The sequence below is a fragment of the Bombus vosnesenskii genome, unplaced genomic scaffold, assembly GCF_011952255.1.
Source record: "Bombus vosnesenskii isolate JDL3184/JDL3185 unplaced genomic scaffold, Bvos_JDL3184-5_v1.1 scf7180000013319, whole genome shotgun sequence".
Lineage (NCBI taxonomy): Eukaryota > Metazoa > Arthropoda > Insecta > Hymenoptera > Apidae > Bombus > Bombus vosnesenskii.
In genome coordinates this window covers 1,757,499-1,999,940 of record NW_022882964.1, presented here as the reverse complement: position 1 = coordinate 1,999,940, position 242,442 = coordinate 1,757,499, and the positions used below count along the sequence as shown (strand labels likewise).

At 37.6% G+C, this 242,442-nt stretch overlaps 2 protein-coding genes and 1 long non-coding RNA gene across 8 annotated transcripts; 1 reads left to right on the top strand and 2 right to left on the bottom strand.

The window, feature by feature from the left end:
- Nucleotides 1-17,029: 17,029 nt before the first annotated feature.
- On the bottom strand, nt 17,030-120,724 carry LOC117235794 (zinc finger protein 628-like). 3 transcript variants are annotated; one of them, XM_033498133.1, is made up of 4 exons: nt 120,640-120,724; nt 83,750-84,746; nt 81,894-81,986; nt 17,030-24,604 (listed from the first exon to the last, which is right to left on the bottom strand). In XM_033498133.1, the coding sequence occupies exons 2-4, from the start codon at nt 84,719-84,721 to the stop codon at nt 23,558-23,560; spliced, it is 2,112 nt and encodes a 703-aa protein (XP_033354024.1). In that variant the 5' UTR covers nt 84,722-84,746; nt 120,640-120,724; the 3' UTR covers nt 17,030-23,557. The 3 variants fall into 3 exon arrangements, with proteins under 3 accessions (XP_033354024.1, XP_033354025.1, XP_033354026.1); XM_033498134.1 differs by having other exon boundaries at nt 83,750-84,743; nt 120,640-120,718; XM_033498135.1 differs by lacking the exon at nt 17,030-24,604 and adding an exon at nt 77,320-78,373.
- LOC117235797 lies at nt 64,767-73,268 on the bottom strand. Its single transcript, XR_004493731.1, has 3 exons — nt 73,258-73,268; nt 67,311-67,314; nt 64,767-66,119 (listed from the first exon to the last, which is right to left on the bottom strand). It is a non-coding gene; the product is annotated as an uncharacterized LOC117235797 (long non-coding RNA).
- LOC117235795 lies at nt 119,680-232,719 on the top strand. 4 transcript variants are annotated; one of them, XM_033498136.1, is made up of 4 exons: nt 119,680-120,220; nt 121,708-121,878; nt 187,558-187,626; nt 232,201-232,719. In XM_033498136.1, exons 1-4 carry the CDS (start codon nt 120,173-120,175, stop codon nt 232,234-232,236), a joined length of 324 nt encoding a protein of 107 aa, XP_033354027.1. In that variant the 5' UTR covers nt 119,680-120,172; the 3' UTR covers nt 232,237-232,719. The 4 variants fall into 4 exon arrangements, 3 of the variants coding, with proteins under 3 accessions (XP_033354027.1, XP_033354028.1, XP_033354029.1); XM_033498137.1 differs by lacking the exon at nt 119,680-120,220 and adding an exon at nt 120,961-121,368 and having other exon boundaries at nt 121,708-121,882; nt 232,201-232,717; XR_004493730.1 differs by lacking the exon at nt 119,680-120,220 and adding an exon at nt 120,969-121,135 and having other exon boundaries at nt 232,201-232,697.
- Nucleotides 232,720-242,442: the final 9,723 nt, after the last annotated feature.

Below are 242,442 nucleotides of genomic sequence, written 5' to 3'. Positions count from 1 at the left end.
GAGAATTCGAGTGACGATGCTGTGTCGGAGGAAAGCTAAGGATGGGTGTGTTTAGCGCACGGGACCATCGGATTTGTTGGTGCCGATGTTAGTTAAGAAAGCGAGGGAAATAGGCTTCGTTGTTAATTGGTTAAACGAAGGGTCTTAACCGTCCTCGAGAGAAAGTGGTTAGTGGGAGGAAAGTTGCAGCGTACGTGAGAAAAACTAACTTTCCCTTGTCCCGCCGTGGTAGACAATAGTCTTTAGAAATTCTTCGGAAACAGACGTTTGTTTGGTTTGAAGGACCTTAGCAGGCAAGTGACTCGGGTTTATGACGGGTGCTTAAGGCTATTGAGGGTACGCCGTACGGAAGAGCGGACATCTGGTGTCCGTCTGGCCCGCGGTGTGTGACCTGGGCCAGGCAGAGAGTCGTCCGGCGTAACATTACATATATATATATAGTATATTCCTTTATTTTCTATTTTCTCCAATTAAAACAGGAAAAAATGAAAAAGAATTCCAAAGGAACTCTTGTTTTACCTATAAAGGATATGTAGAAAAAAATCGAATACCAGCAATTGTTGAGATTGGACAGAATGTATTTATTTATCTTTGAAGTACGTAGAGTAAAGTAGATCAATGCAATGTTATGAGTAGTGTATCGAGTAGTAATTGTCATACGAGTTGCTAGGAACGAGTATGTATACCCACAACACCGAGGAGCTCAGCCGCTCAATTTTTTTTTTTTTTTTGCACGACACTGATATACATTAAACGTTACAAGATAGCAATAACGATTATCACCGTTGTTTATCGTTATCATTGACGTTACCATAGTACCTTAGCCACAACTTTATTACATGACTTACATCTTTGGCATCGTGGATACCAGGATTCAACAACAATACACGCGTTCACGCACACACGTACACACACGCACGCACACACACGTACACGCACCAAATCTCAAATTCAATATCGTTTCTCGCGGCTTTTTTTTTTTTTTAAAGTAACGCGAAACGCGGCATGCTGCTTACAATTAGTAAACTTAGGCTTCCTCGCATACCAGTCTCACCGACTGGAAATAAGTATAGTGTCGACTTGTTTCCTCCGTGACGATTCTCTTCTTTCTTTTTATCTCGATTCCTTTTATCGTTTTTAAGAGATATTCGTTCCTTTATTAGCGATTCTTCGAGTTTACTTTGCTCGGATGTTCAATTCGTTGAAAAGTATTGCTCTTTCGACATTTGAATACGAAGAAATAAAGATAGATTCCAGTAGTAAAATGTATGGAGTCTGACACATTTTAATCAGACGTTTGATGTTTCTTTCATTTCGATTTGGATTTCGGTAATTAAGATACTCGAAATTTATATACTATTTGTGTAATAATAATTGAATTAATAATTTGTTAAGGGAAGTAGTGTACGATTTTATTAATTATTGTATAACAAATCGTAAGTTTACGTAGGACATTGTAAAGAAAAAAAGACTAGAAATTTAATCGCGTTTCTTAAACTAACGAAACTATTAATTTTATAGATTGCTAACAAAACTTCGAGCCTTAAAAAATCTCAAAATTGTACGAATGGAAGAGAACATCTTAGTGTTTTTAACGACACAAAGCTCCAACTCCATACTTTTCACGATACTAATTACACGTTACTTCAATACGATTCTTTAACTGCGACAATTCAAAATTACTTAAAATAACTTCATTAAGGAGCAAAATAAAATCGTCGGATCACAAAGTACAGGGATTTTTCTTTTTTCTTTTCTTCGCGGAAGAAAATCGTCACGATTTAAAAGAACTCAAGCGATCCCCCGTCCATCTTTCGTCCGACGCTCTGTCTAATCGACATTTTGTTTCCCTCGCGCCGGTGGCACGCCGGCCCATCGTCATCGTCCATTTAATCGAGGATGCCGCGGACTTGGCTATCACAAATCTGGCACGAACGAGCCTTACAAAAAATACAATACACGCCCGCGACGTTTTGTTTCTTTTTTTTCACATTTTTTCTATTTTTTTTTAGTTTTTTTTTGTTTTATCACAGACCAGCGCGCCGCCCGACATTAGCATTCTTTCGCTAATTATGCGTCGCTACCGCTTTTGTTTCGCCTCGCATCATCCATCTACGAAAGCTCAGGGCTAGGAGAGGGGCTAAGGAGGGGAGAAGGGTCCGATCTATCAATTAGTCTTTAGCGGCCATCGATTCGTCGATCGTCGTTTCTGCTACACGACGTTTGCTCCGATAAATAAATCATTTTTCATAGAATCTCTCCTTTACCTTTTTCTTTCATGTTTTTGTCCGCTTGTATTTTCTTTTCGTAGTTTACCGAATGAAAGATCGAACTATAATTATGGCGAAGGTAATAAATAAATGGGAAGAGAATAGATATAATTTGTAGAAAATTAGACTCTTCTCTTGTTATATGTTGTTTTAAGAGATTGGTTGCCAGTAGCGAAAACTACGATTGGTCAGACTTCTGTCATGCTATGGCGTCTGTCTATTCTGGCAATATTCTACTCGAGTGTATAAATGTTGCGATCTGCGGTGTACTTTTTATTGATTTTCAAGCTAAAATAATAATAATAGGAAACTATGTGCGTTTATATACACGAGTTGCATCAGATTCGGGATATAAAACACGAACAATATATCGATAAAATTAATTTATAAATTTCCAATATTTGCCAATCAAATTTCCTTTAAAACGCTTTCATATCACAAAACATATAAATATAAAAAAATTTTAATAATTTTAATCTTCCTTCTATAAAAAAATATTCCATAGTAACAAGTACCTTAGTACTTTACAGCCGTGTAATTGCAAAATAAATTATGTAAAGCAAAAATAACACACGAGAAAAATAATGGAAAAACGAATTGTACGAACTCGAAGGATATTGCCAATTACGAAGACCAATCTAGAAAGAGAAAAAACGAGACATGAAATTATAATCACGCAGTAAACGAACGATCGGAAGGAATGGCGGCCGTATCGGAAGTAGCATCAGGAGTAAAGGTGCAAAGATGTGCGGGATCTACGCATACAGCGGCCGCCTGCTAGGTTCTCTCTCGTTTCTTCTTCCCTAAAAATTCTCGTGTGTGCCCTCGTGTTTGTCTCTCTCACGCTTTCTCTCACCCTCTCTCTCCCTCTCGCTCTCAACGATAACAATTGAATATGAATTAGAAAAATAACATTATATCGTAGACAACAATTGGTTACAATGTATATAATAATGTACCAGTAATAGTGTATTATTATTAGTTCTTTTTTTTTTCTCCCCCTTTACACAGTATTTTTTATCCCCCGTTATTTTTTTTCACCGTTTTTTTTCTCTTCTTCCTTCTAAAGCGTGCCATTGACGTGGGGCGCCGTGACTGGCGGTTCATGGTAACGCTAGAATTAAATTTTACACGCCGCTTCGTAGTCGTCGTACCGTCAGCTTGGTCGGTCGATCGATCGCCGATCCGTGATGATCGACGATCTCGCGGTCGATGGGATCGGATTCAGATGAGACTCGCAGCTTTGTACCACACACACAACGGCTATTTATACATACATACGTAATATATCGAACGCGGTTACCGTGAATGGGCTGACGGCATCCTGTTGCCAGTTTTGACGTCTAGCAAGAAATGGCGCGAAGAAAAACACGCGCGATATTCTTTCATTTTGTTTTTAATAGCTACTCGACATTTTTGTTAACAAGTTGGAAAAGAGGAAAACATAAATTCGTTGATAAAGAGTCGCGTATTGCGAGCAAGTTTGAATATGTAGATGCTGTTATAGAAATATTTTAACTCTTGAGGGATGCTGACATAATATGTATATTAGCGCTAAAATTTTAGGCAGGATTATAATAAATTATAATATGAATATTAAACGTATATCTTTAATTTTTGTTTAATCCAAGCAACGTTTTTAAAAGATAGAAAAAACACGATAGGCATGTACTTTTAGCGAACGTTATTTTACTCAGAAATATTTTCCAATATTATTTCTGGCTTGGTACTGATAAATGAAAAATAATTATTCTGGAAGAGATCAGAAATGTGTTACTAGAAACAGAATTGATCTTACGATTATCATTGTTCTCTGGCATTTCTACGTGTCTCGTTTAAGTACGTTTTACAAGCTTGAATTTAGAAAACCAACTCAATTTGATAAGTTAACTAGTCTCAAAGTATCAAATTAGATCCAATCTAGGCAAAAATCGAGTAATATTTACAAAATTCAACAAAAATTTTTCAGGCAAGACTTAATCTCGAGTTTATCGCGCATCGATTTTCCTGTATGTAACTTGCGCGTATAAAGGCAATTTAGCCAACTATGCGCGTGCATGATATAAATTTAAGTAAGAAATAATTTCATTAAAAACTTGTAATCGAGTCACGGTTAAATTAAAATAGAAGAAAGGACATGGCTGCAGTTCGTTCAGCCCGTTCCGGCCAGTTCCCTAATTAATTAATTAATCGATTAACCAAGAAGCGAGCGTGGCACGTATCTCGAAGACAGCGCCCAGCGTCATTGGAAAAATTCGTGGACAGATTTCGAGACGGCCTGCGATATCATCACCACTGTTTCCTCTCTTATCGCCTCTTTTTATTTTCTTCCCACGCGTTTCTCTCTTCTCCCCTTTGTTTCTCTTTTTTTTTCGAAGTTTTCTTCTTGTCTTTTTTTTTTCTTTTTTTACTTATAAGCCTCTCGCTTGTACGTTACGTAGAGAAAGAAACGTCGTTCGTTCGCTCGACATGTGTACAATCAATCAATTAAGCTAACACGTAACTATTTACGGTAAAACCTATTCACGGCTTGTACGACAGACACGTATTTATAATATATATATAATATATATATAATATAATGTTTATATATATATTACAGTTAGATTGCTCATTGTCAATTCATCGGTTTATCACATTTAGTACAAGTTGAAAAATATCTCTAACATCCACGTGGAGGGGCGGTATGACCACGTGCGCCACGTCGCGCGTTTCCAATTTCTAATTCCTCCTGGTATTCACCCGTGGCGCACGTGCCGCCCCCCTCAATTCGTCAAATTACGCTAATTATTACAAGTTACAATCATTAATATCTAACAGTAGGTACGACAAACAATTACGATAGTACGGCCACGAAATGTGTGTATGTGTTGTGTGTGTATTCATCCCATCTTCGTCTTCTTCCATTCTTTCGTTTTTCATTTTTAATTTTTTCTTTCTCGATCGCGCCGTATTACTCAAACATCCTCGCGAACCGGCTAAGTGTGATTGCAAAATCGACTTTCGTTAAAGCTTCGACACAGAAGGGTGAAGGCGGGGGTGGGTTTCATCGACGGGTCGGTAGAGGGTTGCCTCGGATTTAAGGGGCAGAGACGAGTGTAAATTTCGGCGGGGCTACTCGAACGAATCTCACCGAGAACGGCGAAACGATTCTTCTTTCGTCCCCCTTATCGAGTTTCATCTCTTTTCAATTTCTCGTTTTCTCATGGATCCTCGTACTCTTTACGCTTCCACGCACCTCTGTTTCTCTTTTCTCCTTTCTACTTGGCGGCAGGATTAGTAACGGGACGATCTCTATTTCAGCAAAATTACACGACGAAGCGGCGGACATTCGTGCCATGGATTTACAAACAGTTCCAGCAGCGGGAAGAACGTTCGCTTTTCGAGGACGAAACAGCGATAGCCGTAATCGTTCGTTATTGCTAGGGTAACGAGAAGTCGAGAGAAGATTAGGAAAAAGGTTTAGTGATACAACTACGATTAATTTTGCCGAAATAGCGTGGGAACCGTGGCGTGCACGCGCGCCGCACCGCTTCCGCTTCCGCTTCAGCTTCCGTCGTTGTCAGAAGATCGGGATCTTCTTTACATCTTTACATCTATATTTCGATTTACGAAGCTTTTCCACGGCCTCGACAAATTTTGTATATATTTCTGGCGGAACAGTCGAGGATTATCACGCCTTTGGTGCAGGCGCGCGCGCGCGCGCACGCCTCGTCGGAACGTGGATGTGTTACGTTTTGCAACCACGCCGTGCGAACGGGTTCCAAGGTATCTTTTTTATACGTTACTCCATTCTCTCTCTTTTTTTTTTTTACTTTTTTTTAGCGTTTCTTGAATCTCACTTTATTCTCGTAGACATCGTACGTACTATTACACAGACGAAGCTAAACGCTGAAATCGTTCGCAGGGGTTTTTTTTTATCCTTGTCATATTTATATTTATATCTATTATATTTATATATTTTTATATGTACTATTTAATTATTTTTTTTTTCGCTTAAATCTCTTTAGAATAGACACCGAAAAGACATCGAGAGACTCGAAGGAAGGTTTGAAATAGGAGATTAAAGTTTCCGTTTCCGGCTATTACGTTCGAAAATTGTCTGGCTACGTTAACGAGTCGAGCTAGCTACTACTTCTGCTGTTCTCTATACACGAATTACACGCGCGCGCGCGCGTGTGTGTGTGAATGTGTGTGGATGTTTGTACCGGGAGAGAGAGTGCGTGTGTGTTTTCGTTTTGTGTGTGTGTGTGTGTGTGTGTGTGTACGCGCGTATGTGCGATACTCCGTGTGTGCGATCTGTCGTTGTATCTGTGTCGTGTATGTGTGCTTCGTTTTAAACCTACGAGTAGTCGTTCCGTACGGACGGACCGACGGACACCGAGGATTGAGCAAACTGTTATTGCACGGAACGCATAAACTCGAAACACTCCCCAATTGTTTCTGCCTCTTTCTTTTCCCTATGAACCTGCACGGTTCGCTGTGCTTCCGCGAGGAACTGGTCCTCGTCACGAACGATCCGATTTTCGCAAACCCGATCGAAACGCTAGCTTTCGGGTCAGAAGATTTTCACGATTTTGACTTTCGTAGAAAGACGATGATACTTTGAAGGATGGCTTTTGAAATTTTATTTTAAAGCGTTTTTATAAATTGAATCACGTGCCAGATTTTGTTTGCACGTAATCGATAACTGAGAATAGATTCGTAAATTAATATTAGTAATTTTATGTCGTTACTCGAGTTTGAGTAATTTTTTAACGTAAAATTTTGAATGAAAAATTGACGAAAATATCAATGCGTTTCGATGTAACAGGGCGTAGTGCGAAGAATTTTATAGTTTCCCTTCTTACGATTTTCTTTACTATTTTCGTACAAACAAACTTGAAACGCATTCTGCTTGTCAAATTCGTTTTATGTATGGAACACGATTCATTATTAAAGGAGAAAAATGATACAAAAAAATGGATTGAATAAATTTCGGAAGATTCGGAAATGTGAAACGGGTGACGCCTCTTTGAAAAACTTGCTTAAAAATTACAGGTGAAATTAATATTTACAATCAACTATTTTCTTGCTTTCCGTTCTACTTCGTAGAATTCTAAAATCTCTGGAATTGTTAAATTTGCATTAAATGGATTTCCGAGTTATTTCCGAGCAACGTTTAAAAGAACCGTCGTCTTCCTGGTAGCGAGGCCCGAATAAGAAACCGATATATAATTAAATAATTCAGAGGAACAGTGGTATTTTCGTCGCGAGGATCGGTTCGTCGCGGTTTTAATCACTTGCGTGGTCTCTATCGATTAAACATTAACGCCGAGAGACCTTCTTACAACATCCTACCTAAATACACTTAGCATATATCCTCGGAACATAGATAAACCAGTTAAAAACATTGTATATGTTCCTATCTACCTATACACAATATATAGATATAATGTTTGTATATCATAACCATATTAATAATATTAATTACATATATATATATACGATTGGAGTAAATAATTATTAATTAATCCTTATGCGTATATCACATCTGATCGTTCAGTCAGTATAGGAAGACCCTCGCCTCGTCACCAACACACACAAACCCGCTTTCAAGCATTCTTCCTCTAACCTTCGTCTAATCTCAAAATTACACGACGATCGATTCGAAATCTCGAATCATCGAGGCTCGTCGCGTATTTTATATCGTTTCTTCGTCTAACCCTTCTCTATCGTTTGCATCGATATCATTCTTCGTTTCACGTTCGCTTCTTTAGCCTTTCCCTTTCTCTCTACCTATCTCCCTTTTTTTTTTTTTCGTTATTTTTCTCACTCTCTTCCGATTCGTTTAAATTAACCCGATAGTACGGCTACTATCTAAACAGACATTTAATTTTTTTATTTTGTTGTTGCTTGGTAAAAACCTGAAATCGCCATCGAATATCAATATAATACACTTAGTATGTACTTATAGTATAAATATAGGAACATTCATTAAATATATTTTCATATATATATATAATATTATCATCGTCATATATATATTTATATATATATTAGAATTTGTATATATATATATTTATATATATATATATATTACTTGGTGTTGTATAGGTAGCTATAATTTTTAAACGTGGTTTAAAATGCCCAATCCATTCCATAACGCCTGGCCATGGGTGCTGCTTTGTTCTGGGATAATGTACGGAATTAACGTTACTCTTCGTTCGGGTAAATCGGGTTGTTTCAGTTCGAATGCGATTAAGTTCGAACGTGATCATCCATCGGTCCGCCGCGAATTGCCTGGAATTTCGAATTCTTCCGCATCCGAATTAATACGCGTGATCGAAGCTTGCATTCTGTTAACGTTGTTTCGAGGTCCAGACGAGGTGGCCGACTTTATACGCTTCGGTAACATGTGTATTTTCACGATTGAAAATAACAAAGATAGCCGCTTATTATAAACTGTACCATAAGTCGTTTAACAAGAAGTAAAAATTCTTTCTTACAAGTCCGAAGGTTTATCCATGACATTTAAAGTTCGACGAGTTGTTTAGAACGAGGAATAAAAATTTTCTTCTATAAGTTCGAGGATTTATCTACTTACACGATTCTTTAATGTGTATTTCTATATTCTAATCGTATCGTAAATTTACTGTACAGTAACGATGTCGTGTTAAAGATCGAAATCAAACGTACAGTTATATACATATCTATTCAGTTTCGAGTTTCTCTAAAGTTATGTTCTAAAAGTTTTTAATAATAAATAGTAATTTATTGGAAGAGAATCACGATCGTAAGAAGTAAGAACTATGTGCGCATGCAACGTCGCATAGTACGGTGTACTGACAGCAGGCTGTGTGTACACGAAAAGCCAATAATGCATCATCAATGGTGTGCATCGCAGCGAACATGTTAATTATCGACACCGCTACTTAATGCGAAACAAACATTAACGTGTTCGCTCGCTTTGCAGCTCGCCAGAATACGGTAATGTACGACAGTGAACGGTATTAAGCCTTCCTGAATAAACAAACACTTAAATTCGTAATATCATCGAAGTCATCGAAAAATTCAACCGCGAAAACAATTTTATACGCGGCAAAGGTTCCCCTAAAACAGAGAGAACATTTCGCTCAAATTCGAATAGGTGCGTCAATATTATTTGAACCTCCTGCTAAATTTCAATGATGAAACAAGTACAAACATAAATATAGCGAAATGAGTTTCTATATAAATACAGTCTCTTGCGCCATCGAATGACATAAAAAATTCGATTAGTACAATTAATTGTATAAAACCTATAAATATATAGATTTTCGTCATTAATTCAACGCTACCTTGCATACTTCGGTCAAAGTCGAATGTGTGTATCAATATTACCTCAGCCTCGTGTTAAATATCAATAATGAAACAAATAGAGTTGTAAATACAGCGAGGGGAGTGCAAATATTTGTGTATTTGAATAAAAAATTAAATCAATAGAGCTTGTTCCAAAAACGAAAATGAGTAACTTTTAATCGTCGATTCACTCTGTATACCCTGACCGTACTCAAATATTGTTACCGTATCCAAATATCTACAAACAGTATTTCTATATAGAAATACCAACACGAAACGAAATCAAATACTCGAGATATTCGAAATTTCGACCTCGTAACAACGTACTTAGACGTAGATATCTAAGAATCGCGCGAAGGCTTTCGACTCGCGGTTCCCGTGTTCCTTCACCAACACCGATTTCCTCCCTCGCGCATTGTTCTCGTATAGGCCATGAAATAGACGGATCGCTTGGCGTAAATATATCCGTAAATATAAATATCACTCGTAGGTAAACTATAAAAAAATATCACGCGGATATATTCGTTAGTGGACGTATGACGGAAAAACCAGCTTCGCCCCACCCCATTGGGCTCGGGAACCGTGCCGAGGCCATACGCGCGCTCGCGCGCCCCTGGAAAACCCAGGTTTGCTCCATTCCGTTTTGCTCGCGATCCCTTTGTGCCGGGACACACAATCGCGTTGAATATATTATGCCGTGCACATTTCGGAGGTACGTTTTACCGACTTCGATTGAAAGACGGTTGGCTATCACGCGAACTAACGTGATGCGGAGTCACACGCTCGGTCTATCGCGCTCTTTCCCTCTTTCCACTTGGCCTGCGTTTCGTACTCCGCTTGGTCTGCCCTCCTCTTCCCCTCTTTGTTCTCTATTACCTTATTCTCTCTGTCTCTGTCTCTCTTCCTCCTCGTTCTCTCTTTATGCACACTGACGCAGAGTTGCACATGAACGCGCACCGCGTCACGATTAATTGATTCCTGGAATCCCAGTCGTAAGTTCGGGGCGAACTTAAAACGAGGATCCGATGCATTATTTCGCGATATCGATGCGACCTCGCTCGACCAACCCTGCTTCGGCGAAAGGAAGATCGCGAGGTTCGTGGACTTTTAAGGTTTCTCGTGGTGGTGGCTCGATAAAGAGTGGAGTATAGAGTAAATTTGGAAATTGGCGAAGAGTAAAGATAGCTGGCTTTTCGTCTTACTTTTGGAATCGAAGTTTGGTAGCAGTCGCATTATCGCATTGTTATTTTTTAACGTCAAGGTCGTTCGGCGAAAGGAAGGTCGCGAGGATCGTGGACTTTTCGTGTTTCTCGTGGTAATCATCGATGGTCGTGCTTTGGTGGAAAGCGAAGGCGTTGGAGAATGTTAAAAAGTAAATTTGGAAGTTGTAGTTGCAAAATAGAAATAGGTGGTTTTTCGTCTTCTTGTTGCAATCGAAGTTTGGTAGAAGCCGCACTACTGCGACTATTTCTTCGTATCGAAGCAACTTCTGCCTCAGCAGAAGGCAGATGGTAAAGGATCGCGAGTATTTGCGGTATTTGTCGTGCTAACAACGTGTATTGGTAGTTTGATGGGAAGTTAACAGAGAATAAAGATAGGTGGTCTATGGTTTTCTTTCTGTGATTGCAGTTCGGCAGAGGCCGCTGAGGATCGTGAGGTAAATAGGAAGAAAGACCGGCTTACTCGCGACGACGAATAGAATTCGACGCTAGAGGTGGAGCGACAGAAAGTTTAAACGAAGGAAGTTTAAATTATTTAGAATGGTGGGTGTTACGCGCTAACTTTCGAGTTTTAGTTCGTCGTAGTGAAAGGAAAAGCTCGGCTTAATCGTGTTTTTCTAACGTTAAGTAGCATCTCAAGCTTCAACAAAATACCAACCAATTATTATTTACTATATTACAATTGAAACATTAAAATTGTTTATAATAAGACGAAGATTAAAATATAAAAATTCGAGAACAGCGGCAGAGTAAATCGTAAACGTTGGAATCCCTATTTCGTTACGGTAGAGGACGGTAATAACTGAAAGACCAAGAAAAAGGATCCCCTTTTGTACGAAGGATACAAGGATAATGACGATTCGTTGAAGAGAATTGTGAGAAGTCTGAAGATTCCCTTGAGAAAACTTTATCCATACGCGTCTATTTTAAAATAATTCTAACGATATTATGTAACGTTTGATCGAAAAAAAAATGAGATCAAATGGAATTAGGTAACCTAAATTTCACCTAGACGATGGATATTCATGAGCCTCTTTTGGCATGGGAAACTCGAACTACGAGACATTCGGTTGGATGTAACACTGTCAATGGAAAGATTGATGGCATTTCACAACGGGGCGTGTCGAGTGTCTGTTTTTGCTTCTATTCGTGGAAATTTTTGGCTCGACGCGGTGTCAATACTTCGTGATCATTTTTTCAAGAACAGAATGCAGCTGCCTTTATTTTCTTTGTTACAAATCGGTGCATCGCACGTATTCGATCGAATCGGATTGTTCCGAATCAGAGGCATCGTCGATAGGTATGAATATCGCAAAATGATATTATTACTATGAAAATATCCAGAAACAAACTGTATCAATTTAAAAGTTAAAATTTCAAGATCAGAAATAATTATTACATCAAAATCGCCGATATTGTTAAAGTAAATAAATCATTTCAACATTACATTTTGTTCGTAAAGACTATAAAAATGAAATTTATTTCAACTATACGTTTTTCCTAAATCTGATGGTTCTACCAAATAGTGATTTTACGATACTAATCTCAATTCAAGTTCCGAATAATCGCTTAAGATATTGGTTGAACAGTTACTGTTCTATTTTTCGAACAATCGTATTTTGAGATTAAAAACGCGTGGGCGTTTCATTTCCGTAGAACAGAAGCAAGAATGCTGTAAACTTACGAAAATTGAAAGCTTCCTATTTTAGAGAGAAATGTCTTGTATTTTCTCTAAACTCCCCTTTCTCCCCTTTTTATCTGTCTCGTATTAACATTCTTTTTATTAACCATCAAATGACATAAAAGTCAGAAGATTAACGAAACTTGACTTATCATATTCTTCCCATATAATCTCGAATTAAAAATAGACATGAAAATCTGTTGGATTTAAGACAACGACATTTTTAACGATTTTCTTCTTACACTATACTATTCCTTCGTATATCTTTCCTTAAAATTTCACTAGTTACAAAATTTATGCTTTAGTCGTCGATAGTTTTATATAGTAGCGTTAAATTTCCCATAAATGCAGAAACATATCCTCGGTTCAATTATTACCAATATTTTCCCTATAAGGCCATGGAAAACAGAAAAAGTAGACTTTCGAAAGTGTAAATCGACGATTCCCGTAGAATTACTACACTGCACAGAAAGAATACGTGAAATTTCAAGTGTAACGGTGTAAAACCGGAAGTTCTCACGTCTGTGAAAAACGTGACAACGCGTGGCTCATCCTCTTCTTCGTGACATCTGTTTTTCTCGTTCCTCTTTTGCCGGACACACGGTCCCGCGGGAATGTTTTTTTCCGCGGGATATGAAGATTTTACCGCGCCGTCACAGAAGAGTTATCGGAAGAATCTTTGTGGGTTTTTGTTTTCTAGGTCGAGTAGAGAGACCGGCGAAAAAATCGCTCTCGTAATTTGGACGGGCTGCGAAACCTCGACTAGAGCACCATTGACGATTTTAACTTTGTGATTTGGCAAATTGGAAGAGTGCGAGGCGACTTTCGCCCTTTGATTTTCTCCCGGTCAAAGGACTAGTTTTCGCTATCGATTCACTCGATAGGAACACAACTGTGATCGAGTTTCATCCACGGTGGCTCGTGAAAGTATGCCAACATTTATAGAAACCTGTTAGAAATATATTGTGTGTGTTGTACGTAATACTTTGAAATTATATTGGCGCTATAAAGAGATTCCAGCATTGCGATTATATCGGTCAATTTAGAAACAAATCTGGAAATGTAAATAAAAGTTACAAGATACACATTTGATACAAGTATGTACAGAGATGATAAAAATATTTGAATGGTCAATTATTCGTTATATTAAATAAGCCTCGATATTCGGTGGAATTCTTTTTAATTTTTATTATACTCTTAAGATATTTATCTATGCTGCATGCTAATTATTTTACCAAATATATGTTTGACGTAAATGTTTCGTAATACCTACATTTTTCAAGTTGGTTTCAAATTTTATCAATATAAACGTGACTGTTGTGTCTCGCTGCAGAGCTAATGAAATTTCAAAAAGTTTTACATAATACATACAATAGGATATAGAAGTTTCCTATGATAAATGGTCAAACGCTTTCGTGAGCTGTATCTTTCCTTCTCCATTCCACTTAAATATTACGAATAGACACGAATGAGTATAATTAAATTTTATTAACCGAGGTTGAAAAGATAGTAAGTAGTTTGACTTCACGCGGTTTCTGGTTATAAATCAACACATTGTGTAAATGAGAGACGAATTGTATAATCAAATTTTGTAGACTATTGACAGCTATGTTCGTTTCAACGTTAAAATACGTTTCGTGTTATCTTTTTGTAAAATTCGTAAACTTACTGGAGAATTATCAATTCGAAATTTCTGCAAGGTAACAAATGATTTATCTTTTTAGCCAATTATAATTTCCCTTCTAAATTATATGACATACAGTATACTTTAAAATATATTTTGCAAAGAGAGAAGTAATTACGAGCTGTGGCATATCTTCTCATATATTCTGCTGCTCTTGCTTCTGAAACGTGTAAACTTTAACATCTGACCTGTTTGATAACCTCGCTATATCGCTTCCATCAATTGCATATCTACAAAGCATGCGATGTCCTGTCTCATCAAAGCATTTACTTTACTTCATATATTTGACCATATTTGAAAGAAGCATTAAATAATCACACATGATATTTATATTTACATAAATCCCATTAAAATATATGAAAAGTAAAGTAAAGAAGTTAGTTTTTAAATAAATAAGTGCGTAGAATTTGTATTAAAAATTCCTGGAAATACGCATTATTCGAAAAATATATAACTCCGATACACAATGTGTTATTTGTTATATAACATGCGATCTTGCATCTATCGTGCAAGAATACAAAAATGACACGCGTGTTTTTAAACGAAAAATTGCTTTCACAGTTGGTGAATTAAATTCTTGTAAAAATTCTCGTACGACCCCTTTGTTCTTGTACTATTTCATATCATCTATCGTGTTATCACAGTAAATCAAACGTTTACTTAGTACCTTGATAATAAAAGCTAGCTAAAATTCGAGTCGATATTTCGATATCACATATGTAATAGTAATCGTTATAAAATATTATCACTGTTGCATATGTCGTTATTACAGATTGTGCTTGTATAAAATATATATATCGTTCGTTGTCAATCAATATCAAATTATAATAGTTACGCAACTATCAAATTAGTCGAATTGATCACGTGAAATGTATTTCGGAATTGTAATATATTTAAACAGTCGATATTTAAAATAGGTCCGATTATCACACGTTGATTGTTAAAATATATTCGTGAAAAAAATTTTCTCGAAATTAATAATGTAAAGTACTTGTTACTCTAAGACCAATCCGTATGCTAGAATAGATAGAGTAATTCAGTTAGCGAAATTAATAAGAGAAAATGAACATGACTAATGTAAAGATAAAGACACAGATCTCTTCTGCATTCGTTGATAAGTTTTCTGAACACGCTATCTAACGCATAATGGTGTTCATGTTAAGCTTTTAACTAAGATGATAAATGCAATTTCTTATCATTTTACGTATGCATGATCGAATAGCATAATCGCTATTCGTTTAATATCTAACGTTCCATTTCATTGCAATATTTGGCACCGTTGTAATACCAAGTTTGTCAGAAATTCGTATCGAGCAATTTTGAATATAAATCAGAAGACTGCGGATTTTTATGCAAGTTCGTATTTTTATAAATACGCTTAACTTAAATCGAATAGAACTTGGAGCGTCATATTTTGACAATTTTTTTATATTATTTGCATTCCGTGCATCTTCACACTTTCGTCTTTAAATCTCCCCATAAATGCATAACAATCCGCATATTGTAAATTTAACAATAAATCCGATAATAATTATCCAATAAAAATGCTCCTATTCGTTTCATAATGTTGCATCTCGACAAAGATGAAACACGCGATCAGGGTGTTCGTTTTATCGGACAATTTTCGAGCTGTTTCCTTAGCACGTTTCATTTATTCCCCGTTAATATTACTATATATATTTCCATACCAAATTCTAGCTGTCTAAATATTTGCACGAGTATCTGTTGAAAATATTTGCTAATATAACACCGTTTTGTGTTTCGATTTTTGTAATCATAACTCTAACACATTCATTCCCACACCGTTTAAAAGGACGGATGGAAATAAAGGAGGTGACGAAGATAAAATAATGCTACCAGATATGAAACTCATTTTTCAAGCTATACAGACTAAACTGATCTAAATATTCGTTAGTCATTCCAGACTGAACGACACTAGTACGCTAAATAAATATTTCTTTTATCATTTAAAGGTATCGATATCACAGTTTAAAGAATATACCTATAGATAGCTTTCGTTGCACAAGTAATTTTTAAAAATCACTCGTTTCTCTTCCTAATATCGTTACAATCATCGTTCGATATTCGAATCGAAGATCTACGGAATCTATCGAAATTCAAGAAAATACTTTCTTATTCAAGATACCGGTATCACAGATTAAACAATATCGTTTTCATCACAAACGGTGTAGCTTAAGAAGTAAACGAAGGAACTGGCGTTAAAATGATCACGAATTCTCGAAATATTTGAAGAATACACGAACTTCGATCTCAGTGAAATCTTATCGATACACACTGATAGCCGACACAGTGTTCAAATTAAATATCCTAAAATTATCCTCAAACTCTGTTACGGTAATAACCTACGACCAATGATTTGACTTAAGATCAGACCAGAGTTAAATAGTTCACCGTGAACTCTATTACACGATCACCTAATCTATCAAATATTCTGCAAACTCGCAAATTCATAAACCCTTCGAATCTATTAAAAATATGTTAAAAAAAGGAAGGTAATCGGATGACGTAAGGATCGCGATCGCGAATTGCAAGGGGTAGTTTCTCCCGTACAGAGAACGATCCTCGAAGCACGGTCGGTCGTACCACGGCGGAGCAGGAAACGTCAAGCACAGTCGGTCTTTCAGTGACAGAACGATTTGCAGCTTCCCTCGGCCGTCCATAACGCAGTAAATCTGGCGTGCAGTGGAAATGGAGCGGCAGCGGGCGGACGTGGCTGCCTGTATAAAAGCTAACAGAGGCATCAGGCGTCATGGAACTATTTTCCTTAATCCTTGGATCGTTAATCACGCGCGAGAGACGGACACGATACGCGGTCCTGTCGACCGTCGCGTTCTTTTTTTCTTTTTTGTTCTTTTCGAGAGACCGCACGAGATGGACAAACCGGCGTAAATTAAAAGTCTCGCCGTGTTTGTATCTTCTATATTCGCGCCTCTTCATTCTCCTTCTTCTTCGTTCGTTTTATTTTTCATTTTTTCTTAGTTTATCATTTTCCTCCGCTATTTTTTCTTTTAGCTTCATTTTAATTTCTTCTATTTTTCCCTTTCCTCCCTACGCGCGCAAATGTTCTTATTTTTCTTCGTTTCCTTTAATTCTGTTTATTTGTTTGCTTGTTTGAAACTCGTTGACATTCGTTGGACATGTTCTCTATTCGCTTATATCCGCTTCTTTCGTTTAGTTTCTCTTCCTTAATAGTTTCTCCCTTTCGGTTCACTTTTTCAAGTCAACCTAATATGTTCGCCTTCCTTCGTTCATTCGTCCATCGTGGGACGATGATTATTCGCTTCGCGTTGTAAAACTTACACCTTTAATCGACTCGACTATATATATATATATAACATAATATACGTAATTTATCGACTAAACCGAGTCATCGCGGCGCCGGACCAGTCCGCTCGCAGGGAAATGCGAGGCTCGAAATTTCTTTCTTTTTTTCTCCATTATTTCTATTATAGGTCGACTCTGTTCCTCGTCTAACACACGAGCCTCTTTCGTGTAATAGGTAAGTATTCGTTATTATAGTCTTTTTCTTTGGCACCTTCTTCCCGCGAGCGGTCATTTTGTCTTCGTCGTTCCTGGCTGCCGGGCCACGATCATTCTATTCTCTTAGATAGCACCTTCGTTATTCGACTTCGTTTCACGAATGCGCGATACACACAGCAGCAAGTACGTCGTAAATTACTAGCTAAATGACTAAACGTTAATTCTGACGGAATTTGGGCAAACTGACCTCGCAAGAATCGAGCCTGGTTTACTTCTCCTCCATTTTTCTTTCTTAATGTCGTTCTTCGTACATCGTGGTCGGACTCGCGAGAATTTCTTCGGTTAACCGATGCCGCATTCTTTTGCCATTTTCGCGGGTGCAAAGACGAGCGACGTAATCGCGTGTCCCCGGAAATTACAGAAGCGAAGTGCGCCGCGACGTGGGATCCATACGGGTGAAAGATCGACTTGAACTTGGTACGAAACCGCGGTCGATCCGGGGATTTTGCTCTTTGCGTTCGACTTGGCGAAATTCGAATAATCGACAGAGAAACTATCGGTTAACGTTTCTTGGTTTCTTCGTTCAAATAATTCGTTAATTCGGGTAACACGTAGCGATGAAGAAATTCTATATCGAAAATGAATATTCATACTACTACGATTTCATTACTTCTGAATTACAAAGTTATTCTTTACGACGTTATACTTTCTTTATCTATCTGCGTGTAGAATTACATTTTTATATGCTGTAAAGTCAGAAGCATTTTCGTAAGATGATCTTTGTAAAGAGTCAAGGATATTAATATTTTCTTAATTATTTACAGAGAAAAAAGCGTCTAAGCGTTAAGAGTTGGTAAATATTCGAAAATACGAGGTGTAAACTATACGTACGTTGTAAGTCAGAAATAATTGTTGCATCAATATGTAATACCTGCGACTAACGAAAAATTACAAAGTAAAAGCTCTATTAAATTCGCTAGGATGGAACGCAAAGAGCTATCGGTCTCCCAGCATTTCCGCTCTCGGTTTCAGGTTTGAGCAACGATCACGAAATCACAGCGTTCGCTAAAACGAGGCAAGTTGTGTACAAGAATAAAATATAGAAGAACCTTCTGTTTACGCATCTTTCACAGCTATATCATATCCCACGTTCTCCCGGGGACAAGTAACAGTCGCAGTATCCCGTGTCGTTAAAAACAGCTCAAATCGCCCACGACCGAACCAAGAATTTCTCTCGTCGTTCCTATATCACGCAGCTACTTCAAAGCAGATCTCGATCACCAGGACGGCGAAAGATCGACGCAAGCTATGCGATAACTTTCACGAAAAGTAAACGAGACATTGGCACTGGGACGGCACGTTTGCAACAACGATCGCTGTAGATCTCATTACTTATCCTTAATTTAATGTCTATTTTAGAAGACGGAATAACGCGCCGAATAATTTACCATCCGTCCAAGTGATCGATCTTCGTTCCTACCGGTGGACGCGTCCATCGTCGACGTTTCTATCCACGGATCCATCTCTCTCTCTCTCTCTCTCTCTTTCTCTCTCTCTCTCGTTGTCTCAATCCCTCTCCATCTCACTCTCTCTCTCTCTCTCTCTGCAGCCTGTTCACCAGGCGAGTAGTTATCGTAGCCTTGTGAATAGTTAAGACGCGACGAGAGGTTCAAATTCGATCGCAAAATCCCGGTCAGGGAACCGGACGGAAGTTGTTGGTCGATCTCGCGATCGACAGCGATCCAGCGTCCGATGGGAGATGAGCGAACGCTATACGAACGACTAACAAGTGTAAATGTATTTTCGGCGAACCTCGAGGATTCGAGTAACGTTGTTTGTATATGTATGTATGTAAATACATATATATATATATATATGTATATATGTAAACACACACATACATATATATACATACGTTGTATGCTCGGAATCCTCGGAATTACGGAAACGAGTGGAACGACGATGTGAACTCGCTTGCGAGACCAGCTCCCAAGAGAATGAGCCGGCACTCTCGTTTCTGCGCTCGCGCATATGTGCATTCTGGACGATCTATCGTTTCATCGATGTGTATTTGTATGTATATGCATGTGTATGTATATATATGCGTACACGTATCAGGGACATACATATATATATACACGTAAACAGCAAAATGGACACAATTGGCTAAGAAGAGGTTTTTGAAAGAACCGCGGAGACCGTGCGATAATACACGGTGTCCTGGTCGGTTTTCTTTTTCTACTTGCGTGACGGCTAGAACGGAAAACACACGCTTTATTGCTAGATCGCTAGGTTTAAAAAGGATACACGGCTGGCTTTCCAAGGCACCGGCAACGCTTCCGAGAAGGGCCTGGCATGATTCGCGCCTATCCTTCGCATCCATGCTAACGTTGAACGCGTCGCTGCGTCCTTTGGACCTGAAGTCTATCGTTTCTTTCAATTGTATGCAACGTCTTTTGACCACCGGCGACAAGAGTTACGATCGATTGATCGTAGAAGTTACATAGATACCGTAGCGCAGAGCTAGAAAAATGACTAGCGGGATAGCACTGGTGCAAAGGAAGCAAGTATTGCTCTCTGTCGCTCATCGTTACGCGTTCTTACGCTGTCTTATTTGCATATGTGACACGTTCGGTCCATCACATCCCTATTCTTTTTGCTATCTTTTCATCTCTGTATTATAGGTACATGCAATAGTTCAATAGATCGATTGATTATAGAGAATGGTATTCTTTGGAATATTTCGAATCATCGTGTCGATCGTTTCAATGTAATTTATCGTTTAAACAATTGTCGTTTTAATTTATTCTTCCCTTCGTATTCTGTAAAATGTTTTAAATCTTTGAGCATCGAACGTTCGATGTTGTTAGATCGAAAGGTGGCAGTTTCAATGTAATTACTTTTTACATGGTCATTTGTTAAATTTAGTATTTCGTTGAGTTGGACTCATTGATTATATTCTTTGAAATGTCTGACTGTCAGGTTGAGGAGCGAAAATTCTTATGCGATTACTTTTTAAACGATTACTTTTTTAATTTGGTATCTCGTAATGATACTTAAGTTAAGCTAATCTCGCGCAATAGAATACGTCGTTTGGTTAATGAAACAAGTTCGAGGACAGATTAAGAAAATAATTATAGCGTAAATTGAATTATTTTTCTCGTAATTAATCGACTGCCAAATATCACGGTATTTGTTTAACCACTCTCGTTACTCCTTCCACGTGTGACGTGTCTTTATTATTTGTTTTAAGGATAGAAAACATAAAGACGCAAGCAGACGCTATTTCAGGTGAAATTGTGAAGGAGGAAACTACTCGTGATATTCGCAGTCTAGGCTGTAGACCAGAGTGGCTAATTAATTTCAGAGGAAGAATAGCAAACATGATTGTTTCTCGTGAGATGCTGCTGCGAGAATCCTCCACTTGTAACGAATAATCTCGAGCTACACGTATAACACGGATTATGTTTCTAGCGCAGCTTTTGTTAATTAATTCTTGAAATTCAATATTTCGCGATACTTGCAGTCAAACAATTAAGTAGTTTGTCTAATCCCTATTAAACTACCACCTAAAATTCTATAAACCGTGTCTTTTGTATCCATCATTGCATATTTCTAAATAAGAAATTTACGTTTATTTCATTTATCTGATTATTTTCTCGCCACGATTTATCATTTTTTATTCAAATAATAGAATCTCAGATTGAAACAAAAGGATCAAATCGAGAGGAGTTCAATTAATCCTCGTCTATGTTCCTTCACAGGTTTTCTTGGAATTCAGGGAATTTTCGAACAATAGAGAAACACGATCGAGTCGAAAATAATGCAAAAGACACGGTAAGATCGATCGAAGACTAGCTAAAATGTTGCTTGGATGAAGATAAATATCAATCCGGTCCAAAGATACCACTCTTCTGCATCATTATACCAGCAATTCCGCTGTTTCTTTAGATTAATGGAATAAAAAGAACGAAACTGTAAGGATGCGAGTAAAGCAAGTTACCCTTAACTAGTTACAGTGAAATAGAAGCATGTTAACTCTTTACCGAAGTTCTAGGCTGGATAAAAAATGTAAACCTTCGCTTGTAAGTTATAATTGAGTCGCTCGGAAGCCACAACGATCAACCTCATAAATTAGAAGGTGAGAAATACGATGATGTTACTAATATTATTTCTTCAAATTTATGTTTGTTTTACTCTCTTGATAAATAATACTTACAGACGCGTGTCTTGTTTCTTTAAGAAATTGGATATTTATCGTACATTCGGGTAATACGATTGAGAAATTTAGAAAAAGAGCATCCGTCTTCCGGGATACGCAACTATAAAATTCGAACTGATCAACAATTTTCAACATATTTAAGTCACATGTTACTTGAGAGTGAAATCATGACAATATTTATAACACACAAAGTATTATCAGGATCTGACAGTACTAGTTAAGGGTTAAATCAACTTAAAAAATCCAATTGCACCTAATGATTCAAACGTTAACTCGTAAATATAAGGGAAATCTTGCATCGTATTCGTTTTTTTTAACTATTCTACGATAAAGTTCCATAAAAAAAATTTGATCAAAAGGGTCACATTTTTCATATTAAATTGTCACGGAATCGGGGCCAATATATCAATCATAAACGTTATACTAGACGTTACATATTTTTCCACTAGATTTCCATTCAGGAGATACTTCCCGTCCAACCAGGAGTCGCGACGTGTCCTCGACTGCGTGGCATACGGAAGAATGATCGTTATCGCGTGCACTGTATAAAAATCGCATCGATTACGCTGACAGCTATTACGTAAACGAGTAGATCGCTCGTCGGTGGTGCACGAAGACGAAGAAGACAACAAAAACGAGCCGTCGTCGTCGACGTCCGTCGCGTTCTTTGGTTTCGAATCCTTTATCACAAATTAGTCTCACTAACGTTAAGTAGAAATCTTCGACCTTCTTCCACTTTCGTTTTTCTTCGTTCACTTCGTTCTTCTATTCTCTTACACGTTCGTGATAAGATTACAATCACGCGTGTACAGCCATCGTCGTCGACGATTTCTTCATTTCCACTCTTCTTCTGTAATTGACTCGTCTCGATGGGAAAAAATGGCTGGATGGATACGTGGTTCTCCTCTTCTTATCGCGCTCTAGACGTTTCTCGAATCTTCCTTTTCTTCGATTACGCACCAGAGAGAGGAAAGAACTCGTGAAAAAAAAATCGCAAGTTGAACGAGCCTCGAAAAATGGATCCGAAGACGCGAAGTTTGCGAAGCGTAGTTTAACGTTATCTTAAAAATATGCCGATCTCCCGCATCCTCCGAAGTTTCACGCCAGAATTTCTCTCGTTCGACTCTGAGAAGAGCGGACATCTCGCGTGGACGAACCTTCGAAAACTACCTTTGCGTACGTTGACGTTCTCTCACCTGTCTGCTCGCCCCTTGTTACGATCTTTTACTCGATGATCGGGCGAATTCTACATGAATGAAGCTTCGTTATTTTTCTTACGTCGTTGTCTCGTTTCTTCGAGTATCTCTGACACGGAAAGGGTGTTCCGCGGGATGTAACAAACGCGTTCAACGATACACAATACGCAAGCATCGCGGTTAAAATAATTCGTTTTTCTACGATCGTTGTATACAAGTGATTCGCTGTCGGTCCCTGAAGCGGTGCGCGTAAAGCAAGAATCGCCACGATTAGCTACTACCTAAAGAAAAACTTGCAACATCGAAATATCTTTGTGGCGATTGCGTACTTCGAGGAGTCGATTCGCTCACAATCGAAATTCATCCACTTAGAACAACCCTTTTCGCTATCGCAGAATCCCTAAACACCCGAGCTAGAAGACGCCGCAGCGAGTGACAAGAACGTCCGTACAATCCACGCAGTTTAGCGTTGGTGTATATGGGTGGTGAGATGCTTGGACAAATAATCCGCCCTGGCGAAACATTTGCCGCACATTTCGCAGTGATACGGCCTCTCTCCGGTATGGATACGAAGATGCCTAGTAAGGTCGCTTTTTCCGCCGAACGCGCGTCCGCAGAAGAGACAGACGAACGGTCGTTCGCCGGTGTGCTTACGTACGTGGAGTTTCAGGTTCTCCTTCGAACGGACGCACTTACCGCAAAAGGGGCAGGCGAAGCGACGTTCGCGCCTGTCAACCTCGTGACTGCTGCGAGCCAGGCTGATCACAGGATCCGTGTGTTCGGAACGATCGTCGTCCACAGCGTTGTCATCCGTGTCGCCAACCTCGCTGGTACCACCGGCTGATCTGCTGTTTCCTGTAGGAGCCTCGGTCATTTGAACCTCGACAGCCTCGCCGGGATTCTCCTGCACGCTGGCTGTCTCAGAGATGCTCTCTTCGCGAGCATTTTCATTGAAGGTTCCCCGCGTCTCTTCCTCACCTGGATTGGTAGTGGTGTCGCTCCCTGTCTCCACCTGCGATGGTTCCCCGGTGCTGGACACCTGGTCGCTTCTCTCTGCAGCCGCGGACACCGTCATCGCGCTACTCTGAGGCTCCGGAGCTCGTTGCAATCGTTCCAACGCGTGGTTCAGTCGGTGCTTCTTGAAGGACTTTAGGTACCTAAACTGCATGCCGCAGACGTCGCAGGTGAAGAGCTTATCGGCCGGTAGGCGGGCCCGATGGTTTTGCTCCCGGTGTTTCACGTAAGCGGATCGGTAACGGTAGCGTTGGCCGCATTGCTCGCAGGTGAATGGTTTGTCGTCGCTAGCCTGGCCGGCGTGCTGAAGCAACGCGTGCCGTTCCAGCAACCAGGCGGAAGGAAACGTAGCCAGACAGACGCCGCAGCGACGCGCCAACCCCGCCAGACCGGCGAAACCGCCGTGACCTAACAGGGAACCGCTTCCGCCGCCGCCACTCGTGCGTTCCACCAGAGCACCCCAACCTCCTGCATCCAAACCGAGGGCCAGCGACACCTGAAATGATCGTGGTCTGTTAGATGGAATTCGGTTAGGGTTGATTCGTGTATATAGCGATGTGGATGTGAGATGTTTTTCTTAGGATTGCTGGATCAAAGGACGAAGGTAGATTTTAGGAGTTGAATGACGAAGCGTTTTTATGGACTGTGGATAGCAGAAGTTCGTTAAGACGACAGTTTGTAGAAACGATGAGTCGATTTTCAATTGATATCGTTCCTGTTGTATGAACGATCTATGAGATCTTGGATTTAAGCTATTCGATTTTATTTAATTTTATGCTACTTTATATATATTCTATATTTTACGCGACAAAGAACACCGGTAGTCTTTATGATCTAAGATATAGGATAGAAATAAAAATTAAATAACCTAATTCGAATCTAATTTAAATTATCGTGGTCATCTATGAATCTATACATTACCAGGTCAGGGTTACGATTCCGATTCAAGCATATGATTCGTATAAAACCATATTGATCGTGCTTGTTCTATCTTTTATTTTAATTATATATTCCGAATAACAATCGGTGATAAGCGTGTAACTGTAATGAATACGTATATATGTATAAAAATCGAGATGCAAACTGAAATTTAGATAGAAATGTAGAAAGGCATGCAGTATTAATATGTATTATAAGAATAGATAAAAGATTATCTTCAAAATAGGGCAAACTTACCAATATCATTTCTGTATATTTAGTACGTGAGTTATTCCTTCGTTTCATCGCCTCTGACACAGACACCCAAGTAATAGTATAATATGTACATCTTAATGTTTGTTAAATACGTTGAAATGAAATATAGAAATAATAGGAAATGAAGGATAATCGGTGTGTACTTCTAGTTAACTCCTCGCCAAACGATTACCTTACTATTTATTCATTTGATAATTTTGATTCTTAAACTGTATTATAAATTTCATAGAAAATATTACGCGAGGCAAGGAGTTAAACAACGACGAATGTTAGAAAACGAAAATCGAAAGCAAACGACCGCAAGGAGGAAAACATCAAAAAGGAGCAAGCGATAAGAAGCTATTCTACGACCAAAGAAACGGGCAGGTGTGAATTATCCCCAGAAAAAAAGACATCAAGGTTCAATGACCTATTGTTAACACAAACAGTTTGCAGCTTTTATTTCACAAATCGTTAATTTACAACTATGATATGCATTCGTTCGCCTAAGAACCGAAACAAAACGTCATTTTACACGAAACAAGGCGTAGTACCCATAATGATCAAGAACGCGTGTCAACGTGGTGAAGTTAGTTACGGACAAGTCTTTCTCTCCGATTTCATTTCCTCAAACGTCGAGAGATCCTGGTAATTATAATCGTGTTATACACGTGTACAACCTGTCGCCTCGAACATCGCTTTTTCTCTTTTCTTATTTTTTCCTTTTTTCTTCTTTCGCCACGCTGTCATAAACATCTTAAACCATTACACGCATATTTCCTTCGTGTTGAAACACGCACAAGCTGCGACCGACAAGTTCCATCGGAAGCGAATCTCGGTTAAAATTAACCAAGTTCCATCCGACGGGTACTAAATGCCTTAACCGTCGATTCACGCAAAAACGAAACGTTCCCCGTCTGTTTTCTATTCGCACGAAAATTTTCGCTATTAACAGCTCAAAATTATAAACGTTTCATTCGCGCGTCTTATATTCCAAAAAAAAAAAAAACTCGTCGTTTTCTATTTTATCATCGGAATCGCAGCTCGAACGCGTCTTCGAGCAACCGATGGACATTGTGTGTTCTCGTGAGCGGCGTATGATCCCTATGTGCACGAGAGCTTTCTTTCTTTAGCGATTTTCTGTGTGTACACATGTGTGTTGTACGTTTCTTTTCGTTCTCTTTCTCGTTTCTACTCATTTATATCGATCCTCCTCGCTCGCTCGAGGAGCCATCTAAAAACTTCCGAACAACGCGTAGAGATTACGTTTCTCACCTTCGCTATGCTTCCTTCTCTTCCTTTTGCCTTTTAACATCCGGAGACGATAGAACGGCGGGAATCGCGAGTACAACGAACGCCAGAAAGACGCATAAGCTTTCGGAGCACCATTTCTATTTTTCTTTTCCATTTCTTCTTCTTTCGTGTTCCCTTTATTTATCTCTATCCTCTGGCTGCTTCCCATCGTCGAGATATCCCGAAGATTTTCTACGAGATATTACGGTCGATCGAGACAACGAACGATGTACATGGCGGTCGTGTCGCGTCCGTTTGATCGTTGCGTCGATCGAACCGTTGCCTCGAGACGACCGCCAGCAGAGGAGCGAAATGCGAAAACGAGACGCGTCGATTCGTTCGCGCTACCTGTTCCTTGTCTACGAACGTAGCGATGATCGTGCCCCGATAATTCATGTACGTGTCCTATCGCGGCGCATAATATCTAAGATCAGCAAGGTCGCGCTAGAGTGTTTCTAGGCACATCACGCGATACTTTGTCTGCGTACTGGCTGGTACTCAACTTATGGAACGAGTATGACGGATACTGTATTGAAAAATACGAAATTGATTGTAAAATCGCTCGCGATAGTTGCTTGCAATGGTCGATTGCAATTACAGCATGAATATCGCTTTCTAACTCCTTGTCTTACGATTTTTCTACTTTTTTCTTTACGTCCTATTTATATTTCGAATGAAAAATTCGAAACTGATGGATAAGAAAGAACAGAATTACGACCAAGTCTTTATACAAGTAATTTTGGAATTAGCTTTTCTTTCTTTCGCAGTGACGACTATTATTTATCGTTACTTATTTTACTCTAAAACGCATTACTTAATTAAATTCTCAAAAAAAAGAAAAAGAAAAAAACACAATAAGATAGATGTAATAGACACAATGAATCTTACTGGTCACGCAAGAAGGAATTTAATAAAAATTTCGATGCAACATCAGCTCCTCGTTCTGCATAAACGCGATTTAGCGGTATCAAACAATAACATTAAAATTAACACGTCGACTGTCGTAAATCGAATAAAACGAACAATCGTATCTGTAAAATTTTCGATACGCTTAACGTGCCTGTAACAACGTAAAGCACTAAATGCGGCATAAAGCGCTCGAACAATTTCATTTTTTAAAAGGTTACGTATTATATATGCGTATTACAATGAATCTCTGTGAAACAAGCGAAAGCACTTCACTCGCTATGGGTGAACGCATAAACTTTGCCCGGAGCTGCAGTCAACGTGTTACTTATCGTAGAAACTTCCGTACATATATCGAACGTTATACGATAGCACCGAAGTTAAGCATTAAGAAGCAATTTCATCCGATTCACGTGAAAATTGTGTTCGTATCGCGACGACTACGTATTATTTCATAATGGAGATTCCGTTGTTGGGGAATCCGACTTTTACGTCACAGAGGCACGCGGATAAAATTTTAATCGCGCAGGATGGGGCGAAGATTACTCGTTCGAACATTGACGTACACCGTACGTGACACAGCTCGTGTGCTTTTCACGTCTCGAGAAACGTTCACGCGGAAAAAGAACTTGTCAACCGGCTTGCGAACGAATCGGAACACGTACGTCCAGATAAATCCTTTAAACATCTTGTTTCCGTCTTCGTGACCTCTTTCGATGTTTCTTTCCAGAGATGTACGTGCTCCAATAATAGCTCCTTGCATGATCTTAGATCGTTATGCGTTTTGTTAGGCAATTTTGTAGGCCGGAGGTGAATTTGCAGGAGAAGATGTTGCAGCGATGCGAAAAATTACAGATATTTGTAGTCGGCTTTGTTCGAATTGAGTTAAGGTTTTTGCGGAGTGAAATCTGTGATTTCTTTGAATGTAACGCGAGTGAAGAAATTATGGAAATATTCAAATTGGAGGCTTCTTTTATCTACGTACAGAATACTATTCGTAATTGTTTTGTTGAATTTCAATCTTTATAATTATTTTTTTTCTAATTAAGCATTTTATTTAGCAGTGATCAACATATTTTTACGTATTCAGCTATTATAATTATCGAACTGTAACAGATTGTTGAAAACATCTGCCATATATGCATAATTATAATAGTTCATAATTAATGTTTTATCATTCTGAGAGAAAAATTCGGATTCAGTGAACGTAATGTAGCTTAATGTACACCGATATTGTGCTTCTCCACAGCTGGAGATCAGAATTCAATAAAGTATAGAAAGCAGCATACGAGTATTGTAGGTCACTAACTGTTGGATAATAATACGTGCATCGTATCGCCTCGGTTAACTACGAATAGTATTATGCACGTTTAATCTCCATACATTTAATTAGACAAGGAAACATCTGAAAACTATCGTTTCGTAACAGAATACGAGACTGATCAATTGGAACAGCCTTAACCAACGATCAAACGACTATATCGATAATTAAGAGTATCTTATTACTTTGATTTTTCATTTCCATATTGCAAAAAGCATCGCTGTACTCACTTTCAATATTCCCGTAAACCCCCAACGCTTGTAAAAATCATACTTAATCGTTCAACGAGCCAATTCTGCCATCTTTTTAAAAATTTCATTTTGGTTTCGCGAACGACGCAGCGTCTCGCGCGAAGCCAAACTTCTGGCGCGGGTTCGTTCGTTCGAGTGGTTCCTAAAAAACGGAGGCGACCGAGGCAAACTAGCTACGCGCATTACTTCTCTCATAACAATGTCACATTATCTCGTCTCTAATCACTAGCGTTTACTCGATTAAATCAAGCGATCTGGACGTCAGTGCTGGGTGTCGAGGTGTAAGTGCTGGAATGTAGGGTATCTTCGTATTATTATTTTTTTTCCATTTTTCCATTCTATATGTTCTATGTTGCTCGCTCTCTCTCTCTCTTTCTTTCTTTCTCTCTCTCTCTCTCTCTCTCACTCTCTGTTCTCATTTTTGTTCATTTTTTCGAAACGGCAATGGGCGTCGATCGATCTGTAAGTTCGCGACCGAGAGATTCGGGGACGCGGGTCGCGCGCGCGTGTCACACATCATCTGCAAAGCAAAAAATCTAAAATCTCTTGGTTGGCACACAAAACGAAACGATGTGGCATCACGCGGGCCTCCGGCATTGTGGCGCACGGATCGCCCGCCTGACTTCGTTACAAGTATGAAAAATATCCTGGCTTGGTTTTCCTCTTTCTGCTTCTTCTTTTTTTTTTTTTTTTACTTCATTTAAATACCGTTTAAAAAAGTTATTGCATCTGGGTAACCTATATTGTATAGGTACGTAACTTCATTTTTTCCATTATCGTATATTGTACAAATATTGTTGTAAGTCGGTACAAACGTTACTGTAGAAAACATAACAATTCGTAGGTTCCTCTCGTCTCAATCTTCCACTCTTTGCGTGTGTGTTATTTTACTTTCTCTTTCTCTCTCTCTCTCTCTTTCTCTCTCTCTCTCTCTCTTTCGTTCTATTCTTCCCTTATTTACCACTATTTTCGTTCATTCGTCTACATTTTCTCCCTTCTATCTCACTCTTTCTCATTCTTTCTTTTTCGCTAATTCTCGCGCGCTCGCTCTTTCTCTCGTTCCCTTTCGCTCGTTTTATGTATTTATCGTTACGGAAAGCTTAGTTAAGTGTTATACAATCTGTTTAGTACTATGCGAGATTCCGATCTACAGGGTGGCTTTCATGGTATTTGAACACTGCATTGCTCGTGTTGTCTCGTACGTTCCTGCGTGTATCTGTGTACGTGTCTTTCAGCGTATGTATTTATAAGTATGTGTGTGTGTGTGTGTGTGTGTGTTCTGCGGCTATCCGGAGCAAACGAGAAAGAACGAACCGAGGAGTGAATGTGGTGATCGAGGCTCGTCCACAGGACCAGAAGAAGCGATTGTCCTCTTCCTTACGAAATAATACGAGAATTAGAGAAACAGCGTGAAACAGATGGATCGTTTTCCGTCGATTCAATCATTCGTATACATTACAAGAAACAAACAAATTCGCAGTAATCTCTTGTGAACGATAATAACAATTATACGATTGTTTCGTATTAAATTGCCTGTATCGTTTGTTTCATTATTAAATTAGAATATAAGCGCATCCCTATGTTTTTAATTTAGAGAAAGAAATTTGGTTTCTGTGTATTTTTTCAACAGATCGTAAAACTTTAGATAATAACGTATTTTATAATCTTCTGATAAATAATGAATTTTGCAAATGTAAATTCTGTCGATCCTCTAAGAAAGAAATCGAACTAATTGTCACTTGGTTTCGTTAAATTGTTCATTATACTTAACACCTCATTATATATAACTATGAAATAACCGTGAAATTTCTTAATATAACGAAATTAAATCAACTATTATCCCTGTCCCTGATAACATATTCACGTATTATCAAATCACAGCAGACTTTCCTAAACTATTCAGTTCCTCGTTCTAGAGAAGAAAAAACTTAATCTCTATTCATTACCAACGTATTATTCTTTATTCGCTATCAATAAACACCAACGATTTATCAATATATTCTATATTTCTACAATTTTCCAACCTAAAAAAGGCACGCTAATTATCAGTTCCAAATGCAACAAATTTCCCTAATGTATCAAACGAATTCCCTAATAAATCAAATCTCTTGCCTTAGAATATTTTATCTATCATTAGAGAATAACTAGAATTTTCTATTGTCATCGTACGTCTTCACGCGTTTCATCTACGATATTTCATCGCGACGAATTTCCTAAAAATTTTGAAGCGAACTCGACACGAAGTGATTTGCATCGAGCATTCGTGGACCTTGAACGAGGTGCTTACTAAGTACCGTAAAAGTGCGAGTCTGCATAACTCCCTTCGACAATTGCAGAAACGGACGTGTAATGGCCAAAATATGCGACGAGTGCACAAAAGCGATCAACGAACGTCCGGCGTCGTCGATCATTCTCGGTATCCTTAGCTTTCGCAACGTTCGCTTTTGCCGAAGTCAGGTGACGGACGAGTTTATCAACTTCCCTTGAACATTTAGCCTTTCGTGTCACATACACGGGACTTTTACGTATTAATTGAGCGAAGAATTATAAATTTAGTTTTCGGTCGATACATTTTGAAAAGGCAATACGATTCAAGAAATTAAGAAACTGTTAATTTTTCGTGACCGTGGAATATTTAAAAAATTATCTAATTCTCTCAGTAATATTTTGGATTTCGCGTATAATTCTTTGCAAGTAAAAGAATGCAGGATATCAGTGGTAATTTCTCTTCGTGCTTCGAATATTGAAATATTAGAAAAATCGCAAGAAAAAATTAGAACCTTTCTATTTTCTGCAGAAATATTTTATACTTCCGCTAAATTTCAATAGTTAAACGGATTTTTGAAATCAATAAATAGGAAAACTAATCAAACTAGGGATTGCACGTGTGTTCTGTGAGTTAAGTGAAAATAGGAGTAGAATTAATATTTTGTAGAATATTTTGCGCAGTAGAACATGATCTAGAAAATTAAGAAACATTCATTATCAATTGATATTATTTATGTATTATTCGTATCGCAATCATTCTGCAATTTAGATTGCAATATCGATAATGAAATAAACTGTTTCTCACGGAATAAAGTATCGGTTCGTTAAACAGTTCGTAGAAATTAATAAACGGAAAAAAAAGTAATTAAGGTATAGAACGTACGCGTATCCCGCGAATTAAATAGAAACGTCTTCGCTGATTTAATTTCCATTCGTTCTCGTTTTAATTTCTGTTAATTTGTTTATCGAGAATCGATGCGTTTATAGGGGGAGTTGTATCCCTCTAAACGAGTTTATTTCAACAGGAACGAATCGCATGCTTTGCTTTCTCGGCTTCCTGGTATCTCCCGTTAAACATTTAATATTTATTCTTGTAATTAATGAATGTTAAATTGATTCCACGATGTTAAACCCCGATAGATTAAAGTTTGATTAAAAACCATTCCATTTATGATGAATTTAATTTATGTTCATCAGTCGAATTAAGCTTTTAATAGAGTTAAAAATTAAAAGGCCGAGTTTCACTTTCTTCGCTTTGTAAAATATTATATGGATACTTCCATGAATATTTAATGAAATAATCTTTCGTTATATATGCCGCGGTTGATAATATTAATATTGGATTCTAACGCTTAATTAACTGCCGTGTAATTTATTTGCAACGATAGAAATTCAAAAATGATTCAAACATCTCGTAAGTATGAAGCGCTATGAACGTATTAATAATCTTCCAGTATAACGTTCGTAATTATCGTTCAACTTGTACTTCATATTGTTTTTAGTAAGCAAAGTTTCCTTCAAGTATTTGTTATTTGTGCGTACGTATTTTCAAATTCTATTATTAAGATGCTGTTTTAATCATAATTGGAAGATAAGATAAAGCATAAGAGTATTAGTCCTGTAGATTTCCATATACGCACGTATGTCTTATATTTACTGTACAAAATATTTATAATTAATATGCGTGTTCTTTAAGAAGTTTCGTGGTATTTAGATAAAAAGTATAGTCATGACAAGTAAAAATGGTATAATTCAGAACAGAAATGCAAAGTACTCCGACATTTATTCATCTTTCCCACGATATAACTTTGTTAGAAAATTGTAGATGAAAGAAACTGTAACGATATTATTCATTGTTTTATTATTACGATTATTATCACGAGAGAGAAATAACGATTTAAAAGCCAGCTTGCATTAATAAAAATTGCATTCGTAGGTGTTACGTACTTATCGAAGCTCTGTTATTTAAAATGTACTTCATTATCGCGATTAATTCAAATAACGATATATTTCAAATCGATGGGTGTATCAACGAAGCTCGTTGTTAATTTTAATTGCATTCTTGATAAATAATTTTAATTGATAATCTATTTACGTTGTTTGCGTAAAGAGATAGCAAGTATTGTTCTCAATCTTTAATTTATCATGGCTTTGTATATTTTGACAATGTTATCGATAACATTCTGCAAGTTGCAAGTTATTAGCGTTAATAAACTCTCTTGTTTAACAGAAGGAATCTTGATAATAAAGCAAAAGAACTTTCGTAAGTAAACCTTATGAATTACGAGATATCTGAGAAGCATCTTGCACAACTGAACTGATATCGATAGCGAAATTTTACGAGTCACGAGTTACGAATTACGAATATTAATAAAAATCGTCGAATAGTATTAAAAAATTCGTAACTTCTTAGATAATAAAACAAATAAAATTTTACAAGTAAATTTTACAAATTACAAGTTTCTCGTCTGTAGTATTTGACGAAGAATCATAAAAAAAGATCTAGAATCTAAAGCTTGCAACCTGTCAATTCGCTAGTATTAGTACAATAAATTATCGCGGAATGAAACAATCTGCAACTGCCAAATCGATTGAAATTCCATTACATAACAAAGAAACCAATCTAAATTAATTAAATTCGTAAAATATTTCCCAGCTCCACGAACTCGCCCGTTCGCTAATATTTCTATGTACTTGTTAAATTATTATATAACAATTGAAAGATGACCAACCGATCAGAATTCCATCGTATAACCAACAAACGATTCGAGATTAATTAAATCCACAAAAATGTCCGTGATCTCTTCTTTTAAACGAACGAGTCTCGCAAATGAGGAAAAACCAATTCCAAGATTCGCGGCGGGGAAAAAAGAGAAGATCGACGGTTTAATAGAAAATTTCACGAACCGTTTGTGGCAGCGTTCCGTGCCGAGTACCGGAAGAGAAGGTCGCCCGTTTGAAAACGCTACCATGCCGCAACTTTTCGCGTCCAATGAGCCGTCGCGCGACATTTTTCAACCGGTCCGCCTGTTTCCCTGTGGAAAAAGTTGCCTCGCCGGTGCCGGGATAGGCGTAGACGAATGAGAAAAGGTGAAAGGGGCAGAAGGTAGGATCGAGATCGTGATACACGCCCCTATTAGCGAAATTCGCTGTCGAGAAACGGGGTGACGAGAGAAACGACCACGTGCTCCGACGAGATGACGCGATATGCGACTCTGTTCCGAGAAAAAAGAACGTTTACGACGCGAGCGGAAAATCCCTGCCCCGGAGTGATATCTCAACGCGTTGTTCGCAAGTTTACTCCAGCTTGCGAAATACTCTCAATTATGTACACATTTCTTTGTCCTTGTTGTCGTTGTTCGACTTCGGAGTATTTTAGAAGATGGCGAGTTCGAGGAAGTTAGCACAACGGGTTAAATAATGTAACAGATTGTGTAATAAGTTCATTTACGTAAGACTTATTTGTCCAACGACGCGCAAATATCCGAATACGTATTCTTTCGTACGATCGATCGTACTTTGCAATTTTAGAAGTAGGATTTTTGCGTTCATCGAGTTATTTGATCGTTACTGGTGAAAAGAATTTTTCTAAATATTAAAACAATTAATAGTTCGATATTAATAAGCACAGTGTATATATATCAATGATTTCAAGTAAATTACTTCGAACGATCTAGAGTTACTTTTATCATATTACGACAGACGTTTGTAACATAATACGTTTCTTTGCTAATGATTGCTTATGTTTATTTTTCCTCTGTTAATCAATCAATTACGCAACTGTAAGCAGCATTACTCGTTCTTCTTATTGCAACTAACATAAGTAACTTTTTACGCTATTCCTTCAAACGTAATATTTATGTTAGCATAATAGTTATGTTGCATAAACGCATAGAAATCTGTAGTCTAGCCATTTTACATAGAACCCGTTTTTAACACGATCATTAATACGTATTCCCCTGTTTTAAAAATTCGAAAGTATATGCTTTTTGTATCTGGCACCAAAAATACATGAAATCTAGATCGTTCCTTCTAAATTCTTCGTCATCTTATTACACGATCAAAGGGTTAGTAACCAAGGCTGAGAAAAAGAAACATTTAAATCCTTTCCAGTATAAAACATTCAATAATTTAAAAGAAAACGTCTTTATTCCGATTCAAGCAAATATCCTCTCCAGAAAAGGTTAGCAATCACGTCACCTCGTCTTTCAACACGTTGACTACCACGCGAATTTTACATATTTTACTGCCCCCTGTGAGCTGCGACAAACGAACGAAGTATGCTACGTCGCAACCTGACTGCGGATATTTATGCAAACTTGTATTTTTCTAAATACAAATAATTTAGAGGAGTGAAATTTAGTTAGAAAATTGTTTTATTCGTCAAATGCGATGCAAGCTACTGTATTTTGCATATTATGCACACGTTCTATGCATTTTTGTATCTCCAAATTAATTCTCGCGAGATATCGAATTGTATCTACGTGCTTGTTCTCTGACAATGTTGCCGAAATCGTTCGCATCGTTAAGAATTTTCCAACCCATGAGATTTACCTTATTTTAATTCTAAGGGATCTAGCGAAACGCGGATCTGTTCGATGACTGCCGTGGCAGTCGACGGTGTCAACCAAATAGAAACTCAGTCTAAAAGTTCCTTCGAGACAGAAGCAGAAGAACGCATGTGGCCCTGTGATAGTCGCGCAACCCTCCACTAACTTCGCCAAGGTTACAGCCTAACTTCTCTCTAGGTAGAAGTCCGAGCATGTACACACGTATGCATAAACCAGGTCGTTGTATGGGATAGACGTAGGAACGTGTCACCGGGTGACCCGCTCCGCAAACTCGCGAAACGCGCGTCGCCTCGAACTGGGGTAGTAGGAGCAGTCTCGGCGTGATCGGTCGCACGGGGGTGGTAGGCGTAGGCCTGCCACCTTCCACCTACCACGCTCTTACACATACACGATCATATACACGTTCACGTACACGAGCAACCTTCGAACGGGTTGTACGTGTCCCTCGGGTCGCGGCAACGAGCGCTAAGCGTTCACCTGTCGGTACAATCAAGGACAAAATTGAAAGAGGGTCGGTTGGCGGTACTTGCTGGCTCGCTGAATCGTTCGTTATGCAACGGTCGGGTTAAACGCGGCTGCAAAGCCCACGATATTGATTCGGGATTAATTTTTTTAGCCTGTTTTGGGGTAGTTACAGGAGGTCGAGGATTTTGTTATCGAGAAACGGATTGAGGGGGTTGAAGAATGATTTGGCGAAATGTGTGAGCGAGTTGGAATTCGTGGTTTATTGGTGGCTTTGATCTTAAGCTGGTATCAGCGGATAGGTAGGGGAACGAGGGCGTTGGTTGAGTTATTTCGTTTTAGCAACGGTGTTTTTGATGTTGGATTGCCAAGCAATGTAACTGATTGTACCGAGATTTAGCAGCGTGAGTTTTATAATTTCGAATCTTTTAATTATTCAGGAAAGCGATGAAAGAACATTACCATTATAACTATCGATGCGACGATTAAAATACGATATGAAACTTGCAGCAAAGAGATCGAAACGAGAGATACACGAAGAAATACGTAATGTGATCGTTTGGGAAACAACAAATTTGACTAAAGTTCAATTATTTTTACAACTCTGGTACTTACTCTTAACATTCTTTCACGTGTTCGTACTATACAAAAAAAAAAAAAAAAAAAGAAAATCAAAATTGCAAATGAAATATTATTTTAACGTAACGTTAACCCTTAATGGTTTCCTTCGTACCAATGGAACACGAGTTAACGCGTGACATTATCAAGCAAACTGGCTGAGTAAAAAGTGGAAAAAGTCCAAAGTTCGCGTAACACGAGTCGTTATGCGAATCACGAAGCCCGATTCGATAAATCCCCACTCGAATTAGTGGTGGAAACGGTTACGACCGATTCGTTTCAGAGAACGTCCAGAGGCGAACCAACGTCCAGCGAATTTTGGTCGAGACTGTATGTAGGTCGCGTAGGTGGGAGCGTGGCGGTGTATCAGTGCACGCGTAGGCGTGCCTGCCTACGTTTGGAATTGCGCAGGTAGGCGTGACTTGGGGCGGCGCCAGGTGAATACACCCCTGACCTCGGTTCCGCAACTCCACGCGTGTCTTCGAACCTATATCGGCTTTCGATTCCCATGTCCAAGCCATGCAGTAAGAATCATCGATGTTGTTTTCTACTTTCCTTTCTCCTTCGTGCAATTAACGCGTATTCCATTCTTTTTTTTTATCTCTTTGTTTTATTCTTGAAGTTCTTTTAAATTGGTTGATTTTTCATATATGCATATTCTTAAAAAATTTTTTTAATTAATCTGAAATAGGAGCAGATTCTAAATTTTGTAATTTAGCCGGGGTTTATCTTTTTCTAAGTCAATTATTTCTTTTTTGAATTCCCAGAGAACTATTAATATCCTTATCGAGTAAATTTCTAGAGATTGCTACTTCAAGAGAAAGAATATTTGTTTTATAAGAAATCAAAACGTAATTCGTAGATAGTGGACAATAATAGATGGATTTAATGGTTTGAATTTGGAATATTTTTAAGAAATCTATGGTAGAAACAGAAAACACGCGTTAACTGATTTTAGTTATTTGCAAATTTGCGAAAGAAAACGAACGATATGAAAATTTCGTTCAAACGTGTACGAATCCCTTTGAATAATTCTACGTTGATTAAAGTTCACTTAGATAGGATATTCTTGCAGTTATTAGTCGGGAACAACTTTTCTTCGAGATATTTTTCTAACAATGCACCAGTGTGAAGATACAGTAAGATACATTTCCTGATATATTGGTTATCGAATGAGTCTGACAACAGACAATCCGTTTCTCCTTACGCTTCACACGTAGATAGATAGTAAGTATATTATATTCTCATAGTTTATCTTTCTCGTATCATATTTTTGTAAAGCGAGTACTCGTGTAATTTTTCACATATGTGTTATTATTAGAATTTTAAAAATTGCATCTAAAATATCCAAATTACATTATCCTTGCTGCGTTAACCTACCGTGGATAATATAATTATTTTTATTGTAAAATTATATTTGTAGATTACACGGGAAAGACACGATAGGTTTACTTTTGTTGGTTTTCTAACTTTGATATCACTATGACTCATAAGGAGAATACACAAGGTATAAAACTTCAACGAATATGTATGTAAATATTTAAAAAATACGTAATAACCCCAGGAAGTTTTCTATGAGAATACCAACCGTATAATTAATTTTACTACAATCAATATTTTTGAAATAAAAGTTGTTAAAAGTTTGTTAAAAATAGATATTTAATCCCAAAAGAAAATAAAAAGCACAGCTTTGATAATGTTTGGTTAGTTGGTAGAATATTGAATTTTAAAATAAATAATGTGATCTATCGCGTTTCCCCTCTTTAGTTTTTATTTTTTAACCAAATTATATATGTTCTTCATTTTATTAATAACATGGAACGAATATTAACATCTTAATGACGTTATTAAATTAAACCATTGTTGGCGATTAGTTCAATGAAATAAGATAAAATGTACAAACCAATGATTCTTACTGCGTGTGATTTCATTCTTGGTAGATTTTCCGAAAACTATTCTGAGCTGTTTTCAACTCGTTGGTATACTTTTACAGTGCTACCTACTTCGAAATTACTTTGCGAAGTTCTTCGGCTACTTAGCCGACGGAATCTCGGGTTTTCGTGAAACTATTCTATTTCTCTGTGCAACTGCAAAATTACCTCAGATAATTTCACTAGTTGAATCGAACTGTTTCACGAACAGATAACATCCAGCTATATTCACGCTATTTAGCTTTCTTAATTCCCTGTAATTCTATTCGTGTCGTTTCCCTCTTAATTGAAACGAAAATCACTTTCCTTTTCCTTCGGATATTATATTAGGTTGTACCCAAAGTTTCTTTCGTTTTATAAGGAAATAATAGATGCACGATATCTTTTGTCTTATATTTTTGTTTTATTGAATTTTGTTCTATTGGGAAAAAAACGAACCATACATAATCCAATAAAATAATATAAAACAAAAAATGTTGCGCATCTGTCATTCTCATATAAAACGAAAGAAACTTTTGGGACAATCTAATGTTATACAAGAATTAAGAAAAATTATTCGAAAGAAAAAGAAGCAAGATCTAAACTTCTATCGCTGTTAAAAGTAACAAAACCGTGATCAACAACAATCAAATTTTGCCTGAATATGATGCCATTGTTAACCTTTTCGTTTCAGAAGCTGACGATCGAATTACAAATAAATTACAAGTAATTGTAAACGATTTACGAACAATTTCTACGTATTTCTAAATATTAAAATCGTTTGCATTTGTCAAACAATAACGAAAAACATGGCAGATGTGTGTTTATCTATTCAGTACCTGATCTGAGAAGGAAATAGTTTATGATACAACGAACACGTAATTAATTTGTAACATGTGTTTCTCTAAAAAGCAACAAATTACAAAATTTGATATGTTACTGTCCTATGACAAAAAATTTTACGAAACTCTGTATAAATATTTAAAATATTATCGAAGAGAGTTGCGCGCACTTTAACGGTTTACTCTTGGTACGATAAAACCTACGAATTATTAAGATATGTTTCGTCCCTGTAATTTTGTTAACTAACATTTTAACTACCTAAATGGAGATGGCGTAGATCCACGAATGTTCACGCACCTACGATTTATTTATCACAACATAAAATACGATTATTGCTCTCGTTAGTAGAAGCTTACTCCTCCTACGAATATGCAACGCTTTTCTAAATGTAACACGTGGAAATTACTGTATTCCTACGTACAGTTACATTAGGAATTTCTCCTCGTATCTAATTTCATTCGTCAATATTTTTCCAGACTACTATCTATCACGTTTTCTTTTTTCCACCAAAATTCTTGGATATTTTATACGATCACATCTTCTTGCTCGTATCAAAGGTTTAAAAATTTATTTCAGAAACCTTTTTAATTGTTCTAATATTCCTAGAACCAAGTGACAATTAAGTATCTTTCTTCTACGTCCTTTTAAAAAAAAAATTGCATTCGTTGCAATGATAGATCAAACATTTCCATATACTTTTACATTTAATTTCTCTTTCCTACGAATAAAATGATTTTAGAAAGGACATTTACGAAGCTTGTTATACCTTTCGACGTACAAACGCTTCTAAATTTTCTTGTTTTTTCGAGAATTTGCAAAAAAATATTCAAGAAGGAAAATCATATTTTTTGCATTAAGTATTCCTATAAAACCTACCCATACTTCAAATTCAATTCCTTCTTTCCGTCAATAAAAAATTTGTATTATCTCTCGATATGTGAATTGTCCTCAAAGTATCTAATTACTCCGAACCAAACTAATTAAATTTTTCATTCTCAATTGCTCGCTTTTCTCCAAGATTTGCACTTTACGTGCAACCTAAATTCGTGCATTTCTTCCGAGAATATCCCATTAGTTTATTTATCCTTTATCTTCTTGCAGCATGAAAATTAAATCAAGTAGATATTTCTGGCCGATTTTCTGGAACTGGCCCATGGACGAGGATCGATCACCCTTAATTCGCACGGATTCTTACAAATATACTCACGGCGAGGGTAAAATTCCGAACAAACGCATCCGACCGCTTTTTCCCCCTCTAATACGTTATCTCGCCTCTTTTCTATTTTTGTCATATTTCATTTTGAATTGTTGAGCCAAAGCGTGAAAGCGCAAATACGTAATGGCGATATTGCTAATCGAGTGTCCGAACGTCGTCTCTCAATGTCGCTTCGCGGGATGATTTGCTCCTTTCATCTCTTCGAAAATTCCTTCTTTTCGTCATTTTACTCGATCATTTTATTTTTCTGCTTTCCTTCCCTTCTACCACGCACCGGAGAAGCAGCACCTTCGACTTCGCTGCTCGTTTCCGCGAGAATTATCGTCGCGAGAAGATCGGTTTTTCCGATCCAAAGCACCGCAAATGATTGGTACGACCGCGAGGATTCTCCCGTATTTCTTTTATTTTTCTTTCGGTTAAGGAAAAGTACAATTTGCGATTATTTTTCTTTCCTTTAACTCGGTGGAATTCCTCCGTGTTGCGGAGCAATACGAGCTACGAGTGCACGTACCGTCATGGCGTCGCGACGATAATTCCGTGGAAAACCGCGGTGTGTAAGAATGAACACGATGTAATGGAATTCGCGTAGTATAAAAGCTCTGAATTCCCGTGAAAGTGGGTTATGCAATCTTTTTTTATTTTTTTATATTTTTTTTTTTTTTGGTCGAGACGCGTGTTCCCAGGGTCGACGTTAGCTTCCTTTTTTCTCCGGGAATGGCAGATTAGTTTCTTTTCTCTATCGCGACGGCGCTCGAGATCTCTTGAACGTGCCGCCGTGTAGCTTCCGTTCCGCGCGTTTCCGTTGCCATCGATCGATTCGACGAAAGGAACGAACGCTGTTCTCGTTCGAACTTCTTTCTTTCCCGGAGGAGTAAAACGGCGAATCGAGGAACTTGAGCGCGTCGATAGTACGTAAAATTGCAACAACGAGTCTGCGGCGGCTTAATAGTTGATCATATTCGGTGTGATGTAAAAATATCGTGCGAAATGGTTACGAGGTGGCTGTGTGTATGATCCAGCGAGAAACGTTTCACGGTACGTTTCGCGGAAGCGGAAGTGTGATCGATTGGCGGAAACACGGGCGAAACGAAGACGCGGCTAACGTCGATCCTGTATGTGCGGTGTGACTTTGAAAATCGTACAAAACACGGATCACAGTAAAATAATAGAGCATTCGTGCCCAATGTACAAACAATTAAATATATATATTATATATATATAATATATAATATATATAGTATATATAGTTTTCTACCTAAAAATTTCGTCAACATGTTTTCTTTTTCTTTTTTTTACCTCCATTTCTTTCTTCGTCGCGCTAGGTTGTTGATTCACAATTTTTCCTTCGCTTCTTTTTTTCTTTCTGTCATTTCTTCCCTTCTCTTTCGCCCTAATGTTTATCATAATGTTAATAATTATGATTAGGTGTCCCCGTAGTTTTAATGCCTATGCATCTTTATCGTGTATATATATTATATATATATGTATGACGCTTCATATATATATATAATATAATAAACTTCAACTTCTTAACCTAGATATTCATACCTATAGGTAATTTCAGTTTAAATTAGTTCCCCTATTCACATATTGTTTCGTCTATATCAATATGCCGGTGTATACAATAGTTCTATGTAATGTATCACTAGTCATATCCAATGTATGTATATAATATATATATATCTATATATATATATATATATGTATATCATAGAATAATATTTCTATGTGTGTATGTATGTACAACGCCTCAGTATCTTCTTTATCTATCGTTTATATAGTACAATCGCTCTCTTCCTCTCTTTTCTCATAATATATATATATATTTATATATATATATATTGCATTATATACTAAACTATTAAAATACTAGTATAAATATCTCTCGACATACAATATATATATTTTTTCATATATATATATATATGTATATATATATGTATTCATTTATTTATTTATTTATATATGTATAGTGTAGCGTGATTTTGGCGGAGCCGAAGAAATGGTTTCGAGTTTATCGATTATTTTTACTCTCTTTTCAGATCTTTTTTGTTTCTTCTCAAAACGATATATGTATGTATATATGTATATGTACATATATAATATATACGCAGCACGATGACATTTCAACGTCTCCGCGACGTTCACTTCTTTTCTTGCTACTCCGCTCTTTTCACCCCTTTCGCTTCCATCTTATCGTCTTCTCCCCTCACACACTCTCATTCGTTTTCTCTTTCTTTCTCTCTCTCTCTCATACTCACTTGCTCTCTGTCTGTTTATACAGTTATTGCTATTGGATTCATTGCATAGTAGGTTCCCCCGTGTGAACTGATATTACTCACTTGTTTATTCCTTTAGTCTATTTTTTTCTCTTTTTTTGTTTCACCCCGTCTGTCGTGTTGCTCCATTAAACATTTAACGTTCCGTTTTCCACTGCGTTCGTACGCGAGCGCAATTCTTCCGCGTTGCAGAAGAGAAGATGTCGAGCGACGCCCTTCGACTTCGGTTCGCCTCGTCCGGACATCAATCGCAAAGGAAAAGTATTTCCTTGTTTCGTCTCGAGTCCTCTTAGCCGTACGGAAGCCATACACGAAAATGTTGCCCGTAAAAAACGGAGAAAACTGAGTCGAAAAGAAGCACCACGGGAACAGATGACAGCTACGATTTTTACAAAATTCTCGCTCTACAGTTTTCACATTTTTCTCCGTCTCTGGGGGGCAGGATATTCCCTTTCGTACGTTTTCACGCTGTACCGTATGCTTTTTCTATTATACTGCGCTAGCTGAAGAACCATAAATGGTTACAGAAATATTTTCTCGTGAAACGAGTCGTTGAATATCGAACTAAAGTAGATACTCTGAAACGAAAGTGACGAGGGTTGCTTCCGATTGAGCAATCAAAGGAATTATTCATTGACCCCGGTTGTATCATTTCCCTCAGGTTTTGGTGATTGTCGACCACCAAATGTAAGTTAAAATCATTCGACTCTTTCAACCCTTCGTCTTATGCATCCTTTGCAGCTAATCCACTCTTTCGAGAGTAATTCGTCGCGAGATAAGTTTTACATTCATTTAAATTTCAGTATATTTTATCGTTGCTCGCGTTATTAAGAGAAAAATTCGTCTCGAAAGGGTCCAAAGTGAGAGTTAGCTGTTTGCTATCGTGACGTTCTGTCAGATGATACAACGAGGATTATTAATTATACACAAATTATATACAATTTGCGTTTGTAATAATCCTCGATCGGAAAATCGAAATTAAAAGTGAAAATTTGTTACGGACTTTTTTCCTTAATCCATTCGCTGCTACTAAAATACGGCTATTGCGCGCCTGGAATTTAATGTTTTCTCTTTTTGCTACAATGTGCTTTTATTTTAAGCAATAACAGGTATTCTAATATACAGTGCAATCCACTGCTTCGTTTAATCGTTTAATAAATTTTGTTGAAGCGCATAAAAAATAAAAGTACAATAGTAGATAATTGCATAGGTGCAACGTGTGCGCCAATAGCAGCGAATGTGTGAGAAGACAAAGAGCTAAAAAGGTTGCCAATAATAATTTCTTGACTTTGCTTTTAAATAAAACGTATCGCTACTTGTTCCGCAGTAAACATAATTTCTTATCCAGGTGCATGGAAAATGTATTTTTCTAGGTCATTTAGAAGAACTACCTTCAGGAAGGATCCTTAGGAAAATCCCGAAAACTGCGTCGCTTTATGTTACCGTATACTCTACGTCGACGGATTAAAAATGCTTCTTTTTCTTTTCTCTTTTCTTCCGCTTTTCTTCTTTCTTTTTTTCCTCGTTTTGTTTACGGTAACCTCTTTGATCGCGCGGGAAATTATGAGATGCGTTCCCGTGATTTTCGCGGAATTAAACTTTTAAACGTTGCCCGCTCCGTGTTTATTCGTCGCTCGAGTTTCAAAAGCGTAACGCAGTTTGCGGTATTAATTAATGTAATTCGCAGATATTAATGACGCGCTACTCGTGTTCGCGACGATTACCCTCGAATAATTAATCGAGTTCGAAAATAATGCCGCTGAAATTCATCGAACTGGTACACATAAGTTTCCATAGGAGCGGCAATAATTAAGAACAAATCCGCCACTGAAATAATCCTTTTTAAAAGAGTAGGATGGAGACCCAAGTAACAAAAAATTCCATCGACAGATTCCGCGATAGATTTTCATCTGCAGATTTCTGTGTATTACGAAAGGTTTCCGATATCCATCAAACACAAAATATTAAAAAAAAAAAAATAAAGAAAGAAAGAAAGAAAAACATACTTTGACGTGTTTCTAAAGCAAAGATAACCAGAGGTAGAATTTTATTCTATCGCAAATTTCAACAAATGATTATTTCGCTGGAATATCCTTTTTGAAAATTTAGATTCGTTGGAACTTTCTTTCGAAAATATTAATCCTGACGGAATATTCTTTCTAAAATTTTCGTTCCCTCGAAATCTCCCTTCTGAAGATTCCATTCTCTCGGAACTTTCGTCATAAAGTTTTTATTCCATTGAAAGCTCTTTTCTAAAATTTTTATTCTATCGAAACCTTCCTTCTAAAATTGTAATTCTATCGAATTTTAAAGTTCGGAAAAAATAAAACGGTTTGCTCGTTAAACAAAACGAATTAGTTACGAGAGAACGCATCGGAAAATCACAAGAACACTCCCAATCGATGATTCATCGTGTCTCAAGCAATTTCTCCGAGCACCATAAGTGTTTCAATATCAACGATCAACAGCATAGCGAGGCGAACGCGGGCATCGAGAAAACGGCGATAAATTTCTTCGCGTTCAACTCTGATACACCGTTTCTCCCTTTCTCTTAATCAGTCTCTCGTTAAAGTCTAAAACACATCAAGAGTGTTGCAGTCGAAATTTATCGTCCTTTTCTCGATAAACCAGATTAGTCGTTGGATCTGTCGATCTCCTCTTCGAAAGAGCAAACAACTTGCTGTCGCGACGAATGAACGCTCTCCCTTCTGTCTTACAGCGATTGATCTCAGTTCGAGCAGCGTGTATCGTACGTTTTTTTCATTTTTTTTTCTTTTTCTTTTAAATATTTTCCTTTCCTCGAAACTTAGTTACGTTAAACTTAGCCCCTAGTCTACTATTGTTCTGTCTCGCGCGCTTCTCTCCCTGTTTTAACAGCGATTATTAATCTGCCAGTGTCAGGGGCAGAGATCCAGAGACGTCGGCTGTCTCCACGCTTAACTCTAGGAACACAGTTACTTCACCAATGTGGATGCCAGTTTGCTTCACACCCGAAAATCTGATCGACTCGATCGAAGGAATCGTGTTAGATTGCTGCATAAATTTTGACCGCCAGAACACGTCTTCTAGAAAACCAGTTTCTAATATTTGCCTATGCGGATCCATGTGGACATTGCGTTACGTATCTCTTGCAAAAATCTTCGAATTTATAATTAAAAAGAAAGATTCGTCGTGTTTTTTACGATCTCAAAATTATCGTTTCGTCGTGCTTGAGAGAACGGAAATCTGTCGATTTTGTAGTTAAGCGAGTGATAGTGAAAACATTTTATTCCTATCTTCTGTATGTTCTAGCAGCGTGGTTTTTAATCGACTTATACATACAGCGATATTACAACATCGTTATGTTTGTTATAACACCAATAGGTTATTTATATAAGCGAAGATATGGACAGAGAATTTATGTAGCAACCTAATAGGATTAAGGAAGTTGCGTGACTGATGTTTCGAGAACTGGCGAAAGAAATATTAGAACTATAGCGACCAGCTAATTTTATCCTGGCTATTTTTCATATAAAGGATCAACGAAATATAGTCTTTGCTATGTTTGCAGAAAAATTCAATTACTCTGAATATTTGGAATACTTGGAATATTTGGAATATTTGGATCTTTGGAATATTTGGAATATTTAAAAGATCAAGAGTACTGTGTATACTTAAATTAATAAATATATGAGGTATTTAGAGCAAACATGCACTGGACTAACTTCAGTACCCAACAAACCGAGTACTTCGTTGTTTAAAATATTCAGCGTTTCAACTGATTTTCTCATATTAGTTGGATTTCGTAATAAATTAATGCACTAAAGAATAGTTATCGTCATGTGTAAAAAGTAACAGTATAGTAAAATTCCATTTGTTCCTAATCGTTGGATGCTAAATAATACACGTAATAGCGATACTTTGATTCTCTGCGTTATCTATAATTTAAACAATTTTATTTAAACAATAGGAATTCATGTAACAAAAATTTCTTTCCAATAAATGGAATTCTCCTGTAATTAGTATTGACAAAGAATAATTTAAGGGGTCTGAAACGAGAATTGATTCAAGAGCAGTTATCGGTGGCTGAATCGTTTGAACCTATTCCACTGAATTGTTACAGTAAAATCAATCTATGCGAATGTAAAAAAAACCGAGAGTATAAAATGCTGGATAATTAAAAAAATCAAGAGTATGCGTGTTCAGTGTCTTAACGTAGCGAACCGATTAATAGAGGATGATGCAATTTATTTCGCTTGTCACTCTCTGATAGCTACGGGCTGGGGGGTAGTGTGCTAAATTTCAGGCGTAAGCCTGAGATACTCGTGAGAGCTTAGGCTCGTAACGGCAAGTGGTGGCTGAATTAGAAGGATATAAATATGGAGTTGGGAAAATTGGACAGAAATATTTCAATATAATCGACATTTGAAACGTTCGTTGGAAAAATTTCGAATCAAATATTACGACACGAAAAACGAATTAAAAGTTATAAAATTTCGAAGAATTGAAATTCAAATTGTATAATTTCTTAATGTGATATTTGGTATGTTGTCTTGCGGTTTTCGTGTTTAATTTATTAGGAAAATGTCCTCTGCCCTTGGATCTCATATAGGAAAAACTGTTTAATACGTTAACGTCGAAGGAATAACAGAGAAGAGCATTGAAACGTAAGAAGAATGGAGAAATAGAATTTCAATGACTTGCATCGATGGTTAAATTGATTTGTAATTCTCGATTAGTTTTCGCGAAACTGAATTCGAGATAAAGGTATGTTTTCACGGTAAATGTTGAATGTTTCTACGGTATGTCATTAAACGAAGGCATATGGAAATTAAATGTAAATCAAATGAGGTTACTTTAATACGAACCTATGACGCGTTGTTTACAAAATTGATCAAAATTAGTATTGGGATGGTGGTTTTCAATTTTGTAATTAATGAATAACGAACCGCTGTGCGGCAGAATTTTGAAACGTTGCCAAGACGTTTCCGGTTCTAGTAACTAATTCTTGTAGTAGCTTTCCAATTCAATTTAGAAGATAGCATTAATTAACGTGTAATAAAATACGTTGGTAGAAGCGATGATATTTATTATGGAATGTATAATGATATTTCGCTTGATAAATTACACCGCGTCCCATCGTTATTAACATTTCAATTCGTATAATCGATGCGCATGAAAGTGATTAATTATATTCCTCAAAAAGCGTTAGCCATTAATTACGTTTATGAAGTCCTTTGTAAAGAGATAGGTACATGATTCTTTTCATCAAAAATAAACGCAAATTATTTAATCCATACGTTATTTAAGTTGGAAGTAGGAACCACAGCGATTATTTATCGATCGAAAAATCTACTACAACTGGTCCAATCGCGAAACTGCATTCATAGTTATATTTATGAACAGCGAAAGAAAAGAGACCAAAGAAGACAGAAGAAAGACTAAAGAATCTCTAAATGAGAAATTTCGAAAGCTTCTACCCTTTTAAAAGACCATTTTCCATAACAAGATCTAATCTCTCCGCAGTGTATCCAGTCGTTCTCATCGTTGCTAATAACAACGTACGAGCAGTCGATATTTTCCCTAAACTTAAAAAAATTCCTTTAACTGTAATAGAAAAACGCGTAAAAACTGAAAACGACTCGACGAACATAGCAGAGTTAAATCAAAAGAAATAAAAGCGATATATAAAAAAAAAAAAAAAAATAATCCAACCACCGATAAGTAGTCCATAGAACCAGTTCTGACCAAGAGACCAAATCTCGAAACAATTCAGAGGAAAAGGGTGTTAGCCATCCGATGTCCGAGCCAGCAGTCAAATTCGCAACGAAATTACGAGCCGCGACGCGGAAACAAGAAGTTGCGACGCAGTCGCGACAATCGATGAAACGATTGGAGGCGAGCTGTCCTCTCGGGTGCGAGCATATATCATCCGGCCGTCGAGATTGCTCGATAATTTCAATTTCACGCGTTAAGCGTGCAAGCCCTCAGCCCCTGACCTGGTTTCGTTCGACACCGTTCTGCGTACACGTACTCGCCTCGAACAATGCGGCGCCACTCGAAACGTACAAAAGGAGACGCGGAATCGGGGCGCCAACACGAGCGTGACCGCCCTTAGCTCGTCGAGAACGGGACGCCAGAAAGGGAATCGCGCTGCTACCAAGGAAAACAAAAGGAGGAGTCGCATCGATCACGAGAAAGTCGCCTCTCGAAACGCGAGCTCTGGCTCGTTCGAGGGCCCGTCCCGTCGTTGAGAAACAGCGACGTTTAGCCCTCGCGTTGCATCTCTGCAGCGTTTTGATAGTTGGAGAATTTTTTAATTGGCCGTTGAAACGAAATATCCGAGGAGATTGCTTCTTCTTTCGTTTCTTTTTTTGGTATTAAACGATCGCGTGGTTGAGAGATTTTGTATTCTATTTTTGCAGGATTTGGATAAAGTTCGAACGATTCTTTGTCTTTTTTTGCTTCTTCGGAGTACGAAAGCGAGACTTTGGATTCCTGCGTATCTTCGTTAATGTAGAAATGAACGTATGTTTCTTCTGAAAAGGATACGTTGCGTATAAGTGTAGTATACCGGATGACGAAGTGACGAGATATATTTAGAAGGTTGTACGAGTGTTTCTAATAAAAAATAGTATCTAAATGAGAACTAACTTTGACTTTTACAGCTACGTAAATCTATATATGTACTTGCTAAAACGAGCACCCTACGCTTCAAAAATATTGCTAATGTCTTCACGAAAAATAAAAAACATTACACATATATAGCACCCTTTTTAATTACCTTATACCTTCGCAATAAATCTCCTCCGTTTCCTTCAGAACCAGCATCTTCTAAAAAAAAAAGAAACAAAAAATCGAAAGGAAAGTACTCTTTTCTTTATTTTCAATTTCCAACGAAATATTCTCCCTTCATCTGTCATAAAATCCTCGACAACTTTCATTTAGAAAAACCCGCAACGCAAGCACGATGTAAAAATAAAGCAGGGAAAAAGACAAGCCTCTTTGAGATTTCGTTCAACTATCGACCAGGAGGATCTTTTTTCGTTGGCAGGGAAACGACTTTTCATCGTTAGGCGGACGATCGAAGGTCTGAAGAGGTGGATCGTTTTTCGCGGCAAAATGTCACGGATGGGAACGGGTTTTCGCGAGGAAAATCAGTTCGATCGGTTTATTCTCGAGCGGTCATCGTCGTGGACGCGTTTTTCATACGAACCATAACTGATATGGGAACAATCGGTTTACACGAATTTCAATATCGGCTCCGTGTAAACGCGCGACTCGCCGCCGGCGAGTACGTCGCAGAACGGCAAAGCGAAATCGTCTCGGTTCGCGCGATCGAAATCGTTCCTGAAAACCGCTTCTCGATTCCTGACACGCGCGATTGTGATCGACGATAAACGACCAGGTGAGTCTCGTGCAAAATGAAACAACGTAACGTGCAGCCGATTTAATTACCGGACAAACGCAACAAATGATGGCCGAGTAATCCGAAAATGAATTTTTATTATCGAACACCGGTTGTCGATGAAAATCGGCTGTACGAACGAATGACGCGGCGCAACCTTTATCGCGGGACATTAATTTCCTTTCGTTGCGCGCAAAAATACCGAACCTTGGTAACTATGGTGGCTAACACTAGCGAGATTTGACACGATGATAAAATTCGCTGAATTCAATCGAAGTTTCACTGGTTTTCTAGGAAAAAGTGATCGCTCGCTTGGTTTAATTTGGTTTAATCCGGGGATACTATAACGGAGAACTCTATCTATTTTTGGTTCAAGTATTTTCTTTTAAATAATAGCTTTTTATATTTTCTGGCCACTCTTGCGTAATGATTTAATAATTAGCGATATTAGAGAATTTACAAGTTACCATTTTGTTTTTGTAATCGTTTGTCTAATAGGATAATTAGATGACTCGTAACTTCTTTTTATTTCTATCGTTTTATTTGTTTTATCGCGAAACTTTTCTTGCTATGCAAAAGAGTTTATTCGCGTTGGTAGGTTGTAGCTTGTAACTTGTAACAGTCCCCTGAGAATATTTTACTTCGATTGTGCGAGAGAATTCCAGTAATTGAAGAAAACTAATCAAAGGCAATCCAATAATTGAATAAATAAGTGAACTTAATCTCTGGTTATTGGTGAATTATCCGCGACGAAATACCGAAAAGTTATTGTAAGAAAATATCATTTGAAATAGAGAAGTTGAAATAATATTAGCCATAAGAATTCGTATCATAAAAGTTTCAAATATTACATTTAGTTACCAAGATTCAGCTGTTCAGATTAAAATTATTTCCATCGATAATCGAATGATTGAAAAATGATTATGGTTCTATTTTAACTCAACACAGTGGCCAGCGATATGTTACAGGTAAACATTACACTTTACAGCGAACACGTTTTAAATGAGATTTTCGTTCCCAATCTTCCCTTCACTTTGCCAGATTTTTTGCAAAAGAAGTATAACACGAAATAAAGTACGTCATTCGAAAATCGAGTTATTACTCTCACGAAATATCTATACATTTCAAAAAGATGGTAATTTATCCCTTCTACGATCTTCGGACTTTTATGTTCCAGTTTCCTTCTCGTTTGTTTCAACAGTAACAAAAAAAGAAAAAAAGAAAAAAGAAAAAAAAGACTATTAGCGTTTCAAGGAAAAATTACAAGTTAAAAATGTTTCTTTCGTAGTAATTTCTTGCCAATTCAAATGAACCGAAGAACGTAGCAATGCCAAATCACCATTATCAACTCGTCAACAGCCACTGCATTAATTATCCAAAATAGAACCACGAAAATCAGTACGATCAAATTGATAAACCATTTTAAAATTCCCATATATCGACAAACATTTACGAATTTATTCGCATAAAAATCGTCAACCCCACTCTTCGTCTTATAAACTCATTTTTATTAACATTTCACAACGCACTGAAATCTCAAAAGACAACAAAACGATGTATTCCAAAGCTCACCATAGCTTACATCGTAAAAATATCGTGCATCGTCATTTCGGTCACACAAAACGATCGCGATCGCGATCCCGCGAAACGCGTGGCCTTGTGCACGCGTGCACGAATTTTCCAATGGCCTCGGTGTATCCTCTAAACACGCCTCTACGTGTGTAATCGTAACTCTATATGCTTCGCTTATGCGTTTGCAATAATGTACTATACGTAAGTATGCTTATGCCACTTATTTCCTGCCTGTCTCCTCGTGTACGTGTTATTCGCGCGCGCGCGCGTGTATGTTTGTTGTATGTGTGTGTGTGTGTGTGTGTGTGTGTGTGTGTGTGTGTGTGTGTGTGAGTGTGTATGCGCGTGTACACGTACACGTACGAACGTGTACACTTGCGCTTGCACGCGCGTCTTCTACAGACGCGTGTATACGTATGATCGCATGTGTCTTTTTTTTTTCTTCTTCCACTCGTTTTTCCCGTTAATCATTAAAGCCTACTTTATGTTACAGTCGGTCGAGTGCGCCGGCAATCGTCAAAGTGTTTTCTTTTTTCCTTCCTCTTTCTCCCTCTTTCCTTTTATTCCGTCTCTCTTTCTGCCTCTAGTCACGTTACGCCGCGTTCGACGATTAATCGAGTCCGAGAAAAGCGAGAAAAGAAAAACGTCCGAGTTTCCCGGAGTTCCAAACCGATCGACAAACACTCGTGCATTTCGCAGACGAGCACGAGAAAATCATTCTTCGCGCGTCTTTTTGTTTTTTCAAAAGGATCGTTGCTTCTCGAAATGGAGCTGTGATTTTGAGATTCGATATTTGATGGTCGTTCGAGAAACAGAAGCTAGTGGTGGAATTTTTTTCTACGATATCGTCGACATGGAACGTTTAAAAGTATATTCTCTGATCGCCTTCTCGAAAATTGATTTTTTGGAAAGGTCAATTATTAATAAGTAGCTTGAGTCACTGGCTTTTACGTTAGTAAACTATATCGAGTTATACGATATTATGGGAATAATTAAGTCGTTGAAGTAATTTTTTATTAGTTAAGAAATTCTATAAGATGAGAAATTAATTTATGAATTGGTATCCTATGGAACATTGACAGTTTATGATGCTTGTTAAAAGTAGAGGTTTCTTCGAGAAAACGTGTATAACGTATACGTAGTAAACGTGTATTTTTCTTTTTCGTATTGTAGTAAAATGAATAAATTTCACATGATTGATGTGTCCTTATGATAGTTACACACTGCAGCGTGAGTTTTCAAACTATTTTTGTGACACTACAGGAAACAGAAAATTTTATGCTATTTTGAATTGATTTAAATTGAGATTATTCCAGACCTTCTGACCAACCGAAGATACTCGTTTGTATTTTCCTTCGATAGTTAAATTGATATTCATTATTCACGATTTCTATATTTACTACACAATAAAATTTTATTTTCCTCTTAAAGAACTGCTAATACCGTGAAAGGCACGTCAATTTAAAATTACTTCACTTGCAAACGAAATAACAAAATTAGAAATATCCGATGCAGAAATATTAAAATTCAACGATGCCTTGCGGATTTCCTTTCTCAACTAACGATATAATAATATCGTAACCATAAAACAGTTGATCTTAAATCAATGAGAGATAAAAATTTGTTTTATCCTGTACACTACAAGTCTTGTTTTCATCTTTCTTTCACACTTCGTAAAACAATTTTCCTCTCAGATTAAAAAAAAGTTTATGCAGAGAATTAATAATATACAAGTTTAGAATAATTTTCCAAATATGCGTTCCTACGAATAATTAGTAAAAGATCATTTTCCTGACGAACTAGGAAAAATTCGATCCTAAAACGGCTAATAATATCCTATTTGGTGCGGAGCTAAGAAATTGAACGAGCGTAGAATCGCGCCGGATAACATTTATCGGGCCCTGGGTTACCGATATGGCGGAGGAAACATGAAAGTCGTGGAAAGCGAGTGTCGCGAAGTTCAACATAAAAATTCGCGGTCGCTAGTGGAAAAAAATAATTCGCCATATCCGCAATATTTCTATATGCGCCATTCGCGAGACGAGTAATCGGCAATGCGTGTCAGTGGCAGTCAACCACATCTTTGTAATATATTCACAAATTTTCCACGAGCCAACTTAACACTGGATCTATTAAATCGGTGAAAATGGTAGATATCAAATTTTCGGATTTTCCAATTACTAAAACCAAGACATTTTTTATAATATTAACGTTTACTTTCATCGAGACAAAGATCAGTCATGTTGAACGTGTTTAAATATTTGTTAAAGATCGATAGTTCTAGTGTTAAATGCGAATAGTGTTGTTCTCGAGTTGTGTATCTAGAATACGCTGAAAATCTGTAATACGTCGAACGTTGCTCGACTTCGTTGCAAATAAAAATCAAATTCTCTCACAGTACTAGGCTGTGCGTCTGTCGGAAAATTAATAATTAATGACGATAGTGGTGTCGTAATACTGAAAGGAAAATGACTGTGCGTGATTTAATATTTTATTTCTTCTCTGTTTCTTGTTTCTTCTTTGCGGAAACTGACGTAACACGCATAAAGAATTCAATTAAGTCAAAAAATTATACACGCAGCTTAATTTGTCGTAGATGAGGCTATTTTTTTTATGAATATTTATTTTGGAGAGTAAAAGTTGTTGAAATTGAACTTTTCCGAAAGAGAAAGTCGACGACGAGCTTTTTCGATTCCAGAATTGTTACGTACTAATACTTGAAATTACCACGAATTAGCTTGAGATAAATGTAATTTTCTTCAATTGAAACTTAATTTAACTTCGAAGTAACTTAAAATTAATACAGACTATGCTCCTTGCATTAATAAGTTAATAAATAAATAAGTTAAGTTAATTTTTCTTTCCAAATCGTCGCACAAATCACACAAATATATAATCAAGAATTGTAGTCGGAAAGAAATAGTTAAATATAGTCAAATATAGTTAAAATATAGATACAAAATTTGGAATATTGTCGTATCGCTTGCCAATCTCATTTATTTACGCCTTCAAACATTTACCACTGAACAAACGACGAAACGATTTCAAAGAACGTTATTATCGACTCTAAAAAGAGGGGAAGAAAGGAGATCGTAATTGAGCAGATAGTTTCCATTACCAAAAGGAAAATGTACGTGGATTCATTGATGAGGTAAAAAGAAGTCCATCGTTCGTCGTATCTGCAATTTGAGCTGTCAAGCTACGCACCAGTTTGCTAATTAAGAATTCATCGAGTAGATGGAACGAGCGATCTAAACGCAAAAAGTACAGTAGTTCAGTACGAATGACATCGTAATGATCCTCCAATTCGAATAAATAGTTTTCGTTTCATCCTTTTCTCTATTTTTGTCTTCTTCATCGATAAATGAAAATGAAAAAATTTCTTTCGTTTAGAAATCTATGATCTCGAGTGGCCTTTAAACCTTAGTATAATACAGCGCGGTACGTGTGCAGTGGTTCAGGAAAATATTTAAACACTTATAGAAACTTTTTGTGAATATACTACGTGTATTACACGAAACATTTTGAAATTGTAAATTCTGATAAGATGCGAGTATCGGGGAGTGTCTGTACGGTCGATTATTCCGGTTATTCGTTATTAAATTGCAAATTTTTATGCGAATTTATGTGTTTATGAGCATGATTAAATAAGTAGAATTCAGATACAGAAATTCAGATACAAGAAATACTCTTGTTTGGATATTCTATATATCTTTGCACGTCGTACGAATTCTCTGCTTTTTACATAAGTGCGTAAAAACCCGCGATCTATTCGTTAGAAATTTGTAAGAAACAAGTTGCAACTACCTTTTAAACTATTCTGTTTTTTTTCTTGTTGACGTAATTTTTCATTAAATCGTGTAAGTGGAAATAAACTCTTATCGAAATTTCAAACGGTTCAGAAAATATATATTTGTGGGACCATTTTTATCGTTAATTATACGTTTGAGACATTCGTTAATCATACTGTATATCGTTCTTTTTTTTCTAACTGCGTATTTCCAGACAAATATAGAAAATAATGAAATTTTAAAAAGTTTCATACGACAGATACGATATTGTTCTAAAAATTTTCTATAATAAGCGTTCAAATAGCTTCACGAATATCTTTCAAATGTGAGTTTGTCGTTTGGAAAGTATCCATTCGACTTTTCTAATGTTTGTTTCGTGACGATTTATTGCTTTTTTCAGTTCTGCAGCTTATTCCTTTTTGCTTCTTCTGTTCATCGTATTGATTCCCGCGATATCTCACGCGATGTATCAATCGCCAACTACGCTATTACGTCCGTCAAACGAATTGTAATACTTGTGTTAAACAAGATTTATCGGAACGATACGCAGAACTAATCCGAACGATCAACTATCCGGTTATAGTTGATGTACTATTCACACGAACGATTTATAGACGATGGAGCGTAAAGACAAGTCATATATTGTTTCGATCGCAAATAAAAGATAGTAATAAACTGAAATTGGATAAGTTTAAACGTAATAAGGCGTTTAACTGTGTTCAAGATTTTCTTTTTTAAACGGAAGCAGCCTACCTTACCAATCTGACAGAAATAGATTCTTTCTCATCGTCTCTTTCTAAGTAAGACGCTCGACAAATAAATACCTTGAAACGCATCTCTGATTTCTTCGTTATTGTACTACTTTTAAAAATACGCTAATGTTTTATAATTGAACAGAAAGCAGTTTGAACTAATTTTATTTTTAAACTTAGGGATATTACGCGCAAAATAGAGGGAAGAACCAAACACGAATGAAATTATAATAGAACGATGCAAACGATGCATTTTTTTCAATCTGCTCTTCGATTAATAGCACTGCGTGGCTGAATGCAAAACTAACAGCTTCTATATTTTGCATAACATTTTAAGATTCGAATATAATTAATCATTCCTAGTATTACGTTAACCAGCAGTATAATATCGACGTACGATTTTTATCTAACCAAGATATACCGGTCTAAATTAAGCTTCGAATCATCGACGTTAGCACCACGCGTAGTTTTCTAAGCCAGCCTATTAAAAATATGAGACATTAACTACTGTTTAATTGTGCCCAACGCAGCTTGACTTCGACGATCAGACGAGAATCGCGGCGTTAACAGAAACGAACATTCGAATAAATCTATAGTTATTATTAAATTGATCCGTACTAAATTAATTAACGTGTAATTAATTCTAGAAACGACAAGGAACGGTAGGAAAGAGGAATGGCAAGGTTCGAAATAAGAGAAAATAAATGACGATTTAAATGTACACAACGAACAAAGATATGTCGTGTTTGAAAATAGGCATTCGTATATTTTAATAACGTATGTATAAGTAAACGTAATAGTATATCGTAAATAATAATAATAATAATAATAATAATAATAATAATAATAATAATAATAATAATAATAATAATAATAATAATAATAATAATAATAATAATAATAATAACTAATAATAATAATAATAATAACTAATAATAATAATAATAACTAATAATAATAATAATTAATAGTAATAATAATATAATAATAATAATATTGTTAAAATAACAAAATAAATTCTAAGTAACATAACTATACCGCTTAAGGATGATGAAAAATCAATAATATAGTTCTAATTAAAAGAGAAACAAAGCACCGTCATCACATCGGGGTGGCTTCGGTTCGAGACACGTACCAAACGCGTTACCCCCAAGGAACTTTAGTCCGGAAAAAAACATTAATTAATCGCGTTAATCGTTTTATAGGTTTCGCATGTATGCCTGTGTATTGTACGTATATATATTCATATATATACACACACACACACATACATACGTATATTTATGTGTATATTGATATATAGATATATACGTATACACGTCTAGAATAGGTACCTAAATAATTATTATCGTACATGCAACGCCCTTGTTCTCACTCCTGTCTCTCCCCTAACCCTATAATTAAATCAATCTTTCTCATCAAGTATACACGCAGGATCGTTCCGCGCAAAAATCCTCTCTTTTCTCTTTTTTTTTCGACGTTTTCTTCGTTACGTTATTTTCCACGCACACACCTACGCACATACGGACACACACGCACTTCATACACGTCGTATCCACGTATCCTGGCCCACCCACACACTGGAACACGCGCGTCACATCCGGTCGGTACTAATAAAATCCTATTAACGTCTTGTACTTCGTAAAAAGTGCTTGCCAATTACGCGTCCTCGTGTTGTATCTTTCGTAGTTAATCCGTGTACATACGTCTATAAATATATATATATATATTGTATTATTATAGCTTTCCTTCGTTTAGTATACGCGTACTATTATATCGTGTATAATAAGTATGTGTGTATTTTATATATTTCTTATATGTATATATATATATATGTATATATTATGTGTTTTCCGTTTTCCGTATGTTCAATGTAATTTGTGTTTCTCGTATGTATCTTGTCGGAACAACCACGACACGGATATCTAAAACTCTTTGTAACTCTTTTAATACTGTCAATACCATCCGCTAAATGATAATTAAGGGAAATCAGCACGAGAAATGATAGAATTACGGTGGTCGCCTACACGACCCTCCGATATTCTCATCTTTGCACGTTCGTCGATTGCCTGTTTAATATACGACTAAAAGCGGCACGGCAATTAAACCGATTCTTCTCTCGATTAATTTTTCCATTAAATATCCGATTTTACATCCGATATACGTATTATATACCTGATAAATCTAGTAAAGATAATAACCACCGATTTCTCTCGATAATTCTCTAACGCGTAACATTCTCCGCAATTACATTACTAATATATAGAAATCAGCAAATCGGCAAACTCTCTCGATAATCATATTTCTAACAAACACCAACGAAACAATTTTTTCAACGGTTTTTCAAGAGAATTCGTAACTTCTCCCTTATCAGATCGACTGTTGAAATGGTTAATCCATTGAAAAGGACGATCACCGACCAGTCGAAACGAAACGAACCGGACGAGATTCGATTGGTAAGCGTCCAGCAAAGTCGATTTCCGCTGGCTACGATCGTTTTAACGCGCGTTCGCAAAAAAAAAAAAAAGAAAAAAAGGGAAGAATATAGAGAATAGAGAGTCCACCCCGTTAACAAACGGTAAGCTGCCTTCAACAGGAACTCTAATTAGGAATTAAATCTAATCGGATATGTGTATGTGTGTATTCCAACGTGACACCCCCTGGCAAGAGATACGGGCGAGATATGCTACGGCGTTACCTTCTATTTACAAATCGATCCTAATACAATTTCTACGCTAGAAAACGCTACGAAAGTACAAGTGAAGAATCTTCGCCAAACGTACTGATCAGTGTTACGCGAGGTAAACTTAACTTAATAATGTGTCACAACGTTCGTGGACGGAAAGGGTTCGTGTCCCCCCTCGCACATCTTTTTATTTTACAGAAAAGATCGTGGAACGAGAGTTTGAAAAATTATGAATAAGCCGTCGTCGAAGATCTACTCTTCGCCTTTCCATACATTGAGCCAAGAAATGATCAACTTGGGAGATGTTACATTTTCTTCGTGATTTATGTTCTCATCACCGTTCGAAGGGTTGTTTGATATTAAATACATCAAGAGAATAGTACACGATCAATTTTTAAACACAGGTTGTTTGCAGATCTATAAAATGTTTTAACATGTTCGATTCGATAGCGATTAATTTGGCAAATAGATCTTCTAACTTTTCGATTGTTTATATTTTCGCCATTTCGAGGATCGTTGGCTGTTAAGAAGCATTTAAAAAAAGTTAAAAGATCGTTCGCCATTATTCTGATAAAATGTTCAAACGTCAGGAATAAATCGTCAGTAGTTTTAGTCAAATTCCTTTAACTAAAACGCAATAAAAATACTAGAAAAAAGTGAATCACACAAAAACCAATTCGATCCTATAAAGACGAACTTTCAATCGTCAATATTAAAATCCAATTAATCGATATTATGACGAAAGCAAGGAAATTTTAATATCAAAAATAAACATCGATAGATTCGAAATTTAATATCGATGATCTTAAGTACATCGACGGACAGGACTCGTTATGTAGGTGCAAACGTATTGGCTAGGTGTGAGAATATTTGTCAAAAATTATACGTTTATAATATCATCGATGAAGGCCATGTGCGAGGGGAAGAGTTAAAGTAAGATAAAACGAAGAAGAACGAAACGCGCCTAGACAAATGTTAAACAGCAACGTTTCAGGCTCCGCGTCGGATTTTGGACATCTCGAACGTTCACTTACGCGCTATCTACAAACGATAGGACGTTTACATTTAGTTACGCTATTAAGTACGATCTATCGCCTATATATTATGTACAATTGAGTTAGAACGAGTCTTTAGGAACTTCAAAACAGAAACTCGAGAGCTACTTCGCCGAACTAAGAGCTAAGGGATTCCAAGATCTTTAGGAGCCGAATCGAAGCTTTCCCCTCTTCTTTAAGTGTCCAGTCTTGCATCTTAAAGAACCACAATGAAAAATTTCTTACTTCCATTCGCAAAAATAATAATCAACCCTTCTTCAAGGTTTCTATGTAAGGATAATCAAACAAAGTAATAATAAAATAAACGTAATAATAATAAAAGCAACGTGCTTCGTCGCCTATCTAGAGAATTCGTTCCCCAAGATGCAACATAACTTATACGCAAGTATAATAGAATACGGATATTTATGCGTTTATAGAAAATTTAAGTAAAATAAGACGTAATACGCAGAAATATATGAAATATTCGAAGTAAGATATTCGTTAGGATATTCGATAAGCGAAACGAAACATTATATAGATCCTACCTTTTTTTTTCGTCGTATTTATAAAAATATCGTTTTGCACAAACATCCATAGTCTATCTATGATATGATATAACCTATAATATACAGCATCGATCAGAGTTGCGTTTCCTTTCTTCTTTCTTTCTTTTTTCTTTTTTTTTTTTCTTTTCTTTTTTTCACCTTTTCAGTATTTTTGGCGAACGATTATTAAACTAAACATTAACAAGAGGATCTAAGTATCTAGGTGAAATACTTATATCGCTTACGTTCATTTTCTATTATCGTATATACATATAGAGGGACCGGTGTACGATAGAATTCGAGGCACGTGCAGTTTTCACGACGATGACGAAGATGAGATCGAAAATCGAATGGTCTTCGCGAGGTTCGCGGTTAGAATTCGTTCTCGTACCGCATATCGCTTCTATTCCGTTTCGCGAGTCTCGAAGACAAAGAGGTTGAAAGGGGTGGCGTTGCGTCTCGGCGAAAACGTGGACGTTCGTGTCAAAAATGCTCGGATAATAACATAATAAATTATTGTTTAAATAAAAGAGTAATAGGAAATACAAGTAGAAATATTCGATTTTCAGAATAATAAATGCCCCTCGACGAAACAAACGAAAATTAAACGTAGATAACATAGTTATTGAAGGGAAATATAGAGATACGTACGTGGAAAATAAGGAAAACTATAACCGACGACGGGTGAGTCTCGTAAAAATTTCTAGATTTTTAACAACGTTCGATAAATTGCTCGAATAATTTATCAAATTATATTGCACATTTTTTGAAGTATAAATTATAGAGCTTGAAAAGCTTCCTTGTCGATATTTCAACGATTTAACTTCTAAAATATTCGTAATCGAAGAAAAAAATTCTCTGATTAACCTCTAAATACGCTAAACAAATTGGTAGAGGTTATATATACTTGGTTTAAGAAAACGATTATCTCTAGAAAAAATCATCCTAGTTTTACGTAAATCTAAATAATTTTTGTACTATAATAATTCGTTTTAATTTCTCACTTTCAAATAGTAGAAACAACAAATTAGGAACGAAGCGAAGAGAAAGATTTCAAATTTGCGTAGTTATTTCTTTCCTATTCACTCGATTAAAACGACTTTTAAGATTCTTTCTGTCGTTGTTTGTTCCTCAGAGCTTCTATACTTGCGCGCTTATTTTCCACTATCCTTAAATCGAATCATTAATTAGTCCAAATGTATAGAACCAATGCCTATAGTTTTAAGTATAATTATTTCCATCGAATCTTCTCGACGATTAACAAGAAAATATTTAGAAACCTACTGTCGAGCCTCCAAACCTTTTCGAATAAATATAACTACCCTTTTTCAGTTTAAATGTCCTATCTACGACGTCGAAACAGAAGAAAACCGAAGTTCTATCATTTAAAAAAAAAAAAAAAACACGAAGAACTTCAAATATTTCAACATACGCAAATGTATTTTAAAAGTTGTTACAACTCAAAATAATTCAATTCCGCGTTAGAAGAGCGTAAAAATCGTCCAACTAGAATATCAAGGGCTAAGAATGAAAGATTACGAAGATAATATTTGTCCATCACTTCGTAGAGTCTGTTCCCCGCGTCAATATTATGCGTTTAGAAAGTAATTGGTTTCTATGTTTCCAAACAATTGTTCGCTTTTCCTGAAAGTTTGAGTCGTGTGTCTCTTACGAAGTGCATGCGCGATATTTTGAAAAATGAAACGATACTAGATACGACGTATTAGCTACTGGCGACAGACAAATACGAGTACCTCCCCGAAAATTCGTACCTATCGAACCAAATACAGGAAATTGCGCTCTCTAAACCAAACACAGAAGATCTTCCGATTGAGGAGACGAGAACGTCAAATGGATCGATTAGCAAGAAAAAGAAAAAGAAAAAAAAAGAATAAACAAAGCAAATAATAATCCAGAGGAAAATTCTGGACGAATTCTTTGACAGACTTGGCCCGATAAAATTGAGAAAGCTGTTCACGCGATGGGATCTTAATGGTCGCGAGAGTGCGGAAGTCGAGGCCGCGATCAGTCGATTCGGTGCACGCGGCAACCATCGGGATGACCTAAAACCTACGTTAATTGGAACTTTACTAATTGATTGTACTCTACGTCAGCGGTGCGCGGCGTTCATTAATTCTCTTCTCGATTGCACTTTACTGGGCGATCGTTGTTCCGCGTTTCGCGGCGTAATTGCGACCTCGAACGTGTCCGTGCACCCATCAAGGGAAAACTGGCGCCCTGTGCGTGCGTGTAAATAGGACGACGTCGACGACGACAAAGATGGCGTTCGAATTACGCCAGCAGTTAGCGACAGCCAGATCCTTGAAATCGTTCAGCGTCAGCGATCAGGGTTCGAACACGGATTAAAAGATCGTTTTCTCCTCGCGATACAATTAACGGCTCTTCGATACCGAACAGATTAGTCTTCTCTTTCACCTGGCTTCACCTCGTGCTCGTCCCTGCTCCAATGGCCACGATGATTATCCGGAATCGTGGCCCGCGATCGCTCTCCGTAAATTGGTAATTGAGTCGAGGAGACGATACGTCGCGTCGCGTCGTCGAGAATCACCAACGCGTGAAAATGAAACGCGCCGCGATAAACGAACGAGAGAGTGGCCCTCTTAGGGAAAACGTGGAAAACGATCGGTCGTTTCTGTTTTCTTTTTTTTCTTTTTACATGGACGTTTGTGTGTGTTTGTGTGTATGTGTGCGTGCGTAGAAGTACATATGGAAGTTTCCGCTATCTTTCTTTCTTTCATTCGGAGAATCGCAATTAACGAGGTATAATTCTTCGCGCGATAGGATGTTGGAAATGCATAACGCTCGAGAAGCTGAGTACTCTTGGTCGACAAACAGACTGTTTTTTAATATGTAGAATCTTTGCAATTGATTTGGTATCGGGTTAATGCGTATGAAATGTAGATTTTCTAAAGTTCGAATCTGATGGATCGTGATCGATTACACGCGTATAACTATATTGTATTAATTGCAAAAATTGTTGGATAGATAATCGTTATATGTCTGGAACAACGAACTGGTTAATGTTTGGATAAAAGTATTCGAACGTTTAAAAGTTACATGGACCAAATGTATGATATTTCGAAGAAACTATCTCCGATTAGAGATTTATTTGGAAAATACGTTTCGTACGCGCTAATTTTCCTCGAGACCGTTAATGGAGTTACTCGACAGTTATTAATACCATCAAGCAGTTTTTATCACGTTTATCAGATATTTTAACATGCATGCATATAAACGGCGTTTTGATCGATTACTTACTGAATGATTCAATAAATAATAACAGATATCCAATCTAATTACCGTTTCCAATTTATGACGTAGAAATTATTGAATTAATTTGCAAAACTACGTTCATGCTCGTCAGCATGTTTATCTGTTTGCAATTGCTAAAATTATATCGATATAATTAATCAGTAATTAATAGCAGGACAAAAATACATAATTCCATTGAACAAGAGTACCGAACGTTCCGCAATGAGGTAACCAAAAGATAATATTCAACGCATCTCTGCTCCCAAATTTACACAAAATTATACGCAGGACATGTACATACACTAACAACGTGCCTATGTTATCAAGAGATCTAAAAAGTAGCTATACAAATCTAAATAATCATACGTTTAAATTAAAGAGATATCGTGTGATGAAATTTTCATGTGGAAAAAGAAGATTTTATGGCTGTTTCGCGCAAAAAGAAACGAAAATATACGGTCATGAATTTTACATCGAACAGCAAGTAAATTTGTATTCTAGAACTTGCGCTCTTTAATTTTTGAAACAGCTATCTAAATTTATGGGAAAATGTAATGTCCGTGGTATCGTAAAATACGTCTGATCACAGGCGATCCGTTTCCCCTTGCGCTTACAATGTCCTCCCTTTCTTTGCGTTCCGCATGCACAGGACAATTACCCTTCCCTACTTTGCGTACGTCATTCCAACAATTGTTCCATGTAAAAGTTGCACGGTCAGATGTGCAAACCTACCGGCAATTTCATCTAAATTCTCAACTGCTATCTGTACTTTTTACTCTTACGTCTCCTTAAGTGCAAATTATTCTTTCTACGCGCTAACGATTTTCTTACACCGCATACGCATTCGTGACAATTTGTGGCCACGCTTAACGAATGACTTCGTATAAGTGACAGGAACAAATAAAGTTTTAACGACGGCGAAGGAAACTCTTTGGTACTCGTTACATAATATTAGACTCTTGAGAAAGTTACGCGTAAAAAAGAGTTCATTCTTTTTTTTTTTTTTTAATGGGCTCGATTGAAAAGAACTATAACTTAAGAAATCACGGCTTTTAGAATAACTAGGAAATTTACAGTCAGCTAAGCTTCGCTAGATGATTCATGTTTGAAATAGAATTTCGAATGAATATCGACTTAAAAAACGATAATGTTATCCGGAAAAATAATTCTCTGGAAATCTTGACGAACTTCGGTCGAACAAAATACAAAAATCATTACATACGCCGTCAAATATCTGTAAATTTCATCGAATTCATCCACGTTTGATCATCAGAAATGTTCAACACCAAAATTTACTAAATATCTATCGGTATGTAATTACAAATATTCCAAATTTCCACCTAATGTCTTTCGGTATTTCTATCGCTACCGTCGATAGAGATTTTTAAGTGTAGAAAATTCAGTTAACTTGTTCACTGCCACATCGTCCACATTTGCGTAACGAACAAATTTTTGTACAGGTTTCGTCGTCGAATTTACCTTCCGCGAACAATTTCGAAAATACGTTTCTTTCCTCGTGGGTCAACGATGGCTCGTAATAATCAGCGGAAATAGAATTTTCATTGCTCAAACAAAAATACCCCTCGCTATATTATTCAAATGAAGTTTTCACGTGTAAATGGAGCGATCTAGAACGAAGTGTCACAAATCTGACAGATATTCGGTAGTAGCGTTATTTTTCTCCAGTCGAAGATATCTATTTTTAAGAATTCAACGTTTCGCTAATAATAGCTTAGAAACTTACTATTTTCTAATTAAAAGAGACATTAATCCTCGATTATTAATCATTAGATCGTAGATCATAGGTGATTCGCTTGACTTTTAATCTTTCATAATTTTAGATATAATTCTATGTATCTACGATATAAGATATGGAATTTAAGTAAAAATTAAAATCACGTGGTTCAACTGAAATATAATTTAAATCGCTCTGTGCCACTGGTCATTAATCTGAGAATACAATAACTACGAGAACTATTTGCAAATTATTGTATATATCACAGCATTTGCAAACTAATTAATTAAGTCCACGTATACTAAATTTCGTATCACTTAGCGTATCATTTTCATATTATTACAAAATTTGGATATTACGACAATGAAATTTACATAAAACAGAATATAGAAACCTGATAGATATCAAATATAAAACTTGATAAAGGAAAGTTTCACTGGAAAATAAGGATACGAGCAAATACTCTTTTGTAGCCACTATATATCATACACTTGAGACATGAAATTTCAATTAACATTAAATAGCCAAAAAACGAACGAAATCCAGCCCAAACCAAATCCAAATCGTTCCAAGATCACCTACGATCTAATCACGCCGAATTAACGATTAAATGTAATAAAATCGAAAAACAAGTTTACCATTTTACCACTTATATCGATCAAAACTGCACATTAATACATACGTCTGTTTTATCAAATTGCAAATTCGTGTGACTCGCACACTCGAAATTAGTCAGCTAGCCTCTAACAAGTGTTGACTGCAAAATTCGTAATTTCCACCATTCAACGTGACAACCCCTAGCGGTATCGCGAGCGAGGGAAAAATTCGCGACGCGGTTCGCACGCAAAATTGAGCGTCACTGTCCAATTTACGATTTATCTGTCGTGACGTGCACGCTGTACATACATGCATGCATGCATGCTCGCTCGGTGGCTCGCGAGCGCGATAACGCAGCGCGCAGTTGGGTCGATGCATTATGCAGTTTTCCGTGCGTTCATTATATTTTTAGACCTTTACGATTGCAAGGTTACGCTCGTAACGGCCGGCTCTTCTCGTTAATTGCGATTTTTCCGCGGCAATCGCCCGCTAACCGGATAAGGATTCCGCTCCTACGAAACGTTCGCCTCGCATCGTACAGACCAATTTCTCTCTCTCTCTCTCTCTCTCTCTTTTCTTTTTTCGCGTTCTCTTTCGCTCGCGATCGTTTCGCAAGATTGAACGACTCTGTTCTTCGTTGGCAATATCGATCGTTTTCTGGCTTTTCTCGTTCGACGTTTGTCGAATTTTTCTCCGATATCGAGAAACTCATTGACTGATCTTTTGGGGAATTTTTTTCTTTTTTTTTTTTTATTATTACAGAATCGAGTTCGTCGTAGTTGTTTAACTTCTGGCTTGTTTGTTCGAGCTTCTGTTTGATCGAAGCTTCTTTCTTTGTTACTGTTAAAATTGGAGTTTGCGTTAGTTACTGCGTATCACGAAGAAGAAGGAAGCTTCTTGAAATTGTTGTTCGATTTTGCGAACTATGATTTTTACAGAAACATTTTTGAAATAAGCAACGAGAAGCCTATTATCGATGGAAAAATACTTGATCGTTGGAACGAACGAAGAGATCGTAATGAAGTAATACGGAATTAATATACAAAGTGTCTTGTAAGATTTTTGTATGATTCTTTACAGAAACGTGAGCGTAAAACGAAGAAACTTCGTTCAAATGAATCGCGGTTCTTTGAAAAAATCGATTTTACTTCTGAATAATGACTTGGAATTGGACATCCCTTGTCCCCTAACGGAGCACAACCCAAATAGGAAATGTAGATAGAAAATACCAAAACGAAGGCTTAGATTTAGCGCTAGAAATATCACTTGGATAGTTTTGCCCAATTGAGATACTGTTTTCACGCGAAAAGTTACTATTACGATTCATAAATACGTTTATCCGTAAGTCTTTAAATTTAGCGATGACAGAATGCTGTTTTAATGTTCTGTTTCAGCTAATGGAAAACTGTAAGTATTTCTTTTACCAAAGAAAAAACTTTTTGGATATTTTTTTAAATAAAATAAAGCACAGTCTACTTAATAGTACTACACTTTGCAAGACATCTTGTATAATAATTCGCACTGTCACGACAAAAAGAAAACTCGATAGCTTTGTCACCGAGAAGCAAAGTACTTGAAACAATCTGCACGTTATTTTGCAAGTTATCAAAGATATCCTTCGACGGTCTACGTGTTCCCTGTTCGACAAATGTTTCCAGGAATTGTCTCTGACGGTTAATCGATGCTCGTTATAAATTGATCGAGCGTTTTGTGTCGAGTCGATCGAATTCGATTGGTCGTAGGGTTTGGGACGAGCCGGGTGCATCACTGAAAATTAAAGCTCGATTAAACGCAGAATCACGCGCGGTTTAAACGTCGATCTGGCTTATCAGGGACGATCAGGATTCGCGGAAAATGCGAGGTGAGAGCGAACGTTCGATGCCATCGCGCGGAAACTTACGTGACAACGCAAATACGAAAAAGAGAGCTACCTAAATTCGGTAAAACGCTTGTTCCACGCTGACTTTTTTAAGAATAATGAAAAATTCTATTTATTTTTTAATCGAGAAATTACTCTTCTTTCTTTCTCTCTGATACGTTTCTTTGGCGCGGTCGCTCGAAATCTCGCGTGAATTTTCTTATCGAACATGGTGGATCCGTGCGTGAAACGGTCTAAGTTGGAACGATCTAACTGCGAGTTGATGATTCATACAACGATAAATTTTGTTGGGAAGGTTATTCGATAAACTTATTGGTTGCATAAGTCGTCGCAAATTATAAAGATTGATAAAGATTCTGGCTCGATCGGGTGAAAAATTGTACTGCGACGCGTGTGTATGTTTAGATTTCACACAATTTATCTAAGCTTCGCTGCGTTCTGCATTACAACTACCTCTTGGTATCGAGACTTTTATCGAATCGGTGGATATTCATTCGTGTATTTTGCTTTTCATTGTTTTGGATGATAGATAGGTATTTGTCAATTGTTTTCCATTAAGAGAAAAATCGTTCTATTTTGAAAAATTAATATTTAAAATTAGCGTTTAAAATGAAAAATAAATATTAATTTCTTCCTACGCTTATTATTGTCGGATATGTCACGTCATTCTACACATATAATTATTCAAACTATTGGAAGAAAAATGGGAACAGTAAAAACAGAGAATGTCGTTTTACTAAAAAAAAAAAAAAAAAAGCTTATCAATTTGGGACACGAATGAGCATATATGATTTTTGCGTTTATCTCTGAAAATTATTTATTAGGAAATTTCTGTGAATCGACAAGATCAAAACACCGGCAATTTTGTCAATTTCTGCGACCTAACGAACATTGCTAACACGATTCTTTATTAAACGATCGGTAAGACACGTTCCATTCTTGTCGGGAACGTATTAGTACAATTGCCGTAAGTTAATCAATGATACCAAACTAATCCGATTATAGAGAATTTTATTTTAACTCGACCAACACCGATTCCCTTTATTAGTCGAAATTTCACGTACGATTCAATGTCCAAGAGTCTTTTTCAATTTTTGATATTAGTACTTTTAATACAATGCGAAAAATTTGATTATCTATGTGAATAAAATGGTAAGATAATATTTTTAAATAGAATGACCGCTCGATCAACTGAAACGAATGATAATGCAAATCATCTCCGAATATGACATTCGTATAAAAATAACAAATCAAATATGTACTCTTTTCAGGTTTTCTATTCCTCGATTATTCCCTTTTAATTGTTTAGATCCACTGAAATTCCTCCTTTTCTCGCTCGACTTATATTCGTAATAACAAGCGTGATAAATACGAAAGAATCTTACTGTTTGATTAGTCCTTTTAAAATGCTTGGAATGAAATTCTTTGCCTACTTTTTCGCTCGTATGAAAACAAATGCATACCGAGTGGCAAAGTAAAATAGAACGAAATGCTGATTGCTTGTGAAAAAGTATCAAGTACTGTACCAGTTGTAGTAGCATTGGCAAAATTGCAAATAGGTCGGAATGCTACCGACAACAAGCCGCGTTTTAATGGTTCATAATTTCTTGGTGATCGTGTATTTATTCATCGTTTGTTAAATTACACGAAATTTATTCCTCGAAGGGTATTTAGCTCGATAAATACGTAATTCCCCTATATTACCCGAACGTGTAAGGATTTCATAAATTTTAACGAAACGAACAGGTTGAATCAATTGCGATCGTTAACGTAGAAATTCGCGAGTTTCGCGCAGGGGAAAAGTGTTTACGAAACTCTATTTGGAATGATTCGCAGAGATAACAATAGGTTATCCTTTAGCAAGTATCGATAATGCGAGTGAAAATCACATTTGAAAAAGAAATATCATTTTTCATGTTGTAATTGAATATAAATTGCAAAGCAATAACATTTAACTCTCTCCTTCTAGTTATTTATGTGAAAGCTTGTATGTGTATGGTTCGAGCAAGAAGTTCCGAGAATTTAATTTCATAATACAAAAGATAATAATTGCGCCATTTAAATTCAGAAGATTGAGTAAAATGGGAAATAGATTCCATGGAAATGTAATCAAAATATCGCGAAGTGGCTAATATTTGAAAAAGCATTCGAAATTCGTGTTATTGATTTTCAAGTATAGAAATAAAGCGCGTAAAAAGTTGATCAAACTACAACCGATCGATGTTATAATTTCATTTTGAAAAATTCGAAGAAACGAGTGCGAAGAAATCAATGATAATTTCATATTTCAATCACTCTCTATCGAACCGAGTATTTCTAGAGTACCAACGCGAGGAAGCAGAATTGGTTTCTCCAATGCAATAAAATTTCCAAACAAAAACAACAGCATATGTGGGAAGCGTTCGGACGCGAACTTCGTCAAACTGGATGCAAAGACGACAACCAGCTCGCGTACACTCGCCGGTAAAGCTCCATGATCGACGTACCGAGCTTTTTACGCGGCTGTCAATCATCGAACAAACGTCGATACTTCGATTAAAAACGTAGCCAGAATAGAAACGCAAATTAAAAGAGTAAAAGAAAAAAAAAAGAAAAATAAAAGGGAGCAGGGAACAACAACAAAAAAAAAAAGCGAAGAAAGACTCGCGTCAAAGTGTTGCAAAAAGTGGAAGCGAATCGTTTCCAGTTTACAAGCTTGAAACTCCCTAATCCCTTCTGGAATCAGATCTGGCGGCCAGCCAGGAAACCAAATGGAGAAAAGGGAAAGAAAAATAACAAGAGAGCCGGGAGTAGAATTAAACGCGAGGAAAGGATTCGAGAGGATTCGAAATGAAACGCATTAACTTTTGATCCCTCGTCGTAACCGCAACGGGGACGAACCGAGGTCTGGTGACGGGATTAATATTCACGTTTCGTCTGTGACGACACCGAAATCGTGCACGGCGAGCCTTTCGATTAATCGATAGCGACCAGAGGTCCCGTGGTCGAGTCCTTCGTTGCAGTACCACGGGCCTCCGCACACGGAACACTATGAATATTTCACGGATCGATCGATTACCAGGGACTCCATTCGCGAGGGTCTCTTGCGAGGAGCAGGAGGACGGTGGTGGAAAGTAGCCGGCTACTAAATATACAATGCGTCCGAGGAAAAAAAACGCAGTTCGTCCTGCACGACTGCATCGACCGCAATTGCGTTCCAAATGTCGAACGATCGAAACGAACGTTTCGATGAAACCCCTGCCGCGCCTCCACCCCTTCTCAAGATTCCTAGAATCGTTTTTTCTTCCATCTAGAATCGAGAGCGCAACTGGCAAGTTACGCGTGGGATGAGTCACGCGATTCAAACGATTAAACGATTACGTACATTGTTACAAAGCAGGGAAGAAAGTATGGAAAGAGAATCGTGGAAATTATCGTCGGTTTCGTAGAAGAGCGTAACGCGACAAAAATAAATTCTTCGAGGAATTGTTTAAAATAGGAAGTTTGAAGTAGTAGAAGGTTACTAATTGTACGATTGTTGAGTAATAGGCAAATTTGTTTCCATTTGCAAATTAGGTAATAGTTTCTTCAATTTTGGAAGTTTGTTGTTAACAAACAAACGAAATAATATTTGCCAATTTCTGATTGTTCTTAGCCTCTTAGTGTTTCTAATTATTCGGCAGAATACGTATAATTGACCCGATAAACAATCACCTCGTAACTTGAAATTGAGCGTAAGAATGTCAGATAGCGTAACGTGCATTATAGATACTTCCGTAAATTTCTGTTATCGTGTGTACACGTGTATTTCTTTTTTCGGATACCAAGGAAAGGAAATTGACGATTCCAGCGTTGTACGTATTAATTTTAACGATGTTGACTCGTTACCTCGAATTCTTAATTTACTACGTAAAGAGTTCACTGCAGCGAGGAGGCAACTCCTAACATTTAACTTGTATTTATTAGAAAGAAAGAAAAGTATACAAAATAACGAATATAAATAATAACGAATATCGATGGTCTATTAATTTACAGTAAATTCCGAAAATCGATGCGATTTTCATTGATCTTTGTTGATTTATTCTAGTTCACTTGAAAAGTGATGCTACCTCCTTGTTGCTGCAGACCCTTCAAATCTAGATCAATAATTTACCAAAGATACATCGCCATCGTTCGTTACACTCCAACACCCGCTAATTACCTTATCTAAACTAATAGGAAAACAAAAATAAACAGCTCAAATACTGGTTCTCGTATCACCCGAACGCTCGTGAGAAACGCGAGGTCATCGTGCATCGCGCTGACCGCAATGCAACGCTTGCTTCGTACGTTTTGTACGAACGAAAACAATGAACTAACGCGTGTAAGCGCCGAACAAACGAATTTACGACGATTTTTTGGAAGCAGAAAATTGTCAAATCGTGGAGAAAGGTCATCGTTTATAAGATACACCGTGAAAAGGCGTCTCGGGTTATCCTGTGCAGGACGTTTCTGCTGCGAATCAGCGATTCGATATGGCGTTGGTATAGCGAGCGCGATATTTTCAAATCAACGCCGTTCGAACGAAGGACGAACAAAAGAGCGTCGTAAGCTCGTGAAATATACAGGGTGGTTGGTAACTGGTGGTACAAGCTGAAAGGGGGTGATTCTAGAAAATATAGAATAAACATTTTTTTTTAAATTTTTTTTTTTAATTTTTCCATCGAGACAACGATCTACAGCGAGATCCGTTATAACGTACCGCACGCGTACCGAGCGAAAATTCAAAGTCGATTTTCTCGAAAACAAAGCCTCGAACGAAAAACTTTTATTCTATATTTTCGACTTCCTTTTTCGCGTAAGAATCACCCCCTTTCCGCTTGTGCCATCAGTTACCAACCACCCTGTATAAGTATAGCGATTTTCTATATTAATGTCATTTTATGATTAGAAAGGGATATTTTAATACACGAGAAGGATAAAATATCTACAAGCGAAAGGAACTTGTTAGCTCGAAAAATGTTATCGAGCAAACGGAGAAGAAAAATTGTCAACTTTACTTTTTTAAATTTACCCTGAAATTCGAGATTGTTTATATCGTCTTCCCGTGATAAGTAAATTCATGAAAATAAGATCTTCGTTTTTGGAGATGGTGAATATTAATCGTGCACCCGACTAATGAATTGAAAATTTCACACAAAACTTACACTACTCGTATAAATGTTAAGGCAAATAGTATTTCCATATCTTGACAGGCAATATTTTTAATGGTACGAAGAGGTTGGTAAAATATGCGGTTAGCTGCAGAAACACGTGTAACAAAAACACATATATAATCTTTAACTGAATTTATAAAATTGCCCTTCTACGAACGATCACAAATATGATCTATCGTGTCTTTTACCTGTGATCTTTATATCGAATATATGCATGATAGTAATCGTACAATATCCCCACCGTCAAAACAATCGCGTTATTGAAATTATATTAAAGCAGAATTTTCTCTGAATTTTTGATACGATTATTTGATGCAATTAGTTTTCTCCCCACAGAGACCTAATAAATTCCTAGAACGCAGCTAATTTTGTCACAAATTACGCAGTTTTCCGATTACTATTTCATTTAGATTCTACCGTTTAAACATTCATAAATATTCATTGTTCTCGAGTTGCAAACCTGTTCTTAGATCGTATAATTTCTGCATGTATATTAACTTTGGCAATTTAGTTTTCCACTTGTATTTGAAATAGCAGACACACGAGGACGCTATTGAATATCATCGGTATTAAAAAACTAATACTTGGGATAAATCAAATGGTAAAATATATATATTATATACATATTGTATATAATGAATGGCGATTACTAAACGGTAGGTACTAAAATTTCAAATGAGAATAGAATTTGCAATTTATACGATACGTTATGGAGATTTCACTGTCCATATATTCACTGTAAAGAAAGATATTAGCGGCTACAAACAAGTAAGAAGTACAAAGAAGACATTAAATCGAAAATAAGAGAAAAAGAAAATTCAAAGAGCTACGTAATTAAATGTCTCTGCTTCTCATACCTCGATGGAATCTCCGCCACGTCGATCCACGAATACACGGCACACATCCTGCTTACAGGATAACGTCGTGTTTTCTCGAACAGGTATGTTTTCTCTGTACGTTAAAGTCACGTTCTGCCTTCCGTTTCCGTTTCTTCGCGAATCGTTTAAAGGAAGGTGAAAATTTCGTATGCCGATGGAACTGGACAGAAACGCTGCGCGAATCAACCGAAACGTTTCTTCCGTGTTTCAAAAAATCATCTCGTCTTCCGTTCACATATTTTTTTTCTTCTTATTGCACTATCTTCGACTCGAAAGGAGAATCACGAACTACGTAAAATACAACCACGACTCGTCTTCCCTTTATAAATAATTCGTTTCCTTCGTTTCCATCCGTCAGGTAGATTTCTAAAGTTGGCGTATAAATCAGGCGAAAATCGATCGATCGATCAACTTTGACTGGCTACCGCTTCTTGGCTTATTACGCAAGCTCGTACACAACGGAAATAAATAAACAAGGAGGAGCAAAAAGTCAGTTGCGAATACGGGCAAATACCACGGTTATAGGAAACGTAGAAACGAGAAATTAGGCTAGAAGATTTGATAGAATTGCGTCATGTCATGAGTTAGATATTGCACTGGTTCGCTGGCCTAACACACCGTCGTTAGATACACGCGCCGACTTGGCTGTCTCCGATGCGTTTGGCGTGCCCGACGCGCGCTCTCGATATCGTGTTTATGTCGATGCGTGATAGGAATTGGGTAAGAGCTCGCGAGTAATCGTGAACACGCGTATATATGTACGACTGCATCGAAGCAGCTCCGGGGACATTTCCCGAGACAGACGTTCGCGAATGATATTCGATAATCTCTCGTTAACGCGATGTAATTAACTATATAGCTCTGTTAAATCCGATGAAATGCACGAGATCGTACGGTTTCAAGTTCTGCTTAGACAGACGTTTTACAATAATATTTCATCGATACCTCTTTGCTGCCTAAATGATATTCCGCGGGAATTAGTCCGAGAAAACTTTCGAATATCCTGAAAGTGTTTTACAAACGCTTCTGTTATACCTGATAAGACATACGAGATACCATGATTTTAAATCTTGCTTAGACGAAGATTTCGAGATAATATTTCTTTCGTACTTAAATCCGCTGCCTAAATGACAACCTGTGAATTAACTTAAGAAAACTCTCGGATATACCGAAAGCGTTTACGGATAAAAGAACGAAGAATCTGAGAATCGAAGGTACGTTGTACGTACATTGGATAATTTTTCTCGACGAGCTTCGAATAAACAAGACCGCAAAATTCAGCCAACGATGGCAAGATGAACGTTGCGTACGAATAACAAGAAGAACGAAATAAACACGCGACGGACAAAGAGGCAAAAAACAGTTTCGAAAAGCCGTTATCGACGCCGGCGCACTCGTAACGCGACTTAATTAGCAGCCCCGCGCCGCGCTTAAAATTTTGTTTTCTTCGCTTTACTACGTCGTCGTGTTTGAACCGCGAACGTCCACGACCGCAAACTGAATCGAATTTCGCCATGTGTGGACGTTTCTCTACCCTCCCTTAACCCCGTACATCCCTTCCCCATCGTCAGTCCTAACCCAACCCCCCTCCCCAGACCCCCTGTAGCCCTTTCTCTGTGTCATAATCGTAATCGTCGGCGCGCGAATCCCAACACCCTTCCCCTTGTCAACTGTATAAAATATTCTCAATCGTATCAACAACGGTCACATCGTACATCGTACAACGTTATTACATTATTACAATAGTTTATAGTTAATCGTAATCAATATAATATTCACAGCATTTTATGAAAATCTCTTAAAAGCACCAACCGTGGCGGCTCAAATTTTTTTTTTTCTTATCCATTCGTCCTCTTCCTTTCCTTCCTTCCTTTCTTCCTTCCTTTCTTTCTTTCTTCCTTTCTTTCTTTCTTTCTTTCTTTCTTTCTTTCTTTCTTTCTCTCTCTCTCTCTCCCTCCCTCTCACTCGACCTCTCTTACACTGTCCGTTAATTGTATCTCGCGTAATTTATCTCGATTTAAAAACCCGATCTTCTATCTTCATCATCCTCTTCATATTCATCTTCTTTTTCTCTTCTTTGTCCCCTTTCTCTCCCACCCTCTCACTCTGCTTTCCTTTCTCACTTTCTCTCGCTCTTCCTCTCACTCACATATATATATATACCTTCAATAATTTATCGATATATATATATATAAGCTAAACGTTTCGTCTTAAAGCACTGATTAAACGAGGGAGCTCGTTTTAACGTGTCCCTCCCTCTGAACACGCGTTTACCAACCATCCTAACCAAAATCACAGGACTAACTAGAAACACCGCCGGCTTTTTGCCTCGTCGCTCAGTGGGGATCGATGAACGCGAGGTGTACACCCTCCGTGGATACGAACGAAAAGACAGGAGAGACCAGGAACGATAACAGGGAGAAGCGATCACGGGAACTACTCGAGGAGACGAGCGCCCTGTGACACAGCAACGGAGGAGGCGCACGAACGTTTCTCGGCCGTTTAACACGACGAGCAGGAGGCTGAACGACGGAACCTGGTGTGCCGAGAGAAGGACACGATGACAGACGACTACCAGGAGAAGAAACAGTAATAGTAGTAGTAGTAGTAGTAGTAGTAGCAGTAGTAGTAGTAGTAGTAGTAGTAGTAGTAGTAGTAGTAGCAGTAGTAGTAGTAGTAGTAGCAGCAGTAGTAGTAGTAGTAGTAGTAATAGTAGTAGCGGTAGGAGTAGTAGTAGTAGTAAGTAGGAGTAGTAGTAGCAGTAGTAGCAGTAATAGTAGGAGTAGTAGGAATAGTAGGAGAAGTAGGTGTAGTAGGAGTAACAACAATAATAATAATAGTATCGGGGATAAATAACGAAAGAAATACGAGAAACAACGAGCGAATGAGAATGAGGCACCACTAGTAGTAAAACTGCTCGTGTCCGTGTTCCCCTTTCCCTCGTCGAACCGCATCATCATCATCATCATCATCATCATTATCATCATCATCATCATTCCCGGCGTCACGCGGGCAACGACGTCGATTCTCCGGTAAATCGTCGGATGCGCGATCATTCGCCTCTTATCGAGAGAATCCTCCTCCATCGCGGTGGTGGCGATCGATGAAACAACTATAACGGCGTTGATCCCGTCCAAGCGATACAAGGACGCAGGGAAACGGAAACGAAGAAGGAGAAGAAGAAGGTGTATCGATCGGCGATTCTTCCTCCGGCGGTGGTGAACGTGGCTGTTGTTGCACGGTCTAAGGCGAACTCAATGATGCGGCGGTGGCGGCGGCGGGGCCTCTTCCTCGGAGGGATCCACGGGGCTCGGGGACAGGAACTTGCGCACATACTTCGGATAATGTGTCTTTTCGTGGGCCTTCAGTATCGTCGACCTCGAGAAGGTCTTGCCGCACAGCGTACACCGGAACGGACGTTCTCCGGTGTGCACGCGACAATGGTCCTTCATGTGGTGGCGTAACTTGAAGGCCTTGCCACAGAACTCGCACTTGAAGGGCCTGTCACCTGTATGCGCCGGTAGGTGGGCTATCAGAGAGCCAACGTCCGGGAACGACTTGCCGCAGAACTTGCAGAGGACGACGCCGGAGGTCGGGTCCGAGTGGGCCGCGAGCTCGAGATCCATCGGCTCGATCGTACCTGCGGTGGGGTAGTGGGCCTCTGGCGGCAGGTGCATACCGGGTTCGAGACCCAGCTGAGCCTGCAGCTGCAGGTGGGCCGCCTGCTCACGGTACTTGAGCGACTCGAGGCTGTGCGAGAGGATGTGCCGCGCCAGCTTGCTCTGGTGGAGGAACGAGGCACCGCAGTACATGCACGCAAACATCCGCTCATCCACACCCATCAACTCCTGCAACCAAACAAACAAGAACATCAACTTCTTGTCTTCCCTTTAGCTCGTCCGTAACACCCCCACAGAGTAATAATGCTTCTCGCTCTCCGCTTTCGCTTTCGCTTTCGCTTACGCTTACGCTCTTGCTCTCCCCCACTCTTTCACTCTCACTCTCTTACTCTTTTCCCTTTTTTCTTTCTTTTCTTTTTTTTTTTTTTCTTTTTAATCTATTTAATCATCTATACATCTACCTATCTATTTATCTATTCATCTATTTTGTTTGCAAAAAAAAAGTTCCCGTTTTCATTTCCTCTTTTTACTTTGAAGTGATCGTTTCAAGCAGAGAACAGATATCTCGTTCCGTCTTTCTCTTTCCCTCCGTCACTTATGATACGTGGACGCTATATGCACGTTCCCGCTACTTCGCCGCGACAAATCGCTCGTTTCGACGCTACTCGACTCACAGCGTACACAGATACACATATATCGTATATATACATATATGTATGTACGAGCCGCGACTCGCCGGGCTTCAATCGGCGCACGTTCGAAAAAACTCGTGTCTCACTTTCTATCTTTTCTCTTTTTTCCACGTTCTTTCTCTCTCTCTTTCTCTCTCTTTCTCTTTCTTTCTTTCTCTCTCTCTCTCACACATTCTCTCCGTTTTTTTCCCGTTGCCTCTTGCGTGTTCTCTTTGCTCTCTCAACTTTTAACTATTTCTGCTTGACTGTATTCTCTCTATCGCCACTAGACCGTTGGTTAAGATATAGAAAAAAAAATGTAGTAGAGAAAAAAAATAAATAAAGAAAGAACAGGCAAGGCTTGTCTTCGCGAGACCACTACTTTGTAAGAAGCGCGTTTTTGGCATGACCGGATGTTACGCGTGTACGCGAGGTTCTCCTCTGTCTTTCCTTCCTCCTCTGTATCATCATGATCATCAACCCCTCTCGTTTTTCTTTTCGGTGGAAAAAAAGAAGTCCCTGAAGGCCTGACGAGAAAATGATAACTCTCGACGGCATGTAAGACGGTAGCACAAGAAGTTGACGCTCATTTTTGTTTGGCACGACGCGCACCCCAGAGATATCATATGTATAATGACATAAGGAAACTGTCTGATTTGTGTGTGTAAAAACAACGTATAAGGAACGTGTTTTATATATACACACGTATATGCGGATTCTTATACGTGTCTATATATGTATAGACGCGTATATGTGTCGTATCTGGGATAGTGGGTGACACATGTACGGGCCAACTGGCAACCCCCACAGCCTCGCTCAAGAACAACAACAGCCCACCCGTCACCCCTCGTCCCTCCTCCGATTTTTCTGTTCTTTTTTTTTTCATTTTCTTTTTGCGTATCTCTTTTTATCTTTATATTTTCCAAAAATCTTTTTGCTTATACACGATCATTGGTAGTAACCGGGGCCAAGATGGCCACTGCGGCGTAAAAAGGGCTCGCCGCAGCAAAAGGCATTGCACTCAATCCAAAAAAACGACAAATCGAAATACAAATATTACAAAGTAACAAATGGTAATATAATGAATGTCAATATAATTTGTATATGTATAAACGATAGATATATATATGTATACATATATATGTATATCGAACGTGAGAATATATATATGTAACTTGCACATAATATCAGTACATGTATGTAACGATATATATGTATTGCGTAATATATATGTCGTGTATATATATGTATATACATATATATATATATATATAAAAATGTAGTAAAAAACAACCATGGCCAAAAACGAAGGTCAACTTCTTGACAGTGAGCTAGCAAGACAGGCTGGCAGGATGGGACGAACAGGAAGAACGTAGTACGTGTTACGCGCCGGTTTTCCTTCGATTTCCAGAGGAAGAAAGAAACGTCCGAAGGTACCGTCACGGATCACGATTTTATCAACGTGATTCGTTTCAGCCCGTCGAACCGTGGAAATCCAATTGGAAGGCAGGATTCACGATTCCAAGGACCATCGGGATGGGGGCAGGTTTCACGGTTTCCAAAGGATCATATGGGTTATTACTCGACTTTCTTTTTCCGTTTTCACGAGAACAGAGAAGAGGCAGGAAAAGTTAGAGCAAGAAGACGAAGAGATACAAGAAGATCGATGGAAAAACAGCGCGCTAAGGAATCGACAGACGCACGAAAATAGCGAAAAGAGAGAGGTTGGACAATCGCGTAAATGGATTAGTTAGAAAAGAACGAGAGGAGCGAGAGAAACAGAGGAATGAAAGAGAAAGACAGACAGAAGACAGGACGTATGCACGGAGCATGGAGAAGTGAATTAGTTTGGAAAAGAAGATAATACGTTCGTCAAAGATAGACGAGCATGCACGATTGATCTCCTTCTGCGCAGCGCGTCTCGACGAAGATCTTTCTTACGGGGCACTTAAGCTAGAACGATCGGCAAGCGGCTAGGTCCAATTTGTCATTACGCTTGTCTCTTTAGTGAGTCTGTTCTTTTCTTTTTTCTTTTTTTCTTTCTTACTTTAAACGTCCTATCACGTCTATGCAAGATTCTCAAAAAAGGGAACACGAGATATCGTATATGCGTAAAGTCGGGTGTATCGTAACGTAAACCTCGAATCTCAAGTCAACGAAGGATGTACGTGTGTACTTCTGAACTGTTCTTCTCGTGAACGTCGATCGAATTCGAGCTCGATCAGGATCGAACTTTGCGCTCTGGTCAATGAACCGTTAACACTGTCACGTGATGCATCCTTGGAAATCACTAACACAAATACAAAAGTCCCATCGTACTTCAAAAGGGGGGATGAACGGTTTTTTCTTTGTATCGTATTCTTTTTTTCTTTTTTTTTTTTCTTTTTTTTCGTTATCGAACATCTCCGATCACACTCTACTCTCGGTCAGGACGACTAGCGACTCTGTTAATGACACGATCACTTTCAAAATTAGCGGGGAGAGCAGCAAACAGCAAAGCACTTGGGCACGCATGCAATAGACCCACATGCAAGTGAACTCGAAATATAATGTATGTCTGTCTATCTATCGGCGATGGATAGATAGGCAAACAAAAAATAGATATAAATAGATAGATAGATAAAATGGATCATGTTGAAACGTTGTTCGAGCTAATCGAACGACAAATTCGTCATTGCCCGAACGATCTTACGGACTCTTGTCAACACCAGTGGTGTCGTTAACGAGTAGCACGTAAACGAACGATTCGTCGTAATCTTCGTACGACACAAGATTCATCGAGATCCAACAAATTGTAGACGTTTCTATTTCTCTATTTTTTCTTTTATACTTTATTACTAATATCTTAATATATTTTTCTTTCTTTTTATTGTTTTTGAAAGATTCGCATCAGCTCATCCACAATCCAATGGTAATGCCGTCGTGTGTATGCGATTGCAGATGAGTCGAGCGCGACCGGCGATACACAACCGGCGATAACCGTAATCGATATATAAATGCAGAGTAAAGAGAAAGTACGAGAATAAAAAGTAGTCAATAAATTGGAATATATAGTACGGAGAAAGAGGGAAACTCACCGGATCTGGTGGGAGTCTGTAATCCGTGGATATTTCGCTGCTCGCACTGCGCTCTTCGGTCGACCTTTCCCAGTCCATCTCTTTTTTTAACGACTGCAAACGAACATCGGGTTCACGTCAAAGTAATAATTGGATAGCTGTCGATGCTATTGGGAAAAGTATGAACTGACTTGCCTGGGCCAACCGCGCCCCAAATCATTAGCATTTATGTATTGTACTACGTTCTAGAAGAAGCCCGAATACGATTAACTTGATTAATTATTCCAGACAGATAGACAATATTATGTAAACGGGACAAAGTTGTTCGATTGGAAAGCAAGCGGTTAAAAGTGTTTGTATGTACCTCTTGGCTACATTACTTAACGCAGGATAGAAATAACATGTAAGTTAAAAATGTAATGACCGATGTACAGTAGAATCTGCAGTATACGTATACGTCGTTCAAAAACTATATCGATCAAACGTATGAATTAAAAAATGCAAAATATTATTTTTATCCATCTACTTCTTACGAGAAATAATTTCATGGAAGTAGATCATTGATTCTTGAGATACTGGATACTAAGCATCTCGGAGGTAATTGAAAATTGCGAAATTTACGAAAAGAGAAGTTAATTTGTTTGACTTCAGAATGTTTTACACGTATCGCTATTTACTGGATTTTCATTGCTTATTGCTTCGCATGCTAATCGATAACATTCAAAAATACAAAATTTATGATTCAAAATTTCACGAGTGTCTGTCGTATGAAATAACGTCGAATTTTTAATTCTGAATTCCACTTCTAAATTCGATGATGTTTAATTTGGATCCAGCGTTCAAGTCGGTATCATATACATATCGTAAATGTGCGTGATGTAGACGGTGGACGTGTTAATACACAGTGTGTAATAGCATCAAAGAGGCAACGTATGATACTAACTTTTGAAACGAAACGCAAGATACTTCAAAAGATGGGAAATGGTCAGAGTGACGCAAAAGTCGCAAAAATGTATTACGTTGAAAGCATTCTCATTCCGTAGCACTTATATATACTATATAAGGTATATGATACTAGAAAAAGAAGTTTTACACAGTTTCAGATACAATTTAACGCGTCAAAAGGTTACCACGATTCAGCAACAGAAAGAACAAAAGTCCTACAAGTAATTAATAAAACATAGATAATTAATAGATCTTATTACACATTCTAACTGAAGGTTCTACTATACACGTTGTAGAATGTCTGGAAATTAAACGTCTAATGCTTCCACTTAGCGTTATGCAGCTTTCGTGTTAAAAATTTGTTAACAAAATCGATTGCTCCGGTCTCGTTTATTTGTAAAATTTGTTGCCAACGAATATTTTCAAATACAACTTCGCACGCGTTGTTTCTTGCGCAATGATACACATTTTCAGTGATGGAATAGAATACACGTACAACGATAAAATACAAAAATGTATCAGACATACAAAATTACAAGTATTACAGTCAAAAGAAAAGACTTCTGCAAATACTTCATAATTTCAAATCTATCCACAAAATTTTCCATTTTAAACGAAGAATGATTTGCAGGTAACAAGGATATAATAACTCGTTGTTTGATAAACTATTAAATATTCCTCAGCGATCTACTACTTTCAGAATCTGCACGAATTAAATATCTCTGTGGTCTTTGTATATTTCATAAACCATTAACGTTTTATATTTCTCTTTTTAACGCATTCGCTGCGTCTCGATCATAATAGTCGTCCATAGTAACGTAAATATTCCATCAGTTGGTCTCTTTCGCGGCAAATACGTTAAACATTCTGCTCGAATCTTTCAATCCATAAATATGCTATACAGATATAAAGAGAATAAAAATTGTACTCACAAGTGGAACTTGTTGGACCGGGGGTAACCCCGACGGACCCGCGAGAGGCTCTGTACTGTGCGGGGACGGAAGCCGGCTCTGTGGTAAGTTCAACGGTAGCACGCCAGGCGTGCTTCCTGTATTGTTACTTAGACTCATATCCGACGGTCCACTGTGCACCGAGATCGGACTAAGGGAACCTCTCGTTTCTTCTAAACTTGCGGCATCTTCGGAATCCCTCCTAGGTCGATCAAGGGCCAAAGGTCCTGGACAAGGGCTACCGGGTCCGGTGGGCGATGCCGGACAATCCGTCATGTCTACCGCCTCGGTCGACTCGCTGGTGGGTGGTTGGGCTACGTTTTGTTGGGGTTGCTCGCATTCTTTCACTCCTGCCGATGGCAAACCCGTGCCACCGGATGTATTTCCTTCCCTGTCTCTCTCCTTATTGCTCGCTTCCTTTATACTTTCACGTTCACGGTGATGTTCTCGCGATGTCTCGCGTTGTATACCCTCGGATGTGCTCGTGTGTTGTTGTTGTTGCTGCTGTTGTTGTTGCGGTTGCTGCTGCTGTTGTTGCTGTTGTTGCTGCTGCTGCTGTTGTTGCTCGTCCCTCGACGCTACCGCCGCGTTGATGTTCGTCATATCCGCTAGACCCTTCACCTTGAGGCTCTCCGCTGTCTTTAGGAGGGCCGATAGCTGGCAGTACTCGACGTTTACTTCGCCCTTGTACATGAAGTCGACGAGGGTACGTAGCTCGGCGAAACGTACGTCCTTTAGGATGACTATGGGGTGGCGGTTCGGGTGGTCGAGGAATAGGGCCTGGAAATAGCTGGAGCACGCGGAGAGGACTACCTTGTGGGCACGTATCGAAGGTCCCTCCGTGCACGCCAGTGTCACGTCCACCAGCGACTCCGACTCCAGCAGTTGACTGAACACACCCAGCAAGTTGCTCTGATGATTGTTCCACCTCAGGCAGTAATGCTCACTTCCCATGTCTGAACTGCACCCCGCAACCCTGCTGCAGAAGAAACATTTGTACCGGTCCGTGTGTTAACTCTTCGGCTCTTGTTGCGTTCATCTTGAACGTTTCTTTCCCTCTTTCGTTTTTTTTTTCGCTGTTCTTTTTCATCCCTCGTTTCTACTCTTTCTCTCTTTTCATATTTTCTATGCGTGTTTCTTTCATATTTTTTTTTCTTTCCCTCATTTTACGCGTCGCTCGCGTGCTCATTGTCGGCCGCGCTTGTTCACTGCTTCGTTGTTGAAGTTTCCGGGGTTAGTTGCTCGCGCGACACCCGTGTGTTTTCATTCGCATTGGGAACTGCGCGTTCATCAGAGAGAGGTTTCGATCGCTCGGTTAAAAGGAAAGGGAACTGGGCGATCGGCGAAGCTTGGGATAAATTGTACAGTCCGGGTTAATTAGTTAGTCGATCAACATCCACATGTTCTGTTTTTGCGTAGTATTATCGCGTTAAATCCAATATTGATACTTCTGAGTTACGCGAATGCTATTGTTTGAGTCAGGTGATTTAAGTTGAAGCTATTTTACTTCCTATATATTCTACGTTGTACGCGATAAACGCTATTAAAACGAGGTATCGTTCGAACAAATAAGTCAACCCGAATGATCGCGAGTCACCTACGATTCAACGATACCAAACTAGTTGAACAGTATCGATAATTTTACGCAATCACGTAGAGTTAGTTTTTACGTTCCACATAGTCAATTAAGTTCTAATACTTGATTAATTAAAATAGTTCAAAGTAAACGTTAAATTAGAACATCTTGGATATCGTTTAACGAAGATGCAAACGGTACTTTGCAAGTTTCGTACCAGGAACGCAAAGAAGTTGGTACGTTGGCGCTCGTGCTTGTGAAAATCAAGCTCGAGCATTGGTGAGTTTCGCGCGATGGTCGACTATAAAACACCCTTCTCGAGGCACCAATCTCTTGGCGAAGTACAAAAACGACTTTGTTCCAAACTCAATTATACGAACTACGCAAACGTGTTTGCAAATTATGAAAACGTTGCGTGAAAAATCCTTACAAATTGTTATAAGAAAAAACGTCAGAAAATTTCTATTTGAGAAATCTGAATGTTGAACGTGTTTGTTGCATTATAAAAAATACTCGAACGCAAATGACAGTTGCTGTTTTACCCCTTCCTACGACTCGTCCAACACTCCTCCTCGTACATCCACCTGCCAAACTAACCCAAAATTCCATCCACTGATTGCCGATGTGTACACTGCGGGTTTACGACACGATGTTATTACGGAGGGCACAGAGCAGATGCGCGATTTCGCAGCTACGAAGTAATATCCAAGCTTCGACCTCTGGTTTCGTAAAAAAAAAAAAAGATGAAAAACGATACATCCAAAATATTTCTAAAAAAAGTAACTTTTGTGCCAAAATATTTCTTCCGTCGCATCGATGACAATCGTTTATTCCGTATGTGCGTATCGTATATTTAAAAAAAATGAACGATATCGTTGTATACTTTCTCCTTTACAAACGTTGTTTCGTCCACCGCTGTATAATATTAAACATACATTACGACCGTTTCTTCAGTGCAAAAGATTAACTGGAGTCACAAATACGTTTAAAAAATTGAAGTTAATTTATCGACTAAATTCTTACATCGTTAGTCATCGATAGCCAACATAGCGTCATTAGCAACCCAACTATCGGTCACCAATGACCCTCACGATATCCAATTTATTCATCTTCTTCGTCCGTGGAAACATAGAGGATCTGCGTGAAAAATGTAAATTTTATTCCCAATTGCCGAACTTCAAAGCGATCCTAACGTTCGTTAGCCATTCGCATAGTCGCTGATAAAACACCTGTGATCGTGCCAAAACGATCAGACACCGTTACGCAACACGGCCGATCGTTCCTCCGCCGGTAAATCACGATTTCCTCGCGAAAAAGTACCGTGGACGTCTAAATTGGAATTCCCTGTCCGCATGGTGGAAAAGCGCGTGTAGTCGCGGCACCGTCGCTATCGCAATTTCCTGCGGCATAAATCAGCGTCCGCGGAAGCGCGAAGTACGCGCAGTCGTTCGTTCGTTGGTCAGAGAGGCGTCGCGGGATTTATTCGAACGCGGCGCGCGTTTCTTAACTACGCGCGGTCATCGTTTAATTCTGGCCACGGAACACGCATCCGCGAAAGATGCACGACCGATATCGGCTGACGATACCGCGCGCTCTTATCTTTCGTTATTTCTTGAACGATCGTGAGGCAGTCAGTTTGCTATTTATTCGCTGGCATGTCCAAAGTTTCGTTGAGTTCGTTAAGTTATACGCGTATGCATATGTATGAGTATATGTATGATTCATGAAAGCATTCAGACACTTGTAGAAACTTTTTATAACACTTATGAAATGTAAAATCTTTTATTTTATGGAATACATTATCCGCGCTGCACGAAACATCTGGTGAAATTTAAAAGAAACTCGCGAATGAATGACTGTCAAAGGTGACTCCGGTGAATACGGAGAATTATTTATATAATGGATAGTCGACTGTTCAAATATACTTTTGCGATTTTCAGATTTCTTTCAAACTTCGTCTATACGATCATGATAATTCATGTTACGGTGCTAATGAAATTTCAAAATGTTACCCATAACACGTATAACATGTTCAAATACTTTGGCGAGCCATCGTACACGTTATTTGTATTTAGGTGATACGGAACCGCTTTACCAACGTGAATCTGCTATTTACCGTGATATTCCATTCATCGGAACGAAATATTAGCTGCTGTCCGATCAACGGAACTGATGTTAATCGAATCCGCCTATCGGAACGTGAACTTGTACTATAACGATGAAAAATTACAATCACATAGTCAGGAGAATCAGTAAACTCTAATTATATGATCTATTTACCCCTCGATAAGTTTAAACAAACTGAGCTTCAGATATGTCTTGGAATTTCTTTAACTATTCGCATAACTCGTGTGTTAATCAGATTATCGTTTACCATCAATTTCTATAATCAATTAACAGAGAGTGAACTTTAATTCTTCCAAATATAAATACAATACAGCTTATTTTCAACAGAAAATAACAGAGATGTAGATAAGAAAATTACAATTATGCCCGAGTGATTGGAAATCTGACTGACGAGATAACGCGTCTTCTTCGTTTAACGAAATAAACTGGAAAGGTTTCAAAATCAAGCCGTACATCCGACAGTTAAATTATTTTAAGTCTACCTTGAATTTAGGCAACATAACTAATCTGAACGAGACTTAGAACGCGTGAACACGGTACACGCACGTGTCGCAGCCATGTGCACTTACACGTATGTAATTATCCGCGCCACGAAGCCCGCGTGGACGCGCGTGTTCGCGTGATATATCGGCGGATGGATATGCGCGCGCGATGGCGTGTGCTAGCACCGAGCGATGCTCGCGTGATTCCTCTGGAACCTCTGATAACGCGGCACAACCTCTACGTGATAATACACGGAACGGTGTATCGTAATAACAAAAGAAAAAAAAAAAAAAAAGAAAATAATATTTTAACGCGTGACAAAATTACCGTGGGATTACCGGTCGTTCGACGTTTGAATAATACGCCGAGAAATGCCTAACGCTTGCGCGTTACTCGACAACAGCCTTGTTATTTGGGCAATGAAACTTTTAATTAAACCGATTTACCAAGCTGCCTTGTATCGCTAGATTATGGAAAACAGCGGCAAGACGTTCATCATCACTGTGATTTTGGAATCGCAACAGAATTTCGTTTATCTGAACTTGGTTCACCGCAGCGAAATCTTAGCGCATGATTAATCGATTAAAGATCAAGTGGGTGGAGGAGAAGACCGTACCGATCGCCTTCGTAAATTTAAAAATCGACGAGGGAAACGATGCGAGGAATACTTTTTTTTTTCATTTACTGCCAGATTTATAACGACTGCTCTGTAAATAAGCTTGTGGAAATTAATCGGTTGTTCTCTTTCAGAGATCGAGCAATAGTGGCGCATCCAAGTAAGAAAGTTGGGCAAATCGAGAAGGATCGAGTACCTGATATTTCACGAAAGAAATATTAAACGAATTCCTGGAATTAGCTTTCATAGTTGCGATGTTAAAACGTAGAATTCGATAATGGAATACATCGATTGGAAAGAACGTTGAAAATAAATCATATTTTTTTGATGTTTCGCAGCAAGCTACTCTCGACACCTGTTCGTAATTTCTAGACTTGTTTCAAACTGTCTCGACAGAGTCACGAGAATCAGGTCTCGTTACGGTGCTGGTAAAATTTCAAAATGTTTCGTATATCGTGTAAAGAACAGCCGAAAGAGTTGGAATGCTTTTACGGGCAACTATAGGTGCGTGAATAATTTCTAATAAAATTGTAAATAAAATCTAAAATGTTCAACAGGGAACAGATTTCACGCACTCCAACAACATTTGCAAACTCGCTGGCTATGCGTTCGTCCATGAGCCGCGTGAAAAACCGCGTTGAATATTCTTCGCGTGCTCCGGAAACTTCGGCGCGTTTTAATTAGAGCTTGCGGCTAAATTTGCCCGGCGGCTACTTCGCAAACTTTACCCGCGTGAAATCCGCCAGGAATGCTTACTATACACGCGTGTTGAGTGCCATGGAAGGAGAAAAGAAACGATGACGCCGCTAATTTGAGCACCGGCATCGACTGATACTCAAGGGGTGTACGAGCAAGAAAAATGATTTCATTAAAGTTAAACATCGGCTTTTGCGACTCTATCTCTGCCACCGTGCAGGTATTAAGCGTACTACGACTATCACGGTTATCGTCCATCTAAATATAGCAACATGCTGTAATTACATTGATCATTTTCAGACTATAACATTCGCTAGCACCGGAAACCTTCAAAGTTACGATGAATGTACAGCAACAACGTCATCGTTGAATACCGTGTGATTATTTCATCGAGATGCTCCAGCTTGTGTCAGCGACATGGTAAACAGTGAAACGTTACGCTGAATCATTAATAACCTACTTCCGAGTGAATCTTTTTCGGACAGTTTTTATTTAATAAAAAAATAGATGGTCTTTACATAGTTTGATATGTACTTGTTTTTTAACTTTATTTACGTTAATTTAATTAATGTCCATAAACTTGAAAATATCGAGATATTTATCGATTTTAAAGCAAGCTCGATAATCGAATCGAAGAGAAAGGATGAGCTCGTTAGAATTTCGAATTAGTACGAGATAACAAATCGAAGTCCATTCGAACTACGATGAAAAATTATAAAAATTGATAAACGTAAAGTTATTGGTATGGTACGAACCTTTTTACTTCTCGTCTGAGGATTCATTTTAAAGCAACACATATATATATGTATGTGTGTGTGTGTGTATATATATCTTTAACGTTGGTACATTCAAGTAAAAAAAAGTTATCTTTTATTGATAGATAGTAAGTTGTCTTTTGCCAGAAGGTTGGGTAATTATAAAAAATTCATTGCTATTACTCGATTAAATTTATAGTTCGAATTTTGGGGTTGATGATAAATCGAAGTTGTGGGAAAGAGCGTTTTCGAATTCCGTTTAGGGACAGAGTGGATAGCGGTGGTTGGTTAATTATTTTTGCTCCCCTAGTTTGCTAATATGTTGTTCGGAATTAATTATGATGAATACGATAAATTTAGGGCGAGTTTTATGTAATTTAGTGGTAATTAGCAAGTTTTCGATGGCTGAAAGTAATACTTGGTAATGAAGATATTTTGGCAAAATGCAAACGCCCGCGTGTCTTTAAATTTGAAACTAAATGTTAAAATTATTAGCTTTTAATTGAAAGTTACCGATTGCCTGTTTACCGCGTTACTCTTGCATTTTTTAAATAATTAAATTTCTCGAAATTACGAATTTAATTAATACAATCGATAACCGAATATCCTGCGATCAAACGTTACAAAGAATAATAAACCAAACTTTATTAACTATTATTACCAGTTCGGTTTTCATTTAATAACCCGAACTCTGGATGTATAGGAGTGTTGCGTATGTATTTACACGTTCGTAAAGTTTGTTATGAGAAGGTACCTCTGCTAAACATACTTAATAATGGTTGAAGCAATCGCAAGCATTTATAAGAACTTGCAAACTCTAAATTACGACTGGTTCGTAACGATCCCTAAGCTCCGTAATATTTATACTTATACAACGTTCGGTGTGTATGCGAATAGTGTTTAGACTAAACTTATATGACTACACGAATGTCAAGAATGCTATAATTTATGTTTCTTCGCTAACTTTAGCGAGGAATTAAATATGCGATTACAAAGTTTCTAACGATAGCATTTTGTATGACTTATTATGTTGGTACGATCAAGAAAATAACTCTTCTTAACGAAAATAATTTTCCGCGTGTACCGAATTTTTTTATACTTTAAAATGAAAATTGCACGATACAGTGATACGATGTATAATACGCTTTAAAAATAGTACAGTGCTTCACTTTGTTGCATTTTGTTTTTTATAGAATTTAACATTTGTAATATTTTTTTACATAACGTAACGTTAGATCCATCATGAGTATTCTATAGTTAGTGCGATAAATTCGAGAACAGATCGTTATTTAGTTTACTCTAATTTTTAAGACACATGGAACATCTGCTGAGACCCAGTCGTGCATATTAGATGAACATTAGAATATTTTTATGGACAAATTTAATTGGCTTTAATTTAACAAACATCACCGAAATCTATTGTACTTCATAAAAATTAGATAGAAATTAGTATATCGACGGGATACGTGTTGTCAGAATTGGTGATTTTATAGAAACACAGCACCCTGTCGATGGCAACCATATCATCACCATGTTGCGCTGTCTTCGCACCAAGGAGCTACCAAAGAACACGGTTGTAAAACCATATAATATCGTCGTATATTTCTTGCAAAAATTAATGCTTCGTGAAACGTGAACTCTACTTGATATATTTTAACGTCCTTGACATTGTTCGTACACAGGTTTCAATTCTTTTATTTCTTAAACTCTTAATTCATTTTTCATATTGCAGTTTCTGTCGATTTGTATGTTCCCATGTATTTCTTCGTCCCTCGTTTTCTCCTTCTCATTTTCATCAACACGTCCTAAATTATTGTATCAGGAACGTACTCAGCAACGTAAACTTCATTTTCCACAAATTCGCTCAAAAGACACCTGCAACGAAACAAAGACACGCGAGCCGAGAAGTAAGCTGGATGTATAAAAAGCTGTAGCCTTTAATCAGGAGAAGAATATCAGGAACTTGCAGGTTTCTCGCAAATTAAGCGTGCTACGATGCTTCTAGCTGACCTTTGCTTCACGCCCCTCGCTCTATTTCGCAATCTTCCCTTTGCACTTTCTAACGTGCAACTCTTACGAGTCTTATTAAAAAAAGAAGCACACATTTCTCCACACTTTTTACGTTTATACTATCTGTCAGTTTACGCGTTTGTTTGGACCAAATGCGTAAAGAATTATTATTACGTACTTTTGCCAACCTACAACCGTTTGCGACAAATATCGCTCGTAGTTCAACATGCGACGTATCGATTGAAAAAGAAACGAGTGTGTCATTCTTTTAACAAGACCTTCTCCTCGCCGAAGAATATAATACTTGAAAAGCGTGCGACATTCATCGACGATTTATCCCACGTTTCGATTTTCAAGAAGCATTTCGTTCACAAGAAGACCGAGAAAAACGTAAAATCTTTCCGACGAAAGGAAATCTACTGGTATTGGTAATTTGCAAAATTCCGCTAATAATATCGATTAACTGAATCGTGCACGAGTATATAACCAGCTTTGCTTGGAAATGGTCGAATTTCGCGGACGAAAGAAGACGAGCGCTTCAAGAGAAGACAAGACAAGGAAATTTTCGAAACCAATGCCCATAATTCTCGTTAGCGTTAGGCGGAATTTCATTTTCCTGGAGAACGGCCAGTGGCTACGGTGGTTTCGATCAAAGGCGTTTCTTCGTCGGACTTTTCCCGCGGCTTTTGTACGTACATCGCGTTACATAAGCCCGGCACCGTGTGCATGTCTCCGTTATTTATGTCATTTCAGAGGTTTTCTTTGGGTCAATCCGTTTAGAACGGCGCTCACGCACGCGTGTCCCGACGCCGGGACTGTGACTAAACCGTGCAATCGGTTTAATGTTAAACAGTTCGCCGGCTAGCTACGCAATTAGATTATGCGCGCACGATAAACGGCTGCGAGCCGCTCTTCCTGCTCGCGAATCTGCTTTCACGAAGCGCGCGCGCGCGCGCGAGGAAGAGAGACTTTTCGCGAGACCGGCCACGCGATCGGCTCGTCAGCTGCGCTCGATGGCGCTTCGCCTCGCCGCGGGTACCCTAATCCCTCTGCCGGTTTATGGTCGTTCAGCTTTAGCAAATTTCACGCAAGCTTCGTACGTGTATTGGGCTATTCGCAAAGTTCGCGGAGGAATTTAACCATTCGCGGCTTATTCCAGGAAGCGGTGTCGATTGTGCGATGCTTGGGACCAGATATCCCGCGTATCTTTCTACTAAAGCCGAATTTGCGTTGTTTCACTTTGGAGAAGCACGGTGAATGCTGCTTTCATCTTTGATTTATCCGCGTACGAAGAACGAAAGTGGCATTCATCCGCCGTGCTCCTCCAAAGTGAAACAGCGCAAATTCGGTAATTTGGTAAAAAGATGCGCAAGATATCTCGTCTCAAGCGTCGCACAATCGACACCGCTTCCTACGACATCTCGTCTACGATACGAATAAGACAAGAATGAAAGCAGCGTTCATTCGCCGTTCTCCTCCAAAGCGACACAGTGTAAATTCGGGTTAAGACGCGTAATGTTTCAGTGGTTCGCGAGAGTATTCGAACAGACTTAGAAAATTGTTACGTACATATCGTACAAAATATCTTAAAATCTCGTTGGCGTCGTAACGAAGCTCAACTATATTTACGTGTATCGATAAAATTTAAAGCTGATCTGAAAATGGGTAGTGAAAGTTGCTGGATGTTTAGTGGAAGCATGTACTTCGTGAAGATCACCGAAGTATTTGAGCAGTCAATTATTCGCAATATTAATAAGCCACGATACGTAGCGAGACTACTTTTAGCGCTAATTGCGTGTTCCAGACTATTGTTTGGGTTGTATGCTAATTTCTAACCACGCGTATGTGTGCAATAACTTCTTGTCCTGCAACTTCGTATTCTGGTCTGGTTACGAATTTAAATATGATAATTCGTTTTTAAGAAAAATAAAAAGGCACACTGGAGATAGGTGATGCGCAGACGTAAAAATAGTTACTTCCTGTAATTGGCGAATTGTTTCATTAATTGTATATTATACATTTGTTTGTTTTGTATTGTTTCATCTACGATAAGTTGGAACTTTGGTTTACACATTTAGATAATTGATAATTAAGGGATAAATTTCTCGTAATTGTCGTTGGATAATCCATGATTGGATTATTTGGACAATCGAAGCATCTCTAATATTCAATGCCCTACGTAAATTTAGCAAAGTTAAACATATACTACTTAAATTAATTAGACGATCGCTCGACAATGAAATATTCATGTTAGTCAATAACAGAGAAATTATAAAGTACGGTAGATTTTCAATTTATTTGTCAATAATTAATTTAAAAATAATAACACGCAATGCTGTTCTTTGAAAATTAACAGCCGCGGCAAATTTTCGGAATACGCTTCTTATAAATCGATTAACTCCATTATACTTTCGAGATAAAACATGTAAATGATGATTCAAAGTTAATGAAAACTAACACAGTGGAATTTTGTATAATTTATTAACAATTCCAATTGCACCGATAGTTATGAGCAAATAATAAAAGTACCGTGCGATATTTAAGTACTAACGTAACAATATAGCACTTTATAACGTATAATGGAGGATAAGAAACTACTTACGAATCATTTATGACAATTATGTCATTTTTACATTATTCTGTTTTTATTCTGCAACGTTATGACAAATCTGTTCCAATTGCATATTTTTCACTTCTTTTGCGTCATTGAACGTTATTGCTTCGAAAAGGAATTAATTAAATGTAATTATCACCGATGTTTACAGGGAAATAATTAAAATTCCACGAGTTGTGAAACCAAAACAAAAGATTCATCGATTCGTCGATTTGATGTAAAATATGTATTTCATGTTGGTAATTTCGTAGATTTACTAAATTGCAAAGTGAAATGAAATGAAGTGAAAGGTGTTGAAGTATAAAATTGGAAAGTGTAACAATGGGTTACAAAAGCGAACAGCTAAGAGAAAAGTATAACTTTTAGATTGCTATAAAAAGAAAGTACAAGAGTTTAAGGAGGTCTAAACTTTTTTACGAGTTCCTTAAGATTCCAGTAAGCACATATTTTATTGTAGTACGCAGTTTGAGGATTTTTTATTTCACAAATAAGAATTTCACCTTTACTCGTCGAATATTTAATCGTGATATAGTCGATATCTCCTATGTTAATAAACATACGAACAAAATTAATCAAAGTAAGCAAAGTTTCATAATCTAAATAAACAATTTTCGGCGATTCTATTCGCTGGATATAAATGGAATATAAATTTGTCTAATTTGTATCAAACAACTAGGAATTCTTTGTAGGTAATTTATCATTTATAATCCATATTAATAAATTTATAATTTATAATTTTTTATCTAAATTATAAAATACGATGGTGATTTCATAATTTCTTTAAATTCGATCATTACGAAGATAAATATTTCAAAAACGTGTAACGTAACTACGAATTACTAACGAAAAAAATAACTCAACTGCCGAGAAAGATAGAAATTAATTTCATGAATAAAACAGTAATGAAATTAAATTAGTTTCCAGTAACTATAGATTAAGCATATAATAGTTCCATTCAAGTAATATCAAGATTTTTCCACGACCATTTGTATTTCATTAATATATATAAATAAGAAGAAAGATAACGCAATAGATAATATTGATTAATATTAATGTTGGTAGATAATCTACATAGATAATGAAAACCTATATAAACGCGGTATCATCGTCTTTAATCATCAAAGTGTATCGTCGAAATGAAGTACCGACGATATTTATAATTAACGAACCGAACTAACATTTCGATATTCTATTTTCAACGGTGTAATACCTAAAATTATTGCTACGATATCGATATATAGGATACGATGAAAATCTCAAATAACAAAAACACATTATCTACTATAAATAATCTTCAACACGCGTAAAGTGTATTTTGAAATTTTTCCAATATTAATTACAGATCGACGCTTTTTTATAAACCAAAAATGTTTGTACAATTGCCAAAGATCGAAATATTCAAACTCGTAATATTAAACGATAAATTTTGACAATTCGATACGAACATTACCGTAAGTAAAATCCTTACTATCAATTAAACCAATTTTTTTTTTATTAAACAATCGATTTGTTGAAACACGGTAAAAAGAGCGTTTGTCGAATAACGAAGCAGTGATATTATAAAACGTACGATGTTGGTATTTTAATTGCAAATGTTCAAATAGCGTGGTTTGTTACGCACGAAATGAAGGGAATGTAAAGAGGCACGTTGTCAGTTTGAGATTTGGCTCACGCAGCCAATGATATACATAAGTACTCAATTACAAGCAATAAGAGATAAGATGCGACACGCCAACTATATTTTAACATTATGTCTCGATTTGGCATCTATTTCTATCTATTATAAACATTTTACGTTATATAGATCGCTGCTTAGATTGCGTCTATCCACTTCACACACCAAAGTATACGACACGATAGTACGTAAGTAGTTCGCTTCGAAGAGAAGTTTGAAAGTCACGATTAACCACACGATACAAAATGCTATCGTTACTATCGATACAGAATACAGGCATATTTTCTAATCTTTTGGAGAAACTCCTCCAACAAATTCGATACTGAAAGGTCGATGACGATAGAGCTGTTTCAACGTGGACGTACAAAACTATCATAGCGGGTTTATCAGATATTCTATACAATGGCTACAAAAGGTATTTGTACACCGCTGTATTCATGACTGCATTCACATATTAATCAATTATGTCCAAGTATATCGAATTTCGTGTTACGTAATGGTATTTGCGTATGATTATCAAAATACGATATACCATAAAAACGAAATGTAGAATCCGATAAAAAGACACGTCACTTAGAAACGATTTTGAAAAAAGAGAAATTTCTCACGCTATTTATGATTTCATCGATCCTATTAATTCAATTTTCGAAAGTTATACGCGTCTGATAACGATAATATCATTGATCTGTTGAAATAATTTCGCTATTTTAAATAGCTGTACTTAAGCATTTCGAAAAAAAACACACTAATCCTTTATGTTGCTACATATTATATATTTAACGTGATTTTGAACGTCGATAATAAGATTACCTTTGTTCGTTAAAAGAAGTATTTAATAACGTAATGAAGACACATAGTAGTGCACCGACGCGCATATACGAGAACAGGCGAAATTGTTGGCCGACTAAAAAGAAGTATTAACGTAATAACGGTGAAGCAAGTTAAACTGTTAAGTTATCAACTTAACACGCCGTAACGGTGGCGTACAAATAAATTCTTAATACAAAACGAGTCACACCTCGTTCCGTTGGCGCGGATTTACATATATATGCTCGCAAAGGACGGTTTTTTAAAAAGTTGCAGAATTCCGGGGGGGAAATAGAACGATAAAAAATTCGCATCCGCGTGAAAGACCAAACAGTGTATGGTGTAAAATTGCTCGGCACGCTTTTTATACGTCACTGAAAGTTAAACTTGGCTTAATTGCCCCTTTTCATACCGCGCGATCGCGAAAGTGTTTCGCTCGACATCGAAACATTTACAGTTTATTGTTATTTTTATAACCGTTTCCATTTAACTTTTTATTCGAATGTAATTCAACGATTCACACATCCACAACGCTCCCACCACCAGCACCGGTTAGAACACGGGCCGAAGCGATATTTTTCGTCCGATTTTCACGACGCGGCATGTTGAAATTCACGCTTGTTCACGCAACGCACGCAAACACAGTCCGGTTAAAATATCGTGAAAGATAATTCTATTTTTCATATGGTGCGATGCACCGTACCAAACGTTACCATGTTAATGCGCTATCTGTTTTTCGTAACATTTCTTGCGGCCGCAGCTACTGTAAATTTTTCTGCCCGAGAAAAACATTAACGTGCTCCTTATCAGCAATGGCTATCGAATCGTTTTAAATATTATTTCCTTTCTTTTTCTCTGCTGTTACTCGCGGAAGTTTTTCCATCGCTTAAAAGATTTATGTATTCCCTCTGAGAAGGATAACGTAGATATTTCAGATTCTTCGTAATTTATTCTTTGGTAAATATGGGAAGTTTATGCTAGGTACATATTAGCTCTTAGTGTTTTCCTCATATATTTGAAAAATCTATTCACGATATTATGTCGTATATAAAAGAAAAAGCAAAACTTTGTCCCGGTCTATTATTTTTTTTTTCACAAATTTATCTATTTATCTATCTTTTTTCTTCTATATATAACATAATATCGTGAATAGATTTGTCGAATTTGTATAATTTTATAATTTTTTAACATCATTGCTATCGCGTTACAGATCACCGTTCATTCGTTTAGATGATTTAAAAAATTCGTATAATTAAAAAAGAATTGAAAAAAACGCAAAAGCTACGATAAATCTAAAAAATCCATTTAGATCAACATAGCAGGAATTTTATCTGTTTTTCTTTCCATTTTCCTCTTCTATAAAGGTTCCAATCTTCGTATCCATAATGACTCGTGTCGCAAAAAAAGTTTTTTAACTTCTTAGAAACGTGAAATCGAACGACAAGCATTTTCATTTTCTCATTTCTCACCCCGATCAGACGAATCAACTTGGCGAGGTGAAAATAGAGGATTTACCCTTTCAAATGATCACGAACGGATGACTAAAGCATCACCTATTTCCACAAAATCATAAAAGTCAAAAGATCGATAATTTTTCGACAAAACTTTGGTGGTTTTTTTTATTGTCGAGTACGTAAAGAAGTAAAACAATGTTCGATTGATTTACATTGTTACATAAGCACTGATGATGATAAAAATTGAGAAATTGACATTTGACCTTGATAAACGACGAGACCGAAATAAAAGAATTTTAAAAATTTTTACTGTATGAAAAATATTGTATCTCGGTATTAAAAAGAAAAAAGAATACGCTTCGTCCAATTCCGTTCGATCTTCGAATTTGTTAACAATCGTACAATTTCATATTCAATTAATGTCTTTATTTCTAAATATAATTATATAAGAACAGAGAAATATACCTTCTAATATACTTTTTTTTATTAACGAAACTCGTATATAAATATACTACTTATTGCTGTTCGCAGATTCGTTTTAGTATAAGACATATATAAAAAGAAGAGTGTATTTTGCACACGAAATGCGTTAGCAAATAATCTTTTAATAAATGGATAAGAATATTTATGTTTCGATATCGAGGTGAAATAGTCTTCTGTGTTTAACTCTTCCACAGTGCAATAAAATGAAGAGAAATATAGAACAAACGAGATAAAAAATATTTGTTTTCTTGTCAACATTTTTTTGGATTCTTTATTACAGATACTATAAAGTTTGTAATTTTAGCTGTTGATGTGTAATAAATTCCTATGTTATGTATACTACATTTTGAGATAAAACGTTTAATGTACTATACATACATATTACACGACTGGTCTCTCTTAAGAAACTACTTTGCGAAAAAGTTAAGGAATATAACAAAAATGCACGTGACAGTTATACAAGAAGAAAATAGAGAAATCTCTATTGCAAAACTTCCTCGCATAATTGAACTGATACTGTGATACAGTGAAATTTTACAAGTCACAAGTCGTAAATTATAAATTACCAGTAGCAATAAATTTGCTTGTGATGCATATAACAGGAACAAATTCGATGATGAAGCAAATGAAATTTGACAAATTACAAGTTATTTGATTCCTTTATTTACCTTAAAATTAAAAAATTATAAGAAGATTATTATAAGAAATCCATAAGCTTCAATTCGTAACCTATCTATTTACTAGTATTATTAATTGATAAATTATTATACGACAGATAATAAAGTTACTTTATAGACAATAAAGTGACTTTATGGGCGAACGATAAAATGTCATAATAGACGAAAAATGTTGTTCGAGTCGTTATAGAAATTTCAATACCTTTTACTATTAAAATTTCCATTATTGGAAATTATTCAATTACTCGTCCTACACAAATCGATATCGATTCATCTAACCTTTTGCAAAATTCTGCTCCACAGCTGAGAGAACGATTTGATAGCAATCTGGTTGCCATTTTAACGACGTTTAGAAACATCAACGTCAATCGATATTGAAATATCTATAATCCAATCGCACGTACAACAAATTGAACAAATTCAACGATTCAGCACGAGATCAAATATATGATGGTAATAAAAAAGAAGGACTAATAAAAGTTTACCAACGTACATATCTACCTGCACCTTTAACAAACACACACGCCAGTAATATAATATATACTTACAGCTACTATAAAAAGTATTGGCACATACTCCTACTTTACAATGAAGTGTTTTTGTATCGGCTTCTATATTTCATAATATCAAATGATAGTCTAGCTACGTTCTTCGTTTAATTCCTCTAGAGTTGATCTAATAAAGAATCTAAGAAAACACACGCTGTATCCACGAGTATCGGATAGTTTATAAGCCAGATATTGACGCATGTTCTTAAGTATATCGTTTTCTTAAGACGAATGTAATTTCCAAATTTAAGCTTTTTACAATTGGCGCTTAAAATGTCACGCACCAAAGTGAGACATAATAAAGTTGCAACGTAAGAACTTTATGTAAACGCTAACGTAAAGTCATATAATTCATTACGAGGAATATTTTGGAAGTTTAATAAATAAAAGGAAAGAACGCCATAATAATAATCGTATGAAAGTTTCATTAAATGATACGAAGTTTAATAAGCTTAGACGTAATTAGCTAATATGTAAATGCTGTGATAAATACAACGGCGTATCGATACGTTCTGTAGCCATTGTACACTGTATGGTGCGTAGTATGATCAATCCCGGCCTCGAAATAGTTACCAACAAACTACGATTTCAGGGAACGGAATTCAAACCGTGCGGTATCAATTAACGAAATAATTCTCCTAAATTCGACGCTTCGTTTCGATGTTCCGCAGCGATCGTTTCGCATCGACTCGTCGCGATTACCCACGTTTACGCGATACTAAACTGGCGTCATAACGCACGCGTAAATCTCCGTAAGTATCTGCCCCACGATTTTCTGCGTTACCTACGATCGTGGATATATCAATCAACGAAAGAAAAAAAAAGGGGGGGGGGGGGAAAGAAGGCAAAAGACCTGTCTTACCCAGGATGCTTTTGCACGATTGAAATAACACTATTAGTAGAATTTCGTGAGAAAATCAATCGATCGATCGACCAATTTTCTTAAGCGAAATTTCATAATATCGGAACGAATAAAATTTTGTATGTAAATTTATATGATTTTACTCCAAGTATTCGTTTATAATAATTAACATTTATTATTACTCGACATCCAACGATCTTCTCGAAATCCAAACAGAATACACAGGGAAATATTTTCTTCGACAGCCAGAATACCATCTTTGATCAACGAATTCGTTGAAATTAATTACAATAATCGAGCAATTAAACGATAGATTAAATTATCAAATGAGTCGGATAATCGAGATAATACGTAATATCTTATTCCTGTCCATGCTGTTTAACGTGAAAAATTATACTTTACCGTAGAAAGTAATGGCTTTTTTCTTTGCCCCTTTTATTACTTTCTTTCTTTCTTTCTTTCTTTGCAGTTTGTCGAGCTACAAAAGCCGACGGAGACCGTTCTCCAAAGGAGAAGCTGTAAACATTGCGCGGTGACGCTAATGAAATTAAATATGACGAAATAATTTTCGTTTTATTAACCCTTTTAAGTGCAGCATTTATAAGTGTACATCTTATATGCCCGTTGCAAGCACATAACGCGAGTAATTAATTGGTGGGAACTGTATTCCAAAATCTGCGTTTCTCGTTAATTTTTAACGATCGTATTAGTACATCGTTAGCTTCGTGTATGTTAGTACCATGTAATAATAAAAATTTACATAAATTACACCAGCCCAAGACTCGAATAACACTGCTAATTAATAACTGAATCGTTATTTCACTGGAAAGATGTCTTCGATATATATATATATATACGTACTACAAGTAAAAGTTGTTCCAACACGAAATAAAACGTAACCTACCTAATAGCTTTGTTAACTGATTTCGTTTTATAGGGTTTTAAGCGTGTTTATTAATTTCCTAATAAACGTAATGTTTATACGCTACAAATGGTAAGACTAGTCCTTTGCCTGTTCATTGAAATAAGATAAATAGTAGATCGAGATAATTTTTACAAGTAGAATAAAATATGAAAAGACGATCGAAACCTTTACCTTTCGTAATGAAAATTACGTAATGTTATTCCAAATTCTTTTTTATTATTTGTCATCGCATATCTTTATGTTCTAGAGTTCAAAAGTATATCAATTTTAAAATGGAATAAAAAGATTTATCAAAGTAATGGATGAGTGAAGAACAGTTACGATAATTAATAATTTTAAAAGTCTAATCGAAGAATAACTGTTCCATTATCCAAAATGCACAAATAATCGCTTATTCTACTTGTTTTTAATGTCGTAACAAGTTGTAAGTAAGAAGAGGGAAAAGTCAGAAAGTGTGGAAATTATTGCGTAAAATTTGCAAGAAGGTAGAATTGATTGCGATAGGATGAAAAATTTTGCCTATGGTAAACATCCATCTGTTCCTCGGATACATCATGATCCTTATCGATCAAAAGTGACTTGATCAAATCACAGCCAACTAGAGGCATTAAAAAATACGTGGCTCGTTTATCCGCGTCGTGTTTTTCAGGCGAAATTACACGAAAGCGTGTCCGCGTTAACGCGCCTATCAATTTCCCCTCGGCAACTTAATTATCCGTTAATTGCAAACTTAAAATCACCGATAAAATATATCACACGTCGGAGATAAATCACCGCGATATTTATGAGTGTACAATTACCAGGCTTAGCGTAAAACTATCTTGCGATTTTCAGAAAGGATCGCATATTAGTAGACATTAAACGAATCGATCGGTTCGTTTGACGATTTAAAAATCGCTATTTTCCCTAACAATTTCCTAATTAATTTTCTAAGTTTTCTAAGTTATTAATTTAAAGAAAAAAGATTGTTTTTCTGTTTTTTAGTCACCTCATACAGCTTCAAAAGCCTCTTAGAAGTTGGATTAATCAAATCCATTGTTCGCCACTTTCTTATTTTCTTAAGGAACAAATGAATTGTTTCCTTTAGATCCTTCGTGCCAAGAATATGACACAACTAATGGTAAATCCTAAATCATATTTAAAGAAACAACGCGTGTAACTACTTTTTGTCATATTCTGCAATTTTTACCACGCTTAAATATTCAATTCAGAATAAAACGATAACGATTTATTCGTCAGTGAACGTTCTTAATTTATGTAAAACAGGTACAGATATATTCAAGAGAAATATGAGAAAGAGAAGGATCGGGTATTTCTAGCGTTAAACGCGACTACAAATGACTTTACGGGCCACAACAATTTTAATACTTCAACCGATAGCTCAAACATGCGATCGATAAAATTATTCGAAAATTAAAGGTTTATTAATGCGCTACACGTAAATTTATCCCGAAGAGTCGCGAAGCTGAAGTTAATTAACACGCGTGCATCGCTCCTGTTCAATGCATCATTCGTTCATGACTTTGGTGCATCGTTATTTCGAGCAGCGAAATAATGGCGACAAAAGCCAACCGAACAGCTGTTGGTTTTTCTCGTACACTTGTAAGCGTTTAGAAAGCAACGGGTAATTATAGATTGTAAAATGTTCCATTCGAGAATTATGGATATTCATACAAATTCTAATTATCATAAATTTTTATAGTCACAGAAATGGAACCTGAATAGAACTCTATAATCTGTTTGTACCTTTTTCAATTTGATTGTTTTTATTATCTATTTGTTACTATCAGTACAATACTACTATTACTATTAGTAAAACCTGCTAGCACACTATTTGTATTACTATTGTTATCAAACACTTTACATCGTTAAAAATACCGATTACGTTTCTTAAAAATAGAGAGATACAACAGATATACTATTTATAATCTATTATATTACCTTTTATTATATTATTCTTTTGAATCGACTTCTTGATAGAACATTATGTTCAACAATGCTATCTCGGTTTCCCCAGTTCACTGTGCTTTTCTTAGATATTTTGAACGAGAATAAATCATCGATCGATGCGTGTTAATAAACTAACACACACGAGACTAGTTACCACGGGACTGTTTTCCAGCGGAACACGAGCAACATGGACCATCGGTCTCGATTTTTCAAAATTATCCCCTGATGATGTCACAGAACGCGACGTGAGATAGACGAAATTCCGTATCGTCGTAGTGCGTCAAGGCGCGAATCAAACGATTTCGCGAACGTAACGAGACCCTGATAGAAAGGATTGCATGGCATATTCTGCAACGTCATTTGTGTATTTCCAAGAATTCTCCTGCTTTTAACTTCACTTTGCGTACTTTATCGTGCACGCTGCATCTCTCGGTGATGAGAACTCGACCATTACGTTCTACGTTTTACTTTAAGAAAGCAGACAGAATCGGTTCTCGGTCTTCAAGCCATACCACGGTGGACAAAAACGCAACGACATTTATAATTCTACTTTTGATTCAGGTATTTTTAAATCTTCTATCTTTGACGTATTGCCGTCGAGATTTAAGCATTGGTGAACAACAATGCAGACAAAAACCATAAAATACGATATAAAATATAAATTATAAGCGACACCATATAGCATATACAACAAAGTTACTAATATTCGAAGCTTGTTTAATTATATCGTTTATTTTATTCGATTCAAGCCTACTGTATGACTTAAGTAGGTGCTTTTGCGCTTGAATCTTTCACTTCGATTCTCTCGAAACATTAGGAATCTTTTTGTTCGTTGGAATAACGAGAGAGGTAGAAAAACTGAAGAAACACAGCAGGGTTAAAAGAAACGTTATTAAAAAAAGGAAAGAACGCGTTTGAACGTAACGATGAATCAATTGGTGAGATAGAAGCGGCGATCGAGAGGATTATGAAACGAGATCGCGCGAGCGAGGGCAATATCGAGAGGTGATGGCCATTAGGACCGCGGCAAATATTAATTAAACGGTAATTCTTGCGATCACCGAGCCAGTGGTCCGCGACGATCGAAACCGCAGAGAGGCAATGCGTAATCAGCGGTCGCATTAATAATTTTACGCTTTGTTTCTGCGACGCGTAACCGGCTTTTGCGCTAAATCTCGCGAGCACGATCGATCGTCGAGGTTATCTTGCGCGCGTAATCGAGAGAAAGTCGCGAGAATAGGACGAGAAACGACGCGAATCTCCGCGCGATTGTTACGAGGGCAACGCGACGCTAATTTTTCTATTATTCCTGTAGCTACTGCGGATCTTTTTCATTGATCGTTTAGGATCGTATCAACCACTACGATGGATTATCAGTTGAAATAATATTCACAGTTGAAACCAACGGTTTTCTTTCGTAAGTTTTCGAGGAGATTTTACTTTATATTTCAAAATTATAATTCTCACAATGTTAACGAGCAAAACTGTTTAATTTGAATTCCTTGGATTGTCTTTTTATAGAAAAGGAAATTCGCAATACTCGATGGAATTGTTATTGGTACGCTGATATCCATATGATAATTAGTTGCTTGATAATAGTTGTTCCAATCTTATGCATAAATGTTTTTTACTGGCGGTGAAAGGCTCTTTGTTTATTGAAACGAGAGTGAAGTTGAGATAGAAAAATTCGAAGACAGGGTTAACAACATCGATTAATCTTTGCTCGTAAGATCAACTCGCACTCCTAACAGGAATTATACTTCCTATTCAACGAAGGCGGACTGCATTCCCACTAAAGTTTCATTCGGACTGCAACTTTAGTTTCAAATTATGTCTTCTTCTGACCAAGGATTATCAAATATAGATTATGTATAATATTTCAATATTATGTCACCTGACACAGGATATTACGACAGCTTAACGCTTGCCTAAGTGGCTACTGAAGAAATCATAAGGTTAATACAACCAAATCGCGAATAAACCACGATCCCATATTAACCTATAAACGAAATTTAGTAATTCGACGTGATCCAAGATAGATAGCGATTTGCCAAATTATAGATTCGTTAGGCCAATGATCTCATAATTTATAATTCAAAGGGTAATTTTGTAGTCCTTAAGAACGTTTCGAAATTTCCTCACTACTAAAATTAATATATACTATAGTAATTAATGTTCTATCGCTTCATTTAGTTCTAATATATAACAAATCTGTTGGTATTAGAATTCTCAATCGTTCCAACTATTTTAGACCCGAAGTGCGATCGAATCGATTTTGATCGTCGTTTGGCATATTTCCTATTGATATCTACTCCAGGTATCGAGCCACATTGTAAATTCCAAATATTGACGCGAGATTTAATCTCGAGAAACTTATCGAAGATAAAAAAAAGTACGATCGTATCGACAACGAATCAAAGACCATCTAATACAAAGATTCACCGTAAACGTGCCCAGGTATCCTGGCAAACCCGGATATTACAAAAATTTCAGATACTGACGCAAGAATTAAGATGTACGTTTTTAGATGAAACAGCGGTAAGTTCAGAGTTTTCGCCACGACTTCGTACGGAAGATTCCATGGGATAAGAGGTGTCTGCCAGCACCCAGTCGTCGTTAGCCAGTCGGTAACGACCGGCCTCTCTCCCACCCACGTTTAAATGCGAATCAAGTAGGAAATCCAGGCGGCGCGTGTACAAGAATAAAGGAAAGAGGAAGAGAAGTACTCGGCAAGTTCAGGAGGGAGAGCAAGAGAAAGCAGGAGGAAGCTAAAGTGTTCTAGAAGGAGACGAAGCGCGAAATAGAGGATAGGAAAAAGCAAAAAAAAAAGAGACGAAGAGAGGAAGAGAGAGCTAGGGTAAGCTAGGCGAAAATAACGATGGCTCGCCATAAATCAGGCAAGGCGACGGTCACGACTGCGGGAATCGCCTCGCTGCGAAAAAGCTCGCTCGGTTACCAATGACTAATCCCCGTGGTAAGCTTTTTGCGACGGCTTCCTTTTGCGCGCACGCCGCGCCCGTGATCGCCGGTGCTTATCGGCCGTTGCACGCCGGAAAAAAAGGCTGCGGCGCGGCGGCGTGAGCCGTGGCCGTGGAAAAATTATTTTCGAGCTCCACGGAGAAACGGACGCGGAGAAATGAAACCTTCGGTCGCGACTTCTTGTCACGGGACCGCTCGCCGACGCTCTTCGCGTGCCTCGTTTAACCGAGATCGCGCGTATTTAATTTTGTCGCAACAAATTAATTTGTAAGATTCATTGAACGTATACACCGTGGCCTTAAATTCGTGGTACAATCTGTCCCGTTCCCTGATCGTAGATCTCAGTCAATCAGAAATACCAAGAGCGTTCGACAGATATATTTAAGATCGCCTGCCAAGTATCGTGATTCTCCTATCCCATTTAATTACGATGATATTGTTAGGAGTGTGAATCTTCAAATCTCAATCGATAGGCGATACATAAACGATATTAGGTTCGTATATAAAATTCTTAGAAGATCAACAACTTGTGATCCTAGATCGCACACCCAATCTCCCAGAATGAACGAATTTACCTTCGAAAGAACGCGAGATTACTTGTTGTTAAACACTGAGCAACTTTGCGTCGCTTATGACTACCATAGCTATTTTAATGGGATAATGAATTTGACTAACTTCGTCGGAAGATCGATACACTTAGTCGACCCATGGAATCTCTAAGATCCCTCTTAAGAGAGATTTTATAACTTTTCTATCTTAATTGTCGATTTTACACATCAGCTTCTTGTTCCTAATTGTTTCTTATTATTTCTTTTCATTTCTACTATCTTACGGTTTGCTACCTTTCCTGTACCCGCTACGCTGTATCGTTCCTTTTTCACTAATGACATTTTCGCCGTGTTTCTTTCCGGTGACACTAATAAGTAAAATATAATATGAAACACGACTGAAGTCAGAGAGATTCTATGGCTCAGATCTACGGAATAAGATGCAGATCGAGAATAACAAAATTACGTTAGAAGCAAATCTGTCTGGCTTCAACTAGACAGAGTACGAAAATGTATCGTTAAAACGTCGACAAATTCGACGAGGGTCGCTTTGGTTAAACGAGACTCTCGATTCTAAAATTTTATTCTCCAATAAGTATTTATATAATACTTATTGGATTAACTCCAATAAGTATTTATATAATAATTTATATATTTATATAACACGTTCGATGATACGTGTTACTTCGAAAATTATAAATTTACTATTGGTAAAGTGGAATACCAAGATATAGAATTATATTCGAATCGTGTATTTAATTTTGGTATGAAAATTTATTCCAACGTGTAAGAGCAACTAATGAATATAGTTAAACTGGATAATCTGGGTAGATATATGCTAGTTTGAAAATTGTACAATGTTATTCTATAGTGACGTGAAATGTTTGGCAACGAAATCCGATTATGTATATTCGTGTCGTGCATGTAATTTTACAACGGAAAATAATTGTAAGATCGGATGAATGTATTTCAGGTAACTGGATAATCTTGAAAGATACGTGTTACTGCGAGTATCTTATTTTGCTATTATACTGATATTATATTAATACCGGCATAACACTGGTATAGAAAATAATTGTAAGGTTGCTAGAATATACTTCAACTGAATGGATAATACTGTGAGGTATATGCTATTTTAAGTAGTACGTAAATACCTATTTCATAATTGTTACTGATAATGTAACTTCATTAGAATATCTGCAAAATATAATTGTTGTTGTAGATAATTACGTATATTGGAAAGTATATCGAATTTCATGTATCATTTCCTCTAGGTACTTATTATATGTGTTTGGTGTTTTCGTTGAAAAATACTGAATTATAATTTTACACGTTGTAGGATTAGCATATAAAAGAAATTTACAGTATTTCGAGTCTTATAATATTTCACTGACAGCGGAGAGCCTAAACTTTCAGGTAGACTAATTTCCAACCAGATACAGCTGATACTGTGTGAAAAGAACAGAATTACTAACTTTGACGACGTCTTATCGGTCAAAAATTACATGCAGATTAACTCAGGGGATATTCTTTTACAGATTAATATGATACTTTCACGCGTTAAATTCAGAAATACTGCTGGACCGTTGTCATTTCAGATTTTATTACTCAGATGAATAAAACTGATAATTAGAATTAATTTCCTCGCTATCTTTCTTCATATACATGTGACAAAGTGTATAATATTTTTTTTTTATTAAATAACTAGAAATAGAAATAAATGAAAGTCTTTATTTTTTTTAAACATCGAATAATAATACGCGTTTAAGTAATAGTACACGTTTACCTATTCGTAAATATTGCACGAAAGAAAGAATTTGTCAGACAGACAGATACATATTTAAAAATTATCTAAAGTGTATGTCATCGTAGCTGTTAAAACGTAGCGTTATCTTTTCAAAATATCTAACGTTAATTTCCTTCTTTCTGCATAACATTTCGCAATTCAATGAAGAACCATAAATCGATTATCGCATTGCCAACGACCTAACAAGACCAACGTTACGAGAATCAACACGTGTCGATGAAATTTGAAATTTTATCAGAAATTTCACGCGATGTACGATAACTTACAAGATATTGTACGCGTACAATTGCTTTGATTACTGCGTTCCTTCATAAACAAGATTCCTGCCTGCAGAACGATTTCATCTCCTCTGTTTTGTTCCTGTAAGAACTGTTGCTTGCATTGTTCCTCGATTCAAAGAAAAACTCGATGAGCTTGAAAATGGAACAAAGAGAAAAAGTTAGTCAAGAGAAGCGTTGTAACAGAAATGGCTTTATCCTAACGGAAGACCGTCATGTGGCATATACGATACGCGTTCATCGCGTCACCACTTTCGCACGATATTATAATTAAAATTACTGCCTGCATATTAACTGAAAATATAGTATTAATTTCTAGTTTGCCTTGTTATTATGCCAAAAATTGAAAAATTAATAGTAGACTATAGATGTGTATGTAAGTTTGTATTTTTGCGAAATATTATCACGAACGTTACGTTTTAGATAATTTCTATATTCCTACGATTTATATGCATCCCCAACGTTTTTGTATTTCTCGTTTGCAGTAAACATGTTTTTCCATATTACAATAAATTCGGTGCATCGATAATGTTATCAGCCGAACCACCCATCAGTTATCTATGTATATCAGAGTATTAACTATGTATAACGATACATTGCTCCTCTATGAATATCATAAACCGAAATATACGTTCGAATTTCACAATCGCGTACACCTTTTACTCCAACTTTACGACTCGCCTTCACAAGGATTTCTCCGATCCAGCAAATAAACCGTACACCAACAACTAACTCGTCCCAGGCTCGAACAAATGTCAATACCATAAAACTTAAACCAATGTAATCTCTTTCAGAATTTAAACTTTCATCCATAACAAACGTCGGAACACGCATACAATATTAAAAAAAAAAAAAAAAAAAGAAGAAGAAATCGATATTGACTAGACATCAGATGGGTAGAAACTATCGAGACAGGGGTGACAATTAATCCAGGGTTGCGGAACGGCGAAAAAAAGTTTGTCGGATCTAATTAAACGGCCGCCTTGCCGTGCGTTTCGCGCGTTTTAAACGTATTACCAGCATTTAATGGCACGTATCGATTTCGACAACGATGAATGGCATCGAGAACGCGGCGTGTTTCGGGGGCACAGAGGTATACAACGAGAAAGAGGAAGAGGAAGAGAAAGAGAAAGAGTAGGAGTAACAGACAGGGAGAGAGAGAGAGAGAGAGAGAATACACACGAGGGGACGAACGCTGCGGTCCGCGAATGACATTTCAGCCCGAACAGCGACGGAGACCGGAAAACCGGGAGGGGAAAAACAAATCTACGGGTCGCGCGAATGACGTTTCAACAGTGCGGCCAACTGGAGCAATTACTAACGGAATATTGCAATCATTACGTCTCTATCTCCCACGCAGGCTGTGCCTCTGTGCCTGTCTCGGTCCCGTTTCAAAAAAATGATCGCGTATCGATGTGACCGGGGTAGACAACCGCCTCGCGTTGCAGATCGAAAATCATTCGCGGAACGCCGCCAATCAAACCGTTTCCACGTGAAACTTGATTTCGGCTCTTCCCTCCGCCTCTGCCTCCTACGCCACGCGCGTCTCCACCCCCGCGGGCGCCCACGAAACGACGACAACCACCGAGCGTCGACGGCCTATCCGTTACCGCGCGCTCTATTCTTTTTGCGTTCCGTCGGCTCCATTTGTTTCGCGATTTCGATACGCGCGCCTGTACTCGATGGGACGCGTTAACCGAATGCCGGTCACCGTTCAGTTTGTTGTCGTTGCATTTCCCTAGTGTTAAACGACGAGCTTTTAACTGTATTATCCGTAGTTTTGTGCGGAAGGGGAGGGGGGGGGGGGGGATCGATGTTTTGGGTTGCTTAGTAAGAAAGTATTTTCCGATTTACCGATGAAGAGTAATCGACTGTGCGTGGCTAGTACAGATAAAATACAAAATATAAAGCTCTTAGAGCGAAATTTCTGTTTAATCTGTGGGAAAAAGTTAACTTTATTAATTGCGACTAATAGGACAATTTTTGTTTTCGCGGTAGTAAACGACGAGCTGTTAACTGCATATAGAAATAAAATTCCGCTACTAAGACCGATATTAAGCGATATTATAAATGTTTCCTGGCTAAATAAAATACGATATTTTCCCTTACAAAAAAGTGAACAGTCGATTTTTCATAGAAGGCATTTCTAATTAAGCATTCCATTAAGATCACGGAATTCTTTCTTCCTGCGCTTAACATAACATTCTAAATGTTACGGAGACTACATTCCTCACAAGAATGAAAACAGAGATTGATGAAATCATAGATGATACTTGAACACATAAAATGCAATACTCCTCGTTGTTTTATTAACGTTCTGAACCTCTGAATGCTTAAAAATCAAACTTCGAATCCGTCCTCTAGAAACTAACAGAAAAGAAGAATTTCGAACAAGAATGAGAACAGTCATCAACGAAATTATGAATTGTATGTAAAAATACGATATTTTTACTTGAAGATTTATAAAATCTTCCTCGACGAAGAAGGAAATGGTCAGTTTCCTAAAGAAAACTATTTTCAAGCATTTCATTAGAATTCTGAATGAATTTTTTTTTTGAAAAAATGATGAATGACTGGAACGTTTGAAAAGTAGTTATTAGTAGATGCATAACTAATAGATGTAATAAATAAATAAGTGTTACACACAAATAGCCAACATTCTCATGACGTTACCGTAGCGTCATCGGTCGTCATAACGTTAACATTCTAAATCTAAGTCGAACTGCAATTTTTCTCTGCAAATAAAAAAGATCACGCGGAATTTAGCACACGAGTTATCAAGCAATATTACCAAGGTAGAAAAAATTCTGTTCATCGTAATTTGCAAGAAACATCCACGCGGCGGCACGATAATTTCGAACGATCGCGCAGGAACGATCACGCGCGACGGCTGATGAAAAGCGCGCGAACGCGATCGTTGCGAAGTGTCGCGTACAATCTGCCGTTCGCATCGAAGTATCTAAATATCTATCGAGTCAGGACGATACGATGTTTTACACTGTCGCTGAAACGTCGTTCATTTGCGAACAGCGTTTTAAATGAACGATATCTCCGCAAGCGGCTGCCTCTTATCTGCTCCGATTATGATTATAAATCGATAACCCGCGGTAAGAATGTGAGTAAATGCACGTACACTACCGATCGTAAGTATTGTTCAAATACTTTTTTGCAAATGTTCAAATACTTTTGCGAGCCACTGTGGGCCTATGTTTGTGTTTAGGCCTCTAGGTTCTATCGCGATATTTTATCACGATATTTCATCATGCGTAGCCACGTTAATTGAAAAGAATAAAATCATTTCGACTCGATTTATTCGTAATTTTATAACTAAAACACACGTTGTCAGGAATAAGCGAATATCCGGATGTTTTTAAACGATAGTATACACCGATTCGCGTGTGCTTCCCGGTAAATCGTGAGAACGACCATCTCTTGAAACGGCGATATGTTTCCTTTTTTTATCAAAACCTCTCCGTACCTTTAGTTCTTCCTTTTTTTTCTCTGTCGTTATTCGATGATAATTTCCTACAGTTGGAAATGAGACTAGATCGCGGATGGTATGCGGTCTATGCAAATTTCTCGCTACGTTCTCACGCTGATCCACGAATACCGCGGAACAGTCCGATTTTGCGTTATCGAAGATCTCTATCGAACGCGGATGTTTACAAATATTTCGTAGGAATTTAATCGTAACATCGATGTCGCTGCTCACCATTTTGTCATCCAAACGTAAACAACGTCCTATGACGTGGCTTTTTTCGTTTGTTCGAATTTTCCGCAAACCAACATAATTTCTGCCGCTTATCTTTTTCATTGTATGTTTAAAGACACGTCAGTTATTAGCGATCACAGGCAGAATGCTGGTTTTGAAATTTGAAATAAAAACTTTCTCAGAAAGTCTAGAACTTTCTTGCCGTAGTTTCCTTTTGGTAACACGTTGAACGAATTTGATGGGTCGTGGTTTGTATTTGGAACAGGTGATTAGGATATGATCGATAGAGTTTTGTACACAGCAAGTGTAACAAATGTTTGGTTCAGTTTTGATGATAAAACGGGAGCGTGTCCCATTTGTACGGACTATTGCACTGTTTTCGTTTGAGAAACATTTCGTATTTTATGTTAACAGTGTTCTTTATAGTTTTAGGAAAATGAATAAACGTATGGCCATACTTAACTAAAATTGAAATTAGAACTATGACATACTACTTTTACTATTTATTCCTATTTGTTTTATCAAACTATCGTATTAAATTAATACTGCACTTCATATATAAAAATATATTATACACTGACAGTATGCGCGTAACTACAAACGAATCCTATCATCGCTAGTCAGATGCCAAGAAATCAGAGTACTAGACAAGTGTACCACGAAAAAATCGTCACAAAACTATGCCTCTGGTCAGTTTTTTTTTATTTGCCAGTGGTTAATGACCCGAATGGTCGGCCAAGGAATGTCTTCGCGTATTAATCAGTCCAAAAAATGTACAAAACGGCACGCTATTTTTCGTAACGGACCAGCTGACGCTATTTTTGTGTTTCCACAAAACGTGTTGCCGTTCGTATTCTTCAAGCGACGCGCGCCTCTCTAAAACGCATGATTTACACCGACCATCGGACGTGCCAACAGCTGATTCTCTGACACGTTTCTGTCTGAATCTATTCTGACCTGCTTAGTTAAAATATGCTATCTGGCATTTTCTGCCATTTTTCAATCTATGTTAAAATATTTGAAGTTCCTTATTTATCTTTTAAGTAAAGTTAAGTGTATTTGTTTCTTAGAGATCTAACAACAGTCTAATTGGTTTGTACGTATAAATTTCTAAGTGCTTTTCAGATGACTTTGCTAGATTATAATCTTCTATGTATCTATCATCTACCAAGTTAGATAGTTCCAAATTTAAACGCAGATATAACATTTTATTGTAGCGGTATGTTACCGTGGCAAGTAAGAAAATTCTTCAATTTCTCGACGAATTTTTCTACCTTTCACTTCTATTATCTCGATATTTTTCTCTTTAATTTACATATTTAAAACTATGAATTAAAAACAATCCCAAGTGTTTTCTATATTAAAACACATACCTGGGATATTTAATCGTTACTTAATTGTTACGTTAACACGAACGTTCTTTCAATCGTTTACCGATTGTATCTTTCTAACGCTAAAAAGTATCTCAAGTTTATGTAATATATAAGAAAATCGTTACCGATATGCATGAATTTTCGCTTCGATTTTATGTTAAATATTTTCTTCGAATATTAAAAATCTCCTTTGGATCAAAATTTGAAAGTCCCAGCAGCGTTAATAATACGTGCCTAAATTATCTGCCTGTGTACACGCGTATAATAATTATCCTATAGGGTACGAAGCTCCTGCTCGACGAGATGACAAATAAATATTTTAAATTAGACAAGAAAAAACTGATACGATAGAAAGAAAATGGCGAAAGTACAATTTTCTCGGATATTTCAAAGTGACGGATAAAACATGTAACTAGTATCGGCAGTATTAATGTATAAGCATTGTATATGATGCGAAAAACCACGTTATCGTTCGATAAACCGTGGCCGACTCTGTTATCCTCTTTCTTTCTGATTTTTCCCAGTAAAAATCTCGAGAACTTTCTCATAATCGCGGCCAGTTTCGTACTGTAGGAGAAGTTTCGTACTTTTCATCAAGTGTGTACGTACTTTTCTTCGAGTTCTCGCGGCGAAAGGAATTTAATTTGTGGTTTTTTCTTTCTGGTCTTCTTTTGAAGCGGCGCGGATGGAATGCGATGCTCGATTAAGAAAAACCAAAATTAGACAGCGATGCAACAACTGTAATTATCGTGCTCTGAATTCTGATAAGATCATACACGTTCGTTATACATACATTGTTACATTCGGCGCACGAGTACTGTTAGACAGGCGGTTTTGTTTAGTTCGCTTTCGAATCGAACGGAATGTAAAATGTTCGTAAGAGTCAGCAATTACGTTGCGAGATATGAAAATGTATATTTAACAGCGAGTATCAGCGGCTAAATAAAGATTCACCGTGCTATAGAAAGGTATGATTTCGAGATTCAAAGCTAAGAGATGTAAAATACGGTTTCATCAACTCTGTAATGTTTCGATAAGTCTTTTGCGGTGTGAAACGTAGCGAAAATATATTTGCTATTTCGTACGGTATGAAATATCTGTGTTTAAGCGTTGGACAACTTTTGAACCGTTCAAACTTTGCAACATTACGATCACTGGAATCCTAAGGTGTTATGGTTTTTGCATTTTCATTCAGGAAAGGAAAATTTTGTTCTGTATAACGATAAGTTTGTAACGACATAATTTCCTTTGAGAATTTGTATATTTCACGTTAAAATAAAATCACGTTATTGTGCAAGTGCGATAGATTTTTACGTTTTCAATATCGTATGAACTGCTTGGAAGGTAAACCGATTATTAACCATTAAACCATTATTTCTAAATTTCATTAGTATTAATATTCTCAAACAAAAAGATGATCTAGTTATATAAAGTTATTCCTTGTTGGCGGATGACATAATTGCACACATGCACGACAGTGCATCGAATTCATTTGACAGTAAAGAACACGGCAATAAGAAATATGAGAATTATTCGTCGAAGAAAACATGACTTTAATTTTCTTTTAAAATGTTACATTTAGTCGAATAGATAAGATTTGTCTCAAACTTTAGATACTAACATGATCAGGACACTTGAATCTATTAGTAAGAATGATAATGAAATTTCAGTGTTTCGTATAATACGTATTTATAAAATATGTCTACAAGTGTTCGAACATCTTCCTCGGTCATTATCTAATAAAAATTGCCTAAAATGTAAATTTTCTAGTATCCTAATAGCTGAAAACACGTCAATTCCACATTAATTCCTTTTTCTCGTGAAAATTAAGATCGATCTAAACTCACGCAACTCGTGCGGTTCCGAGAGACAAGTTTCCTCGATCCCGCGACGACCAGTACGAAACGTATATAACTTTCTCGACGTCGAATTTCTCAACTCGACAAATACTGTTTCGCATAATATGTAACACAGCGTGTCAACGTAAAAAGGGCAATATGTGATACTACATCCGTACCAACGCCTCGTATATCGTAACAGATTTTCCTGATTTATTCGGCCGCGTAGAAAGTGAATTCACGGAGAGTGTGGGCTGTAACTTCGCACGCGTTTCCCAAGCCGCTGCAACAATCGCGAACGCGGTTTTCGAAACGAACGAAAGTGCTTTCTAAACGTATCGTCATAATCGAACATTAACATCGATCGAACGTTACCATCGATTTCTTTTGTTGAAACGTGTAATCAATGAAAAGCTAATTCTAGCCCGTAAACTGAGTTATTTTTGTCATAAATGTAGAATATTTCATTTGGAAATCTCGAGCGAAGAAAATGATAAACCTTCTATAAAACAATAATGTTTATATTCAATATTTTGTCAACTAATTCCACGTTAGAATAATCTTCTCATTTGACTTTAGAATGAAATACGTGTTTTTGTCATTCGTCGTCCTGAACATTTTTTAAATGTTAAGAATGTTAATGTGATCTAATATTACTAATACGATATGTAAACTACCATCGTTTATAAATGGCATATCTTTGAATCTATCAGACCATTTTTTTCCAAAAACTTCATGTTGAAATAACTTTTTTGCGGTCACAGAGTGATAAATATTAGAAAATCGACAAAAATGAACTTGTCATATTTTCTTCGTTTAACACGATAAAAGGAATACCGAATGTTTTTTAATTCTACATGATAATTAGATTTACGTAATAAAAAAATTCTTCATGAAGTTAGATACAATAGGAGCGTGTTAAATGCTACTTAAAATGTAATAAACATTAAATATCTACATAAAACAGAAATGAGGGGCTCGTAACAAATTGGTCATAACAATTGGACGTTCGAAAAGAACTGTATATACTCTAAGCAGGACTTATGTATATCTAGAGGCCTAGAAAAACTATGTTAAATAATTTATTACCAAGAAGGATGAAATATTCTTCAAACTCGTAAGGTTGCAGATAATAAAATGTCTGATTCTACCTAAATTTTTCTTAACTTTCGAATTACCTACAACTTTCCCAAGCAATCTGATACTAGCAATCAATATTAAAAAAGATAAGAAAGAAAAGAAAGGAAGGAAAACAAAACAGAAAACTTTTCGCAACGTTGAAGAAACCTAAACCGTCTGGATTTTGTTAAGAAACGATATTTTTATTGGCGTCACCCTGTATAAACCGCGCTGCCAACGATTTCCTCTGAAGATCTTCAATGTCACGTACGCGTCGATAACGTGAAAATCCGCGTGGGGACGCGGAACGCGCGTGCGGCAGCCACGGGACGCGGCAACTTCGTGGAAAATTCGCGGAACTTCCCGGAAAGCAATGAGCCGCGACAATTTCAACGCGTAACGATCGTTAAACGTCCAACGGTAGGTATATAACGTGTGCGTGTATGTGCGTAGAACGAGACGGATGGACGCAATAGACGCGGGCAACGGAGAAACGACGACGGAAAAGACGTGGTAGAACAGAGACGGTTAAGGTTGCAGCGAGACAGATAGAGGGAGAGAGAAAGAGTACGCGATAGAGACGGTGTGCATGCGAGAGAGATAGATACAGACACGGTCGACGGTGCGAGAAGGAAAGTGCTACAGCACGCGACCTTCACGAAACGTCAAACGTCTATGCTGTTTAGCATGCAGGGCCGTACGACTGAAAGAGGTTCACCCACGCTCTCGCCCTCAAATACCTTTTCTCTCTTTCTCTCACAGAAACTAGACTATCATTTACCGATTCGAGATTCGCGGTGCTTTCCACAACGTCGAGGAAATCGCATTTCGTCACTGTTACCATAATCTTGTAGAAACGGAACGACAGAACGTGATCTCCCGACGAACGAGAAATCGTAGGTGTATATGTATACGTATGAGCTTTCGAACCTAACAGTAGATGTTGATCGACTTTATCATTAGCGGACGACTGGTCTCGCGTGTCGGTTAAAATTGAACCGATCGTGGGCGAGCACGAGTCACAGGAATTTCGAGCTGTCAATAAACAGACGTGTCCGAGAGAAGCGACTCGAGGATGCGGAGAAACTTGTGTGACAGCGTGACACGCGAGACTAACCGTCCGATTCTCGCGGTTTGGAGGAGAATCATCTACCTGATACCCCACGAAGATTCTTCTCCTTCTCTGGTATTCAGAGAGATTTTTTTAATTTGTTATTTGGTCGCTCACCCGAGAAGCAGTGCTCACCGATCGCCCACTTGACTGGCGTCGTCTTCCAAAAATCTCGGCTTACTCTCCCGACGCACGTGTGATATTTTCGTCCCGCCGTTGGCGGCTCACGGAACACGCACTCTTTGCCTCACGTTTTCGCTTCAACACCAATCGAGACGCGTTTCGAACGAACCACGGGCTGCCTCGCGTTCTTTTCCTCGTTCGATTCGATCCGATCCAGCATGTCGTTCGTGACTGGTTTTTATACACGACATTTCGTTCGCAATCGAACGCAAAACTCACTTGTCGCACGCTTGTCAGCGGCCAAGCCGCACCGACGAGTATAGGTTAGGTAAGAAAGCTTGCTAGGTTAGGAAGCTTATTACGTACTGTTCCAGCCAACTTTTCGAAAGCTATCACTTTTGACGTCTCTCCGGTTGTCATTTCAAGAGATGCGTCGTCGATGCGTTTTTCACCAAGTTACTCATGTACGCTGTCTCATAATGTGTGTTGCCGACGCACTCCTCTCGATCCGTCACTTGACGATCTTCGACACTTTGCATCGAACCGCGTCCCGGCCACGAAATTCCACGGGAATCTTCCTCTACGTCAATGCTGCTTTTAATCGGTGACACGATCGACCGACGTTGCTTTCACGAGTGCGTTTAACTTTTGTTTACTTTTCTCCGCGTTTGAGCGCGCCGTTACCGCGCCGATATGCTTTTCCGATTGATTCGCGGCGCGTTACGCGATCGCGGATACGCGTTACTTTTTCAGATCTGCGACAGATCGTCGAGATATCGCTAGAATCGCACACTGTCGCTGTAATCGATTATCGTACTTCACTATTCACTTGTCACGTGTCTTCGTGTATCGATGCGCGGCGTAACGAATTTTTCCTGGCCAGCCTATCGCTCGTGCCAAAAACGTTTTTGGAGTCGGTTTCCGGATCGTTCGAAATGATTCACGAGTGTTAATCAACGTGTACGATGCGTTCGCGATCTCGTACGTGGTGAACACTTTGATTCGTAGCATGACAGTGACAAACGACGATTGTGTCGAAGTAATCGAAGAAATTGGCGAAACATAGACGGTTCGCGAATACTTTGAAAAATTTGTTTGGCAAAAGTTAAACAGCACAAGGTCGATCAACGTCGAACGTGGTTACGATGCGTTGCGAGAAACGATTCACGATCCACTGGCGTCCGCGCCACGGGTAACTGTCAACCGTGGGATTTCACGTGTCTCGGGCGCGCTGTTCGGGCGACAGAGACGTTCTCTCGATGGGAAATCCAATGATCGTGCACGAGAGATCTATGAACGGGTGCAAAGTGCGTGTTCCGTGTCCTGCCGTGTGTTTGTATTCTTTTTCTTTTTCGCGTATCGGACGATGGAATCGAAGAAAATCGTAGCTGATACGGTGCTCTTTTTCTTTCTCTCTCTCTCTCTCTCTCCCTCTCTATCTATCTATCTGCTTTTTCCACGGGTATCGCTCGTGACAGCAAACAGCAGCGGCGACAACAACAACAACAGTAGCAGTAGCAGTCAATGTCGTGAAATGTAACAGGAACGGGCACGTACGAGGAAAAAAAACTTCTTTTTCACACCCCGGCAAAAGTGTTTCGTCGTAAAAAAAAAAATTGAAAAAAAGGAAATAAATAACGAGAAACGTGTAATCACAGATCGCTGCCGACAATTGCACGCACTTGGAGCCACGAATTCGAATGGACACTCGCATAGAAATATTTACCTTGCTACATGTAAAATGAATAGAGAGCCTGCCTGAATCGAACGAAGGAAGGCTCAACCGGCCCACTGTGACGTCGCCGGCCTACTGTCAGCTCAGCGCTCGCTCGGCCCCGCGGTCAACTAACCTACCGTGTTCGCCGCGCAGACTTTACCGACAAAATAAATCGATTCGGCACCGCCCACGAGCATAATTCGCCCACGATAAATCCTATTCGGTTATATAACTAATTTACGCAAAAGTTTCACGTCGATATCATTATTTAATAAATATCTAATGTTGTTTCGGTCGCTCGCTTGACTAGCGTAGTAGTCAGGTGTGAAACGCTCACGCGCACAGCCACACATACAGAGACGGCGCACGTTTCCCTCGCAGATCTCGCGATTCGTAGAGCCATAGGCGTCGTTGGACCAAAAAAACTCTTGTTCGTCGTGTTAAGGGTGGGAGGGGAGATCGTGTAAGAATATCAAACGCATTGACGTCTTACGCAGCACGGAAGGTAATTATTTCGGACGTACTTTGCCGCACGTCTGACCTCGAAATTAGAAATTTCGCACGGTTTGGACTGGCGTAGCTCGAATTTACGTGCGCGACAGAGACAGTATAGGAGTAAGATAGCGCGAGACAGCGCGTGTGCGTGCATACAAGAGAGAGGAAGATAGAAAGAGAAAGATAAAGAGATGCACAGACGGAACAGATATTCGCGTGCAATTCTGCCCCGATTTGTCACAGGTATTTTCCCCTTCCTCTTCCTTTTGTTACATCGCCTACGCAACATCGAGTCGAAGATGCTTTCCTAAAATTTATATGCAGATTTTTCTTTTCGCGTTAAGCTCGATAGTTTCGCGGGCTTTCAAAGGCTATCGAGAAACGTTGTCTCCCTCTCTAAAATCGATTCTCATTTTTCCATATTCGTATCGAATAAAAGTCCACGTATTTTTTCTAACCTTTCATAAACCCTTCTTCTTAAGAAAGGGACAGAGAGAGAGAGAGAGAGGGAGGAAGAGAGAGAGAGAGAGAGAGAGTGGGAGAGAGAAAGAAAGTAAGAAAAAGAAACAATCTTTTGTACAGGTATCGGAGAAAGGATCGGAAGGAGCTCAATACCACGAGAATCATATCGGAATACGAAGGGGACCTCGAACGCGCGACACGTGCGACTTCGAATTAGAAAAAGTAAACACGCGTTCGGCCAGGTGGCGCGGAATGTCGTTGCTATATCGATGTGCGGACTCCCGCGCGCAGGTAAGTACGTATACTTTTCGTGCAATATATAGTTGTTACGATACGTCTGGCTATATAGATTCTTAGGTAATACTAATTGCGTCCGACTGTCGACTACATCCGTAAAGCTCGCGGCAGCCGCGTGCGTGCTCGAGAGGGCGCGCGCGCGCGCGTGTTTGCTAGCGAGCCAGCTCGCGAGATCACGCGTCTATATACGCACACGTGGACCTGCACACAAGCACACCGCCGCGGGGAATAATTTCATTGTAGCTACTTTAATGCGATCGTCGCCGATAAATTATTCCTAGGCTGATAGCTCGTGATCGCCGCCGTAAGAACCGGAATTTACGGCGAGTCGTGCCGTCTCGGTTTAAACGCAAATCCATCGTGCAAATTGAATTGCCTCAATGTCAATAGTTTCTTCATCCGATGAAAGAAGGCCATGCGGTGGCACGTTAACGCACGTAATCCCCCCCAGCCATTCTTTTAATGGTGTTTCTCGATCGATCACGATGCAATTCTTTTATTTTCGACGCTTCTTTGCATAGCGTTAAACATAGGAAGGAATGCTCGAGATAACTGTAGTCGCGACACTTTTTAAGTTTGTGTAGCATCCTCGCAACGATTAATAAATTATGCATTGTGTAGACTCGGAACTAGTTATGCATACTTTGGCTTTTTCAAATCTTTCTTCTTGTGTACACGTTGCACGAACATGAGTTATGAGCGTGCTATAGCGAAGCACATTTGATACGCCAACGCGAAGAACTCTGTGTGAATGAAATTACTTTGTTGCGATTTCCGTTAAATCACCCGAGTTTTTCCTTTATCGATCTTCATCGTTACACGCTGGGACGTAGAATCGCGCGTTACGTAGGTGTTCTGTAGAATGTAAAAAATGTCCGATACCGACATTCGAAATATAATTCAGAAATTTTTACTCTACAAATGAAACAAATAATAAAGTATGGAAATAAAGATATTGCATATTACAGATAAAAGTGCTAACAATTTCGATTAAGTATTTAATATTTCTAAAAATTAATGGTAATCGAATAGATATCATTTGTTAATTCCAAAAGTTGTCAATCAAAATTTCTTTCGTTATAAAACCTTCGCAAACAACAATTAAATCGCGCGTTAAACTCCTATAGTTTCCATTATCCGCGGTTTTTCCTGGTCGCGAGGAAACACAATCGTGCCACGTCGACGACGTTAGTCCAGGAAAGCGACGCGCGTCTAGTATCGCTGTAACAGGATGAAACGACGCGGTGGCGGTGCACTCGGAGAAATTGCACCGAAAAAGGTAGAAAAAGGGGGAGGAAGAGGGAGAACATCTAACCAGCTGGCTTGATACTTCATTATGGCTGTTGGTTTTTACGGTGACCCTCGTCGCGCGGTACTCACCGGGTATTTTCCCGCGTGATAAACGCGATTATTGTCTGGCGTTGTTTGCAGATCGATCCGGTGTTGCATGCGCGTCCACGTGCACGTTGTTTTTCATAGATCGACCGCATCAGAGGGCGGCGAAGGTAGAGCTGACGGGATGATCGGTTGAAATTGCGCGTCTACGCTTTCTTAGGTAACGCATTGCGCGTTGCGTGAACGGAACTCAACACAGAAAGAGAGCGATAGAGAGAAAGATAGATAGATGGATAGATAGATAGATAGATAGATAGATAGATAGATAGATAGGTAGATAGATAGAAAGAGAAAGAGAGAGAGAGGGAGGGAGGGAGGGAGGGAGGGAGGGAGAGAGAGAGAGAGAGAGAGAGAGAGAGACGGCTGGTGTGCCAGCCCGTGGCAATTGCTACACTTCGTCTCGCGCACCTTTATTTTTGCTTTGCGTGAGCGCAGGTGCCTCGTCGAGCACGTGACGTCGCTTGTGTATCTGCATCCACGTAATACGCTATTAGGTAACGCGTCGATAGTGCGTGAATCGGATTTGCCGTCGTAACGCCTGCCTGCCGCCTACAGTACGTTTCATTGTCCGCGGATACCAGCGAACCTGCACAAAAGTCGGTTTTCACACGGGCCTCGAACACAACACACCAGTCGCCCGTGTACCAACGATAGAAAAACGTTTCGCTCGTCCGGAAGGACGTTTCGTCGTTTGAATTTTCACGGTGCGTCATGGTGTTCGCGCGCTTTCCACGTCTCCGGATATTGTCGAGTTCTCTCTCGCGAAATTCTGTCAATAACGCGACACCGCTGCGCGGATTTCGTTGCTTTTAATTCGCTCTGTGCATCGATATTTATCGTTTGATCCTTTTGTCAAGCTTGAAATTCTTTCGTACACTAACGTCCATAAGTTCTATACTTCTATATTTGCAAATTATTGCAAATATAGAAACTGTACATAACTATCGGTCTCGGATCTCGTATCAGGCGACCATATATAATTAGTACATCGATGAAAACAATAGTTAATATACGAATTAATATATAAATAAAAGAAGAATCTGAAAATAATAGAAGATTGCGTTTCGTCATAATCTAAAAATTTATATTGGCTTCGTGAAGTGTCAGCTGTTCATTACATACAAATACAAAGATCGAGTGATGCAATTTTTATTCGTTGTCCTTTGTCCTCTCCTTTCGCACTTGGACGGACTTCTGGATTTACACTGTATTACATTTCTTGCACCTCGATTACAGCCAAAGGCAAAGAATTAATCATAACGTTAAAAATGCAATAAAAATCTCAGTCTTTTCATCGAATTACGCCAGATGTCCAAATATTTATCGACAGTAGCGTATATATATTATAGTAAAAGATGTATTGTATTATAAATGCTAGTTTTCTTTAGAGTTTCGTTTACGTCTGCTGTATTAAAGCGTTTATAAGACACTAAATTGCGTATATGGAAATTTATTTCTGTAATTCGTTCAATAGGTCAGCTATTCGCTAGCTAGATCTTGTAAATTGCTATTGTGAAAAAACAATGGTTACTAGAACGATCGTAAGGATGCACATCGATAACCTATTTGCAATGTTTTTAATGAACGTTTTGCTCGTATCATGCCGATAAAGTACAATTCTCTGCACGTGTGTATTGATACCGCAACAGCGTATTTTTCCAGCATCGTTGCTGATAATATTTGAAAGATCTAAAGAGTTCTATGTTATACCGTGATTCGATGAAATCTGTGAAACGTTGATTAATGAAATTGCAACACTGTGTGGTGACTGTGATCGTTAGAGCTTGGCGTCGTGAAATAGTGCAGAAACAAGCGTTAACTGTAATCTCATGAAAGCATCCTTGGGTCAAAATGTGCACGCCTATTCCTGTTACATACTCATTAAGCAGGTATCTGTTCACGTATCTACCCGCACGTGTTCGTTTCTTTTTCTTGGGGAATCAAATAAACAACTTTCAAATACAGCGAACACAATCACTTTATTACTACGTGGATAAAAAGAAAGAAAAGGCGATTAATCTGAGACCTTAGATGACCTATTAAAAATGCTCATTTTGAGATTGTGTAATAAGCACCTCGTGACATTTGCATCGGTCAGTCGGTTGTCATTGTACTGGGAAATTTTTCATCTAGCGATAACACATGACGGACGATTTCTTTTTTTTTTTTCATAAATCCAATCTTACGGTCTAGTCTCGAGTAAACAATGTGGATGGTATTTTAAAATGTCAAACGTTGAAATGTTAGCGAGTTCGAACGTTTCTATATTATTCGACTAATTTTTAACGCATAAAACACACTTACTAGAGTAACCGTTTAATCATCTGATTGCTCGCTTTGAAACAACGTAAGAAATGTCGGCGTGTTTTCCCTGCTATCCTCTAAATCGATAACTCATTTTTATGCTAGACCCGTTTATTGGTCCATTCAATTAATATTCTATCGCAAGAACCAGGCCAGCCTGTATCGCGTGATCTATGTCTGATATCGATGGTGTCTCACCACTTATTATCATGAATTCTCCGAGAACCTGTGAAAAATTGAAATCTGATCTTCCGTCTTCTCGAACGACTAAAAATTAAATACGATATTGTTCTGGTTATTCTCTCGACCATTTATCACGCCAACTTTTAATAATATTAATTATAATTCCTATTTTAACGTTATCGATTGTAATTCATGAAAAATTTGCTTAAAACGAGATATATCGACAAGTTAAATTTTCGTTCGAAGAATGTGATATGCTCGTTTATTGAACTATATCGTTGACCAAATTGTTTATAATCGTCTGGCGACAAACGCGATCCGCGATACGTCTCAATTAAAAATCCGCAGTCGGCGTCGAGGTGTCAAAACATTTCGCACGCTATTAATATAAAAGCGCGGCCGCGTAACACGCTCGCACACGCTCACGTGCCAACAAAGTTACTCTAATTAATGGTAGCACGTTCGGTATTGTATAATTCTGTTTACGGTGGTTGCTGGCCTCGTCTGCATACGTCATGCAGCATGCGCGTACCAATTTCTACGGCTGATTGTTAAGTTCCATTTATTGGAATGTAACACTCGAATGAATGCGCGACCTGTGAAAACGCTTTTTAATATGATGAATAATCTGTGTGCATTGCTGCACGCCGCTCGATAAACGCAATGTCATCAATCAGGGATACCGAACGGAATACTAATTTCCCAGACGATTTCAAAGATGCATGGACTGTTAAAGCTGCGAAGGGTTACGATATTAAATGAAATATTTTTTTTTTGTTTTCCCTACTTTTTTACGTATCGTCGCTTTAAATTATCGCTTACGATTCTTAATTATGCTGCTATTTTAATAAGCACACATTTTATTAGAAGCGCTTTTGGAAATTTTAAATAGCACTATATCTATTCGTTAACTTCATAGATGCGTAATACGTGGCAAAACACGTTGACCCAATTTATATAAATCTTTCGAAAAATCTCATTGAAGAAAATTTGTTTAAAATTCTACTTCTGGTAACACTGTGACGATATTATCAATTTTTATAGTCGTTTTAATTGAATAGAAAAAAAGAATGACTTATAGTAATTAAACGATTACCAATCAATTTTTATTTTACCAATAATTTTGAATATGTAAAATGACGTATATTCCATTCGAATGTAATTTATATCGTTTGTAAAGTAAAGTTGTGCGAACTAGGGATCGCCAGTGGAGGAATTGCGTTTCAGAAACCGATCACTGAAACTCGTACGAATCAAGCATCTGCGTTGCAAGTCTGCACCCATTAAATCTTCCAAGCTGACTACCCCAATACACAACTATCAGTCCCATTAAAATTAACAATGTAACAGAACAATGTGTGGTAACCACAACCAATTGTCTCGATTGAATTCCAGAAGTTGAACCCCGGCCGTTCTAATTGGGCTTGGTCTTTTCTTAGATAAACGATAGGCATGTTCAGCGGTATCTTTCTGCATTGTTCGAATCGATTAAAAAGAATTCCGCCACCTACGTGTGGTCACGTATGTACGTGCGGTTTCAAGGCTATGTAAATTCTGAAATATCGATGGTGGAGCGGCGAACGATCGTCACCTTGGTTTTCCTAGGCGGTGAAAAGACCAAATTTCCTTTTTCCAACGACGCGCGGTAAAGGCTTATACTTTCGAAGCGGTACCGGTGTTAGTTTCGAAGGGACGTGTGTACCTGTCACGTCACAAAGCGTCGGGGTTCCAATCAAGCGTTAAGGGGAGACCACCGGGCGTCGTGGCATAGAATTTGCAACTATGCTAATAAGAGGCGAGCCGAACGGACAGCTAATGGCTGCCGAGAGAAAAAGGACGAGCAAAAGTGCACAATGAATTCGTGAGGTCGTGACGCTAGGGAGAAAGAGGGACGGACGACGAGACAAAGAGGGCCAGCGTAGGATGAAAGGGTAGAAGGGAGAAAGAGGATAGGGAGGACGGAGGGCGACCACGGATCAATCGTAGCCTTCCGTGTTCCCTGCCCCCCCTCGGTCGCTTTCCACCCCTCGTCCCTATTCCTGGCCCTCCCCCTTCGTTTGCCCCTTCACCTACCAGTCGACTTGCACCCCTGCAACTCGCCTCCACCTAACCCCACTCCATCCACCACTTCTCACCCCGCCGATACACCCTTCTACTCGCTGCAACTCTCAACCCTCTATCGTCGTACTTGCACCGACGTGCACGCGTCGTTACGCAGGCCCAGACCTGTCGACCAGACACAGACTCTGTCTATCTGTCTCTCTCTCTCTCTCTCTCTTTCTCACTCTGGTGGTTTCTCCTCCTCCACCCTTCTCGTCTTCTTCCCTTTCTTTCTTTCTTTCTTTCTTCCTTCTCCACTTTTTCTCACCGAGTCCACCATTTCTCTCCCTTCGGATATTTTTCTACCACCCTTCCCCTCCGCCCTTTTTTCCCTCTTCACGCTCGTCCATGCGACTTTCTTCGTCCCTTAGTCCCTCCTTTTCCTTCACTCTTTCCCCTCTCGTCTTTACCTACTCGTTTCACCCTCTCGTTTCACCCTCTTGTCATTTTGTGGCTGTCTTCCTCCCACCGGTCACCCTTTCTTTCCCACTCACGTTGGAGGGCTAAGCGCGCCGCACAGAGTAGGTCAGTGGCGTGAATGATCATCAGTATTCGCGCCTGTGTGTGAGTGCGTCCAACTACGCAGCCGCTCGTACCCTCCTACCATTTGACGCGCACCCTCGCGTGTCCGCGAAAACCCAACGACGTTGTCTGCCCCGCTTACGAGATGATTTCTGATTTACCTTCCTTTCTCCGTTACCTCGTGTGTCAGTATGTGTATATCGTTTATTGTAGCAGCTGTTATACGCTCAGCCAGTTCACTGGCGAGCAGTACCACGTTTCCAACCATATCGCGGTTTTTTACTGCCTATCGATTGCAGATTCGTGGTTCACCGATTGCATCGTTTGCTTCCGATTTGACATGGTAGGGAAATTAAGTACATGTTGCTACAATTCTACGATTTTTTATGTCTCAATCTGAAAATAGCAAAAAAAAAAAAAGAGAGTTCGGTCAAAAATAATTCAAAGAACGCTATTAGATATCTTAAAGCGCGAGTTAAATGTGTTACGTAATTATTTCGAAAAATCATTTAGACGCTTTGTACATATCTAGCGTCTACATAATAATTATAAAGTCTGAATAGAATATGTTTTAAATACGATTATCATTTCAACTACATTCATAGGATAGAAAAACGATGTTACAATAAAAGAGTAGATGGAAAAAAATATAACGACCGTAAATCGCAATTACGCATTGGAAAATGTTAAAAAAAAAATTACGATGTCGATGAAATCGTAGATTTTGATAGCTTTACATAGTTACGAGCAGGTATTGCATAAGCTGAACTGTATCTTGCAGCCTGTCATATCCGAGCGAAGGATGTGTGCGCAGAATTGCACCGTGAATTGGACGAGTTTCACGGTCTCGACCTTGGGGCGGTTTAACTAGTTTTCACAACTTCTTGCACTACGTTCCGCGAGATTATTTTTACTTCCTGGTTAAGTATACGTGTATGTACGCTTGTGCATGCATATATATCCGGCCAAGATCGTAAAATACGCCAGCCACGATCCGACGACTTCTTTTTAATCTTTGTTTCTTTCCCGCGATTCTTTTTCTTCAACTTACATATGTACATAAACCAGATGTAGGAGAGGATTCTCTGCTTTTAGTTTCGTACTTTGCACGCAGCTGTGCACAAATCTTATCTACACTTTCAGTCGACGCGTTTTTTCTAAAATTAACAAATGTCTCAAATTCGAGAAAAATATAAAGAAAGATTCATTGCTGTGCGAGATTTCCTATTTCAATTCCATATTAAATATAACCATAAACCATTGTCAATCTTCTTGATTCGTTAAAATAAGAACAATATTGAAATATAAAAATATAAAGGAGATCAATGATTTTCTTTCCATTTTCTAACCATTCTGATCCGATATTTCGATAATTTTTGTAGCTTTCGTATTTCGAGCTTTTAGACGATAAAAGTTCGACAAATGAATGAATTGAAAACAAACAATTTCGATAATATTTATTCTTACTTATCCATTAGATACAGAAAATCCATATTTTCCACTTTTTAAATGCGAATATGTGAAATCTCCATAATACTTGACGATCTTCTCCAATCTTTTTCTCATAGTAAATTGTAAAAAAATAAAATATACATTTAATTAGCCGTTGTATTCATAGTTACTTTTTCGATTATATCGCAATTCCTGTGCAATTCATAATTTTCAAAATTAAATCGTGGCGTTAGACAGCGATACGATACTTAAATTTAATAAAACATATACAGACACTGAAACGTCTCAATAAGATACAGCACAGAATTGAAAGGCCAGAATTTTCTCTACTCCTAACACGTATCTGTGTACTTTCGTATCTCGGATAGTCTTCGTTCGTCCAAACGATTAATTACAAATACGATCGACTTGGATCCGGCCTGGCACAGCGTTGATGTTTCACGACACACCGAATGGTTAAATTTTCATGGCGCGATCGGCGACGTAACGCGGCGAGTTAAATCGTAATGTTTGAATGCGCGCGACCAGTCGCACCGCAACGCATTGTCGAATGTTGAAAGGCCAATTTGCCCGCGCTTTCGAGCCGTTCTAAAGTTTGCACGGATCTGTCAGCGGCCCATCTCGCGAATTAAAAAAAAAATCGTACGCTCGCTAATTGGAAAAGAACGCGAATAAAAGGGGAAAACCGTGGCACGGAAAGCGACGCGTTAGTTTCGGTCTCGCGATCACGCGGCGCGGATTCACGCGCAGGAAGATGCATCAGGTCACGTCTCCTTTCGCATGCGTCTAAAAATAATTGAATCTGCGCGAGTAATGGTTACGGATTAAGACGCATAGGCGCGCAGGTGATTTCTTTCTCGCTTCGAGTTTTCAATCTCTGTCTGTTAGGTTCGTTGGGTACCAACGGCTAATCAGCCTGTTCGACTTTCTTTGTACTTACCAGTTGTGTAGCACGAGGAAAGGATGAAAGAAGAGTTGCATGTTGAAAAGGAAATCGAGAAGAGAAGGTTGGACGTTTTTATTCCACGGTTCAAGTTATATACGCAGAAATAGAAGAAATTTGCAGTTTAATGGATGTATGTATTTCTTCGTGCAGATCAACAAAAATATTAAAAGAAACACGTTTTTAGCGTGCATAATTTGACAAATGGGTAATAAGATTAGCGAATATCCAAGTTACAGTAAATTGTGGACTAGCGCTGCACAGATAGCTTCCCCAATTTTACAAATTAGAAGTTAGGTCACTAATAGTATCAGTATATATTACAAGTGTTCGTTGTACGATTGTTAGTTGTATTATTTGTAAAATGTATACGTTAACGCGTTAACACGTTTGATATTCTACGCTTCTTGAAGAACCAAGAGCGGCATCCGAAGAAAGAATCATACATTGACAGCAACTTTATTTTGCCAATTCAATGTTCCTATATATCTACACGTCAGATCGAATTTCATATAATATTTTCTCACAAAAATGAAAACGTTAATAGTTCATTAAAATCAATTTCGACACACGTAATCCTCGTAAAGGGACGTATCTCGAAGACTACAAAAGAGAAGAGAATATACTTTTTTTCCAAGTAGAAGCCCAATGGTGGTGGCTGCATCGTCGAGTCGAGTTAGTTTATGGGGACCGGAGTCTACGTAGACATCTCACGATCTAACCTTACCCAACCTCCATCCCAGCCTTTCCTAGCTCTAGCCTAGCCTAGAGCTGTGTAGGAGAAGTGCACTCCACCACACTGCACGGACGTCTGCCTAGTATTGATCCTCGGCTCAGCTACTGGCTACCTTCACCCACTAATAATTCTTGTCAGTCTCTCACAGGCTCGACGATTCAGGCCCACCTTCGGATCTGTTTTTCCAAGACACGGCTGGAAAAAATTTATGAAAGTCAGCGGTGGAAATGCTGTCCTTTACACGAGCCTCGACAACTACATCATTTCGCATCGTCTTCTCCTTTCTTTGTGTACTTCTGTCTTCTTTCTTTTTCTTTTTTTTTCTATCGAATTATCAGAAACTTGTGTATAACGATGCATCGTAATAATAAGCATTATAGTTTGAATCGCAGCTTTACGTGTTTCGTTCAGAACGGTGTAATTGTTTCGAGAGTATAGTTGTTTTAATTGGGGAATCTGAGGTAGATGTTTAAACGGAGTTAATTACCCAGACTTCCAAATGTAATTTAGAAGAAACTATGGAGGATTATTAAAGTTATAATAGACTCTCGTTTAGCGAAGTTCTTTTGTTAATAGTATCCCTTTTTTCTTACTAGTCTGCGTGTGACATTTCGATCTTGCAATTGCTTCTAATCTGTTTTCAATAAAAAACAGAACAAACCGATTTTTTCCAAAACGTGATTTGCCTAAATCGCTTTAAAAACCTAACTTATCTCAACTTATATAGTTGATAGTATATTATATAGAATAGTTGATGCGCCTGCCAACGATCAGTTAAAAAGATATCACGTCATTAACATCGAATCGTTCGATTTCTTTACAAAACCGCTTTAACATATTCTTATCCCAATTTTGCCCTTCTCTAATCATCATCTAGAACTAATCTCGTTTCAATATGCTGCAAACATATATTTCAACGTAACAGTCTAGTCTTAGTCTTCTGAAATAGTATCGAAAATACCTAAATAATAAAAGGTGTTGAAAGAACATTGGAATCAGTCACGGCAATTAAACGACAACCACGAAACAGACGATAGTCCCTGGTTTAGCTTAAAGTTCAGGCTTTCACCGTATCTTCTAGAGTTCTGCCCACCCACAAATATCGGTCGATTAGTTCCGATAACGACGGTCTCGATATTTCGAGACAACGCAAGCGACATCTGCCTCGAGTGGTGGTTAGATCTCGAGGATGGCGACGATGCTGGTACATCGTCGTCGTCGTCGTCGTCGTCGTCGATAGACTCACGTCCCTTAACGACGTTCTGTGCTGCGGTGTCGAGACTCGGGGTTCTATATCACGATGCTGCAAAATGTATGCCTCCTAGTGATAAACGGAGTCAACTCATCCGCCACCTTGCCGTACCACCATCGGCGTCCCTAACCCTTCTAACCTCCAGTGGTTTCCCCACTTTTCATCCTACGGTTGCATCTCTTTCTCCCCCCATCGAACGTTTCACACTTATGCAACTAACAACCCCTGCGTGGTCCCAGGGTAGCTTTAACGCCACACAATTCGCTAATAGAAGCGTAGTAAGCTTTTTGCGTGACCACAGGAGTAGTTTCCATGTTGCAATTGTTTATCCGTATTGCTTTTTGACACTTTATCGCAGCTTCAGTTTACTTTTTACTTTTACCGTTTCTTGTGCTTTATTTACGCATGTTTTCGAACGTACTTTATACATTGCAGGATGGTGTATTGTCCTTTTTCGAGTTTCAAGGGATTAAGAAAATTTGAACATTTCTAACAACGCAGTTTCTACAATCTGCCAGTATTTTTTTAATATTCGTCGGTATCCGCTCGAAGTAATTTACGTTTATTATTATCTGTTAAATCTACCATAAGCGAGATTGCGTCGATGGCTCGTAATATTTAATTTCATTCTTACGAGATACACGCGCGAGATAGTGATTTTGTTGTTGAGAATAATTCTACCGTATTCTACGTTTTCCATTCTACAAAAATATGCCAAAAGTATATGCCACAAAAGCGCAGGCCGTTTTTCCAAACATTTTGATTCTTCAATTTCTAACGTTTTCAAAAATTCAAAACCGGGGGAAAAAGAAAAATTATAAAACAACTACACGGAGAATAACAGAAACATTTACAGAAAAATATCTAAGTTCCTTCGTGAAATTTCCAAAAAATACAAAAATCACCGAACAATACAACGATGCGGATGATAAGAAGTAAAGGAGAGAGAAGAAAGAGAAACGAACGCGTAGGTGGTTGTGGTGCTGATATTAAACGCGATCAAAGTGCATCTGAGTAAGAATCGAAGAGGAAACCGCGTGGTGGCAAGCCTGCGAATCGGATTCGCTTTCGGAGGTCGTATGCACATGTGGCTGCTTATCGCTCGGCGCGGGTGCATGCACGTGGGTGGGACCGAGAGGGCGATATGCACACACGCGGGCATCCGGTGCAGCACGCTGCTGCACCGTCGAGAGAGAGTACAAACGGCTGAAAGCGAAACGTAAACAAACAGGTAGCTCTTCATCCAAACCAAATAGCGGGGGAGTAAAACTGTGCTCGGTGCGCTGTCGGCAGTTGCCGACGCGAGCACGGAAACTTTCTTCCCTTTGTTTCCCATTATATTTCCACATTACTTTTTTAAACGCCCCGTTAAATAGTAAGCGCCGCGAGTCTCGCGCGCAATTTTAGCCATTAGAACAAAACGAAGGAAAAGAGCGAAGGGCGGTGTGGAGGGCGGAGAATGAAAGAGACACGTAAACAAGACAGGCAAAAGGGTGAAAAAGAAGGGAGAGAGAGAGAGAGAGAGAGAGAAATAGAAGTTTCAACGCCGTGAAATTCGCGTACCCCGTAATACCTGCTTGTTTGCATCCCTGTATTCTACTATTTTATTACTGTAAGATACAAACAGTTTCTAAATTGTTAAAAGCGCGGAAGAATTTTGTTGAAATAGATATTGTTTCTCTGGGATAAAAATTCTGAATCGTTGTGCATTATCGTTTGTTAGGAAGCTTTATATCGTGAACGAGATTTATTTAGAGTCGTGCGACTGGTTACTTTTATATTGCTGTATTTTCTGTGTTTTCTTCTCGCGTTTCATTGTAAACAGTAACGTTTATGTTTATATTGAAAATTATTATATACGAACTAACCGAATTGAAATAAAGAGTTTTGTTATACGACGAATCTTTCTCGAATTTGTTTTCTATAGATTAACATATCTTTGTACAATTGGATAATTTTCTAAGTGGGGACAAGCTTAATTTCTTTTTTAAATTAGGAACGCTATTTTTATTTCATACGACTGTTGACTACGTATTTTTTCAGCCTCTTGAACGTTTCAAGAATATTAATCGCTCTAAGACTAATTTCACACCCAGTTACGTTTAGTTTCTACTAAAAAGCCTTGTAGATTTCTTTTCAAAACGATTATTCCGGTTTTTAAACATATTACGTTAAAAAACTTCCTTTCAGCCACCACAAAGTAATATGAAAAATTATACTTATCGTGTCTTTCCTCTGTAGTGTTTAATTTAAAGATGTAAATCTTGATCGAGTCGCTTATTTCCTATCATCCTACGATTAAATATAATTTTTTTGGAATATAATATAATATTATATCGCGTGAAACGATGGGAAGTGTTTCGATTGAAGAGATAAATCGGGTTCGAAAAAGTGCGTTTTAAATGGACGTTTCCGCAGATGGAAGCGCCGTTGATTTATGCGCATCGTTATGAGGTCTGATTTAATATCTTGCTGCTCCTTGTTCACCGTTCCTTTTCTTTTTTTCTTCTATTTTTTTCTTTTTTTCTTTTTGTTTCTCTTCTTAAACGGATCCTATTTTCAACGAGAATATCGTTCGACATTGATCGGTGATACAGGAATTTTTAATGAAATCGTCGAGAAGGTTTCAGTATCCCCTTGAACGAACTTCTACGTTTATCGTCGATCGTCGATATTCGGGATTGTGTTTAATTTATCGGTCGCGGGAACCAGTTGAAGAAGTACTGCAAGCAATCGTTAATGTGACAGCCAATGCATTCTAATGGAAAACTTCTAATAACGAGTCGATGTATGAAATTTAATTAAATGCAATTATACCTTGCTTGATTATCTTTAAATTTCTATTTTCAATACGTTTCTTTCATTCGTATTTCACAGTAGCATAGTTGATTTATAATATATATAGTTTTTTTATTTTAAACTTTAAATATATATATATTTATTTATTTTTATATATTTAAAGTTTCAGCAATCACAGACATGCAAAGAGAAAAGTAACCACATCAAATAATTCGTGGCCATCGTTTAATCTATACGAGCGACAGCAATTATATTTTAAATTGTTATGATCGTGCTGAGAATGAAATTATCTCGAATCAATAATTTATACCGCTGTTCAGAAATAATTACATATCTAAATAATTACGTACATCTTATTCGATATTTTCACTATTATCAACTTACACAACTATATATTATCAACTAAAGTTAATTAACGATTAGGAATGTGTATTACGCATGGATTCATAGCGTTCCAAATGGTTGCATACAGCATGCGGATACGTACACGGTTTCACAGGGCTTGGTGAACAATTTTTTTGAAGATTATAATACCGATTCATAGCGCTGGAAAGGTTAACCCTTTCACACTCGTGTTACGTATAACGCAACATCATAGTTTAACAGATTATTAAGTAAGCGATGAATATATCCGTTTTTGATAAAACCGGTGTTAAATTTTAATATATCGTATCTTCTTCTATAAAAGCATCAGAAAAGATGTATTTCCATTATAAATAACACTGGTTAATAAAGTTTTTGACATAATAGTACCTATCTTTGTACTGAATTCTAATATGTATTCAAATTTTTTTCATCACCTATAGTCATTACGTGACTGCATTCTTTATTACTTAATAATTACTGATACAGTTACACTAATAGAGATTTAGCGTGCAAGATGTCTTTGAATATCTGTCTATTTGCGAGATTACCAGCGGAGTTTCCATATACTAGCTAACTACTATTGGATGAGTTAAACGGGATAGTTTTCAAATCAAATGTTCCAGGAAGTCGTCGATCATCTTCGGATAATACTTTATTAAACTATGTGTCACTAAAAAATCCTATGTGACGAAACCAGATTTCATATTTAAATTCAGCACGAGGAATGCAATTGAAATGACGTATAAAAAAGTACAAAATAATTATAAACCAGCGTATCTAATCAATGAAAAGGATGGAATCACCTTCAACCAAATCTATAGCTCAACTAAAATTTTCTCTTTCGTAATCTTAAAACTTGCACATTGCGCGAGATGAAAGCTATATGACTTTTGAACAACCCCATCTCTCTCTCCCTCTCTCTCTCTCTCTTACTCACTCACTCTCTCCTTTGGTAATTTTCACGAAATTTTCCGTAAACCGAAGAAAGTCGTTAAATTGAACCAAAGAAATTGGAAATTTTCCGATTGACATTTTCAAAATCGTGATCAATCGTTTTCTCCGAAAGCCGAAATGCCGGGTGTTCGGCATTCGTCGAGTCCGATGACTGAGAATACAGTTGCTTTTGTGCACCGTTAAAGAATTAAAGAGCGTGCAGTTTTGCATTGCGCGCGGCTACGAGCGGCAACGACGAGCGAGAAACGCGACGACGACAATGCAAACGCTTCCACTCGCAACGGCAATTGTTCGCGGAATAATGTCCCGCTAAGATACAAAGAAAAACTGGTATCTGCAGTCGATTCCGCGTAACGGCCAAGGTAAACGCCTGTGCAGCTTGCAAAAAGCACGAAAAGGGATTGCGCGTGGCTCGTCGATAATCGTACGACAACGCTCTCTTCAACGCGTAACTCTCTTTCTCTTTGAGAAAGCTACGAACCGATATAATGAACATTCTTCTTCGCGTACACGGCCGTTTTTTTTTCACATCGCAAACCCTTTCCAGCGGTGGCTCTTTCGCGTCTAAATCGGCGTTCTTGCTCGATTTTACCCACCGATCAAAGCGATCCTTTCGTTTGACGAGTTTAAAAACGGCCGCTGCATCGCGCGTTCCGAGTTTCGCCGTTCCAATGAAAATTTACCCACGTAAATTATTTCTCGTTCGTGTACAAGCGTTAAAATGTCTTTCCTTTTTGGTTGCAAGCTCGTTTCTTTGTTTCTTCGCGAGGAGAAAGCTCTCGCGCGGATATGAATATTCTTTTCGCGTCCGTAGTTTGAATGGGTCGCCTTCCAAACGGATCGACGATCTTCTGCGTGTAGGATATAGCTACTATCGTTGACACGGAGTCTACTACCAAATTTTTGTATACGAAGTTTTTTAAATTGAACAAAGAATACTTTTACTGTGTTTTACTGCGAATTGTTATTTTTCGTAGAAAGAACACAAATATTTAAATAACTGATAAAAGGAAGCAAATTTTATACGAAGGTTCCTTTTTGTTTAGGCACAAATCTTAAGTGACATCTCTACTTTCAAAATACCTGCTTGTTCGGTTTGTTCTTTTTTTTCATTTTATGCCGCAAGTTAATATGTAAATTGCAATAGAGCAAAGTAACGCGCTAATGATGGAAATAAGTCAGACGTAGAATCGTTGGAGAATCTATGCGGCTTAATTAATTTCTTTCGTACGATAATAAATAGTTTATGACAGAAAGATGTTATTAAAACGATAGTTTTTATTCTAATATTTATGAGAGTATATTTAAAGTAATTCTAGAACGACACAGAGCATTTATTTGTTTAATTAGTTCCTTTCGTTTAGCGCGACGAATATCCTTGTTTGTTAAATAATGATAAACGAATCACAACGGAAAGATATTAACGTGAAAATTTCAATACAAAGGCAACGGTTATTTAACTTATTATAATAAAAAGGCCCGGTAATAATAAACGGATAGTGTATATAAAAAGCATTGTGCTTGAACGCTTAAAAACGCTTGCCTGAAATTGTTATTACTTAAAAGAAACATTACCGATAGATAAATTACATGAAACTATTTCCCTGAAAAATAAGAAGACCAAGAATGAGAATAAAAATTACAATTCTTCGCCTTTCTCTAACTTTCTACTTAACAGTTCACTTCCATCGCTATACCTGTTAACCAAAATACCACGATTTATCATTCATAAATATCACATCGCCTATTCCTATGGATCCAAATAAATCCTATTAAATTGACAAAAATTCTTCACCACGCTCACCACAAGTCCTATGAAATCATAGAAAAGAACGTTCATTACGGGGTCGAATAAAAAGCAAGGGCGATCAATTTTGCGTCTTATTAGGTATATCCAATATATCATGGTAAGCGAGTTAATAGTAAAAAGAAATGGTAAGAAACACCACGATATCGAGCACAAGAACTATCGTTTACGTGCGTCACGGTGCCAAGTGTGATGGAAAGGAAACGAGTCCTCACTCCGCTCGATTTTATGTGTCGACCAAGGTAAAGCAGCGTTACGAACGGTGCGTAGTTACTCAGGAGTAAATGAGTAGGTCAGGAAAGGTTATGAATCATCGTGCGAAACGAATTTCACGGCGCGCGTCGCTTCGAGCCTGAGATCGAAAAAGTGCCGGCCGAAAAAATTTATCCGCGGAATATGGAGATGATTCGGGACGGGGTACGATAGAGCTTGGAGGGAAATTTATCGAGATAGAGTGCGGAGGAAGAGAAACCACGGGCATGAGAAAAATTTCTTTCGCTCCACTGCCGGATTTCTTTTAGGAAGCTGATTCGCGCCTGCATTTTAATATGGATCATCGGTGTAATCGAGGGAAACCAGTTTTTAATCGTCAGTGAAACTATCGCAGTTTAGAAAGAAACGGAGAAAATACAATTTTTTTGTATTCCTTACGTGCTTTCTTTTTGGTCTGGAAATGGTTTTGGCGTTAATAGAGAAAGTGTTATTCTTGGCTACGACCGCTTCTTTCTTTAATGATCGATAAATGTTGGTGAGAATTATAACAACAACGATTAAAAATTAGAATATATAGATATAATATTGTAATATTAAACCGAATGGTAGTAAATTACGAATAAATTACAAATGAAGTTATGATTTACTGTACCTATTATCTGCAACAGTTTGATATTTTTCATAAATTTCCAAAAAATGGCAGAAAATTGCTTTTTAAGAAAAGATCTCTTATCGTAACTTTGTACTTGCGTATTTCGCTCTTTATCTTTTAATCGAGGGTTAGAGTAGAGGAATGATTGATCGTAAGTAACGAATTTGATGAATTTCGACGATTCATTGATCACGTTGCCCTTCCATTTGTAATTTCGATAACTTATATCAAAGTTTCATATCGAATTAATAGTCCAGTAACACTATTGAAGTTAATAGGATCTCTATGAAAGTTCATTAAGTTTTGATCGTTAGTGTTACGAAACGCGAACGATATTTTTTACAGTACATTTTTAACAAATTAGTTAATCGCAATAACATAAGGTCGAGCAAAACTGCGCGCATTTATTTTCGAAAGGCAGTGGAGCTTCTTTTACAAGATAGTTTTACAAGAACGAAGTAAAACTATGCACTGTAGTTATCTCTGTATGCACACGCGATTAACTTAATTCAGCTCTATACAGAATAAAACTTTTGAAACTTTAGCGGTTCCAGTTCTCGGACTCGGCGTTGCTTAAAACTTCTAGATATCCACCACCTTCTCCAACTTCCCATGAAACTAGCCACAAACGTTCCAAAAGAAAGATTCTATTCGCAAGACACAAGCTAAAGTGCCTATTTCTTAAATAGGAAGATGCTCGTTTTCAAATTTACGTAGACCGATTTTAACAAATCTTTCTCAAACGACCTGGATAATATCGCGAGGAAAACGTGGTATAATATTCTGCGGAAATGAAATGTTATGGTGTGGTATATTCGAATCCATTGCAGCTGTCAGGGAAAAATATATAAAATTCACGTAGCAGTCAACGAGTTAATAACGCCTGAAAGTTTCCATTTAGCCAAGAATTTCCCGCAACATTCGCTATCCCGATCAATCACTCTCGTTACCAGGAAAGAACGATCGAAGCTAGGACAGCCCGATTAAAACGAAGCCAAGGTATATACTGTACATATATAGGTATAGTATGTACGTTGAAACATTTTCTGGGATTACGAATCTCGCTCAGTACGCTCTCGTCGGTTCCGTGGAGGAAGCGGCTGCTGACAACGCGATTCACGGAGTTCCATGGAAGTCGAGGCAGTGAAAGGAAAGATTGGAGAGTAGCTGGCGGGCGAGTACGGCGGCACTGCTGAAGAACTTGTACAGGACAAGGAGAGGAATAGGGCGGTCTTCGTGGCGATTCGTTGACGCAGGGCAAAGAAGTGGCTCATCGTCACGCTGTCTGCCATCTGCGTGCTACTGCCTCTTCAAATGACCGATCCGCAGCGCTTCTGTTACGGGGGTAGGCGCAACATCGCGTGAAAGATCGCGCGAGATAGTCGGGAAAGAGAGGTGAAAAAAGAAATTTCTTCGCCGAGTGGAAACGCGACGGATGTCGTGCGGTTGGGAAAAAATGTGTCGTGCGGTTTTACGAGTATAATTGATGTAAATCGACGATTAGAACCGTCTCTGGTAGTTTTATTCGGTACGATTAATGTAACGAGCCAGATACTAAGATCGCGAAGAGTTGAAATTGAATTCGGAGTTGATTTAAATTCAAATGATCATTTTGTAGCGTAGACGATGCATTAAGAAATTTATATACAATTGAAAAAGTGATAAATTAAAGTATTATTTAAAGACTAGTTGATTGTATATAGCTTACCAATTATATAGACAGGATGCTTCGCTGGAGAATTACCGGAGAAGTAAAAAGCGCCGATAAAATTGCCTATAATCCGATTTCAAGAGGATGAAAAATACAATGCAACGTAGTTATGTATATTACGTTTATGTAAGAAAATAATTATGTATGTATGTAGAGCGTCGATTAGAATTATAGAAAAATTATAATTGTGAAAATTAGATATATCGTGTATAGAAAATATGACTGAACATGAAGCTCCAAACAGGTCGAGTTGATTTAAGGCATTATAAACACTATATATTGCCGCACAATACTGGCAATATACAAAATGAAAATAATATGACGTAACGCGAAAGAATATTTCAAGTCAAGCAAGTGATAGTTTCAGGCTGGTAAAAAGATTTCACGTTGCAGGAATTTTAATTACTGGAATCCACGTACGTTGACTAATTTGAACGAAGCTTTAGAAACCAGTGAGATGGCGCGGAGGATATTTTATTTGGATACATACCGTTCGTGTTTATCTTCAAATTGCGATTGTATTGCCAGCTATTGTTCATTGTACCGCTATCAAATGAAGTTGTAATGTTATAAATGATGTATAAACGCGGTACAACTCTGTTATGATTGTAATTTATTATTATGCGTCGAATGTATGGGTAAATGTTGACGGATACTGGTTGCTATACAAATAAACGTATATAATTTCGTAACGGTCGTTTCGGAATATTGTGTCCACAGAAATTATTATATATTAAATTTTCAATTTGCTGTCAATGAAATTCGCATTATGTATTATTAATAATAACCATTGTATTTTTTTTCGTCCGTTTTATTGCTAAATGATAAAGGTTTAAAGTTTATGATAAAGCACTGCAAAATGATTAATTCGAGAATTACGGTCCGATTATGATAATCGTTATACATGTGTTACATTAAGAATCGATGTATTATAGGACTTCTGTGTCCATAAAATCTATAAATACTAATAATAAATGGCGAAGAATTTATAGATATTCGATATTTATGGTTATCATGTAAATTATAAACGCGATTTACGTTATTAGCAATTCATAAAGGATGAATATTAATTCACGAATATCGATTCTTCAATGTTTCAGTTTTCAGTGATACGTCTAGCCGAATATACTCTTTGGTCGTATTCTAGTATTCTCTTCAATTCTACAGATTATTCAAAAACTTTCTATCGTTACGTTTAACATTTCGTTGCCTTTGTACATTCCAGTAAGGTATTTTATTCTATATAAACGAGAAAAAATGATAGAAAAATAAAATTTTAATTAATATCTGTATGTATAATTGTTTTCGGAAACTCATTCTTAATAATTAAAACTATTCTTTATATAAATCAATTTAAACGAACAATTAAGATTTTCATATATGACGAGAAATAAATATTACCTAGAGTTTTCCTGTACAATCGTATTTCTCGCGCATAAAATACCTTTTTACTCGATCCTTACGAGTTTTTAAATATACCTCTGCATCATTATCGCTCACTATCGTGCATATCGAATTTCTGATTAATTTTCGCGACAATCACACTGTAACGTTTTACCAAAATTGCGTTTGTAAACACAATTTCGTCGAAATAATAATTCGTTACATTTGCGCCGATGAAATTTCAAATATAATTCTCTTGTGCGTTGCAAATATCGTTTCCGGTCGTAATCAATACGACATCGAAACATTTCAACATGAAGCGCGTACACATAATACGCGTATAAAAATAACTAGTCCTCGTTCCCTATAATTGAAACAAAGCTATTCGAACATTTCCCAAATTTTCTAACGTAACCTGGCACCATACGCGTTCTCCAATATCTGAAAAAGAGAAAAAGATGATATAAAACACGGCGTTTCGGAATTTTCAATGTTACACGATACGTGGAAGATACACGTATTATTTATTCCACCATTTTTACAAGAAGTATTAGCTTAGTCAATAAATTCATTTGTGGGAAATCCGTGGTCTGCGAAAATAATTTCACGAAAATGTAGTTAAAACGCTATCGTTACAACGACAAGAAATCGTATTATACAAAATAATAGGGAATTTATTGTGGTAAATTAAAGTCAGCTTTAATTTCCTATCTCTTGTTGCCTCTTTTATAATTAAAAATATCAAGAGGATGATATAACGTATAAAAATCGTGGAAAAATTTCACTTGTTACATCATCAAACTTACTACGATATATAATAGAATTTATCGATACTAATAAGTTATAATTTAGGAGTTGTAAAGTTTCACCGATAACGTTAGTTCGATTCTGCTTTCCTTAATTAAAATATTCTGTCTATTATTTCGAAACTCGTGCTGTTTCTGTTTTTATTCGTACGATTGAAAATATTTATTCGTCATGTCGTAACAGTCTGTGTAATATAATTTGACTTAAGAAGATAAAATACAAGACATCGAATACATATTTCGATACGTCCTGAATAACGAAGAAATATTAATTGGGACATTTCGTCCAAAAAAGGCAGAATCGTGCAGGTCGTGTCACTTAAATGAGAATAATTAAAACACCGGATGGAATTAAAAAATCTATTAATAAATTGCTTTTAATAGCCAGTACCAGGAAGGTTGCGTCTCCGGTTCTCGGAGATTACGAGTCCTTGAAAAGCCGAAGGGAAACGACGCCACGGCAAAAAGTCTCGATCCGCGCCACTGAACCGTCACCAATGATTGCACAGAATGCCGCACCACGTTTACGCCGTGTGATACGCGTTAACAACGATCCTGTGTTCATTATCTGATTGATGGCGTTCTTGAAGGCAACGCCACCAACCCCAGCCAATGGACCTGTTCCATCAATTTCTGATACGTTCGCCGTTCATTTCGATAATGTTACGTTAATCGCATTAATTCATCATCTAATTATCCGGTACACTTTTCCACGAATAGTTGATGCGAATCGAACGATAATAAAGGATGGTTGTTTGACACGCCTATGTATCTTTCTTTCGCGCTATTTTAGCAATTTTGGTAGTTCGAAGGGAAGATAATGACCAGAGTGGAAGGATTTGTAATTTTAATCAAATACAATCCGTCTTTGTTGAATTTCTATCGAATATTTATACGACAAGGGTTACTCAATGTCGTAAGTCAACTGCGAATATTTATGCAAATCAATACGAATAAATTCATTTTACCGACACAACTGAAGAGGCGGAATTTACAAACAACAATTTCAACAAATACTATAACGAGCGCTATATTATGAATATTTTTAATCGCAAAAATTTCTACAAATTACATTTCAGAAGAATTTACATAAATATCGGCGGTATATCTGGTCGTACGTTTCGAGTTGTTCTCTCCATAAGTCGAAATAAACAAGAGGAAACCACCGAAGAGTTAGGGGAGGGGAGATGGTTTTTTTAGGCAAACAATTTCACGTAGCCGATCGACAGAGGCGTCTATGACGCGAGGAAGAGCCGATTCGAATCGGTACTCGCATTCTGTCGGCGTGTCTAGAAAACGGGCCGATACGTTCGAAGGATACTGAATCGCGAAGCCGAGACGAATCGATTGCGAAAAAAGCTGTTCGAACCGGTTTCGCGGTTCCGCAAAGTTAAGGAAATTGCGGGACAGATCGGCCACGCATACGGAAACACATCACGGGAACCCCATTATCATTTGCCTACAGGAACTCGATTCTATTAGGTGGTAATATATGTAATGCCCGATTTCTTCCTTTGAAATGAACGTGAGTTTGCTTTCAATCAGAATAAGTTCGTTATCTTCTTGCTTCGTTCTTAGCCTCTTGATATACATACATTCGTTTATGGCAAGTATAAAGACGCATAAAACACGTAACGTGCAAAGGTATATGGGCAGGAAAATTACTGATAAATATTTGTAGCTAAACGATTCGAATCTATTCGTTGTTATTTTTTAAGAATTATATTTTATTTAGTAGCGGAAAATCAAAGCGTGATCTATTACTTTATAATCTTTATTTTCCGTAAAATTTTAATCTGTGCTCGCTCAACTGCGAAGGAAATTTTTGTTCGAGTTTCATTTCTTCGGTCGCTCGTAGAAATAAAAATCTGTCCAAGCACAGATCGATTTCTGCTAACAACGACGCTGTGTATCACGATCGCAAATATTATAGCCGTACGACGACTTTGGGATGATAGATTTAGCCGAAGAAAAATTTGATTGTTGCCAATATGACGACGTTAAAACGAAGCGCAGCGTTTCGAAGGGGTAGACAGCGTTAACCATGGATCTCCATGGACGTATCATAAAATTTCGATTCGTTCACATTGTTGCGTCGAAAATCTCTCTTCTACCGACTACAAAAGGAATCCTGCTGGCTACAGAGGGGGTGGGTGGTCTACGGTGGCCACCAAAAATTGCAGCCGTTCGTCAAAATTTCGTTTCACACCGTTTCGTTGGTCGCCGCTCACACGGGTCATAGATCTGTGTCGAAACCGAAGTTAATAGACAAAGCATGGGAAAAACATAAATTGTCTCGCCCTCCGTCGAGTTTCAATGGCCGTTAAAAATATCGAAGGAATAAACCGATTTATGCACGAAACACAGGGATTTATATAAAGTTCGCGCGGTCATGGTTAAATATTACCCGTAGTCGCGGACATGAGTTATACACTTCGGTTTCTACTTAGTTGCACCAGCCAATTTTTGTTTTCCACTGCGGCACGTTAAACACAAAAGGCTGATTTATAATTCTATTTTTTTTTCCCCCCCCGATGAGGATCGGCCATTGAATACCGCTTTTTCAATGGGTTCAATGGTAATCCCGTTTTCTTGGATTACCGTCGATCCCTTCCACGTCGCTCATCGATCATCTTTCGACTATTCGTGTATAGAATTTTCCTTTATCTTTCTCTCTCTCTCCCTCTCGCTTTCTCTCTCTTTTTCCCGTTTCGATATGTAACTTGGTTATTTCGCGAGGAGAAATCACGTTTGAAGGGGGATCGAAGTTTTTCCAACGGTGGTATTAAAAGAATATTTATACGGTGAAATTGGTTGGTATCGCGCGCTACGAGAGCATTGGCAGAAAGGAATAACATTGGCAGGTATGAGTTTTAGCGAGATTTTTATGTTTTTCACGAAATGTTCGAGGAAACAACGAAAATGATACACGGTGGATTGAAAATCGCGGTGGCAGTGAGTCGAGACTTGGGGAATTTGAATTAAGTCACGCACCGTGGATCTTTATATTTGTAACGAAGCAAAGAAAGATGTAACGTAACGTTCTAATGACAGATGTAATTTTTAAGATACACTGTAAAATGTTGGGGGAACCTGCTAATGTATTGTCAGCTAATGATAAAAAGAAACAGAAGTAGAAGAATGGAAATTTTTCATTGGAAGGTTGCAAAATTTGCGGAACAACAAATGCTATCCCGCGAACGAATTAAATTATGCAACTATTAAGTCGAACAAGCGGTTTCACCGTCTTTCAGCTTTTTATCGGGAAAACCTTGAGAAATTTTACGCACGATAGGCGTCACGGTATATCGGAGGACATACAATCTATTTACCGAATCGTTCTGCTATTATACTTTCTCCGCTATTCGTTTAAAGAAAGAGATTAAAAGTTTCGAGAAGATGACATGATCTCTTCTTACACGCTAATCCAATGACGTTTTCTGCACGATGAGCCACGCTTTTTTATATAAAGAATGGATAAAGATAATATGGAACGTGTAACGTTACTTCGTTTTTTCGACCGATTTTTATTTTCTCAACAATTTAAGAAATATAATTTCAGTTGTATCGTTTTTCTAGCAAACTTCATTTTATAATTTCTAAATGGGTTTTAAGACAGCCAACGAGTTAAGTACAACAAAATTTTCATTGTCGCAACACTGGTCATTCGTTGGTACAAAATTTTCTTCTGATTTACCGAAAGGAATGATACCGTAAACGAAAATAGAACCAGCTGCCGAACTAGTTACCAATAGCATTCGTCTTCGATACTTTTATGAATATGTCATAGTATACTTTTTCAATTAAAAAAGACTTTATTTGACTTTATCGACAATCGAATAATCGTAATTGTATCGAGCTTCATGATCGTTGGAGAAACGATTGGCTTGATTTTACAATTTTAGCAGTTGTAATGTCTGATAAAAATTGTTTACTCTATCTCTTATAGAAATTGTCTCTCGTTCAATACCGATATTTACAAAGTAGTTAAAAACAAATAATCTTCCCTTCGTGCGAAAACAAAGTTACTATTCGTTTGTCCAAGAAATTCGGTCATCCAAACTGGGTGTGCCGTAGTTAATTTCAAATAATCAACATTTTGCCACACGATTCTTCTAAGACTAACGTAAACTCCTGCTCGTTAATAGCAATCATGCACGTAATCCTTACCTATTTGCATTGATTAGTCATCGTAACGTAGTCATCCTACGCAGATGAACGACAACCTCGTCTCGAATTATCACCAGTTTCCCATTCTGACGTCAAATTCGACGAACGGTTACACGCGTATAGCAGCGTGTTGCGATTCGTATAGGCCAGGCGGATCGGACTCACGCGGCATGGCATTTCCTCTTCGCTTCGTTCCTTCGAAGGACTTTCGTTTCTCAGATTAATGGTCGTGCGTGCGTGAAACGGCCAAAGGAAGGGGGGAAAAAGGCAAGGGGGAGAAAGAAGGGAGAAGGATAGGCGGAATGGACGAAAGCTTCTCCGCCACCGGTCCAGTTTTTGCGGCTTTTAGAACGCAAAAATACCATTACGCCTGGCCTGCACGCAGAATGCTTGGAAAGCGCCCGCGGCCTTTTTCTACGTGCAATAATTATAATCATTCGAGACGCGCTTAGGGCTCCGGAACGCATCCGACAGCTGGAATTCTCAACGTCGTCCGACTCTTTCTGCGACAAGAACGCCAACTGCAAGGGAATTCGGTGTTAGAGTCGCTGAAATCCTGGTATTACCGATGAGTAGAACGGTAAACGATTGAAATTCTAATCGGCCAGGTTTTTTGACACGTTAGAAATTTTGATTTTTGCGGTATTTTGGAAAATAGATTTGTCGTACTTGATCGTGCGTAATGGTATCTGATAATAAGAATATCTTAGCTAGACTTTCAACAAAGTAACGAGTACAGTGCAAATGTTCATGGGGATTCCTTTTTCTCTATATGTTAAAGTATGTTAACCCTTTCGGTACACGCGCACTTATGTGACGCACTAGTTGCTTTTCACAGCCACGCGTGTGTCACTTTAAAAGCCCGCTTGGATCGTCTGCCTATCGTTTAAATATCCGTAAAAATATATTGGGTTGTCCAAAAAGTTTCTTTCGTTTCATAAGGCGATAGTAGACGAACAACAATTTCCGTTTTATATTATTTTATTGAATTAAGTGTGATCCATTTCGCTCTATTTCTATTGTTATGTTCGCGAGTAATTCAATAAACTAATATAAAACAGAAAACATTGTGCGTCCATTATTTCCTTATAAAACGAAAGAAACATTTCGGACAACCTAATACGTCGTATTGTGTATGATGTAGGACGTTCGAAACTTGGGAAACAACAATTTTTCCCTTGAACGGTGGTAGCGAGAAGATTAAGTCAATTTGATTTTATTATAATATCTATGAATCGTTGTAATTTATAAATTGTATACGAAATTCAAACGAATGGAATTGAACGAAAGTGAAAAATTATATGTGCGGATAAAATGTATTACAGCTTCTCGTTTTGTATTTAATTTACAAATATTAATACGATATCGTGGAATATGTAAAAACACTTTGGTATAAAATGAACATTTCTATCATTGGAACAGCTGTTTTCTGCTTCGAAAATTATCGATTAAACTGCGACGGCAGATTTCAATAAAATATCCGATTCAAAAGTAGTTCCCGACCGTTCTATCGCACGTCTCACTTGCGCGAATCTAACGTTATTAAATCTTTGAATACTTAATGACACACTCTGGTCGTAAAATTCTTCATCGAAGTATTGTCACAAAATTCAATCGGAAAATTGGATTCTTATTGACAGAGGAGCATGGAAATTACCAAGAGAACTGGATTTATCGATTAGAAACGCTTTCGTGTCAATTTCAATAGAAAAATCTCATTACGAAATCTCTTAATCGTAAAGTAAATTCTATCTACCGTTCGGGCTAACTATATACTCGACTCGTTAACTGACTGTTAACATTTTAATTATTCTACGTACACGTAGAATCTTTGATTCTTAATAAGCTTTGAAATCGCCTGTTCCCACAGAAGCCGGTAAAAAACGCTTTATTAAGAGGTTGTAACAAAATAAAACAGGTAACTTACTCTGTGGAAATATCCAGACAATGAATGAGCGAAGAAATCTGCTTTCGTAGTAATTTACAGAGGATAACAGTACGGCTGCGTTTATAGTAAAAGCAGAAAAGAAGGAAATTGTCCGACCGCTGAGTAAGAAAAAAATACGCTTCTACTGTAATGAGAGAAAGAATGTTTCATAACTACCATCTTTCTCTTGTATTAACCTTGCCAGTTTATTTTTGTCGTCTGATTTATTAGTACATTATCGATATCATTGTAGTATTAATTCATACAGTACGCTATAAGATTTCTTCGAAACGAACTAAATAAAGATAAACAGAAAGATAAAGATAAGAAACAAGATAAATAAATTCACAGGGTTACTGCATGGGACTACTCTATCAATAGAAATATCAATAAAAGACAATTATAAAAAATACGGTAATACGTAGCAACTTCCTCAGTCTGCTGCAAGTCCTCGATGACGAAACATCTAACCAGATTATAAATCAAATTCGACATTCGATCCGTGATGCAGACAAAAACAAAACAGTTGTCGTGTTGAATTGTTTACCACTAAAAGATAAGACCGGAAGACGAAAGAGTAAGCCTAACTAATGAATTAACGACATGAAGTTGCAAGAATGGCAATCCAAAATCTCAAACATATACGAATTGATTCAGGACTTGATCTTTAAACTAAGGGACAACGAAATAAATAGAAGTGACGGAGTAGTCGTAACTAGACGTAGAATCGGTCGCATAAAACTTTTACCCGTGATCACCTAATGCATAAATACCACCGAAGAATCCAGTACACCGTTTACCATCGGACACGTATTATATAACTGCGTCAAGTTAATTAACTTTAGATACACTAGCAATGTCGATATCAAGATAATGTCGATAAACCTAGTACGCACGCACGTAGAAATCAATCGACTGTTTGAAAAAACAATCGTTCTACTCCGAGATTTGACGTTAACGTGACCTTATTTGAGTATACGTAAGTCCTGCCTTTATCCGTATACAATGAATGAACTCTATGTATTATGTAATAACTACATGAAAGAAGAAAGTAAGGTACACGCATGTATCTGTAATTCGTGTTGCTAATAGCTTCAGCAGCTGACGAGACATCGATTAACAAATAAAAAAGAAGATTTCTTCGATTAATTTTTTGTTAAACGTGAGTTGACATATTCCCTAAGAAGGTAATTCATTTTCTCTGCTATAATTATATTTCATTTTATTTTGTTTTGTATATTTCATATATAAATTCCATTGGAATATTTAAATATTACTTAGCAACTTAAATATATAAATTTAATTAGGAAATCTTTGTAGGATGTTAGTAATATGTTTACATAATTTTGTGGAAGAGATTGTTTTAGAGACTATTTTAATATTTCCTTTACTTTTCCGAGAATTTAAACGTAGCTCGAATTAAAAAATCACGTTGATATTACTGAACTTAGATAACTATGAAACTTAGATAAAAACGCTATTGATAAACCAATAGACTAAACGTATACAATTACAATAGAATTTTATTTTTGCACAATATACGTATATATGCGTGTTTATTAAATGCCTCTTGTTAAAATCGTGATTCGAAAAATGTTTTTACCTTCAGAAATTAGAAAATACAATTAAAATTACAATTTTATTTCTTGACTTTTATTAAATCGATAAATATTCGAGTGGTAAAGTATGAATTATGAAAAATTGTAGTACATTATACGTGGAGTAGTTGGCAGCATTTGTAAACAAAAAGGGAGCAAATTTATCCGAGGAATGTTTGCATTTGGCGAGAATTCGTAGCACCGAAAATCTTTCGAAAGACGTTGACGCACTGTGAGTTAATTACACGAATTACGTTCAAGGCTCCTAAGGAAACCTTGAACCGTGCGCCTTCTCTTCGTTCGCGAGAACACTGTTCGCCGACAGCTATGTAACTTTAATAATCCTCCATGCAAAATGTTCGCCCGCGAGCAAAAGTGACAATTATTCTGCTTCTTACAACAGGCCGTAGCTTTTTCTTTTCCTTAATTGTTTGATGCATTACAAAGATAGGAAAAATGAAATAGCTGTTTTACGTTTTTCAAGCGAAAATCATAAAGTCTCTATTCTTCTATGGTTCTATGGTTCTAGTCTATCCTTCTATGGTTAACAAAGTATACTATTTAAATTAATTAGCGAAATAAGAAGCATGGAAATTGTGAATTAATTAATAAAATATAACGTGAAACATTTTTTAATCGTCGTTATCATCTATCATAATGATAAGAATATAATGCATATTGTTCACGTAACTTTGTTTAAAGAAATTACTCTTGTCTAAAGGAGCAGTTACGAAACGTGAATCGATATAACTTTCCCTATTCATTTTTAATTTACAACCGTGTTACTTACGACATTTCTAATGTTATTTACTGGACAGATTAATGGCTTAATTACTGAATACTTAATTCATAGTCAATTATGCAATTTATACAACACTTCATTTACATCTCATATGATTAATTACTTCCATGTTTTCTACATAATTTTCATTCGCATCATCGTAACAAGATACAATGAAAAATTTTGAATAGAAGCATACCAAAAATATACTATTATTTAGATTATTGCTTATCGATGGAACGTTTTCTAATCTCGTTTCCTGTTCACTTGGCAACAGAATACGTATCAGACGAAAGTATAATCGTATCGTGTTTGTTCGCTAAATGGAACCAATCGTTGAGCATTAAACCCATCTAGCGTTATGTTCTGCGACAAGTTTGGCAACTGTTTTCAGCTAGGTATCGATCACGAAGTTTGACCTGGCATGCTGAAACGATATGCGTCGGAGAACAATGCGGCAAAAGATTCATTGGAGTCACGTGTAAATTTGAGGAAACGTCATTGTTAACGAGAGACGTTCGTCATGTTATTTACGAGCCTGTTTTCGATTTTCAACTTCTCGGTTGACAAAAAGCGGTGAAAATAGTTGTACGAGAAAATTGCCTTTTCTCTAATAAACTTGTCTCGAGGCAATCGTTATTTGAAGGATTTAGCGTGGTAATATTTTTGCATAGCGACTATCTCGGCATAATAGTTTCATAACAAGTTAAAATATTTTCACGATAAACAGATCGATTCATAATATTTACATAGTAAACACTTTGTCATATTTTTATAGTAACCAGTTTGATATGGAAATGTTTTTATAGCAACCAGTACAGTACAGTAATGTTTTTACGCTTTGCACATTCGATAATGTTTCATCGTTGCATTAATCTGTTTGTTAAACTTTCGCTCTTTTCGGTCACACTTATCGTTGTCTATTAGCTTTTCCAGAAGCATAGAAATTGAGAATAATCACATTTCTATAAAGGAAATTTTCCTAACTTGATATTTCACGAATTAAAAATGAATAGACGCTATTATACAATATCTTTTCCATACTTTCTCCTTCAATTAAACATTTTCTTTATATTTTATACGTTATTAGCATGGATATCCTAAATTTTACTACTATCATCTAATAAGCAGTAACATAATATAATAATGAAACAACATAAATCATTGTCGACTAGTTGACGACTCCATTAATAATAAATTACAGAATCCATCAGATAACGTAGTTGATATGTTTCTTTTGGAAAATATTCGTAGAAAATAATATACAATCTGAGGACGTAAACGTATACATGGTTTCATAGATACAATGTAACGTAGTACTGTTGATATTTGATACTTGAATAGGTAATGAAAAGCGATTAGATTGATTATGTTAACAGTTGTCAGTGTTAATAACAGGCAATTAGAGATTAATCAAACCGCAGGCGCAGGTTCAGCTTTTCATCTGTCCGTCACTAAGATGCGTTACATCGTGTTACATATAGCTGAATCTGGATTCAGTCAAAGTGATTGCTTAATTAATTTAACGGTACAGTTGGCGCATTTATCTTGTATCTAGATAAAACGACAGGCCGTGGTGCATTTTAATTAAACCTCGGCGCCATGAATGAATCAGAAAGTGGACCGCAAATGACGTGTCACGCGGTTGAATGTTTTGTTAATAATATTCGTGTTTTTTTTTTTAACGTAGGTATGTTACAAGTATTGTTTTATCGTGGTGGTCAAAGAAAAGATTAAAATTGATACTCTCGTGTTCGAGTATCAGTAAAATAGACATTTTTTATCATATTTGTTCTATTTGTTCTATTCGTTGCTCTCATCAGAGGATCTTCTTGCGTAATAATTTACCAACAATAATATCAGTGAATTAGAGTTACAGATTTCTTCTCTATTTTACTTTGGCAAGACGATATACAAATTACTGCGTTCTTCGACGATATTGCGCCTACGCCAACTATCGCATAGTATTTCAGGACTTAGTGTTTAACACGATAAACAAGACTTCGATAGTACGGAAATCGAGGGAAATGTTCTTCCCTAAAACAAACTTCTATTTACATACTTTCGTCCGCCTTGTAGCGAGACATGAGTTACATCGTTGTTTTGCCTCGGAGTATCAAGATCGTTAGGATACACGTAATGTAAGAATAAATAAACTCCGAGCAAAACAATGTCGCCGCTACGTGCAATCGTCGGACAAAGACGAATTTGAGTTTTCCGACTCTCCCCGACCAGTACAAATAAGCAGACGCGATCGCAAGGAAACGAGTTACAGTCAATCAGTTATCAATGAATTACCAAAGAATTATCAGCGATCTAATTAACGAGTCATTAGCGATCTCTAGTACGAGGGTCTTTGCGAACATTATCCGTATACTAATTTATCATTTGAAATATATTCGACGGTTTCAGCAACGAGCAATCTCGTCCAACTAACCATCCTCAACACATAAACATCTACAGTTTAAATATCTTCGAAGTGGAAACATTCTGTAAATCTATCATCTGCTACTTTCATAAATTTCAATAAATCAACCTTATAATTGCTTTTAAACTCCATGTATACTCAAATATACGCAGACTACTTCGCTACGCGTACTGTTAAAAAAATGTCTCCAAAAACCGAAACGTAGCAAAAGAAGAAGAAAAAGAAAATTTAAATTTTCCAAGAAAAACATGAAAACGCAATCAAGAACGGTGGAAGTAACAAGCGCATACACACACACACACATGTACCGGTGGCAGATGGACAAACTAATTTCTCCCGGCAGTAATTTTGCCTGACTCACGGTCCACCGGTAATAAGGATAATAACGACGCTGTCCGTAACACACCTAACGCGCTGTAACATTATAATAAAACGCATATACGCAACACGCGTAACGTGCGCCTCTTTCCTCGGAACATTTCGTAACTGGAGCAAACGTTCGAGCTCTCTCCTTTTGCCTCCTTTGAAAAAGAATCGATCGCGGCTTAGAGATAGTGGAAGCATTGAAAATAGCGTAGACGAACGAAACGGGGATCACCATTTTGCGTCCCTCTTGAAACCAGCTATCGGCCAGCAGCAGACTGCATTGCATCGCGTGTCCGCCCGAACACACAAGAGATCCTGCGAGGGCGAACCGAGCGGTCTCGGTTACTGCGTGGTCGAAGGACACGACCGTTATATATTAGGTTAGGTATACTAACCAGTGCAGATAGGATAAAACGAGTCAACGGCCCGTGCCATTCTTTCGTCGCGAGGTCATTCAAGGATTTCTCGTCCTTTCGAAAAGCTGTATCTATCCTTGGCGGAGTTTTCTGCGCTCGAAGATTGGCAGGGTATGTTGCACGCCAAATATTTAGAAGGAAAATCGTGCAGGATGACAAGAGGGCGAGGACGAATTTATAGAAATTAGAGTAGTTGGGTTAAGGGGGCGAACAACAGTTTATTACAACGTTGTATTTTGGTACTTAATTTTTTTAACGGATCGACAGCCATACGAATTTTATGTTTTACCTTGGGCACCAAACTTTCGGATATTATACATTGCGTATTTTTATTAATTTGCGATCTTATCTATCGTATTTTAATAGCAACGTTGATTACTAGCGACTATCGTGGCAATCAGTGTGCCAAATTTTATAAAATTATAGAATCTAGATGGAAAGAAAAGTATTAAGCGAATCCTTGCGATTCTTGTTTATAGCCACAGTGTTAAAGAGCTGGTTGTTAATGCAAACTGATTGGAAAGAAATTGTAAATGAAACGTTGCGTTGCAATATTAAGCCATAATGGATTTAATGGTAGAACTGAACAAAGAATGGACGAAATGACTGACTAATAATCATGATGACTGTCGTTTGAAATTTTGTATTGCAAAGTACACGAACAAATACTTGTATTGTAAAATATGTGGCTTGCATTTTTCTTCTTACGATAAATATTTTTATATGTAAATTTCATTTTGATTTCATTAGTACAATCTGTACATACGTTTTTATATACATCGTCCCACTTTAATTATATTCGTCTATATATAGTATATAATATGTAGGTACTCGTACGTTAAAAGTTGGCAGTTGTAATGTTAGCGGTTGGATTTGAGGGTTTAATGGGATTGTAATGGTAGTACGGTTTGTCGCTGTTTATGCGAATATGTAAATAAGGAGTGATACGTATGATACATAATAAGGATAAGTGGTACGTTCAGACAGTGCTTTTCGCGTATAAAACGAAGGAGTGTACATAGGTAGAAACAGATGTTAAACGTTCTTCAGATTAAATTAGGCTAATTATACACTGCAAGAGGAATAAATATAACTCGAAGGAACTAAAGTATCGAACTACATATTGAAGATAACATACGAATTTATTTCGTTATTAGCATATAAATGCAATAAATCGTGATATAATTTATGTTATATCATTTACAACGAATAATATAAAAATAACGATGTTCCAGATCGACGCAAGTGATACAAGTGAATTTGCACGATAATATATCCTAAGCAGCTAAAAAATCAATCTTATACGTATTGTTCTCAATTCTCTTTCAAATTAGAAATTTATAAGATTTCAAAGTTATCGTTTCTGATTCTAAATTTCAGTGTTGAAAAAGATACTACAATTAGCTTCAATTTTCGATACATCGAAATAGTATTCTTTCTTAAAATTATCCAATAAAACGTAGAAATCGCAAATCAGAATCGATAAGATGTCAAAATTCTTTTCTTTGATCTAAACCAATTGAAATGAAAATATTCGAATAATTTAATCTAAAATTTTAAATAGCCTATTATCTTCTAAAGTCATTAAAAAAATGTATTACGACTATCCCCAAGTGCGAAACTATATTAAATAGTTGTACAAGTATTGCAAATTCAGTCTTCTTCGAAGCTACGTCGTGCATCCTCGACGTTCCAAGATATTAAAAATCAAGTGGATGTCCTGGAAGATTGTCCTGAAGTTATACACGTATTCGATTCTAATGGAACCGTATAGGCCTCGTCGATCAACGAAACGCATTCACGCATACCATTTTCAGCGAGAGAAGACGAAGCAGAATTGCCGCCATTGCATCTCTCACGCAACATTAGCTATTCAAACGCAGACCCGGAGAGTTTCGAGCAGACTCGGCTGAATTTTTCGTTTTTAAACACAGCCTCTTCTATCCGTGGCCCCGAGCGATCGCTCTCGACGTCCAGACTGTCTCAAAATCGTTTACGATCATCGCTTTCACCTGCGGCAGGCCATTCTTTCGCCAGTTTCGCCCTCCAAACTGATCCTCTTTGGCTACCAAGCTGACGATCGTTTCCACTGAACTAGGAAAAGTTTCTTGAAACGAAGTCCCTCGGAAGACAGGCACGGAACACATCTTCCAGGGATTTGGAGAGTTCATGAAATACCGCGGACATCTGTGATGGTTGCATTATTGGAATATTGGTAGAAAGATCTCCTAATAACAATTAGTATACGTATAATCGGATATGTAACAAAAGATGTACCTGTAATGTGGAAAAATTCCCAGCTTCTCAGAAGATGAAATAGCTGCGGGGAAGAAATCTAGATTTTATGTCCGCTGTATGATTGAAAACCTAATTCCAATAATTTGTGACAGAGACGAAGATTTTTATAAGCTGTTGATATTTCTACGACACGTGGTAGTAGGATTTTCTTACTGATGTTTCAGTTTGCGTTAATAATTGTTAATCGGGATAATTATAGGAAAAGAAAACTGTATTTGGTGTGTTTATGAGACGAAAGTATATTTAAAAATGGACTGTCGATTATTGAAAAACGACATTAAAAGAATACAGAAGGTACAAATTTATCAACTTCTGTAAAGCAGTAATTGGGAAGCTAAGATATCATTAATTAAGTCCTTAAAGAATTTTTCATACAAACGTACCGCAAACAACACGAGACTCGTTCAAAATGATTCGAAAACTATACGAATTATTTTGTCACGTGTCTCATTGCGGTGTTATTAATTATTCGCAAATATCCCGCGATCTTTTTCGACGGACACAATGGAGGGATTATACGACTGAATGGCGACACCACATTCCCGTTGGTAAATCGAGGGATGAGGGAAGACGGATCTGCTCGTGTGAAAACGTTAAACCCGCTGGGGCGCGCGATCTCGCTATCTGATTTCATGTTTCGATTTAAGGTTGTTTTAATTTCGATCGTGAAAACGTCGAATACTCTTATTAAGGAACATGCTAACGCGCAGCGGGAATTTAAAGAAAAGGGAGAAAGTACGGTGTTTCGAAGAGAAACAGCGCACGGGAACGCGTGTTATCGGTAGCCGCGGTGTAGCTGGAAACGAGCTGATGGCTCTTGGAGCAGCGCAGGATAGTAAATCGTATTATTGGATTAACCATAATTAACACAGACCGTGTGTGTACGCCTGGAATCACGCGTCTTCGCGTGTCGTCGCAAAAAGAAAGTGACGCTGCCGCATGTTACGTAATTGATGATACCTCGACTATTATTAATAACCCAGAAGAAGTTTTAACGCGCGTGTTCTGAATCTTATCTCCGGCATTTATTGCTACTTTTCGCTCCGGTTTCTCTTCTATCCAGAAAAATTGCTCAAACACCTAGAAGAATAGTTTAAAACCACCGTAATCCTGCACGATCACCTTTTCTCGTGAAAACACCGATCAAACCAAGACTCGTGCAAAATGATTTAGAACGACGGACGAAAAAAAAAAGTTGAATTTTTAACGTCAATAGCACTCCTCGATTATAATTCGCTTTAATAATATTTCCATCGCTTTAACTTTTAAACTTCCTCTTGTCCGCCACTGTATATACCAATCTCACGCAGCTATAGCAGCAATCCTTCCCACAACCACGGACATACGACCGCCAAAGTATCTAGAAACCACGAGCCAAACTCAATTACCCATCGATTTACCTTGCGACTCTGTAAAATTTAAAACACGAAAAAAGTTGCCATTCTACGTTCACAAAACGGAGGTGTCCTGTGTCGCGAGCAAGCACAGCGACTTTGTCTGGCGGACAAAAGAGCCGAAGGAGCGAAGCGAAACATCGGACGTAAAAAGGAGAAACAGGAGAGAGTAGGAAAGCACAAAAGAGGAAGAAAGAGGCAGGAAGAGAGAGAAAAAGTTGGTTGGTCGTGGGGTGGAAGGCAGAGGAACGGCGTGCATGGCCGTGCGACTCATGCACGCTCGATTAAACGTGCATTCACGATCGATCAAAGGTCGATCGAAGTCGACCACGAACTGAAAACAGTAGTCACGAGAGGAGCGCGGAGGCCTCGGGAACTATTTGCTCGCCTCTGTAAATACCTGGCTGTGGAACGACGTCGGCCAGGAGGAGGGCCGAACGACCGCGGCTCGCTCGGTGGCTGTACACGTGTGCTCCGCGTTGCAAACGTCGGAGATGTGCATGCACGTACGTACATACCGGGTACCGACGGGCGTAATACGCGGGCTCTGGCCTCGATTTTTCCTCCAGCACCGGTGGAATGCGGCCCCGGCTCTCGCATCGCGCCAATTTTCAAAGATTATCGCACCCGCGGACCGTGCGAACCGAGCTCGACCAAACTCGACATCGCGTCCTACGCTCCCTTCCGGAAGTCCATCGGCTACCATCTTTTACCTAACGATCATCGACTAGACGATCAAGCATCGTGCTTTCCATCCTTCCCTCTTTGACGTTAGTCGGTTTACAAGCAAGGAATGCCGAACGTAGCCTACTGTTTTCGAGTTATCGTGCATAGATTTACTCGTGTGTCGATGCGAGATAGATGCACGTTGCATCTGGCGGGAAAATTAAGAGGAGATTCTCAGGCGTTGGTTATACAGGTTCTGGGTTGCTGGGTAATTTTCTGATGCTTTCTTTCTTTTTTTTTTTTTTTTTTTTTGTTGCGAAGGCGGATTCAGTTTAGGAATTTAAGGATTTTTTTTTATTTAGTAAATAACCTCTGTAAACCTGCTAACAGTTTGTCCGCTGTACTGACCAATTTGTTTGGTTTATACGATTTTCGAAATACGATGTGTAACAAATTCAAAGTAGAGTACTTGTTGTAACATGTGCAGATGTAATAAGCTACCAAGGTTCTATTGTATTTATGAAGGTATATATAAATTTGTATAAACATCCACTGTATAGCTATGTCATAGTCATTGCGTTTTTTCCCAACTACGCGATGTTCGTTTTGAATCACTCTAATGATTCTGTCGATCTCGATGTCCTTATATAATGCCGAACACTTTTACTCTGCAGAGAATTTGTTAAACGTATTACTTGGTTTTAAGATTCGTTAGGACTTTTGTGGATTTTTGTTTAAAGCGTGAATCATTAATGGATTTCTACTTAAAATTCGCAAGCGGAAATATAATTTACAAGTAGAAAAAGAGGAAGCAATATGTAAGTACACTTGTACGTGTATGTTTAATTTGATATGTTGAATTTGAGAAACTTGTGGATAAATTTAGACTTTAATAACAGTCCTTTGTACGCTTCCAGGCATCAAAACGCATTACTACACATGCATATAATGGTGTAGAAATTGGTAAAAAAAAATTCTCTGGTTAAACAACCAATTTAGTATTATACAATCGTTGTAGTCTTTTTGGTAAGTCATCCATTTTACGTGCCTGTGCCTTCGTAATGCTCGTATAATAAAAACATACGTTTATCGATGTTTCAAGATCTTAATGCCAGTATAAGGCAAGAAATATTGATTATTTATGTTATAACCGGTGTTGAAAAATTAGGCATGAAAATTCCTGGAAAACGATCGTAAGAAGTGCGTTGGAATTTAATGAGATTATACGCGTTATTTAGATACTATCAGTAATAAAAAACACGTTTCATAAGAGGAAGTTTAATCCAAATACGCATGTATTACCAGCACGCAATTTGTGAACGTTACTTGGTATCATTACAGTATGTTTGCATAACGTAGATTTACTACTGCGTGTCGGAAAAGTCTGCATCAAACAATAATTCCACACACTTCCAGTTTATTCTTTTTTCTTCTCTCTTTTTTTTTTTTTAAAGATTCGCCTAGGAATAGTTTCCATCGACTCTAAATACAGACGTGACTCATTGAACGTCAAATTGTAGAGAAGATTCGAGGAAAAGTTGCACTTAATTTGTCTGTTTCAATCGAATTTATCGTTCATTATTATAAATTGAATTTTCGGATATTCCTCTTTTAGAAAGAGAATTTATAAATTAATCGTCTAAAAATACGATACATTTTATGTTAACCGTAATATGTACTAATATTATTCTCTATATTAAAAGAAAAATATTTTCTCACTTCGAAAAAAGTTGAACGACGAATCATGAAACTTTGAGTTACACGTTTACCTAATCAATTTATAAAGTGTCTTCCTTTCAATGGATTTAAAAAGGATACTTCTTACACATTCTTGACATTTTAAGAGATTTGCGCTGTTGAATGAAAAGAAGCAACGGTTTGCAGTACACAAATGCTAAAAGCAGCATGAAATAAAAATGTACCAGGTACGTACGTATCGTAAACAGGACAAATAACGATAAAAGAATGAGCTATATATTGATAAGAAAAGTTTCATTTACTAGTTAACACGCACGTACGTGCACCTACAAATTGTATTTTTACATAATAATCAGAGAAACGATAGATAGGTGATAAACCAGTCTACTAGAATGTTTAAATATTATTTAGTAGTAATCTTCCCATCGGAAGTCTTCTATTAATATCAATATTTTTCTAATGATTATCAATAATTTCATGTACCATAAAATGTACGATAGAGCGTACTTATGCTTCCAAAAATCAATAACAAACCTAATTGTTACTAGTTAATGTAGTAATTTTTAAATTTTCGATCTACCAAATCGATTGACGATCATCACCTTTCTGCTAAATTCTTGAATTTCGAATATTTTTCAGTTTCAAACTTTCTTTCTTTTTAAGCATCTGAATCTTCCAATTATCTTACAATACTGTTGTAACTTAATACTTCTGTTACAATTGACACAACTTGATCTTTACGATACTTCTAATTCTACCATTCACCATATTTCCATTTATCCGTGTATCTTTCTCACGTTTCACACACAAAATAAATTCGACGCTATCCAAACATTTCGTTCGCCTATCACATACAGCCAATTCCCAAAATTCACCTCCGACCTCCGCGATGTTCACGATCGACCTGGTGCCCCGACGAAAGTCCATTAACCAAGAAAACGGCTGAGCCGTAACAACGCGAAAATCCTTCACGCGACGCGAAGACAGACACGCACGAGCCATCGATCGTCCACGGAACCGTCGACTCGACGAAACGACGTTATTCTTCTACGCTAATATCCGTCGTGCCTAATTTCATTCCTCCGAATATAAGCCGGATAATAGAAAAAAAAAAAAAAAAGAAAGGAAAGAATCAAAATCCAAAAGAGAGGAAGAATCACGGAGAGAAAAAGAAATAGAAATCTAAAAGACGAGAAAAAAGGGAGGAAAAAAAATCTGTCCGAATCACGATATCGTCGATAATACGCGCGGAATCCCGCGAGAACGTTTAACGCGCACGAAAATGACCCTAGGGATCCAGCGGGAAGAGAATCGCGGGCCACGGTTGAAAGAGGGTGAGAAGTATGGGCGATAGAGGGGGTGGTAGAGGGTGGCAGCCTCGGAACAGGAAACTAGAAGAATCGATAAAAACAAGGAAAGAAAAAAAAAAGAGTCGGTGCTAGGTGGTTCGTCGGCGGCAGCGATAAAAAATTTATTCGACGATCCGTCGGTGCCGGTGGCGTCGCGATCATGGAAAAAACGGGGGATGAAAAAAGAAGAAGAAGATAGATAGGCGGTGATACGAGTTGTAGAGCGTGGATGAGGCGAGGGGAGGAGGACAGCAGGTGGAGAACCAACGGAGAAACCGGAGAAATAATAATGTTATGCTATATATGTATATCGGTAGGAGAAATACTCGTGTCCTTGTTCGACTCGATGCATTCCAGCGGAAAAAAAGGACGCAGGATACACGCGTGTATAACATCGCGTTGCGCAACCGCGTTACGGAATGCACGCGTGATTACTAATTGCAACGATCCTCGACGAATCGGTCGATCTTATCGCCACCGGAAATGACCGTGTACCGTAGTGTTTCCACCTATCTGGATTGATACGTGGAAACGGAAGAGACGGAAGATTCGATCGTTGGTATGTACATATGTTAGTGCTTGCTGGTATCTGCATGCGTTCGTAGGTTTGTACGTTTATATTAGGAGGTATTTTGAAGTTTTATTATAATGGGAATATGATATAACGGGGAATTAATAATGAGCAGAAGGACAGAGAGAGATTTTTGTAAAGCTAAGAAATTATGAATTAGATTATTTATTAAGTAACTTATTCTTCCAATATAATAGAATAGGATATTAATTATTCCATTGACAATCATGGATGGAGAAACTGTCGAAGATCCTTTTATTCGCAACTTTCGAGAATAATACACATACATACGATGAACATAGGATGGTGAAATCGAGATATTGCAATAAAAATATAAAATTACGAGGAGAAAGAGATCGAAATATATTACCGAACATTCTACGAGTACCAATAATGTCAAAAATAATCATGTACCTATGCACACACATCTACGCAATAATGTACTTCATAATCTTACAATCTTCCAGAGTTTTTTTTCTTTTTTCTTCTTTTAGAGATTTCTCCGCTCTGTTTGTCGATCTCAGAGACGCAGAGGGATAGAAACGGGGTAGAAAATTGAATCGTGAACACAGGGGTTAATACTCTGTCCTGGGCCTGGTTCTTGTCGAATTTATTTAATTGATGAAACGCTGAATGGAAACTGTGTTTGGTCAAATGATTTGCTTCTATTTCCCCTCGTAATGGGAACTTCGATTCTTCGCCGTGTAAATTGAGTCCCCGACTCCCGACGGAACGTAACCCGTTTCTAAATGAATGAAGCGGCTCTCCGGCTGGATTTTTGATCGGACTGGGCGTCTGGGCGAATAGACCGTTTGCTGGTTTTGTATTTGAACTGTTTTTAAATCGTCTACCTCCCACGTGTGTGTATGTTAGTTTTATATGAAACGATGATGGAATGCTCTGTGTTTTTCTGCGGTAACGAAGTTGCGTTAAAAACTTTTTTATTCGTTTATCTACGTTTTATGCGTCGATTACTCTTTTATATGAAACATTTCTATCTTTATTTGTGATTGAAATGGTTATTAAAATTTTAACTCGAGGCATTGAAAATGTTGCGGGAAAAATAGGAAATCGTAGAGACAGGAAGTGTTATAGAAATTGATACTGTAAATATCGTACGTGCAAGATGTTAGGGTGTACGATGTCTAATTCATGTCATAATTTCTTTTTCTTATTTATCATTTCGCAAATGACTTTAATATTTATAGTAGATATATTCTATCTATCTACAAGTATAATTAAGGGGAGAATGAAATTAAATAAAGTTCAGCAACGAATGCTGTATAATTAGAACTTTGTTTATTCGTTAGAGAAGGAAATTGTTATAATTACGTAAAAGTTACTTAATGATACGTAGCGTAGACAACGTCATATTCTATCAACAGTGAACGCATTAAAGTGTTTAACTCGTAAAATTACGCTAAACGACACTGAGCTGCAGAGTCACAAACGCTACGTTGAATCAATTCGTGGAATGTACAATGTACATACGTATACCAGTACTAGTGCGTACATATGTTTAATACGTACGCTAATAGTACGTTTGCACAGTTAGCGTTTGTATATTCACACAGCCTAATGTATGTATGTACTCCAAGTATTCGCGTTTATTTGACATATTTGCATTCGAGATTCGGTAACGCGGGAAGAAAAGCGAGCACACAGGATAAAACGGAGAGAATCATAGAACCATGGGAAGCATTGTTCGATGAAGCAATTTACGTCTTAATTCAACAAACTCGCATGTGAAAACAAACGGAAATCAATGCCTTCTGATGAATCGTACGTAACTTCGTGGGTTTTCCTACGATTCGCACGTTTACCATATCTTCTCTTAATCGATCAAATATAGTACATATCGCGATTTCTGTAAAGAAATGGCTCGACTCTGAACGGCATGAAGCGTATGTTTAAAACTATGTCGAGAGTTTATACAAGGGGAAAATAGGAGGTTCTGGATGTTCGCTTAATTTGTAATTAGGTTTCAATGATGACGATTAGTACGTGTATCGCGATGAATTTTGATCATCTTCTTTCCGTAAATATTTTCTCAGAAGAAATTTTTATTCGTTTCGTGTCTCACATTTTATAAATACGATTATCACTACGATAAATTAATTCGTTAATTAATATATCGTAATACGTATTACGTTGTTGACTGTATTATTGTATATATTTGATAATATATATATGATAATTATAGGATATATGAAAAATAAATAAATTACCGTATTGCCAGTTACGTCCCGAAAGGAATTCATTTCCCGATCTGTCATTAATCATATTTTATATCGTTTGTTTATAAGCAACAAGGAACTTGACAAACTTTTTTCAGTTCGAATAAAAGAATATCAAAACGTCGTAAAGAATGATACTATTTAAATAGAAATTCATATATTAAATTCAAAGGATTTAAAAATAGATCTACGGTAAATTAACGAAAACTCAGGTAATAATAATAATAAATCGTTAAGTATCTATTAAAAGTTTACCACTTTTTGTATAATATTCAAAGAAATATTATCTTTTTAATTATTTTGTGTTTATTATTTTTACATTTCACTTAATACTTGATATTTACTTTTTCACTTAATTAATATATTTTTGATTATCTCATTCCCTAATAAACAAAATATATAATAGAATCAAAAATTCTATTTATTCTACAAGAAGAACCGAGTGTTTAAATAATTTAAATAACTGCTGTATATTTAACGTTGATAATGTCACTTTCTATTTAATCTTCTCCTTTCGACACCCATCTTTCCGCTCTTTTACATTTTCCATTGCGTTTTTCCCTTCGTTCATACCTTACACTTACTTTTCTACATCCGCTCTATTTCCACACGCACACACCGTTCCTCTGCCAATCGCGTAACGCACCCCTTCGTTCGGCTGAAACATTTTTAAATTGCCAACTTACATATGCGTCATAAAGTCGTACAAAAATAATTTAAAAATCCATTTGATAGTCTTACTTTTTTTATTTGAAAAATCTTTTTATTTGAAAAGCATTGCCAATGCATAATAAAGAAAATAATTCGTTTATAGACAGCGCCCTTTGCTGTGCTATTATACTGCGATGCTATTTACAACCAACGATATTTCCTCCATCAGGTAAACCCAGATATGTTTATCACGTTTCCAAAGAATAAATGAAAGGTAATTTATATTTTTGCACAATTTGTTTACATCGTCCAATATTCTCCTGGTCGGATGACCATCTTTTGTAAACGAGCTAATACGTAATCTAAGCGTTTCGTTAATATACTCAATTAAATTGGAAATATGGGGAAAAATGGGGAAAAATTCTTTCAAATATACAAATATCGGCTGTTACACGTTGACTGTCGCGTGAATTTTATACATTTTGCCGTAGCGAGGGCCGCGATAGATTCAAATATTCTACATAATATTTATATATATTTAATTTTTGCATAATCATTCGCATTGTCGAACATCGTTTAATCCATCCAAATTTATCTCGTTCTAGGTGTTCTAAAAAAATTTAGTAGAACGTGGGGCACCGATGACAGCTAATGACAGTGGCAGCCAACGCGTCAAAGACCATGTAAGAGAAACGTTAGAAAATCAAAGAACTAGAAAAATCGTTGCGTTGTACGTTTAGCTGCGATCTCTTCGATAATTTAGCTCGCTCCAAAATATCATTGCCCCTAACAAAGGGGTCATTACGCGTCGCGATGCTTATCCCTCAAAAAGCAAGAAGCCACGTTCCCATCGGCATTTAATTGACCCGAATCCGGCGCTCGTGGCGCAGGAACGTTCACCGTTTTCAACGACTTACTCGCGGACAGACCGAGCCAAGGTTTCTCCGCGCGTTTTAACGAGTCCGCGAGTAATTTTCTGTAATAACCACGTGCACGCCGCCGCGAGTTATGCGATGCGCGCATAAACAACAGCGAGGAGCGTCTTCAGAGGCGAACGCAGCGACTTTTCACTGGAGCATTGCATAATTTTTCCGCGGTTGCGCAATCATCGGGGGCTGTTGCGCAATCCTGTCACGCGGAGACGCACGATGGATCCAAGGAATCGCGATTTTCGGAACGATCTTATGAATATCCGTGGGTACGTGGTATAGGTCGACCGAATCGTAAATCGCCAAGATGCAAATGAGCTATAGAAATGTTGGATTAACGTGTATTAATAAACTTCGAATATTATGTATATATTTACACAGTATGTCGGTTTTAAATGTACACACGTGATTATCATCGGATATACGAAAAAATATTCGAGATGAAAGTTGTTTGACTTCACGTGGAAAGCTTCATCAGATATTTCGACCTCTTTTATATTCTCATTTAAATAGATTTCAATAACGATACAACTTTTTCAAATGGAGCTACATGTCTTTTATGTATCGTGGGATGAATTTCTGAATTTTCCACAGAAAAGTATGTATCGAGATACTTTCGTCGAAAAAATGATTAGTTTGAAAGATATGTTAGTTTTAATCTCGCGGGACTTATCGTATGAAAGGCGAAGAAAGATAACGCAGTGCCCTTGTATTTACGTTTTGTTTGAAAGAACGATGCCGACAAAATGGTATTAAGCGTCGTCTTTGCCATTTTCAGTTGATAACTCTAAAGGATACCAAAGAATTTTTTAATATTCGTAATAGTAAATTTTATAGCGGAGATACAATGCGATAAAATAGGTACACACGAAGAAGAATATCTGCTAAATGTAACAGTTTCTCTTTTCTTCATTCTTTGAATAGCAATTTTATCAAGATAAATAAAGTATTTCGTAATAAAATTTTCCTCATAGTTTTCTCTTATTTAAGAAATGTTACATCTTCTTCGTTGGCAATGACGCAATAGATGACATCCAGATTATTAAAATATTTATTTTGACTGTGCTACTTCTGAGGTACTTCCAGTGTACAGTAAGAAACACGAAGTAGTTCATATTTCGAATATTTAACATCGTGAATATTAAAAAGGACGTGCATAGCTCAACACGAAAGTTCGCCTGTGCACAAAGTTAAGGATAGCTAAAAGAAATATGATATTTCCCTCAGAATCCATCTCATTAACAAAGTTTGTTCACCTCGTGAGTATTTAAATCTTGGAAATTTCTTCTTCATATTATGCGAACATATATTAAGATTAAAAGATTCGATATAAATTACGTATTTAACTAAGAAGATGACATTGTACTACTATTTTTGAAATTCCACTGGAAAACTAGCAGTAAAATTATCTGCACTACTACGTATGTAACGAAAGAAAAACAAAAGAACAGCACGGTAAACTTTGTTACACAATCAAATTTTTTCAAACACGAGATACAACAAACCCATTTGCGTGACCTGCTCCGCGGAAAATTAATATCTTGTCATCTCCGACAAAACCACGCTATTGTAACATACGTACTATTGTTGGCAAATAATATTGTTACCAAATTTTACATTCACTGTATTTTTGTACAAACTATTCACGAGATGTACCTATTAAATCGAACACTTTAATTACGTCATTAATTTTTCATTTTAACTGTCCTGTTTGAAATCGAAGACAGGTTCCAGCTCATTATACCATTACGTATTAATTATAACTCGTGTATTACATAATTAAACGCATTCGATGGATTCGTTAGTGAACTTGAAAGCGACAAAACTTATATTATAAATTTAAGCTGAAACGAATAATGCTTGGCTTAGGATAAAAAAATTTCAACTGAAAGAACGATTTTGTAACCAAAGCCCATTTTACTCAGTGATAATAACTTACACACGAATACGACTCTCAAAATCATGTTGTAACCAAAAAAACAACTTATAATTCAACAAGATTATGAGAGCTCTACACGAACCGAATTTTCCCTATCGTAAATTGCCTATCGAACGACAAATTAAATAAATCACGCATTTAATGTTAGAAATTAAGTTACGATTCACCTTCGATATACATATAAATGTATTCGATAGATCTTTGAAATTGAATAAGAATCAAATTATTAATTCAGAAATCACCTCAACCAACGTATTCCCAAATGAAATTAGTTAAAAGAGCTCAGAACCATAGGAATTCTTTCCAATTGTGTATCGGTATTATCGATTTCAGTAACTATCTCACTCATCGACGTCTAAAAAAAAAAAAAAAAAAAAAATAATTCCAATCGGAAAATCATCTCAAGCTCTAAAAACCACTAACTCTCCGATCTTAGCTGTTAAGATCTCGAAAGTTTAACACCAAAGGTATTTCGTAATCGCAACACAGCTGCTACCAAACGACAAATTAAACCTGACCCTATCTCGAGTACATCCCTAAAGCGATTCACGGTTTCCAGGCGCCTCTAATCCTGATATATCGAGGCCGCGAAGAAGCGAGCATAAACGAGCGAGTTGCGCGTCAGGTCCGCTCGTTTCGATCGTACCTACAATTATTTTTTTCCCGTTCCGCGCTGCGTGCCGGCAGATAATAATTACTTCGGACGCGAGGCTCCGTGATTCTTCGAGAAGTCGTCGCTTCGAACACACAACACGTGAACCAGACTTCGTTCGATGCACGTACCTATACGTATACACTTATATACGTACGCCATTGTGAACAGTGCGCACGTGTGTGAACGCTCATTCCGCTAATCTTGCGTAGGCACGCATGTTGCTCGTGGTTGTCGGAAATGCGACATCGTCGACGTCGCTCGTCACGGAACAAGAAGGCCTTACGTGGCTGCGCCTGCATATACATCGCCAGAGTGTGTATAACAGTCGTTGCATCAACACGGCCATACTATTATACAGTATGTAGTAAGTACAGGGTGCCTCGGTCGAAATGACGCGAATTATTTTCTGGAGACTCTTTAGGATGTTTGTTCAGGAGTTTCGTTCTTTTTTTCGTATTTTTTTTTTTAGTGATGTAGATTACGAGTTTTTACGAGTTTTTATACTCTCGCGAATTTAAGGAATGGAACGTAGACAGAAACCTTGTTTCGCTTATTAAATATTATAATAAATATTTTACTTCTTGAATATTTTCTACATTTTTGCCTATTACGCGTATGCATTGTGTGTATTTCAGCACCTTCAAATTTCCCATTACTACTCAAATATGTGAAACACGCGAAAGTCAACGTTATAAATTATTCGAAAGCGTTGAAATTAAAATGGAATAATCGTTTCAAACGAATTTCGAGTAATTACTTTATTTTAAGAATATATATTTCTGTATTCTACAAAAGTATAATCTACTTTCAAAATAAATATAAGAAATTACATTTGCAACGCGTGATTTTATTCGTATCTCAAATTTCCTCTAGTCCGATACAATCCAGCGCTATAAACAAAGCATTTCCAAACTTCAAATTCTTATACCCAACCCCAGGGAATTTCGTTATCCATTAAAATCTCCGCAATTTTCTTTCCTTAAGCAAATCGGAAAAATGACGATATTCGAGGCGAGGAGGAATCAAATGCCACGATAAATAGTTCAAACGAGAAAGATACGTCCGCGGAACGATACACGATAGTCGACGAATCGATCGGCTCTGATTATCCACTCGAGAGTATTCATCTCTATTATTACGCGAAAAGACGGATTTACCTTGTTCTCAGTCATCGATTGGCTTGAATATACAATTTGATTGCAGACATCGCTTTCGCGGTTACGTCGAATCGCAGATCATCTCGTTGGAACGAAGAAACATAGAGTGAAATCTTGGATTCGATACGATTGTTCCGCTTGAGGAAAAACACGCAGAAAATTTGTACACAATGCATAATTTTGGTTGAATATTTTATTCGTCAATGCGCTTCCATTTTCTCTTTCAACAAAAAAAACCTGATTCTAATAAAAAATAAAAGCTTTATTCGAGTAAAATAAATGCGCTTAGGATCGAAGGTATTAAGAAAAAAAATATTTAAACGCTTTCTATAATTATTTTTCGTACAACACGCGATAAGATAGGATTATTCGAGTCACTTAAGCTTCAATATCATAAAATACAGTCTTGGACTTTGCTCGGTACGATCAAACTTGTTTTAGTATAATAACGGAAGAACGAGAAAATATCGTACATCTTAAGGCCAGTAAGAGAAGATTTCAGAAACGAGAAAATAATTTGGATAACTCTATGGTAGAATTATTTTGATCAACGAGAAACTATCAGGTATAAAAGTGTCAGTGAAATGAACAACAAACTTACTTTCACAAATAAGGTAATATACACACGTTATTGAATTATAATAATCGCAGCTGAGGGTATTAACAAAAACGAATTGAAGAAACTTCTTTCCTTTTGATGAGCAGAAGTTATATCCTCGTAGGAAACTATAGCCATCGAGCTGTCAATGTAAGTGTCAGATATATTTGTCTGTTCATCGCACCACTGATAGCCTGCAGGTAAATAATCTACTTTCAAGTATAGATCAGAGATGATTGAAAACTTGTTGATAATAGAATTTACGTTAAATCTGCATTAAGTTACAAGGCAAATTACTCAGCTTGAATAAATTATTCTTATTAATTAGACGACTATTCTATACTTACGTAAATTGAAATGCAAATGACTCTAGATAGAAAAAGAGAATGAATATACTGATGATCGAATATATATTCCTTTTCTGTAACATCGCGTCAAACGTTTAATAAGGAGACGATAAAATTAACGAAAGGAACAAAATCACGCCAACGAGTTAACATGTTACGCAAAATGTTTTCGCTTTCTCTTTGAAATTTTCGCTTGTTAATTTATATTCAAAGACTGCGATGACTCTGGAAGATTGGTAATATAATTTATTGTCACATTACATAGCAACAGCGTCTGATATTGGCGGATATTAGATTTGTAACACGATAGTTTGGAAAATACGTCGGCGGTGAACATAAATTCATTTATTCCCGCGAAGCATGGGTGTCTGAAAATGTTTTTTGGTGACGTTTGACAGTTTGTTTTATGGAGACAAGTAACAAAAAAATGTTTCGTAATTATGCAGCTGAAAAATGCTTTATCACGGAATCATGGTGGTAGCAGGAGCCGTAAGACAGAAAGTCGTTCAATTTTTTCGTCGTTTCTCATTTTTGTATGACATGATACACGTTCATGTTCGAAAGAAATATTCGATTCGCGTGAAAAGTTCGTAATTAATACATTATTTCTCATTCGAGGAAAATAAGTACTTCGCGAAATTTACTTCTCTGCGTAAATTTTACTTTCCACTGGGATATTTTGTGTTTTGATTAAGTCTCGTCGTCGATAAATATTTCTGTAATCGAATTAAAATTTTCATAAAGATACATTTTTAAATAACCGTTCGTTCTTGACAGATGTCATACTGCTTGTCACAGTTGTCATATCGGTTAACTAACGATATTATCGCTAAGGTAGAAATAGATATGTAAAACGATGAAAGCATATGAGAATAATCATATACTTGGTGTTAATTACCGATTTATTTGCACGTTTAAAGGTTAATCGTTAAAAAAATGATTGCAAATAAATAGATGACTGAAAGATACGATTATCGAGCAAACGTAAAATAACTCGATGATACGAAGGACGTGTGCTGGATCGAAAACAGGATGACTTGAGAATTCCAGGAAGATAACAGATCTCTGTGCAATATGTGTGTATGCGTGTACGTGTGTTGTAATAATTTGTAACATTTTAAATCCATTGAAACAAAACATTAATAAAAAGTATCCAAGATTATTGGTAAAAATAAAATCGACGAATCTATGAGCAAACAAAGAATATACGCAAAGACAATGCCTTTATTTTCGACATCGCTTGGATGATAATCGCTAAAAAAAATTACTTCAAACACAATACAACAGTTAGGCAACCTATTCGATCGAACGTCACAGGCTTCTACAGACAGCTATTATACAATGGCACAAATCAACCTATCATCAAAATTAACGATAGCATCGACAAGTTGCATACTTCTGCCTGGCATAATACATCTGAGTTTATCACCAGCGCGAAGATTCCATCCTCGGCAAAAACTCGACAGGATCCGGTGAAAAGCGAATGATTCGGCTGCCAAAAGAACACGAGCCTTTAAGCAGATCGGTTTGCCCCATGTTTTTCTTTATCTACGCCGCCAGATACCTCGTGTCACTTTTTTCCAAAGAAACACGAAGCCATCCTATTGTCAAAGCAACCCTCGCCACGTATCAATGCCGGAACTTCTCTTACACATCCTTCAGCCGCGTTCGTTTTAATTCGTCCTGTCGAATCGTTCAGATACGCGAATCGTCCCTAATTGTTTTCGACCAATACGCGCACATAAATGCACGTATATACACGTACGAGGTATATACGTTCGAAGAGAGAATATTTATCGGGAAGCAGCGGAGCAGCGGGTGGCGCGCAACCGTGCGTGTTTCCGATCAATTAACAATCTGTCGGCAAACCCGGGCTGGTTCGAGCCGCCGGTAATCCGGCAGAAAATCTGAGCCTGCGAACAATGAAGTCTCAGCTCGGACTATGAAAATAACGGGCGTGTTTCGTCGGGGCTTAATTCATCAACGATATTCCCGCTGCTTCGGTTCGAGTCCTACGGAGCGACGACGAAACGTGTACGTTGTACAGGATGTTTCAACTGGAACAGGATCATTTTTGGCGTATAATGAGATACGATTGCGTTTTAAGTTGAATTTACTTTAGGTAGATGTTTGTGGAATATATCGAGTCGTGCCACGCCAAATCATTGCAAATTTAGAACGGTTTTGCATATTTAATTGAAAGTATACGATATATCGACGTGTTTCTGGCGTGAATGTTCGTCTATTGTCTTCATGTACATATAATTATTATTTTATTATCGTGTCGTATTGTGTGTCGTATCGTATAATAAGCAGGATCAAGCAGGTATTGTTCCATTTGTATCTGCATAGAAAATCTCTTCGAAATACCGATAGAAAAAACAAACGTTGGCTGGGGCATTTAGCGAATCGGTCTGGCGTATTTTGAAAACTGGGAAAATTGAAGTCTCCTCAACCTCTCTCTAGCAGCGGAGCAATGGCACGCGAAGAAAAGAAACGCCGCTGAATTACTCTCAATGGCGGTGTTTAATGGGTGAAACGATTAATTTCCGCGCGCGAAAACGATTCGCTTATTGAATTTGCCCGACTGACTTTGCGTTTAATGGACTCGGATTGAGCATGGAAGAAAACCCGAGAGCGTAGGATAATTCTTCAGAAATACCCGGCCGAATCGACAATTAGCGGCCGATATTTTCCACCTTTTTTCTGATTGCGTCGCTTACAGCCGAGTTGCCTACGAAAATTCGCGCCGGAATGCGTCGCGATCACGAGAAATCTCGAGAATCCAGCTGAATGTAACGATCATACTATAAATACACGATTCTCTTTTTAAAACTAACGAGTTTAGATTTACATAATGCATGAATTAACGTCATCTGAGTTTCTGTTACATTGATATTTTTCTCTTAGAAAAAACAGATACATTTCAAACATTTATAAACATTTATGGATGAGCTGTTGCAATAAAATAATTCTGAAAAGACGGACTTTACTTTTAAGAACATCTCAAAAAATACTTCGGATGTATCGAGTATCAGATTTGTCAATTTACACAGGGAACGAATCTTTTCAGATATATCAATCGTTCTCTTTGCGTGTTAATTGTATTGAAATTTTGTATTAAAATTTCGAAGCAACGTGTTACTGTAATAATAAAAGACACCCTTTCGCTCCATCCGCTCCTTGCACAAGTACGTTAAACTCCGTTTCAGTGATCTTAAATGTTTGTCTCTCGTACTCAAAATACAATGCGTTCGTTCGGGTCAGTAGTAATATCTTGCTTTTATTTAAAAAAGACGTATTACCTCTTTGCAGTTTCAAATTGAAAGCTAAACCAACATTATTCTCTGCGCCGTCATCTTTTCACGGTAATCACGTTATTCGAAAGAATAGGTCACGCAACTTTCGACTACTAAACTACCAGTTCTATACCAAAGTAGCTGATCGTAATAGTAGCGTTGGAAATCAATTCGAAAATAAAGTTATACAGAAATTACAGGACGCTCGTTGCAAACGTACACTTAGCGAAACACTGTTACACAGCGTAAGTATTAATTTTAATCGTAGAATTATCACTAACGATAGTCCCGCTAAATACAGTGGCTCGTTAATTTAGCGAATAACTGGCTGTTCCAATACTTTGGTGATCTTTGCGAAGTATATACGTGTACGTAAAAAGTGTCTAGGAATGTTTTGTCAATCATTGTAAACACACATGTAATTGACGTAAGTTTTTCAAATCGTCGTATAGCGGCGTGTTGCCGTATAGAGCTACGTACGTACGCTGCTCAAAGACCAAAGGATCGCATCCAGCGTCACGACCAATTTACAGTTTTCAAGTTGGCGTACACCCTCTGGCAATAGCAGATCGCTCACAGGATCGAACCGACTCCGTTTACGATTGTAATTCTAATCAAGGTTTACGCTTCGCCCTTAATTACCATTCTCGATGGGTGGATGCAAATTGAGCGACGCGAGGCCCCAAAGTTTTCCATGGAAACCGTGAGACAAGCTGCAGAAGCTGTTGGTGCGGCCGTAGCTGAAACACAGGACACCATAGGAATGTACGACGAGAATATAACGTCCGTCGAGGTATTTTGAATCTTGGCCCGAGGCACTTTCGGATCGTTAATCGGACAGTTTTCGAATATCTCGCTTAGACGGTATTCACTTTACCAACCGTCTACGATACGCGTACTTGCTCGCTCGACCAAGTCTCTGTGTACCCAATATGATATTAATTACACGAATTCTAATGGAAAACAAAACTTTGACAATGATCGACGATCGTCGATCCTCGTTCCGTTACGATTCTTCCCTTCTTTTTAGTTTTTCCCCTATTTTGCGACTGAGAAGACACTTAAATGGCAAAGCAAATAAACGAAATTGTTGCACAGCTATTTAGTGTATAGTGACCTTTTTAACGTAGCTTTTTTGCAAATGCTCCCTTATGTGGCTCTTTATAGCTTCGGTATAATAATCGAACGACGTTCCTAATGTTCTTAATCTATTCAGGTATGCTTTTTCAGCTAATTTACGTTTCTGCATTCTGCCCACCAACTCGTCGTGAATACGAAAGGTAAAATTTGTTTAATTTTAGAAAACATTTTAGTCGTAGTTGCCAAGAAACTGAGGAATACAGAATACTATAACGAACGACATTTTTCAAACCATCTGGTTTGTACTCGGTAAACTAGGTTTTCGATTATTATATATTTTTATCAATTTTTACATCTTCGTAATCGATAGCGAATGAAAACTGACATATTACTACCAAAGTTATAACATAAAATAATACGTACATTTTAAATATTAAAACTAAGAAGAGTCGAATAAAATGCAATGTTAAATCAAGTTTCACACGGCAAATGAATAGTATATCTATCTATGCATTTAACTCGCATCCTCTGTTTTTTTTCCTTATATCAAATCCGATTGTCTAGCTACTTAAAATTAAGAAACCAATCTGCAAAATTAATTAGGAAATCGTGAAAATACGAGATAACGAGATTAAATCGAGGCAAAGTCGTATCGAGACGATTGCCCAAGTCTTCGAGAATTGACGACTATTTAAATAATTATAATCAAACTAAACGAAGCTCTGTGGTGGTTAATCGAATAAACAAAAGATATTTTCGGCACGGTTGATCAAATTTCGACAGATTGGTTAAATCGAAGTTCGATGCAACGTTTTAGGATTAAATTCACCAAAAGGAACGATCGGTAATTTTCAGAAAGAGACGTCGTTCTCGCAATCGATGCTAATTACACGCTCTGCCGAGCAAACAAGGACGAGTTTGCAATTTTTATGGGCTAATGTCTGAGCGATCGCGGGATTTCGACCTGGGCCGTTGCCGTTTCCAGAAAACGGATATGCACTGATCGATGCGTGCGCCATTACGAGCCGGTTAATTGAAATTCTAATTAATGCTCGCGGCCTCATTGTTGTTCTACGCGCGCATCACACGCGGCATAAACTCAGTGATACGCTCGGAAGATTTTATTGGAACGATCCACAAATCTGGAAATAATTAGACTTTTAAAGCGGTGCCGTCAAATGGCGCTCGTTCGTCCAACGAAATGGTAGAGTCGTTGCGGTGACCACTTTAGGTCGTCGATCCACGTTGCGACGTGTACGTCCATTTTACGATACTGCGATTAAGTGTTTGGACGTGCTTACTGGTTAGAAATAACTGGACATTTATCAATCTTTGATAGACTTGGCTATTCTTTCGTACATTTAAAGCAACTACGTACGATATAATGGTTCGAAAGAAGCAAAGAGAGGACGCAGAAGTTTTCTATCTGTGTCATATTCATATTTTTTCGTGCAACATGCTTTGACCAAATTTTACGTTTCTTTCTCGACCAGATCAAATTTTTGTGTAAAAGTACATCTACGTAGTACGTATATGTATATAACAAGAAAGTGTTTTTTTTTTGTTTAATTGAATCATATATGTTTTAGCAACAACGTATTGATAATTTAGTGCTTCAGTTTGGCCACGAATTTCAAAATTTGCATAATTTCCTATCTTGTTGTGGAACGATAATGATATAACGCTGAGAACAATGAGAAAGTAAAGCACTTGTAAAACACATGCAGATATTATTTCCGCTTTAATTTCAGTACGCTTATTGTAATTTCAGCAGCATATTAAATATACTAATTAATTATTCGGGACCAGAATGAAACGAGGAGAATAAAACCGTGACCATTTAAATCATCAACTATCAGTTAGGCCTGTTTCACTTTTTTCAATTTATCAAGCTTCATTATCTGGTATAACACTTGATTTAGAATTTCTTCATCGCGCATCTAATTTTCCGCCTCTTGATTTCTTTTCTTTAAACACGATCGTTACAACTATTTGTTCCTTTTCCTTTGAAATACCAAGATAATTCATCCAGTAAATTACTAAACGTCGGTTAATCGAATCACGTTAACAAGATCATTTCCATATACGAAATTATTTTACTTTGATTAATTTCAAAATACGTACAGCTCGAGGAAAAATTTCAGTAAGGGATAACAAAACTATTTATTAAAATTGATCTAGAAGTTTTCTTATTAATTTCTTATTAAATCATAATACAACGTTGACAATATTCTATGAAATTTATTCAAAATTTATGCTACTACTGATACTAATAAAACCTACACTATCAATGATACAGCAATTTAGGGAAGGCTTCTGTTTTGTATCACGTTAAATCACTATCGTTAACCATCCTCAATCGATATAAATTTCGACGTTATCTTTAACTTGCAACGAATGCGAACTAACCATCCAGTGGGCCAACAAATTCCGATAGACCGACCAAACGAGTTACCTAAATTTTACGCGATACAATTCAAAATGGTATATAAGCTTTTTATTTCGAGCCAAATAAACTTCTACTTTTGTAGCACGCTGTAGCTGTGGCCCCACCGCGGACGTAAGTCCTTCCTATTCTCGTGACACTAATGGCGAGGCCAGTTCGAGCAGATAGCATCTTCTTTGGTTCTTCCTCGCTTCTTCGGCCGGCTGCGTGACAGCGCACTGACTCACGCACTCACGCGTGCACGCACGAATCGTTACGACGGAGTTAGCGTTTCGCTTTTTCCTTTCGAACATCATCGTTTGATCCTTCCGCTCTTCTGCATCCCTGGAAATCTTGCACGACAGATATTTTAACTTATATACCCCCAGTTAACCTGCTGCATTTTCGAAATATTTTGATCTAATTTTCGTGTCAATTTCGCGATTGTCTCGTCATGACGCAAATTTATAATTTCATCGATTATAAGGAAATTACGGCGTACGCTGTGCGTAGCAATTCTTGTGTTGAGATTTTTGCCTACTTTTTATTCCGAACTACCCAAGCATTATGATTTTGGGTATTAATTCATTCAAGTATTTCAAGTATATGACATTTAGACAATTTTTTAGATTTTTAGAATAATTGAGCACGTTTAATGTTTTCAAATGATACGCATATTTATCATATGTTGCGAGTTATTAATCGTGTGTCATTCGTGCTTTAATTATTTTATAGCCAGTAATTTTTCCCTTGCCTAAAATCTTTCAGAAAGAGTAAGTTTTAAATTACTTGTCACGGATTCTTCCTATTGGAAGAAAGATATAGGATCAGGTTTAGTCCTTTAAATTTCCATTAAATGATGCGTTACGATAGAAATACTAGGAAAGGATTTTTCGCTTCATTCTCTCTTAATATGCAATTCAATATGTTGTGAAAATATACAATTTTCTAATTGTCAAAATATTGATCATGCTCTTGCTTTGTCTTTGCAAGATCTCACCAAATTATTATTCATTTTTATAAAGCTTCGTACGTAGTAACCTGGTAATTGTCCCCTTCTCAACTATACCATATCGAAGTTGCTCTTTCAAACCACTCGATAACATCGCGATCAGAAAGTCAACAAAAGCGATCGTGTCGCACTTTCTCCGTGTGCTTTTAATATATTTCAACACTTTGACACTTCGATCAAATGTTAAAAAACTTTTAGAATACCGAAACTGTTGAATGCGTATCCAAAAATTCTCGTCAAACACGTACAAGTAAAAAAATACTCGAAGCGGAGAATTTTTCTGCAGAGGCGAGTCGAAAGAAAGAAACAAAAGAAGAAAATAAAATCGTGGATCAACCAGTTTCCCTTTAATCCTCTATCCAGCCGATTTCTTCTGTTGTCACTCTTCCCTTTCCCATCAAAAAAAAAAAAAAAAAAAAAAAAAAGAAGGAAAACAGAAGAACGAAAGAAAAAAGGAATTCGGAAAGGGAAATCCTGCATCAACCAGTCTCCCTTTTAGTCCTCGATCCAGCCGACTTCTTCGATCGTCGACCAATCATCGAAAACGTTCTCGATACTGTTCGCGCTTGTTTCGTTAACGTTTGAAACGCGAGAGGTTTTCGATCGGCAGACAAGAGAATTAAACGTAACGGGCTGAGAGTAATAAATCAAAATAAGCAGATGGGAAATCCTGGGATGTGTCATCTCGTTGTAAACGATGTCCATTCGGTGTTACGTTTCTAGTTTATTGCCGGTGGAGCGCGCCGGTCCGGCCCGGTAATAAAATATGGCGCGACGGACAGCGAGAAAATATTTCCCTGGATATTGGCGGAAAATATTAAACGTTACAATGAAACTTGTTAAGAGATGGACGCGGTATGCTCGATTAAGGCTGATCCGATTTCGGCTTCTCCTGTCGGACGATTATTCGCTTGGATAAAACCATTCGATCTAACACGCCGTACGGAGGGATTCGACTACGAGCGACAATATAGAAATCGGTGATCTGCACTATCTAATCGGCTTTTCCTTTTTCTTTTTTCTCGTCCTTCCTCCTGGTTCCTACTTTTTTTCTCCTACTCCTTTTTTTCGTTCTCCTTCGGTCCGAACCATACGTTGGGAAACTATGAACGTTTAACACGTTTGCTGTGGTCCTCTTGGATAAACTTACGTTTCTTACAAAGACATAGATAATAGAATTTAAAACAGAGATTCGTCTTACTTATTAGACGTTAAAACGAATAGTCCACTTTGGATATTTTTTATATCTATGTGCCTTTGTTTCTGTAACTTTTTCTCAGAACGTCGTTTACCATTTGTTCGAGTGGTTTCACCGATGCATTTCGAGATGTTGATGCTCTAAAATAAAATAAATCTAATTCCTAACCGGCTATGATGTTTGAAGATAATAAACTCCCCGAATTTCGCGTAACTTAAATAGATAAATTGATAAATTGATAAATTGCTTTTTAATTAGTTGGAAGAAAAAGTTTGAAGTGAAATAAATTTCATTCGTACGGCTGCTATTTAGGTCTTGTTTTATTTTATGAAAAGTATCGCACGTTTTAAACATAGACGAAACGATATCACCTTCTTTTTTCGAATATATAAATGATATTTTTTATGAAATACATGACACGTTAGCTATACCTGTGGTCAAAAGATCTGATCGGTCAAGCACGTTTCTCCAACATAGCTTTCAAGGATCCTATGAGCTCTACTTAGCAGAGTTTGCATATTTAATTACTTAACAGATCAAAGCGGTTGATTTAGTGCGTTATTTCTGAACTCTAAGCCACAAGAATTTGATCTTTGTCATTTTCTACACGACACTGTGCCGTTGTCGCCCTTTCCTAACACATTCACTGAGCAAAGAGATACGGTTTCACAAATCAGACCTAAAAACAAGTACGTATTTCTATAATAAAATATATTACGCGTGATAACTTCTACTTCGACGTAGAAAATTATTAATCACGAAATATAGAATATACATCTCGCAATAATTAATTAATTTCTTAAAAAGAAAAAAGCAAATATCTTGCCGTACATAATCTATAACTTAACTTACATATTTATGGCTATCTTATTGATATTTTAGTTATTTAAATACTTATTTAAATATTTATTTAAATATTAATAGTAGTAGTAGTAGTAGTATATATATAAATAGTTATTTAGTTTTATTTATTTAAATAGTTATTTAAATATTTATTTAGTTATTTAAATAAATATTTTAGTTATTGCACATATACGCGTATAAAGAACGAATCGTCGAGATTAATTTTCTCAAAAAGTATATCTCGAACGAACAGACTGTATCTTACATTTTTGATTTATTTTCGCATAAGAACCTACCCGCTGTCCTTTCTCAGCTTTTACAATATTTCCGACCACGCTCTCCATGGAAAATATTATTTAAAATAATGTGGTACGATATTTTTCCATATCCCTCTGTTAAATATCTTACAACTTTGTCGTATAACGTAGATATTATGTTATGGCTTTACACGCGTGTATACGTACGTACCAAGTACGAACGCTTCGAGACGGTTAGGTTACGTGCGCCTCTCGCGAACAGCCATTCGAATCCACTCGAGGGGATCGAGATTTTACGACTGCGTGCATCCCGGATAGATCTTTTTGTGCGTAACTTCCACTCGGCGGGCACACGCAAAAGCCACGCGGAATCCTCTATAAAACGTACTCGTGTCCGTGCTTGCGCGACGACGAACACCGTGCTCCACGCGAAACGATCTTTTATTACGATCGCTGTTAATAATCCACCGAGCAATACTTTGTCAACGGGAATAATTTGCTGCTCGGATTTTGGCGAAAATCAAATTGAAAAACTTCATTTCGCCAGAACGAATTGAAATGGCACGTCGATGCGCAATTTATGTTTGCATATATCGTTGCCTTCTTGTGGCTAAGTAGCTTCGATAATGTCGTCGATTGACTTTTAGAATGGTAAAATTTATGGCTTTATTAACCTCGCGAGTTTCTTTTCTTTTAAATAATCTTATTATATCGCTTTATATAATTGTACCTTTTGATAATGACACGTCGTCTGAGAGGGTGTCCTGAATTAGAACGTTCTAAAACAGCGCTTTTTTGTGATTTTTTCTAGAACTTTTTCTGCCGTTGTTTAGTTCACTCAGAAGAAACATATATAATGATTTAATCCCTTTTTGGCTTTTTGCTTCAGTCAAGCATTACGAGGTGGATCTTTCCCGCTCTGCAGCGACAAGACGCCTATGAAATAGGCTTAGAAATCTGTTACAATTTTTCTTTTTACTTTAAAAAAATTTTTTTGTATTCGTTAAATATATATAAAACCATACCTCAAAATTCAATAACTTCGTTTCTTTCTTTCCCTTCTAAAAAAAAAATCACAAAAAGACGCTGTTTTAGAACATTCTAATTCAGGACACCCGCTTAAACAATCGTCGCTTACGATTCTCTTATCCTTTTTTAATATATTCCTTGCAACGTGTTAAAATGTGACCACTCCACCTCTACAATTGCGTTCTTTTTTCTCGCCAAGAAACTTCTTCGTTTTAGATAATATTTGTTCCTACACACCGTCCGTTGTTTCCGTTGTATTTTTAATTGTAAGCCATTCCATCGAAATACGCAAGAATAAAAATGCAATGGTTGCATCGATAGAGCATACTACTCGCGCTTAAATAATTGAAGCGGTAGAATATACGCGTTAATGTCAATCATAGTGTTAACCATGCCGACTCTTGTACCATTCAGAATTAATATTTACACTAAATTTTTCTAGAATGATGTGCATACAAGCAATGTGCCGATATTAATAACCAAACCGATTTGTTTATTGAAATCCGTATAAAATTCGAATCAAATCTTCTTAAGACGACAAACTGTAACTCTTCCGGGATAAATTGTCTCATTAACGGTGTGACACATCGTGAATTTTCCAGTAGCTTCTGATTTCGTAACAGATCCTCGAGTCTCGAGAACCACATCTCGAAGATAAAAAATATCGTACGCCGAGTAATTTCCACCGATACGCAAAGATATATTTCATCCGCGACCGCTTTCTTCCATCTCGACGAGTGTCTTAAAATGTCTATAAATGGAAATCTTATCCATTTCGCGTATATAGATCGTCCGAAGTCGCATGTAAGCAGGCGCTTCATCGTGTGCATGCACTCGATCACCCGCATTTCCTTTTCTTTCGGCGTATCAAAGGAATCAGAAAGTTTTACGACACAGCTCCGTCGGAGGATATTTTATATTGCATCCAGATTTCTCAAGAAAACGTCGACGAATCAGAACCGCTAACCTACTTACGTCACCGCTATTTCCCCGGCAAGTGGAGTTAATTTATTGTATTAAAAATCAATATCTCGCTTCGTCAAAATTTTTACGCGTTTCCTCCTTCGCCTATTTTTAATATTACATTCGTTACAGTATAAAGCCTGACATAATTCATATGTATATATATGGAGTTTTTTAGTTTTTTATTTTCTGCAAAAAATATCTCGATGGACGGAATTAAGCGTGTTGCAAATAGGCTCGAATCGTTAAATGGAATAAAAAGAGATATTTTTAATTGGAAGATTAAACTTAAATAAGAAAAGACGTAGCTGCAGACCCTCCACCTGTATTTTTCAAGTACATTCGGAGATTAGAATAGTTTTTAAACCCGACGGTTTTAGGATTTACGTAGTTTATTGTTCCGCGAATTTGTATAGTGAAATTTCGGTTAATTCTTGCGAGTAATCAACTGAAAAGATACTTACGGTGACAGAGTAATTTTAATAATAATTCTGTGGCTAATTTTTACTTATTAGGTTCTTAGCTGCCTCTTCATTTCGTTAATGGAGTATACTTTCGTAAGAAAGTATTATAGTTGGGTAGTATTGGCAGTGGAATTGAATATTGCTCGCTTTATTACTCTGACTGAAATTTTGTTTGTCGTTTACGTTGGCCATATCGAAGGATAATATAGGTAACCAAGGATCGATTTTACTGAAATTAATTGGACTATGAAGTTCAATTGTTTCGGTTTTGGTCGAATGTGGACATATCGTACGTAATAGTCGCGAGTGATTGAAATTCTGGTTTAACGTCCTTGTTCAAGCATGCGTTTTTTTAGAAGAGAAATTTATTTGTATCCTTCATTATTCGACAGGGTAATAATTGTTTCTGCGGATGTTATCTCGAAATGTATATTTATTTATTTTTTTTTTAATATTACGAAGTACTCGCAGGTTTTTGATAGCTCTCAAAAATGTTTATTAGTATTACAAATGTTTCGAATTCTATTTTAAAGAATTACGATGATTTTTTATCGTCGAATATTATCTCTATGGATTACCTTATATAATTGAAAATATATATTAATTTGTTTTCTACATTCTACATGACAAATATATTAGATTTCCTTTCCATCGACTTTTTTTTCCATATAAATAAAAATATTAATCTTACTCCGCATAAACAAAAAATTAATAGAATCTGGGTATAATTCCTCTTCCGTGTAAAACCTATAATCCTTATGAAAATATCATTCAGATAAAATCTGAATATCAAGGACAAAATCGTTACGCGTTTATTCGTTTTATTTATCGTTTCTTTTTTTCTTTTTAAAGTGCTGGCGTTTGATATCGCGTAGGTAGGAGGCAGAAATTTGATATAAATTTATTTTCCGAACCCATCAATAAACGCCGGGAGTTTGGAAAAAAATTCGTGTCTATTGTGTCGAATCTTGCGCGTTTTGCACACTCGTATTCGCTTTTTTCGCACCATTTCATCTCTATATATTTTTTTTTAATTTTCCATATGCTATTGCTCTTCCAATATAGTGACATAAACTTCCATAGCACATCGATCTTATAATTTATAGTTTAACGATAATCCATATATTCCAATATCTTGTCAATTCCTTATAAACTAACGACAGACAAACAAATAAACAGATTCACAATAAAAAATTGAAACGATTCACAAAATTGACGACGATGATTCTTAGCACCGGAAACATAAACCAAATAGGCTACTAAATTATTTCCACCTATTTTTCTTTTTTTGTTTGAAACTTCGCTGAAGCTTTATTTTTACTATACGCGCACATAGACACTGAAGACGTACCTATACGTATAATTTATATAATTTAATAAATGTACACACTAATTAATCGTTACATGCGTCTACGTAATCTTTCAATAAAATTATATCCACCAAACCTCTACCAAATTCTACGTTATCCTGTTTCAAATATTTTACATATTTTCGTATATTATATGTATTGGTTGCACTTTCAAATTCCCCACGAATACATAAAAATGCAAGGTCGAATAGAAACAGGAAGCAAGAAAGTATGGTACGTGATTAAACGATCGTGTAGCTGCTGTTAAACGAGAGCTACGGGTAGGCGAATGACTGGAAAAGGGAGAAAAATAGGGAAAAAGAAGAGAATTAGAGGAAAAAGATGGAATACTCCAAACAAGTAAAGGAATTGTGGACAGGAATGTAGACAGACGAGTATACGCGTCTGGGAAAGAAGACGCGCGAGATACGCGTGATTTATATACTGCGATATATTCGTAATATCGAAGTAGTTGGCCAGAGTGCACGTCCAATTATCCAAATTCCTTCGTCGGGACGAGAAAACAATCCAACGTGTGTTAATAGCGTGCGTTACGTGGCAGGATTTTTTTCTAAGTGAAAGAAATCGACTGTGTATTATATCGCGTAATGGACCGATTGCGGCTTCCGTGATCCTTTTTCGCCAATCCGCTATGAATCGGCGGATTTTATACTTCTCTGTCACGGCTTTTGGCTTTTTCCTGTTCTGGTGTGGAAGCGAAACTGTTGGTTATCGTGGGCGAATTTGTTGAACGAACGAAGACAAGAACAAGAAATTATTCTTATTAAATAATAATAGCAGATACATTTTTCATATACTCGTTAAATTAATAATAGCAAAAGCGCAATAGTATAATTTTCGTTAGATAATTACTATCTTCGTTTAATATTATTTCGTAGTTATCCGAACGCGATCGATGATTCGTTTCGCAAATTCTTTCTCTGACAATCAACGACCCAAGCCAAACCACCAAAAGAACCAACCATTACGGAACCGATCGTGTGTACGCGGATCTCTCATGCGATTATCATGCCCAATCGTTCTCCATCTGTTCACGGTTGTCCATCTTCTGGTGAAAGAGAAATTCCATTCTCGTGGCCGATCTGCCCGGTCGAATTTTTCAGTGCGTAGCGTCGCTCTCAGATGCAATCTCACGCAGAGGAAGTCGGCACGTGGTCACGCATCACCCGACCACCCTCGCGACTGTCATTATCTCTGCTGCTGCTGCCGGAGAAATTCCCAGAGGTCGAGTAGAGTCGCGCGTGCAACGAAAACGAACGAGACGGACGAAAAGGTTAGACTGAAATGAGAGAGAAGGACGAACGAAGAGGAAGAGAAAGCTACGAGCTGGATGGACTGAGACGCGGAGGAAGACCAACGATAAGCGAAAACAGAAGAGCAGACGCAGAAAACGCAGAAAGAGATCACGGAGAGGCAGAGAAAGAGAAGTTACGAAGAAGCGAGTCGCCTCCTAGTGGTAATGACAGCCCTCCGAACGGACACTTCTACTCACTGGGAAGAGCTGTTTGTTATTAAGATCGTTTTGGTTGTGTATAGCACGCCTCAGAAGCTAATAATTGCTGCACAACCTAGGGAAATTAACACTGGAACCGTTGAACTCAAAATGACCAATTTCGGATTCTTTTCTTTACATTAAGTTCTGATGAATTTCTTTTCTCTATTATTCTCAAATTTTTCATCCGCCCAGCAACAAATATTTCTCGCAAAACAAAAACGTTAAAGAGTGGCAAATCGTAACGATCGATTCATTTCTCCGTTTTAATGCGTCGATATTCGTTACACTCTAAGAGGCGAGTATATTTTTTTATCGTACGTAATGTATCTTCCGGTAAAAGGATAAAGACAAATCGGTAATTTTTATTCAAACGTTTGATCCATGGTTGCGTTTGCGATCTCGTTGTTCTTCTTGCTACCTTATTCGTGTATCGAACAAGAAAACGCGTTTCGATATCTCTTTCGTAACAAAAATCTCATTTCCAGGATTCAAGCAGAAAAGCAAGTAAAACCTTGGCAAACGATGCTCACCGAAAAGAAGCGAACGACGCATCGGTAAGAAAAACTTTCTTTGAGCGATTTTCCGTCTTCCTTTGCGCGACTTTGCTTCTCAAGAAAAATCAATCCGACCAAAAGAATACTCCATCATATCGCAAACAATCTTTCGTCGAAGATGAGGAACAAAAGTTTCCTCGTTTTCTCGTAATTTTCCCAAATTGTACGTTCGAGGAATCCATCGAACGTCGATGTTATTAAATTTCTCCGGCCGAAATAAAATATCGTAAGCGACATTAACAAAAAATTAATTAGTGGACCGGGCCAGGCAAACGTCGTCATTACGCGCCATAGAATCCTGACGAAGTCAACGTTTCATTTAAATAATCGCCGAGCGAAACGCCCGAATAAGAAAATCATTCGTCCAGTCTGTGGGCTTCTGGGTATGAGATGGCCGCGTGAAATAAGTTTAATAACAACGGTCAGGGCTCTCAGTCACCAGAGGTGTTCGCAGTTGGACTGTCATTATCTTCAGGAGAGAACTCAGCCTTTCATAACTTTACCCTTTTGCCTGCTCTTTCGTTCTTTTCATCCTGCTTTTATTACGCTGTATTTTGCTCCTTCCACGCCGATTTTATCTCGGTAAGCTCGCTTTGCGTTTTCTACTTTCGCGTATTGTTTCTCCTGGTTATGCGTTTAATGGGGTCAATGGAAAAACGGTGCAAGCGTGTTGTTTCTTAAAAATCGGACAAATACGATATTGGAAATTTCCTGTTTATCTAGAGGATTTTATTACGAGTTTTTCAGTCTCGTTGCTGCAATTAATCGAAATATTGGAATTGAAACATTATTTATCCACATTTTTTAAAGCTGTAACACTTTTACTATTACCGAGTAACGATGCAACATATTAAACGCACTAAAAAGAAATTTAATTAATTTTCTCCTTTTATTGAAGTATGTATATATATATATATATATATACATATATATTTTTTCTTTTTTAATTATGTATAATCGTACTGTAGTAACCGGTAATCAACTGTACAGAGAACAAAAGAATTTCGATAAGCTGAAACGATGAAATCCAATAGTTACGAAAAAAGGAATAGAGAAAGCGAAGGGTGTTCGATAATCATAGACATTTCATAGCACAATCGGCGATTAATTATTAACATTGTATAGGCTACATTAGCCGACATTAACGTTTCGATAAAATATTCACGTAATCTTTCGTAACGTGTTTGATTAATTACTGGCGTACCGTGCTACTCGCATTTGCTCGTGCTATTAAACTTCATCGTATCCATAAAGATCGAGATCAACCTTATTTGCATATTATTATTCGTTATACCCAGAGGGGTCATTAAGCATGATGAAACTGCAACGCATATTGATACCATCTGAATGGTTTCTGTCGATATCAATGGATCAGAACCGTAATGAATCAAGTCCAAAATTGTCTCTATCTGAATTTATTAACTGGCTACCATTGATCAACTTTTCGTTCGATACCTAAACGTACGATAATCTTCATGTTTTTCAAAAGTAGATGTCGAAGAACATAAAACCGAAACGTGTTACTTTTCGTCGTATTTACGATTCCATCGTTCCTTTCTATCCAGAAGTTCAGTTTTCTATCCCTAATTTACAAAGTCTCCGCGAATTTTAGAACGCGATCAGAATATTTTCGTAAAAATTTCTCGAAAACGTGTTTTGGTACGTCCTTGCATTTAGTGCTTGCTCCAGACAAACGAACCTGGTATTTTCAATTGCTATTTCCACTTTATCTTTCTCGCAGAATTCCTAAGACACAGAATGGTACAAACCGACGTGATTAACGGAGCAAACGTCTAAAAAATGATGCAATTGAGAAACTAGACGTCTAAAATACGATATGATTAAGAGAATAGACAACGAAGAAATAACGTAATGCTGTTGGCAAATAGTCGACGATACTTCATCGAAGATCGATAACGAAAAGAACATTGGAATTTATGGAACGACCAAACTCATTCGTTAATTAAAATCGTACATGGTCAGTGGCGTAAGGTAATTAGCAAAAATTTCAAAGGGACTTTTACATGGACCTGACTCCCAGGATGGTTCCTTGCCGTTTCAACGGCCGCGTCCCTTTCTCTTCTCTCGCCGTTTACCAGAGTCGGCCAGGAAAAACTCATGTTATTAAGCCACGGCAAAAGTGCTCTTCGTCCCTCCGTCCTTTCTTCAACGCCGCTTCTGTTCTCCGCGCCGCGACTCGTCTTCTTTCTCTCTGTCGGTGCTCGCTAGATTAGTTCATTACCCGGCTAGCCGTGTCTTCTGTTTTTGCATGCCGTGGAAATAGATTTGTTGCAAGATCGACGCTGCGTTCTTGCGTACGTAACGTTGTGTACACCGCCGCTCAAAAGTATCCAAACGCTTGCTTGTTTATAGCGATATGTAATTTAATTACGAAATTATTACATACCAAGATGATCAACGATGATTTTACTTTTGATTATGATTCGTTTCGGTTGTATATTATGAAATGTTATCGCGTGTCTATTACCATTCAAGCTTTTTCCACACTCTCTAGAAACACAATTTTCATTCGAACAAAACGCTAGAAAATTTAACTGGAAAAAATAGTCTGCGACATAGAAATTGGCTTTCGAAAATCAATGCACTATTAACGCTAGAAATACCACATTTGCAAATAGATTACTTTTCTCTGCAATTGGTTAGAACGTTTCGCTGTTTTTGATAAAACTAATTATTTTATCGAAATCGAAACGTGGTTTTATCGAGTATCTATTCTATATACAATGTCGTTAATGTCGTTTTTAGAAACACTGAATCGCACAATATGCCAAATGCAACTATCGGATGTAGAATTTTTCTATTCGTTTATAAAAAAAAAAAAAAAAATCTGAGAGCAACTTTACGATTAAAACCCAAGACCATAAGTTTCAACTATACCTATCCTACCTACTTACCTACCTATCCTATCCTATCCTATCCTGTTTCTATCTACTTGAAAAAGTCCAAAACTAACGTCAGAATTAAATCGCAAATCTCTAAATTTCGTCCCTCGAATTCTCGCAAAAGGAAACAGAAAAGAAAGATCGTTCGACGACTCCCATAATGATTATTTCTCCGCGCAAGTTGTTCGTTCGCTGTTTCAGTCTTGAATATATTTCACGCTAAAATATAGTTCTCGAAACGAAGGTTTTCCTTCGGAAATGGACGGTGTGCGTATACCCGCGTCACTATCGTCCGGTCATTGATCATTTTCGTAACAATTTTGCTCTTGGTCCGATAATCGCGCGAAAGATATCGCCCCCGATGCCTTTCGCTTCGGCTACGTATTACTCCGGTGGGTTTAAAGAGGGCGCGTTGCTATCAAAAGCACTAAATCAGTGGCCAGGACGCGTGTAACAAAAACAAGCATCGGTGGCGGCGAAGCATTAACACCGTTTTCGCAGTGGAAGAAGTTATGCAGATTGTGTAATTACTGATAAAAGTTGTAGCTCCGCGTTTCTTTCATCCAGCGATAGAGTCGGCTCAGGTTGCGTGTTCGAAATAACAATAATTGCGTTACGTTTCGCTAAAATGCGTTCCTAATCACGCTTTTCATCGTAGCCCTTAAGCAGCGTGCAAGAAAATGAAATTACCAAGATCAAAGTAGCTGTAAGGTGTGGCTGACACACGCGCGTAAACTTCCACGTATCGGCCCGAGGAAAGTGGAATTAAGATTTTTAACGTCAGACCCCCTAGGATATCTTCGAAACTGTAACATTATTCCGAAGGGTGGCTCGCGTGGTCATTTCTCACCGTCTATGATAACTGTCGGCACAGATCCCTAGTTAGAATAAGGCCCGTTTACAAAACCAGTGCTTCGTGGGGAAATAAAATAAAGTTGAAGTTAACGTGTTCCTTAAAGCAACTTTTATATCGGCTACGATTTCAGATTAGACGATTAAGTTGATTCACGTCAAATTATTTAACGCAGCGACATATTTCTTTTATTGAGAACATCATCGATAATACGAAACTAAAGTAAAACACTTATTAAAAGTTATTAACACTTAACAGCTATTATAAGTGAGATTTCACCGCATGAATTTTGTTTTAATATCGTCGTACTAGAACGAGACGATCGCGATGTTGTAATTATCGTAAACAGTAATTTTTTTATATTTGCTTGCTATCGAACAATAACGAAACGCTATATCGCGTCTGTTTGACTACGTTGATTTTCAAAATAAAACAAAAATGCGCTATACCTAGTGGTTAAAGTAGAAAAAAATTGTTTTATTTCGATCTTTCTTATTATTTATCAGACCATGTACGATCTCGCGAATTATCGTCGATGTGCAAGATGGCGATCGATTGGAAGCGAAAAAAGAACAATTTTCTCGAACATTGGAAATGAAATCAATGTTTTTCGGCAGACAGATTGCCTTATATAGCTCGTTGTAAAGGTTTACGCCACAGCTTCGTCGTCCATTCGTATCGTTCGACACGATTATTGCATGATTATTGCACACAACAGAGCAGCTGCTGTCTCAGTCGCCGTCAGATACCACTTTAGAGTATTTACACGATCAACTACAGCTTGGAAAAGCAGCAGCTTCGTAACCAGAAATAGCCGGAAAGATTCGAAATCACTTTTGCTTCGTTCGAATCTCGTATACAGTTAGTCAATTAAAATTGGTCTGATTTAAGGATAGTTTAAAACCGCGTAAAGCGAAGCGACCTGAATACGGTGAAAAGATCGAGGGCGCGAGAAGACAGAAGAAACGTGGACGCGTGTGTTGATAAAATACAATAAATAGCGAATTTGAATAGCTTTGGCGTTTGCTCCAGGCGATGATACCTTTCACGCGAGAATAAAGAAGCAGCGAAAATTTTTCTTGCGCTTCGACCTCGACGATGCACGAACTTCGTAGTTTCTTTGTTCTTCGTGCGCCAGTTTCGAATAATTTGAAATTCGCGCGCGTACAAGCGAGGATTCTTTTCAAATTTTATAATTTGCATGATTTGTATTAATAACGAGAGGAAATCAGAGAGAGTGTAAAAGATTCGTTTTTGCAGTAAGGCACACGCGGTTAATTTTCAAGAAAATTTAATGAACGATTGTTGGTAAACATTGGAATTAATTTAGATTGGCAATATAATCTTCTGAATTACCCTCGAATTAGTTCTATATGAATTCTCCCGTTGAATTGTAGATGTAATCTCGTTAAAAGAACGATCGAAACTTTTAACGATTCCATCTTTATCTGTAATTTTTAATTGCAGGAACTGAAATTTCATATTTATGAGAATTGTACCGTAGCCGTAACGGAATACTGTTAATCCTTGTCGAATTGAATGAATGGAAATTATACAGAGCAGCTACTAAAGAGATAATTAAGAATCATTTACATTTAAATAATAACGAGATACGAACTGTGCATTACGGAGCATATTTTCTTTCATTCGTTCTATCGTAACGGGTATTATATTCTGAAAAGATAATTTTTCTTTTTGTAACGCGGTTATTACAGTGACCTATATAGGCCAGTGATACGTATTTTCAATTTCGTTAATAAAAATTGGCATTCACACCGAATGCGGAATTAACCAACGAACAATTCCCTTTTGTTTATGCGATATCGATTCAACTGTTGGCTGAATCGACACAATTTAAGATTCGTTGTCAATATTAAATCGTTTTATCGCCTGAAGGCTGTAAGAAGAAGAACGCGACGATAAAATACGAAGAAGCGATATATTACGTTTATATGTTTCGCGTTTCGTAGTGCTGTTTTAGCATTTGAAAAGTCAATGAGTCGTCGACCTATTGATTCGTCGTACTATTTCATTTCGAGACTAAATATTTTGGGATTGAAAATACAGATTCCAACATCCTCGAAATTAATGTTCCGCGCTGAAGAAACTTACAACGACCTAAAACATAAATGTCCTTATCCAACGATAAACCACAGGCACGATCTGTGGATCTCTGGTCGCCGAGAGTGAGAAACGAAACGCGTAGGTTCCACCGAATGGCAACCTCTTGGTTCCATCGCCGTGCAGATCACCGAACGCGAGTTAATCGGAGTCGGGGTAGCGTATCACGAAAGAGGGCAATAGTCAGCAAGTTTGGTGTATCCGGGTGTGCAGGTTGGCTCCTCGCAGCGTTTCGTTTCGTCGAAGCGTTGCAGCGCAATCGAGCGAGGGCCGGTGTAAGCGGGCGAATCGTCGGCCATTATGCACCGACAAAACTGACACCGGTTTCTCGTTAAATCGTAATACGGTTATCAGCCGGAACGTTCGACGCGCTTCGCCTCTATTCCCACGAGGGGGTTTGGTACGCGATATAGACGATAGAAGAGGAGAGGGAATGGAGACAGGGTGGAGGAGGCAGGCTTCGCCACTCGCAAGTGCCGGCCTGTCTGATGGCGGCGCCATTTTTGTCGAGTGCGTATCATTATCGATTCACTTTTATCCATAGTGAATGAGCGTGTGTATAGCTGACTCTTTACACGAACAGGAAGTCAGAGGTTATTACACGGTACGGCACGGATAAAGTGGAGTACGCGTACCGACGCCGGGGCCGCGGCTCTTTAAAATATAATATCGCGAGGTTGGGTGGCCTGTGTGCAACGCCGCGCCGCCTCAGCCGCAGCTCGCTCACACGGCTCCGGCTTCTGCTCTCTCGTGTACCCGTGATTAGAGCGGTTTTTATGGTAATGCATTTCACCGGGGGCCCCCTGATCGTAAATTGCGCCGATGACCCTTTACTTGTTTTGCGGATGATCCCGCGTCGGTTTTACCTCGGTTGAGAGTAATTATGAAATTTCCATCGCGGCTACCGGGCCTCCCTTCGACCGTTCTCCGCACCAACCAGCTACCGAATTTCGTTATTAATCGCAGCTCCCCTCAACCCCTTTCCGTGACTTTTCGGCTTTTCTCAATACCTCGCGGCATGCTCTCTGGTTCAGGCGTTTTCGTATTTCAAAAGGGTGTTTGTGGGGTAGGGTGGTTAAAGCCGAAGTTTTCGTTCGTCGTTTCGTTCGTTCCAGCGATCAAACTGTTAATTTCATTTTTTTTCTTTTTTTTTGTTTTTTAGTTTCGACATTCGAAAGTAGCACCGCGTAGAGTTTAATGGAATTACGTTAGATACGCGTAGCGTATCGCATGTAACATAACGATGCACCAACGATGTGCGAATATTTACAGGATCGAAGGATAATTTTTCCTAATTCATATCGATAACCACGTACCGGATATTCCGCTTGAAACAATTCGAGAATCGTTAATTTAGTAACCAGAAGTAATTTAGTAAGTAGAATTGGAACACAGAGTCTTCGTCTATCAAAGTTGCAACTTCGTTGGCCGAATAATCTAGATCAGTAGCGTGCCTTCGAAGAAACCGTTTCCTCGATGCGATGTGATTAAACACATTGCAGTGTCTCGTCAATTTCTATCGTGGACTTTTCCCATTTCAGGAAACTTTGATCGCTCTCGTCGATAAACCGAGAAAGTATAACGCGTTAATTTATAACGCGTATACAAACATCTGCTTAAATATAGAAAACAGAACTTCTTAGAAAACGGGGTAAATAAATAGCGACATCTTTCTTAAATTATCTTAAAGCTATTGTAAAAAAATAATTTTCATTATAACTGCTCTACTTAAAAGTTTTGCGAGGGAAGTTTGCAAAAGTACTTCGAATTTCCTTCGTAATTTGATCTACGGGTGTTGTAACCAAGAAAGTGTAGCATCGAACGATCGATTATTCCTTCGGTTCTGCATTATTCTTATAGACATGATGCTCGTGACTATGAGGATAGTTTCGTCGTAGAACAAGACTATAGTTGCATCGAATGTAGGTTTACAAGTTTTAATTGTAGATACGCGTATATGTAGTACACATAAACAACATATGTGAGTTGCATTTGCTCTAACATAAGCCCTTTTCGCGTGACATAAGACATAACGTTATCGCAATAATATTTTACAAGTTTAAAGATAATAAAAGTTTCTTTATTACTTGTTATTATTATTATTATTAAATACTATACGTAGATCTTTCTTAAATAATAAAGCACGTAGAGATTCTACAGTGAATTAATACGTTTCTAGGTTGCCATAAGGATACTTCTAACATTAATAGTAGCATACCTTTTTAATTATAAAGTACGTGAAAATAATGTTGTTCATATTTTATGGTTGAAAAATTTTAGACAACGTAACATCACCGTATTCTTATTATTATGCGTTGGATTTAAATTTGTTGGGAAGACTCAAAATTCATGTTCAAAGATGAATTAACCTCCACGTTTCATCAATTTCACATTTAATTACGAACTAATTAATTTTCCAATTACTTTCAAGCATTTCCAAAACTTTCACGTAATACGTATCACGAAACTCATATCGCTTCATCAAAGATTGTTTACGTTACCATTTTCGATTATTAATTACTTATCACAATCATTATACGATCGTTTTATCAAAAAATCTTCACACAGTGACACTCGGTAAATTCTTTTCACAATTATATACAACCACCATTCTTTCTCTACTCTGATCTTTCCTGACAAAATCCATTAACAGATTAGTAGCAAGATATTCTTTAAATAATAGAAATACAATTATTTGCAACATTTCGACCGCCTCTTCGTAATCGAAACGTTTCAAATACATTAAAACGATATATAAATTGATAGAAAAGTGTGAATAAATTAGTATGGATGCTTTCTGATCGTAATATGAATGAAATATACCAGTCATAGATACGTAATGTACGTGCATTAATAATTAATGATTAATTAATCTCTGATTGATAGATGCGTATACCGATCGTCCATTCAAACATCTACCACAACGTTTGCACGCGACAACTACCAATCATTTATTATTAAACTTTATCTAAATTAAATTATTATTAAGTTATAGTAAAATTCGAATTTACACAATTCTTATTTCTAATTGCTAAACCACCCGATGACACTCGAGAAACCAAAGCGACAGAAAACTACAAATAACGAAACACCCTGTATACCATCCGACATTTAATGGAATATGCATAATGATACATAACCGAGCGTAATATCCACGCTTTATAATAGCTTGCATAGATCACTGGATATCCAACAATCCTTTCCATAGCTCGGCACGTCCCGGATCAATCAATCGTAAATTCTTTGCGACCACTTTATCGCCCATGAATTAAATTCCATGTTGCGAGAGCCGACTCGAAGTTTACAGCTGGTCCCTGGCTGTTCGTGGTGTCACTGTTGCGCGTTAAGTGTACGGTTATCGTGTAGTCTACTCGCTAAACGCGATACGATCGGGGTCAAAAATAAGTGAACAGGTAGTGGAAATAGGTGTCGATGAAGTTTAATCGAATTAGTAGATACTAGTGTTACATACTTAAGTTTTATTTGTTATTAAACTGCGGATCTTTACGTATTTACAGGGAAAATACAAAATTGCGCAAAATACATACGATATGAAAAGATATACAGGGTGGTTGGTAACTGGTGGTACAAGCGGAAAGGGGGTGATTCTACGCGAAAAAAGAAGTCGAAAATATAGAATAAAAATCATTTTTTAATTTTTTTTTTAATTTTTCCATCGAGACAACGATCCACGTTATAACGTACCGCACGCGTACCGAGCGAAAATTCAAAGTCGATTTTCTCGAAAACAAAGCCTCGAACGAACAATTTTTATTCTATATTTTCGACTTTTTTTTCGCGTAGAATCACCCTCTTTCCGCTTGTACCACCAGTTACCAACCACCCTGTATAAACTATCCAAAATATAGTGGCTTTTATAATTAATGAATAACACAGTTCTCCACGGAGATTCTACTTTTTCCATTATATTCTCGAAAGTATGATTTTGTATAAAAATTTACGGTCTATTTGTTGCGTATCCTTGTAGTGCACGAATTATATAGTAAATAATTGAAATTAATATTTACGGTTTTGAGCAAACGAGCCGTATTTAACACGTCCAACTCGATCGTGTCGCGTGAATTAAAAATTCCGAAATTATGAAAAATTCTACGATAATTTACGTTAAACAGCATCGTAGGAAACAAAAGTCGAATCCGTTAATTTCAGCGAACGCGTTAATTTCATCGATACATATTTCCATTATTCGTGAGTTATTTTTGTTACTTGTTCGACCGTGTCTCGCCGGTTCGCGAATTTACGAGAGACCTTCTCGGAAAAATTGCACACGGCCACGTTGGCGAGTCGAGCGTCCGCGATCTCATCTTTTCCCTCTGCCTTATCCGCGATTTTACGTTTCTTGACCGGTTGCAAATAAGGAAATTACAGATAAGGGTTCGTAATGCCGGGGAACGTTCGATGTATCGATGGAAACGTTGGCGGGAAAAACGCGTTGGATTATAGCAGCGGTGCTTTCCAAGTTGCAATTAATCTCAGGTGCAGCTTGGGTGAGCGTGGCTTAACCTTTCGGTTTGCTACGAGAGAACGGTGCAAGAGTCGCATGCAACTTGGTTGCTTCAGACAAATCGTTCGCGTGATTTCAGTAACGAAATTATTGTGCGAGAGATGGTGCAACTGTGTGCCGTGGAAAAAAATTGATCGTAAACTTTAAAACCGTACGATTTAGCAGAGGGAGTCGCTGATGTATATGTTTTCCCGCGCGAGTTATGCGAATTCCGATGTAGTGTTAGATACCAAGTTTTGTATATAGCATTAAATTATAGTTCGTGTATTTTCCAGTATAAAATAGGCAAGTTTATAAATCATTAAAATCGTCGTGAAATGTCGTAAAGAATTTTTCATTTATACGCAGTTCAATCCTCGGTTTACTAGAATAATTTCATTGATACGGTATATTTATATGTATTGCAAAGAATTTTCACTGTATAAATAATGAAATTATCGATCAACTAAAATAATTCTATTAGGATGAGACTAGACATATTTCGTAAAAGTGGTTATAGAGATAAGCGTCTTAATAATATCTCTTTTTATGTTAACGATACACAATCCTTCGTCGTGATATGATATTTTTTCGTCCGTTCCTTAATTACTGTACTTTCAGATTTTTTTCCTTCATTAACATTTAATGACCAACCAGTAACCAGTTAACCAACAGCTGCTCTTACATATGTATGATACTTGTACATACAAAGTTACAATTTCAAAAAAATTAATTTACACGTATACCTATAATTTAACATATGAATGTAAATATACGAATTACAGCGTATAAATTATAATTAACAGCCGTCTTACCAACACCAGAAAAACACATCTTCCCTGCGCGAAAGTAATGAAAGAGTAAAAAGTGTGCGAACAATTTAGTTTCTTAAAATGATGAACTCGCGTCTATACTCGAACAATCGTACGGTAAAATCCGAAAGAGAAGTGTCTAGTAAGCAACAATGTTGACATCGAAGAAAAATAGAAGAATCGAAAGAATGAGTACTATTGTACACGTAGTAGCTAACGGGTCGAGCTTTTATTTCACGTACAAGGTAAGCGTCGAGGAAATTCTGCGAAGGGTTGTGGTGGTTTCGAGAAAACGAAGAGTAAAGTAGGAAGGCAGAGAAAAGGCTGGTGGGTGGATGAAGAGGCAGATCGACTCGTCGAACGAGTTGTAACGCCGTCCTGTTACTCGCGCGCTCGCATGAAATTAATCAAAGTCGAAGTAGGTGTTCGTGATTTAACGAGAGAGAGAGAGAGAGAGCGAGAGAGAGAGAGAGAGAGAGAGAGAGAGAAAGAGCGAGCGAGACTCGAGTGGATCCCCCTTTTCTTCGGAAATTTCTCGCGATCCTGGTCGCTTCGTTCCGCCTGCCCTTCGCCTTTCGCGGCTCTATCCGGTTCCACGTGCATGTAAATGAAGCCAGAATGAGTCTGCTACCGGGCGGATTGATTAAATTTCAAGGTGTGATAACGAGAAGCATGTAATAGTGCGGCGGAGCATGCAACACACTATTACAATGCGGCATTATATTTTTAATTACTGCGTCAAACCGATGGCAAACGCGGCGGTCGAATTTTGTACGAAAAAGGATTTTGCGTTCGGCGAATAAAAAGCAGAAGTTTGGTATATTAAGGAGAAGAAGAAATGGGAAAGTAATTGCGACCTGGTATTAACTTTTTTACCATGGGAAAAGTAGCAGTTTGTGGTTCCGTGACTGAAACTTGCAGGATAAAGATAAAGAAAGCAGATAGCTGAAACGAAACGATTTGTGTATTGGATTTGTGGGAAAGCGATGTTGGTTTATCGTGAATGTGAAATCAATTTATATACTGTGCCGTTTATTGTTTGTACCATTTTGTAACACTAAGAATTTTCATTTGTTATGGAAGACATTTTTTAGTCGACTTTGTAGTAAAAGAACAGGCGACTCGTTCGTCGAAATGAACGAGCAATTCGTTCGAATTAGTATGAAGTTAAAATAATATTAGATATTCATTCTGAAAATAGGTAAACGTTTCCTCCGGGTGGGCTGAAACTTTTGCGCGGTACTGTATCCTAATGTCAGTGGAAAATTAATTACAGCGGCAATAGCAAAAATAATCAGAATTCCTGGAATTTTGTATCCCCGTTGCCAAAGAAACTCACACGTTTGTAGAACGTGTGTCGTGTTTCACGAATACTCGCACGATTTGAATACCGAGCCACGTAGAATCCACGAGACGAGAAACGTGTTTTCACATCTATGGAATATCAACGATATCAACGGTGCGCTATTCTCGATGACTTAATTCGCCGCAAGACAAATGTCTTTTCTCCTTTTGAGAACCGCGGAAACCTAAATAACAGCAGAAAGATTCGCGAGAACGTGTGGAAGGTAGGGAAAACACGCAATTAAGAACTTTCAGAGCGTGTTAAAATGATGCATTCAGTTCAAAGTCCAAGTGTGCTTCTACTCATAAGTATGTGGACAATTTGATCGGTTTGTATCAACAATATTACGAATGTTGCTAAAATATAAAGATTATATAAAGAAAAATCTGATAAGTAAATTTCTGTTATTTCGTTGATTTACATCACTTTATGATTAAAAAGGAATAGCGAAAGATGAAAAGAATCTGTTAAACCCAAGTGCATAAGCCCCTTAAAAACAGCTTGTGGATCGACAAAATTTCGTAAAAAGCTAAAATTGGCCATTTATGCGCCAAAGGATAAAATCCTAAAGTCTTGAGTCTAATTTTGGAATTGAATTACATTGTGTATCCATCCATGTATTTTTTTAATATTATTAATATTGAAATTATTAATGTTGTATATTTTTAATATTATTAAAGTGCGTAAAGTAATATAATATATATATATTATATTATAAAGTGCATTTTATTTGTCGATCGATCCGCAACACCTCGGTATGTCCTCACTGAATGTAAACGCTGCAGCTGACTTTGCAAACTTCCGGCGAGGCTAGCTCATAACTTCGCGCCGGAGTTTCTGTTTCGAACTCGAAGGGACGTCTTAACGTACTGCCTGTCTTAATTGTTGGCATCCGGTTAGAGAGCGCGATTTCGTTCGCGAAAAGTGTCACCAACTGCTATGCGTTTTGCTAACATTGAAACTACGAATGATGATGGTATTGTACAAGTTATTGAGTGGATTAGAAGGAGACAGATATAGAGGAATATAGAAAATTTTATACTATTGTGACTGAGACACGTTCATCTGGAAAATTATTTTTAAATTAACCTATCGATCGCCAAATTCATTTCGTTAATTAACTTTTTGATTATATCTAATACCAATGTTATAGGTATTATATTCTCTCCCGAATATTCGCTCTAAGTTTTGAACGTATCATCGAAATTAATTAAAACACGGTTAATACGTATATATCGGAAACGATAGTTATCGGTCCAGCGTGACAGTGTTGTAGAAAATATTTGGAGGTCAAAAAATGAACGTAGAAATCTTGCAAATTTCTACATCTCCAAAATTTGGAAAATCTCTAAACTCGTCGCTATATTTCAACTGAGAGATCGAAATTAAGAATAACACAGACACCGAGTTAAAACTAAAGATTTAGACACCGGGAGATCCTAATTTTAAGAATTATGGATGGTAAGAGCAGTCAACTAGTTAATGGGATTGTTGGAACAAGATTCGAAGTTGAATTTCTCGTTTGCTGGACTAAAGCCACAGCCAATTAACTTGTTAGCTGCGTCATACGGATTTTGTTTCCTTCAATTTAATATTCGAAATGGAAACCATTTACATACACTCTGATATCGAGTGTTCTACTTTTCACTTGCAAAGGAAGCTATTCACTTGTTTACTTAGTTGCACGACTATAATAATCAACTCTATATGTTCACATTTTAATAACAATATATTTTACAAATATTTTTACCCTTCTGTTATCGTCGTTCTCTTTGTACGTGAAATTTATCAAATCGTAAAAATGTAGGAAGCTTGTTTCTTCTTTTTACTCTCTTCGTTCCTGTTATTATTATATTTCGTTGTTCTTTTTATCGCTGCATTAATCAACTTTATATCTTTTCAATTCAAGCAATTTTCCACCTCTTTCTAAATATTTTTATCTTTCTGCTATTATCATTCTTTTTGCATGTGCCATTTACTCAATTAAAAATGGATTAAATCGATCCTGAAGCTCGGTATATCAAATTATAAAAAGTGTCGAGAGGCTTTCGTTTTTCTCGTTTGCCTTTACTTTTACTTTGTTCGTTTCTCACCGTGGCTGATGTTCATTGTTAGCAAGATGACAGTTTCAGGCATCATTTACTCCAGCTGTACTATTTAATTTTTGTCTCCCGTGCATCTCAAGAAAATTACTCACTGAATATGCAGATGAGCCATCTTAAAGTTGATTAGTTGCATTTAAGGAAGACAGGACTGTGTTTCCTGGTATACACGGTAAATTTGTCAGAAAATGCAGCGCAGAGGAAATTGATGCGTAATATTTTATAAAATGCTCGGTTAAGTTGATTAAACAACAATTCGTGAAACAATCTAACGCAAATAGGGAATAAAATAACGCAATGTACTCTTGAGATAGAAAATAATATCCATTTCCATCGTGATTTTTATTAATATTAATCCACACATTCCCCTTTTCATTTTTATGAGAGATTCTCTGATATTTTATTGGAATTCAATATTCGATATTGTGATAGCCCGTTATTAAATACTGTTCATAGAATATTTAATTGTTCAATAATTTTTGTAACATGATAAAATATATTTAGCATCGATGATAAATGTGTTTATTCAGTGACAAAATATTTGCAGAACAAAATCTTATGAATCTAATAAATTATTGTATTCGTTAAAATTGAAATTGGCTCGTTTGCTACCAGCAGAAATGCACATAAATTTTCTTTACGAGGTTGTTGAAAGTATAAAATATTTATTTTTGTAACGAAAGCATCGAATTGAAATAAACAGTTATATAAAATGTTTGTTTGCTCTCTGCTACCGTGTCATTTCGTCCATGCACAAGTTGAAGAACATTTGATACGAGTATGGCGACTCAGTTACGATAAGATTTATTAATAATAAATAATGAACATGCATAACGTAGCAAGTAAATGGATACCCTTAAATAAATAACTGATAATTACTGACAGAAGTAGACTTACGGAATTTCGATTTTCTCAAAAAACATTGACAGATGTTTAATGAATTATTGAATTAAAATGGTTCAAAACTTTGGCCACAAAATATGAAATTGATGATTGAGATATAAAATAAATTACATAGAAGAGACTAAAACTGTAGGAACTTGAATAAAATATAGTCCATTTCCAATTTGTTCAGCTAATTAATCTCCTAAATTAATCCTTAATTAATAGTTTTATTCCCATAAAAAGAGAAAAGAAAATAGAATGTGAGCATCCACTGCTCAATTTAAGTAAAAGTGCAAGTTAAAATGAAAGAATATTCATACAGATTACCTTGCATCGTTTCGATGAACTACGATGACTCTCACGTACTGCAATAACTCGGATAGAACGCTATCAAACCTACGACAATCGTATCAATAAATAAAGAAAAAATATTTGTATACACAGTGACAGGAACGATCATGCGTACAATTTATTCCTTATTTTCCAATGAAACCTTTTTTCATCAGCTTTTACATTCCATGTTGATAGTATCGAATAGTTTATAGACATACATATGCTACTATTAAACGATACAAACTTTAATATCACAGTACTCCAGGTCCAATCCTACAATAAATAAAACGGTGTGAAAACATTTTTTATAACCGTTGTATAACATCAAAACCGATGAAAAGTTAGAATTCGTCGGTCCCAAGACGTAATAAAGTTAGGAATTTTTCTCAAAAACTTGGGTTTTTGTCCTAGGTCATGAACGCCCTTGGGGCTCCTCGCGACCCTCGCCGCACAGCGGAACATCCGTCGCGTGGGAACTCGGAGCATGGCGACCCGCTTATACCTTGTGAAAGGTTAAATGGCCTCTTTAACGCACACTTGCGGCAACTGCCGCCGCCAGAGACCTTTCTATAGTCGGGAAAGCGCGTCAAGCGTTGTCGTTATCGAACACTCGTGTCCGTTCTTTCGATCGATTCGCCAGATATCGTGCGTTCGCGGATCCACGACAGCACCGGTGCCGCCCTTTCGATCGCTGCCACCGTTTCTTCCTTTTCCAAGAAACGAAACCGCCGTAACGTGGCTGCGGGTATAGTGGCCTCTCCTTCTCAGGTCTCTCTCTTCCCCGTTGATCGTTAGATGCCATTGCCGATTGTTTGTTGGATATTGACAAGTTAGCGATAATATCGTCATGATATTTTGCGCAGGAAATCGCCTTAGAGAAAAGAGGAGAGAGCTAATTGAAATTTTTAGATTTTCAACTTTCACGACGAATAGACGACATGTTCCGGGTCTCAGTCCTGTTACAAGAGAACTTCATTTATCTGAAATTGTCGGAGGGCAAACAATTTATATAATAGGAGTTCGCTTATCTTTCCTACTTATTTATTATTATTATTTTTCGTTCACGTAATAGTTAATTCTACCAAATGTCCAAATCGAACAAATTGTGAATGTAAACAACTAAATAAAAAAAAAAAACTAATAATAGTAATAGTTGGTTTATTCGGACATTAACTAAAATTTCGTTCCAACGAACGAAGCCCGACCGTATCAATACGTTCAAAGGAATATTTTCAAGTCTGATCTGATGAATCGGGCTGGAATGTTCACGAAACGTCGGGCAATAAAGTGCAATGTACAAGTATTAATAACACGATTGAAACCCGAAGGATCAGAAATATGTCGAGTTAATTCAACTTTATTTTGGTTGTACCGTTTTTCGTTACGGTTTGATAGAAGAGTGACATATTTTATCACTTTGTTCACCGGGGGGATTTATGCAGAAAGTAACGTCTGCGGCCGGTTATTTTTCGTGTAAACCAATATTGAAACATCCGCGTGTGACGTGCAAAAAGTCAGAAAAAACCTAACGTGACAAATGGCGGGGGATAAAAGTAGTAACAAACTTTATAATGAACATTTTATCAATTTTAAACTGTAAGAAATTTAAGCTGCCTCTAAACGCGTCTAAATATGTTCCCGGTTAACGACAATCACGGAAACCTAACACAAAATGTATCGATACGTATCTTCGGCGAACAATGGGTGAAAAATCGTCAATTTTGAAATGTCTGAAGATATTGAGCGTAACGTCGACATATTTTTCTTGCTTTAATTTGTCTCTTAGGTATCTTCGTTAAAGCAGAATATTTTTCTCTGCAAAAGTATTGAGAAAATACTACGATGACTCACGCTCGATATTTGTTCGTACATTGAACAGCGTGATTAATTTAATTCTATAAAGGAGGTAGAAAGTATCAGCTGCATCAAATTAATCATCTCCGACGTGGCAGCCGTTCTGCAATTTTTCTTTTTGTCTTTATTCATTGAGGTAAAAAGACGTGTTTACATTACGAAGAAGATAATATTGCGGTTTGACATTTTCATTACTTAATATCTCGATTATGTGAATAGACTAAGTAGATGCTTTCGGTAAAATAAAGATAAATGAAAGTTCTAATGGCAACCTATGTATCAAACTGAAGCAGCCAATTTCATAAGAAACTATTACAAATCGTTTCGATGAACGTATTCCAAATTCTTACGTTTGAAGTTGCGAGTGTGAGGAGGTTATTAAAGACCAAGTTATTATAAATTACAAGTTCGATAACATAAATTACAAGTTTTGGAGAAGATATAGAAATTCTTATATCAGACAATTACGAAATCAAGCGTTTAAATTCTTATATCTGAGGATTCAAAAACAAAATTCTTATTCGAGATATAAAGATATAAACAATATAAAAATTTGTATATCGAAAGATGAAAAAAAAATCATAAGGATTGCAGACAATAAACTGTTCCGATTCTAGCGGTATGACCCATTTTGCAATTTTTTACGGTCAGCTTCTGCAGTTCCATACTTTAGAGATAAAGTGACACGATCCAATTACGGATATAGGAAAATTGTTACGTTATCGACGTTGCTGCAATAAAAGTTGTTCGAGTGGTAGGCAACTATCGTGAATTTTGAGTCTCTCAAGGTTGAAACGAGATATGTATAACAACGTACAATGTAGCAACCGTCGAGTACTTTCTCGTTGAATTAGTAGAAAGTTCGTGGCATACACGAGCAACGTAAAAAATATGTTGCAAGGTGCCGATACTTGTTTGCTCTCGTTTCGTTTCGATACTTTTGCGTGCGACCAACGCATTCACGATTAGCAAATTGCGCGTGAACATCGAAGGAATTTTTTTATTTTTTTTACTGGACATTCTCCAAGTGCTGACGCGATTTTCGATTCTATGAAATATCATTTCACGAATTTAACAGTTTTGCAGAGAATTCGTTGTATACGAACATAAGAGAGTTTTTCTCGATATTTCAATTGTCATGATTCACTTCATTCTCACCTTACAACTTTTACATATCGTGTATTATTTTACTTTGCTTGGTCATTAATTAGTGGGTTAACTTTTCATAGTAACTTCATAGCTTTATAACGACGCATTTTTGGGAACTCGAACGATTTTTGATAAAGTATACACGTGGAAAAAGACTTGTTTTTCTCGTGCATTTTCCAATATACGTATCAATTTGTTTGGTTGGCGTTTTATACTTTACAGATATATTATACGTATGAAGTTTCTTCTAAAAAAATCTTTGGCACGCGCGTTATGTCGTGCTCTTTCCGTTTGTAAAACTACGTCTCAACAAGGAATGCCTATTAGAGTATTGATTTTTCGCGATACTAGGGCAAAGAGATATCGAGATCGACGATTCTCGTTCGTTTTGTAAGAAATCTAGCATAATAGAAGTATACCATTGCAACGGCTTGTTTCGTGACTCCGGATGTTGCAAGTTTCACTTGGTATCCCGTGAAATGAAAACGTAACAGAACGAGACAGGAACGTTCAGCTTTCCGTGAGAAAACTAAACATCGAACTTTCAGACCAGATAAACTCGAAATGCAAGTACCTTTCATATTTCGAGATAAAGGCAGCATCATAGCGAGTCTAATAATTTATACGATTTGACGTAAAGTCAAATTGTTCAACGAACTCGCGATTCTTTTTATCATATATTTTCTCCCGATCTTTGCCCGTTATAAATCTGTTAATCGAAACAAAATGATTTCGTTCGACAAAAAAGAGAAAGATTTGAATTTTTCGCGGCCTGAATTTTTCTTCGCAGAAAGCTGACAAAACTATACCGATAATGTCTCTGATTATACATTTATTCTTCAAATTCGTTTAAAAATAGGTAATAAAATGAAATGCAATAACGCTAAAATGGAATTTCTTTCTCGGCAAGAGATACGTAGGAATACATTTTTTTTTTTTTTTTTTTTTTTTTGAAAAATCAAAGAGCGAAAAGAAGAAAAAATATGTAAAAGTGTTCTACGAGCTATACGCGGTGAAGTAAAAGTAGAAACTGCAAGAGAATTGGACGTTTACTCTTTCAACAACGCCGACCCACTTGCAACGATATTGTTGGCAAAAAACGAAAACCAAAAAAGAATCAAATCTAACGAACAACTCCGCACTCCGATCGAGAGATCAACGCTAAATATTCTCTTTGCACGCATTGTCGGTGGGACGTGGACGTTTTTTCGATACCAAACAGCGGCATTCGGAAATTCGATCGAAAAAAAAACCAGAGGCTCACCCGCATATGGACTTTGAATGCTTGTCGCGGAACATTTTATAGTTACAGGAAAATCGGAGCGAGGCGCAGTGAATTCGACGTATTCACTGACCTTTCTATCAAATTTCATTCATTGCAGCGCGACACACCGGCCGCCGCGTGTCGATAGAAATAATTGCTCGAAAAACGTTCCCAACGAGATTCGAGTAAAAGTGTCATATGTACCTTTAATTTAATATCACGAATTGGCTGATGATTTTAAATACGATTTATCGTATAAAAAGGCTTTAGTGTATTTTATTCGTTACAAAAGGAAAAATAAATATTTATTTAATATTAAAAGGTTTCGCGTTTTATGCGAAGTTTATGAAGGCCAATGATTTTATCAAATAAAAATTGATACTGCTTTCATCGTTATAATTATATTTAAAAGTATTGTTATTTTGATACGAGTTACATTGACTTGAAATAAATATTGATTTTTCAAATGGATTTCATTTTCAACTTTCTTTTCGAGGATTTGAAAGTTATTTATTAATCGTGATATTCATGAATAGAAAATAAACTGAAATGATAGTGAATCATATTAAATTAGACAAAAAAACGAGAGCCAAGTTGAATAATGAACGTTTCGCGGCAGTTTGACTAAATTTATATTTGTCGAAAGAAAAATAGACCGCGTTTCGTTATATTGCACTTTGAAAGAAACAGAGCATAGTTATTTTAAAAATGGACAATGGGCGGAAGTCTTCTGAACAAAATATTGCAGAAACGGAGACAACTGTGAAATCTTTTATGATTTTAAAATAACTCGTCCGAAAGATACATTTAATATACAAAAATGTAATATTAAGTTGTAACTGAATTCCGATAAAGTCTATATACCAGCTTATTCGTAGCTTTAGACGATATATAAAACATTTACAAAGACGAACATATTTACCCACAAAGGAAAGATGTTTGTAGAAAATTGATCCAATAAAAGCGAACACTTTGTTATGTTAGAACCCGGTATACTCATAAATATACACTATCCAGAATAAATATAAATATCCGGATACTTCGGTCGATTCGTAATAAGATTTATCTCTTTTTATTTAATCGTTAAAAAGCAGCTTCTCAATTTGATTTATAATTCAGAAATTAAAGAACCGGAAGATAAAGAACTTGTCGACTAACAAAATAATCCTACGAGATATGACAATTACAAACGTCAGTTTTCAAACGTAATTCTAAATAAATTGAATAAAACTATTATATTTATTATACACTGTCAATTACGAAGAATAAAATCACTACAGTTCGATATATCTGCGATTTTGTAGTCGAAATGCAACTTGCGAAAAATAATCAAGTATCCGGCTACGTTTGAACAGCGGCATACATTTATTTGCATATTATATGCTATACGTTCTAGTGTTAAGTACACCATGTCTCGAAAGGGTTAATCAACTTACCGGATTACGAAGATTCGCTTCAAAGCGAATGATCAAAATTTCCGTAACGTGCTCACATTACGCGATCATCTACAGACCAACGAGGTCGCGATCTACGCGATATGAATTTGACTCACGTTTTACACGTTCCCTGTTAAGTTAACTCAAACTTTGACACGAAGTTACGCCGATCTCAAGACCGAAATACCAAACTGTCGTGGCGTAACTCCGCGTGTAACTGAAACGGACGTTAGTTCCTCCCCCTTTTGCATACCTTGTAACAATGCTGCGCTGAAACTGCCACGTAATTTGCAACTTCTACGCCCGATACACATTTTCAGTATTTCTCGTCGGATCTGGTTACCGTCACCGACACGCCGCTTCGCCGTCCTGATCACCGCCAAACTGCAACAATTATAGCTTACTGTTAGCAAAATGGACACGATTAATTTCCCTCGGTTATTCTCAGCGTCTTGATATTCAGATATACGATGCTCCTACGCATTACCAAAAAGTTTCAGAATCATAGACGAAAGATACGCGTTGTTCTCCACCGTTTTTCGAGTTTGAGTGTTCTCGAAGTCGAGGTGCTTTGTATTAATTCCTCGTGGACCGAATTCTTTCTGGCTTGTTGGAGAAAAATGTTATTTTATCGTATATTAACGATAGAAACGGATTTTCTAATAATGTTTTTGTACAGAATGTAAGAGACTACGACTGTTACGTCGGGCGACCCTCTACCTAGACCAGGCTATACACCGCGGGCCAGACGAAAACCAAATGTCTGCTCACCCTTACTGCGTACTTATAATACTTATAAATTATACCTATCTATAATAAGTATTAACTTATTGTAAATAAACAGCCATGTCACTGCGCCACGCCAGAAAAATTACTGAAAATTCTCAACGCGAGAATTGATTGTAATTTCAACAAATAAATAAAAAAAAAAACCCTTACTGCGTACCCTCAATAGTCTCAAGGGCCCATCATAAATCCCAGTAATTTGCCAGCTAAGACAGAACAAATACCTTTTTTCTAAATCGCTTTCTGAAGAGTATTGTCTACTACGGCTTGACACGGGAAAGTTTGTTCTTCTCACGTACGATGCTTCCCATTAGCAACTTTCTATCTAGGGCGGCTAAGACCCTTCCTAGTCCGCCAACCTTCGTTTATCCAATCAGAAGCAATGTATACTGCGCTCACTTTCCTGGCCAAAAATGTCATGAACAAATCCGATGATCCTGTGCGCTAGACACACCCATCGCTAGCTTTCCTCCGACACAGCATCGTCACTGTACTTTACTTCTTCTACACCGCTAGAAAAGTCAACTTCTTATTCTACAACGTTAGAATAGTCAACATGTCAGTAACGGGTTAGTCAACTATAACAAAACTTGAGTCTTGAGACTCGACGATATATTATAAGCAACGGTGTAACAAGTGGAAAAAATATATAATTTATAACTCTGTGAATCACAGTGCTATACCCTCACAACCACCCCTATTATCTTAAGGGAAATCAGGGGATCGATCGATTCGTGGTGTCGATTATTATAATCGTAACGGGAATTTACGACTCCCGTTGACGTCTCTCTTCGCGATTGCGTCTCCCCGCGATTGGTCGAAAATACAACAACTGTAAAAATTGTTTGATACGGAGGTGCGATTGTGTGCAGTGAGTAATTACTTTTTATATGAAATTGTTGACGTTACGTAGATATATGTTTGCTTTTGTCGAACAATATTAGGTTCCATAATACATAAATGTTTCTTGCCAGGTATCAATAACGATTAAAAAACGATTTAAAAATGCAAGAACATACGAACGAATTCTTCGCGTATCGGGATCATTTTCAGGAATAATTTCAAGAAAGTCAAGATGTGTTTCTTCCTTCTCCCTTTTTTTTTTTTTTAATACCTGAAGGCATAATTATCGTTGTTATCCTCTAGTACATTTTCCACAGATTACGAGAGATTATCAATTGAAATTTCCATTTACAATGTTATCTCTGGTGGCCACGAATTCATAAAAATTCGCCTCGTATACGAGGTTTTTACAAGTAATTGGAAGTTTAATACAAGATAGAATATCCTTCGGTATAATGATAGTAATAATTTGACTATTATCGTTGGGCTTTAGGATATAACGGCGTCTAGTTATATACTCTCGACCGATCTTCGTAACAAGATATGTGCTTATTTTTAATTCTTCATGCTATATTAATCTCTTTCAACTTGCGGCTTTCGTAGCATTTCACTATGATAAATGTCTGTCGTTACCGTTGTCGCTAATGATATTGTTATTTATTGCGGAATAGAATAGGTATTACGAGAGAATATACATGCAAAGTATCGCAACGTTTAATCCTTTCAAGTAACGTTTAGAATATTCGTTTTATATCGTATACGCATCTGATAGAATATATTCTACGTATATATTTACAAATTTTATTTCAATTTCGTAGAATTACTTTCCAAGCGTCGCAATATATTAAAATCAAGCCGATCAATCTCGTCCGCGATATCAATTTTAAATAATTTTTACATGAAAATTCCCAACCTGCTAAATTAAATAGCCTACTTGTTATTCATAAATTTCTCTTACAAAATATTCTTTCAACCGCGAAAAAATCCACATTACCGTTCAACCATCAACCAGTACGCTGAAAACCCGCAATAAATAACCTCAAGTAGAATCAACCTGCACATCCTCGTCCATAAACCTTGCAAACATCCGAATTCCTACCGCAGCCATTCACAATTCGAATTCCTAAACGCCCAAATCGTGTCACCGAAATCCTTTCCGCGAGTCTTTTCCCGCGACGGTTTCCCTCCCTTTCCCGCCATCGTTTAAGACTTCCACCGTTCAGGGAGCAGTCCGTAAATACGTCGACAGAAACGGGCCGTTCGAATGGCGGAAGCTTAAGGTCCCGTGGAACGTTCCTCGGTTGGACTGGCTGTTATTTTTCAGTCCAGTCACCGAGACGCTTCTCTGTTTCTTTCTCTCTCTCTCTCTCTCTCTCTCTCTCTCTCTTTCTATCTCTCTTCCCATTCCTCTCTTTCTCTTCCCTTTCTTGTACGGCGCGCCGAAATTTCGGTTGCCACTTTATGGAGCTGTTTTCCTTTCCTTCCTCTCCTCCACGAGGAAAGTTTTCCAGCGGCCCAGCCGGCGTATCTCGACAGGGGGTGGAACAACGTAAAACCAGAACGAAGAAAGATTGGCGGCCGAGGGGGGAAGAGAGAGACAGAGGGACAAGTTTAAGGGTGAGTCGAGGGTGTTAGGGTAGGTTGCGGCACAGTGGAATTCGGTCACTATTTTAATATCGATCCGCCCACCGCGTCTACCAACCCCTTCCTCGCTCCATCCCCCTTTTCTACGCGATTCTGCACACTTGGCTAGCATGCATAAAATGCGACACGTACACGCGTCTCTATAGAGGCAAAGGCGTATACACCGTGGTACTAAATTCGTGGTACGAACCAAGTCAGGAAGATTCTATGACTCGAAAGAAGACGTTGCGTTGGATGTTTTATTTGCGAGAAAATCGACTTTCAAAACTTGTCGAACGCACGTGTATTTCACTAATCTTCGACTGGATAAGAATGGACGATCGGCAGCGGGTTACTTTATTTACATGCGAAAAGAAGTCGGAACTGTGGAATAAAATTTTCTGATTTAATACGTTCGATGTAGAGTCGATATTTGTCTCGAGGGGAGGGGGGGTGGTACTCTTTAGCGACAATGTAGATATATTTATCGATAAATCTTTTTTATCTTTCGTTTTCAATATTTCCCTGCAGTCTAAAGTGCGTTCCAGCTATGTTTTAGGTAAGAGGAAGTACACGATTTTTTTCAATTTTTTTACCTCAAAGAAGCGACGAATCGTGGAAATCCTGACAAGAGAAAATAGAGTCGGAACGTAAGTATTAGGAAAAACTTAGCTCGGTACACTCGTACACGCAAATATTAGGCAAATTTTCAAATCGTGCTTTCTCGAAAATGAGGCTTCGGACAAAAAAGTGTAATTCTACGTTTCCGCCTTATTTTCACGCGTGGAATAACCTTTTTGGACATTAGACAAATTCACTACACTCGATAAGTTTTCAAACTCGATTTTCTTCTTATTCTTAGTCACGTCATCTTCCAGACTTCGCTTGGACTACGAATTTAGAACCACGGTGTATATACGGTGTGAACGAATGTACGTAGAACGTATATATATATATATGTGTGTGTGTGTGTGTGTGTGGATATTCGTATACATATAGACGACGTAAGCGACGGGTAAGCAAGCTCGCTTCTACGGAGAAGTTCCGTTCGGTTTCACCGGTTTTCTATGCGACGCGATACGCGCTGTGACCGCATCGATGGCCTCTCGGCGCTGTTACAGAAACGACAATTCCGGATACGGGACGGAATCGTCGATCGATTTCGACGTGATTCTTTCGAAAGGAACGAACCGGGTTTATGGTTCTTCCAGACGACGCGAGAAGCAAGTCTAAAGTAAGTGGACGGTGTATCGTTTCGAGGTTAATTTTTAATGGTCCGTTTGGTATTGTTAAACGAGATATTTTAGTTGCTTCGGGTTGTTTTAGTTTGCAATTTCGTTGATTATATATTTGCCTTTTTCGTATTAAACGTTAAATCGCGAACCTGTGAGTACTCTCGTTTTAACTGATTATAAAAATATATTAGTCGGGACTGAAGCTTTCCGATAAAACAACAGGACCAAAATTATTATGATAAAATAGGAACGACAGGTACCACAAAGTTTTATTATTTTTCATACAACGTTGTCAAACGTTAAATATTTTTGCGATTGAATTTCGTTTGACAGAAATTACCAGCGATGAGAGTGATAACTGTCAATAAAAATTGTCAAAAATAATACGTTCTTAGAAATGTTCAATAGGAAATTATTCGTCAGTATTTAGTAATTTTGATGAATTCCCAGAATAACTACTTTCGGAACAGTAGTTCATTCTTCTTCTCTAAAGACACCCTTCTTATCTAGATTTCCCACCGGGAAAGTGGAAGTAAATCCCTTAAGGAAAACACATGTAGATACACGTTTGTTTCCATCATAATACTTTTAAAAAATAGTCGTGTCCATCATTGTTTATAGCTGAATACAAATATCAGGGTAAAGAATTTCTTCTTTGCTTGCATGATGTTTACGAAATATTTTTACGTTTGTAGAAAACCAATTCCGTTTGTAGTTTTATATCATAAATTAATTTTGTCTTTCCTATAGTGCCATTTCACGTATCTATTCTTGCTTGATACAGTATGGTACCTTTAATTTTTACACTACCAAATGAAAAGAAATATTTTAATGTAAATAGTAAATATGTAAGTATATCATAATTTGTCATGATTTTTGTATTAAGTGAAATTGTTTCAAATACAACGATGCCTAATTGTACGTATCTTCTTAAATAATGTGATTTTCATACGTGTTATTATATCGACAAACATTTGTTCGAGATCTCCCGGAATTCAAAACGATATTCGATAAGAAAAAGATTAAAAATCAGTAGTTTAGTCATTTTCATATTTCACTTTTTTTTTCAGGCTGAAATTACAATAAATGTCAGCGTACGAGCATTTGTACCGACATTTACGTTCCACTAGAATTTACGACAAAGTACAAATAAAACAAAATTCCACACTATTTTCAATGTTCCACCTAAAACCATTGGATCTTTTCAAGCGAAACGCCGGACCTTCTTTCTTAAAGTATGCAAAATAATTTTTCTATCTTAAATGCCATGGCGTATCACGTAAAACGCAGCCGTATAGCGAGATCGGGTTGCACGATGTTTATAGTAGAAAGTAACTAATGATTCTCGCAAGAGAAGCGGATCTACGAGCTGTAAAACCTTTACGCTCGCTTTGCAGGCCAAGCCGGCAACTCTTTACATCGCGATAATCATTAGAACGTATTACCAAGAATACTAACGAGCGTATTCTCTTCTCTAAATCCTCAAAAACGGGACTCTACGCGACAAACTTGCCTTCACCCTGCCACCCCCACCTTCCTCAAAAGATCTTTCCTCTGGACGAGGTATTAACTTTCAAACGAAAATTTTTCCGCGTTTCAATCGACGAACCAAGCGCTCGTCTAATTAACCGTTTACTTTTGATCAGTGGCAACGAAAATATTCGAAATTCTGTATCAAGTTCTGCAACATTTAATTATAAATTCTTTCAGATTTCAAGCAACAAACCGTGTGCTCGACTAATTAACCGTTTACGTTGTATGCAATCAATGACAATGCGAATTGTTAATGTAACGCAATTTTGAATTAACTTGCAAATGTAAATTCTTTTAGATATTCGATAATAATCTGTGTAATTGCATTACGTTTAAAATGAAAATTCCTGCAGATTCCAAGTAACAGTCTGCGTAATCTGAATGCAGTGCCCCTAATTAACCATCGATGTCGTTTTCAATCAATGAAAATGGTAATAATTTGTAATTATATAAAAAGCAACTTTCTGCTGACGATCTCCGTTGATTGATTCCTCGCTGGAATGAAAATTTTCTGGTGTAAACGATCACAAGCGACGAATCATGGGAGAGACAATGTTATGGTAATGACCGATGGAATAAATAACGAATAAACGATAAATAATAATATTACACGTTGACAAAAAGAGGACGAATGAAGAAAATTTATAGTTTAGGATAAGCTGTTGATTAGTTTTAAGTTCGTAGTCGTGAGTTTTAGTTCGATATTCCTGTTGGTACACGTATTCAATCGTACTGAATCGAAACAGCGAAGAATTAAACATAGATTATATTTTGGATTATACTAACTTGGATTATACTTGGATTTCTTAGAAAGAAATCTGTCATTATCAATAAAAAAAAACGAATAATTTTTATTTGCATATGTATCAAATCTATTTGTTTTTAGCGGAATCTAACTACCAATTATACTAAATGTTTTAATCTTCTTAATAACGTTAATTCAGTTGTTTACGTATTTTATGTTATACACGACAAATATTTAATGAAAAATATTTTATAAAGAAATCTTGATACTACCGTAACGGTATAACGTTATTTTACTACGTAAAGGTATTCTGCCTAAGTAGATTACAATAGAGTTCTAACGACTCGAGCAAACGTTAGGAGCCATAGGCGTTCTCCATTTTTTCCCACAAGGTAGGAGAATTAAAATTATACGAAAATAAAACGAAACAAAGAACCAAGAGAAAAAGAAAAAAGAAAAACAAATGAGAATGGTAAAAAAAGAAAAAAAAGGAGCACGCTCGTAAAAGTACGGCGAAGCAGTGATCGCGAGTAAGCGGTTGAATCGTAAAACCACGGTGCATGCAAAATGAAATCATGAGCTAAAGCGGCGGTTACACCTTCGGGACATAATGCTTCGAAGAATTAAAAATTACCACGAGTACGGTCGAAAAATGCAAAAAATAAAAAGTAACATAGTTGGCCTGTGCAGCTCCTCGCGCAACTTGTACATTTTTATCGATGTACCATCGAGTGTTACTCGCTCATTAATTAGCTTATCCGTAGATGGGCAAGCAGAAAGGGGAAATGGTCCGAACCCCTATCGATTCTTATGTATAAAATGAAGCAATTCCATCGTCTCAAGACGCATACAAGTTTTATTATAATTTTCGAGTAGAATGCTACAAGATGTTCGTTTTAATGGGTGCAAATGGTAGATGTGGAACTTAATTCGTTAGCAACCTTGTCTTATAAAATCTGGGCTGTCACGCTCGAGAGCTCTAATTAGAATCGTTATTATTCCCCTTCGGTGCTACCGGCTATCATTCATTTGCTAACTCAGTCGAGCAAAAGAGGAAAACGAAACGAAAACGATGGAAAGGGATATCTACTTTTTGTTTCGGGGAACATTGATTGCTCGTCGTTTCTGAATTAAAGTATTACAGCTACTAAACTGGCTCGTGATAGTTCCATCAATGAGAAAAGATTTTTCTTTGCTTAAAGGTTTGTTTTGTATCATTGGCGATTTCAATCGTTTATCGACGTTGTTAATAATTAACGGATTACGAATGTTTACGCGATATATCTTTACGAATAGAGTTAGAGAAAGAGAATATACAGGGTGGTTGGTAACTGGTGGTACAAGCGGAAAGGGAGTGATTCTACGCGAAAAAAGAAGTCGAAAATATAGAATAAAAATTTAAAAATTTTAAAAATTTAAAAATTTTAAAAATTTAAAAATTTAAAAATTTAAAAATTTAAAAAATTTAAAAATTTAAAAATTTAAAAATTTAAAAATTTAAAAATTTTTAAAATAACGTCAATCGAAACAACGATTTACAGTGAGATCCGTTACAACGAGACGCGATAAAGTCACGCGTACCGATCGAAAATTCGAAGTCGATTTTCTCGAAAACAAAGCTTCAAACGAAAAATTTTTATTCTATACTTTCGACTTCTTTTTTCGCGTAGAATCACTCCCTTTCCGTTTGTACCACCAGTTACCAACCACTCTCTACATAGAAAGCTTTAACCATTAAGCATTAAATTCTGTATTTTCATTCTTGCGTTGTTTACAATTCAGTTTTCTGTTTACAATTTTATTTTCTAAAATTCTAGAATTCTTATAATATGCCGCGTGCCTCTGTAATTCGCAAAATTCTCAAGAACCTTACGAACCAACAAATCCTGCTTTTCACCTTCTTGCCTTTCGCGTAATTCCTCGAAATACCTCGATGATCTAACGCATCCAGACTTCGCGTGACTTCTATCTTCGTTTTTCGTAAGGTCGCCAAAAAATGCGCAAAACCTGCCTCGTTGTTTTGCAAAAATCTCGCAAATTCTTAAGAACTGGAAATCTTACAAACTCGCAAGATCGATCTTCTTCCTTCGGTCGTTGACAAAATTCCGGGAAACTGGAAAAAATCTCACAACCCTTCGAAAGCTGCGTCTTTTACAAAATCCACAAACCGTCTCTGTGAAACTACCCCGCGGCAAGTACGTAATTAGAATATTTGTAACATCGGTAGGGGTGATACGATTTTCCGGATGCGCGATCGGGCGTCGCGGCGCACAGCTAGCCGTCCATTCCCATCGTGATAATCGTGGTCCGCGGAACAGCGGCGGCACACACCGGTCGAATAGGTAGGAAAAGTCGCATGTTAAGCCTGATAAACGAAACATAAAAGCACGGAGGTGGCCGAATGGGTGGAGGAAAGGGCGGAGAGGTTTGGCGGTGGCGGCGGCGGTTGAAGGGTGGTCGTGGTCGAGTCACACACAGAGTAGCTGTTGTATATCCAACACTCTTCCTTGTCTCTACCATATCTGTATCCCTGCTATACGTATATATGGTAGCTGGTAAAGCTAAACCAGCCTAGACGGTGGTAGGATGGCTGTTGGCGTGAGCTTGCAACGCACGTACATACGTACATACACATAGGCGCATAGTAGTGGCAAAACGCGGAGGGCCGCGTGTGCCAGTGCCTGGCCGTCGACTAACTTTTTCTTTCTTTTTGCGCGGCCCGATCGATACCGACGACTTATTTTGGATTATTTTCAGCGCGGGCAGAGTGTGCGCGCCTTTTCTCGGCAAAAAAATGGGAATTCGCGCGGACCGGTGCATGGCTTTCTGGTAAATTTTGCTGCGACCGACGTTCTCCAATGAGCACGACACGAAAAAACGTATTAGAGCGTGTAACCGGCAATTTTTGTTGCGCCGTCGCCGTCGAGAAAAAAAGGAGCACCGGTATACTCTGTGCCATCGGTCGACGGAGCGGCGCCATTCTCGAGATTATGTAAAAAATGCGGGACCAGCATTGTGCCATTAGACACCGCTGTCCAATGAAACGCTGTAAACTGTTCCCCGTGTCCTGCTCTTTCGCTTTTTCTCTTCTTCTGTTCGACTGCCTTTCTCTCTTCTTCCTCGTAGCTTTTTCCTTTTTCTATTTCCACTCTCTCGTTCCCTCCGCCGAAAAGCGCGTAGCCGCGTAAATGCCGCGGCATGAAAGTGTCTTTTGTCGCGGATGGAACGCGCTGTTTTCCTCTCGCTGCGGTTCCGCGATCTTTTCACCGGTGTTTCGCGCTTTTGATCGTTCCCCGGTGAAACGATTACGCGATACAAATTCGCTCGACAATGTATGTTTTTTCTTTTTTCTTCCCTTCTTTACACGCGAGTAACGGTATATGTGTGCGTGAACGCGTGTGTGAGGCTATGGTGTGTGCGTGTGTGTGTGTGTGTGTGTATTTTTTTCCTTTATTTGCTTTAATGACGCATGCGAGGAAAACTGTGACGCAAGTATTCGCGTTGTGGCAGACGCTGGTATCGCGACAAAGGGCTTTGTGAAATGGTTGACTCTCTGATCGATTTTGAAATTAGCGCTCCGGCAGAATGCCTCTTTTTCGATCGTCGAGTAGATGTTTAAGGCGATTTTTAAACGCAAGCTTTCGGAAGATACGTCGTATCGTTGAGATAAAATTCCTGGAAAGAAATACCAAAGGAAGAGACGAAATAATTTAGCGCGTTAAACAGTTTTATAATTATTATTTGCAGATTAATTGGAAATTTAAAACACGCGCAACTATCGAGTACTTTTCATTGCCCCGTTACGTACAATTTTGCAAAGAACCATTCAGAATATTACGCGTAATCGAAACTTTGCTTCACTTTCATAACCAAAAATTTCATAAAAAAGCTTCCTCGAAACAAAAGATTTAAATTTTATTAGCAAACAAAACCATCGTGAAACCCTTTCAATGTTTTATGTATCTCTCACAGAAGCAAAACTAATTCATTCAAAAAATCCTCACTCGTGTTGGTCCGGCGATCCATCCTGAATTTTCTCCAGTCACGTCCATCTACAAAACACTGGCCTATCGACCATCAAATTCATCTCGTTAATTAACTCTTTCACACACGCGCAAACACACGCCCGCGCGCACTACACTATATACATCCTATACCAATGCTATTTTATCGAATATTTCTTCCAAGTTTTGAACATAACATCGAAATTGATTAATACACGTTCGAGATCGTATGTATTGGCAGCGAAAAAGTGTTTAGTCTACCGTGACGATACATTTCATGGCGCAAGTTGATCTACAAGGAATTTATTAATTCTTTCACTCGCAATCAATTCGGAATCGAAAACGATTTTTCGCGCATGAATCGAAGTAATTTTCGATAATGAGGAAATATCGTAGGAATGTTGGATCGCAGATACGTTGACGTATTATCGCGTAAGTACACGTTGGCGCATTTAGGCCAAATTTTAACGTTCGAAAATGTACAGAATGTACAGAAATACTTATTATAATATTTAATGAAACAAACTACCGCGATCCTTTAATGGTACTCATAAAAATACAAATTTGCAGGAAGTCTCAACTATACTCGACAAAAGCTATATTATATAACGATAAAATAGAAATAACTCGCCATTTAATTTAACTCTTCGATAACTTTCGCTTAACACGACTCGATTATCTCAAACTTCGTCTCCTTGAATTCCGACTCTCACTTTCGACTTTTCCACGACTTTCCACGAACATAATACGCATACGTACGAATATCGAAATTCCTTGTGTAATTAATTAATCGTAGTACGTAACCCGTACGAATGAAAATAAGAATGTTCCTACATTGACCTTGATTTAACACAAGAATCACAAAAGAACTATTAAACTAAAACTGTTAAAACAATCGAGATGACTAATTTTTAACCTTTCGCATTAACCTTATAGATTGACAGCCATGTCGTTAATTCTGTTAATTCTGTTCTTCACATTTTTCCATAAACCAACAGCTACAACCGTTATACTTAATCATCTACTGGTAATCCTTTCACGGTATAATAAAATGACAAAGAATTCGAGATGATCGATTTAAAGAATAATCGTCTCTTTATCATCGAGAGTCTCTGTATTTCTGATACCAAATATAACAAATATTCATCTGTCTCATTATCATCGGTATCTATAGCCCATATAGTCTTATATCCACGCTATCCGCATCAAAAGGGTTAAGCTTCTCGTTCGACAAGACAGTTGGTTCTTCGCAAGTGGTAACCATGATCAGGAAATAGCGAACGTGCTATTTAAACCACGGACGTATCAATAACGGAGTAGTTTTTGGCGGATTTCATTGATTTCCGATGGAGTTGCGCTGATGTGCAAGGGACGAGAGCAGCTAGGCTACATGCACAACATTGTAATTGATTGGACCTGTGGCCTGATAACCGCTCGGTGACCTCACCAGCCGTTCGATACGCGTACTCGGTCATGGAATAATTATTTCTTCTTTCTCCGCGTCCAACTCCCGGCTCTATCTGCCGCGGAACGCTTTAAATCGATTACACCAACGATCTGTCGTTCGACGCGGGAACAGATCGGGCTATCGACGCGGGAACAGATCGGGCTATCGACGCGTTTCGATATCGGGAAACGCGGATCTTTCCAGGCGGAAAACGAAAAAGCAAAAAAGACAAAAAAAAATTAGCCTCGAGTGTGAGGCGGGCCAGAACGTGTAATTGCACGGGAATGAAGTTTGACCGTTTTACAAATTTTTGGACAGACTGTGCGTTGTGGTTGGATCGTATTTCCGTCCCATTTTCCTTTGTGTTATAGTTGGTCCCGGGATAGTATGATCGAGAAACGTGTTTTCTTTTTTTTTTTTTTTTTTACGTAGATAATCGCGTTCGAAGCGGTAAATGATTAAAATAATCGTTTAGAGAGTCGAAAAAGGACTTTGTTTCAGCGATAATGGAGAAAGCTTGCTGATTCAAATTTCTACTTTTCTCAACGAGGTTGCTTAAAAATTACACGGAAAGTCAGGTTCGTTTTTCTTGGCTTCCTAATTAATATGCTACTTGGTGGTTAAAAAGAAATTAGCTTGACGTGGTAGATACAATGTTACGAGTATCGATATCTAAGCCGAAAAAATAAAAAATATAGTATTACTGATATAAGTGGACTGACATTTTGAATAGAAATTTTTCAAGATTACTCTCCTCTAAAATTCGAAAAACATGATTTGCGATGTTGAATCGGAGTAACAGAAAAAATGTCCTTGCCCTTAAATTATTGACAGAAACGCCCAAATAACGTCGTCTCGTACGTAGAAGGCACTTTCCATTCGGAACGTTCATCCAGCGACAACCGTTAATCAAAACGAGTTTCTTAATGTCACTTGGACGAATATTATAATTAGCATGACCAAGGAATATTGATCAAGGAATAATTAAGGAGCCACCGCCTTCTGTTCCTTCTTTAAATTATCTTTCCGACACGGGAAATTTCATTAAAAAAGAGAAAATAAAACCGACGTTGACGTGCACCTGTTCCACGCGCGTAGTAGCACCGTTACGACCAAATCTGCAACGGGGCAGCCAAGAAACACCGGAAACCCAGACAGAACAAATCTCTTAATAGCTCGTTAATAGCGGAACGCGGCACGGAAAATCAAGCGTGCGGTTATCGAACGTGCTGGAATATTTGAAACTGCGTTTAATGACGCGCTCGCGGTAATTACTCGCTTTCCTGGCTAATAGACGTTCAAATAATCGAGACTCTATTATAATATAACAGCAACTAGGAAGCTAATAGCGTTGGCACGCGCCAACCTACAACTCGCGTTGCTACATTCGATAACTTACGTCGCGTTCTTTACGCCAGGTGCAAGTTTCCTAACGATCTCGCGGCTGATTGGCACTTTGGTGACTATGCTAGGTGTTGAGGTTCACTGGTAAAAGAACGAGTGGATAAATTTGTAATAGAAAAATATATTGAAATAAACTAAGGTATAAGTATAATGTTGAAGTACAAGTATAGCGCCTAGCGTATACTCTTCCAGATCCTCACTCTTACAGTGTTACGATACAATAGAAGAAGCCATGATAGGGAACACGTTCATATATTTATAGCAAAGGACATTATCAAAAAGTTAACCTTGTAGCTCTAGCTGAAAGCTACAAGAAACAGCAATAGAAATCTACTTAGCTCTTTTGTTTCTGGAGCTCTTTTGTTTCTGGACCTTGTAACGCAAAACGTAATTTATATTCAAGCGCGCAATAATATGGACCTCGCCTTATTTCCCATTTTTCGTTTCACTAAATTCTATTCTCTTCGTAACAGCGGTCCGCGGGCCACTGATGTACGAAAGTAAAGATGTAGAGTTCTTCTTGAAGTAATTACTTCGACACTAGGAATTTCGAAGAGTGTTTAGAAACGTATTGAAATTATTACACAGGCAATCGCAAAATATATATCAATTTTTAAATATTCCTTTAACTTAAATATTTAGTACGATTTTTCACTACCAACGGACTACAAGTAACGTAGATGTATTTGATGGAAGAAAATAGCTGATCACTGAACATAGCAAATATCTAGTGTACAGGGCGTTAAGACGATATGATATATCGACGAGCGGCTGTGTAGTTTAAATTCTAACGTCGTTACGCGTATTTTAGCGGATACGATGCGATACATCGAACATGATGCACGAGTTTCGATATAACAAGATGAAATCTCAAATATGGAACGATGTATAGAATGTTGATACTCGCGTTTCAACGTTGCAATCTGAATTCACGTGTTCGAATTACGCACGATGTATACGTGTAACTTCTGTTAATTACGAATGATAATTAACAGTAGCACATCGTAGAATTAAAGAGAAGCTAAAAACGAAACACGCGAAAGAAGAGGATGAAGTCTGGTAAAGAGCTACAAACTGTAGGAATGTAAAGAAACCATTGAAAGAAACAACCACGCGAAGGATATTATAAATCGAGGGTGTTGGACTAATTTATTTCGAAAATTATTCTGTTACGTCATTATACAGAAATTTTAAGTTTCACGTGAGACACAAGCTTATAGCGGTTAGCTATACGCCTGAGGTGTGAAATTGAACACATTCGCGGTAGCACAGCTGCAACAGCGTGCGCTATATAAAACGGAAAAGCGGATTCACGTGATAATTAAGAAAGGATATACCGTTCGACAGCTTCAGGCTAATTAAACATGTTTCCGATCAGGGACGCGTGTTCAAGACGTGTAATCCTTTTTAACGAGCGACTCTACATCCTCCACTCCTCCAGATGCACTGTGTATTTCTGTTCTAAATACACACCACATCGATCAACATCGTGTCGCATATACGATTGGAAACAAAAATAAGTAGAAAGGTAGTGGAAGTAGATGTCAATGAAGTTGAATCAAACTAGTATCAGTTTGTCAAACGATATCAATCAACCACATACATAGTTGCGCTTTATTTATTACATATCCTTATAGTACATAAATCATTTAGAAAATAATAGAAATTAATATGTGCATTTTTTAATAAACAAGCTGTACGTGGTATTTAACGAAACTTCACTGATATCTATTTCCATTACTTGTTCGTTTATTTTTATCGCCGACTATATCAACATACAGACAAAGAAACTTGCGATGTTCCAGCGAGAGTAACTTCCCGACAGAAAATAAATTTTTGATTTCTTCGAAACTACTTCCTTCTACCTGGAGCGCGTGCACACACACGTTTCGCAGTGCGTGAACAAGCCAACTTTCTTGGAAGTTACAGGATGAACGAAGAAGATACGCATCGTTCGTGATGTACAGGAAGAGCGCAATTCCGCGGACTTAGCAACCGAGTCCTGCCATCTTCGGTTAATTCCGCGCGATAAACGAACATCTCGGCCTGACTTCCGCCATTATGATCGAAGATAGACATTTTGACGGCAGCCTCTATCGATCTCTCGGCCCGCAAACCCGCGGAGTCATCCGCTTTTTCCTTTCGAGAAATTTTCCGCGTTGATCCGAATTAACGCGTGTAGCGTAGGATTTTGTTATTAGTAGACTGTAGATTCTCATGCATTTATGGAAAATTAGAAAGTGTATAATTCCACGGAACGCACATAATATGAAAAATTATACGAAAAATTCAAACTATGGTGCTTTCTAATAATATTTGGTAGGTAAAACAATTTTTTACCGACCTACTACTTTTTCCATCGTACGCTGAAAAATATGCATTTACATAAAAATCCATTGATCTTGGATCAGAGAAGTTGGAACTTAGGTTACAAGTTAGGCGTTACGTAGGGTTTGCTATTGGCGAGTTACTCTACGTTAAAACTATTAATCAATTTGTAATTCTTCGTTCAAATTTTATATAGAAAAACTTAGATCCGAGATACTTCAACGATCCTTCGCGTAAGCCTTAACGTCTTGTATTCTTAATTTATCGACAGTCGTAACTTCTTCCTTTCGTCGTAATTTATCAAGGTATTTAAAAATCGCGCAGAGTGCAATATTCTTTTTGTAAATTAATGCCTGTTGTTCCTTATACCAATTAGAAGATTCTTAGTAATCTTTAATCTATTCTACAGCGAATCGTCGAACACGATTATAAGATTGCACCCAGACTTACTTAATAAGAGGAAACAAATAGGGGACGTGAGGTGAATGTAGGGTGTACATAGTAGCTAATAGCTATAATAACAATAATGGACATAATAGTAGTAATCGTAACAATCATACCTAACAATTCCGTGAAATACGTGATTTATGTATATAACTTGTTAAAGCTGTTCCAAAGTGTTGATTACCTGGGGTAATAAAATAAGAGATAAAATCATTTGAACAGCTGCATCTCTATTCTGATCATGATAATTATATATACATATATATATATATATGTATAAGTAAAATATATTCATATATTAATGAGGATTATCTATGTACAAGGCGTAATTATGGTTAAAGAAAATACTTATTTATTAGATCGATGCATACGCGTGAAGAATCGTTTCTCACGACTTGTTTCGCTTAACGAGTCATCCGTGAAATTTTGTCTTCTCGTCGATTATCGATGACACGAAAAAAAGAAGAAATCGAAGCAGTCCAAATATAGCGATTTAATCTCTGACAAAACACCAAAATTATAAGCGAGCGTGTGCGGTAGCGCGAAGGAATTCGAAAATAAACCGTGAAGAAGGGAGTCGAGGATGCTTGCGCGTGTAACAGGCCGGTCGGCCTATTTCGCCGATTGTTTGAAGAGAAACAATCAGGCACGAAGGTAGGTACCCGAGCGTCTCGAGATTGCGCCTCGTTCCGCGAAGCGGCTTGGCGCTGAAATCCTCGTATTTATCATTTAACACCCGGCTGATTACCTAATTAGTGAAATAACTAAATCGTACGTAGGACGATTTTCATCCCGTCGACCTCCCTTCCTAATGGACAGAGATTACACGGGCCGTCATTCGCTGTCATTAGGGACGAGAAAACGGCCGATGCACGCTGAAAAGCATGCCTCCAGTTTCGCGGAGGCTTCGTTTACAGAATACGAGCCGGTAAATGACTTAACCGTTAGCAAAAACTCGCGTAAGTCATATTCCCTTTCGCGGAAGAAGAGAAAGAGGCGGATAAGATGGTCGAGAAAAGCGGCTCTCTGTGCCTGCGTTTGTACCAGGGGAATAGAGCACGCAGGGAGCGGTCTTCGGTTATTAACGGAATTGAAAGCGTTTTCAAATTTTAACGCGAATCATCGAAACGTGGTAGAAATAGAGGATAGCGCGGGCGCGCGTATGTGTGTCCAGGGAATTTAATTCTTTTGGTTCGTGACCTGAATACGGTTTTGGTCGGGTTTACAGAGGAAAGGATGGATAATCCTCGAAAAATAGAGCTCCGATCGTTTGATGAATCGTCATCGTTCTCTATCGTCGCTGACGTATTACGACGTATAAAGACGTTTAATTTGTTATTGAATTTTTACATACTGTTGATCATTCCTTGGAACGAAGAGTCACGTGTCACACAAAGGAGATACAATCTTACGATCGATCTTCCAAAAATTCAGAAAATATTCCATCTATTTCGAATAAAGCGAGAAGGTTGGTTATACGTTCGAAGAAAAAGCTATGCCAATGCAAATAACAAAGTACCATTCACGCGGTTAACATCCGAAGTGAAACGTATTTAACATCAACTTCAATCTCAAATCACCCTCTTAAAATACAGCCCTTGCCTTTAACCTCCCCTCGAGTCGAACAGCACGTTTCTCTCTCTCTCTCTCTGTCAAGCCCAAGCAACGAGTCATTCACCACGTAAAAATCCAAGTTCGAGGTAAGACCGCGAAACGTGGCAGAGTCGATCAAGCAAAACTGACGAAACTTTCTTGCTAGCGCGCGGAATCTTGTCGGCGAACAATGAGCCATCGTTTCGCACGAGTGTCAGAATTTCGATCTCCGGTTCGTAAATCGTTGGCGAAGGCCTCGCTAATCGCGGCGAGAGGAAGAAGAGCCGGAGAGATGCGGGTATCTGTTCGCAGAGGCCGCGGTCGTTCGTTTACAAGCTACCAGGTTGTAAACGATTTAACGGTTGGCAACGGATCGGCGAGAGGTGGGGAACCGAGTGGAAAAGAGAGTCGGAGCATCGGTTTGTCGTACAGAATCGACAACAGCGCGGACCTTTCCTCGCTGGATAGTTGCAGAGCAAAAAAGCCAACCGATCATTATGGTATGCGCGTTAGGAGCAGCGTTAGCCTTCTGGAATTTCCTCCGCGAAAAGCAATAGCTCGGCACCCGTCTGTAAACCGGCGCCAAATTGCCACCGTGGAGACCTGCGGCTCCTCGAAACCCAGTCCGAGAGCTGCTTCACTTTTAGCGACTCGCCGAACATTGTACCGATAGAGATCCCACCGTTTATAGACGGTTTTCATCGCGATTTCGGTCACGGTTCGCGCGTAAACCTTCGACGAATCGAGCACAAGTTCGCGTCGCTAATTTTAAGTGGAATTGGGAGAGGCGCGAGGAGATTCGTAGACGTTTCATCGAAGTTGCGAGGCAAAGGTTGCGACGAGCAAGAAATGGTTTAGTAACGTAAATTTTGGTTGCGATCGTTAGGTTGCGGATGTTGATAATTTGTCGCGGGATCGAGTAAAGAAATGAGATTCGAAAAGAGAGATTTAGTTTATTCTCTAAATATTATACCGATTGCGAGCATTTTTCTTTGAATATTTTGGATATTATTTTCCCATAAACTTTGTATGCCTTAATTGTTCGTTACTAATAGTTTTTTATATCGATTAATTATTTATCTATATCTTTTTATAGACATTTTTTTTTTAAATTTCAAATTTATTCGACGATACGTTATTTTAACCGAAATAATCGAGCACAGAATAGAAAGGTCGAAACGGTGGCAGATGCAGCGTTTTACGCTGGCGTTCGCACCGGGTTTACCGGTGTGATACAACTTCCGGTTATTTTTATTAAATTGGAGGAAGACGGAACCTAGGCGATAAAAGTATGATGCAAACGCTGTCTACCGTTGCATCTCGCCCACGAATGCACGCGTGCGTGCATCTGCACACGAGGACGGATGCGTTCCGAACCGTAACCGTCTTTCCTCGTCCGTGCTCGATGCACAGAGCCGCCTTTTTACGCGAAAAATTCACCCATATTTTTTATTCCGTTAATATTTATTCGCTGTACAGCGGTTTAAAAAACGCACGTGCACTGCTTCGATTTAATTCCTTGGATCGATTCGATGGCAAGCAAAACCGAAGAAATAAAGAACAGATACGAATTGACATTTTTACAGTTTTTTTTTTTTTTTTTTTTAGATTCGATCAAAGAACTAAAACTTAAACATAGTTTTGTTTTACCTGTTAAAAATTATAACAAGTACTACCCTGTCTTTCTATATTATACGCGTATTCTGTTCCGAATTTTTAAACTTCCCATAAAAATTCCCACTCGAATTATATCGAACGAACATGAATCATGAATTGGATTGCGATAAAAACCTTTATAAAAAAAAAAAAAAGAAATAGAAAAATAATAAAAGGAAGCGCCAAAAGCTCGCTGCATATCCACCACCAATTATACCATCGCGCATACGCGGACGAGGTGTACATTGTACATACATGCGGATCAACGTGCGCTCGCGATAATAATTATCATGCGGCGGCCAGCACCGGCAATCTTTGAAGGTCGACCCGCGCCACTGCTTCCTTATTGTGAGCGAGGCTAAACAGAGGCGGGCAGAAGAAGCAAGCCAGAAGCGCGAGCAAGAGGAGAAAGAACTCTGTATATTAACTTCACGGCACGCCGCTTGTACGCGCGCGTTTTACCCGCTACTGTCTGCGCTCATTACGTAGGCACAGCGATTTCAGAAATACGGGGTTCGTCGGGATTGCGAGGCCGATCTTTTATTTCGCTGCCTCGTCCCTCGCGCGTTCTCTATCCGACGAAAGATTGGCAGACACGAGCGAAAACACGCGGCTCAACGAATTCCAGGATGTTGTCTCGATGAAGATTCCACCTTCTTTTTCCCGTTTTTGCTTCCCGCTTTCGTCAGGAGAGGGGTTAAATGAAAGGAATTTTGATGAAATTTTGCGGCGTTATTTGAAGGGATGTTTCCAGGCTGTGTAGATTCCGTGTTTGTCGCGTGGATTGACTGTCGGGACATTGTGTTAGTAAAAGTATACTTGGCGTCGTATGAGAAAATAAATAATTTTTTTTTTTTCTTTTGGAACTGTAGCGCGGAGGTTATAATGGTTTAAAAAATTTACGAGAAGATTTATAACGGCGACGAAACAAATGGAATTTTAGAAGCAAACTCGTCGAATTACCCGATCGTCTTGTTCGATTTGAAATAAAATCGTAGAAAAGAAGCCTATAACCTTCGTTTTGTAACTTGTTAATTCGCTAATTAATAGTTGGTAAATTATCACGCGAAAGAAACATAATAGAATCTAAATGACAAAATGTAATCTCACGCGATGAAATATATTTTTTAACAGATGACGCCAATAACCTTGTAATCGATACGATGTTAACGATTAACTGAAAACAAAAGAAGAAAGCAATAAGAGTATCTAACGAAACGCGTTCGATAAAAATTAATTATTTTTACCATACTCGACGCTAAAAGCAAGGAAGAAAAGGAAGAATCGCACGTAAATTAACGTATACTTCTTCTATCCTGTTTATTTCCCCATCTCCCGTTAAAAAATCAGTTTTAACCCGGTCGCATTAAACGGCTGCGCAACGAGTCAATTCACGGTCGTTAAGTGTTTCTCCTTTTTTCACCCTTCCGATAATAACTCACGTCGAAACGAATCGAAAATATATTCTTCGCGCTCGGCGATCGGTTTGACTGGAGCTTTCATCATTGATATGCATATAAGCAGCGCTTGCGATGAATAGCAAGATCGATATCCATCGGTGAAGTGACAAATAATAAAAAAGAAAAAGAACAAAAAATAGACGATAGAACAGGGAAAGAGAGAGTGAGAGAGAGAGAGAGAGAGAGAAGGGGAGAGTAACCAACGATGCTCCTACTCTTCGAAAGCTTTCATTGTTCGCACGAAATGAAATTCCAAAGAGAACAAATTCCATCGCGTCCCGTTCTTATTCGGTTAGCCATTGCAACGGAACCACTTAAAAGATCTTTCAAGCGCCGCTACAAGCGAAATCTTGATTCCCACTCGTTCGGAGAAGATCTTTGTAAGGTTTTCGAACGCAAGAACACCGAGAACAATGAACGTCCTTTTTCTTCATCGACTACCCAATAGCGAAACTGTATCGACTGTAATGTAAGCGATGTATCGTTTATCGAGAATTATAAACGCCCTCCACTTGGACAATCTTTTTCTTTACGCGAAGAATTACCCGAATTCGTGTTTCAGATTACTCGTTGCTTCGAATTCTATAATTTTCGATAATCGAGCGTTACAGATCGATGATTATAACGAGAGCGATACTGTAAACGAACGTGTACGTATATTTTAATCGGTATTGTATTATAATACGATAAGGTATAATTTTAAATTAAGGTAGAAATTTAATTCTTTTAGGGAAAAATAACCAACCGATAAAGGAATATAAGTATTTATAAAATGTTCATAGAACATAATATTTGTACAGTTATTTGTGTATTAATTTGTTACTAAAAAATTCTATTGCTTTCTTGACATTGATAAAAAAACACGTCATTTTAATATACAATCGGAATATTAAGCTTCAAATATAAAATGCTATCATTTTTGCAACAATATATTAAGCAGGTATGTAATTATCGTTAAGTGGAATTCAATTTAACGACTCGATTTAATAACCTGAGCATTTAATTTCTGTGTCTTGAGTTTGAAAATCTTGTTTCCCACACGTTCGAGCTTCTTCTTAAGGTCTTCGAACGCAAGAACACCGAGCATAATGAACGTTCTTTTTCTTACGACAGTGGGACTGGTTCGACTGTAATATAAGCGATAATACAACGATGTATCGTTTATCGAGCTTTATAAACGCACTCCATTTGGACAATTTTGTTCTTCACGTGAAGATGTATCTACCCTTCGAATTAATATTTCAAATTGTTCGTTGCTTCGAGGCCTGAAATTTTAGGCAGATCGTCGAGCGTTGAAGATGAGGTTCGATTGTGCTGATGAGCAGTTTCGAGTGATTCGAGACTCGATTTCAGGGCTCGGCGTAATTTGCGTAATGAGTACTTTAAGGTACAAGCAGGTTTCTTTCGGCAATATCGTAGTACTTGCTTCTTCTGCGTTTCTTTTTTCCGGTGTGTTTTAAGAGTTTAATCGTATGTAATCGCTTTCAATCGTCAATCGTTAAAGAGTTATGGCTTCTGAATATCTGATAATTGGATGAAGTTTTTGCTCTGTGCAGATTTTCGAGATAAATCAAGCGCGTACGAATTATAAAGCAATTTTCAGGCAAATTAAATTTATGCGTTTTAGTTATTGCAATCGATGGTCGGGAATAACTGATTTTGCTGCGGTATTTTTAACGTAGCACGCAAGAGATTATTTCGTGGAAAGTGTATCGAGAAAAGTGAAAAGATCGCATCTTACGCATCTTTATAACTATTTATTTATTAATTGTGTTTACGCTTAAACCATATTTAGATAAACAAACCAAAGTAAATACCGAACAAATTACCAAATAAAATCATAATTATCTAATAATTGTAAACCGAGACAACTACAAATTTCCTATGCTAAAAATATTTTCAATTTTTCCAGGTGCATTGGCATTCGTTTTTAAGACCTACGTTTTAGCAAATCCCGAGGAAATGTGAAACGCGCGAAGAAATAAAGTTTCATAAAGCCGCGGTGAATACACCTAAAGGAAACTATAAAAATGAACAAAAAAATAGAAAAGGGCAAACAAAAGAGAAGCAGGAAAGAGAAGATAAAGGTGTGTAAACGATGAGGAAAGGGAGGAAGGTGGAAGCACGTCTAGCGATTCGCGACAGAAAACGAACTTTGGGGTTTCGTAGCGCTCTCGCTGCTTGTTGCTGCTGGCGTGATTCAAATTTAAAGCGATGTTTACCCTCCGATCTATGCGCAGCACACCCCACAACGCAACTAATGCGAGCTACATGGTTGCGTGCATGGATTTCGAGATTCTCTATGACTTTATTCTATATATGCTTCTTAGATAATAATTGAGAGGCTGGAACGATAGATGGTGTAAATATTAAAAAGATGACGTCGATTCTCTCAACGTCATTCGATCTATTAAGAATATGGTAACACCGTCATAAAATGTAAAGTAAAATAAAATTTAATATAAGCTACCTTAATCGAATGGTGTAACGTGTAATATTGAAAATAGAAATTTGATAATTATAAGAGTATCTATGAAATCTTTGCGAAACGATATATTTGAATTTGCTTTGATACGTCACACACGAAAATCGTATTTTCTCATCTTACAGTAGAAACCTACGAACGAGAGATCGAAGTACGTAGAATTGTCAAACTTTTTAAAACGACAAGCTTCGATTTTCTCTTCCCTACGATTACTAACGATGCTTTTGATAAAACCAATGTTACCTTCTATCCTAATCAAAATATGATTACCTATTTCTATTTCGTTTCCATTACACCGTTTTAATCGTAGTTACTCGTGTAATATTTAAATCCAAATTGGATACCTGTTGGTCAAGCGTTGATCTCGATGTATAATTTTTACCTATTACGATCAATGCACATTAGGAAAACGAAACGTTCGCTCCTATGAGATTCTACTTTCAAAGAAAAACGACTTCCGAATTCTTCCAAACAAATAAAAAGAAAGAAAAAAGAGAAAAAACTGAGCGAAAAAGGAAAGGGAAGCGCAAAAAGGCCAAACTTGGAAGGAAACGAAATTATCTCCACTTTACCGTACAAGCTCAGAGGCATTAACCTGTCATTTAAACCATCAACATTGTACCACACGGGTTGCGCTCCGGATCACGCGATCGAAAAAGAAAGCGAAGCGAAACGGGCAACCTGGCGGTCCCTTAAATTACTTTTTTACCCCTGAAGCGTACTTACAAACTGGACTACGGTCGAGTTATGAAGCAGATCGCAAATCTTACACGCGGTTCCTTGTCAACCGGACGGCCGATGATCCGTCGAATATTTAACGGCGATGATAAACGGGCCATGCTCGATTAAAGGTAATCGTCGATCGGTGGACTCACACCTGTATTCCCGGTAATAGACGGTTGTCCGTCCCTGCGGACAAGACCGGTAGCCGGAGCGTACACGCCCATCGTACGAACGGCCCGTTTCTCTCCCCTTGCGATCCAACAACACGCCGTGTACACGGCAATCCGTGGCGATACCAAGGTATGCGAGCTGCCTCGCGCTTATGCATGCTCGCAGCATCTGTTGCTACAAGACAGACGTTCCCGGCATTACGTTACGAGTTACGACGTTACGATCTCCGTAGCCTACAGTGGGCCACATATGCCGCTTCAAAGAACACGTGTGCATCTCGACTGGATCTCGTGCGACGACGACCACGCTCCTCGCACGCTTCCACACTGATTTTTTTATCGTTATCGTGTTTTTCTTTACTTCTTTCCTTTTTTCCTTAACGTTGAGATTTGGGGCAATGGCTACTAATTGGTTATCGTGTGAAATTAATCGATGTTTCAAATTTTTGTCGTATTTCGTTTCGCTGTTTTTATCGTCGCTCTTTTTTTGATTACTAAGGATACGAGTCGATGGTTTTTAATCGATCATCGTATGAAATTAAATGGCGCATTTGTAATACTTTGATTTTTCTGCCTTCTTTTAATAATAAAGATGGAACCATTAAACATTGATACGGCGATTAAACGAACGTTCGAATGCTTTGATAACCTCGGTTAAATATATGCTCCTAATACGTATCTTGCAACTTCAATACACATTTTTGTATTGGTTTCAAGTTTTACCAATACCATCGCGATAGTCGTGTCTCGTTACAGTGCCAAGGAAATTTGAAATACACGCGATATGTTCGTAAAATATTTCTATAATTGTTCAAATATTGCTGACGACACAGCGCTATTAGCTTCCCACGCAGGCCCGGTAATTGCTTCATCCACTCACCAGCGATGTCTCGACTGTATGGAAAAGTGGTTTCATAAATGGGGCTTCAAAATTAATGAAAAAAATCCTCTGATGTAACCTTCACGCTCCGAAAACAAACCTGCCCCCAGGTCACCATCAACAATACAATTCCTAGCAAGGACTCAGTCAGATACTCGGGCATGACCCTGGACAGGAGACTAACATGGAAAAACCACATCACAGACAAAACGAAGCAACTAAAGGACAAACTAAAAAAATTCTATTGGCTCACGGGCCGAAGCTCCAAACTAAACACACAGAATAAAATTACCCTCTACAAGACCGTAATAAAACCTGTCTGGACCTACGGAATCCAACTATGGGGAACAGCAAGTAATTCCAACATTGAAATACTTCAACGCTTCCAATCGAAAACGCCAAGATCCATTATAAATGCACCCTGGTATGTCACCAACGAACTAATACATCGCGACCTCAAGATACCAACAGTCAAAGAGGAAATAGCAAAATATAGCGACAGATAATTACTGGACTACTTGATACGTCGGACCAGATCCGCAGGCTGAAGAGCTAAACGTTAGATTCGTTAATTATCTAAATTAAGTAATATTTACTTATTTATAATACTTACTTATAAATTATACTTATCTATAATAAGTATTAACTTATTATAAATAATTAGCCATGTTACTGCGTCACGCCAGAAAAAATTACTGAAAATTCTCAATGCGAGAATCGATTGTAAATTTTAATAAATAAAAAAAAATAATTGTTCAAATACTTTGGCGAATCGCTGTATATCCAATACACAGGTGTCCTATTTACATCAATCAGAAACTGTATCTGACTCGACGCATTAAACTCTAACACTGGCAATTCTCTTCCGTTTGGTAGAGTATCGAGCTCGGTTTCTTTTCGCTCGTAAAGATACACGGTACGGTGTATCAGTACAGTAAACTACACTGTTTGGAGGTAAAGCTTTCCGCGAGGCTGCTGATACGCGTGAACCCGCCGTGGTCGTTCGTATCAGCTTTGTCAAACGTCGAGTTCAAGGTGGAGACCGCTCTGACAGTCATCGTCGTTCGTTTCTATTTTTCTCGTTTTTCCAGGGACATTTGCCCTGTTATCGTGTGTTCGTCGACACGGGAACAGGCGTCGTTTACGACGTACGTACTTACACGAAATACCGGGTTCCCCCGAACCGAGCAATCAACGAATCTCGTTCTACTTAATGCGTTTTAAATACAGCGACGCCGCGACGGTCGTTTCGCTGTTGTGCAAGTTGCCAGCTGATAACGACGCCGGACGCCTTGTAATGGGTCCACATGTAAATTACAACGCTGCAACTCTTTTCCTGCCGTTTAGCTTCTCCTCTTGTTTTCCTCTTTTTCCTTTTTTTTTTTTATGGCGCAGGGTATAGAATATACAATTTATAAAATTGCTGAATCGTAGCTTTTAAGGCGTGACATGTTACGTTTTCCTATTAACCGTTTCAATTTCAATTTGTTCGGATGAAAAGATTGAACGCGAAACTGGAAGTTGCACGTATACTCCCTCAAAAGTTTACAGCAATCTTCGCTGTTAGGACGTAACGAACTTTCTTTGTATATTCTTCTGAGAAATAAAGCTGTTGTAATTATAACGTTCGTTCTTGGATATAATCTTAATTTAGATATTCTAAAGGAATAATATTTCGCGAATAAAATGTGTATTTATCCACCGAAACGAGTCATTATTTCTTTTGAAATGCCGCCATGCTCTACAAATATAATAGGTTTTCTTCGAATTTAGAGAAAAGTAACGCTTGTAATAATATTAATAAATTTGAAATATCGATTGAAAATAAGCTTGCTTCGTCTGTTTCACGCTTCTCTTTCATTCTTCCTTTCTGTTCCCACTTTTATGGTCTATTTTCCAAGGTAACAATCGTTCGGCAGATCGTTCTCGCCTCTCGCACCTGTTCCGCGAAGAAATCACTGCCAATGATGATTGCGCGGCTCGTAACGACGAAAAATAAAAGAGAGGGATAATGATTCGCGCGAGCCGAGCGTCGAGCGTGCGATTCGATAATATCCACGGCCGATTCAATCTCTCAACGCGAAGGATTATTAGGCAGCACGAGCGGAGTAACAGCTAAGGATGCTGAAAGTTAGGAGAAGAGGTGTTGAAGCTTTGGTCAATGACTAGTGCAGCGTTTAAGGAAGCAGTTGTTTAGGAAGATGAATGGAGAATTTAGAGTAGCTATATCATTATATTATTAACCATTAAAAATGTTTGTGTTAGGTGTGTTTCGGCTGTACACGTATCTACGTAACTAAAGCCGATAACGATTTGTCTTTATAGGAGAATTGAATTTTATAGTGATTTTTTCTTGATAGGAAAGTCATTAAACATAGAAATGAAGCCGAAATAAATATCTATTTTTACTTTCTAAATATTTGCTTAAAATATTTCATGAGTTTTTGTACGTTCCACATAAATGCATAAAAATCAATAGTTTACATCTTCTTTGAAAAATTAATAAATCTAACTACTATGAGTTATATTAACAAGGTATCTACCGACCATCTTCCCATTTTAAAATTACTTTCCATTCTAAAGTTATGACTCGCGTCAAATATTTGCCAACAGAAAAATTTGAAAGTGTACAAAAGTTAATAAAAGCAGGCAACTAATTACATAATTTTCATTTTATAATTATTATGTGGTATTATGGAAGGTTCGCGTCGTCGACTGTAAGTCGACGAACGAATCAGCGACAAAGCAACTAGCGTGTACCCCTCGAAAATACGAAATCGTTCGGCGAGTGGGACCAGTCGGCCGGAAACAGTATTTCTCGGGTTATAAAAGGTTCGCCAGGTTCGTTAAACGAAACGTTGGCCCGCTGCACATGTTCATCTCTTCTTAATTGCGCGCTCCTGGGGGCCGCGGAAACAGTGAACCAAGGAGATTCTGATGAATCAGAGAGAAGCTTGGAAAAATGAACGGCGCGACGCATAATTGGTGTAATGGAGGAGCTGATGCGACTGTTCGACAATGGATAACGAAACGTGAAAATTTTCGTTGGATCGAGGGTCGAAAAAAACGAGAAATGCGTGTGTTGCTACCGATAGTCAAAAGTTTCGTAGGACTCGAATATTTTACGACAGAGAAGGTTCACAGTCGGCGGGAGAAGATTTACGAGTTTAAATTAGTTTGGATATTAATAATAAGAAGTACGATAATTGAGTAAACCGTTGATTCGTGTAATATGAATTTTAAAGAAATATCAAGTCTTTTGTTATTTTGTTTAAAAACACACAAAGTAAATTTTAAACTTGTATGTGCAATATGTTCTGTACGCTATGTATATAATTGGCAATATACTTACAATTTTTATTATAAACGCGTAATTTAATTAAAAATAGATTATGATTAAATGAAAATTATTTCTACGTAAAGATGGTGCAGTAAAATGGACCGATTTATCTGTTGTTATCGAGAAACAAAATCGATAAATTAAAAGAGTTGTACGTACGTCTTTGTATGAAATCAATTTATTAATCCAAATACCGTCATTCCAGTCGATATGCAATTTCTAGTACAATTTTTACAAGAAAAGTAATTTATTGATCAAATTTATCGGTACGTGTATATACGAACGAGATAATACTTTTGCGATACTTACAAAAGGACGATTAAAAATGAATTACGATTAAGAAGTGTATATTTGTGAGATAAAACACACGGATGCAGCAAATCTGATCGGCACTAAAAGAGATTCTTAAGAAAATTTGGCGTGACCGAGTCACTTTTTCCCGATGAATGCAAGCGGTTTCACGCGTTGGTCAACGAATAAAAACGAGAAGGCCTGTAGATCTTTGTTCGATGTTCCTGGATCCCTATGCAATCAAGCGTGCAAGGAAACGATTTAATTTTGTGAAGGTACCGATCGAAAACGTTTACGCATCGATTAAGAGGATGAAACGTTTTATTGAACTCGAATTTAAGCTACGAAAACACGATTCGTTATCCATGTTTAAAGAACATTCGATGAAACATTATCGAACGTTAAAATTATTAAACTAAATTAATCGTTTTCACCATTAACCAAATTTTAAACCATCGACTCATGTTCTTAGAAGGTACAAATTTGTACCAATCGATCAGTATATATCAATTTAAATTGTATTTGTCGAAAATAAAAAAGAAACATAGGCTTAATCCAGTCAAGAAATTAGTTAATATCAGTATTATCTGAATATGAGAAACAATTTGATTTTTAAATCATCTTCTTTTTGTTGCTACAAGGTAAAAGTGATTCTTTATAGCTACGGCCCTATTCAGTTTTTTAACACGTATGTAAGCTATATATATATAAGCCACGAGTAACAGAATTCAGAAACATTAATTTGTATTAATTAATTCAACAGTAAGAAGAGTAATATTCATAAAACATAATCAGACACTGTTTCGTGTAATTTCTAGTTTATAGCGATAAAGAATACCAGTATTTTCTCACAGTGATAACCGAAGAAACAGAAATCTATTGATATGTAAGATTTATCAAAAGCCTTGTAGCGAAGGTTTCTATAGTTTCACCAAAATGGAACGTGCACCGTTTTCGAGCTCTATTTCAAATTATACTTGAATTTCGTAGGCACAGCAAAAATTCATTGCGAATAATTCGCTGCGAAAGAAACAACAATTACAAAACTACAAAAATTACACATTCAAATTGTTAGGACATTTTCAAAATGATAAAGGGAAATAGTTAAGTTTACGACATGATTTTCACGTTTTAAGTGGTCGAGTAACATAAATTCTGCTTTTATCAGAATCAGGCATCGTCGACCCGTTTTTAACGCAATTGCGTACGGGGCTTTAAGCAAAGCCGTAACACAAAGTCCCGACCGGATGAAAGACGCTTTCTAGACTCCACTTTCGGTTTGTTTTATTGGCTCGTAAAAGGTGGTAGCCGTGGCTGAGCGGAAGTCAGCCACCATTCTGTCTTTCCATCTACGTATTCCGCGTCTATTCGCGTCCTTCCAATTGCGTTTCGCCCGGAATTCCAAGGGAATGGAATAAATAAGAATGGAGTGGGAGAAACTCGTACGTAATCGTTAATACACTAGTCTTATTGAAATTTCAAAAAGTTTCGCCTAACGCGCGAAATATATCGATAAAAAGATTCTGCGATAACCGTTCGAATATTTTCGCGATCGACGGTACGACTTGTAACAAACATCGTGAAAGTTTAAAATCTACAAACCTTATTAATTCTTTCTCGTTTAAATTGGAAATGCCGCGTATCAGTTACGTGGTGTATCAGACGCGTTACGGCATCGCACGACCGCAACAGGCACGAGCAAAAGGAGGCGAATCGCTATGAGAGCGACGCGAAACGAGCGAACGCGGAATAATTTCGTCGGTGGAACGGGCGACCAGCATCGGGAGGAAAGTTGAAATCCGAAAAATCCGGCGTCTGGTGGCTCGTTCCGGTCCGTAACGACGCCGAAAATCGTCGCGGTTCTGTAAGCGCGCTCTGGCCCGATTTACGAGCGTAAAACGCAATCTAGCCGCGTCGCCGGTTAACGTAATAATAATAACGGGCACGGCTGAGCTCAGCTTTTTGCATTTTACACGGGGCCACAGAGTCGTGGTACACACGACCCATCCGTTAAGAAGCTTAGCGGAGATTCGGCCAAAAATGGCTAAGCATATTGACGGTGCATCTCCGAGGAAACTTTTACGAGTTTCACCCGCGTAAAACGCGATACGTATAAACGTGTCCCGTTCGCCTTTCATTCGGTCCTACTGAAAGCTTCTAGGATGATCGTTCCTGAAATTCCTCGATTCATCGTTTCGTTATGGGAAATATATAGAGGCTGCGTGCGGAGAAACCGGGTTTGCAATTTTATTCCAGTCTTTTGGTAGGTTTGAATGTTCCGAAAGTGGTGGAAGGCGTACAGTGAATTTGGTATTTGGTGATTTTTATGCTATACAACTTAATTTATTTTCTCACGATGGGAATTGATAAAAATATAGAAAATATTGGAATATTCGCAGCGCGTCAATTAATTTGGTCCTCTCCGTACATTTCTAACTATGGTAAATTAAGATGACGCTTATTGACGTTGTTTGATCATAGATACGATGTTATATATTGCATAAGTAGAATATTTCAACAAGAAGCGAAAAGTTTAGCGAATGTCAAAGTCTTCGAATTAATATAATATGAAACTAACAGGAAAGAAAAGAACAACAATCGAAATGATTGCATCTGGAATTCTAATGTAAAAGCATAAATAGATGCAAAGCAGTATAATGTCATTTCATTTAAATGTAAAATACCATTTTATAGAGTCAAACCACAAGCAAGTATCAATACAAATGACAAATCAATGTCCGACTAAAGATGGGGCCTTCTACTGTCGGCTGGATCGATGATTCTTAAACCGCGAATGTTTATGCAAATTCAAATTCTCACGAGTACGACTAAAAATATGAAATTCGAGCGAATCTCGGTTTTATCTACCAAATGATACAACGAATACCATGTACATACATTCTGTTCATCATGTTACCTTTAAAATCCTCGTAAACACATAAGCATCCACAGACATACAATCGATCCAATCTATGGTAAAATATGCCGCCTTTAATCAACCACTTCGTCGAACAACGTCAAACCTCCTCATCGCGTCATCGTGCAACAAATATTTATATTCCCACTGCAAGCATCGAAAGCACGCATAAAGAAACAGCGCGAAAACCGCGCCAACGGAGAAGAAAGAAGAAGAAACCGGAACCGGTTAGCCGTCTCTGCTAAAGCGGACAAACGCGTCGATTCCGGCTAAATTTCCGCTTCGAGAACGTGAAAAAACAAAAAACGAGGAATGGAAGAAAAAAGACGAAAAGCGTGAAGAGAGAGAAAGAGAGAGGGAAAGAGAGCAACACAGTTCCTATCGCGGGAATAGGAAAAGCGCCCGGGCTGGCGACGGAAAGGGGATTCGAGGAGTGGGGTTGGCGGCGAAAGAAAGCAACAAAGAACAAAAGAGTGGAGAGCGTGAACGAGGAGTTTAACCATCGTCCCGTAATATTCCGTCGCTGTGGCATGCAGACGAGAAAGGACGGCTGATGGCGGTGACAAAAAATGGAAACTATTTGATCGTGAACCACCCTCTCACACGATATCCGCGCGCGCGTACACTTGCCTCGGATGGCGATACACACACGATACGCGGAGAAGGATGGAGGCGAAAAAGCGGAGTGCTCGTACGAGGCTGAGGGAACGACGAAGGACGGGGTGCAAGGCAAGGGGTGCACTGTGATGGGAGAAAGCGGGAGGGGGTTGAAAGGTGCAAGAGGATGGGCCGGGCTACTCTGTCCACAAGCGAGCGACTGTGCACACGCCTAAAAGGGTTTTCGTTAGATTTCATTTCACACCCAATTACCTGGCACACATTGGGGCACACGGTAACGGTGTAGAGAGGGGGAAACAGGTTGAGAGGGCGGAAGAGAGGGTGGAAGAGACACGGAGGCGCAACGCGCGGTTGCGGTGTAAAAATACACAAAATGTGGCAGCCAGCCGGCTAGATCACCGGATAACATTCGCGCGCTATTCTGTTTAACCCGCTACGAATTCTGCGCCGTGTACTGGCACGCGCGCGCGGATACCACGCGACACGGAACGTGTTGAAACGACCATTTGACTGTGAAGCAGACTAACATAGCTTCGCGTTTGCTCACGAAAGTATTTGAACACTTGTAGAAACACTTTACGAATATACGCTGAATATACACTTATGAATATTTTATGAGTATGTTACGTGTGTTACACGCATAACGCACGTAACACACGAAACGTTTCGAAATTTTATTAGCGTTGTAATGGAACCAGTCTACCATATTTATATCGGTAAAGTTTGAAAG

Coding starts and splice junctions, on each gene's coding strand:
- LOC117235794 (XM_033498133.1), bottom strand. CDS start 84,721: ATGGGAAGTGAGCATTACTGCCTGAGGTGGAACAATCATCAGAGCAAC. Junction 81,987..83,749: donor CGGTCCAACAAGTTCCACTT/GTGAGTACAATT, acceptor GTTCGTTTGCAG/TCGTTAAAAAAAGAGATGGA. Junction 24,605..81,893: donor ACAGACTCCCACCAGATCCG/GTGAGTTTCCCT, acceptor CGATCATTTCAG/GTGTCGCTGGCCCTCGGTTT.
- LOC117235795 (XM_033498136.1), top strand. CDS start 120,173: ATGGGAAATCCAATGATCGTGCACGAGAGATCTATGAACGGGTGCAAA. Junction 120,221..121,707: donor GATCTATGAACGGGTGCAAA/GTGCGTGTTCCG, acceptor TCTTTTGTACAG/GTATCGGAGAAAGGATCGGA. Junction 121,879..187,557: donor GTGCGGACTCCCGCGCGCAG/GTAAGTACGTAT, acceptor TCTCATTTCCAG/GATTCAAGCAGAAAAGCAAG.